The sequence below is a fragment of the Cinclus cinclus genome, chromosome 9 (assembly GCF_963662255.1).
Source record: "Cinclus cinclus chromosome 9, bCinCin1.1, whole genome shotgun sequence".
Taxonomy (NCBI): Eukaryota; Metazoa; Chordata; class Aves; order Passeriformes; family Cinclidae; genus Cinclus; species Cinclus cinclus.
In genome coordinates this window covers 27099061-27330496 of record NC_085054.1, presented here as the reverse complement: position 1 = coordinate 27330496, position 231436 = coordinate 27099061, and the positions used below count along the sequence as shown (strand labels likewise).

The 231436-nt window shown below is 43.0% G+C and overlaps 3 protein-coding genes across 9 annotated transcripts; 1 reads left to right on the top strand and 2 right to left on the bottom strand.

The window, feature by feature from the left end:
- Nucleotides 1-17557: 17557 nt before the first annotated feature.
- MBD5 (methyl-CpG binding domain protein 5) lies at nt 17558-125417 on the bottom strand. 4 transcript variants are annotated; one of them, XM_062498038.1, is made up of 15 exons: nt 125268-125417; nt 83921-84013; nt 65485-65623; nt 61750-61940; nt 58243-58300; nt 49967-50651; nt 46181-46283; nt 45633-45813; nt 41290-43401; nt 32163-33098; nt 30758-30993; nt 27663-28859; nt 23439-23512; nt 21228-21303; nt 17558-19037 (listed from the first exon to the last, which is right to left on the bottom strand). In XM_062498038.1, exons 6-15 carry the CDS (start codon nt 50077-50079, stop codon nt 18966-18968), a joined length of 5100 nt encoding a protein of 1699 aa, XP_062354022.1. In that variant the 5' UTR covers nt 50080-50651; nt 58243-58300; nt 61750-61940; nt 65485-65623; nt 83921-84013; nt 125268-125417; the 3' UTR covers nt 17558-18965. The 4 variants fall into 4 exon arrangements, with proteins under 4 accessions (XP_062354022.1, XP_062354021.1, XP_062354023.1 ...); XM_062498037.1 differs by lacking the exon at nt 61750-61940; XM_062498039.1 differs by lacking the exons at nt 58243-58300; nt 61750-61940.
- Nucleotides 125418-126024: 607 nt separating this feature from the next.
- Nucleotides 126025-138700, top strand: ORC4 (origin recognition complex subunit 4). 3 transcript variants are annotated; one of them, XM_062498443.1, is made up of 14 exons: nt 126025-126176; nt 127414-127485; nt 128219-128295; nt 129795-129885; nt 131239-131314; nt 131647-131732; nt 132851-132899; nt 133380-133531; nt 134840-135013; nt 135391-135477; nt 136912-137020; nt 137425-137520; nt 137605-137672; nt 138003-138700. In XM_062498443.1, the coding sequence occupies exons 1-14, from the start codon at nt 126108-126110 to the stop codon at nt 138189-138191; spliced, it is 1395 nt and encodes a 464-aa protein (XP_062354427.1). In that variant the 5' UTR covers nt 126025-126107; the 3' UTR covers nt 138192-138700. The 3 variants fall into 3 exon arrangements, with proteins under 3 accessions (XP_062354427.1, XP_062354428.1, XP_062354429.1); XM_062498444.1 differs by having other exon boundaries at nt 137951-138146; XM_062498445.1 differs by lacking the exons at nt 126025-126176; nt 127414-127485; nt 128219-128295; nt 129795-129885 and adding an exon at nt 129940-130000.
- A 44-nt stretch (nt 138701-138744) lies between these two features.
- ACVR2A (activin A receptor type 2A) lies at nt 138745-188253 on the bottom strand. 2 transcript variants are annotated; one of them, XM_062498126.1, is made up of 12 exons: nt 186458-188253; nt 157801-158008; nt 155910-156019; nt 154512-154666; nt 149381-149404; nt 145692-145835; nt 144861-145004; nt 144057-144202; nt 143430-143544; nt 142991-143129; nt 142512-142642; nt 138745-142016 (listed from the first exon to the last, which is right to left on the bottom strand). In XM_062498126.1, exons 1-12 carry the CDS (start codon nt 186510-186512, stop codon nt 141822-141824), a joined length of 1566 nt encoding a protein of 521 aa, XP_062354110.1. In that variant the 5' UTR covers nt 186513-188253; the 3' UTR covers nt 138745-141821. The 2 variants fall into 2 exon arrangements, with proteins under 2 accessions (XP_062354110.1, XP_062354108.1); XM_062498124.1 differs by lacking the exon at nt 149381-149404.
- Between the last annotated feature and the right edge of the window lie 43183 nt (nt 188254-231436).

Genomic DNA, 231436 nt, shown 5'->3' with positions numbered 1-231436 from the left:
CCCATCCAGAGTTTTCTGCATTAGTTGATATTAGTCTGCAAAACCCTTCATCAGAGACTCTTAGCACCTCAAATATCTCCTCACTTCCATTTTATTTTGACACCCTAAGACCAAGCAGCTGCTTCTCTCGCCTCCACCTTAGAGCTCTCACAGGGGCTGTCAGTATCACCTTCTGAAATAAACTGAAATTCTTACTCAAAACTTCACTGTTTGGATTATTGTGCCAACTGTACCAAATTTCCATTTTTTAAAATTAGAAAAAAAAATAGGTTCAGTCACTGAATTGCCTTTTATTTTTAGTTACCTGTTGTGTTTTTTATTTATGTGGTTTTGTATAGCAAATACAACTGCTGTTTGTGACAAACACATGATTAACAAAATGAAGAGTAAAGAATTGTGTCAGCTAGAGAGAGAGAGAAGGAAGATGAAACAAGTACAGGAATACACAGGAGGGAAAAGAAGCAGCAAGAACATTGTGTTCATCAGCCACAGACCCAAATTAGCTTGGGAAAGAGATCTGGAAATTATGTTAACTACAGCTATGAAGGCACCAGGTAAGCGTTCGGTCATGAGAGCAAATGAAGATTTAAAAATATGAGAAAAGAAACAGAGAACAAAACTGTGATAGACTGCACTTGTTTATCATTCCCTAGAGTATTTTAATTTCACAGGACAGACAATTCTTGCCTTGGATTAGAATTAACAGGTAAATATTTAAAATTTATAATAGTTTAGCTTAGAATTTATAATTCAGCAGCATTTCAGAAGCGGCCAAACTTGGCACAGCCCAGCTGGGTTTGGTGCCTGCAGCAACTGGGGATGAAGTGGCAGTAGGGGAGGGCTGGCACTCCACGGGGTGGTTGTGACACCTGGATGCCATCACCTGGGGAGTGCTGAGGCCCAGCTGCACAGGTGACATCCCTGTGAGAGGAGCAGGCAGCTCCTCCTCCAGTACTTCCTTGAGCACTTAAAAGACACCACGACTTTCCTCTTTCTGCTTCTGCAAGAAACAGGCATTTCACACACTGCTGGAAGACTTTTCCCCTCTTTCATTCAGCACAGCTGAACAATATAGATAATAACAACCTTCTCCCTTTGTGTGCATGTTCTGCTCTTTTTCAATAGTTAAATTTTTAGAAAAGTACAAAAATGAAATGTATTTACCCTCCAGGTGGCTTTTAGTCCTAAACTCATCCCATTATTTTATTTCTACAAGCAATGCAGTTTTTTTAAATGATGCCCTGTAGAGTACAGAAGGGTTTTTTAATGTAGTCAGAAAAGCCATTGCACAGAGCTGAACATGGGCAGAACTAAAGTTTCAGCTTACATCAGTTTAGCTTTAAGCCAGAACCATCCATCTTTTAAGCACATAATCTGATCTTTTCTAAAATATTATCAGTTTTCTGAAAAATTGTAGCTGTAAAAAAAAATTATGAGCTGCAACTCACTTGTAGATAAAATAATTTACTTTTCATGCAAAAATCAAGGAAACAATGTCTCAAATGAAATTATTTGTTCAATGGCTGAATTCTGATTCATCTTCATAGAGATAATAGAATTGAATATGCACATCTGAACACTGGATTGATCAAAAATCATCAGATTTTATATATCAGTGGAAATATCAGAGCTGTATGGGCTCAGGGCTTTATCACATCCTTGCTTTTGCTTCTGCTTCTCCATAGTGACATTTAATACAAAGAATCCTTGTTCTCACATAGCTGCCTAAATCCTGGGATATTTCTGGAGGTCTTTTTTTTTTGCAGATTTATCCCATTTATTTGTTGGGGTTTTTTTTCCCCTAATATTTCATAGCTCACTGCATTAATCTTCCCCAAGCAGAAGTATCACTTATGGATGATTATCTCAGTGTACATTATTGCAACCTGATCCAGTAGGAGCATGTACTACTTCTTTACTCAGTGTGTAGTGAAATAAAAAACAAAGAAAAAAATAAAATAAAGCTCAAAGAGTGCAGAAACAGAGATTCCAGAAGTGATGATGCCCCCTGCCAAGGCTGAGTGTCCAAAACCTTCATTCAAGGTTTTAAAAGAGAACTGGAATTTTTAGGGTGCTGATGACTTGGCTGTAAATACACACAAATAATCAAGATAAGATTTGCACAAAGAATCATCTTCTGCAACGTGCCAGGTACAGGCTCAAAAGGTGCATGGGAAAGCCACGCTGACAATCCACAGCACCAAATATTCCTGGTGTTGCTGCTCCTGTAAACCCCAGATTCCAGCTCTTTACATCTCATGTTTCAGCAAATCCTCACTAGAAGGAAGCCTGAAAGTATCCAGGAGCTGGCTTGGTAACTCCAGCACAAGGGAGAGTGCTGAGCTTTCCAGGAGATCCATGAATGGACGAGGGGAGTCTTTTTAAAGGTTATGAAGTCCTTCTTTCTCCCTGTGTCTGAGAACTCTGATTGAAGTGAAAGGAACCTCTGTCCTATTCATTTCAAAGGGGGTTTTGTCAGGAAAAAAAGAGCTTGATCAAAGTAGCCAGCAAGCATGCTTAGTGCCTAATGCTCAGAGTTAATGTATCATTCCCAACCATTTCTATTTCCAATTATTCCAAGGGTTTATGGAACTGGCAGCCTGCGCATTTTCCCCTCGAAGGTCACCCAAACCTATCAGGCAAACCCTGAAATCGAGTATGGAGCAGCTTCTTGGGAGATTTAAAGCTCTGAATGAAAATTATAGAAGTTGAAAACGGAGTTAAAATCTCAAACCCAACACCAAATAAAAGGGCAGCTATGAAAATAGCAGATTCCCCAAATTATAGCAGGAAGGGACAATGATGGAAAGCAGCAGGAAACTCCCTATTTGAGGGCTTTACATCAAAACTATTTGTGTCAAGAAATGGCTTTAAAATGAAAGGGAATTGTGCTTTGTGTGTGGAGGTTACCACAGGCATCAGGAGCTCTTTAAAGGAACCTGCTGCAGCTGTTTCCTGTGGTATAAAATCTTGGATTCTGACTCAGAAGATAAATCTACTCTAGACTGGGCTCTTTTACAACCCAATTCAACAAGTGAGTTAGCAATAATGCTGATACGAAAGCAGAGGAATTTGGTTTGGAATTATCAAGTAAAACCATTGGGTACCTGCAGGAATGCAGCTCAAACCCACAGAAGTCTGGGGTTTTGCCACCAGGGAAAAGGTAACCTTAAAATGTGAAGAAAATAACGATTATGACCGGAACTAGAAAAGTGTTGTTAAAATCAGTACGTAATACAGATGGTATTAATGCCCTTTAACTTTGGAAAATAGAGAGATTTACTCAACTGTTACTTAGAAAAACATAGCCGAGAAAAATCATGAAAACCAAGTTTACAAACGTATGCAAATTTATCCCAAAATCTCACACCTCAGAAGGCAAACACGAGATAATTCTTCCTTTATTTTTTTTAAAATCAGTGTGTTTTGAGGAGCTGGGAGCTACCCAGCCCGTGTCAAAAATTAAAGCAACCCCCATGCTGTAACTTAAAATATCAATAAAATAAGAATCATGGAGCATTGAAAATTGTTTTTATTTTGATTCAGATTTCAGAAGCCAGAGTGAAGGACTTGCCTTAGAGGGGACTCTGGAAAACTCTGTCCCAGAGGTAAGAGGTGCTCCCTTTCCCCCTTCAGAGCTCTGTAGTTCTGCTGGATTTCAGCACAATGGTAGAAGTGGGGCTGCTTTCTTAAAATAATTTTTTCAGGCAACTGTAAAATCATCAAATCACAGAATCCCAGGATGGTTTGGGTTGGAAGGGACCTTAAAAGGTCATCTAATTCCAACCTCATTCCATGGGCTGCAACACCTTCCACTAGATAAAAGCAAGAAATTAGGAAATACACCAAGTGTGCCTTTTATAGAAATAAAACCCACCTAAAAGCTCACCTACAAAACCCCAACAAACCCCTTTGACAATTGCTGCCTTCTGGATTAATGGCCTGGATATAACAATTTTTGTTTCTGATTCATAATGGCAACATTTTCCCTGCCCACCTTGCTCTGAGGTTGATGTCATTGCTTTGTGCTGATCTGGAGTGGGAATGCTTAATGTTCCATGCAGAGAATACCCCAAACACCCCCAAAACCTCCCCAGCTTGGGTAGAACCGTTGTGAGAACCATTTCCTGCAGTGCAGAAATAACCCAGGTGTCGCCCCTGGAAGCAATTCCCCTGTCCCAAATGGCTGGTGCCAATTGGAGTCAGGGGATGTTTCCCTAGAAAGGAAGGTTTGACATTTATCTGACTGTGATGCAAATCAGAGGGAAGCTTCTTGTCACTGGTATGGGAGCAATGTCACTGTGTCCTTCCCCCATTTTCCTGCAAAATGGGGCTGAAAGCCTTCATAGCAAAACCAGAATCTCTCAGCAACGTTGCTGTGCATCAAGAAACACAAATATTTGCTGGGCTGCAAGAAGAGTCAAAAGGAAAATGAAAGTGTTTCCTTGGCAGTGAGGAGTGGGGACAATGTTTGCTGTGCTCTGTGCACACATTTGTAATAACAAAAGGAAGTTTGGAGCTGTCGTGGGGAGTTATGCAATCAACATGCAGATTTAAAGATGTATTCAAGCTTCACTTTGCTGTACTTCCTTGTCAAAGGGTTTTTAAGAAAATTGTACTAAAAAAGGCACTTTTATTGTGCAGACATCAGTCACAGCAAAGCTGATGCAGTATTCCCACTTCCAAATTGCCATTCATCCCCTTCATTGAGATCTGCTGCTCCAGGCACAATCAGATCTTCACAAACACACAAATACTCTGAAGAGCTGCTCCAGGAGAGTCACACCTTTTACAGCAGCTCCTGCTTCCTCAGAACAGTGAGAGCCGTGCTCAGCTCAGCAATTTCTTCTCAAATAAAGACTAAAGACTCCCTGGAAAGAGGGGACAGCTTTGCCCCTTGACACATCCAGCTACTTCACTCCTGGTGCTTTGGGTTAAAAATCTCAGTGCAAGGGGGAGCAGTGAGTTTATTTGAGAAGCTGGAGAAGGACTTTGGAGTGGCAGGACACGGGGAATGGCTTCCCATTTCCAGAGGGCGGGGATAGGGGGAATACTGGGAAGGAACCCTGTCAGGGTGGGGAGGCCGGGGCACACATTGCCCAGAGAAGCTGCGGCTGCCCCATCCCTGGAATTGTGTGTTCTTGTGGCCCAGACCAGAGCATGGACAGAGCAGGAGCTGCTCATAAAATTCCTCTGAGCTTCACTAAAGGAAAAGAGGAAGAAAAGTGGGAAAAGTGGGAACTGAATTGTGGTCATGGAGTAAAGCAGACAGGGCAAGAAGGCACTGGTGAAAGTGAGGGAACGGCAATTTCTTCAAATCAGTTTTCACATGTGAGCCTTGGAAGCTTGAAAATGAAAATCATGGGTTATTCAAGGAAGTGACAGGATGAGAGGACAACATTTTAAGCTGTGCAAGGGAAGGATTAGCTGGACATAAGGAGGAATTTCTTTGCAGAAAGGGTGACTGGACATTGGAAGGGGCTGCCCAGGGAGGCTTGGGGTCCCCATCCCTGGAGATGTTAAGGAAAGACTGAATGTGACAGTTGGCAAGGTGGTGATCTGTCCCAGGCTGGACTCAGTGGTCTCAGAGGTCTTTTCCAATTAAATTGGCTGCATGATTCTGGAATATTTGTGGTTCTCAGGGCATTGCAAACAGCCAGCTTCCAGAAGGCCAGCTCCTTGGGAAGAGGCAAGATTTATGGGAGAGCCAATGCAGAGAGGAGCAGGAGCAGCCAAAGCTTCAAAAAGAACTGAAGGGGTGCCCAAACCACATGGGACCATGTCTGTGGAACCTGCACAGACATCCCACAGGAAAATCCAAGAATGTCACAGGCGTGATGGGAATTTCTAACCCTGAAATCTTAAATAATCCTATGAGATTACCTAAAAGGACATTAGTGCTTCTGGCTACTGCAGGTATAGGAAAAAAACCTTCCAAGACAAAAGAATGGCTGGGTTTGGTAATGTTTCTGCAGGTACCTGAGTTGTGTCACTAATTAATCATTCTTGGAAACAAAGGATAAATAAAGGAGTGGAAAATAATGCCATTGTATAATGGGAAAATTGCATCAGAGTTTCATTCTTCAATTGAAAAAAAGAAAAGCCAGTTCAATAGGTAAGTTTCAAGGAGCCCAAATGAATCCATTCCCTTTTCCCCCCAAGTATTTGGTGGTTGGTTGGTAATAGATTTCTTTTCCCAATTCTCCCGATTTTGAACACACAGATATTTTGTGAGTTTTTCCTGAAGTCACAGGTTAATCCTTTTGAGGGAAATGATCCATAAAGCTGGGAGGAGTTGTAATCCCAACCTGTCTGGATTATCCAAACTCCACTTGTAAGGTACCAAGCATAAGCAAACAGTGACTTCAAGTCACCTGGGACACATGAAAATATTGCAGCTTGGGAAGTTGTGGTTCCATGCCCAGCTTTCCTTTCCTGCTGGCACCTCTTTAATAACAGGTTTTGTTGTGTTCCATTGCCAGCTGGAAAGGGAGCAGGTTCTCCCCGTGACAGGACAACCACAATGAGAAGCTGTGGGTCTGGGCACACCACGGAGTGGTGAACTTCCTGAGGAGCAGCTCTCAGGTCTCCATTCTAGTGGGAGAGCCTTGGTGGTGTTTGAGCAGCACCAGCAGAGCTTTTCCTTCTCCCCAGCTCGGGATGGGATGGGATGGGATGGGATGGGAGGGGAGGGGAGCCCTTGGCTGCTGCAGCATCAACAATTGGATGATCACTGTTCCATGGATCCTGCTGTGGTTTGGCTGCAATTTGCCAATCTCATTTCTTTATTTGGCCTATTCCCATGGACACATCTTCATTCAGGGCATGCTTGGAATATATTACATTCTTTTATTTTCCCTCTTTTAGCCATACCTGTAACGTGTCAGTGCTCACAGGGTTCATTTCACTGGGGTGTTCCTGCACGGGGCAGGGAGGAGCTGGAGCTAGGGATGCATCCAACCAAACCCTGCTTCCATCTGCCATGAGATTGATAATCTATAATTTATTATAACCATCCCCACCTCAGTTCCTGCCCTTCCTTTCAATATAATGTCACAGCTGTTTTGTTCTAACTATTTTTGGAAATGGTTTTATTTACATTGCCTATTTTGTGTTTAGCTTTTAAATTACAATTCCAGTAAATTCCTGTTATCCCCATAAAAAAAAAAAAAAAAAAAAGGCCCTGTTGATGTAAAGAGCCATGTGGTGTCAGTTTAAAAGATTCAGTGCAAATTTGGTATTGGCATAGGATTCCAGCAATGTAAAAAAATCTCTGGGAAAGGTCAAGTTGGTGTCAGCAGTGGCAGAGCAGAGGCTGTGGTGACACTGAGCCATGTGGGTGTGGTGACATCACTACATCCACGGGGTGTTTGCTACTCCAAAGCCTCCCAAAAGCCAACATTTAAAATTAATTTTATAATCGGACTTTAGAAAATAATTTCACATATGTCCAGCAATCACTTTAGGTCTGTTGCTGACAACATAAATTCATGTTTTAACTCAGAATTAACAGAATTTTTCATTCTCTAGTTTTGCTTTGACAAGTTTGCAATATAAATCTTACCTATATAAATCCTATGTGCAAACTTTCCTGAATGTATTTTAAAAGTATCTTATTTAAGCAAGTGCTTAATTCAAGCATGACATGTGATTTGCCAAACAAACTTATGACTAAGGCAACACGGAGTGAGTTCAGTAGGACCAAAATTTGCTCCAGTGTGATTCATCAGTGAGTAAGAGTGATGCTATCTGGAGTTTTAATCTAAGCACAGATTTGAATAATGACCTGAATTTTTTGGAAGAGCAGCTAGCTAAGCAAGAAAAGGGGGGGGGGGGGGAATCTGTAAAGAATTCTGAGCTTGATATCACCACCTATTTTCAGCTGTATGAGTCAGTGAGCCATCACATGGATTTGCACAGAAATATCAAAGCAAATCCCACTTCAAACCCACACCACTTCCCAATATATCCCTTCACTCATCGATCGCAGCAAACCAGGGAACGTCTGTTTGTCTGAAATAAAAGAGAGCAGGGCTCCAGGAACAATGAACTTTCTTAAAACAAAGCTCCTAATTTTCTGTGAAACTCCTGCCCAGGCTGATTTACTGAGAAGAAATAAGAAATAAGGCAGCCCAAAAGTGCCACTTGTTGAACTCAGTCAGTGGAGCCTACGTGCACAGAGACCCAGGGAGGGAAACTGTTTCACAAAAAAAAAAAAAAGAAAAAAAAAGAAAAAAATGGTCTAAACTGACAGAGATGGCAACATGTGCAAATATTCTTTAAGAACAATGATTGAGGGAACTGCAGCTGCCAAGCAAGATGTGAAATCCAACGCATTTCTTCAAGATTAGGAGCTTATTGGGATATAAATGTGAGCTGCCTCTGGATCCAGGGGAGGAACATCCTTTGCAGTGGTTCATATTATGAGACATGAAGGCAATTACTTGCACGAAGAAAACATAACTCAGTCTGTTACAGAAGAGTTCTGCTAAGTCCCATCCTAGCAGAAGATGAAGCTTTGACAGATTTTCATTTTTTTTCCCAGAATGTTCTGCAGTGTTTTGCAAGTTGCTGCCAGATACGAGGTCCTCTGCAAATTAAAAGAGGGATTTAGGCAATATTTTAATGTCATATTCAGAACTGCAACATTTACACGCTGGAAGATGAAAAAAAACCAGATAGTTCTGTACTTTTATTACTTTTATTGACCAGAAAATCCTCTGTGGATTTGTAAATCCTACCACTTTTGGACATCCTACTCTTCTCCAATAGCTTATAAACCCCTATAAGTGAAGATTATTAGGATCTCCCACTATAAAGAGGATTTAGTTGTGAATTAACAAGCAAGCAAAGAGGAGAAATGGAAAATGATACTGGGCCATCTCATTAGTTGTGAGGGTGGGGATCAGTCACAGGTTGAACCCAAGCTTGGAGATCTTCTCCAGCCTCAGTAATCCTGGGATTCTGGGATTCTTCCTTGCACAAGTTGAGTGTAATGTTTTGCTGGGAGTTCTTCAGTGCCAGATGGATCAGAACTGGTGTTTATGAGATGTTCAAACCCAAGGAGAAATTCCTACTTTAGGGGAAGCAATGCAGGAAAGCTCCTGTTGGGAAAGTGCGGGATGGCAGAGTGGGACCTTAAAGCCCATCCCATTCCCACCCCTGCTGTGGGGACACCTCCCACTATCCCAAGTGGCTCCAAGCCCTGTCCAGCCTGGCCTGGAACACTTCCAGGGATCCAGGGGCAGCCACAGCTTCTCTAAGTCATGGATCAGGGCTCCGTGCTATGGAAAAGATTCTTTCAGAACAAAAAGAAACTCAAAGCCCTCAAGAGACTGGAAATGTGAAGAAATATTCCAGGAAAAAACGGACCATGCCATGCAGGTTGTTTAGGAAGCAGCTGGAGCTGCTGTTTGCAGAAGTTCTGCCTGCAAGTCCATTTCTCTGACTCCCTTGGCAAGGTCCCACCCCCAGCGAGGGGCACAGTCCTGCAGGAGCTGGCAGGAAATTGGAAATATTTCCATTGGCAGTGGAAATACCAATGGCACAGGGAAGTCAATCCCTCTCCAGCCATTCCTCCACCAGGGCACAAACCCTGTGGCACAAGACCTTATGTGTCTTCTTGTACAGCAACATTAATTTTATCTTCTTTTCTTTTCTATCGCTAGTTTTTATTTTGAAATCTGGTGCCACATACTAATTCTAGTTCTTTAATATAAACATTATGAAAATAGAATCAAATCTGATTGACTGGAAACAACCAACAAACATCTACACACTTCACTTGATTCCAACAGGAGCACAAGCTCCAAGTGTGGCTCAGATGATCTGAAGGTATTTAGGAGAGAAACAGCCACATCTTGCTAAGACTGCTGAGAAGTGCAACTGCTCCTCCTCAAACAGCAGGGGTAACAAATCCCCCAAATGTGGCAGCCAACAGCTGCCCAAATAACCAAAGATTGGAGAAACAATCACAGGGAGAGAGGAGAGGTGCGTGGCTGGCCTGCTCCAATGGAAGGAAGGCTGGAGAGGGATGTGATTGCTGGCTGGAGAGGGAGCAGTGACCACACATCCAGAGGGAGAGGCTGAACAACTCTCAGAGCAGATGAAACCAGTGCTGAGGTTGGAAATCAGGAGACAATTGCTGCTGTGGGGTGACATCCCAATCAGAACAGCAGGAGGAAGAGTCAAATGTGCTCTGATGGAGCTTAAAAACTTACAAGGATTATTCAATGCTCTGCTTGGTGGCACTGGCTAAAGCTTCCCCACAGGCAGAGCACTTGCACCACTATTTTGGGGCTGGAATTTTTGGGTTTAAGCAAAACATTTTAGCCTTAGAGATGCAGAAAACAAGCAAGGTCTCCTCCTGGCACTGGGAGCTAGAGCTATGGAGCAATTGGGAAAAACAGAACAGTGAGACTGAAGGGAGAAATAAATTTCCAAAGTCTTTGGAAGGCTTTGTAGAATAGCAATCCAATTTTCATGGAGCATTTAAGCCCTGACCCAGACGTGTGAGCAGGGAACTGTGGCAGGAGTCCTCGCCAGGGTGGGTGGGAGCACAGTAAATTTAGCTGGGTTTGTTTGGAGATCAGCCTGTGCTTCTCACACTCTGCTGAGGAGATGCTCTAGAAAAGCTTCCAAACACCCCCGTGTTTCTGAACTCTCCCAGAAGTTGAATAGGTGCAATTGTCTGCAGGGCTGAAGGAAGAGTTCTCTCAGATTTCAGACAAAAAAGAGATCATGCAACTGGAGCTAAAAGCAGCAATTTCTGAGACAAGAAAACTTTCAATTCAGGGTTATTTACCTGGTATCACGGGTCTTGATGCCCTTCTGCAGCACCACCAGCAGCTGATTGAAAATAACCTTGCTTTTTAACTTTCCTTTTCCTGAGAAGCAGAAACTTTGAGCCATTTTACTCTTTTCTTTGGTTCCAGAAACAAGCTGAAGAGAGCACGAAGTTCTGCCTTACGAGGGTCTGGTTTTATGGAAGAAAGAAGTAGAAATAACCTTCTTTGAGGATTGAGTTAGAAATTAGGAGGTCTTTTACTGAGGGAAATTTTTAAGAAGTCTCATTCCATCTTTCAAGGATCATTAGAAAACCCATGAGACACTCCATGGACCTGATAACTAAAGGCCATCTAATTAGTTACAGCTCTGTAAGGTCATTAATCACATTTGGGAAGACACTGAATGCAGTTCATTCAGATCAGCTGAATGGTGCCCCAGAAGCTGCACTCAGGGAGCCTTCCCTGATTTCTGGGATGAAGGGATAACCCTGCTTTCCTTGCCTATGGGAACAGGTGGGGCTGCAGGAAGGGAGCACAAAATCCAATCTTTTCTTCTCCCCCTTTCCAAGGGTGGGAATGGTCCCTCCTTGGCCTCACACTGAGGAATCTCCTGACTCTGACCAGTTCGTGGAACAGGGACATTTGTTCTTCTGAAAACACTTGACATCTCTGAGATGTTCATCTCCTAAAAGTTTTAGGATCCAAATCGATAACCTATTCCACTTTCATTCAGTAAATAATTGTGCTCATTTTGCTGCAGGTCCAATGACCCTTGGGATACACTTCACTCACTCTTGCTGTTTAATCCATGATTTTATGAGATACTTAAGTCATCCTTATCAGGCAGTTAATAAGAGGATCCCTGTCAATAGCTAATGGCAACATCTTCCTCTGGAAACTAATTAATGGAAGTGCAGCATTCCTGTCCTTTGGAATGTGGCTCAGTTCAAAGCTCTGGCTAACAAAGCACGAGAAATCATGACAAAATATGCAGAGGTGATTTAGGGTTTGTTAGGAAATGTCCTTTGTCCTTTGGATATTTAGGAATTGCTTAATATTAAATTATCTTTGAACAAATGAAACTCTTTCAGCCTCAGGTCTGGAAGGTGTTTTTAATCTCCCACAGTGTTCCACAGAGCCTGCCCTTAAATGTGCAAAGAGGTTTTCACAAGGCTCAGGCTCTGACCAGGTGCTGGGAACATTCCTGCCATGGCAGGGACACCTCCCACTGTCCCAGGCTGCTCCAAGCCCCATCCAGCCTGGCCTGGGGCACTTCCAGGGATTCAGGGACAGCCACAGCTTCTCTGGGCACCCTGTGCCAGGCCTGACCTCCCTCCCAGCCGGGAATTCCCAATTCCCAATATCCCACCTGATCCATCCATTCCTGTCACACGCAGGATGCAGAGCAGGCACAGCACAGAGAGCTCCGTTCAGGGCACAGCCACGATAACATCTTGTTGTACACATTCCATAATTAATTTTAATTTACTTAATTAAGAACTGAGTCTTCGGGGAAGGAAGATGAAAAAGTTCCTTCATAAACTGACAATGGGCAATTGTTCCCAGTTTCTTATCCTGGAGGCACGGGGGATAATGGGAGCTATAGAAATCCTTGGACAGATTGATTATATGGATGTGATAGGAATCTCCCAGCACTTGCAGAGTAATGGGCACCTCCTCACTCCTCCCTCACCATTCCCCATTTTCCCAAGGAATTCAACTTGGGTTCAGAACACAGAAAAATTAAAATTCGTCCGCAAAAGCTGATTTTCATTTGAAGACTCACAGCTTGGGATGCTCCTGAAGTGGGCATGGGTTGAAACCTTGCCAGAAAAAATCAACCAAACATTAAATCAGTGGACGACAGAAGTTGGGGAAATGATGTTAATAAAACCTGAACGTGGAAATTCCCAATATTTTCCCCGGCATCCATAAAAATAAATGATAGAAATCTGACAGATGTAGCATCATGTGGAGTTGCTTAATGGCAATGCTCAGCCTTGCAAAAAAAGATTTACAGCCACAGTCACTACTAAAAGTTGACATTTGCATTGAATAATTCATCATTTGCTGCTTGCTGGGCTTTGTTGCCTTTCTTTTATTCCTCAGTGATATCAGCTCTGCTCTCAGCAAAGCCAATCAGTTCCAGCAGATGCAGATATTTTGTTGTAACTCCCAAAGCTTGACTGTTTTTAGCTAAACCCAGCTTAAATCTGCCCTGGTGAGGACTCCTTGCTGTCAGAGATTTGATTTGCACCATTACCAGGCTTCAGCCTAATTCCCCTACAAGCATCCCAAGTATTTTAACAAGGATCACATGTGCCTTGGACATGTGTTTCCATGCCTCACATCAGGACAAACTCCTTCCACCTCACTCTTTGTATGGATGGAGCTGAGGACACTTCTGATCCTCCAGGAGAGGAGAAAAGGTGTTGGGAGCCACACCTGGATGCAAGATCTGGACAGAAACTTGTCAAAGTGGCTGCTAAAACAAGACTTTATGGGCAATTCCATAAAAGCCATTGTCCCCTTGCTGTTTTTAGGGTGGCAAAAACCACATCTCCTAAAGTTTGTCCAAACTTTTAAAGTTTATTTTAGGAATTCATATAATATTTATTGTCTAACACTTTGTTGTCTAGTTTTTATCATTATAACAAATTCATAAATGACAAAGGTTTATTCCTTCCCAATACCCCATTTGTTATCTCCTGTTTTTTATTTTGGTTCATGAAACTCTTAAGGCCAAGTCTGGGAACTACAGATTCTCCTTTTGGTCCCAATTAAACAAGTAAGGGAAAGTGAAGAAGGAGGAGAAGGAGAAGGAGAAGGAGAAGGAGAAGGAGAAGAAGGAGAAGGAGAAGGAGAAGGAGGAGGAGAAGGAGAAAGGAGTGAAGTTTTATTTTTCAGATGTAAATCTTCCCTTTTTCCTTAGAAGCAGAGAGCTCAATCCCATGATTGAGAACAGATAATGACAACCCCCAAAACTTTGTTATTTTTATGACTTTTGTCTCTCTCTAGAGAAAAAATCATTGAGAGAAGCAAGAACTTATTTTGCTGGAAGTGAAAACGAGCTGTATTTCTGCTGGGAGTTCGGAATTGCTTCTCCTTCAAAAAGGCCTCACAAGATTGTGGTTTGATGAGACAGAAACTTCTGAAGTGGGATGAAGAAAATGTCTGTCCTAGAATCCTGTTCGGTGCCTGGAAAGTTGGTTCCTCCCAGCACGGACCCTGCAGCCCCCCCGATAACCTGCTGTGGGTCCAAGTGAGGCAGAAACCAGCTGGGTAGAAATTCTGTGGGTTTGTGACCCAAAGCATCCATTCCTCAGATATTTAGGGAATTATCAGTGAAGGACTTCCACTTACCTGCACCATGGATGTGGCTGGAAAAGCCTTTGCTGCCCATCCTATTAGTACCTGGTTCACCACCCCATAGTTCAGCCCAGGATCACTCACTGGGATCAGTTCACACCTGGAATTTTGGAACTCTTCGACCTGTGCCAACGTGTGCCAGTGCTTCCCTGGGATTTCACACAGCAATTTGTGAGGATGCTCCTGCTCTTCCTTCCCTGCCCCACTTCACCCAGAGTAAGTGAAAACCCTTCCCACTTCACAGATCCTTCCCAAAGCAGGAATTTCCAGGCAGCACTGTTCTCAATACAAGTTTCTTCCCCAGTTCCAAATCCTACCCCTTATCTCCCTTTGGGATGACACTCAATTACAGACAAATCCTTATCTTGCAGCAGGTGAAAACGTGGGAGATGGAATCTCTCCAGGATCTTCTTTCACAGGGGGGAATTCCAAATCAAATCTTCCATTTTTTAATTATTATTTCTTTTTTAAACAGTACAACAAAAAGCTGCTTTGAAGTGTTCACAGCCAAGACCTGGCAGAGGGAAATGAGGGGTCTGAGTTCCCAAATGCAAAGCCACTATGAAGTGTCACCATTCCAGGCTGAAGGAGAGGTGCTAAGGCAGGATCACACCAGGCTGCTGGGAATTTTTGGGAGTTGGAACACTCAGGCAGCATTTATGGCATCACCACCAACCCAGCCCGAGGCTGCCGGTGAGTCTGAGCAGTATTTAAGGACATGCAAGAACATGGAATTGCTCTTTACCCTTGGGAGCACAAGGATAACCAGCCACCAGGAGCGGGGCAGGAATGCTTGATGGGGTGTCTGTGGGCTTGGAAGTCCCTGCAGCTCCCAGGCTCGTGCCCTGGGGATAGAACAATTGAATTTTTGTAGGATTTTTTTGGTTTTTAAGCCTCCGAGTGTTCTTCCATCCCTGACTGGACCCCGGTGTGAACGACGTGTATGGAACTGGATGGGTTTGGTGGTTGGGATTCCTGGAGCACACCCAGTGCTTTGGGGGGAATCCTGCTCCCTGGAGGCAGAGCTGCTCGCTCAGAGAGGTGGGATGGGGTGGATGTGAATGCCTGGGATGAGATCCTGGCTGGAGTGAGCAGGAGCCTCCGGAGCCGCCGCTCCCTGAACTTACCGGTCGGACGCGGCGCCGCCGCCGTGGCCTTCCCGGAGTGCACAAACCACGGACAGGCAGTGGGATCTGCAGGCTGAACTGGGAATTCCCTTGGCTCTCATGGATTTAACTCAACCTCACAGCTGTGGGTTGCTATTTTAATTCGACAGCGGTGCCCGTGGCCCCGTTTAAGAGTGGGCATCCCATCGTGGCATCGAATAATCCGTCGGAAGACAAAGTCCCTGCCCCGAAGAGAACAGCACAGGAACTGTTTTTTCTGGTGATTTAATCATAATATTGACAACTTTATCAAAAATTACAAAACTGATATTAAAAAAATTCTCTAATTCTTAGTAAGACTAGAATGGGTTTTTTTAAAAAATAGAAAAGCACTTTTATGCTACGGCTCTTCTGGAATTCTCACATTACAACCCTACATAGCAAAATACAAACTGTAGCTAAGAAAGGTAATTCAGTCCTAAGGTAATTCAGTCCACCACGAGCCCTCTAATATCTCTAGACCATCAAACTCAGGGACTCCAAAAGGATATCACATGACTTACAAACCTTCTGCAAAGATGATTTTGGAAAGACCTTGGAATTTGAAGTTCCTCTTAACCCCTAAAACCTTAGACTGTGAGGATAACAGACCTGGGACATCAGAGGTGGGGTGGTTTTTTTTTTTTCTTTTTTAAAATTATTTTTTAAACTATGTGGATATTATTTTTTTTTTTTTTTTGCAGCTGATACCAGCCAGAAAGTTGAAAATACGAAGAAAATCCATTGAAAGAAATGAAAATATTTTAGTTTCATTTCATTTATGGTGTTCACACAACGCACCATAATAGAAAGAGGAATATTTCCTTTAATTTGAATGTCATCTGAATGACTCAACCACACTGTCACCCACTTAAGCAAAAGAAAGCATAATAAATAAATAAATAAATAGACAAGAATATGCAACACTTTACATCCTCAAGGAATCACGGCGTTCCCTAAATCTACCGAGGTCCTGATCGGTGTCGTGGGCTCGCTGTACTCAGCCACTTTCGGGTGATTGTGCCATGTTAATGACAAATCCAGTGGTGTTCCACTCTCCACAATGGAGTATTTTTTTTTTGTGTGTTTTTTAATTTTTTTCTCCACCTTTTAAATATAGGAATTCTCTCTTAAATTAGAAAGTAGGCAAAAAGTATTTTTTTTTTTAATTTTCATTTTTAAGTCTTCTATTAGAAAAAATAGAGATTTATTAAACAAAAAATAATAAGGTAGAAAGAAGGGTTGGGCCTCCATCAAAAAAGTAGATTATGCTTTAATGCAAAGAGAAAGAAATGGCTCTATGGGCAAAATTCAAGTATGAGTGACCAGTTTTTTAATCGTAAAGTCGGTGCAACATTTCTTAAAATGTTACAACACTGCATGACCTGTAATGCTCACAATATTTACATTAACTGCTTACATGAAACCATAAAACCTCTAAAAGAGAGAGAAAAAAAAATTGGTATGGACTGAAACAAACTACTCCTAGCACCCACATCAATGCCATTATTAACCGAGGAGATCAAGTGCACAAGAATACTTTACATAATCTTAGGGATGTAAAGTAAAACAGCGGGGAGGGAGCACAGACCTAAGGGCCGAAGGAGACACGAACTCAGCTCTGGGACACGAAGCAGAAGGAGGAGGCAAAGGAAATCCCGAGGGACGGGGGCTCCAGCGCTCGGCCACGCGCACGGACCGGGACGGGGAAGAGCCGAGGGTCACCAGGACACGGCCACGCGCGACGGAAAAATGGGAACACCCGGGAACGGCTCCGCGTGGAGGACGGAGGAGACAAATGAACCTGCCCGAGGAAGGGGCTCCGTGCGGGCACAGCCAGGGACCCCGCCCGGACAGGAGCCCACGGGAGCCCCGAGGTAGCTGCGAGCCCGGGCACCGAGCCCCGCTGGCCACCGCCGGCCTGGGGCGCGCACGAGCGGGGCTCGGGCAAGAGGAGAAGGAGCCACGATCCTTGGGATCCTCGGGATCCTCGGGATCCTCCGCTGCCCGGGGTGCTGATCACTGCCAGTCCTGAGCCAGAGAGCGACAGGCGGGACTCGGGGAAAAGGAAATCTGAGGTAAGCGGTGGTGCCGGACCCAGGGGTGGAGGTGAAGCTCCACCTGGGACCGGGAATGGTGAGCTGGAGTTATTTTGGGAAGCCTGGCAGACAGAGGATGCCACGGCTTCCCTCACCATCACCACCGGCCGTGTGAAAAAGAAAAATGAAATCAAATGGAAAGAATGTTGTGCTACACTTCCGTTCGTTAATTTTATAATGGCTCATAGCTTTAGACTTTTAAATCTGTAGTGTATTAATTTTTTTTTCTACATATGTTTCACATTTCTCACTTAATATAACATAAATAATTTGGTTAATAGATTTAACCTGCGCATTTCAGCCACATTAATATATATAAGAATCTGTTAATGGTATAAATAATTCTTTTTAAATAAAATAAATCTGATATGTTACATAATACTGATAAAAATTACTGTTGCTAATAGTTTTGTAAGCCACCCTTAACTTTCTTTTTTGCTGTTTTATACTGCGAGATGGATCCTGGGATTGCTTTTCCCGGCCGCTGCGGAGCGTTGCCCTTGCATCCTACTGCCAAACCAAAGGTAATCAATAGCAATCAGTCCTGATCACTCCTGAGACAGGGCCTCTGCCCCCTTCCGAGGAAACACCGTGTTAATGACGTTAGATAATTGAAGCTAATTAATCTAGGGGTGGTTGGAGGGGCTCAACGTTACGGGGGTATCGACTCTTTAGTTCCTCAGGTGGCTATGAAACTTCTCCTACAGAAATGGTTGACTAAAATAGTCCCTCTACTCTTTTTTTTAAATTTTTTGTCCTTTTAAATCAAATCTACAGCGTTCTACGTTCAAAGCTAAGTAAATAAAAACGCAACCGAGGGGTTGCAGCCTTTGAATTGTTAATTAGAGCTGTGATCCCACATCCCGTTGGGAATCTGCGAGGCTGCGCTCTCCTAAAGGCCTGAACTGGAGTACAGCACTTCCAGGCAAGGTTCATTCCAAACAGACATAGCAATGAACACTCAGTGGCGTGAAGTGGATGTCATAATTAAGGTATTACATAATCATGCCTTCTCTCTGCTGTTAAATACAAAAACAGCATCTTTTACATTATCATATAAAAGCATTTAGGCTGTATTTTTATTTATCACTTTACACTGGTAGTCTCTTGTATGTGTACTCAATAGAAACCAAAGAATTTTGTACACTATTTTTTGTACAATAAAAGATAAAGTGTGCATTAGGTACGCTTGTACATGACAATATTGTACAATATTTACAGTTCAGATATCACCATGAAATTCTGTATTATCTATATACACAATGAAAATTTCTCAGAAACATTTGGACTATTTCTTATAATCACAATTTTTAGTATTATAGAAAAAAAAAAATTCAGTAATCATCTGACATTGTTACTGTAACCTTTCAAGATTTCTGATTGGCTTATCCAGCAACCTCTATCCCTCCTAATCATCCAAAATGTGGTACCACTGCTCCTCGTGGTGCCCTGCGAGCTGTCTCCACAGAAATACTGACAGACCCACGTCTGCATCAACACCCACAGATAGACTCATGTGCACTTCACTGTGATAAGGACTGGACCAGTAACAAAGACATTCAATGTTATCTAGAGATCTTCCTCCTCTTGAGTTTTGGAGGCTTCACTTGTCTGTCTCCCTGCGGGATTTGGTGGACCTAAAAATAAGTATATTGACAAGTTAGCAAAGGACAGTGGTCAGAGGATCAAGGAGCTGCAGGGGGGCTCGAGGGGATGTCAGGAACCAGCTCTTAGCATTTCACAGCTACCCAGAATAAAGGGACTTCAACAGCTTTGAGAAACTGGGAGGAAAACGTTGATTCCACAACCTGTGCATCCCAAACCTTCCCAGCTGCAGTGGCTGGGAAACAACCACATCATCAGAGACTGAGAACCTCCAGTCAGGGTCTGAGACCCCATAATCAGGGACTGGAACCCCCCCTAATCAGGGACTGGAACCCCCCTAATCAGGGACTGATCCCAAAGTGCAATAATGGCAAATTGAGTGACAAACTTTCATACGCTCTAGTGACCAGAGTGACAAAACGTGGGAAGAGGATGGTAAGGAAATGCTGCTAACAGGGAAAATTGGAGAAGTCCAGCTCAGGGCTGTTATTGAGGAATGAGAGATGTTCAGGAAACTCTTTGTGTTTAAAAGGAAACATTCAGTTCTGAACTTTGGATGGATTTGAGAGCCACAGTTTGGCATTGCTCAGGGGAGCAGCAGGAGAGAGAGGAGGAGGAGGAGGAGGAAGGCTGAGCTGGTGTGGAATTCCACCACCATCTGTCGGCAGAGCTGCAGCTCCCAGCACAGGAACCAATCCCTCAGCAGCTCCCTGGGCTCCTTCCCGAGCTCTCCAGCCCTGACATTCCCTGCCCTGCCCCCTCTGGCTCCTGCCAGAATTCCCTCTTGGAGCTCATGGCCCTGCTGCACGTTTCCCACTTCCCACCGGCTGGGGCTGAGCAGCAGGAGCTGCAAAAGCTGCAAGTCACCAAAAAGAGCTGCTGATCGCCTGGGAGTGCTTCTAGGAATGATAATCCTTATGGAAATCAGCCCTGATCCCAAACTGCGTGCCCACAGAATGAAAGGATCAATGGAGGCACGGCAGCTCCATCAGTTCGGGTGACACAAGAACCAGAGCAGCAAACCCAACCACAGCACTTCCCCCGAGCCATTTCTGCTGCTCCCAATGCCCAGAGCAGGCAGCTTTTGACATTCCTGGATTTATGGGTGGGAAAAGGTGGCAGCAGGAAGGGCCAGCCCAAACACCCATCCCAAATTTATTTGTTACAAACCAACAATCACCCCCTGCTTTCCTCCTCCTTCCAAAGGAGGGAAACACGGCAACGTTGTTTTAAACCAAAACTCAAATCTCAGGTTGTAAAATTCAGTTGTGACAAAAGATTTGGTTGGGTTGTTACTTAAAAGCTACTGAATAACTTTTAAAATATTTCTTGTTGGGTCTGAAATCAGTTCTAATCCCTCCAGTTCTTCAAATATACAAATAAATATATTTCCATTTTTATACTCCAGAAGCTCCCCAAAGTGTTACTGTAACTTCCAAACCTGCACTTCTTCAGTCCTGAGCACTGAATATCAGCAAAAACCTGTTTTTTCTCAGTGTTCAAACATTTTATAATTAATAATTTGAATAATTAATGACCAAATAGAAAATGTGGGAGGTTAAATGTGCTGTGATAGATTTGTTTTTTATTTTTAGGTGGGCTGCAATGAAACTACAGCCAAGTTCTAGAAATAAAAATGAGGATATTTTATAAACCAAACTTGTTATTGGAAAGATGCTGGAGCTACAATAACAGTGTAATTAGTGTGGAAAAACCACTCTTGGGTGTGATATTAGAAATATTCTTTTTTTTTTTTTAAACTTACCTTTCATGACAGTATCTTTCATTTCTCATGGGCAAAACTGTATTTTCCAAGAGCTTTGCACTCAAAAGAAAGATGCTTTCAAATGTGGTTTCAGTACCTTGCTACTCCAGCTGAGAAACAAATGAGCCTGATTTTGTGTCATTAGCCAGAGGAACCCCATGGAACACGGGCAGGACTGGAACTCAGCCAAGTGTTATCAGGCCGGACATGTTACATCTCTTTTGTCAAAAGTAATGAAATTTTCAATGCACCTAAAAATCCTACAACTTTTCCCAGTTTTCAGAACCATCAGACATTTACAAACTGTTTTTAATGCAGGGGAAGTACTGAAAATTCCTCATTATTCAGAAAATAAAACCAGAATTTGTTAGAAAGCCACCCAAACCAAGCCTCCCTCCAATGGACATGCATGCAGAGAAATGGAAAAGGAGAATATTCCCAAGGAAAAGCAACTTACATTCCCAGACATTTTGTCTAGTTCACTCATGGCCTCGTGTATAGCAGCTTCTAAATGGTTATTTAGCTTTCCACTTCTAGGGAGAAAAGATGAAAGCCATCAGTAATTCTTAAGGACAGAAAGAAAACCTGAAAAAAGTGAATAACAATCAAATAAATTCATTGGGAATGTTCTGACCCAGGCTGGGAGCACAAGGAGGAAGATCAAACCTGTAACAGTATTATTGAAAGTAAAGGTTTGTGTTGGGATCACAGAAGAAAAGTGAAATATCCTTCTAACTTTCAATAAACTGTATTAATTATCTGAAACAGTCCCAGTTTTACCCTGGGATGGCAGCACCCCACAGGCTGAGGGACAGGTGGGGTGAAGGTTTCCTGCTCCCAAGCCCAGATTATCCCAGGTCATGGGGCAGCTCCAAGCACATTTCATTCCACAGTGACCATTCTGTGGAGTTGATTTGTTCCTTCAGGACTTGTCCCACTTGGACATGGTGACAGGGCCTGCTTTAGAGATGAGGAAACGGGAGGAGGAGGAGCACCATGTGTGTCATGAGGGAAGGTGACAGTACACACAGGTAAGGAAGCACCTTGTCCCCTGCTGGGACACCAGGCCTGTCCCTCAGAGACGCTCCCTGTAAAAACCTTTCCTTTTCATCACAGAATCCTGGAATGGGTTGGGTTGGAAGGGACCTTGGGCAGGGACACCTCCCACTGTCCCAGGCTGCTCCAAGCCCCAGTGTCCAACCTGGCCTGGGACACTGCCAGGAATCCAGGGGCCTCACCACCTCCCAGGGAAGGATTCCTGCCCAATACCCTGCAAGTTGGGGAGGCAGTGGAAGCTTCACCAGTTCTTCTCTTCCTGGACTTCCACCCAACCCTGCCCATGGCTCGTGTCCAACAGGAGGGACAGAGGAGATGTGACTTCAACTTGAACAGTGGCACATTCCTGACTGAAGAGAAATAGCCAGAGGAGCAGGAAACCCCAGGAGAAGGAGCCACTGGGATTAGGGGATGACCCCTGGAAGATGTTCTGTGTGCAGCAGGACTGGGAATGCTCCTGGGATAATAACCAGGGAACCTGGGAAGAGCACAGCTGGATAGGTGAGGGACAGGGAAGGGAAGTTCAGGGAAGGGAAGTTCAGGGAAGGGAAGGGAAGTTCAGGGAAGGGAAGTTCAGGAAAGGGAAGGGAAGTTCAGGGAAGTTCAGGGAAGTTCAGGGAAGGGAAGTTCAGGGAAGGGAAGGGAAGTTCAGGGAAGTTAAGGGAAGGGAAAGGAAGGGAAGGGAAAATTTTTTTTATGCAGCAGTTTATGTCATCTTTAAGCACTCTGAATCTGCTCCTGCTGTCCTTGAGTCACTGATTTCACTTCAGGGACATGAATAAATTAACTGGGAAATCACCAAAAGCCCTTCTGTGTTCCCTTAAAATCCAGGAAGGTGTTTTGAGGATGATGTCGGAAAAAACAGCCACCACCACTGCCTCACTGATATAAAAGTTCCTTCTCTTGGGCCCCGTGGGACACAGAAATAAAAGCAAAGCACACCCCTTAAAAGGAGGGGAAGAGAGGGAATTATTTAATCCCTTCCAGCCTGTGGTCATTCAGAGCTGAGTTTAAATTCTCACAGATTTAAGAATACATTTTCGCTATGGCAGTAAACAAGCACCATCATAGCACAAACCCACTCACAGCACAATTCCTACTCTGCCATCCTTTTAAAGATGTCCAGAGGGGTTTCCCCCCACCCCAAAATTCAGTAATTTTCTTCTTTTTGCCCATCCTGATGCTTCATGTCCCAAAATTTGCTGTTTGAGAGTTTTTGTATGCTGGTATTTGTCACTGAAAGGTGAGAGCTGGATAAACCCGAGCAGCTGACACAGGTGTGGCCCAGAGCTCACCCACAAATCCTGCAACAGTGGGAATACAGGGAACTTCTCAGAATAAACCTGTGCTCAGCTGCCGTGGGGAGAGGGGAAGAGATCAGGTCTGGTTACAGGATAGTTTTGACGGAATTACTTTTTCTTGCTGTATCTTAGAAATCCCTCCAGAAGCTTCCACAATATTTACAGAGGAGATGCACTCAAAACGCACCAGATTCCAGAACCAACATGAGGAATTCCAAGGAATGAACCCCCGGGGTTTGGCTGAGCTGCCCCAAAACGGCAGCAGAGGAAGGGAATGGTTGGAATTTTGCGGGGAAGCAGGATGGACTCACTTCCTGTTCCTTTTCCTGGCGCGGCTGAACGCCTCCAGCCCCTCCGTTAGTGTCTTCAGCTTCTCCGGCTCCACCTGGGGAAGGGATGGACACCAAACCTCGTTACCCACGCTGGCAAATCCCAACTTTCCTGCACTGGCAATCCCCCTGCAGCAGGGCAGCAAGAACACCTGGAGCTCCCCAGCCCTCCCACATTTAGCCCTCCTTGGAATTTCTCACCAGCGGCAACAGAAACGCAAATCCGGGACATTTATGGCAGCAGAACTGAGGAAAAGAATCTTTCAAAGAGCTTTCCTGGTGGTGCTGGTGGAGTCTTCCACTCTGCACTCACTTTCCCACATGGATTTCACAGCTGGAATGCACACCTGGAATCCTGAGTGCCTGGTACTGATGGTCCCATTTTGGCACCAAAGTGTTCCCATCCCTGCGAGTTCCTGGGTGAGGAATTCCAGGTCTCTGCTCAACTCATGGCACGGCCAAATTCATTCCCATTCCAGAAGGAAATCCTTATTTGCCTTCTGAATCCAGGAATCTTCACCAGAGCTTTATCCAGCTTAATTATTTGTCAAATCAAATCAATTATTTTCATTATTTTTTATTTTTCTTCAGCGATCAGAGATGAATTTGGGCACGTGCTCAAGAGAACTGGGAATTTAAATCTTGAATATTTTAAATTTAAGCAATTTCAACCGCTGTGTGGGCAACAGTAAGTCCCAGTGTAAACAGTGAAAGCAGAAAATTAATGATAACATCTCCATAATTTCATCATTTGCATCTCAAAACATGAAGCCTCTTCACTCTACTATTTTGATCTGGCTCAGTCATTCCTGCTGGTAAAAACAACAAAATCAGCTATTTAGAACACATCTACCTGAAGAAAAGAAATGGTTCAGTTCCTGTTCCTTTGCTACATCTAACTTGACATTTTACATAAATAGAAATTTATTGAGTATGTGCCTCCACACAACCTGGAAATGAAGTGGGAATGCAAATTCCCTCCAAATTCAGCGTTCCAATTCCCAAATAATTCATTTTCAACACAGATCTGACATGTGGACATGACAAGGCAGAGGTAATGAGTGAGCAGTTGCCAAAACCTCTCAATATAAGGCCCAAAATCACACATTTAGATCAAATTTCAATGCCTTGAAGTCACACCTGTGCTAAAGAAATTGGGAATGTGCTGCTCCAGGCACTTCCAGGAATCATTAATGGTGAAGTCTGCACTTGGGGAGCTGAGATTTCAATTTTCATGAATTAAATTTGATTATGCCACAAATGGTAGCATTTTGCCCTTAAAACCTGCTCGCTTTTAATGCAAATCCTTCCAACAACCCCTCCCCTCACTGGATTTTGGAAGAATCCAAATTCAGAAGAAACTGAGAACCTGGGGAGCTTTTCTAAGGACAAACATGAGAAAAAAGGAATTATCCCTATCCATGGCAGAAATGTGTATCCAAGGAACAAACTGCCAAGAGCTGTCAGGAGAGAAATTGCCAAGTTCAATGTAAATAATGTTATCAAGAATTACTATCATGTTTGGGAAACAAAGGACCTCTCAAAGTAACAAAAAAAAAAAAATCTTCATTATTGGCATTTTGTGATGGTTATACATAAAAATTAAACCAGTTGCGGGTTTTTTTTTTTTTTGGGAAGAAGTATCAAATTGCTATAAAACAGGGTATGGAAAGCAACTCCAACAGAAATAACAATTAATAATCATCAATATCAACACCAAATCACAGATGGGAGGGATCCTCCCTGTTTCACCTGCAGAAGCAGAAAAGCCCAGTTTAACCAGCCCAGTTTAACCAGTTAAAATTCACCAAGAAAAGCTCCCACAAAACCTTTGATTGCTCTGGTCCTGTTTAGGTGATGAATAATAATCAGGATGGGTAATAATCAAATTAATTGCTTAATGAGATGCAACTCCTCTTGTTTGGGATTAGACTCAGGCTTGCTCCTTTTCTTCCCAGACATTTCTGCTGCTCTTCCTTGGGCTCCTCTGATTTCCAGTAGCCAAAAACCAAGGAAAGGAAGTGCGCTATTCCTCCTTCTCCTGCCTGGATCCTCCAAACGGATCCACTGTTCCATTCAATACCTGAATATTAGGTATTCCATTAGGAACTCCTGAATATTAGGTATTCCATTAAATACCTAAAGTCTTTTACATGGAAACAAAAATTGAGTAATAAATAAAAAGAGCAGAGAACGTACAAATCCCATCAGCAAATTAAAGTAACACAGGAGGGTCACGCGTGGTTACACAAAGACTTCACAAGAAGTTTTCAGGAAGCTCCAGAGAAAAAAGGAATTTTCCCAAGTGCTGCAGGTCACTCCCAGCACGGACTGCTGCAGAACTCCCGAAAAACATTAGATTTTCAAGGTTATTTCTCTGTGCTTTTTAAGGATGTTTCTTTGTGGTTTTCCAGGTGATTTCTTCCGGTTTGGTGTGGGCTTTTTCCCTGTGTATCCCACCTTCCACCCTCATCTCCTGCCCTTTGGAATGGCTGTTCACTCTGCACTTCCTGATGAAGGAATTGAACACACCTCTTTCATTTTTAAATTTAAAATGATTCATTAAAGGTGGTCTGATGCCAGAGGTGATCCATGATGTGGGAATTCCTCATGGAGAGCTTGGGCTGGTCTCCACCTTGCTGTGAGCATTCCAAGGATCTGCTTCCCTGGATTTTCTGCTTCAGTATCCAATAAAACAGATTTAAGACCCCACAATTCCCATACAATGCATGGAAACCCCACCACAGTAAAGGAGGTTTGCACAAAACCAACAGCACATTCTGGTGTCCACAGGGTAGGGAGGAAACATGGAATTGCTCAGGAATGCAGGCAAGAAAATTCCCCTCTTTACAGAAGTTCTAAAAACTAAACCCCTCAATTCTATTAAACATTCACAGAGATTTGGACACACAGATTCTGAAGTTAATAAAAAAAAAATTCCATAATTCCATAAAGGAATGTTGTTCCTCTGTTCCTGACCCACACAGACAGGGATACTCAACATGGAAATTTTTTAGATTTGTTTCATCCCAAAAGCTTGTGATCTTCTCCTGTGTCTCCACTTCCTGACTTGTAACTGAGGGATCTGAGCTTCCTAAGGGATGAGCTCTGAAACTCTCCCGCTTTGGGCTGGGCTGGGTTAAACCACAGAAAGCTCTGGAATATTCAGCACTCTCACCTGCCAAGGGAGACCAAAGTTCTGCTCTGGGGGTGAAACCACAGCGGCTCAACAGCATCCAGGGTTTCCAGCTCCAGTGGGGAGGGGCTGGGCTGGAATTCCCAGAGCAGCTGGGGCTGCCCCTGGATCCCTGGGAATGTCCAAGGCCAGGCTGGAGCAGCCTGGGACAGTGGGAGGTGTCCCTGCCCATGGCAGGGCTGGGGTGGGATGGGATGGGATGGGATGGGATGAGCTTCTTGTCCCTTCTCTCCTCTGGGTATCTGCTCTTGGCTGAATTTTGGGGAAAGGAACACTTTGGTCCAACCTACTCTCCTCAGTTTTAAGTGATTTGATTTCTTTGTGTCTCTGTCGAACTCCTATTTCCTTAAATGTCCCCTTTCTGCTCACCCATTTTTAACATTTTTAACATTTATAGGTGGAAGACATGCAGCATTTTATAAGAACTACAAAGATAAAATATCACACAAGCAGTGGAGACCAGATTTGGGAATATTTTCCATAATAAAATAACCAGTAACTCCCTGATAACTGCATTTCCTGCACATTCCCCACCAAGCACATAATTTGTTGACACAAAAAAGAATTTTAGTATGAAAGTGCAAACTGGAACACTTTCCTTATTACTAAATGATGATCAAAACCTCCTTTAGAGCTGGAAATGCGGGTGCATTTCCTGTCAGAAGTGTGTGTCAATCAGCAAGATTTCACTCATTAAAGATTCCTCAATCTGATTAGGCCACTTCTCCTTTTTTGCAGTTTCAGGTATTTCCGTATCAGATGCTTTGGACACAGCCAGGGATTTGTCTGAACACACCACGTAAGTGAGAACCACTTCTTGTTAACACCAAAAAATCATTTAGCAAAGCCCAAATCTAACCTGCCTCACAGCCCTGGCAGGAAATTAAGGGGAAATTCAGCTCTACAAGATACAGCTATGAAAAAAGCCTTAACAGACTAGACAAAATAAGGATTTTGACTTGTGCGCTGCTGGGGGGGAAAGAGAGATGTGCATAGAGATATAAATATACCTTCCCCTCCTCAGCGTTCTGTTGGCATGAATTGTGAACCTCTTCTTCTCTGCCGAGTTTGCCAGGCCAGGAAGTGAGTCCTTTGATCTGGCCCCAGACCAAGTCGCCCACGTTAAACGTCCTCGGCCTGTAGTGGATGAGCTCGTGGGACGAGGGCGACTCGGGGTTCCGCAGATCCTCCTCGCTGCTGATGCTCTTAGCATCCGAGGGGCTGGGCACGCACCCGTTAATGCTTTTGGCATTAAAATCTCCATTGTAATGGATGTAGTCTTTCACTAAGGAACTCTCCAAGCTATTGGAGGAACTGGGAGATTGCTCTTCCAGGATCAGGTCTTGTTTGGAAGTGTTGAGCAACTCCCCGAAGGCCCTGTTGGGCTGCGGGCGGTTCCCGTTGATGTGTGCACATCGTTCCACAGTGTTCTCCAGTCTTTCCTTGAAACTCATCATAGTTCTTTTGTAATTGTTATACCTGAAATTCTCCTCCAGCATTTTCTCGCTCTGACAGTTCCGCTGTGCCAGCAGGGCCTGGTGCTGCTCCCCCTGCAGCAGCGGCAGCGTGGAGATGTTGTTGGGCCTCTCGTGGCACGGGCTGCTGTGGAGATGGGCGGAGTGCTCCAAGAACTCCTCGCATTTCCACCTGTTGATCTCCCCCACGGGGCTCTGCTCCCCTTCCCACTGCTTTTTGGGCGTGTTACAAGTGGCTGATTTGTAATACTCGTAGCCGTCCCCCTCGCCGGAACTCTTGCCGTGCTCCGAGTTCTTCGGGACCCGCGCGCCGCGGGCTCCGCGGCCTCGCCCGTCGTGCTCGGCGCCGCGGCCGTGGATGACGGCGCTGACGGCGCTCGACAGGTTCAGGGGGTCCCCGATGGAGGCTGTGAAGGCACTCATGGCACTCAGGGCGGGGATGGGGCTCGGCTGAGTGGAGCTGGAGCCGGCCGTGGTGATCACCACCGGCACGCCCTTGCTGGCGGCGTCCACCACCGCCTTGTAGATGGCGTCCACCGAGGCGTCGCCCGCGGCCGCGCTGGGGTTGTCCTTGGCCTGCTGGCCCAGGGATGGGTCAGGTCTCTGCTGCAGGTCACAGGGGGGCTCCTGGAAGGGAGGAAGGAGAGTGCTGGAGCTCTCGGGAACCGGCGCCATTCCCATCTGGGTGATCACTCTTTTGTTGAGGACGGCGGCGTCTTCCTGCATCCTCACCTGGGGAAAGGAGAGGAGAACATGGGAACGGCTGTTCTAACTCAGGCTGGATTTCAGCAGATAAACTCTGTCGTTATTCATTTCTTTTTGTTATACACCACGTACACATTTTCACGCCGAACAAGGTAGAGAGAGAACGAAAAGGCTGATTTAGAGGAAAAGAAAGCCACTGTCTCAGACTTTGTGTCAGCAGGCTCCTGTTTTCTCTGAAGTCCTAAACAACTTCACCAAAGGCAGTATTTCTGATATGGAGACACCAGATGGTTTGGGTGGCAAGGGACCTCAAAGCCCACCCAGTGCCACCCCCTGCCACGGCATGGACACTTTCCACTGTCCTGGGTTGCTCCAAGCCCTGTCCAGCCTGGCTTTGGACACTTCCAGGGATCCAGGGGCAGCCACAGCTCCTCTGGGCACCCTGTGCCAGGGCCTGCCCACCTTCAGAGGGGACGATTCCTTCCCAGTATCCCACCTAAATGTCCCCTGTAGCAGTATGAACCCATCCCTCACCCATCCCTCCTTGTCCTGTCTCCCCAGTCCCTCTCCAGCCTCCCTGTAGCCCCTCCAGACGCTGGAAGCTGCCACAAGGGAGCCTTCTCTTCTCCAGCTGAGATCTAACCCAGCCTCCTCCTGGAGCACAGGATCCCATCCAGGTGGGGCCTGTGCATCTCCAGAGGAGGAGAGACCTCAACCCCACAGCCTCTGAGTTCTGCTCCCAGCTACTCCCTTTCTTCCCTTCCCAGACCCCAACACTGCTCCTGTCCTTGTGAGCTCCTCAGTGATTCCTGAACGCCATCACTGTGCTTTTGGAATTGGTCCATTCCCATTTTCCCCTTTGCTGTGTGTCTTTCCCATGGGATCTCACGGCCTCTTGATATCCCACATTCCTGTGCTCTAAGCCAGGCCCTGCCACAGCAAACTGGCACCTCCAGATTCAACCACCTGAGCTTTTCCTGTTCCTTGTCACATCTGCAGGCAGGGAACACAATGTCAACAAGAGCACTCCAACAAAAACAGTGGAAACCACAGGGAAAATATTCCAAAAGTCCTTTAACTGCTTACTGGGACTATTTATGTAACTGGGAATGTGACACAAAGAAACACTGGGCTAAAGCCACCAAAATTCCTACAATAGGGGGAACAGGCAGAGAACTGAGATTTTCCAGGGAAACTTCTCCGCAGCTCCTTTTTCCTCCTGGAAGGGTGACAGCACTTCCTGGGCCCCTCTGCACCCCCCCACCTGCACTTCTGCAGCAATTCTGAGGAACAACAAATCCCCACCTGCACCCTGGGTTTGTCGTCTGTTTTTGCTCTGCTGATACCCAACCTGCATCTGGAATATTTGTGTAAGTCCCATTTTTGCCCAGTTTGTCATTGTTTATTCACTCCAATCCCTGTTTTTCCAGGCTGCACAATCCCCATCACAGCTCTTCCATCCCATTTCAGTGGGAATACGAGGACTGGTGCACACAGTCACTTGTAACAACTTAATAAGTTTCTAGTTTCTGCAAAGGGCTATCAGTATTTATTTCTCACTGCTGAATTATCAGAACGGGCTAAACAGGAATTTAAGATCATTTCTGTACAATGGAAAAGAGTTTTGTTAAAATTCTATAGTGATAGTGAGCATATAGAGGAACTTTGTCTCAATACGTGCAGCGTAACTCTTTCCAAAGCAACTAAACCCAATTCCTAAGGAGAACGGGATAAAATTTCAATAACAGATCTTCCTGATTTTCAAAGTCCATCAGCTTCTGAAAGAATATATTGTCTACAGCATATGTATAATTATATAGATGATACTGTCCTAATCAGCAAAGAAACCCAAACTCTGGAGGATGGACTTTTACTTCCTGAGAGCTGCACGCTTGCTTGAATACTGATTTAATTTTGTTTTCTACCTGGAAATTTTGGAACAGACACGCCATGGGGTTTGGGTTGTTGCCTGGGCCAGGAATTTGGGGCTGGCCTTGAAAGCCCTGCACGTTCTGGTAGCCCTGGAGAAGGTGCTGCTGCTGCTGCTGCTGCTGCTGCTGCTGCTGCTGATTTGAAGGAAACATCTGATTGTTGCTGAGGAGTGACTGGAGATGGCTGAGCTGATGGTTGTTCAGAGCAGTGTTCAGAGATGACATTTCCCCTGCAAGGCAAGCACAGGCAAACACCACTCAGCAATTCCCTGCACTCCAATTCCAGTGGCTGCCACGGAAACCTCTGGAAAACGACCCTGCTCCCCTCCATCCTCTGGGAATGGGGCTCTCCTGCTCTTTTATTTCTCCATGGTTGGGTTTTTTGTGTCACCTCTCCTGACAGGATTCCTGGAACAGCCAGGGATGGCAGGAGGAGCTTCTGTGGAATTCCAGGCCTTGGAATCTCACTTAAAACAGTGCTGGGGTGGTGAGGGGGATGAGGAGGGGAGGAAGAGAGAAAGGGACAATCACTGAAACCCCAAACAAAATGAGCTTTTCACCAACTGTGAAAGAGGAAAGGCTCTTTGGCTCAGCCATGTCACACAATACTCTAAACAACTCTTTTTTTACATTCTAGAGCAAAAGTTGAATTAATGTTTTCTATTACATGAAAATTTCACTTTACATGAACATTTGAGCTCTAAAAAAAAAAAATGCACTGTCAAACCTAACTATGAAATAATAAGGCTTAAAATACACCCATTTTCTAGTTTGCTTCTCTTTTAAAATCAACATCTTGTATTTTACTTAAACTTTCCATTTGAGAAGTCACTGTATTTTGTATGAAAAATGCCAAGGAGGTTGAGTTCACTGTAGCCATTTAGGTCGGGGTGAGGTATTATTTAATTAGTATTTAATTCCCACCAGGCATAGATTACAAACAGAGGAGTACCTACACTATTATATGTTTTTGGTTAAAATAACCGAAAAATCATCACCCAGGAGGGAAAGACTTTGTGTTTAAGGGTATTTTCATCCCTTGTTTTGGTTGTCTGTCACCTCCAGCACAGCTACTCCCACTAACCCTGTGCTGCCACAGGCACTCACAGCTGACCCGGGGATGCTCCTGAGCTGCTACTCCTTCAACAACGAAATAAACCCAATTGCTCAGGCAATTTTCAGGTGGATTTAGTAGGTCTAGGTGTCAGAATTAAGAATGCCCAAGATCAATATTAAACACTGAGGAACGAAAGCAGAACGCGATTCAAATTTCTTACAAGAACAATCACGTCTTCTCAACGAACGAGCTGGAACAGCAGGAAGGGAAAAAAACCAGAATGTGAAATTGTCCCTCCCTGAGCTTGCCCAGGTTTGACTTCCCCCAGGAAGCTGCACTCACCAAGCAGTCCCGTGCCCAGGAGAGGGTTCAGGAGCTGCGGCACCACGGAGCTGTTGCTGAGCTTGGCGGGTCCCGGCGCGCTCGCGGCGGCGCCGGAGATGTTCAGGAGCGTTTCTGCCATGGACACCGACACCGAGAGCGCGGCCACTGCCGACGACGTGGTGGTGGTGGTGGTGGTGGCCTGCGAGGAGGTGGCGATGGCCACCTCGGGGTGGCTGCCCGAGCTCAGCACGCCCCCCACCAGCTGCGGGTTCAGGGCCATGAGCGCCGAGGCCCCGGAGGCGGCGGGCAGGAGCAGGGGGTTGGAAGAGGGGTCGGCGCCTGGAAAGCCGGGAATGGGGTTGGACAGGAGGTTCTCCACCCTGCCGCCGTCGGGCAGGGGCTCGGGGGGGTTCTGCTGCTGCAGCAGGTCGGAGATGGTGACGTTGAAGGATGGCACGGGGAGCATGGCAGCTGCCTGGGCCTGGTTCTGGAGCAGGGCTGCCAGCAGCTGGAAGTGCACGGGCTGCAGAACCTGCCCGTCCACGTCGCCGGAGAGGAACGCTAGAGCAGCATTGACATTGGGGTTCAGAAAACCTAAAGGGTTGAGGTTCACCTCAGACTTGCCTTCTCCCGCGGAAGGCTGGAGGATGTTTAAGAGATTCTGGTTGAGGAGATGTTGCTGATTCACGGGCAGAGAGAGAGGCAGGGAACCGAGGAGGTTTTGATTCAGAGGATGTGGCAGATTGTTGTTTGAAGAGCTGTTCTGCGGGAAGTGGAGCGAGTGTTCGTGGCCAGCGAAGGGGAACTCGCCCCCCACGGGCAGCTGGCCCTGCTGCAGAGGGGTCCCAGCCGCAGTGGTGACGATGACACCGTCCTGGAGCACAGACGTGGTCTTGGTGATGGCAGCTTGGCTGGTGCCAGCGATGGCTATCGATGACGACGGGCCCAAACCCCCTGGAATGGGAAAAGCAGGAATGTGAACGGGGTGCTGCCTGCTGGGACACACGTCCAGGACACAGAACCAGGGGAAAAGGGGCTGGGGAATCCATGCTGGAGTGCCTGAAAATGGAACGGATGTGCCACGAGATGCTCCGGGCACTCTGCGCCGCATCCCATCGGAGATCGCGGCATTGTGCGCTTGTACTCCCCTAAAGTTCTCAGAGAGGGGTTACAGCAGCATTTAATCCACATATAATCACAGATTTTCAACAGCATAAACCCAAAACCAGCCATGACTTAGCAGAGTTAGTCATGGACCAGACTGGAATTAACTACTGGAAGAAGGATCACAGGAATGATGTTGGGTGAAAGACTGAGTCCATGATCCACTTCCAGTCTTAATTCATTCATGGGGTTTTGGATTTTGGAATATTATTTAAGGCATTGTTTTGGAGTCCTGAATTTAAAAAATACATGGTATGATGAGATTGTTTCAGGTCAGCAGAAATTCACAATTTGTAAAGGAAAAATGTAAATTGGGGTGGTCTAAAATCCATCACTTGGGAGGAAAAGAAAGGGCAAATGGGTAAATTTACCATGAGAAGGCTAAACGAAAGAGTAAAAATGTTTATTTGGGTATCTTTATAGCCCTTTAGCAAAGCTGAAACAGAAATTAAGATTTTTTTTTTTTTAACCGAAGGCAGTTTTGAATTGACAGGGGTCCCTCATACAGCTCTTAGGATGAGAGACTGAAAGGCATCAGTGATCACAAAATATCAATTCCCATTTTTCTGAACAAATACTCCTCAAAAAGGGATTTGCCAGCACGTTCAACTGATAAAAACTGAGCCAAACCTCTACATCATTTTAAACTAAAATTACCATTTTTTAAGCGCTGTAATGTCGTGACAACTCTGAAAGGTACAAAATGAACACAGAAAATTTGGCACTGCCCTGAACTCCAGAGAGCAAATCTCACCCCTCTCTCTCAGTGCCATTATCACGTTTCAGAGCAGAAATTAAATAATAAAGTAACAAAAGGTGAGGTGAGAGCAAAGTGCAATTGTAGAGCAGAGGAAATCCTACTCTGGGTGAGTGGGTCAAAAACCTTCTTGTTCACAAGAAGCAAATTTTATTTATTTATTAAAAAAAATTAAAATCAGTATTTAGAACTAATGCCCCAAGGATTTAAAAATCATGCAAAGTCCCAAAGACCAACCTAGAGATTTCAGAAATTCCCAGTGGAAGAATCAGGTGCACCACTCCCCCTTGGATGCATCAAGGAGCACAAGGAGAGATTTTTAATTCAGGCATGAGGAAATTATTCTAGAGAGCTCTCCTGAATATCAAATCTACTTTGGGTATTTTCCAGTGGATCTCATCTCTGTTTGTAATTTATTCCTGCTCCTGTTTTCCATTCTGCTCAGGTAAATGATCCCATGGAACAGGATTTGCTGTGCAGCAAATCTCAAAGTTGGAAAATTGTGGCCAGGTTTTGGGGAGAAACGGCTTTTTTCTCACCCCCATCTCCCCCAGCTTCTGAGAGGTCCAAAGTGCATTCAACACCTTTCTCCACATTAATTAAGTAATTCATTAATTGCTCCTGAGGGGAAAAAAAAAAAAAAATTGATGGATGGTGAGTAGGAGACAGAATATGTGTCCTAATTTCAATCCAGACTGGAGAAGCTGGAAGTCAGAGAGGGGATGAACAGCCAGACTTCAGCAGGAAAATAAAACACAAAAATATTCCCCCCCCAGCTTCTGTCCAAGATGGCACAGCAGGAATTGGGCCAGAAAATCCTGGACTGGTGGATTTACAGTAATTACAGCTGCAGTCAGGGACAGATTTCTCAGTGGCACCACAGTACAAAATCTCATCCCAAGAAATCAACATTCCAGGTGAGGACAACCATGCAAAGTAACTTTCACTGGAATATGGAGCTGTGAGAGCTTCCCAATGTCTGGCCCCAGACCAAAGGACAGAATGATGACAACACCCTCAAAAACCCTAAAACTCCCAAATTACAAAACCCCAGAACTCCAAAACCCCAAAGCCCAAAAACCCTCAAAAACCTTAAAACCCCCTCCCAGGCTCCAAGGTGACACCTGGGAGGATTTGGATGAGAAATGCAAACAGGAGTTGAACCCCAAAGGGAAATCCCAAACTTTAATTCCCAGTTCCACAAAAACGTGGTATTTTGGAACCAGGGAACCCAAGCATGCACGAACTCAGTAATCAACAGTCCTCAATAATCAGAATGAAAAAAGATGAAGAGTCAGACTAGAAGCCACAAAAGCCCAGGCCAACCCCAGCTCCTGCAGCAAAGGCTCTTCTGCCACTTGTTGAGAAAAATGAACTCTTCGCAATGCAGAAAAGAAGAAATATCCAGAAAGGAGGAAAAGCAGAGCTTTTGTGTTTGTTCTCTTAGAGGGTTAAAGAAATGTTTTGGGAGCAAATAAATAGCATATAAATTTTTAAAATGATTACTGATTTTATTTACTTTTAATTCTACTTTCTTTTCAGGGCAGGTTCGTTTTCCTGTGTGGATTTTAGCTGTGCTCCTTTTTTTTAAAGCATGGCTCAACAGGTGTTCTGAAGCAGAGACAATAAAATAAATGGGTATTATGGAATCAGTTTGTGTTTGAGAAGATTCATTTAAAATAAAGAATAAAATGGAAAGATACTCATCATTAATATCTCAGAATTGTTCTTCCTAACCATAGATGTATCTTCCAAAAGGACTGCACTTAGAGTGTATTAATTACAAAAGAATATTTCAAGTGCTATTTCACAACTCTCTTCCCTGTGAGAAACTCTCCATCACATCCCAGTATTTAAATAGTCTCAAAAACACAGCGTTGGAATTTGTGGAAAAAAAAAATAAGTCACTGAAAAGTGTGTGAAGAAAAGTGAAAAGTGCAGAACTTGTAACAGCTGAAACATTTTTAGAAGCGAGCACAAATAAATGGTGTAAATTCCACTCTCTCAGTTCTTGCTTTTCCCAGAATCCCAGACTGGGCTGGGTTGGGAGGGACCTTAAATCCCATCCCATTCCACCCCTGCCACGGGCAGGGACATTTCCACTGTCCCCACTATTAATGCTGCTCCAAGCCCTGTCCAGCCTGGCCTGGGACACTGCCAGGGATGGGGCAGCCATGGAGAAACCTGTGCCAGGGCTTCCCCACCCTCCCAGCCAGGAATTCCCAATTCCCAAAATCCCACCCCCATCCCTGCCCTGTGGCAGTGAGAGCCATTCCCTGTGTCCTGTCCCTCCATCCCTTGTAAATAATCCCTCTGCATGTCCATTAAAACCACAGCTTTGCTTAGATCTGGTGTTTTCTTGGCTGCTTTTCCAATTTTGAACCTTTCAAGTTCAAAAATGGGAATCTCCCCCATTTCTCTCCTTGGTCATTCCAGGATCTCCTCACCCAGCTCTCACCACTTCCATCCCCTCCTGGTTGCAGCTCAGGCAGAAAAACCTGCAGGATCCTCTCAAAAACCCCCGTGGGAGTGGAGAGCTGACCCTGAGATCAGGAGGGTGGGGAAGCTCAGAAGATCACTCAGATATTTTAATTAATTACTGGCACAGCTCAAAGGGGCTGGGACACCTCAGCCACCACGGGGTCACCCAGCCACGCCTGAGGTCTCCCACACCGGGGTGGAATTGGAATTAATGACCAAAATTAGAGATAAAACCTCCGAGTTTGCATTAGTGGGGAGATTGTTCAATTAGTGATTTGCAGAGCCTTCACTTCCCAGTGAAATTGCTGATGGAAAACACAACCTCAGAGTCCCTAAATCCCCAGACAATGAGCTCTTGCTGTAGCTCCCTATTCCATCCCTTACCTGCACGCTTGGAACCTGCAGTTATACATTTTGACAATTATATTCCCCCTTTTCTTCCTGGAATGGAAAACATTTAAGATCTTTATCTGATATCTCCTTTATTACCCTGCTTCCAATTCCAAAGAAACCATAATTCAGCAGTTAAGCACAAACTTGTGTCACTCCTTCTCCTTATCGAGATCCTGCAGTGCCCTGAGACAGCACAGAAATCACCAAAAATGGGCCAATAAATAAAATATCCCTGTCAGAACCAGTTACAATCCTGAACTGCCCTTGCAGGCAGCACTCCATGCCCATGGAATGTGCTCTGCTGGGAAACATTCACCTGCCTGCCCAGAACTCCTGTGCACCACACTCCATGATCACGGGGGGTTTTTCATTTATAACAAAGTTGAAATCTTGGCCCCCAAAATTTCAGGGGAAGGGCAAAAGCCCGGAACTATTTATAGGACAACAGAAGTCCATAAAATTAGGCTTTCTAAAACGTCAATAAAATCAGGCTTTTAAAAATGTCAATAAAATTAGGCTTTTTTAAAAATTAATTTTTAGAATTGAATACCTGTCTGGATTTCAGTCTAGGCTCTTCTCCCTGCCCATCTCCTGTGATTTCTGCATTTTCCCAGCACTGCTGGGTTGAAAATGACTGGGAGGAAACTGTTGTGATGTGCTCAGCTGTCAGCAGAAAGCAGAGCAGTGTTTGAGCAGAAAGCTGTCAAGACAACAGCACAGAGTGCAGGAGCAGGAATTCAGGATTTTCTCACCTGCTCTCATCTCTCCCCACTCACAGCTGTGAATTGCAAATGAAGCAAAACACGCCACTGTGAATTTGGGAAGCTAAAAATTCAATAAAAAAAGCATTATTTCCTCCAATCATCCCCACTCCTGCCTCCAGCAAGGGTTGGAGCTGCCCACTGGTTCCACTTTCAGAGCTAAATGTGTGTGGGAAATCCCATAGAATTAATTCTGTTTTTCTCTGTCATATTATCTTTAATAAGACTCATCTTTATTCATTAATTTGTTATTTTTTGCAAGCTCCCTGACTTTTATCAATATAAAATCCTCCAAAATTGCATGGCAGTTAAAACACCAACCAGGTAAGGGCCTGGTTAATTGAAAGACTCTTTAATTGTTGGCAAATTCAAATTTTAAGAGGTAAAACAACACCAGAAAACCCCAAGCTGTGTCCAAGCAAGCACTGAACATTTTCCTTATTCTTCACAGTTCTTACATGAATAGGAAAAAAAAAAATCACTTTCCTCTCCCCAGAATAATATCAAGGACAAATAAGTTATTATTTAGAAATAAGAATGGAAATTTAAGTAATGGTGATTCCTTAGAATCTCTCCCAGGCAGGGAAAAGTCCCTCTGGATGTTTCACTGCACCCCAAATCAGTGGGATATTTAAATTTGCCTTATAATTAGAAGAGAAGGTTCTTGCCATCCTGCCTAGGAGTGATCCCAGTTGAACAAGAAATTTTTTTCTAAGACAAAACAAGTGCCAAAAAAGTTCTCAGATAATTTTCTGACCCCGGAGTCCAAAAAGTTCTCCTGATTTTCTAATTCTAGGATACATAAAGTAATTTTGGGAAGCAAATTTGGACTTGTTTGGTTCAATTTGTTTAATTTTGTTCATTTTAATTTGTTTAATTTTTAAACTGTTTTCAACAGTTTGCACTGAGGTTAAACCAAAGCCTCCTAAACCCCTTCTTTTGGGGGTTTTATTTTCCAATGCCATGTTCCATTCCCAGTTTTCTTGGCTGTATTAAACCAAATTCCTCTCCTCACCCTCAGTGACTGGTGCTGTGCTCCTCCCTGTTTAATTATATTTTACTATTTCTATTCTGTGCATTTCTCCAGGAAAAATTCCCATTCCAGGGAAGGAAGTACAGCCTTTTTTTTTTGCCAAATCTGCCAATTTTTTGTCACTTCTTAACTTCTAGACCCAGAGTTTCTCCTATAATAGAATGTTAATATTTGACACCACTGATCCTCTTTAATTGCTGTGGTTAATTTCTCTTATCAGCAGTCCAGATCTTTAATTCCCAGATATTTTCACTTGTTTCCACCCATCCCATTATTTATGGGTTTTGCTTTCTTAGTAGGATTTGGATGTTGAATGTCCAACACCCAAACGTGGACTTTTCTACCCCATGAACCCGCAGCTAACAGCAAGAAAAAGGTAAATAAATAAAAACCTACAATGAAATCCATCACCCAGTGATGCAGTTCCATCCTACAAAATGAACAAATTCCACCACACCAGCCCTGAAAATTACCTGGGAACTAAAGATATTATCTGTGGAAGAAGAAAACAAGAGCTGCAATAACAAAACTTGGTCCATGTGGTTAAAATAAAATTAAAAGCTTGGGCAATAACCAGCTAATTGTGGGGATTCACAGGATTTTTTTCTCTCAGGAGCTATTTCTGAGGAGTAGCTGTTCTGAATTGCTGGCACAGACACAGAAAAGGGATTTAGCAATTAAAATACTTCAAAACAAAGGGAAGAAACAAGCCACAAACTGAAATATGAACATGAGAGGTTCCTTTAGACATCTTCCTCAGCTGAACTGCTCCTGACAATTCAGTGCACAGGGGCTTTCACCAGCTCCATCCCCAGAACTAACACAGGAGAAATCCCAATATTCCCAATATTCCTCTTCCCAGTTTTGTTACAGAGCTGGATGCAGGCTGGCAACTCCCTTTCATTTTTAAAAAGTTATTATTAATGCAAAACACTCAACATTTCACGTGAGGTTCATGGAAAGAACATTCCCATTTTGCTGGAAATCCAGAATTCCCCTCTCTGGATTAAACCTCAGCCCTGAGCTGCTTTGTGCAGAGTTTTAGGGAATAACACAAAGAAAACACAACCTGAGACCTGACCTTAGAGAAGAAAATGTTCTCCAGAGTTTACCATGGATATTCAATAATTAAATAATTATTATAAATATATATCAATAATATAAATATAAAAATAGATAAATATGTGCCCAGAGAGGGGGAATTCCAGGAGAAGAACCCAGGTGGGGTTATGCCCCTATTCCTGTACCTGCAGGGATAGAACCCAGCTGCCTGTTGATGCTGGAACATTTCTTCAGGGCTCTGACTCGTTGGTTCTGTTGCATTTGTATTTTTTGGGGGGGAAATTCAGCTCGGAGCTGAGCGGAATTACAAACACAGAACCTTTGGGAGCGGTGGGAACCAAGGGGCTCCTGCCCCAGGGGTTGTGTCCTGTGCTCTGTGGGACAGGGAAGTGAATTCCCAAGGCAATCCCAGAGCTTGGTTCCGTGCAAGGAGAGAGCAAAGTCTCAGGAGCTGCATCAGGAAACGCCCCTGGGTCAGCAGGACAAGGCAAAAGGGCCCAGCAAGGACTGGGAGCTGCTTCTTGTGAGCACTCCAGGCAAGAAAAAATTACACCTTCTCATCCCCAGGATGGGGAGAAACCCTTAAAAGTCATCAGGAACCATGACCAGAGTAGTATTAGAACAGTATTTGACTGTAATTCAGCTTTTGTGTAATTCCATTCCGTTTCAAAGGAGGAAGCTGAGGACTGCAGAGCAGGTTCTTGCCTGGGTTTTCGTTCCACTTCTTCCACGTTACACCACTACCATCTTCTAATGCTTTGTTCAACCAGTAACAGCCAATACAATTCACATTTTTGAGCTGATTCCTTTCTCTCTTTAAACCACCCAGAGATGGTAACAGCAGCAAATCCATTTCCTCTCCAAATCTTCCCGGATGAACAAACCAGTAAATCTCTCCCTACACTCCTCCAACTGTTTATTCAACCATTTAATCGCCACCTTAGTAAAATTAGCTCAATAAAAGCAGACACAGGCTTGGCATTCCCTCCCACTGGCCCTGAAAATGGTCATTTTGTACATTTTGGTACTCCCAGCAGCTGCTCCAATCCCTGACACCACCTCCTTAACTCCAGCGGGAAAGAACTCATGGATCACCTGCACCAGGTGAGCCATGACCTTCTGGGCTTAGAGCAGGGCAGGCTGCAAAAAAACCTCCAATTTATTTGGAGAGGTGACAAAAGAGGTGTGGGAATGTCCAGAGGTGAATGCATTTTTTTCATGGAGAGTGTGTGGAAGTCAGCAGAAACAAGAGTTGTCACAGGAAGCAGGCCAGGATGGCGTTGTCCAGAAAAAGGGAGGTACATTTTAGTTCACCACTGACTTTTTTCCCACCCCCCTCCTCCCCATTTCCATTTTATTTTTGAGTATGTGGCTTTCAGCACGAACCAGGTGCACTTTCCACCGGGATAAAGCCAAGTTTAACACACAGGAAACATTTAAAACCATCCAGCACTGATTTCCAAAGAGGGAGAATCCTCTCAGGAGGCCACGTACCTGCTTCAGGACTGCTTTGATTACAGCTGCTCCCGAGGCTGTTGGGGATCACTGGCGTGGAGGGTGCCTGGAGCCTGGCCTGAGGTGGGTTGGGATGTAAGGAGTTCCCTAAGGCCATTCCTGCCTGGGGGAGCATCCCACAGCTCCCGCTGGCCTGCATCTGGTTCAGGAGCCCGGCCAGGTGGTTGGACGGGGCCGGGCCGGCGCCGGGGCCGAAGCTGGGGTTGGGGTTGGGGCAGGGCAAGCCCTCCCCGCGCAGGGGAAGCCCCGGGGCCAGCGCGGGCTCCGCCAGGTGCAGCTGGGTGCCAGGGCAGGGCAGGGCGCTGCTGGAGCTCCCGCAGCCCGAGGAACTATTGCTGCTCCCGTGGGAGCTCTGACAACTCATGGACTGCAGGAGCTGCGACATGGAGCTGATGGGGAAGGAGCTTTGACTTGGCTTTCTTATCAAATCAGACCCAGCTTTGGGAACCCCAGAGCTGTCCAACTGAGACTGCCTCAGCAAGCTCAGCACCGTGGTGGTCGGCTGCTTCCTTTTCCTCAGAGGATCCTTTTGCTGAGACATCAATTTATCTCTCAGGGCTGCCCGGCCGCTCTGCCCTTCCGTGGTGGGGAGGAGCACGTTGGCAGCAGGAGGGAACATGGGATTTAAAGTGCTGTGTCCTTCGGCGCTGCCGCAGCTGGCAACAGGTCCAGAATTGCTACCGCTGTTATTGTTGTTACCAGCAAGTTTATTTTGATTTGCTAGCTGTGCTTTGGCTGCTGCTGAGAGTAAACTGCTCGCTGGAAAAGAGGCAGCGTTGTGCTGGTTCAAGATCTGATTTAAAGGCATTCCCAGCAAACCAGGCTGACTCTTCAAGGAACCGCTTCCAGCCGATGCAGCGGGAAAAACTGCATTGTTTGGAGGATTTAATACATTACTCATTCCAGCAATTAACGGGTTAGGGACGTCCTTGTACTGATTAAGTCCATCGTGCTTGGTGGAAGGGCTGGATGGCATGGATGGCCTCGGTGACCCTATGGTTGACCTCGGGGACCTGGGAGGGACTTTGATACCACTACAGGATGACTGCGGCCCTACGGGAGGCAGCAGGAAGTTTCCGTGATCGGACGAGGTGGAAGAAGAACGGGATCTTTGGGGAGAAGCCTCGATCCTCCCGATGCCGGACGCCATCATGTGAACGGGGGACGTCACCGGCGAGGGGGACAGGGACGTCGAAGCCGAGTGCTGAACCCTTTGGACGTGAGCGCCATGGTTCACGTGGGCGGGTTTGACGGTGGGCAGGGGCAGGTTGCTGGGCAGGGGCACCACGGCGGGGGGCATGCTTACATTCATCACGGGTACCTGAGAGTGGACACTCGAGTGGAAAGTGGTGGGGTTCATGATCACGGGGTTCTGGTTCACCGGTTTGCTGGGAATTGGGTCCAGTATGCCAAGCGGATCCTTCTCGGATGTTAATGGCTTTTTCTGAAGAGCGCAAGAAGGAGGCGGAGGAGGTGGGGGTGGGCCTTGGGGGGGTTTATGGTGGAACATTGCTCGTGGTATTTCCATACCAGCTGAAAAGTTACACAGGGGTTTTTTCATGACTGGGCTCTTGGTGGTCAGGGTGGGGGAAAGAGGTATATTAGTCCTTCCAGCCATTGCACAGGATGACTGTATGGGAGAGCCGTGGAGCATGACTGACGGCGGGGACAGAGGCGTCCTGCTCACGTGGATAGGACTGGAGTTGGGCGCTCCGTGAAAACTGGGATTGTTCCTCGTGAAGACGTCGGGGCTCCCCAGAGGGTCAGTCCTGGGGGAGATGGAGCCGTCCCCGTAGATCTGCGATCCCGAGGACGCCGGGCTGGGCATCCCCCCGTGACTGCCGCGGTACGGAGACTTCTGCCCCAGCTCATTGCTCCCCAATCTCTGCCTGGGGTAGGCAGGATGGAGCTCTGCTTGCTGGCTTCCAGCCATTTCTTGCACATAAAGCCTACCCATGGCATTAGATGCCCCCATCATCAACTTGAAAGGAGTCTTACATTCCGGCATCACAGAATTTGTAATTCCTTCATGCGATTTATTCCTCATCGACCTTGGAGTTGCTGCTCGAGTGGGAACTACTGGCGTTGCACCTGGGGTGGGAAACACACGACAGTTACTGGTTGGAAATCCAGCGTCCTGGGGCAAAGCTACTGAGGGTGAAAATATTCCCAAAAGCTCACGGAATAGTCCCAGAAAGTATTCCCTGAAAATATGCCCAAAAGCTTTGGCTAAACTTTTGCTTCAGCAGAAAGAAACCCTCAAACCACCGAGCGGCTGCTGAACGGTGCCTGTCCCCAGCTGGACAGCTGTAATTCCATATCCTGGAGAAATATGGAAAATTTAAACTTTCTTCCTCCCCTTCTGCCTTTTCCGACCACCCCCTCCAGCCTCCTGCATCTCCAGCATCCCCCCTGTGGCAGGAGGAGCAGGATGGCTGTGGCAGGGAAAAGGAGCCTCTGGCACCATCTATTGAGGACAGGAGGAACAAAGCCCATCCAGGACTGAGACTCACTTGCCACAGGAAAGGTCCTGTCCCAAATGCTGTCCCTGATGAGGGATCCTGAATGTTTTCTGTTTGCTTTCATGATAAAAGCCTTGGGGATATTTGCACATGATGGAAAGATGCCCTGTAAATCCCACTTTTGAGGTTACACCTTCCAACAAACACAAGACCACTTTCCATCTTTATTTAAAAAGATTTTTTCCCCAGTGTTTTGCTTCCAGACTAGAAGCACAAGCAGCTCCAAGTCTGGGGGACTTTCTGCCAGTTTTGCTGCTCTGGGAATTTGCAATTCAGCTCGGAGTGCTTGGCATGCAGCCTCCGGATGTGCAAAATCCAGCTGGAATTGGGAGCTAAAGATTCTGTGTTCAAATGAACTCAGAGGTGCCTTGAAATTCCTCTGCTCATCTTTCCTTCAGCCTGGTCAGATCAATCCTGACAATCCTGCCTTCATCCTATTTGCCCCAACGTCAGAGGAACAAATATCTCCCCTGTCCCAAAATGCAACCCAAGTCTCAGTTTTAGGGGATAAAACTAAAAGCTGAACTGCAAAGTGAAATGATTATGAGAGGCCTCACCTTGAGTGCTGGAAATAAGCCAATGGTCACATATAAACGTGCAAAACTTTTGCTTACAAGAGGATTTATTGGGGAATTTTCTTCTTTGCTTATGCACAAATTTCTGACCGACAGAGAAAGCAAGAGGACACAAACATATAAATTACCTCCTTCATGTTGCTAACTCTTTGAAAACAGGAATGTAGGTGAAGTACTACTCATGGAAAAAATTAAGCAGGGAAATGCACAAAAATTTGGGAAATTGCACTGCTAGTTAAAAACAAAATTACACTGAAAAAAACATTTCAAAAAAGGTTTTAAATCCTAAATTTCAACGTGAAAACACAGGGGCACATCAGTACTATGAACAGCATGGGGTATCTAGCACTGGCACTTGTATAAAATTTATTATTTCTTGGTTTTCTTATAATTTTTCCACTTTGAAGTGGGAAGAGCAATTGGCCAGGAGCTGTCACAGCAGTGAGGGGTGCAGAGAGCTCTCGGGCCTTTTCCCAGGAGCTGCAACACCAGAGGACAGAAATACAAACTGAGCCCCCTTCCCTCCTTTGTCCTGCCCACTGGGATTTGTAATTCTCCTCAGAACCTGCTCCTGTGATCCTTACAAACTCCCGAATTTTGGATGAATTTCTGGCTTTGGAGCTGTTTCAGTGCTAACTTTGCTTCCACTCCAGGTCTCAGGGAGCTCCTCCGGTTTTACAACATTTTGATCTTTTGTTTGGAGACTAACTGTCAACTTCAGCCACCAACAAATTTCCTTTTTTATTTTTTTAATTGATGGGGATAATTAAAATGCTAATCCAGGTTGGTGGCCAAAAAAAATCCTTGAGAAATGACAGTGGAGATCTCCTCTTGCTGTCTTTTCTCCTTTACAATACAATTTCCCACTTAGCCAAGTCCTTAGCCACATCCTAATCCCTTCATAATCACTTTATTCTGCTCCTCTAATTTCCCATGTGACAGAATATCAGACATATTACCACAGTTCCAAAAGATGAGAGCTAATGTATTTTCTTTGTCTAGAACAATCTGATATCTTTTCCAAGAAAACCTTGCTCTTAGTCTGGGCTGACCTGTTTTTTAGTCTCATTTTCTATCTACCTCCACCTCTGATTACTCCTTTACTTATTCCTCCAGTCTGCTTACTTTTGCACTCCTAGCCAGACTTTCGGGGTGGTTTTGCACAGTAGTTATGTGTAGAAAAATCAGATTATGACATGATTCTGCATGATTTCATTTTACTCACTTGTTCCACCACCAGGACTAGTTAGAACCAGTGAAGGATGTGGTGCTTCCATGCTTTTATGAAGTGTAGCCACAGCAATAATTTTCCTTTTGTGAATGCATAGTTTGGTGACATCTTCGTCCGCTTTAACATCTTCAGCAGTTCTCTGCTTCACAGCAGCTCCAGGATCAAAATTAAAGACCTGGCAGTGAAAATTGTTTAAAATCATTACTACAGGCAACAAAGTCACCAAATTCACATAAATTAGGAATTTTATATGGAGTAGAGAGGAATTTTCCTCTGTTCCTGGCTGCTCCTATACTGCCCAAGAGATTCCTTGACAGGATGTTTGGAAGCAACAAATAAAAAAAATGAACATATTTCTAATAACTGACTCAGATCCTCTCCAAGAGGGGCTAAGGCAGAGGGGAGCTGAATTTTGTATTTTAAAGTCAAACTTTGGGTGGACACCACTTATTTTAGAGATGACCTGAACAGAGGTTGAGTCACCAGCATGGGTAGCACATAAATATTCTTGCACCTAGATCCAAAATGATGCTGTGCTTTACCTTGGGAAGAACAAGAGGACATTCTAGGCCACACTTGCACGTTCCATCAGTCAGCAAGTAAGTCTTCACCTGCTCCAAACAGGATAATAAAGACCCACTGGGACTGCAAAGGAACAGAAATGATGAATAGGAGCTCTTGGATAGGTCAGGACTTGTATCTGCTCACAAGGACAGCGTGTAAAATCACATTTCTTTTTTTTTTTTTTTGGTTTGTTTTTTCCTCATAGTATTTCTTGCTTTTACTTGAGAATTGAGGTAATTACAAAAATACTTATTGAAAAAAAACACCACCAACAAAAAACCCAAACATATTTTAAAGGAAACAAAACTCTTGCAACTGGGTCTCTCTGTTGCACAATGTTTGGTTTCATTCAGCTGAAATTTCGACCTTCTCACTGGAAGTAAGAAATATCAAACCAAGGAGCCAGGCCAGCAAGCTCCTGATAAACTGCACTCAGATTTCTCCACCTCCCACCAGAAAATCATTATCTCTACATCCCAAAATAGGGCACTGGGAACTCTGTTACGACAAAATCACTAATTCATAAGATGAAAAAAGTTCTCGTGTCCCCGGCCTGTAACTTGCAGATTGCTCTTTATTGCTGGGCCAGCTGAACTGTTTATCTGGAATAAAACACTGGTTATTAATGGCAGCTGTAAATAGCCCTAATTCAAACAAAAACAGCTCAAGTGGAATAGCTTGGATCACGAAAACACTCCTGACTCAAAATTCCAAGCTGTGACGAACTTCGGTACTTAGAATCCAACACATAAACACCTCATCCTGCACGAGAGCCCAGTCACATCTAAAGCAACATCTGCAAGAGACATTTAAAGTTCTGCTGACTGTTTAAAGAAGTCATTTCTTTGCCAGGCATGCCCTGAAATAGTTATTTTTGGGAGAAGTGCTCAGGTTGAATCTGTGTAGCAGTGACAGTTTAGGAGGGCCAGGAAGATGAAAGAGCAATCTAAAAATAAAGGTACAGGTCTGGTGACTGGTCAGGAGTCAAACCTTCCCTGTCTGAAATCCTTGGGGAGCAGGGGGAAACTGCTCTTTACTTTTATTTATTTTAATTAAAGCAGGATCCTGGCTGATCCCTTTGGATGTTCCCACCTGTCCTGACCATGCTCAGCCCAGGCAAACTCCACACTGGAGGATGTAACAGCTTCCCAAGGGAGAATCCCAGACTGACATTTGCTCTGGACCATCCTGTCTACCCCCAAAATCTCTCCAGACACTTTCTGTGATCCTTAAAATCTCCTGTTAAAAGGCATTTCTGGGAATAAGCTCTGGAGTGAGGATGCTCTTTTATTTGCATTGGCTAAAAAAGGCTACTTTTCCTAGGACATTTTAGAAAAAAGCCATTTTAAATAACCTTGGTGTGCTGTTTGCTTGGGCACACACAGCCAGTGCAGGCTCCAGGAGATCCTGGGATAAAAAGGAGTGTGCTGACAACCAGTGAGTGGAAAGGAAGGTCAATCCTCTGAATCTGTGGGATGTGGGATCCAGCATTCCTACTGCACACACATGCAGGGTTATTTGTCCACAAAACCCAACTAAATTTTCAAAAGGGCCATTTTTTTCCCTGTTTCTGTCTGGATCTTTGGTAGAGCTGTAACTGCAACGTCTCTTTCACGTGCACTGAGTTCTTGACACTTCTGCAACACAAAGGATAATCCACAGGTTCCCTGGTAAGAAACTGCCACAAAATCATGGGATTCCAGCCTGGTTTGGGTTGGGAGGGACCTTAAGTTCAGCTGATCCCAGCCCTGCCATGGGCAGGACACCTTCCACTAGCCCAGGCTGCTCCCAGCCCCATCCAGCCTGGCCTTGGACACTTCCAGGGATGATTTAGGCCCCACTTAGCAGCTCTGTTTGGCTAAGAAAAGCCCTGAGAGTCAACTCAGTGCTTCCACCAGATAATGAAAACCAGTTAATGAATGGGTTTAATCTTGATTTAATCCAAAGCAACTGCTGACAGCTGACAGGAAAGCATCTGTGCTTCCCAAGGAGGCACAAACACCGAGTCTTTATTCAGCTGGGATCATCTATACCACTTGAATCATGTCAGATCTTAATATATCAACTAATTTTCCCTGGGCTAGCTGTGGAGTCAATATTGTTTGACCTTTCCCTGCCTCCATGAACGCTGTGCACGCTGGCAGGGCAGTGAGGAGGTTGTGGAAACTCAATCCTGGAGGATTCAGCTGCCCTCAGAGCCCTGGGGATGCTCCATGTCAGGCAGGAGATTGGATTATTGGACCTCCACCCTCTCCAGCATGTCCTGCTCTGTGCCTTGCACCACACTGGAGTGTCAAATACTTTGCATCATCAGAACATCTCAGAGAAGACAACCAGAAAATTCACCGAAGAATAAAAAAATACATTGGAAAACTTGGGAAGAGGGCAGGAATGAGCTTCACCAAAGCTGTTGTGTGAAAATCGTTAGGGCTGGGGGAAATGAAGTTTAAAAGCTGGGTGGGATCATCTGGTACATAAAAATGCCAGAAAATTCACTAAGGAATAAAAATGCACGTTGGAAAACATGGGAAAAGGCAGCAATAACATGAGCTTCACCAAAGCTGTTGTGTACAACTTGTTAGGGCTGGGGGCAAGGAAGTTTAAAAGCTGGTGAGATCATCAGGTACACAGAAATATCAAAGCATTGTTTTCCTGATGTCTGGATTTAGGGATTATTGGGAAAAGAACCCCTCATTTACAATTTTTCCTTTTCCACTGATCTGTAAGTGGGCAGAGGCCCAGTGAATTACAGCTGTAATGAGAAATACAAGGGCAGGGTGGGTTCTCTTTGCCATGGCTATCACTGGCATGGACTGGGTGTGATTCTGCTAATGGAGAACACAAACAAGAAATCCTGGAATGCATCTGGTCCTTTATGGTAGCTTAGTGTAAAATTGGAGTGTGCTCTGGCTCATTAAAGACTTTTGTATTGGTAATACACAAAATGTTGTGAGAAGTGGTTATTTTAATCACAGAACAGTGGAAGAAATTTCAACAAATAACTGACTGATAATCACATAGACTTGCGTGATGCAAACCCAATGTCCCCACATTTTATAAAGCTAACTTTGATCTTTTTCTCCAATAACATTTAATTTAGGCTCTCTTTGTCTGAACACATTTATTTCATAGCAATTTCAATGCATTTCTTTGTGACCATTCCAGGGCGACGCAAAGAAAAATCCAATAAGCTAAGAAAATAAACAAAAAAAGTACTTAAAACTTTGGATTTAGCTTTATGTTCTTGGGGCTTTTTTTTTTTTCCCACATGAGAAATGTGAGGGATCCATAAAAGCTGGAGAACATCAGTGCTAGTGAACACAGAACCTTCACGGGCATAAAAAATTGGGTCTGGAGCTACTGAGTAGTTACAGGACTAAAATTGACTTTGAGAAGAATCACAAGATCACGGAATGGTTTGGGTTGGAAGGGATCTAAAGCTCATCCAGTTCCAATCCCTGCCCAGGGACACCTCCCACTGTCCCAGGTTGCCCCAGGCCCCGTCCAGCCTGGCCTTGGACACTTCCAGGGATCCAGGGGCAGCCACAGCTGCTCTGGGAATTCCATCCCAGCCCCTCCCCACCTTCCCAGGCAGGAATTCCTTCTCAATATCCCACCTAAACCTACCCCTCCTTCAGCTTCCGAGACCATCTTGCGCCTGAGCAACAACTCCTTGAATTTTCTGAGCAGCAGACAGGAGCTGAGGCAGGAATTTCCTGCACAACCTGCACCAAACACCAGCCCAGCCCCTGAGGTGACCTTACCTGATGTAGAGAACTCCACTTTGGTCCACCCTCCGCTGCCAACCAACGGGAACTTGCACTGCTGGTGGCCCTCCATCCGTGTCCCCTCCGTCACACTCCTTCCCACCATTCATTTTCCTGTTTCTGGTTATGAGTCTTCAAAGATATCAACAGTAAGGTGATATCCTTTTACTACATGTCATCCTGGCCTCCCAAAGCAGGCCCTGCAGCACAGCTTTCCCCAAATCCTACAAAGTGCATCGGGAGGCTCCAGCTCAGTTTGAAACCAAGTCCTTAAAAGTGGCCATTTTGGTTAATGAGTCACTTTCCCATTATAATCCACATTAAATATGCAATGTTTAACTCCTTATATATTCATAAGGATGAACTGTATAGATAAAAATTAGTGCTTCCAACTTGGGAAAATCATAATTCACCAATCCTTTGTTACCTGTCAGAAAGGAGAATGGGGAAAAGGAGAATTTCTAGTTCAACAGCATGATGGCTCCAAGCTTGATGACTGTCTAAGACAACTTGTGTTTTGTGAAAGCTCGTCTCATTTTTATAGATACGAGTCAGATCCAATACCTCCAGGTATTACACCCTTTATATGCCACATTCTTTTTGTTTTCTTTTTATCTTCTGGTCATGATCCAAGTTGTCTTCTTGGGTTTCTTTGCTGACTCCTTGGCTCCAATCAAACAGCCTGAAAGATACAGATGTGGGAAACACGTGAGCCACGCTCTCCAGCCCTTCAGCCCAGTGCAGGAACTCAGGCACATCTTTACAGCTGCAGCCATTTCCAGAGCTTCAAATCAAAATTTCAAACGTCAATGGAACCATCAAAACAAGGCTCAGAGCAAACAGAATCCTGCCAGCATTTTCTATTTATACGTGGATGCAATCGAGCCACGTCTTAAAAGCTACAAGAGTGCAACTGCTGCTAAATAGTTGATGTGGAGTTTGGGTGAATTAAGGGATGCATCTTTTCACTGAATATTTTCACATATGCTTCTGCTCAGAACTATCAGCAGATGACTAAATTAGTGCCCTTTAAAAACTGTTTAGAAAACTGAATGAATTTCATCTGAAGGAAGCTGCTTCTAGGCTTTGATGACAGCCATAAAAATGCAAACCTCCTGCATTTTGATTGAATTAAAATAATCATCTCACCAAAAAATTGGGTAATAAAAAGGGAAAAGCTGGCAGCAGTGACTGATCTCTGAATACCTTTGAAACAATCTGAATATCCTCAGGAATAATTCCCCTCAGAGATTTTCTCTCATGACAGAAGTTGTGTCATTTCCCCCAAAATAGTTTTTTCAAGCTGACCAGGTGAGACTTAACACTTGAGACTTTTTATTATTTTATTAAGGTGAGACAAACATGGAATGTGGGATTTAGATAGTAAATACTCCAGGAAAAAAAGGCAACAATCCTAAATTCAAATATAGGATGGCACAGATGACTGCTGTAGTAACATCATGAGGAGATTTTATTTGGAATCTGGTGTCAATCCTGCCTTATCCCAAACACTAACATTATGCCAACATGTTTAAACATAATAAGTGTTATAGACCTGTCTGATTTTAATAAGAAAAAGTTCGTTTTTTTTTAAAGATAGAAATGGAACATAAAGACATTTCTGCAATAACACCACATTACATCTATATTTAACAGTAATAACAGCTCCTTCCTTGAAGACCACTAAAGGAAGACTACAGAGGCATAAATATAGTCCTGGAAAATGTTCCCTTAAGTACCCTCATGCAGAACATTCCCTTTAGAAGTGCTGCTTAGAAATGTAAAGTTCCAAATGCTCCAAAAAGAGGGAAAAAAGCCCCCAAAAAGCCTTCACCAGGGTATTTCCAAGAAGGCTGTGGATAAAAGGAGCTGGTCGGACAGACCCCCTTGAGTGAGGGGCTGGAATCTAAAGAACAGGGAATTGGCCCAAGGTTGGAATCTGTGATCTTGGAGGCTTTCCCCAACCTTAATGACTTGTGTGATTTCAGATTTTCTGCAGGATGAAGGCTTCTGGGATGGGCTGGCACCGTTCTGCAGGGCTCTGGTTCCACCTCCCCAAACATTTCAAGGATGCAATCCCTGGGCAGCCCGAAGTGGGGAAGGGATCAGGGGCCTGGAGAGCTCCTGCCCTGCAAAGGTCACAGAGGATGTCCCACAGACACCTTGTCATGTCTCCTATCAAAACAATCCACCCTTTAATCTCTCAGGCTGCAACACAGAAATAGGATTTGGAGAGCTCTTGGCAACAGTTCAGGGCTCGCTCAGGTTTTCAGTTTGGAAATTTGGGGGTTTGAGTGGTTTTATCCTGATTAAGGAGGGAGCAGATGAGGTTTCATCAAAAGCAGGCCAGAATTTACCCTACTGCTGAAAGGTGCAGGGGCATTTTTACTGTAGGTCCCATGGAAGGGTAAAACAGGTAAAAAAAATTCCCTGCAGTTCTGAATTAATTGAGAATTAACCTTCTGTAGTGCAATAACATCAGAGAATGTATCAAATACTGGGAGCACTTGGTGCAGGGGAAGTTGATCGTGTCACAGCCCAGCCTGGCTGTGGCTCATGTTGCTATTTAGGGCCATTATGAACAAATAATATCCAGCAATTTCTTATTTTTGCAAGAGACACCTCACAGTAACTTTTTATTTCTACAGGTTCTGCAAAGTCCCACCTCAGCTTCCATTCCACCTGCACCACGGGATTTTCACCATCTAACCTGATAAACTTTTGTCTGGAGCGCACCTGGGGAGAAATAGGACTGAAAAGAGCTAAAAAAAAAAAAAAAAAAAAATCACGGAACTGTTTAATCTGTGGAAGTATTTAAATATTTTTAGGAAAAAGAGCAGGGTTAGGTGGGATACTGGGGAGGACTTCTTCCCTGTGAGGGTGGGCAGGCCCTGGCAGAGGTCGCCCAGAGAAGCTGTGGCTGCCCCTGGATCCCTGGAAGTGTCCAAGGCCAGCCTGGATGGGGTTTGCAGCAGCCTGGGGTGGTGGAAGGTGAGGATCAGAAGATCTTTAAGGTCCCTTCCATCCCAAACCATGCTGGAATTCCATGGTTCTGAATCCTGTTCTCCTCCAGGTACAAAAATACTTCAACCCCCAGGAGCAGGAGCAGTGACCAGAGCTATTCCCAGCTCCCAGATTTGACTTTCCTGTGCAATTCCCTGCTGGAGCCTGGGTGTGCTGAGATCCTGGGAACGGGGCTAAGGCTGCCTGGGAGTTTCCAATGCACACGTAATCCATGTTTTATAGGAAATGCTCATGGAAGTGAGATGTTTTTTCCCTAAAATCCAGCACAGCTCCATGTGGATTTGCTCGAAGTAAAGCCCCCAGTGACCTCTGCATTAGGCACAGGTAAGGGGTGCCCCCACTCCATATTTCCACGCTGAAATTCCATCGGGAGCCAGACATGAAAAGCTCCTGGGTGTTATTTAATTCATTTAATAACACCACACAACTCAAAGCTCCACTGGTCCAGAGATTTGTAACAACAGGACAAGAGGGAAATGCCTCAAGCTGGGCCAGGGGAGCTCAGGGGGGACAGCAGCAGGAATTTCCCCATGGAAAGGGTGCTCAGGGATTATTGCAAGTGCCCAGCGAGGGTTGGATCCCCATCCCTGGAGTGTCCCAGGAATTCCTGGAGGTGGCACTGAGTGCTCTGGGCTGGGGACAAGGTGGGCATTGGGCACAGCTGGGACTCCGTGGTCCTGGACAGCTTTTCCAGCCTGGGAATTCCACGACTGCAGAGCTCCCCCATCTCCTGACGCACCCTTTGCCCCATTCCCCATCCAAGCACTCCCTGAAGTATTTTGGACAGGGATGCAAAGAAGTCGGATTTTGGACCAAATCCAAAGCGCTCTGGACACTGGAAGGAATCCAAAGGCCTGACTCCCATCAGCCATGGAATAAATCCCTCCCCTCAGGAATCTCCTGGCAGCTCCAGACAAGTGCTCTTATCTCACCACAAGTAACACAACTTTCCACATCCAAACCAGCGACTGCTTTTTGCCCCGTGCCAGCACATGATGTTTAGATTTGTTTTGCAGTCCAGTTTCATTACGATATCCTTCAAAATATTTCACTGGAGAACTATGCAAAACTACACGGAATTCCCTCCCCCCTTTAGCCCCTCGACCCCTTCCCCTGCAGGAAAATTTCTCCTCAATTTTCATCTGCTGGAAGTGTGGTTTCAATTTTCAATGGGACTCTCTCCCTTTTTTCCAAATGTTGGCTGTCAGGCAGCCTCTTTGCACACTTGGCTGTTAATATTTATTCTAACAATTTTTGAGTCGAGTGGGAAAAATAGAAAACTCGATAGGATGTAAGAAGAAATTTAAATTAGATATTAATTGTCTGGATTCCAATCTGTTACATACGTTATGAATAATATTAATTTGATTAGTGAGCGACTGCTGAGCCAATTAAGACAGATTTTGACAGGTTGATATGGCAAATCATGGAATGGTTTGGGCTGTAAAGATCTTAAAGCTCACTTTGTTCCTCCCCCGGGGACAGCTTCCACTATCCCAGGTTGCTCCAACCCCCTGAGAAATACATTTTTTCCTATTCAAATATAATCTGAATCTCTCCCTTGTCCTCCAAATACTTTTGATGCTCCATTACTTTTATTTTTCTTACATGAACTCTGAAGTGCCCAACAATTCCATGGATCACAAAGGGGTTCCACAACCCCTGCCTGGCTCTCTGAGGCACAAATCCCAGTTCCCAGTTCCAAATATGGAATGGCCACATTTTGCATATAAAACCTTGCAGACATTTGGGAAAAAAACACCAAACACTGCTTAGAGACACAAATTACAATCTCATTTTCGAGGCTTTCCTTTCTAGCACTGAAAAAACTCCTATATGAGAAATGCTCTCAAATCACAGTCCTGGGGTTTCAGAACTAATAAGAAATTTTAGCTTCTTAAAAAGCATCACTTTCAAAGCACTCAGTGAAAAGGAGTTTTTATTTAGTTACCACTTGCACATTATTAATCTGTTTAAATCTATCAAAGCAATTAGCCAGGATTCTCCTGTATCATCTAATTAGATACAAATGTTGCATCATTTTTTTTTGGGAATGCTTTCCCAGTTTGAAAAGCAGCATTCTCCTGACTAATTAGATCAGTGGTGAATACTTTATGAGGGCCTATTTTTAGGCCAGTGATTCAACAAACAAAAGTGCCTGAAGTAGGAAGGAAACCTTGAATCCTTCAGGATTCTTTTCCTTGGGGTGGTGTCCAGGGCCATGGCACAGCTCTACACATGATTTACTCCTGATTTACTCATGATAAATACAATTTACTCGTGATACACTCTGCCCTGCACGTTGAAAACATCTCACTTGTAAATACAGAGCATTAAGAATATTTTTGCTGCAACCAGAAAGTTGCTCTGCACTGAATGACCTAATGAAAATGAACATTTTAAATTGCCCCAGTGCCAGCTCACTTCACAGCAGCCCAACCAGCTCTGATATCTAATGATTTCTAAATTTTTAATCAGTTTTATATCTACAGCAAGGTTACAGATATAATTCCCAATATCTATAAAATATATATTTATCTATTTCTATACAGACATATCTATTCCAGTATTTGTAACAAGTTTATAGATATAACCACTCTTGATGCTGTGGAATTTTTTTAGGATTGGAATTTAACCACTCCATAAAAGAATTCCCTGGAGGTGTCCAAGGACCACCTGGATTTGGCACTCAGTGCTCTGGGCTGGTGACAAGGTGGGGATTGGTCCCAGGTTGGACTCAGTCCTGGAGGTCTTTTCCAACCTGAACGATTCCCTGAGAGCCACTGGGATGAACTCACCCATAAATAACAAAAATCCAGGAGGATTCCAGGTCCCTGTTCCTGTTCTCCACCCCCTGGATGTTCCCCTGCTCCCATCCTGCTTTCCCAGCACGTGGATGGACAGAAAACTCTGGCATTCATTTTCCCAAGCCACTCCAGCCCTGCTGTGCAGGAACCTGCACTAATAAAACAACATGAGAAGGATTTTCATGGAGAAGAACTGATGGTTGTCCATGGAATCCAGGATCATTCAGGAGCATGGCACGTAAATCCCTTTCCTTGGGGCATTTTGGATCAGATCAGAGTTAAGTAATCAGATATAAATCTGATATCCTTCCCACCAGGGAAAAATCAGAATATCCTCAATTCTGGAGATTTGATTGTGCCAATAAAGTCATCCAAGGCAATGGAGAACTGGGCTGAGCTGGGAAGGAGCAGGACTTTTTTAGCAGTCCCTCTGGATAGCACCATTCCCTAAAATCTTCTCACTTTCAACCCATCTTTCTGTGCAATTCCCAAAGTTGGGAGCAACTGAAGCTGTCACTTCCAATGAAAGAAAGGATCAAGTCCCTCCTCCCAAGACACAGAGATCTCTGAAAAGCTTTGCACAAAAAAAAAAAACAACCCAAAAAAACCAAAAAAAGGCAGGAAAGAAAATGGTTTTGTTTTTAATGGTGATCCCTGACTGTTCACTGTAGATTGATTAATATTTATTTATAATTTAATACCATATTTATTATTTCCACCCCCTGAAGGACACCCAGGATGCTCTTGCAGGCTTTCCACCACACGGATTTTTTTTCTTTCCATGGGGAACAGATCAGAACTGTGCATGTGACACAGATCTATTTGGTGTCAGCATGATGGCAGCACTCAGATTTTGTCAAAATTAAGGTTAATATTTGGTGTACACCAGAAATGAGCTAAGAATGATGTCCCTGTTATCCAAACCTTTCCTAGGGAATATTATTAAATGGAACATCACTGAGCAATATGTTAATGAGAAGTGGAGAAACTTCACATCCCCTTTATTTTAGGGGAATTTGGATAAAGAAATGAGGAATTTTCTTTCAATTCTCACGTTTCAGGCTTCCAAAAACCTGGCATTATTCAGCATAGTTTTGCAATGCTTTCATAATGTTTACATGAATTTCAGAAATCTTTGATAGTAAGTGTTCTGAAAATATCTAATAAATAACTATATGTAAGTGTTCAGGTCTGCTGTACACTATTGACTTAGAGGTTACCAGGGAAATGGAAATTTGGGAAAATAAAGATTTAATTTAAAAGGAAAAAAAACCCAAAATTGAACGGAACTCTTTCAAAAACTGACCATGAAAGTGCAATTAGATTTTAAGCAAACAATTAAAAAAACAGGAAAAAATTAAGATTCTTAGAAATCTGGGGAAGGGCTCCGAGAGCTGGAATAACAATTCTTGTATAGCCCCAGATCTCCATTAATTTTGAGACCAAAAATGAAGCAATAAATGGCCCAAAATCAAGCAATAAATGGCAAAAATGAAACCCGTGCCCCCATATTTTCAATGCAGAGGTCTCAATAAACAACATCAGCCTCCTTTGTATCAGACACCTGAAGTTGAGGACGGAGCAATATTTCAATAATTTGAATTATTCAGCCTGAGCTCCTGTGCAGGAGAATGTCAGAACTGTAGCAAGATTGCAAATTAAACCCATAAATTATGCTTTTGTGCCAAAGTAGTAATCACGTGGCTGTACTATTTTTAGAGCCTTGGAATTTTTTTCTCCAAGTGCCCCTTTTCCAACTGTTTATTGAATTACGTAGCTCTGCTCAGCAATTTCCCTGATGGAAATACACTTAAGGTATTAAAAAAATATATGAGAACAATAAAAATCAGCTCTTCAGGCACCTCCCCCCTTTATCTGGCATAAATGGAATAATATTGGAGAGTCTGCTACAAATCTGATTAATCTCTCCATTAGCAGATAATTAGTTACTAATTGAATGTACAAGTATTTGGTGAATTTGGCCCCACTATTTTATTTGAGTTTTCTCTGTTTTCTAAAAAACCAAAAAGGATGCAAAAGTTCAAGGGTATTAAGAAAAAAAAAAAAAGTGTTTTTAATTCTTTTAAATGCCAAATGTTTCCTTCTTGCTATAGCAGAGATTTATTAGTTATGAGTTTAATCATTTTAAAATCAATCTAAATGAAGATTTGTATACATGACCTTTCCTTCTCCAGCCCCTTTTTCCACTCACACTGCTCTGAGTCAGCTCTTTCCTGAATTCACCACCTGATTTAAAAAGATTCTGGCTCACCCTGCCATGAAAACATCACCTTTGTTTTGTTATTTAAAAACTTTGAAACCAGCAAGGCCCATGTAAAGTAATTGTTAATGTATTAATTGTTATTAATGTGTTAAAGTAATTGTTAATGTATTAATCAAGAGCAGGACAGGGGATTGAAATGAAAATGAAGAAATCCTGACCTTTTTCCTCATTAAGCATTAGACTGAAGGTGGGTCTGCTCATCTTGTTCACTCCAAGCTGGAAAACAATTAGTTAAAACACAAAATAAGCAAAAAAAAAAAAAAAAAAAAAAAAGAAAAGCGAGCAACACACCCCACTTAGGAGGTTAAAATTCCAATATTAAATGACTCTTAATTAAAAGTTTCTTAGGATAAATGATGAAATAACTATTTCCACTTCTTGTTTTGCACACGTTTCATTTCTATCAAAAATCACAGCATGTTAAAAATAATCTACTACTTAAGAAACTGCCAATGCATTGGGTTTTTTTTTGCAAAAATCAGTCTTACTCCATTTAATCTGAATTCTGGCAACACAGATGATCAAAATTCTTGCCTTTACATTCACTCCCCCCTCAAATTTAAAATAAATTTTGTGCTTCAGGAGTGTCTGGCTGCCCCAACCCCTTCACTCAGATTTACTTTTCAGCAAGCCAAGGTATTTTTAGCCCACTAAAAGGAGCAAAGTGCCTCAAAGTTGGTGTCTGTGTGTTTTGGGGGTGAATTCTTACATAATAATGATCAGATGTGTTCACACCATCACCTGAGCAAGGATAAATTTCCTTGTTCAATAAAGTGTGAGGAGAAGGAGCCTGGCTCCTGGAAAATGAAACAGTTGATTTTAGGATAAAACATTCCCTGCTTCAGAGCAGGTGAAACATTCCTTGGAGGGGACTTGCCATCCAAACACAACAAATTCATTTTGAATAATTTTCATTTCTAATGGATTTTAATGAATGCCACCACGGCAAGGTGGTACCTGGTGGTGATGCTCAGCTGTGCCCTGGCTTTGCTCTGAAAAACCTGATTTTCCTGCTTGAGAAATACCCCCAAAGCAGACAGAAAAAGTTTGATTCTCTTGAGAAGGAGCTAAACAAAAGGGTGAATCACAGTCAAGCTTGACAAGCGTAAGAGAATTCCACCAGCTCATCAAAGCAGGGAAAAGAAAAATGAGAGTAAGGCCCACAGGCACCCAGAAATTAAAACCACGTGGCCCTTAAAGGATGCAGCACATCCAAGAGCTGAGGAACAAAGCTCCAAAAAAGATAAGAGCCTGGAAAATGCACTGCTTCCATCCCAAACGAAGGACAACACATAACTTACAGCTCCAACAGTTCTTTATGCTCTGAATGTGCCCCAAAAATGGCTCTGGAATTGCCTAACGCAGATATCGAGGATGTGCTGCTCCAAAAAGTGAATTATTGGGGAAAATGTGGGCAAAGAAGCACTCAGGCAGCTCTTCATCAGCACATATTTAACATTTGTGCTGCGGGTATTTATTTATTTATTTCTCATGTTCCTCTGCACAGCTCCTGGACTCGGCCAACATCCAAAGGCTGCTGAACCCGAACTGCTATTTGAAATAAGAAACTCTGTTTGAAATCAGAGCTTTTCAAAGCATTTTATTTCAGAAAATAAAGGTCCTTCGGGTCATTTTTAGCGCACACCTTCAACTGAAAGGTGTTGTCGGGAATGGAAAAGGTTTGCAGGGAAATGAGGCAAATTTAATCCCGAATTTAAGGTGACAGAATTAAACTGAGGACGTGAACAAAGAGGGATCTCAGGAGAGCACAATGCTCAGCCCATGGCCGGTGGGGAAGGTCAGAATTACTGACATTTTCTCTGGAAGCTCCTCCTTGGTGTGTTTTTAAAAGTTCCCTGACAGTGATAGGTAAAATATCCCAGTTTTCCATCCATATTTGCAGTCACATACGAGGTAAAACGAAATTCCCTGGCCTGTTTTCTCTTTCCATCTCTCCTAAATTACACTTGGTGCAAGCTGAACTTGCTTTTTCGTTTTTATTTATTTTTTTTTTTAAATCTACAGAGCATCCCCCACCACTGCTTCGATAAAATCCCCTTATCTCTTTTTTCTGCCCATCCTACAGTGTTCCCTTTTTTCCTACAATAAACAAACCCAACACTTTCAGCTGTTCTTTAAGAGCCCTGATTTCTAAATCTGGCACGGGCTGGTTGCTCTGCTTTGCATTCCTCTGGCTAGTACCGATTTAAGTGAAATTTATTTATTAAAATTTAATCACCAGACATCAAAATTAATTTTAAAATAAAGAAAGAATAAATATTTTAATATTACTTTTTGTAATATTGGATTTGGCAGTATTGGTAGGTCCAGTATTGCAAAACACCTCCTGCCTTTGATCTCACCAAGAGCAAACACAACACACCAAGAAAATCAGGGATGTTTTTGAGGAATGAAGAGATTCCAATGGAAGGAGAATCCCAAAATGGTTGGAGGGACCTCAAAGCTCATCCCAGCTCACCCCCTGCCATGGGCAGGGCCACCTTCCACTATCCCAGGTTCCTCCAACCTGGCCTTGGACACTTCCAGGGATGAGGAAGCCACAACTTCTTTGGGAATCCTGTGCCAGGGCCTCGCCACCCTCACAGGGAAGAAGAGATTTACATCAAATCCCACCAAGGAATTTTGAAAGTTCTTGTGTCAGCTCTCCCTAATCAGGGACAGCTCTCAAAAAAAAAAAAAAAGGATTCCAAATGAGTTGTGACCATCAATGATTCCGTGGGAACGCTGCACACATCAGTTCAGAGGGGAACAGACAGAATTCCACATTTCCATGAAAATGTGTTCAAAATCCTTATTTTGATCCAACAAATATTGCACAGCCACTCCAGTGACTCACCAAGATGCCCAACACCACTGTAGATGTAACTTCATTTAAAAATAAAAACACACCACACACATTCCTTCAACTGGGCCACTTCAGATTAGGGATCTCTTCAGCCTTTTCTGGAGGGATTTAAAAAAGCTCTGGAGAAATCTTAAAGCTATGGAATTAGCCTGGTATTTATAGCTCCGTTTCCAAGCGTCTTCTTTGAGCTTCCCAGGACGTTCCTTCTCCCCATCTGCTGGTTGTTGACATGGTGTAACCTTGTATTTTGATCAGGAAAATCTATAAGAATAAGAGCATTTGATCTGATATTGCGCTGGAGAGGTCTGGCTCCATCTCCGGCAGCTCCACTTTGCTACTCCAACATCACCCAGGGCAGGAATGGTGCTGCAGATTTTCCAACAGAGAACTAGAGGTCTATTGTTCCATTATGTCAAAATATATTACTCCCAATTATGACTAATGCTCCATCTGAGTCACAGCAGCACAAAATGGTGGTTTTGGTTTTTTCCCCCCATTCAAATGCTGTGCTTCACATGCTGGCTGGATACAATCTCTTCAGCTGAGGTCAGGAAAGTTTTTTCCTTTGTTGTCTTATCAAAAAGTCCATGTTTGGGTGCACTGTCCACCTTCCACCAGACTGCTGAACTGTTTACTTTTCTACTTCAGCACCATCAAATGTTGAAGATCCCTGATCTTCTTTTTGTTTTTTTTAAAATGTCGCTTCAAATATTTTGTCTTAAAACTTCACCGCCACAGCGTAAAACTATCAAATAAAAAAAAAAAAAATCAAAAGTTTCCCAGCTCAATAAATACTCACCTACATTGCTTCTCATGGTCTTGCTTCAAGTTATCTTGGGGATCTTTTAGTCTTTTTAGAATTCCTTTGCACTTTGAGCTTTGCTTTAGACAGCCTCCTGTGGTGCTCTGGATGATGGGCTATGTCCATCGGGGCTGGCTCCTTGCCTCCCTCCACCCCTCATCTGAGGAACTCCTGCACCCCACTCACATCTGCTGAGATAATCACAGGATTTCAATTAAAACAGTGAGCCAAATGTTTTCATTCCGCTTTTCTTGATTGCTTTGTGAGTCCCTACACAATGACTTGGTAGTATGAACAAAGTAAAGATTTTCACTGGAACCGAAGGTGCCTTTTGAGTTGCTCTGATCCACACAAAAACCCTCCAGCTGAAGACAAAAAGCTGAGTTTTGGAGCTGTGATGCTGCAAAAGGCCTTGGTGAGGTAGAAAGTTCCACCAGCACCACTGATGAGCTATAAATGATGAGCTACAAATGAGTCTTGGCTCAGCCACGGGACATTGGTGAATCCCCAGATGGAACAGAAGCTGCTGGATCACGGAATCCCGGGATGGGTTGGGAGGGAAGGGACCTTGAAATCAGCAGGTTCCAGCTCCTGCCATGGGCAGGGACACCTTCCATGAGCCCAGGTTGCTTCAAGCCCCATCCAACCTTGCCTTGGCTCATTATTCCCTGACACCTGCTGGTCCTGGGCCATTTCTGTGCCTCCAGCACTGCTGGTCCTTCTGCTCCCTGCTGGAATCCCTCTGACCCCAAGAGGAGCCACCAGCCTGCCCAGGACCTGGAGACAATTAATTGGGTTCTTCCAGAGGTGAAATGGATTGGAGCTCATTAGGTTAAAGGCACATCCCAAAGTTAATAGGGCCTGTAAGCCCAGGATCAGAGAGCCTGAGGACCCAGCACAGGGCACAGCTGGACATCAAATTCTCAATAACTGGAGATTTCACGTTTCCCCCCGAACAAATCTTCAGTAAAACCAAATGCAACGTCAACGATTTTTTGAATCCTTTGGAAAATGGAAAGAGTTAGCTCTGATTTTGAAATCACCTCTTTGGAATCTCTCTTAAAGCCATTTATCACCACAGTGATGAAGGTCTGGGTTGTTGTTCAAACCTTCTCCTGTCACAGAAAACCCTAACAGAAAAGGGTAATGAAAAATTGCAGATCAGACAAACAAACAGGGTATAACACAACCCTGTGACAATAGAAGTCACCAAGTGCACTGGCTGTGAAACCAAATACAGCATTTCCCGTGATCACTGAAATATCTTCGTGAAGTTCAGGAGCAAAACCTGCAGTCTGGCTTCATTGATTTCATCAGTATCCCCAGTTTAACTGACTTTTCAATTGATCTTCCCAATTTAAGTGCAAAATTAGGGCCCAGCATTTTGTAAAAATGGGCATTAATGACTCTTGGTTGTCTCAAACTGCATTTACCAACCTGGCAGAGCCTTGCAGGAATTTTCTTTTTTCACATGCAAACTACTTAAAATAAAAATTATGAACTCTGTAAAGTTCTTCCCCAACCACTATGACTTTATAAATGACACCCTATAAATTATGAATACATATTTAGATTTTCTTAAGCACTGGGGCACTAGAACACTTCAGTGTTTAGGCTCTGTAGAGAGTTTACCTGTTTTTAACACCAAGCATCAACAAGGAACATTCAGACCAGAGATATTATTGAATATACAGATATTACTGAATGGAATTATTTCAAAATATGATCATTTTTTGCAGGTTATTCATATAATTATAATTTATCTTCACAGTAACAAAAGCAGACAGAAAGATGGTATAACCTACCCCTAAAGAATTTGCATAGAAATGTATTTTAGATCGTAATTCCACTATGGAGGTAACATTCCTAATATAAAATTATATATTAATGTTTAAACACACTGAAAGGTATTGATCAGAGACATTTTTATGAAGAATTCCCCATGAGCATATAATGCTAATCACAGCAACCACTGTAAATCTTTAATTTACTGAAAACAATTCCAATAGATGGATGAAAGAGCCCAAGAATAAAACCTAAAGTCATAGCAGGGCTTAAAAAATCTGGGTCACATGGCCAGAGCTAAGGACTGGAGGAGCAGCAGGGAAAGGAGCTTCCTCTAAAGGCCTCGAGAAATCAACAGCAAAGCATCATCAGAATTCATTTAAATGAACAATCTGATTTGGAATTTATCAAAATCAAATAGCAACAATAAAGGAATGATAAAATTATCTCTACTGAGCTTATGGATTTACACAGTGACTACAGAATTTGGGGTTTTTTTTTTTTTTTTTGATTCCATGCATATCCCTAAGAAGAAACTTCCCAAAAATTTGCAGGAATCCAGTGGTGACTTTATCTCTGGGGGAGACACATCTGTTTTTTCAGAGCTTTTTGCTGTCTCCTTCCTTTGTGAGCCTCCTATTTACATAACAAGTCTGTGCTAACAGATTAAAAAAAAAAAAAAAAAAATCCTGTCCCCATCTAATCTCTCCAGATACAAACAATATTCTTCCAACTACAGTATTTGGAGGATCTAAAATTAAAGATACTTTTTACGAGCAAACATAAAAAACACCAAAAACTGCTACTGTTGTAAGAGCAACAAACTGAACTTTTTAATTGTGTGCTGTCACGAATGAGTAAAAAAGAGGGTGGCAGTCAGCCAGTTCTCTTTTTACTTCAGCTGGGTTTTAAATGCATTTCTTCTAAATCAAACAACTTGATTATTGGCTGATCCTCAGGTTATTTTTCTTATTTACTCTGTGGCATAACTGAAAACCTCTCCTGCACATCCAGTTAATTCCAAATTGGAGCCATGAGCTCCGTGCTGGAAAATCACAGCAGCAGCTTTTGCTTGGGAGCATCCAGTTCTGTCTGATTTTCTTTACAGTAATTGTTATTTTTATTCTGTTAAGGGAAAAAAGTCGCACAAACTTACATTTATTAATTGCACTGTCTTTCATTTCAGAGAATTCAGAGAAGCCCAGACTGGTTTGGGTGGGAAGGGACCTTAAATCCCATCCCTTCCCAGCCCTGCCATGGGGACACCTCCCACCACTCAGGCTGTTGAGTTTTCCATGGCTTTGGGTTTTCAAAGACACAAGAGCAGCAGCTGTTGTTGTAAAGCTTTTTATTGCATGAATGTGTTAGACCTGAAGGCAAAGAGTTCAGAATATTAGATCTATGCTAAAGTATTTTAGAATCCTGACCAGAAGTAACATCAGCACTTGCAGCTTTCTTTTCTTTTTTTAATATTTTTTTTTTCTGTGTGGGTGTTATCTTAATACAGGGAATTTTTATTAATAAATCATTCAATCAGCTAAACCCACAAATTTTAAAAATTTTTTTCTACACCTATCAGAATTTAATTTTTAAAGTGCAAAAGTAGTGTCAGTTTTACATATAGTTTGATCTATTTATGCAAATAGTTTTATTTGTTTCATTTAGAAATGCAAGCAGTGTTTTGCCAGGTTTAGGGCTAAGTTGTTAAATTTTAAACTAAGCTTTATGGCTTTTTACTTTTTTAAGGCACTCAAAGTATATTTTTATTTATTTAAAACTACGTCTTACACTTTTATTTCATATTTATGTGGCTTGATATATTTTAATTTCTTTAAATTTAAATTTCTTTAAATACTCTTTATATACACCAACACCTGGCCTTGGACACTTCCAGGGAATGGGAATCCTCAACTCCCCTGGGCTGTATGAAAGAGAGAATTCACCTACCTGAAATCAGGAAGACTGGTGGGTGTAATCCTTTAGGATTTGGTGGTTCTCAGAACTCTTGGGAAGAATTAGAGAAGTGCTGTTTCTTCAAGTCTTTGTGGTTTTTTTGCCCGTTTTGTTGCAATAAAGCCTCTTCTTCCTGCAATAAAAAACATGTTGTACTAAAGGGAGATTTGCAGAAAGGCAAATTATTCCTGAATTCCCTCTGGAAGGATCTGTGTCTTCACTGTCCATGCACACAGAGCCAGCAGAATTAGAATTCCCTGCAGAATTAGAATTCCCTGCAGAAATAGAATTCCCAGGTAGGCTCCGGGTCTGGCTCTATCCTGCCCTGCTTTACACTTGGAGAGGATTTAGGGCTGTAGAAACAGAGCCCACACAGCTGGAGAATGGAGAAAAGGACTTGAAAGTGAGATATTCCTGAGAGCATCCACCACAAAACTTCAGAGAACCAAAATAGGAAAAAGACGCCCAGTTTTGCTTATTTATACACACGTCTCTTTTTATATACACTCACACACATGGACATTTCTATAAATTAATATAAACCCCCCCCAAAGTAGTTTAGAACCACTTAAAGTAGGTTATAGAGTTGCAAAATTTTTTTTTTTTTCCCAAATGCCTTGCAGATTTTCCCCCTAAACCCAGCAGAATTCTCTGACTTGAACGTGCGATGGCAAATCATGACCTGGGTCTAAGCACGGCCTTGTATTTCATTTTATTCCTATAAACCAACATAAAAAGTGGGTGAAAATACACATTATTATGCTTGAAGTGACCACAGGGCTCTCAGGATTTTCAGGTTTCCCCAACTGAGCCTCAACCTAGAAGGCCTGGCCTAAATCAGAGCTCTGCTGCCTCCTCAGCAGAAAACCTGCAAATCCTGGTGACACCAGATTTTTTCCTTATTGCTCCATTTTCCTGGAGTTTTGAGGGAATTCCCGAGGAGGGAGTTCCTGACGTGCAGTCCCCCAGTCTGTCAGAGGACACAGCTCCTTGCTCTGCTCCCTGTGTCCCTCCTGGATCAGCCCAGATTTGTGTATTTCTGCTGGATTAGTCTTAACCCAGATCTTCCCTAATCCCTGTGGCTGCAGGAATTCTTGGGCTGGAGCAGCAAGGAGTGGCACACGGACAGGAATGAGAAACTCCAAGTGGAAAGAGCAGCAGCCACTTGGAGAAATCCAGGATGTTTGCTCATTTTATTTCTGAGGCCAACAGCACCGAAAAATCTCTTCTGTGTCCATGGGAGCAACTCAGTGTATTTGTTGTTTAAATAAAAGTAATGATTATCTATTTACAGCTTCCTAATTCTAAATTTTAACTAAAGAACAAGGGAAATGTCTAAAAAAAAAATAAATCTGACTATTGGAAACAACAACGTTGCTTCCATCCTGATTAGAATTCCCATCTATTATCTGAGTATTTGCTAGACACGGTATCTGGAGAAAATGAAGTTAAAGCAGAACAGATGGCAGAAGAAAAAAGAAGAAGCAGCTATCCCACCTTCCAAGGCTACCTTTGCAGGAACATATGGCCTTTTCCTGGGCTTTTGTACCACAACAACTTGGCCAGACGAGCAGAACTTCCAAAAAAAAAAAAAAAAAAAAAAAAAAAGAACTGTAACTGCCTAACAACACCATGGACCACGTGAAAAACATGAAAGCTCAAAGAAATACCCAAAACTTAATTCAGAAATCAGCTGGAAGGCCAACAAAGTATCACATTTCCTTAAATTACATCGTTATAAATATAACACACTGATATATTTACATATATGTGTGTGATACATATATAAGGCTAATTTACTAGCACATTTACTTTACATTATATAGATATAAGTAACATTTTTCAAAGGTTTGGCAATGCTGTCATTTGAGTGGCTGTTGCTTTGAGCACGTAAGATGCAAGGAGGGATATTATCTATTTTTTTTTTTTTTTGGGTCTCCAGTTACAGGAAATAAAATTAAAAAAAAAAAAGGAGTTTGAATTTGCAAGAGGAAAAAAATCAGACATCAGTTTAGTCAGTATTTCAGTAGTATAAATCCTGAGCAGCTGATATCTCTGCCTGCAGCTTAGACATTCTCTGCATCTTGATGAAGTTCATACTCAAGATTTAGACCCACAAAGTCAGGAGAATAAAGGTCTCTCCAACAATCACACATCCCAATTTATTTGGGTTTTCTCAAAACATCTTAGAATTAAATGTGATGAATAATTTACAAATTATTTTCATTCATCTGTAACACAGCACTTTGAAAAGTTGATTTGTTTCCCTCAGCCCCTTTGCACACCTGGTGTACAAGCACTGCTGTTTTCTGGCTCACAATGGAAATGTAATCAACTTTTCTCCTTCACTGATCTTTAATTTAATATAGAGATAACTGAGAAACTGATGAAAGCTGAGAAGACAAACAAAGAATTTGAGGTCTGTATAATGCCAATTTGTCTTCTCGCCCACTTCTCCTAAACAAATGCTGCTAAAGGTACAAAAGAACGAGTTAGTAAAAAATTTAGTTGTTACTACTCCATACTTAAAAATAATTGATTTTTTTAAATCACAGCACCCCAGAACTTTTGGGTTGGAAGGGACCTTAAATCCCATCCAGTCCCATCTTCTTCCATGCTCAGGTTCTCTCTTTAGGTGTCACTATTTCAGCCTTATCACTTGAAATATAAATATACCCCCCAAAAAGTGAAGAGACATTTGGTAAAATAAACACATAAAACTAACATATAAAATGAAATAAAAGAAAAATAAAATAAAGTAGAACAGAATAGAATAGAATAGAATAGAATAGAATAGAATAGAATAGAATAGAATGGAATAGATAAATAAAATAAAATAAAATAAAATAAAAGAAAATAAAATAAAATAAAGAGGAGAGAGAAAGAATTGTCACATTTGTCTCCCACCCCAGTGCCCACTCTTTCCTCCTGCCCCTCGAGCTGCTCCTGTGCTTCCACACTGCTGGAACATTTCCTCCATAGCAAAGTTAACTCAACCCACCAGAACATCTTCATTTCTATCTCCTGACTCAGATTATTTCATGTAAATATATCTGTGCTGGCCCCAAGATCAGAGCTTTTTCCATTTCTCCACAATGCACACAGCTCTACCAGTACCTGGATAAGCAAACACAGGAGCACAAGGAGAAGAAAAGGATACCTGGACTTCCAGAGCAATCTCTTATCCCAAAATTCCAAAAGGAATTTCAAGCAGCAAGCACACCAACAGTTTATATTTTAGCCTCATGACACTTTATCATCACATAATAAAGGGTCTTATTTTAGCCATGACATTATGCCATTGTTTAAAATTAAATCCTCCCCAAAGAAAATAACATAAACTTAGCTAAACTGTGTTACTTCTCATTTAAAAATTCTTGGCACAAACCTCCATAACTGGCAAATCTTGATTATTTTAAACTCTCTTGCAGGGCAGATGCTGCCATGGGAGCAGAGAGGAGACTCCAGCAGACTCTGCTCTGGATTCAGGCTCAAAACTGAAATTATCCTGAAACTGGAAAGGCTGAGAAAAGTCAAAATGAATTTCCACAGAGAAGGAATTTCATTCCAGTTCCATCCCTGCCTGCTCTAGGCTGCCTCTGTCGTTGTCCCTCCACTTCCTCCAAGCAGTTCTTTCTAAGTGATGCAGCTAATTAGTACAACTAATTGTCCAATTCATTGATAAAAGTATCAGGAAGGTACTTGAGTAATCCCCAGGCACAGGGCTCCTAAAGCAGAACTCAGGTTCTGGAATTCTGATTCTATTCTCGCTAAGGTTAATGGATGGTTTCCCACTGAGTTTAATATAATTCACATTGGATCACTCCTGAGTCTATATTTATATAAAAATGCCCTACTGTTTCAACCTTCCATCTTATTTATTCAGGAATAAGACTCAACATTCTATAAAAAATTAGCCTAGGATTGAATGAGTTTTCAGGAAGCTTTGAGAGATTTTATAAAGCCTGGTTTTAAGGTGTTTCTAAGTAAATGGGACTAAATAATCAAATATTCTTCTGATTTTTAGAAATATGTATCACAACAGCATTATGGCCAAAGGTAAAGATGATTAATGAAAAATGCACCAAACGTCACTGGGGAAAAGCAAGGTAAAAACAAGGATTTAAAGGTGTCAACGTGTCTGGCAGCAATTCAACAACAGGAATAACTAAATTCCAGATTTTTACAGTTATTTTCTAAAGTATAAACGGAAGGATTTTCACATCAGCAGAGCACACAGAGGAAAAGGATCCAAGAACAAGACTTTCAGTAGCAGTCAGCAGACAGCATGGTTAAACCTAAATTTGCTTTTTTATTTCATATTTTATAGGAAGTTTTTTCTATGACTAAAACCCCCTCTCAAGCTAAAGAAACATCTAATATACAAGAACCTGAACAATTTTAATTGCTTTGCTTAAGTTAGCTTAAGAATTAAACAATATTAATTTTCAATAATTAAAATATAAGTGCAATAATATTACAGCCTTACAATTTTCTATGCTCTAACAACAGTGAATGGCAAAATGTCAATTTAATGACTGAATTCTTCCTCCTTCACAGAAACCACAATTAAAGTGTCCCAGTTCCTTCATTGTCAGCCTGTTTTTCACACTTTCTGGCTTCAGGCATAATAAAAGATGAAGTTTCTGACCCCTGAAGCTTTTGTTTCCTCTCCTGTACTTGCAAACTTCCCTAATTCAAAGATGTGGCAGGAAGGAGTTAATGGCAGATTCCAGATGAGAGGCTCCATCTCCCAAGGAGAGTTGGAGGCAGCAGTTCAGGGAGAAAAACTTGAAATTCCTCCAGAATTGCATCAGATTGGAACTGAGGGCCAATGAGAACCTGGGAGATGAGAAGATTTCTGCATCCATCACATTCCAGCAGGAATGGTGAGCTCAGAGTGAGGAGCCTGCAGCTTCCTGCAAAGTTGAGTTCAGCCTGGCAGCTCTGAGAGAACTCTTCCCAAAGTCTGGTGCGATGTGTAACAAGCTGGACGTGCCAGCTCCAGGGAGCTGCATGTGATCTGCCAGGACCTCCAGGGGCAGGAATGCCAGGGATGGCACTGGGAATGTCATCCAGGTATTGGGATCTGTTCTGGGGTCCGTGATCCACACCAGGAAAACAGAAATGCAACGTCCGGACACGGCCTCACCCAGCAACTTCCTCCTTACCTTACAACCCCTGTGAGCTGCTGCTCCTCCAATCAGCCTCTCCTGTAGTTCGGTATTTTTGGGCTCTATTTTTTTGTTGAGCAGATCCAAACCAAGCCAAATTTAAAGGATCTGAATGGTCCCATTCCCTTAAAAAAAGCTCAGGCCGAAAGCAATTCCATACACGAAGAACTCGGTTGGATTTTACAAGCACCTTTCAAGGGATGGCAGCGCTGTGCCAGGGCAGGAAACTTCCATCTGCTTTGTTGAAATGTGTGAATGTGCAAAAGTGGCCACCAAACCTAAACAAAACTGGGACTTAAAATAACCTCAAACTGGAATTCTACTTTTGCCCTCTCTTTGGATGAGTGTGATCCATGAGTGTGAGGGACAGGACCTTCTATTTGAGCAACCGAAGTGTTAGAGAGTGCCAACAAAACATGGTTTTGAACAGAAAGACAAAATGAAGCCATTCTGTAAATGGCACAAGAGCATAGAAGATGCCTATTTTAGCTCCTGCTCAGTTGCAGGGAACAGATGGAAACATTTAGTTTGGACAACAAGAATTATTCCTTGATAATTCAGTACTTCTCCCTAATATCAAGATAGTCTGAAAATCAGTAAGAGCATCTTCAATTTCCCACGGACTGAGATCTGAGCACGTATTGGGGCTCTAACATCATTAGTGAGCAGATTTTACATCAGTTGAGTTTCCTGCTCCACGGCACCATCCAAAGCTTTTAGCAGCCTCCTAACAGATATGCTATATGACAATAATAATTTTTAAAAAATATTCTGCATTAGCAGCTTCAAATAACAGTGCCCAGGTCTTTCCTCAACTTGCAGGTAACAGTTAAGTGGTACTAAGTGGAAGGACTGAATTAGTAAATCTCAAGTAGGGTTACAAAGAGTCAACACAAGGCAGATACAGGCTCCTGAATTATTTATTTTCTGAACTATAAACATGTCCTCTGCTAAACCACCAGAATTAAGAATCTACTCATGCAGGCAGATATGCTCATTTTGCATACGAGGGCTTCACTACAAAGCGGCGCAGATTTCCTCAAGGTAAGAATTTATCCTAAAACACACGTGACAATGTCTTAAATGGACACATCAAGTAATTCTGGCTTTTAGTGCTGCAGGTCAGCCCAACTGAGCACACGATGGTGAACACAGGAGGGCAAAAAAAGTCTGTTGTTCAGCACCTTCAAATATTTGAGGCAGCAGATAAAAATGAGCAGCTTAAACCAAGGTTTTTCCTTAACAGGCTTTTGGTTTATTTATCCAAAGAAACATTAAATACAGAAAATGTGAAATAACACTGTATTCTCATTATTCTTCAAATTACCATCAAGGGCTGTTACTGTACCTATTTACCAAAATATATTAGTGCTTCTCCCCACTTGATGTAACCACGTTATTTTGTGGCAGAATTAATGTGACAGCACAAACAACCCTTCTGCTTTATTAATTGAATTAATTGTCTTGGTTCAAACCCCAAACCCACAACAAGCTCCAGTTTGTTACAACCACACCCTGAATGGCAGCCTGGGCTTTGAGAAAAAAGTCTCAAAGCTGCAAAGAAAAAAATGTAGGAAGGAATTCCTGGCTGGGAGAGTGGTGAGGCCCTGGAATGGATTTCCCAGAGCAGCTGTGGCTGCCCCTGGATCCCTGGAAGTGTCCAAGGCCAGGCTGGATGGAGCTTGGAGCAGCCTGGGATAGTGGGAGGTGTCCCGGCCATGGCAGGGATGGAATGGGACCAACTTTAAGGTTCCCCCAGCCCAGACCATCCAGTGATTCCACGAATTTCTGTACAATTCTGTACAATTTCTGTACCTCTGGATGTGTTCTGCCAGTAAGTTTGATAAAAATCCATTTTTGTTGCACATTTTCCAGATGCTCTTTCTGAATACAGAAGACATAAAACCAATAAAGAGGAAAAAATCTTGTTTTAACATTTACTTTCAAATTTTTTGTGTGATCAGCAGCAGGAGATGATTTGGGAAGGACCATGGATGTAACCAGGGGTGTGGAGTCATCCTGAGGAACAGACCCAACACACCTTAAGAGCAGTGATTTTCTCTGCCCAAAATGATTGCAGACACAGGCAGCGACTTGAGAGATGATTTTGGAGAAGCTGAGCCAAACTGAAAAGTCTCTTCACACAGAATTGAAAATTGTTTTAAAAAATTTCCCACTCTTCAAGAGTAACACTCTAAAAAACTTAATCCATGAAGCTTTTTGGAACTACAGCAAGATAATTTAACACGCTGTGCTGCTCTGAAGTTAAGGTCACACATTCTGCCATCATGTTGCGCATGAATTTTGATTTCCCTCAGCATTATGGTAGTTGACATTCATGGAATCATCTCAGGTTAAGGCAAACGGTGAAATGTTGCATCAGGTTGTATTTTAATAACTGGAATTGAGGATTTCAGGTATTTTGTACTATTGCAAAGGCAACATGTGTACATTTACATGCAGTGATTGCTGTATCCAAGGAAAAGCCATTCAGTGATTTACAGCCACAGCACTCAAGCACAATTAACAGCTTTGAAACCCACCAATTTGATTTTCCCCCCTTCCTTTCTTGCTTTTAGCTGGCACTAGCACAAGGAGTTCTGGCATAGACAGTTTTCAGTTTGTACACATTTCAAACCAGTGTGGATTTCCTGGGACAGATGATTTAGAATTGCCACGTTCCCTTTAAACTGAGCAGGATTTGCAGTAGTACAAGATTTCCCGGATTTTGAAATGTTGGGCTTCCAGCACTCAAAGCAAGGCTCATTTTCTCTTTCCATTAAAAAGTGACTTTTTCTTTCTCAAACCACTGGAAGGTCCAACAGGGCCAGTGTGTCTTTTTTCCTCACTTTAAATTTAATAAAGGACCAGAGATAGGACTTAACTCCAGGCTTAGTTTTTGTCCTTTGCAAGGGGAAAAAAAGGAACAGGTTTCCCATTTATTTCTGGTGTAACATCAATACAATTTAACATACTCTTCTATTTGTTAGGTTAAAAGTGATATTGCTGCTCAGGTGCATCCCAAGAGATGCCAGAGTGCCTTCTGGAATGTTAATTGTGAGGTTATCAGCTGCTGAACTCCTTTCTGGAAGTGTTCTCTGGAATACTGCAAATCCTGGTGTTTTTAATCACCGAGTTTTCCCAGACTGATTCCCTCAGGGATGACTCCTCCTGGATAAACACCTGTTAGAAGCCTTGGCATCTTCCCTGCGATGGGCTGGGATGGAATTCCCAGAGAGGCCTGGGATCCCCGGATCCCTGCGAGTGCCCAAGGATGGGCTTGGAGCTGTCTGGGGTAGTGGAAGATATCCCCGGCCATGGAATGGGATGAGCTTTAAGGCCCTTTCCAACCCAAAGCATTGCATGATTCCATGATAATCTGGGATGTGAAGCTTTGGGAATCACTGCCCACGGCCTGCCGGTGTCCGTGGTGAAAGCACACATTGGTGTCCTGCTCCCCAAATATCCAAACTGAACTTCCCACTGAAGGTGGGGAAACCTCCTGGGGAGCCACCAGGGCACCAGCACAGCTCAGGGTGACTCCAAGGGAATTAAGGGACACGAGAGAAGCTCTGCTCCCACCTCCCAAATCCCTAAAGCTGTTTTTGGACTGGTTCTGGTGAGCCACTGAAACAACAACAGCTGAAGAGACAGCCTGGTTCCTGCAAAGGTCTGGCCAAAGGCTTTCAATCCAGTACTCCTGTCAGAATCCATCCAGAGGTACCATATGTGACACCTACTGAAAGCTGTTAAAAAATTAAATCACCCTAATTAGGCAGCCCTCCCATTCTTTATTAGGTGCTTAGGAAACTTCAAGGGGAAAAAGCATCCAGGCCCTGGAGATTAAGCTTTGCATCTGAAACCACACCAAGACCACGCCTCTGGGTGAAAAGGAGATAAAATGCAAGTTTTTCTAATGTTCAAAGGGTGCCTTGAAGGTGTCACAGGTTTTCAGCTACTTTAGTGCATTTTCTTTAGAAGCACAGATCAGCTTTTTGGTTTATTGTACTATTTTGCTTTCTAGTCTTGAAAGCATCAACTCAGCATTCTGAGCTTTCAGCTTTCAGAAATATTCTGTTTTCTTTTACTGTCAGGCCTTGAGCTGCTGTGGAAAAGGACAAACTCAAGATCCATTTGGACAAATCCAGATGTGCCACAGGTTGTCTCACCACTCACTTTTGCAGTGAAACCAAACCCTGAATTTAGTAATTTATTGAATTTAAATCATCTAGTTGCAAATGCTACACCAAGATCTACTGATAGAAGAACTCACGTTTATTTTCTCTAGATCTTCACAGGAAAAGCTCACCAGAAACATCTTCAATACTTCCCCAAAATATTTGTTTTTACCTTTTATCTGAGCTATAGAATCATGGAAATGAACAACAGGGATGGCTTCAGCATTGACAGTGTTTCTAGATGAGTTCAAGGACAGGTCAGAAGAAATTTAACTGGTTTGGAATCCCTGTCCTAGAGCTCATCTTGCAAAACCTGACACAGAGTTACTTAAATGTCTGAAAAGCAGAAGGGTCAGGTTTTTGGAATGAGAGGCCTTTCCAGAAGGCAGGAATGGAACACTGAAATTCAGGATTGGAATACTGGAATTCAGGCATTACAGAGATGTGTTTGTGATGTGATTCGGGCATGTAACTGAAATGCTTTTTCAGCTCTGCCATCAAGAGTCAGGATTCCAGGATTCAGCAATTCCAGCTGGACAAACCTCAGTATGTCTGCTTTAAAATCACCTTTTTATCATCACTAAATCACATTTAGGTCACTGCTAGAACATGTAACTCAATCCTAGATTCATATTTTATAAATTTCTATTTCTACCTAAACAAATAATTCACTGGTGCATCACTCCAGCAGATCTTTTGTATGTTGTGGTTTGGGGTTTTTCCCCTCCCTTTCCAGTGAATACTTCCCATTATTGTAAATATTCCATGAACTTGAATCTAAGCTAAAATTTACTCTAAGGAGCACAGCCCTGCTATTCCAACAAGGAAGGAAGAGTCTGTAATGCTTGCAACCTCTCTTTGCCCCCCTTCCCTTCATCCCACTTTTCAGGTTCACTTCCCAGGCTGAGGGGCTAAACTGCTTTCAGCTCCTTACATCCTTCTGGATTTAGGGATTGATCACAGAGGAGGAAGCCAGACCTTTCTTTCCTTCCAGCCAGAAATGTAATCCCCCTGACCTGAACCCAAAAATCACTCACGGTTTGAGCTCTTCCTCCAGGATTTCTCCACAGTGGGAGAGGACAGGCTGTGGTGGAATTCTGTCAGTCCATACCTGGAGTGCAGGCTCTGAATACACAGCAATGCCATTTTATCCATCTTACTTGGGACAGCACACGCCCTTACCTTAACAAATGTTTCAGCCTCTGAAAAAAACTCTCTGTTGAAAATCTACCACATTGTGTCTATCAGTAATTTAGGGGATAAAAAAAACCAAGGCACATCAGGAGTGCAGCTGCAAACACAGCACTTTACGGAACAAATTTATGCCACAGAGCCAGAGCAGGAGGACACTGGGCTGTGCTCCTTAGCTCCCTGCTTGGGAGATCATTTCCACACAAATGCCTTGCACAAACTTTTCCCAGCTGGCATCGTTTTTCCTTTTTGCAGGAAATGCAAAAGGCTGAAGCACGAGCACAAGGAATAATGGACTGCAACAATAACAAGCAAAAATACAGTAAGGAAGGATTTAATACGTATAAAACACTGAGATATTTTCTGTATCTCAGTCCACATCACGGAATGGTTAAAGTTGGAAAATATTTGCAAGCTCATCCAGATGAGAGGTAGAGGAGTAATTTTACATGGAATGCAATTTGTTACTATTCTGGGTAATTAATATGGAAACAGTTTTCTAGGTGCTGTGGTGAGCTCAGTGTCAGTCCAGGCTCCGAAAGGCGATCAGGGAGCTGTGATCAGGGGCCATGGAAGGTGATAGCCTGGGAGCTGTGGGAAGGCTGGGAACACTCACTGGGCTGTCTCCTGGCCTGTGGCCCCTTCAATTCCTACATTCCCAGAAGGGATGGGCCTGGAAGCTCAGCCATTCCCATCCCTGCCATGGCAGGGACACCTTCCACCATCCCAGGCTGCTCCAAACCCTGTCCAGCCTGGCCTGGGACACTGCCAGGGATCCAGGGGCAGCCACAGCTGCTCTGGGAATTCCTTGCCAATATCCCATCCATCCCTGTGTGCTGTCCCTCTCCCGCTCTCCTGGAGCCCCTTTAGGAACTGGAAAGTGAGCCCAGAGCCTTTCCTTACTCTGCCTTGGATGCCTAGAAAAGAGGGACCAGTCTGGGGCAGGAGATGAAATCCTGTAGGGAGCAGCCCCGGAGATGTCTCACAACCACACAAACCATTCCCAGTGAGGATCCCACTGCCACCTTCACTCCAGGAGTTTTCCCAACAACTACTCCTGGTTTGAAAGCATCTTCTGATGGATCGGCCACATTCCCATCTTCACAGAAGTACTCAAATGTAATTTGGGCATGAAACAAGAGCTCTCAGGGTGTGTTTTTTCAGGGGACAGGAGTGTGACTGCCACCTCCTGCTCCAGTCTCATCAGTGTGTCCTTATCCCTGTGCCTGCAGCTGCAGCCAGGCCGGTCCTTCGGAATTAGAAACCATCTTTAACTGGAATTTCGGCTCCACATTACTGCAGCCCAAATCAAAACTATTCATGGAGAACGTGTAATTTTGTATTTTAAATGTGTTTAGATGGGACCATCACGATAATGTGAGGGCACTGGCCCTCCTGCAGAAACATCTGTGTCAAAGCAGGGACTCGTCCCCTTCTGTGGGTCTATTTTTAAAAGCTTGAAATGTATTTTAGATTTTTAGATCATCAAGGAAATGCAATTTAAGACAAATCAGAAAAATCAGTTTCATGTATGGACTAGTTCATAACCATAATTTCCACTGAAAAGGCATTCGAAAAAAAGCCTCTTAAGTACCAAGAGAAAAACCAATGGAATTATGGAAAAAGATCTGGTAGGAACCCTCAGATTTCGTACCCTGATGCTCAGGAAGGTACCCCTAGCTCACCTTTAAATCCTCACAATCTTCTTTTCCAAGAGGAGAAACTGTAAAAGAGCTGGATTTTACAGAACAGGGCTACCCACAGCCTTAACAATACTCCTGACAGATGGAAAAATCAGACAAAAATTGATAATATGGCTTTATTTTTTAAGTAGCATCACCTGAATCAGGGATTTGCTAACTTCCTTCACTGGAAGATGAAAGTTTTGTAGTTTCCAGTGAGTTTTGAAATGCCCTTTTCAGCGTCACTTTTTTCTTTCTCTCCCATCACCAGTTCCCAACAACTGTCTTCCAAGGATCACAACCAAGTGAATAAATATTCACCTGATCCAGGAACGTGCATATCATTTTGATACAACACTCAGAGGCAGTTTACTCAGCTTTGTTGGTTTTTTTTTTTTTTTTTTTTTTTTTTTTTTTCCCCAGAATGATAGCAGGAATGGTGCAAAGAACCCCAGTGAAGGCTGTGTGTGATGGGGATATACTGAATTCCACACTCTGAGAATACAATTTCTGCTGAAAGCTGCTCCATGAGAACTTCATTGAACACAAAGAGGATCCTCCAGTCAGAACACCCACGTGTCAGACTATTCCCGAGTGCCATTGTGCCTCCTGTCACCTGCTCATTTCCCTGCAGGATCTGTCCCCTGCAAATGCCACTCAAATGCTGAAATTGTGCTGCAGATAAAAACAAAACTTAAGGAAATTAAAGAAAAAAAATCTATAGGCCTGAACCAACATAAATGTCTGCACTGGCAAAGGTATAAAACTTCCAAATAAAAATTAGCAGCATAAAAAATGGTGTTGGAATTATCTAGAGGAGGTTAAACATACATTATGATACCTCTAATATTCATGATTTTCCTCTGTTGCCTTTTATTGAAGGGGCACCTGTGGCCTGCTGTTCCCTTGTTGGGACAGGAATTAAACAAGAATTCACTCCTGGAGCTGCTTCCCCATGAACAATTTATTACCAAATCCCACAAAGACTGACCAGTGAACACTCCCATTTATGTGGTAGAGAAACAAGAGGATTTTGTTTCCTAACATCTAAACAATGAGCACCTCAAACGGATTCCTGCTCCCATGGAAAATTCACTGGGATCTGCACCCTAAGGAGTTTTAGTTCCTGGATTAAGGACTGATCAAAAAAGGAGATATTTTAACTTTTGGTGAATTTTTAAACACAAACTTTAGTTCATCTTCCCTTTTCCTAAACCCAGCAGCTCCTGCCCCCACTCTCAGAATGGCCCCAATAAACTGAGGGTGGACTTGGGTTGGGTTAATGGTTGGACTCTGTGACCTCAGAGGCTTTTTCCAACCCAAATGATTCCATGATTCTGTGATGAAACCTCAAAGAAAGGGGATGAATCCTTTCAAGTGATCCAAACTTAATTTGGGAGGCTGAGCCAAAGCCAAGTGTGGCAATTATCGACCTGCCTTGGTGAGAATCTTTACCTCTCAGGAATATGGTAAAAAATAAAAATAACCCTTTTTGTGTTCAGCTCTGCAAAGGAAGAGAAGCTCTTTTCTTTAGAAACTTGGTGGGTTTGATTTTAAAAGCATCCCTGGTTTTAATTTTCAAGCATTTCCCTAGACTGGGTTCTTTCTAGGAAAAGGCCAGTTGAGAATCTCTAAAATGATAATGCCTTCCTTAAGCATTTCAATGCATTTTTCACCATGATAGTGGCCCTCCAAGGATGTGAACTGATAGGAAGGGGAAAAGAAAACAAAACTGAAGCCCAAAATGAAAAAAAGAATCCCTTCACAACGTTTCAGGCCACCTCCATGTAAAAAACTCATCTTTTATTAGGTTTTTGTTAACAGCTACATTTAAATTTGCTGCCCTTGAGCTTCCTTTTTTTTTTTTTTCTGTTCAGAAGGGATTATTAAAACAAAGATCAATGATCTGAGTTTGGTAATTCAATGGAAAAGAATAATTTGGTTTATCCTAAGTACTACACCATACAGTCTTCTTTTAAATATTATTTATAATTAGTAAATAATGACAGGAGCTCTTATCTGCTCTTTTAAACCAGTAGCCCTTTCAGCAAAAAGATGTGGCTTTTACTTCACAGAAATTTCGTGTGATATTTCAGGAGAACCTATGGATATGTACCATTTTCTAAGACCACAGACTGAAATAATCCAAGCCACCAACATTTTCTGGAGATATCCCAAAACTTTCTGGAGGTATCCAGGTTCCTGTGGTTGTAGGAAGCCAATATTTGCTATGAGAAATTAACTATTAAAAAATTTAACTTCAACAATTTTGTTATTTTGTTATGAATTTTGAAGAGACAGGCACTGCAGGATTAAAAAGTTGTGCATTACTGAAACATTTAACTTTGAAATTATAACTAAATCCCTGAGCTTGATTAACACTTGGTTACAATAAAAGAAGTGTTGAGAACATTTCCTTTTGTTCAGGGTGCCTGCTGCTCCAATTTTTCAAAATGAAAAGCCTTTGTAGTTGGTTTTATTTACAATATCTGCGTAAGGAAAAATTCAAAACGCCAGCCCATAACTCAGTTTCAGAAAGAGCAGCTGGAAGAGAAACGGGGATCAGGGAAAACAAACTTCTTGCTCTGTGCAAAAACTTGGCAGAAGTGGTACAAAAATTTCTGCTCAGGCAGAGAACTTATCAAATCTATTACATTTGAAATGTACTTTGAAAATTTGGCTCTAAAACGCTCCTAAAAGTTGTGATACTAAAGAGCAACATTAAGAAAATGTCATTTACTTTTTTTTTTTTAACCCAAATACTTTAAAGAATTTCTTTGGGAAAAAAATATTCAAATGAAGTAAGTCTCCTCTTATTAAATTTAAGAAGGCAGAATTCGTTTATACCTTGTGTTAGAGAGAGCACCTTGGGATTTCATAAAACTCCAAGCCTTTCATATGGAAAGAAGACAGAGCGAGACAGAAAATTGATTGTTCTCAGAAAAACATCAGGCCTTCAGAAAAGGCTCCTTGCTTTTAATGACAATTCAGGAAAAACGGGCTGAGGAGAAAAGCCCTGGGACCCATCCGTGCTCCCCGCGTGCCTCAGGGTGACCCCAACCCAAACGCTGGGAAAGGCAGAGCTGGGATCCGTGCGGAGAGCAGGGTGGGAGCGGGGCAAGGCTCCGTGTGCCACGGGCTGCACGGGAACTGAAATTCCAGCAGTTCTGCAGCCTGCAGAACTCCAGCAGCGCCTCACAGACAGCAGGGCTGGGAGCCGGGGATGGCACAGGGCACTGGATGTGGCTGAGATGCTGCACAGCACCAGATTCCTTCAAATTCCACACTGGAATTTGCAAAACGGTCAAAAAGATGAAGGGATGCAAACCCCACTCACTGATCCTCGCGGGTGCGCAGAGCCAGGGCTTTGTGTTATTAATGCTGGATTTGCCCCCAGCACAAGGAAAACATGGAGCTGCTGGGGAGTCCACACGAGCAGCTCCAGGGCTGCAGCCAGGCTGGGAGAGCTGGGAATGTTCCCCTGGAGAAGGGAAGGATCCAGGGAGAGCTCAGAGCCCCTGGCAGGGCCTGAAGGGGCTCCAGGAGAGCTGGAGAGGGGCTGGGGACAAGGGATGGAGGGACAGGACACAGGGAATGGCTCCCACTGCCGGAGGGCAGGGATGGGTGGGATATTGGGAACTGGGAATTCCTGGCTGGGAGGATAGGGAGAGGCTGGGATGGAATTTCCAGAGAATCTGGGGAGAGTTCAGAGCCCTTTAGAGGGTCTGAAGGGGCTCCAGGAGAGCTGGAGAGGGACTGGAACAAGGGATGGAGGGACAGGACACAGGGAATGGCTCCCACTGCCAGAGGGCAAGGATGGGTGGGATACTGGGAACTGGGAATTAAGAGAAGCTGTGACTGCCCCTGGATCCCTGGAAGTGTCCAAAGCCAGTTTGAACAAGGTTTGGAGCAGCTTGGGATAGCAGAAGTTCTGCCACAGGACTGGATTAATTTTAATGTGCCTTCCAACCTAAACCAGTGTGGGATTCTCCAAAACCCGTTGATAAAAGGGGCAAAAAAGCAAATTGTGAATTCCATCTGCAGGGAAAGGCCTGAACATTACTGAGGAAGGAAGGACTGAACAATTAAAGGCAGCAGATTGCTGGTTAAACTCCATCTATTTAATGGAAGGGTTTCCTATGGAGGAAAATAGCAATGGTATCATATAATTAAAGATAATGCACGAGCTGTGAGTGGGTGAGGCAGGGTCAGGAAGGTTTGGGACTATTGGACTACACAGGAATGTGGATTCCATCCAGAGAGCCCCTGCTTTTAAAAATAGATCAAATGGAACACCAGCAGTGGCTGCAATACCTGCACAGCTGTGAGCACTTTAGTGGGGGGGAAAAAAAATAAAAAAAGGACAAAATACAAGTTAAGATGCTGAGAATGAGAACTAAATGTTTTCTTGGATTTCACAGGAGCATCCTGAGGTTTATCCACATGTACATATTAAAACTTTCAGGAAATAACCAGTACAACATGAACCTCACAAAGAAAACTACTTTCCCTGCCCTAGTTTTTCACATAGAAAAAAATGTTATTTTGGAACCCAAACACAGACTTTGATAATTATTCCCCCAAAACATTTGGTTTTCCAAATGGTGTAGATTCCCATTTTAGACCAAATAAAAACATATGCAAAGGTCTACCCTGGAAGGGAAGAGTGACAACAAAACAAACCCAACCCCTCAATAAGGCAGAGGTATAAATAACCTCTCTCAGCTCTGTTTGTCTTTTAAATGGAAAAAATCTTCCTTCTGAGGGTCAAAAAAAATTCCCCAAACTAAGGGAAAATGAAAAGCAAGGAGAACTGCCTTCATTTTTTTCCCCCTTCCTTTTCAAAGACTCCATAAGTGAGACACTTAATCAGTGTGGGCTAACAAGGCACTTGCAAGGATTCTCTATTGATACTGCTTGAAAACAGAGATTACATAAATCTATATATTATATATGTATTAGAAAGATATGTATTAGAAAGATTTGCAGAATGAGCCCTTTCCCAGCAGATCCTGATTTGATTAGAAGAAGAAAATTAATTACAAACACTGAACAAACTTTGTATTTAAATCAGTTTTGACTGGGCTGCATCAGAGCATCACCTGGGCCTCAGCATCCTAGGAACACTGGAGGTTGTATTCCTCAAATTCCCACCTCCTAAGAGCCATCTAAAGTTCAGATTGGAGAATTAAGGAGCTTATCCATGAATTTATCCATGCCCTTATTCAAGAACATTTTACAGACTTCACTTTGAAAAGCCTCAGCTCGAGTTGGTGCCTCCAGAAGTTCAAAACCGAAGCTGAAGCCTCATTTTGGACCTCTCTTTGCTAAAGCAAAGAAAAGCAAATATGTAAATTCCCAGTGAATTCAAGTGCCCCATTAGGAGCTCAATTATATTCTGAAATGATGTCTTAATTGGTTTGCTCATAGATGAGCTGTAGTGCTAACCAAAAATCTACTGCCATAATCAGCACTAAATTTCAGATATTGCCACACATTAAATTAACAGCAGATAATGAGTGGGAAAATTAGCTCTATTTCCATAATAGGAAAAAAAAAAGAAGTCCATATTACCTATGGTGTTATACAGAGTTAGCTTCAAAATAGGAAAAAATGATCCATGAACAAAACTCTCCTGCAATATCCTCACATTTATTTGGATGATTTATTGATAATAAATAATAGCAACAGAAAAAATAAATGGCACACAGGACACATCAGATTTGTGCTTTTAATACTTAATTTAAAGAAGTCATGCTTCTAAAATTCTATAAAAAAATTTAAGATATTTACCATTATTTTACCCATTTTTCACCTGATTTTTGTCTTTTTGAACATGAGCCCCATCCCCAGTTACTATTTAGATTTTAAGGTAGTGCTGATTCCCATCAGTACCTCAAAAATATTGTAACTGATCTTCAGGTCAAAATACTCATGAGAAAAGAAGAATAAAGAAAAACATTAAGTGCAGGGGAAAAAGAAAGAGAAGCTAAGGATATTCCTGTAACTAAAAGGAGGAGAAGAAATTGAGCTCTTTCCATGGATATTTATTATTTTTCACTTCAGAATAAATAAACATTAAAAAAAGAGGTTAAAAGTTGGCAGAGTGGTCGGACTCCCAAACTTCAGCTGCTGTTCAATTTTGGAGGTCAAAACCAAATGTACAACTTCTTGACAAATGCATAATGTGGAATATTTGAGTTACCTTTGCTGTCTGAAGAGATTTCAGAGATCTTGTCTGTAAATGAGATAATCTTCAACAGTGCTGCCTCCAGCGACCACCATCGTCAACAAGGATCTGCACAACAACACCAGGGCACAAAATCAGCCAGGAGAGCTAAACACTGATTGATTGATTGATTGATTGATTGACTGATTGATTGATTAAAAAGGCACCATTTCATGAAATACATGAATTTAGGAGCTGCTGTTAAAAATAAACAGTCGTTACATGGCAAGGGATTGCTTTGCTAGAGGAATATGATAATGACTCTGCATTAGTGTATTTAAAAATAGACCTAACTTGGGGAATTCACTGTTATACCAAAATAACAACAGCAAGGATCCCATGAGTTAAAATTTCAATTAAATAAAATTACAAATTAGTATTGAAATGTGACTTATTATAAGCACTAACAGATTATGAAAAGTTAAACCACCTCCCTAGACTGAAACTAAAGATAACTTTAAGACAAGGTCACTATAAATGCCAGTTATGCTTTTAAAAAATAAAATTACTCAACAATGTAACCCTAGAGCATAATCTGTTAGTGCTGTTTTCATGTCTCAGCACTGTAGCTATGGAAAGACAAATACAAAAAATTAAATCACTTGAAAACTCATCAGGCCCAGAAGTTTTTGTCTTGTAAATGGATCTTTTTTCCTAAGTCAATTCTAAAGTCTAAACTTGGTTTAGACTTTCTAAGACCATGGAGGAATCCAAGTCTAAGCAAAGGAAAAAAGGAAAAACCCCCCTGACTTCCATCACCTGAGAAAAAAACCTTTCAAACCAACTTCTCCCACCAACCAGCAAGTTATGAATACCTACATGGATACTCTGCTCTTCCTAGAGCTTCCAAAAATGCAAAATCCTCGTCGAGGAACTACCTCACATCAGTCTCTAAAACAAAACTGCCCACGATGACGCTCCCTCTCCTTCCCACGCAGACCCGAAACAGCAATTGTGTGTCCCTGCACCTCCAGGGCTGCCCAGCAGAGAAGGGATGCATCAGCGTGGGGAAAACATTCCAGACACAAAATGACCCCGTGGAGTCCTAAAAAGCTGCTGTGCAGGCCCTGGAGGTGACGCTGCCCTGGCAGATTGGTGGGGAATCTCCAGATATGGCTCAAGGTGGGGTTGAAGGGTGGGAGAGAAATGGAAAAAAGTTCTTTTCATAATAGAAGGCTCAAGGAAAAGCTGGAAGTCCCAGAAGTGCCTGTGAGAGAAGAGGCGATTAAAGAGCTGGCGATGAGCTCCACGTCACTGAACAACCCAATCCAAGGCATGGAAGGAGGTCCAAGGAACGCCTGGAGGGGCAGCCGGGGCTCTGGTGACAAGGTGGGGACAGTCACAGCTTGGACTCCAGCACCTGGGAGTGATGGCTTTTCTAACCCCGAAAACACTAAACCCAAGCCAATCAGCTCTAAATCCACACCTTGCGCAGCCAAAACCTACAGCCCCTTAGAATCAGGAGGAGTTAAGGTTGGAAAATGCCCTTGAGATCTCCAAGTGTAACCAACACCACTTTTTAACAGCTCTGTTGGCCTTGGTGCCCTTTCTTTGGTCTCAAACCCTAACCCAAACCCTAAGCCTAACCCAAAAAAGTCCAAGGAATAAACTGGTCCAGAAGCCAAGGCAGGAACCAACAAGTGATTTCTTTAATGAGTTCAGCACGGAAGTTTGGACCGGGGGTTCCGAAGAGGAAAGCTCACCTGCTGAAAACTGGGAAATGGACTGAGAATTGGAGTGGAAAATGGGATTTTAAAGGGAGAACACATAATATGGAGCAGCTCTGGGATGATAATGCAATACTTCATCGGGCCACTTTAAAGAGATCTTGTTTGGAGTCTCCAAAGTGGTTCTGAGTCGTCCCTTAAAGTGACTTTGTTCACATAATTTGGTGTTGAGGTTTTCTATCAACCATGTTTCAAACTTCCCATTCAGTTCTCAATCTCCCCAGATTTTTTCAGTGCCATGAAAAGATCTGTATTTTTTTTCCCTGACAAGTAAATCATTCTCACATTGCCTTTTGTGTTAATAGATGATATTTTCTATTTTCTTTGTGAACTGCACAGCCACAATCCAGATATTTAAACTCTGCTCCCACTGCAGATGTTATTTCTGATCGGATTTAATCATCACTCTCAAACAGAACAACTGCAGTAATTGTAAGGGTATCATTAATTTTGTTCTCAAAACCTCTAAGCCTTCTCCAAGGGCTTGGAGCATCACAGCACTGGGAAGAGTTTTTTTCTGTGTTTAACCACATCTTTCAAAGGAATCTGCTGAATTTCTTGGGACCTGTTCATTTTGCTGAATGGCACCTGAGTGATTTTATGGTCATCACCCTAAGACCAGAACGAGTCACTATGACCTCTCCTCCAATTAATGGGAATTTGTTGATGAAATTAAACGTTTTCTGCGATACACAGTGCTGATTCCTCTAAGACATTTGATACACAAATAAAGACAGAGTTCCACAGAATTCCAGGATGGTTTGGGTTGGAAGTGACCTCCAAGCTCATCCAGTGTCACCCCCTGCCATGGGCAGGGACACCTCCCACTGTCCCAGCTTGCTCCAAGCCCCATCCAAGAGATCCCTGTGGATCCTGACCACCCTCCCCTGGTCACTACAGCTCAGGAGTGCCTGGAATTCCTTTGTGCTGCTCTTCAGGTGTTCCCTGTTCTTTTTAAAATTTTCTCTTTTCTTCATACTCTCCAGCACCTTATTTTGAATGTTGTTCCTCTAAATATCTCAGAGTATGAAGAGTTGGTTCTACAGGATTCTGCATCCTAGTCTGGTGCCAACCCACCAAACATATGTCTCTGCTCAAATGGAAGAATCTGTTTTGATTTCTCCTTTTTTTTTTAAAAAAAATTTCTTCCTGGACTAGGGACAAAACATTTCTTTAGATACAACTCAACATTTAGTATCTTCTGAGACATGAAACTTCCTGTAAGTTTTTGTTAAATTATTCGCATGCAACAACTTTGAAGAAGCTGAACTGTCTGAATACATGACAAGAATTATTAAATGTTCAAAACTTCATCACTAAATCAAAATTAATTCAGAAATTCCTGGCTGGGAGGGTGAGGAGGCCCTGGAATGGATTTCCCAGAGGAGCTGTGGCTGTCCCTGGATCCCTGGCAGTGTCCAAGGCCAGGCTGGACATTGGGGCACGGAGCAGCCTGGGACAGTGGGAGGTGTCCCTGCCCATGGCAGGGGTGGCACTGGATGGGTTTTAAAGTCCTTACCAACCCAACCCATCCCATCCCAGGATTCCATGCTAATTCTTCAATCTCATGGGTGACAAACACGCCTGAGCTTCCTGGAGATGTTTAGGAATGAAAAGAAACCCATCAGCTCAGACAGGTGCAAAATCTCACATCATTTTCTGTTTGATAAGGGAACATTTGGGATGCACCACCACAGAAACACTCCAAAGCCTCTGCAATTTCCATCAGTTGTTGCCTCTGGGAGGTGTTTTTCTTGTTTGTGAGAAAAAATCCTTCCAGACACATGAAAATTATTCCACAGCAAGATAAATGCACCCAGGAAACAGCAGAAATTTTTGATGCATAACACAATATCTGCACACAGAGTTAGGAAAATATTTCCTAATTTTTTCGTTCATTTGTTTCTTTTTTGTAGTGGCAAATGTAAAGGAGCAGCAGATTGGGAAAACACTGCATTTTCACACCTGAGGGGTGCAGGGCAGGAGCAGCACAGGAGCAGGAATATGCAGGAATATGCAGGAATGAGCAGGGCTGGATTCTCCTCTGAGCTCAGAGCCCCACCAAGATCCAGCTCAGTTCCAAAGGAGCTCTCTCACTTCCACAGGAATTCTCCTCTGGAGAAGAACGGGGAGGAAAACACGAGTGTTCTCCTTTTTTTATTCCACAATAATGCTGAAAAGGCTGCCCCAATCTTTCTTGTAAATGAATAGTTTGAAGTGAGAAATAAATAAAGCAGGTCAGATTGTTTTTGTCAGAGATGAGCGAGCAAGGACTAATGAGATCACATGACAGATGAGTCTACTCCAAGATTGTCCTAAGGAACAACTCCATCCTGCTTTTAACTGTTATTTACCATTTCACTGACACCAACAGAACAGGATTTCTAATTACCATTAGAAAACAAGAAGATATTTTAGCTAAAAGTAGGAGAGCCTCACTAATTTTACAAATGTAATGGTATTCTGGGGAAAGGCAGTTTTGGGGGTGCTGTGCTGTATTCTACGTCAGATATTTGTCTCTGTATATTCATATTTAAGTCTAACCCACATATTACACTTAAGCATTATATGTACAAAATGATATAGAATAAAAAATGTGTTTTCTCTATGCATATAGACAACAGATACTGTATTTTTTACTACAGGCAAAATCCCAGCGCTACCAAAATTTCTGAGAACCAAAATATTTCTGGAAGAAATAAATCCCCCAGTCCTCAACGAGACAAAAACTCCAATAGAAAGAAATCCCATTTATCATCCAAACATGAATACCTTCATTTTCTTCTTTTCTGGATTACTTCTAAATGCTTTTTTAGCAGCTAATCTCTCTTTAAAGCTGGACAGAGTAATGAAGCACAGAGGAGACCATGGGGTGGGAGAGCAGGGAATGTTCCCCTGGAGAAGGGAAGGATGCAGGGAGAGCTCAGAGCCCTTTCCAGGGCCTGAAGGGGCTCCAGGAGAGCTGGAGAGGGACTGGGGACAAGGGATGGAGGGACAGGACACAGGGAATGGCTCCCACTGCCAGAGGGCAGGGATGGGTGGGATATTGGGAACTGGGAATTCCTGGACTGAGTTAAATTCCAAAAGTCTTCCTTGCTCTGAGTAGCCCAGAAATGCAGAGATGGGAAGAATCCCTCATTCATGGAAATTGAACAGGGAAAAGTGAGCTCAGAGCCACTCGAAGAAAATTATCATCCCCAGCAAACTAGGTCACAGGAGTGAGTAGTTTACTAAATATAAACTTTCTTTGTAGTCAGGCAACCGCTGTCAGAGTAATGAGATTTACTCATATTTCACCCAAGCACTCTCTGCATTCAGGCTCATTAAAATAACCAAGTGACCACTCACACGTCACTCACCTCTCAGGTGATGCAGCAGCAAATTCAACAACCTCAAAAAAAAAAAAAGGAATAAAAAAGGATTTTGGTCTTTTATAATTTCCAGATATAAAAAAAACCCAACTCTTTGCATCTCCACTGCCATTCACCCCAACATCTCCTGTACCCAAAAATACCCCCCCAAGCGTAATTCTCTTCCCAAGTCTTGCTCTACTCCCACAGAACCTTGGTGGAACAGTGAATTTTAGTGACCTCCTCAAATCCCTGCTATGGTGGTGACACAGTTGGAAGGGAAACACAAAATTCCTGTCAGCTTCCAAGCCTGTGAAGAGCCGGGGCTCTCCCAAACTTGCGAAACCCGGAAAAATGAATGGAAGGGTGAGAACACTCCCTGTTGTTTATTTTTTTTTTTGTGTTTGAGGAAGAAAAGAGAATAACATTTTTTTTCCAGCCATGCAAGTATCAGTGTGTTTATAACAGGATGTTCTTCCTCTGCTGTTTGGATGGTTCCAAAAATATTCCCCTCTGGTTTGTGGCAGTGGCTGTCACCCTGACAGCGTTTGCTGCCTCCAGGGCAGGCTGTGTCTGTAACAAATCTGCACAGGCAACTGATGCCACACTCCCATTTTTCTAAACTTAGAGCTAAAAAGCTGAAGGGATGAATTAGACAACGGTGGATAGAAAGCTTTAATTTCTGGATGGTTATTTCCTAGCAGCGCTCACGTTTAAAACCTGCAAAGATGGGGCAAGTTGGGCTAAAAGTTCTATTTTTGATGGGTTGTGAGACAACTGCACAATGACATTTACTATTATAAAATAATTAATGCTCCTGTGTTTTCAAACGCTGGGTACCAGAAATGATGACACGGAATCAAAACCTGAAAAGAGGACACTTCACTGCAGATAAAACACTGACATCTCTTCAGAGACTTCCTTTCAAAAAGGAAAAAAATGGCGCAGTGTTGAGCCTCAGTTGTTTGAAGAAATATTCCTCTCCTCCAAAATGAAATTAGAAATATTCAGAAGCCCAAAATGTTGCACATTTATGAATGTATCAATCTGTGGTTACGCAGCCAAAAGAAAAAATAAAAAGCATCTCTTCAGATACATCTCTTGGTTTATTTTCTGGCTTCTTCAAAGGACAGAAAAAGCAATCAAACACAACAGAAAAATTGTGTTAATTGGCTGATCTTATGACAATTTCCATTCAACAGTATTTTCCTGTTATTTTCACTGATTTGTAGTTATTCAGCACAAAATGCAGAGTTCTATATCATGGTTCAAGCAGTTTCTGCCTGGTTTTGGGCACTGCCATGGCTGGGGCTGTCCTGGGTCTGAAGTGGTCCCTCCTCTCCTGGATATTTTAATTTATTTAACTGCTATCAATGTTGAAACAATAAATTTTGGTGCCATTGGAAGGATTTCCATGAAATCACAAATACCTTGTTGATTTTTAAGGAAAGAAACCTGAAAGAAAGTCTAGAAAAGTTATTTCTTTGAAATCTGAGAGTAATAATTAACAGGTTTCAGGGGTCTTTTCTGCATTTTAATTTCAATATTCAGCTAAAAACTGTGTCTAATTTCCCAGACCAAGAAATGCTTTTTGGTCTGTATTTTAACACCTACAGTTTTACAAAGGATTTCTCTTTTGATGGAACTCCTGGAAACAAATTAATTCATAAGTGCCTCCAAATCCCCCAAGATTTAACAGAGGAATACTTCTTTATATAGCAGGGCATGTTCAGCATCAAACTGAAATCTAGGAAAAGACTTTATGTAAAATTAAAATGTTTTTAATCCGTGTATCCCACTTTTCCAGGCCTACATTCACACAGACCTATTACTCCACCTGCTTTCCCTTCATCCTCGTTCCATAAAGAACATTCACTGAATATTTAGGTTTAAAGTATGGGTCACATTTCATAATTTTTCCTTCTCCATTAACACAAGATTTATAGCAGTGCCATAATTACAATGCTTTTAAAACAATCCCGTACACAAATATCAAATTCTGATTGATTGGAATAAGGAATATAATCTTCTAAAACTTCATTTCTTTCTTTGGCCAAACTTAGATCAGCTGCTCTTTAGCTGATGATTTAGCAGCATCCACAAATGACATCAGGAGCACTTTAGTTACACCAATCTAATTTAATAAAAAATACCTTGAGAGATGATTGTGTCCCTAACAGAAAGGAATTTATCTCCCTTTTCAGCTGCGTGTGCAGCCCATACAGATCAGCCCCTGCAAATCACTCCTGGAAACTTCAGAACACTCCTTAAATGTAATAATGGACTTCTTCTTAATAGCAAATTTATTTGAAGCCGTGCCCGTATTCCTTCCTTGTGAAATAGAAGATAAAATCCTATTTCCTCACAGCTCACTGTGCTGCCTGCTGGAAAAGCAGAGGGTTTAGGCACATTGATGAAAAAAAATCTAAATAGGTTTTTCCCCCTCTTTATTTTTTTTTTTTTAATGAGGACAAGCATGATTCTGGGTGGACTCCAAAATTTTTTTTTCTCAGGAAGCCACAAGGATCCCCAGTGGCACAAAGCTCTGCCTTTACTCTGCCATTCCTTCTGATATTCCTGCCCTTATCAGTTTTCTCTCCATCATTACTATTTCTATCTTATCTTTACTAAAAAGAAAACCTTCCAAGGAAACTGCCTTGCTCCTCCAGGGGCTCTGAGAGGCACCACTATCACCCAAGACATCTCCACAACAGCCACGTGCACAATTAAACCAGCAGCAGAAAACAGCAGAATTCCCTTCCTGCCTGGCTGAAATGAGGCTTAGGATTTTTTTGTCTTTGAGTTGCCATAAAACCTCTCAGGGCAGCAAGGAGGAGTTTGAGCCCAAGGATAAAACTGTGGTTTAAATTTAAAAGTTTCTTCGAAGTTCTTCGTGTTTTAAAAGATCTTTTAGTTTCTAATGGTTCTTTGGGACAGGTAGGAGACTGGAAATATAAATGTAAAGGTCCAAGTAAAACAAACAATTCCCCCCCCAAAGCTGAACCTACTGGAGGAGATTTTGTAGAACGTCTAAATCATCCCTCCCAATAAAAAGACACCAAAATCTGTTTTATCTGCTCCATTTCTTTAAGCCCACAGAGACACCACCACAAAAAGAGGAGAAAACCTTCATGTGGAGAGGGAATGAATGGGCAAGAGGAAGTGGGCAGAACTCTGCCCAACAGTTTGGCTGCTGGAGTAAAAGGCAAATTCTCCTTGTCAGAGAGGTGTTGCCAGTTTAACTCAACAGTTTAAACCACCAAAGCAATTTTGATCTGCAAGAATTTTATGCCACTGGAGATAATTCTACAAGTTTTCAAGGAAAGACATCAACAGCTTAGCCAAGGAGTATCCACGTCAAAATAACGATATTCAAAACTTCCAGCTGTTTGACCCATTTAAAAGTTTAAGTTTGGGTGGTTTCTTTGCCACCCATAAATATACACCCTCTTTTTGTTCCTACAGAATGATTCTAATCTCAAATAAATAGTCCATACCACTGCTGGAATTGTCATCCAGGTCCTTCTCATGGTAAATAGAGTAACAGCATTTACAGGCATTAAAAACAAACCAAAAAAGTAAAACACTCATACAAAAGCTTAATTTCTTCCATCTTCCTCTCTTCATCTCAACCCACTTCAGCCCAGTTTTTACTCCTATATTTTTCAACTTATCTAAAACTAAATCCTGAACTTCCCCAGTCTCTCCATTCCTACAAAGTCCCACTGAAGCCGATGAAGGAAATTCTTTATGACAAAAAAATAACTCTTCACTATAAATAGAATTCTCTACCATGGAGAATTAAATAGTAGAATTCTCTACTATGGAAAATAAATCCTTCCCTGTGAGGGTGGGGAGGCCCTGGCACAGGGTGCCCCAGAGGAGCTGTGGGTGCCCCATCCCTGGGAGCGTCCCAGGCCAGGCTGGACAGGGCTCGGAGCAAACTGGGATAATGCAAGATGTCCATGGAATGGGGTGGAATGGGATGAGCTTTAGGATCCCTCCCAGGACCCTATGGAATACATCCTGTGCATGGAGCTGCTCCAGATGTGCAACATGAGGACGCTGCAGTCCCAGATCCCCACGGCAGAACCGGCTCGGTGAAGTTTTGTGGCATCACCACAGCAATCCCAGGGATGCTGAGATCCACAGCCATGCCTCAAAAATTTCATGCATTCTTTTGTATACCCAGATGAGATTCTTTTACATGGAGTGGTTAAACTGAAGAAAAAATGAAATCTAAAAAGCCACGAGTGTTGCTGAATGCTCTTCCATGACATTTAGTCTTAATCTCTTTCTCCATTTCACTCTTTATTTCCAGCTCAAATTCCCTACTCCAGCCTGAGCATTTCCCTGTCATCTCCCCCTGTTTACAATTTCAGATCCACGGAGGCTCTAAAGCCTTGTCCTGCAATTCCCCTCTCTTCCTCTTTCCACGCCATTATTCCTTAAGAGACCAGACAAAGGCACATTCCAGTGTCTTTGATAAATAAGGCAAAGCAGCATTTTAGCCCTGAAGTAGGAATCCTAAATCATGTGGCTGGAATCCCTTGGAGTGAGTGTCCATGCAGACATGGCCATAAGTCATAAACCAGTTACATCCCTTCCAGTGCATTGCACCGAGCTCCTAAAATGGGATATTTGTGTCCAGCACTCACTTTGTGATCTATGAGCCTCTGGTACTGAAATTGTAAAAAAAAAAAAAAAAAACCAAAACAAAAAAACACCCAAAAACCATACCCCAGGTATTTCCTGAAATCTCGGATATTTTGGTAACCTGTGTACAGCAAATAATGCACGCAGGAATACACACTAAGTAATCAAATATGAAAATAAACAGTGGATATCAGTAGGACAAAAGTCTCATACCAAAATCCTCCTCATACAAAATCTAAAATGCTTTTTGCGGTGTAAAGTTAATATAGAATGATACGATTTTATAGGAAATCAACCTAGATAAATGTTTATGTTTTTGCTGATAATCCTGCCATTCAAAACCAGTGTGATGTCAAGAAATCCAATGGTTAGATGAAGAAAAAAATAATTAGCACAGAGTAAATGTAATTTTATGATCGATGAGAAACTGATCCCAGATTTCTGCATTTTCAGTCACTGCTGTTCCTGTCCTGCACCTCGCCCCGCCCCAGCACCCACACAACCAGGAGCTGAGCCTTACACCTGATTTCTTGTTGCACTAATTATAATCTGAATTAACTTCTGCTAATACACCAAGGCCAAAAGGGAGGGCAGAGGTGGGGCCCTGTAAATCCTGGAGTGGTCACAGGCCAGAGTGACCTCACTGTGCTGACCTGGGGCAGGACTCCTGACTGCTTTATTCCATAGAAAATCCACACTTCCTCTGGGCTGGGATCACAAAATGCACCAGCTGGAAAGGAGCTCTGGAGGGCTCCAACCCAACCCCTTGCTCCAGGGAGGTCCAACTTGACCAGGATGTTCAGGCCATTATCAATCGAGTCTCACATTCCTCCAAAGACACAGATTTTACAGCTTCTCCAGAGCTTTAATTTCCCTTGTACCTAACTGGAATCTCCTTTTTCCCAAGCTGTGTCCCACACCTCTCCCTGTGCAGCTCCAGGACACGTCTTTCTCTGCCTTTTCCATATCCTCCAGGAAGAAATGCACTTTTGTGATTCCCCCTCCCTGGATGAGAACCAGCTCTATGCTCTCAGTATCACTAAACCCACATCTCTCTTTTCACATTCATCTTTCTGATAGAAAACGGGCCCCATTTACCATGGAAATGAAACATAAACATGCAGAAAAGACTGTCCACGAGGTGAACAGGGAAAGTCTAATAAATCTCCTTAAATCCAATCAACAGCTCCATTTAGACATTTCAACTGCTCCTTCCACTACTCACAGCAACTCCACCTTAGCATGCAAACAATTTTCAGTCAGATTGCCAGCTCAGCAGGGGAAGATTTAAATCTGGATTTTCTTGTCCCATAACTTTTCATTTCTTGGTTGTCAAGGTCTCAGATATTCTGAATTCTGCGTACTGTAGGAGCAAGAGATACTGCCAACAGATCTTAATACCTCAGCAAGATTTTCCTTTCTTTTGAAACGTAAGGAAATATTTTTCAAAGCAAGTTGGGTCCTTTTAGGCAGCTGAGGTCATAGTGCCAGTTTATTGTTGAGTCACCGCTTTCTGCTAGGAAAAAGCACAGATTCCATGGATTTCCTAGGAATTCTATCACTTAGTATAAGTAATGTTATAATTTAATCATCACAAGCTTTGGGTTTAATGTGGTTAGAAGATAAAATTGCTTCCTGGGTTAACTTTGTGCTACCTGGACAAGTCCCCTATTCTGCAACAGTCATTTATTTTTAAAAGCTTTGATGAGATGGTTAATTCTTGGAGTATTTTCTACAATTTAACAAGTTTCTAGTATAAGATTCTATCACAAAGATTCACTGAATTACTCCACCAGAATGGCACCGTTCTTTGCTGAATGGCAATTCCCCATGGAAAACAAAGGAGTCTAAAATAGCTCCAAGATGGAAATCTCTCCCCTGTCTCCCTGGATGCTCTCACCTGCCTCCTTCCACATCCCCAGCATGCACTGAGCCCACTCCAGGCTCCATCAATCCCTCCCCAGGCTTCTTTCCCACTTCTTTCCATCAGGTTTTTCCTCAGTGTCTCAAGGACTGTGACTTGCCCAGAGTGGTTGTGGATTTCCCATCCCTGGAAGAGCCCAAGGCCAGGCTGGACAGGGCTTGGAGTAACCTGGGATAGTGAACACAAAGCCCAACAAGAGACAGAGTTTTATCTTAAAAATTCAAAGCCTTATTAATTTATTTCTATGACTCTTCTCCCCCCCACCTCCCTCTTCAAGCTTTGCTCTGCAGCCCCAAATCCATCTCTTCCCTCTAACCTGAGTGTGGGCTCCTGAAATTTCTTCATCTCCCAAATTAAATCACATTAACCTTCCCCTCTGAATTCCCTCCACTGATATGAGTTCTCCTCATCACCCTTTATTTTCTTATTTTACGTCAGCAAGAATCTTCTAAACTAAAAGTACAACTCCCCCATTTTAGCCTGGTAATAATTCCTCACATGAGGGACCTCCTGCACTTTCAGTTGTCCTGTTCAAACTCATTTGATATTCTGGCTTTCATCTTCTCCCACTGATCCAGCTGTGTCACAGGTGGAAAAGCTGAAATGTGCTCCATCCCTCCTCCTGCACAGACAGCATTTATTTCCTTCCATGGAATTGTGGGCAAGCTTGGATCAAACAGGCACTGGGCTCTCAGCAAAACAGGAGGAAACAGGACACAATTTTCAATCTAAATTTTGTAACTGTATAAGTGAAAAGTGTAAAAAAATATTCAACTCAAGTAAAACGTTTGTGTGGCAAAACCATTCTTGTGCAAAGCTTCATTCAAAGCATGATCTGAGATGGAGTCACAATCTTTAACTTTGTGTATTTGAATTTCTGAATTTGAATTCTGGACTATGTCCTCAGTTAAACTCCAACAGCCTTTAAGGAAGACAAAAAAACTCCCAAAACACAACAGAGAAAAGTCAACACGAAGTTTAGGTCCCACAGGGAATATTTTAAACTTAGTATTTCCAAGATGCCTTTTTTGGGGATTTCTTTGCTGAAGAAGTCACAAACTGCTGCTGCATTGGGGAAAAGAAACTCCCTTTCCGTGAGCATTTAAAATCAACATCAGTAGTGAACACTAAGGTAAAGTCTGGTATCCACATAAATTAGAGTCCAAAAAGTCTAAAGATGACAAAGAAATTATTTGCTACAACTTTTAGGGCAATTATGGGGACATGATAATTGCATTATTTACTATTTTGAGTGATGATAGATCTTAAAATTGTTTACAATACGTGAATATGTGGACCGTGAATTTGTGCTTGAACTTGCAAGTAAGAAAACAAATTAATAAAGGCAATATATATTTATTGGTATTATCTGGTATATCAAAAATAGGTAAAAAAATAACTGAAGTGTTGAAAAAACTGTGAAGTGCGTTCAATGTCAAGACTTTGGGCACGAAGTGAGAATGTTGAATAAATGAGGAAAAAAGTTACAAAGAGGGAACAAAAAAGATTATCAAGCAGTGAGATTGAGTTGAGAGTAGGAACACAAAGGAGGTACAAGTCTAGACAAAGTAACTATTCAGAATAATTAATAAAGGTTCAGAGACTAAAGGCAGATTATAAGAATCAGGTCTCTTAAAAATGGGCTTTTAATAAGAAGATACTATAGCAAAGTGACCACAGCAGTTCCATAAAGGCTGCAAAGAAGGAAAAAAGCAAACATTCCCTAAATCCAGAGCAGGGAACAGTCCTTCATCAGCTGCTGAAAATCCAGAATTGTTCTTCAGAAGAACCAAGGAAATTTCAAACCATGAGCTCCAGGGACCAGGAAAATAAAAAAAAAAAAAGAAAAAAAGAAAAAGAAAAAAAGTCACACAGGAAGGAGCAGGAGTTTACTTGAGGAGGACTCCAAGAGATGACAAAGCCCAACTTCCTCTGCCTTTCCAAGGAGTTACATCCTTGGAGCCCCACTCATGGGAACTACAGCAGGACACACCCAAAATGATGGAGCAGAGCCCCAGGAACGGCACATGGGGCAGGATGAATTCTGAATTTTTGTGTGACACTCCTTCCACTGGGGACCTCTCACGGCACAGGGGCATCGATCCCACCCGGGGCTACAGATTCTGTGCCTGGGATCACGTGGAGAAATCAGGGGAGCAGAGCAGGACTTTCAGAGAGGTTCAATAAATTAAAGATCCAATTTGAGGCCGAGCCCCACAAGAGCTCATCCAACTCAGCATGAAGGGAAAACCCAGCTGGGAATGGCACCTGCAGCAAGGACACTGGAGAATCCCATCCATCAAACCCTTCCCAGTGTTCAGCACCACAGTTCAGCCTCTTCCTGCCCAAAACCATCTGAGAATTCCTGAGCTAGCCAGCTCAAGAGCCTGCAGTTGTTTAGAAAAACAGGAAGATTTTCATCCAAAACGTAATCGAGACTAATAATAGTAATATTCAGCAAATATTCCTGATTTGCTGGAGTTTGTAAGGAGCTGTGAATGATTTATCAGGAATCTCACGTGGCATCATTTACTTGTGGAGGGAAAAACACAGGGAGAGAGAAGGTCAATCTATAACCAGTGCAGATGGACTTGATTTCAATTGTACTTCATTTAAATGCAACCTCTCACACCTGCAAACATCATTTATATCAGCACATTGTAACCCAACAGCAAAAATAATGTAATACAGGGAATTACACCTTGTGTCTAAAGCTTATTCAATTACAGAATTCAAAATTTAAATCTAAAAATGCTTTAGATGTACAAGAATTCTTGACTTCAGTCAATGAAAAATTTAACAAATTAACTTAGATTTCTTCTAAGTAAGTATTTGAAATTTTGCAAGCCATTTGTGATTGGCAAAACCTTATTTCCATTCTGCAGGAATTCTTTTCAAAAGCTACTGAGAAACTGTGTCAGTTTTCAGGATGCTGCCCTGGATATTCTCTGTTCTGCACCACCACACCTTCAACTCCATGAACACAATATTCAATTGAATTTTCAAATACAAATGTTTGGAATACAAAAGTTGACAGTGAAGGGGTTGGGTTTGTTTGCTTGCTGTGTGGGTTTTTATAATTTTTAAAGTATGGACAAAGCCATCTGAACATATTTAGATACCCAATACCTGTTCATAAAATCCCAGAATCATTTCAGGTTGGAAAAGAGCTTTAAGATCATTGAGTCCAACCAGTGCCCGACGTCCCAAGTGCCACATCCACATGGCTTTTAAATCCAGGGATGGGGACTCCTGGATAGCCTGTGCCAACCCTTTGCATGAAGGAATTTTCCTCAATTTCCAACCTAAACTTCCCCTGGAACAACCCGAGGACATTCCCTCTTGTTCCTTGGAAGCAGAGACCAACATCCACCTTTTGTGAGATTGCTCCAACATTTTCTAACTTTGCCACTTTTCAAATGTCATCCTATGTGAGGAATTAAGGGCACATTGATTTGAGACACCAACCACTAATTCACATCTATAAAAATGGAAATGTTTATGCAGATGCATCACTTATTGTTCATTTTAATATTAAACTATAATTCAAATCATTCACTGCTACGAACCACAGCAGCCTTCACCAAAATTTCAAAGTTTATTTTTTATCTAGGAAAAGATGAAGCTAAAATTATCCCATCACAATACTGTGGGTCAAAACTCAACCACTGTCCAGAACTCCCTGCTCCCAAATTAACATGGTTTTATAGGAGGCAGTGGAAGGACACGAGTGGTTCTGCCTTGGAGATGGCTGGATGAAGCCCTAGGATTTTAATCACAGATTTTAACTCTGCCACTGAGTGTTTTAATTACTTTTACCAGACAGCTGAGCAGCAGGACTGAGGTGGTATCTGTAGGCTAAATGTCTCTTGGCCTGCTGAGTGCTGCCTGGGCTGCCTGTCCTGAGCTGGGATGGATCCTCATTCTGTAAAGGTGTATCCCAACAGGTTGGATTCAGTCATCAAGGAGTCCTGGAAAACGCCCCATTTTCATTTGCCTAAGCTTGCTGGGGAGAAGCCAGAAGAAAAATTCAGTATAAGAAGGGCCAGTGACTGCACATCATTTTTTGCACATTATTTTTTGCTGTCTCTGCAGTTGACTTTGGGTTGTAGCAGCACCTTCCCAATGATCCTGGACTCCCTGTTGGGGAGTTATGAGGAGTTAAAAACTCAACATCCATCACTCAACTGTGTTCCACATCACAGAAATGGGTGGGATCTCCACATTTACCATGGGCAAAAATGACAATAAAAACAATCTGAATGCCACTGGGCTGTGTTCTGTTCCTCTCCCTGTTTTTCATTTTTGTTTTACACCATCCTATTTGTTGAGAATTTAAAGAATAGGAAAAACCTTTCTGGTTTCAGACTTGAGGTCTATCTCAGACACCTGCAGCAGATGCCTTAAATTGGTATTGGTCCCACAGTTGCTGCTTCCATGAAGAACTAATGGGTTTTTTTTAGGGAATGTTGACTTATACATCTATCCCTTAATTAGAGTGGGAAAAAAAAGAGCTTTCTAAATTCTGAGGGCTGTCCAATTCTACTCAATCTAAACAGGATCCCATTTCCATTTCCCATACTAAATTCCCACATCTCTTTTAGTGCTGCCCAATTAAAAAGAAAGATGAGTGGCCTCAAAACGGAAGGGAAAAAAACCCCATTTTTAATGGTGCTTTATCATCAGTGATAAATAGAACTACAAAAATAACTGTTTGGGCTACAGACTTGACTGTCTAATATTTTCTACTATGTATTTTTACCTGTAAGAGCTTGGTTTCTTAATCAGAAAAAAAAATGAGTTTTTTTTTTTTACCAATTCAAGTTAGTGAATATAAACACATAGAAGCTCAGGATATTCTTACTTTTTCCTTTTTTTAAATCCACCACTACTCCCTAAAAATATAACACACAACAAGAACGACCCATCTTAGCCAAAGCCCTGAATGCTGCGTTAGAGAGGAACTTAGGGTGCAGGAAAATCTTGAATATGGCATTAAAATCTTTAAACGTGGCATTAAAATCCTTAAATACGGCATTAGAATTCTTAAACAGAGCAGTAAAATTCTTCAAGGCAGCGTTAAGTTTAAATGAGCATTTCTCTCTGTATGCTCCAAGAGCTATCTGAGCAGGTCAGTCACTTTTAAGGCTCAACCATGTTTTCCTTAATGTTGCTTCACAGAGAATTCAGTGAAAGCTCCGTTCTGCATTTAATCCCCGAGCTGCCACCAGCTGCCAGCCCAGCCCAGCAGCATCCCCACGTCCCTATAAACCATATGGCCCCAGGCAAGGGGGATGCTCCTTTCTGCTCACAGCTGTTCCTGTGCCACCAAAAGGCTCCCGGGGCTCCCAGGGCCCGGCACACGCTGGGCAGGGCTGGGCCACCACGGCCAGGGGCCACCTGGCACGGCCAGCGGCACGTGGAGGGGGACGCTGGGCACGTGGGGACGTTCTCCCTGCCTGCTCTTCCCAGGATAAGGGACACAGGGCTCTGCTCCAGACTGGGGTCGTGGGGATGCTCCCAAGGCTCTGGTTGGGAGAGCAGGGAATGTTCCCCTGGAGAAGAGAAGGATCCAGGGAGAGCTCAGAGCCCCTGGCAGGGCCTGAAGGGGCTCCAGGAGAGCTGGAGAGGGACTGGGGACAAGGGATGGAGGGACAGGACACAGGGAATGGCTCCCACTGCCAGAGGGCAGGATGGATGGGATACTGGGGAGGAATTCCTGGCTGGAAGAGTGGGGAAGCCTGGCACAGGTTACTCCATGGATGCTCCTGGATCCCTGGAAGTGCCCAAGGTCAGGCTGGACAGGGCTTGGAGCAACCTGGGATAGTGGAAGGTGTCCCCGGAAGGGGCTGGAACAAGATGACCTCTAAGATCCCTTCCAACCCACACCATTCCATAATAATTCCATGACTTAGACGATTTATTTCTTACAAAGTTATGCAGAGCTGGAAGACAAATCTGAACTGTTCATGTCAAACAAGGCACTGCACGTAGAGCTGAGCCTTGTCTTCCTTTTATCTAAAAAAAAAAAAAAAGAAATAAAAATCCGCCCCCAACAAACCCCAAACAAATCATGTTGGAACCTCTCTAATTACAAAATCAAACATGAAATTTCTCCTGTGACATTTCTGATACTTGCAATGATGAACTCCTGCGATACTCACAGAGTATGACAGAAAATCATTCTGCAAGTTCACAAGTGATAAGCTCCTACCCTTTTTGGCACGTCTCAGCTCAGATAGCAGTCAATTTTTTCCTCATTATAAATGGGAAAAGTAAAGATATCACGCAAAGGCCACTTAAAAGCAAAACAAAATAAAGGAATGCAAATTAATATTGGAGTTATACAACTGCCAAGAAAGCTCCGAGCTTGCTGATCTTCTGTTTATTGCTCCCATGTTCTGCTCTTTGCCTCAGCCGTGGGTCTGCAACACTGAAAACTTCAAGAAGCGCCTTTGAATCCTTGCGAGCGTGAGTCAGACATAATTTACATGGCTCAGACTTCGCCGAGCGACTTGGAAATTACACCACCACAAACCCTCGTCAGGAAAACTCGCTCGCAGCCTCTGCGTGCGCTCAGTTCCTGTAATCCCGAGCCCTCTCCCAACAGGAATAAATTCCACCTTCTATGACGAGTGATGCAGGGCTGCCATCAGTCACTTTTGCGGGCACAGATGAGGGAGGGTGGGATCAGGATGGGAGCACAGGGGAAGGAAGCGAGAGCGCTGGGGATCCGGCTGAGCCGCGCGCGCCCCGGACCTTTCAGCACGGACCATATGCTCCCCTGGCATCCCAACACGTCCTTAACAACCAGACAACCTTTTCCCACACTAATTTCGTTTAGCCAGACTGCTCCAAACACACCCCCTTTTCTCAATTAGCCACGCAAACATGGGAAAGCGCTCGCGGACCCCTGGTGCCTGTTAATGACGCGCCCGGGAAAGGGCTGCGAGCTCAAGAAACAGCTCCCACTTCTGCCACATCCACTCCAACACGTGGGATGCAGCAATGCCTCACAGGTTTAGCTTGGGAATTAGGAAAAATAACTCCACTGAAAGCAAGCCCAGCCCCGGCACAGCTGCACTGGTGCAGCCCCCGGCCCCGGAGGGATTTAAAAGCCGTGTGGATGTGGCACTCGGTGGCATTGGCAGGGCTGGGAATGGTTGGGCTCGATGGTCTGAGAAGGATTTTCCAACCTAAATGATCCTGATTTTGTTCTTCTACCACGGAGGCAAATGCTGGGAAGGGATTTGCAGTGTTATCTCTCCCAGTGATTCCTCTGAGACCGCAACATTCGCTCCTCTTGCCCACTGGGGCATCCAGGAAGCACCAACAAGAAAGGAAAAGCTGTTTGTAAGTTATAAAAAACAAAGAGAAAGAACTTCCATCCTTCTCCAAAGGCTCCACAAATCCCAGATAGTCCTGGAGATGTGTCAGGGATCCAGAGCCCTCCAGGTCAGGTGCAGATACTGCAGATTCTGATGGCAATTTTTTTTTTTTTTTTTGGGGGGGGGGGACAAAAGCTGTTCTCACACTAAGATAAGAATGCATGATAGTTACCTGTCCAGAGAGGAAACACAAATAAGGGATATTTGTAAAGGATGAGATGACACTGAAGATTTGAAGAAGGGGCAGAAAAATAAAGTTTTTTTTTCCTTTTTAAAGCCCAGCTACGTTTTATTCTCTCCTGTAAGGTAACAATTAGCACTGCTCTCAAACCTGGGCACACTCAAGCTCTTCACTCTTCTGACAAACTCAAAGTCCACTAAAAAATTACCAATTTTCTGCCCATTAGAAAAGTAAAGCAATCTTTGGGCCACTTTTTTTGACAAACCCATACTTTGAGACTGTTGAATCCACATTTTCATCTTTTTAACTGAGTTATACATGTTTATGTACAATGTACTTTTACTCAAAGACCAAAATTTCATAAGGTGTTAAAATAAAAATATCAGCCTAATTCAGTATCCTGAGCACCAAACAAGTCTTCATTAAAACATTAATTTCTGGAGATGCTAAATAATCTTATTTGACACTAAATTTTTTTCATACTCTGTTGATATCCACCATTATTTAGACAGCACGATGACAACCATGAAAAACATTCTGCTTTGAAAGTATTTTCCTTAGATTTAGATCTCAGGCATTTAAAAAAAAAAATCTCCTGAATTGTCCTTCCTCGCTCTACCTGTAGCACAAAAATGCCAACGAGCAGCAAAACTTTCCCATATTATTTCTTTGCTGTTAATTCCTCTCATGATGCTTAATTATGGCCTAAAATCTTAATCCCCCCTGCCCTTTATCAGACCAATCCCTGTTTGTACTTTTAGCTCTGACCAGGTAATTTCACAGTGTGAATTTAACATTTCATCCATGAACTGAAAATCTGATGAACCCACAAACCAGCAGGGGTATAACCCTGCTACCCCCTGGATTAATTTCAAAATTCCCACTAAATTAATCTATGGATTCTTATTTATTACCCAGACATGAGAAATGGCAACAGGACACGCCTACCACAGAAGGCTCTAAAATCTTTTATTTGACTATAATTCAGGGCAGAAGTAACAATCTTATTTTCAGAGACCACAGCAGGACCAGACTTCTAATCCCAACTCTGACACTGACTTGAGCAAGTTATTTAATCTCTCTCAGCTGCCACCTGGCAAATGACATTTTTTTTCTTTGCCTCTTAAGTACTATGAGGATGCAGCAATAGATGCAGCTTTGAAATCATTAAAAAAACAAAACAAAAAACCAAAAAACAAAACAAACAAACAAAAAAAAGCCAAGAAAACCAAAGTACCACAAAAGATAAAAACCAAATCAGGTGTTCTGAAAGTATCATAAAATAATTACAGCAAAGGATAACAACCTAAGGATATTCTCCCTACTCACAGATTTTTCCAAACTGTATAAAAATCAAGATGTTTGTCTTAATTTTCACATAGCCTGAAAAAGTAAAAGACAAACATAAGAAAACAACCTTACAATTTTTTTCCTGCTGCTGCTTTGCCATTCAGGGAGGTTTGAGGCAGAAGCCCTGATTCTGTTTGTATTCCTGGGAACTCCAGGCTGCTGTGGCACACATCTGAAAGGTTACCTTTAAAACCAAAAGCGTTCAGAATTGATCTTCCCAAGCTAAAATGTACTGTGCATGCATGGGGCTGATGTTGCACTGTTTAAAAAGAGGGAATGAGCGAGTGCTGGTGTTGAAATCCTGTTCATAGAGCTCCTGCCCACTTGTGTCAACTTCCCTCCTCCCATTTTTTACCTTTCCATGGCCAAGGCAGCCCTGGTAGCAGCACAGAACTCAGCCAAGATTATTTTTGTCATGCAAAGTATCATTTACATAATGTCTAATTAAGCACGTGACTCCAGCAAAGAATCCACATTCCCCCTCTCCAGTATTCCACAAAAACGCTCTCCCCAGCACCTCCAGATTATTTCTGAAAACTTACAGCCCATTTATTTCGTGTGACACTGGTAAACAAATTAATGTGGGATTTAATTGCTTTGTCTCCTCAGCTCGGGCTTGCTTTTAGCGATATTTATCTGAAATTATTATCTACAAAGAAAATAGATTGTAATTGAGCTTATAAAACTGATGCTGGTTTGAAGTTGACAACTGTCACCATTATTAATCTGAATTTCACTTCAGGGGAGAAGAATGCTTGATCAAGTATTTCTGCAAGGAAGGCTGGTTTTCTGCTGTCTCATGTTTCCTGCAGCATTGTACTCACATGCAGGGTCTTTTTTTCCCCAGAGTTATTTATTTATTTGTTGCATTTGTATAAACCACTCAGTTTCTTCCTCCCAAGCAGACCAGAAATCCATCTTTAAGCAACCTTTCCCCCCCCCCAGTGAAACATAAAATAATCATATCTCTGCAACACCTGATCTGTAACCAGCACTGAGAAACAAACAAAACAACTGAAGTAAAAAAAAAAAAAAATTAAAAATTCCTTAATCATGATTATATAATTCATACTGCCTCAGCAGTATTAGCAGAGATCATTAAAAAACCCTAAATACAAATATTAGTGTATAAAATAGCAATAACCCATCTGGCTTGCATTAGCTAAAGCAAAGTTTGGATGGTGGAGAGCTGAAAAACGATGACAACATGAGCTATGCATTCCTCAAAGACCTATACATTTCCCAAATTCCTATCTGATTACGACGTATCTCACAGCTCCAGGAATTCCACACACAAAAACCCCTCTTCAGGTATAAAATACCACTCTGACACTGCCTCTGTGAAGCAGCTTCAGCAGGATAAAAATAAATAAATTTGCATATTTAAAACTGAAGATACAAATAAGGAACTAAAGTCCCAGCCAGGACAGAATTAGCTTTTAAATTCTGATTTTCACCTGAAGGTCTTTTCCCTTCCTATTTTGAGATCTACATCAATAAAATGCATTGAAATCTAGAAGTGAAAGTTTATTTTCTTGTAGGGAAATAACCCATGCAGGCTGGAGGATGGGAAAGGAAATCGGCAAAAAGAAGGATGTTTGGATATTTGCCACTGTGAATATGAATGACTTCAGTAAACCTTGGTTATTTTGGACTAGAAATGTTTTCTCTTTTTAGGACATAATGACCATAGCCTGGAATTACTGTGAATTACACACGTGGGCATGAGAAATTGCTTGGGAATTGCACTGGGGAGGAGGCCAGGCAGGGATATGAGGATCCTGGGTCATTTAAAGAGCCCAGCTCAGGCTTTCAGACGCTCACCTATGCCCAGGTAATGGCATAATCGACATGCTGTAATTAAATATTTTATGAACATACGCATCCACGCTCATTCTCCAGTTCCTAAACCCAGGGAAGTGCTGCTTCTCTAACTTGCAGAGCTCAAGAGGAGTCACAGCAATAAATTCCTCGTGTGTTACCAAAGCAAGAGAGCCTTTTCCTCTGATCAAACACTGGATCCCCCTTCATTATCCCTGCTTTGGGGTGGGTGGGGAAGAAAAGAGGGAGAGGGGAGGAAAAACCCTTCCCAGGTGTGGCTGGCTGAGCCGAGGCTGGAATCTGGAATCCAGAGGGATGGACAGACAGACATGACCCAGATTCCCTCTCCCCAGTCCCTCTGCAGCTTTGGGGTTTGTTGTGCCTCGGTCTGCTCCAGCCACACTCCCAGACCCCAGCTGAAGGAATCCCTGCTCCCACTGAGTGCTGGAAGCAGCAGAGACCCCGAGACCCAGAGAGGTGAATTCCTGGCCATTTCCAGGCCAGCACTCCTTGCAGAGCCACTCGAACACTCAGCTGAAGAGATGTGTCTCCTAAAGGCTCGTGGCAGAGCTCCTCTCTTCCCATTTCCTTTGGAGACCTGGCTCTGCTCTCCATGAAAAGGCAGAAAGTGACTGGCAGCTTTTTAATTTTCTTCTTCTCTCCCATCCCCAGCAATGGCCCCACACCTAAGTGCTGTATCCTTAGGAATGCCAAAATGCCAAAGCCCTTTCCTTAAAGCATCAAAGTATCTAGGCCAGAAAAGGCAAGGAGAAGGAAAGATAAGGAAGGACGAAACACTCTTCTCCCTTTAAAGTTTGGGAAGTTTAGATACGAAAAATTAAAATGCAAACTTCACTGCTCCTGAAGACATCACTGGGACAAAGCTCTCCCAGTTTACTTGTTCTGTCATCTTAATGGAAAACCCCAAAATGAGCCCCTGTGTCCAGAGACATCAGCGCAGAGCCAAGAGCATCCAGCTCAGGGATTCTGATCTCCACCTCAGCTGTACTGACTCAAGTCTGCATCCAATGACACTTTTCCACATTCCCAAGGGACTACAACACAACACCAACCACCTCCTTTCTAGCTCTTTAATTAATAGTGTAGTCATGCTTTCAAATCAGACACACCAGATAATAGAAAGCAGCTGCCACACCTTGAGTTTCAGAAAAGGTTCTGGTACAAAACTTCTCTGGGTTTACAAACTCAGCTTCTAGATACACCTGCAGTGCCTGTTTCTTTTCCAGACTCTTGGGGGTTTGGGAGAAATTCATATTTCTGTGTTAACAGAGCACTGAACACACAACTGGCAACTGAAAAGTCTTGGTAGGATCCAAATGGATCTTGCCAGGCAGTTATGGATTTATGACTGGAGGTGTTCACAGGTGCTCACCAACCTCAAAAAAAATTGTGTCATTTTTGCACCTGGGCTTTGCTGGCCAAGGGAGGGGGGAGGTGGCTGCATCCCAGCCCTGTGACACCTGCACAGGTAAGGGCAAGGAAACACACAGGATCCTGGGCAGCACCCAGCATGTAATAAGTCATGGAATTGGCTTGGAAGTGTCATTAAAGCTCACCTTGATCCACCCCCTGCCATGGGCAGGGACACCTTCCACTAGAGCCCAGGGTGCTCCAGCCTGGCCTTGGACATTGCCAGGGCTCCAGGGGCAGCCCCAGCTGCTCTGGGCCCCCTGTGCCAGGGCCTCCCCACCACCCCAGCCAGGAATTCTTTCCCAATATCCAACTAACCCTGGCCTCTGTCACTGTGAATTCATTTCCACCTTCTCCTGTCATTCCATTCCTTTGCAGAAAGCCCCTCTCCAGCTCTCCTGGAGCTCCTCTAGGCCCTCCAAGGGGCTCTGAGCTCTCCCCTGGAGCCTTGTCTTCCCCAGGTGAGCACCCCCAGCTCTCCCAGCCTGGCTCCAGAGGGTCTCCAGCCTTGGAGAAGCTCCATGGCCTCCTCTGGAGTCTCTCCAGCAGCTCCAGGCTGTTCCTGTGCTGGGCCCCAGGGCTGGAGGCAGCTCTGGGGTCTCACCTGAGCTGAGCAGAGAGCGACAATCACCTTCCCTGACCTGCAGGCCTGCTCCTCTCTCAGCTGGAGCACAGCCCAGCAGCAGTTGCCTGCAATTCCCAACATGCAGCTGGAGATGGTTTTCCCAACACCTCTGGCAGGCCTGAGAGACACAGGAAGTGACAAGGAGAGCTCAGCCTGCTTTACCTCCGAGTTTACAAGAGAACCCACTTCATCCTTGAGCAGGAACATCAAACCCTTGTAACAGGTACAGAACTTCAGACACAAACAGTCCTGCAGTGCTTCTTAAAGAGAATAACATAAATCTGAATCCTGAGCAATAAATGCCACTGCTGGCTGGAGGACTTCCATTCTGCTTCTCAGAGCTTTCTAATTCAAGTTCTAAACTAAAGTCAGATTTTTTTTTCTCTTCTGTACTTTCTCAGAACAGGCAACAGCAACTTTCTACCACTTACAATCCCCACACAACTATTTTGCTGTATTTGAACAGAGCTACCCTTGGCAGGAATGTTTTAATCTGTGGGTGGACACCCAGCCATCATTCTGCACACACACATCCTGGTTTCAGAGAACTTTTCCCTTTTCTTTTGCAGTGAAAAGCTTTGGGTTTCAGAAGGAAAGAAAAAAAAATCCAAAATGGGACAAGCTACTTAAATGCCAGCAAAACTTCCTGCACTGGGGAGAAAAAGGCAAAGATGAATAATCTGTCTGTAAATATCCACACATCGAATAAAAAATGTGATACTATCACTCATTCCTTGACTGGGACAAATGGGAGATGCTCTCCAGCTCCATCCCAGAAGTCCAGGAGATGCTGAGGGTGGCCTAAGGTCCGATTCCCACACTTCCCACACACTTCCAGAGCATCTCCTTCCAGGTCCAGAGCAGTTTCTTAATTAGCTGCTCATCAACTGCTAAACCCACGTGCATCATGTGAGGCTTCATTCTGCAGTTGCTGCTGAACAGAGCAGGCTCTAAAGGAGAGCAGTTCACAAAAAGCACAAATTATTTATGAGGATGGATCCTGTGACTTTTGCAGAACACAACTGTACAATGAAATATTCCTAAATGGTACGATGAAATATTCCTAAATGATACTATGAAATGCTCCAGAGAGAATTAAGACACATCCACTGCCCCTTCTCCCCAGTGTCCAAACCAGCTGTAAAAAAAAAAATCTAGTTTTTAGCAGCACATTTCTGTTTTCTCTGGAGGAAGGGGAAAGATCACTATTATTTCTCCAAAATCCCCTTCACAGATGAACCCAAACTTACATGGCAAAGTGGCAGCACATCACTCCCTGCCAAGGTTTAATACAACATTTTACATCCAATTTTGAACAACTTCTGAGAAAACCCTCGAAACAGTGACATTTATCCCAAACTGATGGATTCATCCCTGTATCCTTGCACTCTGCATTTCCTAGGTTGTGAAGAGCCAGCAGACAGCATGCCAGGAGCAGGGAGCCTGCACACCACACACCGTCACAGTTTGCTGCAGGAACAACTTCCAAGGACTGCGAGCTTTCCTTGCGAGCCAGCGCTCCCCTTCCCAGCCAGAGCCAGCTCAAATTGCTGCAGCAGCCACTGCACTTGAGTTCCTACACCCAGGTTAGCCCCAGTAAACCTAAACTTCCAGCCAAAAGTGCAGTTTGATTGGCAGCTGATGGATTTTGCTAATTCATGCAAATGGTGCCAACCTGATCCACGGCTCGTGGTTGGATTCCCATTTGGAATATGGCAGGAGTTTCACTCCCAGAGACCTCTTAGCCCAGACCTGGTGTCATCAATAGGTGAAATAAAATCGTGCACAACAAACACGTGGTTTGGATTAATGATTTTTGCACAAATGGGGGCGTGTGTGTGTAATTTGATATGTTAGAGTACTACAATGGCCAGGATGTTCCAGCTTTTCTCTCTGCTCAGTATCCTCTGAAACTTGTAATGCTAAAACCTGGCACTGCTCAAAGGAGCATTCTTACCACTTTGTACCATCTGTAACAATCATCATAACGTGCCCAAGAACTATTAAAGACAAGTCTATGGTTTTGGGAGAAACATCAAAAATACACATTTTTTTTACTGAAAACACAGCTAGAGACCGATTACACCCCTCACCACCACCAGAAATGTTCCTAGAAACTGAGGAGCTTCTTTTGTAGGGAGATGACAAGTCTGGCTACTCCTCCTCTTCCCATCTCTACTAGGAGGGGCTGGAAAGGTTCCTCCTCGATTTCTGCACATAGACCTGGTGATTCTGCCTGACAGGTTTGTGAATAGGACAGGATGATTTCAGACTGCAACAGCACAAGGGCAAGTCCCAGCACTCCTCAGAGCCCTCCCTGAGGTCACCACCCGTGGGGATACAGCCCAAGAACCCAAGTCATTGAGCCTGAAACACAACCACAAGAGAAGCAGCCAGAGCTGCTGTAAACTTGATTATGATGTGGGAAAATAGGAGAAGGGCCCTCCAGTTTAGAGACCATAATATTACACTTCTGAGAGAACAAACTGGATGTCCAAAGCATTAATAAAATCCGTAGTAAAACTATGCTCCTGATCTTTAACTATTAAAATGGACACCCAGCAGGGCAAAAACCAAATATCTAACTATCAGTGGGCTTTAGGAAGTTTGCATTTATTAAAACCCCCTAGGAAAAAAAAAAACAAACAAAAAAACCCCAAAAACCCAACAAAACCAAAATGCCCAACCCCCAAACTCGACGTACAGGTCCAGCAAGTATGACAGCATATTTCTGTGAACTCCCAGCTCCTGTAACCCTACCAGGCTGGTAACTCAATAGTGCCACAGACTTATTGGTGTCTCGGGAGCCTCTGGCCCGGGGGGACACGTCTGGTGGCTCAATTAAAGCAGGATGACCCTGCAGCCACTTGTGTTTGTGCTCCTCACCAGCTCTGGGGAGCTTCTGCTGGCAAAACCCAGTCCCAGTCCAGCATCTTGCTCAACTTTTGTTCGTGTCTCTGGGATTCAGTGGAATTCCTGAGCAGAGTCGTTTCCTACCCCTTTGTAATCCCCCATAAACAGCTCAATCATTAACAGCATTAACAACCTGTGTACCACACAACAAACCCTTTATGGCCTCCTTTGCTGCTTGGGGCTTTTCACCTTTTCTGCTTCTCTCCCTGTCTTAGTGCACTCCAATTCTTCTTTCACTTGGGGGTGGGGAAGAACTGGAGTATTTTTTAGTTAAGAGATAAATGAACAACAACAACAACAAAAAACCACCTCAAAGGAAAGAAGCCCCAATCCTTTTGTTGTGCTCAGACTGATATTTTGTAAATTTGGTCTGCTCTCCTGTATTTATTCTGGCCTTAGAATCCAAAATGGTCAGAGATAAATGTTACTTCACAAGATGCTCCCAACCCCCTACCAAATATTAGATACCACTTACTTAAAAATAGAAACTAACATCTAAATTGGTAAATTATATCATTGATCTATGCCCTTTTATCTGTGCTAGGAGAGCTGTAGAATATAAGAATTTAGTGGAAGTCTCAGTGCATTAAAAATTCTGGACCTTTAGTAGAATGTTTCCAATTTTTCTCTCCAGTGTTTTAACTACAAATTTATCAGTGGACAGGAAACCAGAACATTATCCCATGTACTTCTGGGTCATTTAATGCTTTGTTATTTTTATTTTTTAATGCAATGTCATTTTAACTTTTGGAAGAAGAATCAGGGAACTGCACCCATCTCACCTCATTATTGAAGGGTCTCAGGGTTTCTAGTGCCAGCATGTACAAATAAACTTACACAGAGGTTACATCCTTGCCACCACACTGGGTTTGCTCATTCTAGATCTTCACATAAAACAAAAGACCCTACTCCATCCCATCAGAAAAGTGTCCGTGTCCAGCACCATCTAATTTAAAAAATGAAACAATTACATGTACATGATTAAGCCAGGGACGACCATCCTCTCCAAAGGCAGCTTTCCCTCAAGATCCAATTGTTCTGCTCATCCTTTCTCAGCCAACTGCTCAATAAGCTGCATATCGAATGTGAGATGTCTAATGAGCGTCTCCATGACTGCAGGAATGACAACTTCCCAAAACAGAAGGTCTGACTCCCAAACTGCTGCAGTCTGCATAATGTTCACCTGCTGTCAGGCTGCTGGAATATTTCTCATTGCCCTGGCTAGACACGGGACGAGTGGAATTCTCCCAGTGAAGTCCCACGTAGGACTATACAAAAATTTCTCCAGGATCTTCTCTCTCCAATTTCCCCCCATTACCACAGTGGGTATCTAGCACCAGCCAGGCTGATCCCCTAAAACGAGAAGCAATTTTCTCTGGGAATGACACGGGAGTGAAGGATTGTGCTGCGACGCCTGCGGGTCTCCCACAAGTCCCAACCGGCAGGGACACGACTGCTCCAAGAGCCTGACTGCTCCAAGAGCCTCCGTGGCTCACCTGGCTCCAGGGATGGCAGCACAGCCCATGCATCCTGCTGGGAATGCTGCTGTGCTCTGGGCACAGACCCAGCTGAGCTCAGCCCCAAACGCCCAACTCACCTGGCACAAAGACCCGAGCTGGCAGAGCGTGGCACGGACCCTGGAGCCGAATGACCCCGGAATAATTCCATTCGTCCTGCCCAGGTCCTGAGGAGAGGGGTCAGCTCCCAACACAACTTTCCTGGATGCTCACAGAGGGCAGGACGGGGTGGAAACCCTCCCTCCCCCAACACCCAACCGGGTGTTAAATGTTAAATCACTCCAATTTATCTGCTGTGTTGCTGTCATTTTTCCTTAACGATACATTCATCAACAATTCTATTAAGACTATTTCAACACACGGAAATTCACTTTTTAACCTGCGTGCTCCAAATTCTCTCACACTGCAGCTCAAGGACCGCTGAGTAAAACAAGATCTAAAGCAAACCCAAAATCAGGTTAAATATCTCAATTTCCTTCATGCTGGAAGTTCAGCATCCCCTTCCCACCCCGTCCTCCTTAACCTGCTGCTGGCTGGAGATAATCTCTGCCAGGCTTCCAATTGCTGACACAGGAACCTCTGTGAGCACACTGAACTACTTCCTTTTCTCCTTGAAAAGATTTAATAACCTACAACTTTCTTCTCTGCCCTACTTGGAGTCTATCGTTTGCTTCCCTCTCGTATCGAATCTGCTAAAATAAAATTTTATAGAGTGTCAATTCAACAAAGGCAAAACTATAAAGTCTGTTCTGACAGCTTCCTTTCTCCAAAAAATTTAATCAAAAAAGGAAAAAAAAAAAGAAGAAATTCTTTGCCCTTGAGAAGATGAATTGAATAGCCTTAGGTATTCTATAGCTGTATTTATGAAAAGCTTTTGGACACTAAAAATCTCTACAGAAACAGGGAAAGTATTTTGCTCAGATCATAAAACTTCTTTTTTTGATTGCACATAGAAAAAACCTGCTGCACTCCACTGGGAAACACCAGCTGACCTCTGGGAGAGGCACCAGCCCCATCCAGCCCAGAGGGAAGTGGTGCCTATGGGATAATAATCCCCAAAACACCACAAAATACACAGGAAAAGTAATTGCTCCCCTAAACCTGAATAGATTTCTCTCCAGAAACACACAGCACTCTGCCCAGACATTAATTAAAACTTTTTGTGGCCAAGCTATGTTATTAATATTGAATATTATTTATGGCAGTACCAAATCACAGGGAGAATACTAAAAAAATATTAAAAAAATGAAAGAATATAGCTTTTCTACAAAAAAAGTAAAATAAAGTAAAAATCACTTAAAAGTAATGTAAGGCTCCCTTGCTATGAATGAAAACAACACCAGCACTTTTAAACACAGAATAACTCCATGTATTTCCCATTTAATACTTTATACTGGAATGTTGCAGGAATTTTTTTATTTTCCTCACTTTTATCCAAAATAATTTAGTTTGATTTTTAAATTCTGTATTTTAGAGTAGTGAGAAAAACTCGTCACAAGCAAGACTCAGAGAGACTAATTTCATGCAGAACAGGTAATTTCACTTGGTTCAAGCCCCTCCTCCCAGCCTGTCTGATGTCAAAGAATCAAGTGACTTGTGTATTACTACATAAAAATCTAAATACAGCCCCAAATCCTCTCAAATCTGGTTCATAAATTATAACAAATATTAACATATTTTTCATCAGTGAATCATGGGGAAAATGCATAAGTAACTCACTGCTCGTTTGAAGATAATTTCATTTCAGCTGATTGAACAAATCCCTTTTTCTTGCTTGTGACAGAACTACAGGAGAATATTTATTTGAAACAATGTTGTACAGTTGTGGTAATTTAGAGAAAAAGACTATACTTTGAGACAGCTTTGGGTTTTGTTTTTTTTTTTCAGGTAGAACAGGAAAAAAAAATTAAGTTAGTTTTTAGTAAGCTCTAGCTAACCATGTAATAGTATCTGTACTTTGAGTTTAAGATAGCCAATAGAAATTATATTCAAAATTCAAATTTCTGCACTGATAAGAGGTCTGCTCATCCTTAATTACAATTTTCCTTTCTTTGTTCTTTATGGAACCCCGTAAAATTATCCCCCTGTACTAGATCCAAAATAATTTTTACAGGAGACAGTGACAAAAAATTAAAATCTCGTATTGTTCCTGATATTTTATACATTAAAATAATATCAAGGCTCTGGTTATGATTCACAAATGCACAGAAAAACACTACCAGGAATTTCTATTCCTGTCCAGTAGAGAGACACAAAACAATTTAGTCAGTCCTTGAATTTTAAGGGGTCAGAGAATAATTCTTAGAATGCAAATTGTTTAATGTTTACAAAAATCAACGCATCCGGCTCCTTATTCTGCTGAGGTTCCTCTGAAAATGTGGTTCCTGTTTTTACTGAAATACTTAAGCACTCAAAAGAAACTGAGTTATTCAAGAGAAACCCCCTTTCCTCACTAAGCTACACTGAATTTATTTCATTAAAGCCCTGCTTCAAACCATTATCTCAAAGTAGAAAATGCTAAATCATATTAGAGCTCCTGTTTAAAAAAAAAGAAGAAACTTTTCTGGCTGTGTTTAAAGGAAAAATGTTTGTCCCTGTACATATAAGTTTAGAAATAAGTATTTCAAATAAGTATTCCAAAAAGGGGAAGATACAAGAAATTTAAAGACTTAATTTTCATATTATGATTATAAATTATGTTTCTTTTTTTTTTTTTTTGTGGAATAAATTCCTAAGCCTTAAAACTCCACAGATACGAGTTAAAATAAAGAAGTTCAATTCTCAACCAGAATGCATTTGCTCAAGTGTTAAGCTTACAAATGCTAAAATTTTTGGCAACACGTCTGCATTTCTGAATCATTAGGTAGTCAAACTATTTTTTGATTTTGCTTGCATGATGTTGGATTAGAATAATCCATATAAATCAGTGGTTTTGCCTGCCTAGGAACACGGCGATGGCAAAAGAAGGCACAAAAATGCAGGGAGGTTCAGCAGGATCCAGCAGAGCTGCCTCGGATGTGCAGCAGTGGATTAGGATTGTTTACTCAGGGGACGGGCAAGGAGAATCAAGTCAAAGTAAACACAACACGGGCAAGGCACGCACTGCATTCCAGCCACCCTTTGCAGAGCGGGATGCTTTCCTAGCGAAGCTCAGCCGTGGATGATGGGTGGCCAGGAGAGCTGGGAGCCACACGGAGCAGATCCCGAGCGTGACAAAGGAGAACCCAGTTCCAGTCAGGGATGGAATCGCCTGAGACTCCCCTCCTGGAAACCCAAACATCCAGGCCAAAGTCTTCCGAGATGCTGAAGCATTTGTGGTGCCTCATGCAGGTCCTGATGTGAGAGCAGCGGGGCTGGGTGCCCAGCCAGGCCCGCTCAGCCGGGCTGCAGCAGCTCCCAGCTCTTCCAAGTTGAGGCGGCAACAGTGGCAATATTATGGAATTATTTATACACTCACAGGCCTGTTTACTTCCCTTTTCCAATCACTCTGAGGCTGCTGGATGTAAAGGCTGTGATTAAGCAGCACTTTCTGGTTGATACTGTGTGAAAATATTCTTGATACTTGTGGCTTCAGCGAGGCTGCTGGGTGGATTTTCCCAGCTCCCCTTCGCATCACACTGTGGATCCCAGGGCTGCAGCCAGGCTGGGAGAGCTGGGAATGCTCCCCTGGAGAAGGGAAGGCTCCAGGGAGAGCTCAGAGACCTTTCCAGGGCCTGAAGGGGCTCCAGGAGAGCTGGAGAGGGGCTGGGGACAAGGGATGGAGGGACAGGACACAGGGAATGGCTCCCACTGCCAGAGGGGAGGGATGGATGGGATATTGGGAATTGGGAATTCCTGGTGGGAGGGTGGGAAGGCCCTGACACAGGGTGCCCAGAGCAGCTGGGGCTGCTCCTTGATCCCTGGAAGTGTCCAGGCTGGATGAGACTTAAAGCAACCTGGGATAGTGGAAGGTGTCCCTGACATGGAATGGGGTGGGATGGGATGAGCTTTAAGCTCCCTCCCAACCCAAACCACTCCACGGTTCTCCGATCCGCTCCCCTCCATCACGGCAAACAATTCCCACACGCCCACAGGGCCCTGCTCCCCAGATCCCCCGAATTTCCATTGCAGCCCTGAGCACCTCTGCACCAGCCCAGCCCCCAGCTCTCCCCAAACACTGGCTTTGCCTCCATCCCCTTCCCTCCACGGCTCCTCACCGCCAGCCCCCGTGCCCAGCTCTGCCCCTTCCGAACGTTTCCCCGCTCGCTTCCTTCCTCCTGCCGCCCCCGAGGCCTCTCCAGCAGCTTTGGGTTCCAATCCTGCCCTCCCTGAGAGCCAAACCCCCCTTCCCCAACCCCAAAAGCCACAGAGAACAGCAGGAAGGGTTATCCACAGGCAGCACCTTGCAGCTCCACGGAACTCCCCTCTCCCCTGAAGCAGCTTCACCGTCCTGCGCGCAAAAAAATCAAAATATTTCGACCTGGTGGATGCACCCCCTGAAGTCCGATGGGTTTTCTGTGGGGTGACAAACTCGCTGCCAGACAATTTCCAGAGCAACTCAGAGTTAGTAACTTGTCAGGAATGTCTATTGGGGCACAATAAAGTAGGTGAGTAAAGCAAGAGTAAACAACAGGAGAGCAAACCGAGGATGAATAATTATGGATTACGCTGGACTGGATTAATGCAGAGATTAAAAAAAACAGTAATTATTGGCGAATTTTTAATGAACATCCAGGTTCATAGAACCTAATCCTAAAATCCCACCTGCCTGTGAAGACCTCTGGAGCACAGGACAACCAACTCCCAACAGTGGGACATTAAATAAAAACCTCAACAGAGAGCTTTCTTTTAAGACAACAACTGGAGATGCCTTAAAACAGCCTCAATTTAAGGTTCACCTTCAGCAATAATTCCGTTTACATTCACCATCACTGTACTGAACGTTTTCCTATATTACAAATGCATTTGACTCCCAAAACACAAATTAAAAATTTCATTTTTTCCGTAATTGCACAGAAACATTCCATACTCACATATACCATGAATAAATTCCACACAAAGTATTATTATTATTTGCGATAATTAGCAAAATACAGATATTAAGAGTTTTTTACTGTGTTTTTTGAATGCAACAACATTAAAAATGAGAATAACGTCCTTCCAACTGTTTATCTATGGGATAAGTGTGTTTCAGGCTGTTGTACCAAATTCATAACATCAAAAAAAAAAACAAACCAACCCCCTGAATAAAGTTAAACTTGAGTTTTATTTAGCATAGATCAATACTTGGAGAAAGTCAATCAATTCTTTTGGAATTTTTTTTCTTTGAAAATGACAAAAGTCTAACAACGAGCTCTCCAAAGTTTATATATTCTTTGACAAAACAACAGTTATTAGTTTGAAAATTATTGCTTAAGAAAAATGATGCTGCTCTTGTACATGGGAATACTTTTACTGGCATATAAATTCCCTTAACATAAAAATGAAAAATAAAAATATTGTCTTAATTTTCTGTTTACTTTTAAGTTCCAGGGGCATGCTCCTAAATTCTACCTCTCCCTGTGTCTGCAGATCCTTAGCAGAACTCTTCCATCAAAGGACTTGAGTTACAAAAGGTGATTAAGGACTGATTCATAACTGTGAAGTTTTTAGGGAAAGCAGCCTGGGGAAAGCCCAGGAATGCCCAGAATTCTGGGAAGAAAGCTCCAGGTGGAAGGTGATCCCCCCCGGAACCCACAGGGCAGATGATGAATTACTTTGTTACAAGTTTTGTTCCCCAAAACCTTTGTGAAGTTGCAAAAAAATCAGATTTAGGGCTTGATCCAGCACCTAAGAAGTTGATAAATATTTTAGCAGTGAAAACAGAATAGACATTATTATTATTATATTTCTTTTTCTTTCCTTGAAGATTTCATATCGACATTTTTTTACTAGTCAAGTCTGGAGAGTAGAAACATTGGCTAGACACTTCCAAAAACTAAAATCACCCACACCACAGTTTTTAACACCCGTCTTAATGCCTGAATTAACATATTTATCAACACAAAAGTGGAATACAAGAGCTACAAGATGTCCTGAGAGTAACACAACTTCCAGCAAGCCCCAGCAACGCTCGAGCCAGGGCACCCTGCACAGATGGACAAGACATTTTTAGAAATGAATCACGCTGCAAATGATTGGACTAATTTTAAAACAGAGGTGAGGAACCAATAGCCTCCAGGCCAGATAGGGTTTGCTTCAGCTGGCCCACAGACACAGCCCTACTTTATTACTTAATAACACCCAGGCAACTTCAAGGGGAACCACGTGTGTTTTAAAAGGCTCCAACAACTCACAGATTTTTAAGGACAAGGTCCTTAAACTCAAACAGCATTCCCAAGTTTCAAGTATTACATGAAATTTTTGGGTTTGGTTTTTGGTTCGTTTTACTGTCCATTCTTGCTACTCTGAACAGGTGGGATTTCACAGCCCTCAGAATTTAAATTATCTTAGCAGGGAAAAGCCAGGGGTGCTTTGAGTTTGGACAACTCAAGGTTTGTGGTAGAAGGATTCTCATAGCAGCTCTGATATTTAGGAGAAAACTTCCCACTGAAAACCTTGAAGAGACACAGTCCCAAACACAGATCCCAGTCTTTGCAAGTTCTGAACCTGACAGGAACCAGTGAAAGGAATTTCTCGAGGGAATCACAGGCCTGGCTTTGATCCTTCCTGCAGCCCCCTGATCTATTGAGGCAAGAGAAGGTTCAGCTCTGCCCGAGGTCTGTCTGCCACAACCAGGGGGCTCCGATGCCATCAGCACAAACAAACCCTTCCCCTGCACTCCAGCCTCCCAAACCCAGCGATTCAGCGGGAGGAAAAATACTTTTAAACTGCATCTTTAAAAACCAAACCTTTCCTAGCCCAGTATAAATGGGGAAAATTCGTATTTCCTGAGGAGAACGACTGGAAGTTTTCAAAGGGAGCTAGCTACTCCTTGAGAAACATGGGATGAGCCTTCCAGAACCAAATTAAAAGCCAGAAAATTTTACAGTATTTGCCATTCCAGGAACAACAAGACGACGCCACATTGCATCACCAGTCTATGCCAACACATCCACCTCTGAAATCTGATCCAAGCCTCTTCCCCATAAAGATTAGGAGGGAAGAACGTATCCCTCTCCTGCCCCCAAGCCCCTAAAACACAAAAGGAAGTTCTGTTCTAAAAAAACCAGCTCACTACAAATTCCTGACCACGTTGTTTCTTGAATCAATGATCTCATTTGTTCACTTTTGCAGTGTTTTCTTCCAAGAATAGCAGATACTAAAAAAAATTATTCTTATCTGGAGTTCGGATGAGAGGACACAGCAATTTTTTTGTGCTTTTCTTCTACACAGAGTTAAAATAAATAAAATTTATCTCCTTAAATTGACAGCGCGCTTATATGAAAAAAAATTAAATAGATGCATAAAGCTTCGTTGCATCAGTCTTAAAAGTAAAAAAAAAAAATAAATTATTAGATAGATAAGGGACAAACACAGCCAAAAATGTAAGGCTATGCTTATTATTTCCAAAGCTACAGCTTCAGCCTTACCAAAACATATGAAATTGGTACTCATTCTAGTGGGCCTAGTCACCTATACACACACAAACATATATATATACATATATATATTTATTTATGTATATACCCATGAGGTAGACAGGTAAAGTCTTAAAGGATGAAGACAAACCCAAACCTTTCACGTATTTTTATCAAGTCTTGAATTTTTCACAAGATAATCCTAAATAACATGCTGGCGACAATCTACCAGAGCTTAGAAATCAAGTCTAAAATCGGCCAAGTGAAATTGAATTTCCATGTTTTTCAACCATTAGGCAGCATGAATGGAAAATTCTGACTATCTGTATTTATGATATGTAGGCCCAGGTTCTAGCTGGCCAAATTCTCTCCTAACTTAGGCTGTGTTTGTTTCCTTTGGCAGTGGGGTACAAGGCAACATTATCTCATGCCTTCCTTGATCTAAACGTTGGGAATATCACCATTTGATCCAGCAGGATTTGTTGTGCAAACAATTGACAACTGTTCTGCTTCCCTCACTTAGGAATTTTCCTGAGTGAGGCCACGCTACTGATGCTGCAAATGAAGGGCCCTCATATTTCAGATGCTATTTACATTTCAGATTACTCACACACCAAAATAATTCTGCATTTAATGTCACCGAAAATGTAGAGTAAGCAAAAAATTATGACAATAGTAATTTTTTTATCCCAAGCTTCAATTTTGCCTCATAGCAGAGTAATGAGTTAATATATTGCTCCTGTAGGTTTTGGTTATCAGATATTGTGGCAGGATAAGAATTTTTAAAATACTGCTCACCTACTTTAAAACATTTTCTGTAAAATAAAAATATATAAAATAAACAGCACATTGAATTTAACCAGAGTAATAAATGAAATAATAAATGTTTGCTTAGAAACATAAAAAAAGCATTTTACAGTTTCATTTTTAAAGCACATTTAAAGCTCCTGAAACAGAGTATTTCAGAAAAAAAAAAAAAATCAAGAAAGCTATCTTGGGCATCTCCAGCTCCCACCTAAAGACCCAACAATTGAAGCCACTGCAGGATTTGTTCCTGAGTCATTGCCACGGCAAGGATGGGAGGCAGTGGAGATTTTGGGGCTGGGGAACACCTGTCAGGCTGCAGATAAACCCAAACTCATTTCACAAAGCTCTATGAATAGCCACGGCAGGGCTCTCACTGATTCCTGCTGCCCTGGAGCCCAGGGGCTCACAGTGCACACCCTGGGAGCCACATGGACCTCCAAGCAGCACTGAAAAGTTCCAATTATCTGCTTTTTACACTTCTTGTAGATGCTTATTTATACGTGTGTGTATTTGTGTACACAGCTATACTCATTTGCATGCGTACTCGTATACTTTTTAACACTGTAGTCCAAGTGATTTTGACAAATTTTACCTTGATTTAAAAATAGTACCAAGTCTGAACTCCTTTCTAGACGATTCATCAAGAAAATAGGAATTGCTATAATAAAGAGCCTGGAATCCAAGAGAGGGAAGGAGTCAGCAATTCTCAATTTCTGAACTGCTGCGTTTTGTTGTATTCCCTCTTCATTTAGCTCCAGACACACAAAGAAAAATTAAAGCATCCTGAAAGCTATTTCCAATGCAATTCCAAAATTTCATCCCTAATACCAGCCTTGGTTCCTGTGCAGGCCCATTTGAAACTGATTGAGCAGTATTATTCCTCCTCATAGTTCCAAAAATAAATACAAAGAAAAGCCAATGAGAGCCTGTGGTTTCCAACGTTCAAGTAACTCTTTAAAAGAATAAGCAGGTCCTTAATGACATAAGAATGTTAAAAAGGAAATAAATGTATCCTGTATCTTTATATTTTTTAAATCAATGGTAATTCTGATTTCCACTGAGACAGAACAAGAACCAACACAGGGACAACCAAACAAAACTAAACCCTCAGACAACCCAACAAGCCTGAAAGAAAACCACAATTCCCCACTTTCCCAAAGTTTTGAAAGGATTTTTGCGAAGGAAGCTCAGCCACTTTTAAAATGTGTCCCTGGCCATGAGCAGATGAGATTGAACTGCTCTGTGCACGTGGCCTACTAAGCCCATAGAAAGACACTGGGACACTCGTGGGGCTCCAGATGGGCACGAGGGGCCTCCCACCTGGCCTGAGGCTTTCCACAGGGAACATCCACAGGGAACATCCACAGGGAGCACTGGCTGCTGATCCACAAACTAATGGTGGACTTACACACCATTCCAGCTACTCATCTTCCACAGAGAAGGAATAACCGTGAGGAACAGCAGGAAAAAAGAAAATAAATCCACTGACAAGGTGAATTAAATAACCCAGCTGAAACCCAAGGCATTCCATCTTGGATTGTGACCGATGCCAGGATCTCCAGTGCTTTATAACAAGGAGAAACACTGATCCCTCCACGGCCAAAGAATGAAAGGACTGCAAGTTGTACAAGAAAAGTTCAATTATTGAAGGTATTGCATCATAAAGATTCTCCTCAAACATCCGCCTCCCTAATCCAAATAGAGACCAACTCATGTGTCCACAAAGGAAGGAAGGTATGGCAGCAAACTCCATGGAAACATTACTAAAGTCAGGTCTAAACAGCATCTTTATGTTCAGCACAGCCATGGCAGGTCCTTGCTAATTCCAAACTATCTGCCCTTAGAGCCCAGGAAGCCACTGACCCAGAATACAGCAAAATAATTATTAATTCTGTCCCCAAAGATAAAGAACTGGACAATCCACACTAAATTTTCCTAAAAGCAATTAGCACTCATAAATACCTCGATAATAGCAGCAAAAAGAGCTTAAGAACCCAAATAAAAGGAAACTGTGTTGCCTTTTAGTTCCAGCCCTTGATAATTCACAATCTTTCCTAACACAGGTTGAAAGATTCAATTCCTTCAGTTCTTGGAAGGTTGTGACAGCAGCCAGAAGTTCCACATAAGCCTGAGACCCCTTTGTGCCAAACAAGAAATGCAGGAATTGCCACCCAGAATCCCAGCCCCAGCAGTGCTTCCTTCAGAGGACCCCTCCCACCCCAATCCCACAGCTCTCCCTCCAGCACAGACTTGGCTGCAGGACTGGAGGCCTATGGAAATGAAGGTTTATCAGTACTTTTATCTCCAGGATTTAAAGTAAGAGAAAACCCTGAACTGTTCTGCCCAGCTTCAGAATCCTGTTCAATTTTACTGTGTAACCATATTAAACCAAACCATAGCGACTAAACACCGAAACACAAGGAGATGGTTAAATCCCTGTCATAATTAATGTATCACATCACTGTAGGCCATGGAAGTTGGAGGCAGAGCTGTAGCTCTACACACACAGGGAATGTAATCCAGCAGCCACTATAGGCTTCCATCTACAGAGGAAAGCAGATCAATGGGATCTCATGTTGAAAAAAGCAGCACTGTCATGAAATAAAAGAATGAAATTATGCCCTTTTACTCTTGGACAGGCTTTTGCTGTCCAACTCCTACCTGTAGTAAACTAAGAGGAGAGTCACACGTTTAAATTGCGGGTGTTTATACACAGACCTGCTGATTTTGTGGACTGTCACCGTTGAGGCTTTTTCCCCACATGTTTAAACCCAAAGTTATTATAAGCAAAAAGAAAACTAACAGCAAACTATTAGAAAGAACTACAGTTATGGCTGCTACCTCCAATTCACCATCACAACATTGTCAAGTATCAGTCCAGCTCTGGTTTTCTCCCATTCCTTCCACCCCATCCAATTATGGCTCTCACAAACTCTTCCCCATCCCAAAACTGCTGCTTCACGCCAGACACGTGCGTACAAATTAGAAATGGGAGACAGCCCGGCATGTCAGGAGAGCTCTTTCTTGTGGGCATCCCTCAGCATGAGGCACAGATGACACACACTCTTCTGCTGACCACCATTTAACTGGGATGCCCCTCTGGAACAAACACTCATGGCCTACACCATGGCTCTGCACTCAGCACTTAATAAACCAAGAAAAAAATAATCCCCAAATAAACCAAAGCACTCTGACTGTCTTTCTGAAATTACAGAGGACATAACTAAGCTCCAGAAATAAGCAGACAACAGCAATTTCAATATAAACATCCTACTTGTGTAGGGGACTCTCATTTCAACTTGGTGTTAATGCCCCAACTCCTACTTCTGGATCCTTGCAAACATCTAGAAGGTTTCTCCCAATATTTCCTCGAGTCCAGAATTTAGTTTGACGTTTAAAACCATTCCATTTTAACCTATTTCAGACGCTTTAACACGCAACTTTCCCTTGAACCAGCATAAAACATGGTCAGGTCAGTCCACCAGCAGCACCTGACCAACACCGTGAGCAGGGATGGAGACACCTGGCCTTCCCAGCAGAAAGCCATGGAAAAATACATCCCCACATATATATTTGAACAAACCATTGACCAAATATAGCCGGGCACCACCGATAACCAGGGGCTGCTACCAAACCACATCCCAATCCTGCAAACACCAAGTCCAGCTCTTGGACTGTCTATCCCTGGAAGTTCAGCTCGGGAAAGGGTCTTTGTACAAGTGGTCTTTGTACCTTCACCACCGCAGGGGTTTAATAACTCAAACAATAAGTCAAACAACGGCCTGGAACCTGGGGGGCAACGCCGGGGCTCCCTGTTATCCCAGGAAAACAACACTTTCGGGACTCGGCCGGAGCTCAGCACCCACCGCACCACCCCGAACTTTGCCCGGCGCCCCCGCCACCATCACCCCCCTCCCCTCCCGCTCCGGAGGGGCCCAAAGGAGCAACCCCGGAGCATCCCCCGACAACAAAGCTGGGGCGGGGGGCGCCGGGAAGGGGCCCGAAGTGACAGGCGGTGCCCCCCCGGGATAAACAGGGGGCAAACACGGGGTAAACAAACAACCCCCCCCGCCCCGCCGCTCCCCCCGCACTCACCTCAGGGCCCCCGGGCGCAGGGAGGAAGGCGGAGACGCACACAAAGGGTAATAAAGGGGGAGGAGGAGGAGGGAGCGGCGCTCCGCGGGGCCGCCCCCGAGGGACGGGGGGGAGGTCTCGGTGTGTTTGGGGGGGATGTGGAAGAAACTCCCCGGCGGGGCTGCGGGGGGGGCAGCGACTCGGGGCCCCCCGCCCCCGCCTCGGCGCGGCGCTGCTTCGCGTCCCTTCAGCGGCGCGAACAACCGGCCGTCCCGCCGCCGCCCCCCCCCGCGCTCCTCCTCATCGCCGCCGCCGCTGTCGGGAAGGAGGAGGAGGAGGAGGAGGAGGAGAAGGAGGAGGAGGAGGAAGAGGAGGGGAGGCAGCAGCGGCGGCCGCCACCGCGCATGCGCCCCGGGGGAGCTCGGGAGGCCGCGGGGAGGAAGGGGGGGGGAAACGGGGGGGGGGACGGGGGACGACGACTTCCCACAGCGCCGCGCGCGCCGCTCCCGGAAACGGATCCGGGACAGGGAGGAAGGAAGTGGATGAGGGGGAGGAAGGGGGGGGAAATGGACGGGGAGGAAGTGACGGGTGCGGAGGAAGGGGAAGGGAGGGTGGGCAGCGCGCGGTGACGTGAGGGGGCGGTGCGCGCGGGGGGTGGTGGGAGCGCGCGCGCGGGGCGGGTTCGCCCTCAGGTGAGGGAGCGGCGGCGGGAAAGCTCCGTGAGGGCAGCGCGGGCAGGGCAGGGGCGGCGGAGGAGGAGGAGGAAGAAGAAGAAGAGGAGGAGGAGGAGGAGGAAGAAGAAGAAGAGGAGGCGATTCATTCCGCCGCCTCCGCCGGGCGGGACGTGCCGAGCAGCCCAGGATGCGTCCCCCCGCCCGCCCTTCGTCTGCTCGGGCTGCGGCATCTCTGAGGGAGCCGCGGATTCCGCCTGTGAGGAGGGTAACGGGGGGGTTCGGTGTCGGAGGGGATGAATGGCCGCCGGGGAGAGGGGTCTCGGGTGCTGTGGGTTTTCTCCGGTGGTCTCCACTGTCGTGCGGGGGTGGGGCGAGGGCTGAGGGGAGCGCGCGAGCAGCGGTGACCGCCCTCAGGTGATGGAGAAGAGGCGGGAAAACGTCGTGAGGGGAGGTGGGGGCCGGGGCCGGGGCCGGACAGGTGAGGCAGAAAGCACCCCCATGGCTCTCCATGCCCTGTAGGGCCCCCGCCCCCGTTTCCTCATGGGCCCTCCCAAGGTCCTCCTAAAAGCCGCTCTCAGCGTCCCCTTAGCCGCTCATGGATCCTCCCGAGATCTTCGGGGCCTCTCCATTCCCTCATCAGGGTCGTCACAGACTCTCCTAGCCCCGAAAAATCAACCCGCTCAGACCCCCCCCTTTCCCAATTCCCACAGCCCTTCCCCTGCTCCCTCATGGATGCTCCCTTCCCCCCAGTTCTATTTCAGAGCATTCCCAGACCCTCCCAGCCTCTATAAATTCCTTCCCCCAGTCCCTCAGGACCACCCTCAAACCCTTCCTGTCTGGTTGGGACCACCCCTAAGTCAACCTTAAGACCTGTAATTCCCCCTCCCAAATTCCTCTCAGATCCCCCTGATTCCCTCAAGCCCTCTTGAATCCCCCTCAGAACCCACTCAGACTTCTCCATCCCATCATGATCCCCCCACCAGGTCCCCCAATCCCTTCAAGTTTCCCCTCAAACCCTCTCTGGATCTACCCAAATCTCCTCAGAGGCCTCAATCCCCAAGTCCCCTTCAGAGCCATCTCATCCAGAGAGATGCTGTGGTTATTGTTATAAGCTGCAAATTATAAACAAGGATGGCTAGTTATTCCTGTAACAACTTGATTGTTGTGTCCTAATGTGTTCCCATGTGCTTGCAGTTTTTTCCAGCCGCAGAAACATCAGGACATTATTTTAAACTCTCTAGAGCATCCTAAAGTCAGTGCTGTTCAGGAGATGTGTGTAAACATGGGTTTAATGTTAACAGAAATAAAATAAAAATGCTTTCAGTGTTTCAGCTCTTTTTCACTAGGAAGAATGGACTGCTGCATCTTTATTAACTAAGAGCAGGTGTTCATTACAGTCATTAAAAATGACCAACATCTAAATACAGTTTCTGAGTAGGATTGTTTGGAAAATAATACTATTTAATAAAACATTTATCTTCTCTTCTCCAAAGATGAAGCCTTCCGCAATGAGCAAGCGTAAGCTGAAGGAGAGCAGTGCAGAAAGTGCTGAGTGCATTTCCCAGGTCAGTAACATCCTTATTCATTACTTTGTTTTCAAGTTATGGAGCTTCTCCACCCTCTGCCATTCTTGTCATTGTATTTTTTTTTCCCTTGACCCATTACAGTGACTTGTACAGATACTGGATGCAATTATTAGGGTTGTAAATGGCTTTTTAATCTGTATTTCCTTTAGTTTCTCACCTGTTGCTTGCTTCAAGTGTTACAGTAATAATGTAGTAAAAAACTGAAAGGATTGTCTTGTTGTTTTGCTACTGTTTGTAGGAACAGATTTGCATAAATCCATATTCATCCATTTAGGGTTTTTTATCTTGCAGTTTGTAGGGTGGATCAGAACCCAGGTGACTTTTTTAACAGCAGGACAGCAGCTGCCAAATCAGTTTTTAGTTTGGCTTTTTTAAACCTTTGTTCTCCTATTTTCCCAATGCTGCTGGTTAAAAACCACAATGCATCTTACAAGGGATTACCCCTGGGTCAGTGACTTCTTATATATTTTATTCTCTTCCAATTGCTTTTTCTCCTTTATGTAATAAGTGTACAATATTCTGCCTCCTGCAACTTTATTCTTTCTTTCAAGACCCCTCTATCTTTGATGACAGTAAAGATTTATGCATTACAGAGTATTTGTAACACCCCAGAAGTGCCTTATTTACTGTTGTTATTGCTGTAGTTACATTATTGGTAAATTCTGGTGTTTGAAGCCCCAAACATTTTTCCTGTCCTGCGTGTGATCCACAGGTGCAAAAAATCTTACGTGAAAGATTCTGTCATCACTGTGCTGCTGGAAAACTGTTTGGGATGGAGCAGCAGTACAGGTGAGTGAGCAGGCTCTAGGATTCAGTGATTTCTTATTTAACTGCAGCAGTAAAATAATCTGGCGAAGTCAGAACTTTGTGCTTCTGTGTTTAACTAAATGATACAGGTTTAAATGACTTCTAGCCTAATGCTTCTAAAAATCATTTGCCTCAGTTTTTCAGAGTTTTTGTACAACTGTTCCCTTCTGGTTTTGTCAGGCTCCGAGTTTTGAATTTTTTGTCTTTGTTTCGCATCTCTCAATTCATGAGGAGCTTTTCTCTTTGAGGCTGAAAGATATTTTCAGTGCATGTTCTAAGACTTTGTGTAATGGCCTGGCAAAACAGGAAGTTAAATTCTCTTGCTGTGTTACTTTATTTTTACTTCAGATTTTCTCCTGTTTGTTGGTGAGCTATGTTAGAAATAAATCTTGACATTTCTGTGCCAACATCGTGTCTGTTGAAGCAGCGGCCCGTATTTAAACCTACTTCTGGAGCCATCCAGATGTGGAATTCAGGGTTAGGAAGAAGGGACTTAGTGGGACAATTGCACTGTCCCAGTACTCATCATTTTACAGATGCAGGTCAAATTCTGCGGATAACAAACAGGTATTTAAAAGAACTTGTTCTAAACAATTAATTTTTCCAAGACTGACTTTATGTAAGTGGAATCACCTGATGTGAGCACAAGCTTTCAGTACAAGAGGGACAAAACCATTTATTAAGACAATGTACTGTATATGCAGAGCTCACATAGGCATTTTATTGCTGTTGTGAGTAAATGTTGTTTCTAGTGAGTAAATGTTGCTTCTAGTGTCAATTTTACAGACCAAGCCTCCCCTGTTCGTACTGAATTCTGAAAAGCAATGTACAGGCTGTGTTCTACTCAGTGTGCCACTGGCAGTGAATTGTCCTGGAGGGAAAACACTCCCTAGCTCTGATTTTTTTTTTTTTTTTTCTTTCCCAAGAAGTATCAGGGCTCTTGGTTGGGTTTGGCTCTCAGAAGTGAACAAACCCACAGGTGTTGGCTGCAGCTGTTCCATGAGGGCTCTGTCACCCCTTCAGAAGCAAAAGCAGGATGTCAGTGTTCCATATCCAAAAGCACATCACTGATGTGTGAGCATTTGGGAATTGGAGGTGTCAGTGGTGGCTGTAAGGACTTTAAATGTACTTTGAGGTGATGAGTCTTATCTGCAGGCAATTTAGAGCTGGTGAGGAATAGTGGCAGCACAGAAAGCAATCTATTTCTTAAAGAAAGAAATAATTATTGGGCCTGTCCTTTCACGGCATAGAATTTATGAATAAGTGATACTCTCAACTTCTGCATGTTTTAATATTTTAAAGTGTTTTAGGAGCTCTGATCACTGAGCCCTCTGTACTTTGTTGTATTGCATTTCACGTGCCCCAAGTGTTGGCTCTCAGAACAAGCCGAAGAGGATTGAGCTTTATTCTTTGAATTTCCCCTGGTTTTGGGGAATGTTGTCAGCTTTGAGCTTTTCAGCCTGTTTCTGTTTCCAACACAGACATTTGCTGGAGCTGCTGAAAAGAACCACGGTGCACGGGGAGAGCAATTCCGCCCTCATTATTGGACCCCGGGGATCCGGGAAAACTGCGGTAGGAGCAGCTCCTGGAGCACCGAGTGGGGTCCAGCAGAACCTCACTGGAGTCCTGGGAGCCTTTGCAGCTACATTCTCAACTCTGCCTGGTTTTACAGAGAGAATTGCTAATGGTGTGCATGGAAATTCAAAACATTCCAGGACTTTCTGTGGGCTAATTCTGTTCAGGAACAGCATGGAGAAATCTGTTCCTAACACTTGTCTTTGCAATTAAAGATTACAATTCTGAACTGAATCAGAACTATGTTCTGATTACTCTTTAATTAACGTGTTTCTGGGCCCTCACTGTAATAAATGGTGAAGAGGCATCGAGAAGCTCTAAAAGGAGTGGTCCTGAAGTGTGGGGTTTCTCCCTAGCTATGTGTATACAGGGAATGGTCAGGAATATTGTTACCTGCCATGGAGCAGAACTTTGTTTGGTGTTGTTATGGTTTGTAAGTGTAGGCTTTGTATTTTAAGGGAATTCCTCTTAGCTGAGGCACATGAAAGGATGACCTCTAACTTCAGTGCTTAATACTTCAGCATTATTCAAACACTCAAGTCTTTGATGTTTACATTAAATGATGTGATGAAAATTTGATGATGACCTTTCAGACAGAATATAAGTTAGCAAAATCACCTATGCAGAATGAATTGTTTCCTTCTTTTATATCAGTTGAAAATTGCTGGAGTAAAGAAAATCATGTATGTGTATATTTATATATTTATACTTGCACATAGGTAGGAGCTATAAATCCTCCTCTGAAGAAGCCAAAGCAAATAATAGCCTTTTAATTATTAAATTTAACATTTCCACTACTTACAGATGTTTTAATGCAAGTTCCTTTTGGCTTTTACAAGTAACAAGTTCTTGATGGACAGCAAGTTTGGGAGTTTCATAAGCAGCAGTTGGTGTAATCACGTGCAGTGTTAGTTTTGTCTTCCAGAAGAAAAGAATAAGCAGAATTTCTTTTAAGATTTAAAGCAGAGAGTTTCTTTCTGCATCATCCAAAGAAGCCATGAAGCTGAATGTGGCACCAACTCAAGAGCCAACTTCCATCACATCTCAAATTCATAAAGCTTTTTGATTAAGGCAAAAGCCCCAGATACTATCCCAAAAAGAAGTGACTGAAATACCAGAGTTATTTTCCTTTCCCTTCCCGTTCAGAAGAATGAACAAATGTATTTGCCACAGTCATGCTGGTGAATGCAAAGTTGTCATTTTAGTATTTTAGTCTGGGAATTACTCAAACGTGTTCTCTAATGAAACCTCTCACATTCTTTCCTATCCTATAATATCTGTAATCACACTTTACTTGCTGTTAAAAAATTAATCTTCTCACAGAAATGCTGTAATTTTTTTCTTTCCTAGTTATTAAATCATGTCTTAAAAGACCTCAGGGAAATGAGAGAAGTGAGAGAGAACCTCTTGGAAGTCCATCTGAATGGCAAGTAAAACATCATTGATCCAGGCTTCTGTTACATTCAGTTCTGTGTTTTGTATGTACTGAGTAAGATTTTTGCTTTCTGTAATTTAGTCCATCCTAAATTATGGACATGTTTATCAGTGGGCTCCAAAGTGCCTGTCTTTGTATTTCTTTATATGGAGGGGACTTCTGTGCTCTTAGTGACAAAATTAAGTAACTTGTCAGGTACAGAAAACTCCAGTCCAAGTTTTAAAAAGGCTGTAAGGCTGAAAAGGGAGAGAAGCTGCTGGTTAAGTTTCATGTAGGAGTGAAGGACAGCTAGCAGTTCTTCATGAAGGATCCTTTTCTTCCAGGGCTTCTGCAGACAAATGATAAAGTGGCCCTGAAGGAGATCACCAGGCAGCTGCAGCTGGAAAATGTGGTTGGGGACAAAGTTTTTGTGAGTAACTTCACCTGTCCCTCAGAAACCCTTCTCTGGGAAACTGGGACTTTGTGGGATGGAGCTTGCTGTGACTGCCAGCAGTTCCACACAAGTGCTGAGGTGCCCCCTGCTCACTGCACCCTTGTTGTTTTGTAAAAATACATCACACCTGTGCCTTACAGCAGGGAAAAAGGGAAGTCTCTTAACAAGACCCTTAATGAAACAAACTCTTCCAAAGAAACTTTGTTCAGAGGGCTGGGGAATTTGGAAATGTCATTTTTAACATTTCAAAATGAAGAATTAGCAAGTTAACCAACCAAAAAGCAGGATCTTTAATATATTATCAACCATTTGTGGTCTATCCAAAAAGGAAGTCTATCCAGGCTTCCTAGAGCTCTCATTTTCCATGGAAGTCCTATTAAAATATTTGCTGCTATCTTCCTTTTCCCACAGATAAACTAATTTGCATTAATACTGAAGACAGTCCTAAGGAGAGTGATCAAAGTGCTGGGAAATAAGTTTCCCTCACTTTCTGTAACTCACATCCAGAGGTTAAATGGGCTTTTCTACCCCCTTTGATAGGGCTTGTGGACTTCAGTTCATTACTTCTCATCTCACACCTGGAGTGCTGCAGGGTGGGAGAATTTGTGTAGCTGCAACAGGGTGGGCACAGCCATTCAGTGTTTTTTTTTCACAAGTGTTTGATGCTTCCATCTGTTCAATAAATTTGCCAATTAAACTCTACATCCTGCTCCTTCTCAGTGGAACACGTTAGGTGGCACTTTTGCCATGTGTGTGGCTGGAAAATGAGGATGCAACAGCTATTTCAGCAAGGATAGAGCTGCTGGTGAATTTAGCTGATTGCAGGTATTCTCCTGATTGCTAATTTTTGCTTGTCTGAGGCACTTTGGGGATTTCAGGCTGGAAAAAAACCGGGATGAATGTAGAATTATCTATCATTTTTCTTGTCCTGAGGAGTTTATGACTGTACAGTATGACGTACCACGGGATATTTTTGAAAGCATTTTGGTTTTGGAAGGAAATGGCCTCTATTGCATGTCTGAATTTGCTGTAGTTAAACAATTCTGAGAATGAGGCTGCAAATCCATTCTGAAACTCCTTTATTCTCTGTCTAGGGCAGTTTTGCTGAAAACCTTGCCTTCCTCCTTGAAGCTCTGAGGAAAGGTAAACACTAAAAACCCCTGTTCTGAGACTCTGGGTCACTTGACTGACAAGTGGAGTTTTTTCTTCTACCTTACAGGTGGAATGAAGAATCTTAGCTCAGGAATGTGTCATGGTTACAAAATAATAGAAAAAATAAGATTACTATACTGATATATACACCTAGTGTAACTGTAAAGGCTTGCATGTGACCTTAGCTGTGAAGGACAGATTATTTTATCCAGATGGATGCTATTAAAAATACTGTTTTTAAAATAAAATTGGCCAAGTCTGTCTTCCTTGTAGCCAGAAATGCTGCTTGGCAGAACACTACAAAACCTTCCCGGTTTTTCCACGTGTTTTCCTGTTGTACCTGTAGGAAAGGAGGGCTTGGTGACAAATGAAAGAAGATGTGTGCATTTTTAAGCCCATCATTAAAGAAAGCTGTAGCAATGGAAGTGTAATGCTGAAGTTGCCCTGCTAAACTCTCCAAATTTCCCTCAGGAAGCCGAACCAGCAGCTGCCCAATTTTGTTTGTCCTGGATGAGTTTGATTTGTTTGTCCACCACAAGAATCAGACCCTTCTCTACAATCTCTTTGACATCTCCCAGTCTGCCCAGACCCCAGTGACAGTCATTGGACTCACCTGTAGGCAGGTAAGAAATGGCATTTCCTCCTTCCAAGTTTTTAGCCGTTTTAAAGTGACTTTTGTCTTAGTTGGAATGACTTCTCCTTCCCTGGAACTTTAATTTCCTAAGAGACTTTTCTCAATTATCCATTTTTCTAACTTTTAAATTAGGAAGGGGGATGAAAAAAAAGCCAACAAACAAACAACCTAATTTGTGCTGAGAGCAAATTGAAGATGTCCAAAGCCTTCTGTTTCACTGCTGAAGGGGCAAACCAACATTTCTAAGGACACACATTCAATATTAGACTGTGGTTCACTCCTTGGAGGGGCTCCTGAATTTCATGGTTGGCAGTTGGCAAGGACAGAGCTGTAGTAACTGTGTTTAAATATTCTTTTTTTTTAAAGTTCCACTTCGGTAGGGCACTTTTGCTATAAAATGGATTTAGGATCCCTGTTCAATTCCTGTGATTTTTCCAATGGCATGATGTTGAACTGTGGGCAGGTTGTGTGTACACTGTGAAATAATTCCTGGGCAACACTATGGGAACTTGGTAAAACTAATCCTGTTTTCACAATGAACTCTTGGTGCTGAAGATAGTTGGGTTATAACAGGAGTTAGAATTCAAATCTCTTACCAAAGCCTCAGTCTGGGTTTGATTGGGCTTGGGTGATACCCAGCTGGGCAAATTTGTGGGAGTTAATAGAATAGTTAATTGTTGCTTTAGTAAATCACCATCTTTCCTTTTGCATCATCACTGTCCTGAGCCTGGTGTGCTCCTCACCCATTATTTAGAACCCTTTATCCCCTGTTTTGAGTGTAATTAAGGAAGTATCTCCAGAACTGACAGCTGCTATTTCGGAGGTATTTTTTGGGGGGCTTTTAAGTATTTTTTGGGATTTTTAAGCTGTATTCTCTCAGGCTGACGAAAAGCACGTGGCCTGTCAGCTGCCAGCCCCGGTGTGACCACACAACAACTTGTCCAGAGCCCTGATAGGCTGCAAGGTTTGATTCAGCCTTAAGTAGCTGAAATATTTCCATAATCCATGGAGAAATTGTGCTGGGTTTCCTAGCAACAAATGATCCTGTGTGATGTGGAGCATCACGTGGGCTGGGATGGTTGGTGGCATTGCAAGGCACATCAATTAAAATAATCAGCCAAGGGCTTGTTAGAGCATTTAACTTAGGTTACGACAGTTTAAGCCTGAGAATTCAATAATTCTTCCCTTTTTTTAGCACACTTCAGTAATTTGTCTGTGCTGTAGTAAAGAAAACATCAAATTCATCTGCTTTTTTAATTACTGTTTTTCCTTTTTTTTTTTTTTTTTTCTCATCAAGGATATCCTGGAGCTCTTGGAGAAGAGAGTAAAGTCAAGGTTCTCCCACCGACAGATATATGTGATGAATTCCTTTGATTTTAAACAATACATTAAGATGTTTAAGAAACAGCTTTCTCTTCCTGCTGAATTTCCTGATGAACCTTTTGCACAAAAATGGAATAATAATGTTCAGGTATTTAAAACATTTTATACTTGATTTTTGGGAGGATTCTAAAGTGAGAGCAGTGTGAAGCTGGTTTACTTTATATGCATATCCTTTACCAGTAAAAGTGACAAACTTTTACCTAAGATTGGCATTTCCTTTCACTGATTGAGTGTGGTATGGAAAAAAAATGAAATTATTATAGAGAATCTTTGCTTATTGAAGTCTGGAAGTAAAATTGTCACAGGAAAGTACAGAAAGTTGAGGTTGGACATAAAAGTTGTATTGTCAAATGTAAGGCGAGCTCTTAATTTTTTTTTTTTTTACCTGTTATTCTTCCAGGTGAGTATGAAATGATTAAAAGCAAGTACGAGATGGTTAAAATATCACTTTATTGTTTCTTGCAGCATCTGTCAGAGGATAAAACTGTGCAGGACGTGCTGCAGAAGCTCTTCCACCACAGCAAAGACCTGCACTCGCTGCATTTGCTGCTGGTGTGTGTTTGGCTATTGGGGAAACTCCTCCTCGGTTTGCAGTAATGACATTCATAATCATCACTTCATTAAACTATTGCCAGTGCTGGCTCCTGGCAGGCTGTGGCAGTTCCCCTGTGAGGATGGGCTTAATTCACATGGGGCTGATCTTTTCCTATTTAACTTTCTCCAAGTCTTTCCTTTCATAAAACCAAACTGTAGGTGAAACCCTTTGAAACTGTTTTTTCCTTTCTGAGATTATTTTCTTGGTTCTGGTCAATCTTGACATCTGCTCATATTGAAATCTATTTTTTAGTACTTGAATTTCTTCCCTTCACCACACAGGAGCTCCAGCTCTCTTGGAGGGTCTTTTTTACATTTAAGCTGCCTACCTAATTCTGCTTTTGAACACAGCTCATATAAATGCACTGACGCTTTTACAAGGGATAAGTAACACTTATTTAATAAGCATCCTAAAATATCCCTGTGCTTGTGTCAGTGTGAAAAGCCCCCTGACTGTGCCTGTCCCTGGGCTGGGCTGGCTCCAGTGCTCACAGCTCCTCCTTGCAGGGTTCAGGGGCACCCTCAGAGCCTGAGCAGAGCTCTCTTCTTGCAGCTGGTTACAAGATTGCAGATTAGTCCTGGTGCAGGGCACCCAAAGCTGGCCCTGTGGCTGAGGTGGAGGCCAGGAAAGGAGCTGATGGCAACCACAGCCTCCCTGAGAGCAGCTCAGAGCTGAGGCTCAACTTCCCCATGGTTTTCTGCAGCATGTGCTGAGCTCTTCCTTTAGGAAGAGCCCCGAGAGGCCTTTTGTTCTGAAATAATCTTCCCCATAAAAGCACATAATACAGATTGTACAGGGATGAGTGAGGAGCTCCTGGACAAACTGTGGAGAAGTTTTTGGGGAGACCTTGGAGCCCTTCCAGAGTCTAAAGGGGCTCCAGGAGAGCTGGAGAGGGACTGGGGACAAGGGATGGAGGGACAGGACACAGGGAATGGCTTCCACTGCCAGAGGGCAGGGCTGGATGGGATACTGGGAACTGGGAATTCTTCCCTGTGGGGATGGGAAGGGGCTGGGATTGAATTCCCAGAGAAGCTGTGGTTGGTCCATGATCCCTGGCTGGGGCTTGGAGCAGCCTGGGACAGTGGGAGGTGTCCCTGGGTACAAAAGCAGGTGCAGAACAGCTGTAAGTCATTCCGGACTTGGATATAATCAGGTTCAGGACTTATCTCCTGGAATCAGGAGGCTTTAAAGTTTTAAGCCTGGGAAAGTTTCCTGGCAAAGTGAAATTCAAGTGCCAGCTATTTGCAAGGTTTTCAGTACAAGGGTGCCGTGTGTGTATGGGGTCTCTCCATTAATGTTCCAGTGACGGGGGGAGGAGTGCTGCATTCCCTTCCATTCCCAGCAGGAATGCTGAGGGGATGGAGGGCCCGGGCTGTGTCCGTGTGTTGCAGATGCTGGCTGTCAGTGCGGTGACCGTGCACCACCCCCTGCTCACGGCTGCAGACCTGCAGGAGGCCAGCAGGCAGCACAGCGCCGACTCCAAGGCAAACATTGTCCATGGTAAAGCTCCTCTTATCCCCAGAGCTGTTCCTGCAAGGAATCCTGGAGTCCTCCTGGGGGGAAGAGATGTGTAGGGAGTGTTCCCTGTGGGGATGAGCTACGCAGTATTGCCTGTGCCCGTGGAGCTCTGAGCTCACAGCTCTTCTGTGCCTGGGGGTACAACAATGCCAACTTAGACACTTCCAGTTCCTGCTTTTTGGTGGGAACAGCCCATTCCTGAACATTTCTGCTTCAAATACACGGCAAACAAATGTTCTCTTATAAATTCTGGAATTCCTTTGCATGATAAGGATACAGAACACCAGTGGGTGGGGCCCAGAGCATATAAAAATAGAGGAATATGAACTGCCTGTGTTAGTGATGTGCTCAAGGGAATTACTTGGGATTCTTGTTTTTCCCTGCAGGTTTGTCTGTGCTGGAGATCTGCCTCATCATAGCCATGAAACACCTGAATGAGGTCTATGATGGAGAACCATTCAACTTCCAGATGGTTTACAACGGTGAGAGCGACGCCTGAGCTCTGCGCACCCCACACCACTCACTTCCTTCTCACTGCCCCTTTCCTTTTCCTCCTCCTGCTGCAGAATTCCAGAAGTTCATCCAGAGGAAGGCACATTCTATGTACAACTTTGAGAAGCCAGTTGTCATGAAGGTGAGCCTGAAATGCCTTTTTTTTTTTTTTTTTATTTAGTTGTAAAATATTTATGTTTTAGTCCCAGAGCACAAACTGAGGGGGGGGGGGGTGTGTCAAACACCGCCCTAGAAGGGAGTGGGGTGTTTTGGGGCAGGAATGCTGTCCTTGCACTGCCCCTTTGCCTGTTTCCAGGTGTTTTGGGGCAGGAATGCTGTCCTTGCACTGCCCCTTTGCCTGTTTCCAGGTGTTTTGGAGCAGGAATGCTGTCCTTGCACTGCCCCTTTGCCTGTTTCCAGGTGTTTTGGAGCAGGAATGCTGTCCTTGCACTGCCCCTTTGCCCGTTTCCAGGCCTTTGAGCACCTGCTGCAGCTGGAGCTGGTGCAGCCCCTGGAGCGGCCGTCGGTGCGGGCGCAGCGCGAGTATCTCCTGATGAAGCTGCTGCTGGACAGCAGCCAGATCATGGACGCCCTGCAGGTGTACCCCAACTGCCCCACGGACGTGAAGCAGTGGGCAGCCTCCTCCCTGAGCTGGCTCTGAGCTCCAGCACACCTCTGCAGAGGCACTGTTCCCCCGCAGGAAGGTGCTCAGCTCAGTTAAGTTTTTGGAAGCAGCTTTCTTTGCTGATCCGTTTGGGATTTTCTAGGGAGAAAGGGGCTGCTGTTCCCTTGCAGCAGGCAGGACTGTGCCTCGCTCACACCCCCAGGTGCTTTAGCTCAGCTCCGTGCCAATTCCTGGCTCACACACAGTTCCCGCTTGGAGAAGTCCAGGCTCTGGAGTTTCTCCCTGTGGCTGAGGGCTCTGGATCGTGGCTCAGGCCCAGTTGCCCTCCTGGCTCACTTCTACAGCCCCGTCAGCTCGAAGCTCACACTCCAGGCTTCCATCTCAAATCTCACCTGACATGGAAAATTTACCCAATTCGATCTTTAATCGCAACCACATTTACTTCATGATGTGTTTTAGTGCCAAGTACAAGGTAACATCTTCCCCGCCCCAGTTCGTTGTAGCGAAACTCAAAGAGTTTGGCTCAAGAACTGCTGTAGGCCCAGCCCCACGAGTTTAAAATAAAGTTTTCAAAAAAGCATTTTGCAAGTCAGAGTAGTCACATTTTTTATTTTCCCGCTGGGGGAGAGGGCAGAGTATACATTTGTATTTGTACAATATTTAACAATCACTTTATTGAGGGCGAGGGTGGGTTGGTTGGTTTTTTGGCCCTTGCAGAAAAGCAGCAAGTGCCTTTTGACAGTAGTACAACAACCTGTGCCCAGAACACTGACAAATACAAAGAGGAAAGTCAAAGTAATCGCTCACCAAACTCGAGAGGTAACGGAGAGGAGATGGACTGAAAAAAACAAACGGGAGGGAGAAAGCAAAGCAGTCCTGCTGGTTGAGTATCTGAGGTAACAGATGTTCCATCAAGGATGCTACTGGAGTCGTTTTGCCCAGGGCTGTGTATTGCAGCTTCCTGTGTTTTGTACCAAGTGTTCCTGATCAGCAGAAATGTCTTAAAAAAGGTTAAAAAAGCTGGAAAAGAGGAGAGGGGTGACCTGACTGATTGTGTCGATGCCGATGGGAGCAGGACAAGTCTCAGCACTGGTTACAAGTGAGGTTGGAGAGCTACAGCCCTGTGGTTCCTGGGTGAGTCCATGCTCAGGGGGGAGGCTGGGAATATCCCAGGAAGGGCAGCACTGGTTCAGCCCTGTCCAGCAGAGGACGTGGGACAGGAACTTCTCACTCTCACACGTAAAAACCACACCTGATGAGGCCAGGCAGGAAGGGACAAAGGACACTGCCCAAACAGTGCCAAAATCCTCCCTGGCACATTCCCGCAGCTCTCAAGTGAAACAGGCATTCACTCCCAAGGCCCTGGGGGCACGGCTGGAGCACACAGCTCGGGGAGATCCTTCCGAGCCATTCAGAAGCTTTGGGGAAGAGGAGCCTTCCCTCAGGGACGCTACATGATGCTGGTAAATCCCAGGAAGCTGGGAGTGGGACAGGAACTGAGCGGGGATATCCCAAAGGCAGGAGCCAGCCCCGAGCCCGCAGCAGCTCCATGGGAAGGGTCACACACAGGAGGGACTTGGATACAGCTTCAGTTTCGGCGTCGGATTTCCAACAGCATGGAATGAAACCAGCCCCTGGCTCTGGTTTTGCCAGGGGTCAAAAGAGGTAAAAGCCCCGAGGTGTCTGTGCACAAGGATGGGGTTGGGATTTGTTCAGAACTCCGGTCCTGTCCTGCTCTGTGTGAAGTTTAATTAAAGTGGAGCAAAAATGGAAGCCAAAGGGGAGCGTCCAGCTAAGAGGACCCCACAACCTGGATTTCTTTCCCTTTCCCAAGGGCCCCTTGAAGCAGGATCCTCAGGCAGAGCAGTGCCACAGCCCTGGGTGGAACATCAGCCCTTCCTCCCTCCCTGCCCAGAGCTGCCTCTGCTTTATCCATCACATGCCCCCGTTCCCAGGGATGGGCTCCCAGATCCAGGTTCCAGCCAGCCTGCAGGAGCTCCCACCTGCTGCTTTCCAGAGACATTGGGTGTGGACACACGGAGACAAGGACACACAGCACACCACGGCCGCTGCTGGCACTGCGCTCCAGGGGGTTACAACATCTATTTTCCTTGGAATTCGGTGTGAAGGATCCAATCAATGCAGTGGGACAGGATTTGGGAGAAGCACTTTGGCACCCAGCTACCAGCCACTGTCATTCCAGCATAAGGCTTGACACCCTGAACTCCAGTGCTGGAGTTGTGAAGCCATTCCTATGTTTTCCCTCGTTTTTTTGTGAGTCTGTGCTCTGGCCATTGAAATTCCTTTCGTTACCTCGGAATGGTCATTGCATATTGTGAGCAGAACTAGGTTATCCCTGAAATTTGTTACATTTAGGATCTGGAATCTGTGGCTAGAACTTTGTGTGTGACTCCAGGCTCAACCCGTGGCTCACAGGCAGTGAGCTGCACTTCCCTCCGATGGCACCGAGCTTTGAGTGGAGGGAGGCTGCAAATCTCCAAGCAGAGGGTGAGGAATGGGGGGAACTGAGCTTCCTGAGGTGATCCTGAAACAGTGACACAGCCCCTACTGCCTGGCGGGACAGGGAACACGCAGCGACCTCGGCACAAACATAAATAGGAAAAAGACTCTTTAAAAAAAACAAAAAAAAAAAAACAAACAACAAAACAACAAGAATTCAGAGCTTTCCAGTGTCACAGCTCAGAGAAAATTAAAAAAAAAGAAAAAAAAGTCATGCTTCAGGTTTCAAATATTCCTCAGACACAGCAAACCTAAATAGTATTCAGTTAAATAAATGGATGAGATACTCTAGGAAACGGAGGGAAAAACTTTCAACTAAAAGAGGAAGGAAATTTTCTTTCAATAAACAGCACTTTTTCTTTTATACACAACAAGCGAGTACAAGAAAATGCTAAAAACACGGCTCTAGGAATGGCCACTTCCTGGGGGCATGAAGCTTTCCCCTTCTTAAATAACACAGGGAATTGGGAATACGTCATTTACAAAACACGGAGCGGTTTATTATTCCAATTAGTGTTGTCAATCATAATTTAGTGAGGTGGAACTGAGGTATACCTGGTTGAGGGAGGTTAAGTAATACTTGGAAGCCTCTTTGCTCTATCCCATTGATTACTCTTGTTTCTGTACACGGAACAGCAGCACACGGAACATTCACAAGCTGTGTCATAGTCGCATTACAATAGTCATTTTATAAACAACAACAAATGCAATAAAAACAAGTTACCCTTTTTTTTTGTTGTTTTTAAATCTGAAATGAAATGTTTTTGATTTAAAAAAAATAACAGTAGTTCATTTAAAGGAATTAGTCTCTTCTGAGAGGGATTAAGAAATCGGATGTCAGTGTTTAAAATGCTCATTAGCCCGTTCAGGTCCTGATTTCTTCATTGCAAGTTCCTTATGAGCACGTGAGAGGTTCTCAGTCACGTCCTTCAGGTGTAAGCAGGGAATGCAGGAAGTCTCATGGATCCACGTTGAGGAGGAGGAGGAGGAGGAGGGGGAAAACAAAGGATAAACACCTCTTGGTGACGTTCCAGAGAGACTTACCATCCGTTCTTGCCACCCGGAACAGCAGTGACGCCAGCAGTCCGTGCGCTGTAGCAGCTCCAGTGAAGAGTCCTGTGGTCACTTCCATGACCAGTGCAACTATCATAGACTGGATTCTTTGGGAGGAAAGTCAACGTTTGTCACCATTGTGACCACAGTCACGATGTCCTCTGTTGTTATAATGTTAGTGAGTTTTTGCATCTGGATGATCCTCTCCTCCACGCAGCCCGCGGACAGCCGGGCCTCGGCGTCGTGATCCCAGCACTCCTCGATGGTCTCGCACAGCATCGCCATTCCCTGGGGGAAACCAGGCAGGAAAACCATCACACACCCACAAGGGGGGACAAAGGGGGTGCCCTGATCAAAACTGGCATTTTGAGGAAGGGACGCCTGGCACGTGGGAGCCTTTGTGTCCCACAGGACGTGGGGCTGGGTTTGGTGTGAACCTGGAATGTCCCGTGGGGCCTCAGCTCTGCTTTGTCCTGCATATTGAACAAAAATTCTGCAGTGCTGGAGCCTCACAGGATTTTAAAAGGTGAATCCCTCAGCCACCAAATGGGACTTCACTGAAAAGTAGCTCCAGGATCTCTTCTTCCACAAAAAAAACAGATAAAAAATCACTCACTTTCTAATACTGAAGAAAGAGCAGTTTAAGATGAGGAACATTTACAGCCCCTTTAACTCCTACTGGAATTATGAAATCCCTCCCAAGCCCCAGTGTGATGGACAGAACACGGCATGGGCAGAACGTGGGATTCAAATCCTTGCAGCAGTAGGTTGGGTGACACTTACAGAATGTTTCTGCCAACACTCCCTTAAGACAGGCCTCTTCTTTTTGTGCACCACAACTTCCTGCATGTCCTCCAGGGAGGGGTGCTGGCCAATCTCCTCCTCGAAAGGCAGCATGTACTCATCCACAGGGCCTGCAGAGGAAACACCAGTTAAACCAACCCTTTGGAAAGGGGAAAGAGAAGATTGCAGCCTTGGGAATGGAGGCCATAATCAGAATCCCAGCATGGTTTGGGTTGGAAGAGATGTACAGCCTGTCCAGTGCCAGCCCTGCCATGAGCTGGGACACTTCCTGTTATCCCAGAGTGCTCCCCACTCCTGCCATGAGCTGGGACATTTCCTGTTATCCCAGAGTGCTCCCCACTCCTGCCATGAGCTGGGACATTTCCTGTTATCCCAGAGTGCTCCCCACTCCTGCCATGAGCTGGGACACTCCCCCTGCCCCAGAGTTGCTGGGACACTCCCAGCAGGATGTCGCTCACCGTCGGCGGCCGTGCAGCGTGAGGCCAATTCCCAGAGCACCAGTCCCATGGCGTACATGTCTATCCTCAGGAACGCGTCCCTTTGGAAGTTGATAGCACCTTCCAGCACCTCTGGAGCCATGTACCTGCGAGTGCCCACCTGCAAGGGCACAAAACGCCCACGTTTGTGCCCACAATCAACCCCGGCACGGGCCTGCTGCCAAACAAAATCCCTGCTTTTCCCAGGTTAAACACAGCCATGCTTGTTCCCGCCTTAGGACTAAAACTCGGAAGTTTTCATCCCTCCGTTTCTCAACAGTAATTAAATAATTAATAAAGTATTACAAAAATTCTTGTCCAAATTGTCCAGTTGGATAAAACAGGCAAAGAGCCCGAGGGGAAATTCCCATTCACATCCAGGTAACAGCTGGATCTTTCCTAGAAATAACTCGGGATTTACCTGTCCGTGGGTGTCTCCTGCAGACTTTCCAGCCTCAAACTTTAAAGCTAGACCGAAATCAGCAATACAAGCCGTGAGGTTGTTTTTCAGCAGCACGTTCTTGCTTTTGATGTCCCTTTCAAGTTCAAGAAAAAAAACCCAAAAAAACAAAAATTAGAGATCTAGAACATGAAATACAGATAGAACCCTAAGGAAAAAAAGAACAGCATAAACCAAAGAACATTATGGTACGAAAAACAAGAAAATTATAAAGAAAGAGGTAAGTTAAACAACAAAACAATAATCATAAAACCTTGGAGTGCCCTTGCAGACCTTCATCTTTATGGGAATAAATGAGGCAGCGATTGGAACTGTAATTTTGTGCTTGTCTTTACAAGAAATACAGATTTATGATGGATATAGGGATATAAGGATACAGGGAGATAGATCATATCCATCTGCATGTGGGATACAGAGATGGAATTTAAATGTTGTAATCCAAGTGTGCAGCGACTGCAACTCTGTTTAAATAGCAGGAAACAAAAGAATGGAAAAAGGTGCCTTGGAGGCTCCTAGCAGGGAGCTCCAGGAGTTGCTGCAGGAGCAAAGGGCAGGGACAGGCTGCGTGCAGGAGTGCCAGGGCAGTACCTGTGGGAGATGGCTGGCTTGTGGCCGTCCTTGAGCCCCGGGATGTCCTCGTGCAGGTAGGCCAGGCCCCGGGCCATGGTCTGGGCAATGTGGCACAGCTCGTTCCACGACACCACGTTGGCCTTCAGGAAATCTGTCAGGGACCCCTGCAGCAGAACAGTCACACACCCAGCTCAGCCTCACTCATCCAGGGAAAACCTGCAATTCCTGCCATTCACAGCTGTAGCACCTCTGGTTGTCCCTCCTTATGGAGCAACAGCAGTTTCAGAGTGAAATACTCGGAATAAATGGAGATGAAATCATTCAACACCACAGTTTCAGAGTGAAACACACTCTGAACAAGCCTAAATAGATCAATGTTATTCAACATAAAACCAAACATATTCTTAATTAATTGTATTTGTGTTTCTTCCTTTTGCTGTCACAATAGAACTGATGTGTATCGCTTCATTTTTCTTCTTATCAACCAACAAGTGAGCCAAAAATAAAACCCCCAAAATCTCTGCAAGATGGGAGGTTATGTATTTTAGGCAGGTTTAGATGGGGGATGTTAAAAAAAGACATTTTAAAAAACCAAAAAAAAGGTAGAATTAACTTTAGTTTGTTCCCTAAAACAACTCCCCCATCAGTAAAATCTGATGACAACTTTCTCAGCTGACTGAAAACAAACCGCAGTGAATTCGCAGCCGGTGAAAAGCGAGCAGCTAAGCAAAAGCTGCTTTCAATTTCCATCCTTTACTGCCTCAACTCCACATCTGTGACACTTTTCCAAGAGAGCCCAGGCCCAGGGAGGGGCAGCCCCACCTTCTCGTGGAAGGCAGTGATGAGCCACAGGTCCACGTCGATGCTGGAGCCACGCTTCTCGGCGCCGATGAACTGCAGGATGTTGTCGTGCTTCATCCCGGGCAGGCTGTAGATCTCATACTCGTTCTGCCACGACTGCTTGTCCTGCAAGCACAGCAGCACGGCCCCAGTTATCCACCAAAAAAATGGGATACCAGGGGCTGGCCCACGGGGCAGTTTGCTCCCAGCGTGTGGGAATGGTGCGTTAAAAGATAAGTGGAATTTCTTGTGAAATAACAAGGGGCTGCAGTGTTTATTCTGCCAGGCAGCAGCTGGATCGCCGCGAGGGAACGAATTCCTGCACCTGGAGTAGCAGGGGGTGCTTTAATCAATGTAAAACCCAGCCCAGCATCACCGTCCAGCACCACCCTGTGTTCTCAAAATTCTGCAGCCCATTTAATGCAAGCCGCGGCTTTGCGAGGCCGCTTGATGGGCAATGAGTGTTATGGCACTTAATTGAGGCATGGTTAATTGGAACAATCACTTCAGGGTTTGCATTTCAGGACATTCTTTCTAAGAACAATTTAATTTGATTATTCACTGGTCAAGAGGTGGGTGAGAGCAGCTTAAAACTACGGATGCTGAATCTTTTTATGACTAGAAACCCACATTTCACAGGTTTATGCTTCAGTAATGTGTTCACTGCAGTAAAATACTTATTTTCAATCACGAAAACTCTTCCTGTATCTTTTACACCTCAGGGCCATTTCCACTTGGATTTACAGAATTATTGAGCCAAGAAAAGCTGCTTTAACGTGAGGCACAACCCAGGAGCCCAAGAGTTCTGCTTACCTGGATGGGGAATATTTTGACTGCAACATATTCATTGAGCAGCTGAGCTTTCCACACACACCCAAATCTCCCCCTGGCTTTGATCTCCAGGAGCTGCAGCGGCTTCAGACCCATCAAGGGAGATGGTGGGGGAGGCCCAGGATCCTGCAATCAGGAGAGCCCATTAATTAAGGCTACTGTTGTTAATGTCATTAATTCAAGTCATCCCCAACAGCACTACAGATAAAGGATTGTAAATGGGGAGAGCCTGGGATCACCCAGCCAAACCCCAGAGCAGCAATCCCCAAACATCTGGGCACAAACCCCAGCCCTTCTGCACAGGACGGGAAATGGGACTGGGAGACCACAGGGAGCATCTGCACAGGGATGGGATACACCTGGACAACCAGCTGGGACAGCACAGCAGGGACCAAGGCAGGATGTGACCAGCTGGGAAAGCACAGCAGAAGTGAAGGGATAACGTGATCAGGAGGGAAAGCAAAGCAGAAATTAGGGAATAACATGATCTGGAAGGAAAGCACAGCAAAAATTATGGAGCAACATAATCAGGTGGGAAAGCACAGCAGAAATGGTCAGGAGGGAAAGCACAGCAAAAAATTAAGGAATGCTAAGATTAGATGGGAAAGCACAGCAGAAATTAAGGAGTAGTCTAAAACAAGTGGGAAAGCAAGGCAGAAATTAAGGAATAATGTGACCAGGTGGGAAAGCACAGCAGAAATTAAGGATTAGTTTTATCAGGTGGGAAGAAAGCTCAGCAAAAATTAAGGAATATTGTAACCAGGTGGGAAAGCACAGCAGCAATTAAGGAACAAAGATAATCAAGCTTTACTTGTTATACTTTTAAGAGCTGGAACTGCAATGAGCCCCTTGGATGGATGGAAGGTTTCTGTGTTCATCTCAAGTGTGGGACCTTTCAACCCTGCACAGCCATAGCTGGGGATCAGCCCCTCCTGTCCCACTGCCCTGCTCCCAAATTTGCCAGAGGGCTCCTGAAATCCCAGCAGCCAGAAAGGAGCTGGAATTACATTGCAGAGGTGACCTGGTCCTGTCTGGTAGCATTTTGGACAACTGGAGGTGAGACAGAGCTCCCTCCCACAGGGCAATCCATGGACCCATAACCCCACCTCCACATCCCAGGGAACAGTTCATTGCACACCCTGGATTTTCTGTTTTGCTGCATCACATCATCTGAACACAACAAGCAGATTCTCAATTTTATTGCCAAAGCTCTGCTTCCTTCTGGGCTGGCCCTTTCCCTCCAGGTGGGATTAGCTTGTCCCTCTATAAAAACCCCAACGTTTTCAAAAAACTTCCAAAACACCCCATTTCCCCCTCTATTTTCCCCAAAGAGCCCCTGTAAAGCCATTTTCAAGAGAATGAAAACCACCAGAGGAGTTGCTTCTACAAGTGGGAGGAGAGCACTCGGTAAAGAGTTACATATTTGAGCACTTCCATCCAACCCATAAAATCCTGTGCAGGTTAAAGACACATTCTGTGACAAACTGTGGGGTTAAGAATCCTTTACTATGGGGACAATGGAGACAAGTGCTGAGAATACAAGTCCTGAATAGTTTCAGTGCAGGAATAAACATCCACTCTCTGCTTTCTTACACAACAACAAATACATTTAAAAGAACAAGTTTCAGAGAAAGATTCAGAGCAGGGTAACCTCATTGCACAAATTAATAACTAGAAGAAGAATAAAGAGCATTTGAAATTCAAATGCAACACTGTCCCCAAAAAGGAGGAAATCCTTTTGTCAGTGTGACAGTGACAGGCACTTGAAGTTGTGGCATCAACACTTGCAGCACAGAAAACCAAATTTGAGAGCAAAGATTTCCCTCCCTTGGTGCCTTTCATTCCATGCCAGAGCCCTCTTGGAATATTCCAGGCACCAGGGAAAGCAGTGCCCTCAATTTGTAAAATACAAACTGTACTAAATAAATATTTGTAAATCCAGCTTGTTGCTGTTAGAAGAGAAAGTGGGAACAAGATGCTCAAATTTATCCCCCAAAGCCAACCCTGATTTAATGAACTGTTCAAGTTCAGAACCTCCTGCCTTGTCTAAAGCAGAGAAATTTGTGGGAAATAACCCCAAATCTCCCTTTGCTCTGGTGGCTTGGATTCCCCTTCCTTCCCACGCCCTCCTCCCAATAAACTGCTGGGATTTGGAAGCACTTGGTGCCTGAATTCTTCCCCAACCACCAGGAAAATTAAAAACCTCTAAAATTTGCTGAACCCAGTTCCAGCATCTCTGCCAAGAGCTGGAAATGAAAGTGGCAGTGAAACCTGGTGCTTTCCTAATTCCCCATCAGACCAAACTCCCTATTTCCTAGAAATCCCTGGCTCTCCACACCACATTCCCAGCACCTGCCATGGCCTTTCCCAGTGGGAAGCAGAATTCCTGCTGTTAACACAACTGCAAAGAAAAGTTTTCCTTTCTTTTTTTTTTCCCCTCCTGATTTTTTCTAAACACCTTGGCTAAAATCTAACTCCAAACTCTGCAGCTCCTGGAACAATTTTTACATGGAAACATTCCCTGGCAATATTTCCAACTCTCTCTGCTCCAAGGAAAATTGTTTAAAGTTCCAGAGGCCCCTTTGTTCCTGTGTGGCTTTGGGGTTGATCTCTGTGGTGCCGAGGCCAGAATGTCTGCAGGGATGGCAGGGGGATAAACTGGGCTCCCAGATTTCCCAGCTGGCCAAAAATCCAGAGCCCAATTCCCTTTTTCTGCCTCTTCCCTTAAACTAAGTCACAGAGGGAAAATATTCCTTAAGGAAGGGTGACTTCCAGGAATGGGGTTCCTTAAGTGTCCTCAAAAATGAGATCAGAGAGCAGTTCTGCAATTGTGGAACTCAAATCCACTAAAAGCAGCTCCCTGGAGGCAGGACCCTGCATCCCTGCCTGGGAAAAGGAAGCCAAACATGGAATAGAGATCCCAGGAACTCTGGGAACTCTTTATGGAGGCACAGTCAGGAAAATATTTAAATGTTTAATACATTTAAACTACTGGATTTTCTTCTGAACTGCATTTCCAAGGTATTTCGGGTATTGATTAGAGAACTTTAATGATGAAAACAGAACAAAAACTCAGCATTTTTATTACACCTCAAATTGTGATGTTTTCAATATTCCATTGAAAAGCTGAGCAGGAACGACCCAATTTGTGAATTCAGGGGTCCCAGTGACTTGGAGTTTAATACAAATAAAAATAACTCCAGGTCAGTGGGAAAAATGAAGAGACTGAGTGATCAAGGAGTAATTTTTATTTTTCTCCAGATGATCCATTTTGGTGAGTTCCTGCACCACACAGAATCCCAGGATGAGCAGGTGGAGACCCCAGAGCTCCAATGGATTTTTCACAGCTGGGAGATGGGAATGGAGAGCCAAGGGCAGGGCACAGTTGGGTGGGAGCTCCTTTGGCCCCAGGGAAACCCCTGGGGTGATGGATCCCCCTGGCCTTGTCCCTGTGCTCCAGGATTAATCCTGGACTGCAGATCCTGACCCCACCACTCCCAGGAACTCCAAGGAGTTTTAGGAGATCCACGAACCCCAGGCTAAAGCTGCATTTTTAAACCACACGTGCTGACAGATAGCTTGTCCAAGACACTGAGAAATCACAATTCAGAGCAGACAACGTCTCCCACATCCCCAGAAAGCCCCAGAGCCAGGAACAAACATCCTCTTACCTCAATCATTATATGAAAGGCGTGCTTGCAGAAAGGGAAAAAACACAGGCAAGAGAAATTACTATTTACACCAGGAATGGGATGCAGAAACAGCTTAGAGGAGACAAAGTCAATTATTTGTGAGTTAATGACAGGAATATTCACGGGGACAGCAAAACCTTCCCGTACCAGAAACGCATAATTTAAAACAACAGTCAAAGAAAACCAGCATTGTTAGTAAAGGAAAACGGGGGAAACGGGATTATAATATAGAAAAGTAAATGAATTATTTAATAATTACATCGAGAAACGGCCACTGCAGGCGTGCAGAGGCGCGTCGCTACACCCAGAGCAGACCCGGGCGGAACTCCCAAAGGTGAAATGAAATCCCACAGGCCGGGTGCCCGCAGTGCTCCCGCTGCCCGCCGGGGGGCAGCGCCGCACCGGGGAAACTCCCGATCCCACCGGGAACCGGGCCGGCTGCGATGGAACCTCCTCAATAAACGGCACCGCCATTCGGGCTCCGCACTGCAACCCGACCCATAGCCCCGCAAAGACAGGGGCAGCCCGGACACTGCACCCAGCGGACGCTGGCACACACAAACCACTGCGTTAAAGATTCCTTCCAACAATCCCGGGACGAGTTCACGGGCAGCGGAACAAAATCCAGGATAAAACCGGGACGCCTCTGTTCCTCCTCCTGCACTTTGGACTGGGAGGCCCTGGCACAGCATTCCCAGGGAATGCTGCGGCTGCCCTGGATCCCTGGGAGTGTCCAAGGCCGGGCCGGATGAGCCTTGGAGCAACCTGGGATGGTGGAAGGTGTCCCTGCCATGGTGGGGTGGGATGGAATGAGTTTTGAGTTTCTGTCCAACCCAAACTATTCCAGGGTTGTGTGACTCTTCCACCTGAGCCATCTCCCTCGACCTTTACACCTGGACGGGATGGATGTTGGAAGAGAGGGAATTCCAGCCTGTCTCCAGCTGCCATCCCCCTTCTCCCCCTCTGCCTTCACACCCTCAGGATCCTCCAGAGCCTTTCCCTCTGCCTGGAGAGTGCTGAGCACACACTTCCCTTCCCTTTCTCCAAATAATTAATAGCAGATTAACACCAATAATAAATCCAGGAGGATTCACTGGAGAATGGAGCTATAAACCTGTAAGAGAACTTGGAGCACTGGGATGCACCAGAATCTCCTCCACCATGAGTCAGGGCAGCTCCAGAGCAGAGCAAAACCCACCCCAAGGGGCTCAAAGTCTTTTTTTTTCCCCCAGGCCTACTCACTATTAAAGTTCTCCAGCTCCAAAGAGCTATGGAAATTCCTCAGCACTAAGCAGAAATACGTATGAATTCAACCTTTGTGCTCTGACCATAATGAGGAACTGCAGAAATGATGCTGTGAGAAATGAACCCTCTCCCAAACCTCTCACTCCTCCCTCGAGGGCTCAGCTTCCCCCAAAGGCTGATCAATTCCACACACATGGAAACTTTACAAAGATGTATTTATGCTCATTAACACCTCTGGATTACAAACCAATGTCCTCCCCTTCAGCCCACACAGCATCACCTCAGGCTCCCAGCAGAAATCCAAGAGGCAGCAGTGCAAGGGTATCATGCTACAAAAGAAATGCAAATCTGAGATTTTCTTCAGGAATTAACTCAGATAAATAAAAACTGGGAGCAGTTAACCCTCCCCAAACCCCCTGTCACCCACACTAATGTACATGAACACACTCCCTGCTGTTTATGCTGCCTGAAATCCAGCTCTGATGGGTCTGTCACAACATTTGTAACCAATTAGACCAGTAAAACCCTAAGCAGCGTGGGGTTTTCCCAGAATCTGGGCTACCCACAACCATCTTCTGATATGTAAAAGCTGCGCTTGGCTTTTGGGTGTTTTCACACAAATTCTTCCCTCTGACATAGATTTTAACTTGTACCAGTCCATAGCTTCTACTAGGAAAAAAAAAAAAAGGATCCAGTTTCAAGCTCCTCACCACCCACTGCACATTCAGGGGTCCTTTCCAATCTCTTTTCCCATTTCCTATAAGCACCTGGCTTCTCCCTGTGTGTGTTTTTCAAGCAGCCATTAATCTTCACAGGTTTGGATTCAATCCTTGAAAAAAACACCTCTCCCCTGCATTTTTCCAGGGTTGAAATGTTTCTACTAAAATATCTCTAACAACAAGAAGAAAATATATGTGGCTTTTGGAAGACCCAAATGGGGAAAATCTGAACACCTGATTTAGTTCTTCATCCTTCAGCAGGAAACTGGAATTTTCCCAGGTTGGAAAGATCATCCCAGAAATTTCAAGTGCATCAGGTAGATTTAAGAATTCAGGTGCCCAGTCAGAAATGAAAACCCTGATGCATCTTTGACCCCAGAGAGTTTGACCATTTCAGAAGGGATCCCCAATATAGGTCACAAAGACAAAAATGCATGCCAAGAGGAAGGGGGCACAACAGAGCAGCTCTTCCTGCCATCCTCACTCCAGTTTTATTGGGAATGTTTGGGGAGAAACCTGAATTACACCTAATTCCAGACCCAGAGTCCCCCAGTGAAAATGAACGAGGCCACAGCACTTCTTTCTGCAGAAAACTGCACACATTCAAATATTTAAAATAACAATCTGATTTTTTTGGATGAATTTTATCAGATGATGAATTCATGTTTGCTAAATCAAATAGAAATAAGGAGACAGAACAGTTCTTAAGTGTTTTGCATACACACAGATGTATTCAGCAAACATGGATTTGTTAATAACTCATTGGAGAGCACAGAGAGTGGCAGATTTGATGGAATTTGACAGCTTTCACTGGATAGTTCCCCACACAGCAGTGAGGCACAGCACAAACAAGCCAAGACTAATTGTCCTTTATGTCTCGTTACAGGTTCAAACATTTCTTACTGTCTATTTCTTGCTTTTTTCCCTTTTTAAATATTCTAAACTGTTCTTCCCCCTTTGCTCGCTAATCTTTTACTTATCACCACTTCTTTCTACTTCTTTCACCATTGCTCATTTTTATCTTTTGCATATTCCTCATCCATCCTTTCATTTGTTTCCTGGAAGTTTGGCACCAGGGCAGCAGCTCTGTATTCCCATTGTTTCTGGGAATAAACCAAGGAAAAAGGGACAACCTTTATCTGGATCTCACATGGAGCAATCCCTGTTTTTCCTGCTGTACATCTGACCTGTCCATTCTACCACTGCCACGCAAAGATTTAAACCAAATCCTTTTGCCTACAAACTCCACTCATGCCCCAATTATTAAATATACTATTAACAGATTAATTGCACAAATGTTTCAGAGTTTATTAGTGGTTGTAAAGTTTCCAATACTTTCCCCTCCCTTCCTGCTTCCCCTGTCTCCTGTTCCAACCAGCTGTAATCAAATTTCAAGTGGGAACCATTGCTCTGCTGCATAAGGAAGAGTGTTTATACATTGGATTTACATAATAATTCCAGGTAGTTTTTCAGGCAGAAGTGGCTTTTCCTGACTTTCCACATGAGCCTTAATGCCTGTTCACCACAAGACAGGAAAATGTTGTTGCCCCACAAGCACCAAGATGCATTTATCCCAAAGATACAATCTGAGCATGAACACAGCAGCTGATTATCCTACTTATTAAAAATGTAGGTGTCCATCCTGCCCCAAACACAGCCCATGCAAGGAAGACACTACAGCAAAAAGAGGGAGAATTCAAGTTCTTCATACCCCACTCATATCTAATATTCACTTGCTTTTCCGTGCCTTTATCCACGACTTAATTTCTTTAGGAAGACGATCCCAGGCTGGAATTATCCCCACAATTAGCAGTTATGAATTTGATCTCCCAGCAAAGACCACGGGGTTGATGTAAAGTCCCAAATCCATAAAATGGGAGCTGGATGAACTAATTATGCTGACAGATTGCAGGGAGTCTGAGGAGCTGCAATCCTCTCCGCAAGGACAGCAAACAGACTTTTTTCCTCTAAATTATGTTCTTTTCATTTGGCAACAACATATGGCCACTGCCTCTCCCCAAATTCCTCTTATCTATTACTGCAAAACTGAAACCAAAACACTTGAGTTATCAACCCCAGGCAATCCTGCTTCCTGCAGCATCCTCGAGTCAAGCAGCAGCACTGGAAATATCCCAGCAGCTGGAGGATGGAGCACACAGAGATCAGTCCTTGGCAATCCTACCCAAAATAACAAAAGAGTTTTAATTTTAATCATAAATAACATCACCGTAGGACAGGTCATGTATTCTGGTCACTGCACTGAGTTAGAAGCTCAAGTTAATTCTTACTGCAAAAATCCAAATTATTTCTCTGTTCATTTCCACAACCACATTTTCTTCATGTTTCCTGCTTTGGTCTCTAGAACTTCCTGTTTTAACTCTTTCCATAAAAGCCTCCTAATCTCAGCTGGATCTCCAGACAGTAACTAAAGGAAGAGGAATTCCAGTGTTAGCACTAATTACAGCTCCAGGATCAGCTGGAGCCTCCCAACAGCAGGAATTCCACATACAGGAGCCACAGGAGGTTTGTTTGGATTCACAATGGCCAGGTTACATTCAAGTGTGGAGCCCACAACCTCATCCTTTTGAAATAAAACACAAACACCCCTAAAACTGAAACATTTCAAGACAAACCAGAAAATACATAAACAAGAGGAAAAAGATAGCAAAAATCACAATCCATGAGCTGAGCTATGCCCTGGACGTGTGCTTGAAGATTTTCTTGGCATTCCCCATAACTGCACCTGTATCTCAGTTCCAGGCTTCCTTAAAACCAGCTCATCCTCTCCTAGCTGCTATTTTCTGAACACCTCAAATGGCCAAGCTGGATTGGCAACTCTCTTTTTGTTTCCAGCTAAGCATTGCAGCTCAGCCCCCAGCACCCCTTCACCGTGTCTTCGCCCTCTGTGTTCAGTTTTTCTCCTCCCAAACAAACAGATGCATAAAAAACATGAAGTAGTTGTTCATATATTCATCAAAGAACAATTAACAAGGCTGTTTAAGTAAAGCTTAATTCTCTGCTTTAGGGGAGAGCAAGCGTTAGGACCTCGAAATCAGGAGGACAACAGAGACCAGCCATGAGACAGATCCCCTTCAGGAATGGTTTTGGCTCTTGAAAAAACCCCAAATCCTGCAGCAGGGGCTCACCTGGGTGGGAACAAGCACGGGAGGATAGGCCAGCTTGTGATGTCTGTACATCCAGAAGGAGAAGAGCACGATCACTGCAATTCCCATGATAGGCACCAAGGAATAGAGCAAGGTGTTGAACAGAGGTGGCTTCGGTGTAACAGGATTGGAAGTTGCTGAAGGGAAAAGAAAAGGACACAGCTTTTAAGGAACAAAACCAGGCAGCGTTTGAAATGTGCAACAGCCTGATTTTCTAACAGCTCCTGCCATCACCACAGCAGGCTCCCAGTACCTGATTAGGCAGCACAAACTAACACCTGGTTAAAAGGCAGCACTTTGGAAAGCATGGGGATAGCTCAGATCCCAGATTCACACTTCGGCACTGGAATTCTGGGCCTTTAACCCCCAGCAGCCTCCAGGGGGCAAGGGGTGTTTGTGTTCCCAGAATCCCTCACCCAGCGAATGAAAACCAATCAATACAGAGATCCAGCAGGAACCTGCCAGCACTTCTGTTCTGGGCTCACAGGAGGAGTTGTCCAGGTGAAGCCACTTCCACATGACCTCAAAAAAGGCTCTGCAGAGGCAGGAGCTGCTTCCAAGGCAGCCACAGCTCCCTGGGGCAAGAGAGGGCTCAGGAGAGGGAAAAATGTCAATTACTGCCTTAGCAGCATCACTGACAAAAATGACAACAATATCTCCTGGGTCAACAAAGGCTATTTTAATCTCATAGAAAATGTTCTTTCATTTCATAAACAACTTCCTCTGGCTATTTGGTACATGAGACATTTGCTGTTTTCAGCTCAGTTACTAACATCACTCGGCTTTCCAGCAGATTCCTGACTGGAAGAAGATAGGCAAGAAAAATCAAATCACCTTTTAGTTGCTGTTTTTCAAAATAATTATTTGTTAAGTCTGCCTAATTTGGTTGTCTTTCAGAATATGCTGAGATGGAAGAGCCCACAGGGATCCTGTGATCTGGGAGGGAATTCTTTTCCCCTTTTTAGAGGTTAATGTGTCCATTTACAGAAAAATTCAAAAGGTCCAGGTGGGATAAAGAGAATTTTTTGAAGAAAAGGAGCATCCTCAGGCTGGCACAGGGATGCAGGGATAAGAAGGCTTTTAGCTCAACAATTTACACCCTTACAGGAGCTTAAGCATATAAGTAAGATAAGATCTTACAGTAACTTCTGTATCTTAAACCAGGCAGTTATTTCAGATTATCCTTCCTTCTCACCCTTGGAAAGAACAAAAGTACCTTTTATTGATTTTATAGGAAAACACCTTTCTAAGTGGAATAACCAAATCTGCACTGCCTGGGAATGCACAGAGCTGGGGCAGGAAAGGCAGGCCAGGACTTTTGGAAAAGTCTGATCTCCTGAGAAAGCAGCACATGGAACGTTCCTGGCAGGAGGAACTTACGCTGCGTGACCTCCATCTCCGGGAAGTAGAAGAAGCGCTCGTTGCACATGTTACCCTCACAGCAACAGAAAAACACCTCAGGGCTGTCCTTCTTCTCTATGCAATCGTTCCTGCAAGAGACAAGAGGAAAATGTTCATTCCCCTCGAGCTGGGTGGTCTTTGTTCAAGTGGAACTATGTGCCCATCTTTCCAATTTCCAAAGTGAACTTCGTTGAAGCGACCACGTGACGCACGACCAAAACAACAGCTAAAGCTAATGAAATAAATTCAATGTTGATATTTGATACTGCAATGAAATTTTATTGGAACAGAAATGCTTTTTGTCGTTTTTAAGACAAAGTTAATGAAAACCACCAGCAGGACACCGAGGAACAGTTCACAAGCTAGATTTAAACAGGACAAGCAAGCGATCAAACAAGGCTGGAGATGAGTGAGAAGGAGAATTTTTAAATTTTATTATATTTGTAGAAAGAAATGATAAAATTTCTACAATCCCCTCTGCCTATGTTATGCTCAGGGACAGGGCTTATTTCATTCCCTGAACTAACTGCAGGAATGGCTCTTATTAATCTGCTAACAAATAAGCTGAAACTATTCCCATCAGCAAAGAAAAAGTAGAAACCAGGAGCCAACCTGACAGCAAAACTGGAAAAGGCTGAAGAAATACTGACAGATTTGAAACACAGCTGAAGATTGTCAAGGAGGTTTTGGGCTCACCTTGAAAACTTGGGGTTATTCCCTAGAGCCAGCTCTTGCTGTCACCCTGCCCTGTGACTTCCAGGGAACAGTTTCTCTTTGATGTCCCGAATCTGCTGCTGCTTGGAGTGACCCCCACCACTCCCAGAGCAGCAAAACCACCCCACACTCCAGAGATAAGATTTGGGCTGTTCTGGACAGACACAGGACTGTGTGTGATTAGCAAAAGTTGCTTAACGAGGACTTACAGTTACTCAGTTTCCAACTCCTTCCTTACCATCCTTCCTGCATTTGATGTCTTCTTCCAATTTCTTTTCTTTGCTCAAAGGAGAATTTATTCTCATTATTTTAGGATTTTTTTTTTAGATTGTGGGACTGAGCTTTAAGCTGTCATTAAAGCAAAAAACATCCTGGGGTGATCTGGGAGAAAGGACTGCAAGGCTTTCTTCTAAAAATTAAACTTTTAAGAAACACAAAGGAAAACTGTTGCAAAATATTGCTGAAATAATTCCTCAATACTTTTTAATGATGGTCCACTGTGGATCCACTTCTTAATTCTCTGTCTTCCAAAATAATAAATGTTTTGGACAAATAAAATCCAGTGGAGTATTAAAAAACTGCAACACCATTGCTTAAGAGAGTCACGACCTTTATTCAGTCAGCATCTAACAAACCCCTAGTCCTGCTGCTACTGCTCGTGGGCTCTTTCTGGACCATCTGTTATCAACAAAATAACTGGAAATTTAGACTATTCTTAGAGCTGCCATTGAGCTTATTAATAAACTGCCAAAATAATTCCATGATCTGGTAAATTGCAGACACAAAGTGCTGACTTTCCAACTCTAAAGACTTGGGAAAAATCAACGCGAGAATTCTGCATCCTGGTTGCAATGATTTTATTTGCACTGTTTGGCAATAAGAAGGCACTACAGAATCTATTATTAACAAACTAAAAAAGAATAAATGAAATACCTGGGTTCTTTTACGAAGGTAAAACATGTTATTCTGCAAACAGGACAATGTACTCACACGGAATCTGGTCCCTAAATACAAGCGAGCATGTAAAAAATAAGATAATTATTAACAGACTCACTTGTCTCAAGCCGTGGTTGTGGAAGGGATGACGTAGAAATTATAGAGAGGCTAAAGAGTTTACAATGACAAATCAATTTCAAAAATCCCTAGGAAAACTCACCTGTCATAACAATTGATGTCATCCAGCCAGCAGCCTTGCTTCACGATTTCAATTGATCCAGAAATATTCTTCCACGTAGCAAAGCAGTGTCGCCTTTTATCTTTATCACCATAGCAGGGCTCGATCCCACTGCGATTGGTTTTATCCTTTTCCCAGTTAGCGTTGTAGTAGATGCACTCCTGTGTTTCTGATCTACCCAGGATGGCACCTGGGAGGGATGGGAAGCACAATTAAATGGAATTCTGCAGGATCAGGTATATCAATAAATGCGGGCTTGTATAAAAATATCATTTACTGCTCGTATCCATGTGCCCTGTCTCCCCTCTTTTTAATAAAGAGAGAAAACACGTAAAGTTCAGCAGCATTCCAAGTGCTGAAACATAAAACAAAGATCTTCTGTGAAGTCAAACAGTGACTTGCATAACTTAGCAAGATTTGCAGAAACGAAGAACAAGTCGTGGCAATACTTCTCCGTGAATAGCAATAGCAGAGAAAATTTAGAATGCTGAGCAGTGAAGATTTAATTAAAATGTTCCCCAAACCAGGAGATTTAGCCAGGAAAATTCACCAAAAGGCATTTGTGCTTCTTATCTTGTTACAGGGGCCAAAAGAGCAGGGAGCTCATCTCAGAAAGCCCCAAAAAACCAAGAAGTGTTTAGGGGCAAGAGTGAATCCCTGAATGGAGTGGATTGGAAAGGACCTTAAAGATCATTTAGTGACCATCTAGGAAACCTTTCTGGGATTCTGGTGGAGAGAACTCCTGAGTTAATGGCACCAGTCTGGCTCCTGCAAAGGTGAAGGGTTGTTGGGAAGCAAGACTGTTAACAAAAGACAGGAAGCGAGTAAAAAGTGCCTTTTATTTCTGGTTTTTCTCTTGTCAGACACTGCCCAGAGTGTGCCATTAATCTCCATGGAAGCTCCACCATTTAACATGCATTAGAACCATGGGAAAATGGAGAGGGAGGTCGAGGAGCTGGAGAATCAGAGGATCCACTGAGGAAGGGTCAGGAGGATGCCAAAGCACTTTGCCAGCATTAATCTATAGATTTGGTATTTTGAAGACGCTATACTGCACGGCTGAAGACCAGATTAGAAAAGCTTCCCCACAGCAGTGTTTTACCTGTTTATTTGCATCACTCACTACCTCCCTTATCCACATTTATCCACAACAAATGTGACCCAGTAGCCATTCCTGCACCTTCCCCAGCAGAATGAGGATTATTCCCACCTGAGCCTTGCTGCAGCTCTGTGACAGCAGCGCAGGAGGCCAGGGCTGAGCCCAGCTCTGCCCATCCTGAGCATCCCACCTCGCTCCTTCCCAAAGCTCTGCCTGTGAAGCATTCCCAAAATAGGCAGGAGCTGGTGGATCAATGGGAGAGGGGCAGGAGCCAGCTGGGAACGCTGCAAGGGGCAGCCTGGGAACCATTATATTCCTTGTGCTGCCACGGCCTGACCTTTACAACTCTCAGCTATGGCAAGAAACAGATGAGGCAACAGATTGAACAATTTGGTTCTGTCAGTGCAATAAAGCAGAAGTCCTGGATTTCTCTCACACGTGCCATTGCTTTTCTCCCGCTGCCAAGCTCAGCTTTGAAGGACCACAGACAAGCTGAATTTTATAAAATTCAGGAACTGCAGTGAAACTAACTTTGCATAAATAGTCTCCTTATTCCTGTCTTCTTTATAGTCAGGTTTTCTTATCCATCTGTTTTTCAGTCCAATAATGCTCCAATAAGTGACTGGCAGCAGCTGCTGTTGGTTTAATGACCTTGGATCTGGCTGGGGCTTCTCACCTGAACAGGCACCTGCAATAGGTCTGGCCAGACTGACCAGGACAATCCTGGATTAATCCTTCAAGGCAGAAAAGCAGGAACATGGTGGAAGAGAGGCAAGAAAAGGGGAACCACACAAAGAAGGCAGAGCCCTGAGCCCGTCTGCTTCCAACCAGCTCTGCCACCCTCTCCCCAGGGATGGAGCTCCCAGGGGAGAAGGGCAGCTGGCATTTCCAACAAAATGAATTTATTAGGCAGAGCAGGTCTCCAAAGGAACTCCTGTACCTGTCCTGAGTGCACATGGAACTGCCAGGTCCTCAGAAACCAATTCCTGAATCTCAAAAAGCAAAATGGTGCTGCTGAAAGAAGCCATGAGCCAAATCTCAGCAGTGTCCTACGGATGGCACATGAGGTTGGAAAGCCTGGGGGGAAACACGCTGGGAAAGCAAAGGGCAGTAAGCACAGAATATTTTGTTTGGGCACATTTTTAAGCCAGACCCATTGGATATATGTGTATTCCCATTCCAGTGCTGCTCTATCCCTCACGCTCCCTGACAGCTGCACTGAGGGAACAACATCTGAACCACTCTTAGTACAGGAAACAGTGGAATTGGGAGCAATTCCACGAGAGAGTACATGTGCAGCCTGGAAAACCTCACCTCAGGTGGAGCTCAAAGCACTGGCTGTCATTTTTCAATCAGAAATGAAAAAATATAAAAACACTAAAAAAATGAAAAACATACCAATTTTTATAATAAAAGGGGCAAACAGTGCACAGCTCCTAAGGACTAACACGGCCTTAATTCAGGAAGGGATCACTGGGAAAAGGTGCTGGGTGGAATGGGAATTGTATCCTACATGTATCACTACAAAAAACAAACAAACAAACAAACAAAAAAAAAAAAAAGAAAAGCCAACCCAGAAAATCCTGGATTTCACCATCCAGCTTTACCCACTACACCTAAAACTGAGCAGCACAAGCCCATGGATCTGTAATGCAGGAATGGTTTCCTGATACTTGATCTGAGATGTGATAATGATCATCTCCCTCCTTTTCCAGGGAAGACTTCAACACTTCCCACGTCCTACCCTCATTCCCAAATCCTGCTTTTGCTGCGTGATTAGTTGGTGACACCATGTAAAGACACAAAGGGCAAAGGGAACTCAATCTGTGATCTCTCACTGCTTTATGAAATGTAACAACATTTTCAAGCTGAAGTCATGAAAATTGATGAAATGCCTACAAAGATTAGTTTGATGGTGCCAAGGACACTGGGGTTTTTTTTGCTATTCCCTAGAAAACTTACAGTATAGAAAAGAACTAAAGAGCAAGGTTCAGTCTGGCAGACACCTCTGCCTGTAGCAGAAATGTTACTTAAATTGTGATATATTTGAGATTAATTTGAACTCTTTAAGTACTGAAATACAAGGAATGGAGCAGTTTATGAGAATAAACCAGCAGAGCAGAGATGCACCACAGGGACTGAGTTACTTCTAGACAGAATGGCCCATTCACCAAAATACCAGAATTGTAACACACTGTTCTAGAGGAGCAGAAAAGAACAGAAAATGCAGCATAAATAGAAATAACTTGGGGAAAAAAAACCCTCAGTGGCTGCACAGGTACCTTTTTCAAGTACTTGCCCATATGTGTTATTCTATTTGTTTCCACAGCGATCTCAAACACTTCCTAGCCCTACAAATATATCTAAGAACAGACTACAAATATAGACTAAGAAAGTCCAGCTTTGATGTTCCTGCGAGCAGGAAGCAGGATTTTATCATTCTCTATTTTTTCTGATAACACCCAGGGGAATGTTTCTCAAAGGAAGAAGAAAGAAGTTATTTCCAACCTAATAAAGCAAACTGAGTTCCAAGAGAAAGGATTCTGTCCTCCTTTTACATGCCACGATGTCCCCAAACTTATTTTGTTGATTTTTAGACTAATATTAGTCCTATTATCACTGTTCTCAATGCTCCCAGGTCAAACAAGGACTGTACTTCAGATGAGCTGAGCCAAAGTACATTCATTAAAACCAAACACAGCAGCAATTAACTCAGGCAAGGCAAGAACTGCAAAAAAGATAAACAAGGCAGTGAAGTAACAAATCACCTGCACTGCTGCCACCCTGCCCTGTGAATATTCCAAATTTAAAGATTAACCTGATGGTCCAGAAAGGTGCTTTCTTTTTCTAAAACAGCCTTAAAAAATAATTGAGTTTGCAACTTGAACAGGGGGAAACTTGGCCAGCTTTAGGGTGGCTTTGTATAGCAAGAGCTGCATTTTTCTCCAGGATGATAGCGGGGGGAACAATAGGAAATGTGCATTTGCTGAGATATCTCATCATATACTTGGAAAATATTTCAAATTTGTTTTGCAGTTCACGCCTTTTCAAAACGGAAAATTTGTAGGGATGAGGCTGCCATGGAAGTATGAAATTCTGTAGCTGAGATAACACTTCTGAAAAAGAAGAAGAGAAGAATCCTGTGCTGGAAAACTGAAGGGTGATCAACCCAAAGGCACTACACTAGAGTGGAAATATAGAGGATGATGTCACCTAAAAACAGGGAATAGAACTGAGAGTGAAGAGGGGGAAGGTGAGAGGAATAATATCTGTATTGTTAGGAAAAAAAAGAAAAGAAAACCCTTGCAGCCCCTGGTTTGCTTAGTGGACAGTAACAAAAAAACAAAACAAAACAAACAACAAAAAAACAACAAAAAACCCAACAACCTTTTTTTTTTACTTACAGTACAGAAAATAAATCAGCTGCTCTAACCACTTGATGATGTTATTTTACATATACAGATATATCTTGGTTTTATTTCTGTGGTGCTCTTGCTGAAGGAAAGAAAAGCTGGAATTATTTTTCCAATGTGTTCCCTCAGTCCCTCCCAGCAGTTTGTGCCATTGATAGAAGAAATTAATAATGCTTAAATGGGATTTTGTAGAGAACTTCCATTTTCTGCCTTGTACTTCCAAATACCTCATTTAAGCCTGAATTTCAGGAAGTGGGAAAACCCCCAGATCTCTGGTGCCCAAGTTTTCCAGAATCCTGTCAGAGCAAAACACGTGGCAGAAAATGGAGAAAAAGGGTCAGTGGCCACCTCTGTTCTTTAGGTAGAAATTCAAGTGGCACTAAGAGCTGGTTACCCCTGAGATAAAGATTGTCATCCTTTGGGAATCTCCAGAGACTGGGAGTTCAGTGCTATTTTTCACACTCCCTGACTTCAAGGGAACACAGAAAAACACAGGCTGATGTTTTCAAGTTCAAACATGCCACTGCTGTCACTGTGAGGTGTGAGCAGCACACAGCACAAACACCTCTCCACCACTGCCTGATGGGTTTTTTTAGGGGGGAAAAAAGCTCAAGAGATCCTGGAAATTGTTTGGTTTGAGGCACAGCCTTTGGGGCTGCACTCTCCTCGGGTGCTGGTGGCTTTTAGGCATTGCTGGGCAAATGTCCCCTTCCTGGCACGATTCCCAGGTGGTTAAAATATTCCAATATTGGTAACACAGGGCTCAAAACTGAAAAGGTTCAATTCTAAATGATTCAGATGTTGGAAAAACAGAATAGGGCCAAACAAGCACTAATGCTAGAAATGCCCAGTTCTCAATCTGGATTATCCTCCTCTCCCCAGTGCAAAACCCCCAAACACAAAGAACAATAAGGTCGAACCTCAATTAACTTTTTGACATTTAAACCTGCAAACTGGGGTTCTGCTGCACCCTGATTATCCTGATTATCCAGCCACTCCTGGCTCTGGATGAAGCTCAGGGAAGCAGCTGCCCAGGAAGGAGCCAGGGATCCTCTCCCATTGCACAGGGCAGTGACACCATTTCCACATGGAGTTTTGGAATGCTGTTATTAAATAAAAAAGAGGCCCTTCAGCATTAAAGGCACCAATTAAGCACCTAAATAAACCACCTAAGGACATGCAGGCTGGATCAGGAATTATGAATCGTTCTCAGGGATGAGTCTCATGCTGGTGGTGGCAACCAGCAGCATTTCTATTTTGGGACCTGCCAGGGAGTTTCCCTGGAATGATCTCAGATACCTGTCAGAGCTGTTCCTCTGAGCTGAGAATCCCAAACCCAGAGGAATCCTGCAGCTCACCAGATATGGGGAGCTCCTCTCAGTAACACCCAATCAATTTTGGATCAAAATGATCCTTTTTGGGGTTGGTGTTTGTGGAGGTTATTCTCTGAGCTACAAAACTTCCTGAGAACTTCCCAGTTGTGAGCTATGAAACATTTAGAATTTTCTTCAATGGAGGGTTGAAATTCCTGCAGCCTCATGGAGATGGGAAATCTGAACATATTAATCACTTCATTAAAAGCATTGGCAAAGCTTCATTTTAGATGTCAATTTTAGCTGTCTTCTAATTTCCTTCTCTGGTTAGGCTGTAAGAGAAGATCAGGAGATGACATTTTCTCCACAGTGTTTGTTTCACCCATCTTCCAGGGTGCTGTATAATACCACCTGTGTCAATATTTCCCTTGCATTTAGAGGGACAAATAAGGAGTCTCCTCTTCACAGTCTCCCTCCTGACCCCTCAAAAACATGCACACAAGAGTTAATTCAGGCTAATTACAAGAAATTATTCTACCTTTTGGCTCCCAAATCAGTCAAGCACAATGCAAATGTAACAGTTTGACTGCAAAGCAAACAGAACCACACACCAAGTCAAACAAAAACACAGTCAAGACATCTAAGAGGCAAGCATCCAACTCCACATTTGATGTTTCCTCCACATGATATATCCAACCCCCACTTCTTTTTCTGTCTTACAGGACCTTATGTAACTATTTAAAAGACAACAGGACCAGTGTGATTCTGCCTTCAACTCAGCTCTTCAACAAATCTCTCTGTGGGTGTCGTGTCCCACTCGGTGCTATTGCAAGCAAAAACACCACCCAGTTCTCCTACATGTGCTGATCAAGCTTCTTATTTACATTCCAATTTTTTAGCCATTGCTATACTTCTTTTTTTTTTTTTCCTGTGGTTACAACCAAACCCCCAGCCTAAATATACTTACAACCAGTTTTGTTGTTTTTTTTCTTTTTTGTAATTTTATTTTTTAAGCATCAGCTGTATCTTTTTCCTTCAAGCTAGCCCAGCAGAATTCCCAAGTGCTGAGCTCACGGGCAGAAGCTGGATGGTCAGTGTACATCCAGACAAGCTCCAGCTGCCCTTGTCCAGATGGCAGCTAAAAGGAGGAGAGACAGGTCCCACATTTGTGTAAACACACAGAGGGATTACCTGGGAGCTGCAGGCAAACAGGATAAGGTGGAGGGGAAAAGGCAGAATCCAGCACTGAAAAACTGAAACCTTTAAATGTTCCTACTCCACTGAGCTGGAAACCTTCCTTACCCTTCCCTCCTTCAACTCTCCAACTTATTTATGGAGAATAAAGCACTGAGCTTCAGTCTTGATTCCACATAGCCCATGATGCTGGGGTTTTGTATTTTCATTTTCATTTCTCCACCTCATCCCAACAGGACTTCCCAAGTTCATCCCGCTCACACACTTGGCCAGAACTCCCGTCAGGACTTCAGCCATCCCCAAGGATTCCTCTGGGGTGGATGTTGGGTTTGTTTGCTAGGAAATGCTCCTGCAGAAGCATTTTGGAATCAGCTGCATCCCTAAAGGATGACACTGGCAGCTCGTGGTGTCTGCTCTGATGCAAAAGCCCAGTTTGAAAAGCATTTTGGAGCTGTAGCACAATGAAAAATCCGACTGAGCTGGGCAGCCTCGAACAGCTGAACTGGCACAAACGAGTGGAAGTAATTCCTTCCTTCAGCCACTAAACTCAAAATAAATGTCAGGCTGCAGCATTACACATCTGAGTAAATACCTATCAGCATGAAAATGCTAATATGTTTGTGACTGCTGAACTCTCTTCCTAAAGCAAAACATCTACATAACCTCAAACTTTGCTGGATCTGTTTAATTCCATTTCTACTGTCCAGTCCTGTTGAGATCAAATTCCAAACCTTGTCTACACTGAAAGAGATTTAGAATTTGTGTCTTCATGCTCTGAAATCAGCGTTGATTATATTTAAGAATCCAGCACAACTGCCTCTTTACCTCCAGCTAAAGTGGCTGTCACTTGAAATGGATTTTCTCTTTGTCCCCTCTCAGGCTGCCTCATTTTGCTCCCCATGCCAGACTGTAATCTGAAGATTAAATGAAAAAAAAAAAAAATAAAATCCCATTTCTAGAGTTTGAAACAAGCATGTTTACAGACAGAAGCACTGTTGACATGGGCAGCACATCCTCTCCCAAGTCAGCTCTGCCAGGCCCCAGCTCCAAACACAGCACCAGGGCTCAGCTGCCTCACGGAGCAGATCCTGGCACCTCTGAGCAAGGGAAGAAAACAGAACAAGATTTTTTTTTTTTTTTCCTCTCAAGTTTCTTCTTCTGGACTTGTTTTCAATGGGTTAAGGGAAATCAAGAGTCCAAGTGCATTATGGAGTCTTCATTAAGTAAATGTTTTCAGTCATAATTTAATTACACATCATTTTTAACCCCCCATCATCACCTTTGTGTGCTCCAAAGCCACTCCAAGTGAGCTTTCCCTCAGGAAGTGAGAACTGACAGATTTCACTGAAAGTCACTATCAGGACTGCTTTTACAGAGAACAAATTTGGATTTAAGTGACCAGTAAACTATAAAAAACTATAATCATTTATTTAAGATTCAGAAGAAGCAAACAGCAATGGAACAACAAAGCAACTTCCTCATGCACCTCAATAAAAAAATACTTTTCTGTTCAATTTTTCTAATCTTTATGGATTCTCTTGAAGCTGATTTTGCTATCCATTCATCCCCTTTTTAAAAATGTTATTATTAATTGTGTCCAGAAAAGCAAGACCAACACCCAAAAGAACAAATCCAAAAAAGAAGCATTTCAAGATCAGAAAGAGGTTATTAAAGTCAGCATAGCACATATTGAAGCTTAACTCTTTTTTGTATTTCTTATCAGAGCTTTAAGAACAACTGACTGCAAAGGGGAGCAATTTAAAATTACAATTTAAAAACTTTTTTTCAGATCAAAACTCTGTAGTAAGGACTTCAAAAATATGTTCCTATTGGCCACCCAGCACATTTATTATCATTGAAACAATAAATGCAGCCATTCCTGCAACAGCTGCTTTAAATAAATCAGCTCTGATCTAACACGAGAATCAAATCAATACAAAAGTAATCCAGGACAGTGGGCTTTATTTCTCTTACCTGCCTACAAGCACTTACAAATAGTTTATGTTTTTATGTTTTTTTTCTTAAGAAAACACCTTATTAGAAAGAATTGCAGTTCAGTTCTAGCAACATGTAAATGATCTCCCTATTCCTTAAAAGAAAAATGTGGAGGATTTAAATATATGTGTGTATATATACATATATACACACACACATATCTTACCAACATCAAGTAATTAAAGAAAAAAATCAACTATGAAAAAGAAGACCAAAATATTCTTATTTCTGGTTCTGTATGAATTACAGCGAATTTGATGTCCATCTACACCATCTCATTTAACAGCACAAAAATACCTTTCAGAAACTCAGGGTGACTGCTGGAATTATCTCTATGAAAAAATTAAGATACGTTTTAAAGGTTTTAAGCATCTAAACATTTAAAACTTAATAAATTAAATCTCATTTAGGGGCCATTCACACAAGCTTAGGGGAATGCAAGTCAAGAGGAGCATCACTGTTAGGAAAAGTATCCAAAACCACACTAAAAAGTGCTACAGGACATCTGAATTTTGGTAAAACACCCCCCGATTCTACAGCCCACACCTGACACAGCACAATAATCCCAAACTATTTCAGTTTATAGCTTGCACATCAATGAAGAAACTGCCTTCAAGTGTTCAACTGAGCCAGTTTTGCTTCATTTCACTTGGCAAAAAAAAACTAAAAAAAAAAAACCCCATTTGCTACCAAAAGGTTGTACCAAAACTGCAGTGTTAACTTTCCAAGGTGCTGGTTTGGAATATTACAATATTTTACAGGAAATTTTGTTACAAACTGACTCTCAGGAGGCCTGCACAGATGCCAACCACACCAGGATCTATATTTAGAACAGCAACTCCAGTTCAACCAGTCCCTCAGTTCTGTACTGGGTGATGCTTTTGAAACAGGGGCAATCCAGATCTGCTGCCTGAGACTTGCATTAAAATATTTTCTTTTAATTCATTCCCCCCCTCCCCCCCCCCCCCATGCTGCATCAACATTCAGGCAAGATTAGAGATCTCCAGAATGATAACCCCGCTGTAACATAAAAATATTTTTTTTGCTACAGAACTAAAGAAAAATGAATTTCAAAAAAATCATACATCACTGCTAAGTTACAACAAAGCCAGAACAGTTTTAGCACTTCATAAAGATCAGGGAAAAAAATTAAGTAATGACCAAACACAGAGCAATGCACAACTCACTGCCTCCTAGAATGGATTTCCAAGTGGTTTTTGACAGCTAAATATTATTTAACTTATTGTCTGGTTACTTCTCCATTGTTTTGTGTATTGGACGAGCTCACGGAGCCCTGTTCCCAGACTTGGATTTAAGACACCACTGTGGTCTAGAAGCTACAAACATTTTCTAAACTGTAACCAACAGACTGGGATAAAGCACTCAGTGGAGGCACCAACAAAAACTGAAACAGAAAATAAACCCCAGGCAACTTTAATATACAATGGAACCACCCAAACTGTTTTACTGACCGACCACCAGATCGGTTTAGTACTAAAAGGTTTACCTTCATTTCAAACTTCCCCATAAAATACATCAAGTTCTCAAATTTGCCCCCAAAAAATCTTGAGGAATAAATAAGGGAATGAAGAGAAATGAGAATATTTCAGATCTTGGAGAAATCCCTTCAGCTGTAGTCGGTGCACGCGAGCGAGGAGCTGCTCATCTCCCCAAGCAGGCAGAGATTTAACACCTAAACAGAGATCTGAGAAACCGCTGCCACACAGAGCTGAAAACTGTACCCTGATCCAATGTGCTTTATTTGATCAGGGCACTCGGCTGTGTTTGACCCTCTTCCAGAGCCTGAAGCAATCCAGCTCCATCCTCCAGAGTCGGGAGGGTGCAAATCGGGAAGAAAAATCTCGCTGGAGCAGAAAGCAACGGATATTAGCAGATCACCAGTAGCAGAGGTGCCACAAATCCAGCTGAGTGCAGCACAGGATCAAAGCATCCTCCACCTTCCTCCCCTCAGATCTGGGTCCAACAGCACGGGAAAAACCCACTCAGGGCTCACCCGCTTCACTCCCTGGGAGTTCAACGTTTGCAATCACATTTGCTGCATCTGAAATAACCCAAAGGAGACTTTAAAGTCTTTCAAGATACAAAATACCCATTTTTGCCACTTGCTGAACGTATCCAAATGTGTAATTTTTCCAGCAGTTAAGAGATGATACTGAGTGTCTTTCTCTACAAACAAATACAGATGCAAAAAACCAGTTAAGAGACTTTCTGGCAATCGAGAAAGGAAGATGATAAATGTAATACAACCAGTTTTAATCAAGATCAAAGCTGTAGGAGAATGCAGACAGACAGTCTAGACTGCTTTACTTTGAAAGCCTAAGCATATAAAGCAACATCTGCAAAGAACATTAATCACATTTAGTCCACAATCTTATCACCTCCCAAGCAAGCAGCAACAACTTTTACTTAAAAGTCATATGCTTCTATGTGACAAGCATTTTTAATTATCTTTAAATTAGATATTTATCACTGATTACAAAGCCGTTCTGTTCACTTTGAAATAAGCTGATGTCATTTGGAATATACTTGCAGAGCTCCCAGGACAAAAAAATGGAATGAAGTATTGGTAAGGAAGACTGGTGAACAGCAACAATTATTTTACACCCTGGTATAAAGTGGGAATTCTCAAGATATTGAATTAAGTTCTGATTTGCTCCTCTGCATTTCAAGACCATAACTCAGCAGGCAGCAATAAAGTGAAAGACTTTCCATACAGTTTTCTTTAGCTTTGGGAAATGACTTGAAAATATAAATAATCAGCTTCTTTTCAATTTTCTTTCTATAAAAAAAATTTACTTTGCTTCTGTGTTTTAGAGAGGAATTAAAAATTGGAGAGATAGTGAATCTCTATATATGGAATATTTATGTGATAATACATATCTTTTGATACAAAAGCAATTCATTCCTTGTTTGCCTTGGTTTATTTTGCTTATATTCTGGTCCATTGTCCCTTATGACTTTGCCTACCCACTAGCAGTCATTTCATTTATTTTATTAAAAATGTATTGCATTAAAGTTCTCCCTTCTGCCAAGGTTTTCATACAATCTACCCTTCCACAAGAGCCTGGCAGAGAGAAACTCACAAAAAAAAAAAAAAAGAAAAAAAATCCATCATCTTACAGCCCCGAGGCAAACAGCTGTGAAAATGTACAACATTATAAACCCACAGAGGCAAAGAACAAAACTGGGAATTTCTGCACTGGGCTCAACTTCTCCAGCAGCCCCACATCCCACAGGAGAGCTCGTGAAATACAGCAGCAAATCCAAAATTTATGAGTCTTATTCAAAAATCTCAGTGTTAAATCCCTCAGTTCAGAACAGAGTGTGAAGCCTCCCCTGCACCAGGACTCACTGAAAATATGGAATTTCAGGATTTCTTCTGATACCTTTCAGCTGGAGATCCCCTCTCTCTGCAGGCACCACCGATCATCCCGCTGCTCCTGGCTCCACACGGACTGAGATTCCTCAGTCTCTCCAGAAATTTATACACAAAAGGATGATTCCTGAATGCCTCTTCCCCCAAATCCTCCCCAGTCTGTCGACTTTGCTGTTCCAACTCTCAGCTGCAGAACAGAGGTTTTCCAGCAGCAAAGCCCCAGTAACTCATCCCACATTTAACAGGGATTTCACTGAATTTCTGTTATTCTTCCTTCTTATGCTGTTATTCAGCATCCTCCTGAAGCTCTGCAGCGTTCCTGGAGCGCTGGAGTTCATCTGCCCAAGATATTTAAAGAATTTCCTATCTTTAGGCCTACTGACAAAGCTTTTTTATTTTTTTAACATAACTTTAGCCTCCCACAAAAAGCAGTTTAACAAAAGGAGACTCTGCACACCTTCTGAGACTCCTACACCTGTGAAAATTGGAATGCTTGGAGAAATGCCCCCATATACTATGAGTTCATTTCTTGGTGTTACTTTGTTATTTAACTGGGCACCTCGTAGAGCCACACCAAGGCAATCTATTTTCTGGCCAATTTTCAATTTGCTCATCTGATCAATTCTACCACGGTTATTTAAGTTAAAACAAATTACAAGTATTTAGGTAGAGCAGGAGATTTTAAAGGGCTGCAAAATTTTAATGAGGTAAATCTGATAGAATAACTAGAACTAGTCAGCTGCTTTTAAAACAGCAAATAAAATTTACTTTCAATCCTAACTCCAGCTACGTGAACCTCAATTTTTATTACCTCATCTCATGGAATGAACCACATGGCCTAGGAGAAATAACACTGTGGCTATTTAAAGACAAGACAGGTTCTGACAGTTCTCATTGAACTTCCAGTGGAAACCAGAATTCCAAAGTCCATGGATGAATCAGGGAACCTTGTGTACACGGCACAAGAAAACAACACCACAAACAAAAGCTTTAGGGCAAAAGCACTGCACTTGCTACTACAAGATAATTTGTTTTCTAAATTTAGATAACAATTAAGAAAACGTTATCTAGTGACCTGAAATCTGGAAGGCACTTTAGGATATGATTTTGACCTTCTTGTTCTTCTTCAAGAACACATTTAAAGCCAGAACATGAATGCTGTTACTCCATTTAAAAGTCTCTTGACACTTTGACAAAGTAACAGCCTTAAGTCTGATGATTAAAACTCCAAACTCCACTGCAATAAAAGGCTCAAGAGGGTTCCCTAAACATGTTTTCCACAGGTACTCCCCGTGCCCAGAGGCAATGGGGTGACTCTCTCCTGCCCCTCAAAGATAAGAAGACAAAGATGACTGTGGATATATTGCATTAGTTTATTTGGGAGGGACCTGCCAGACAGGTGATCTGCTAACATGTCTCTAAAAACACTCCCAGGAAATTACCAGTACATCAGTGAGAGAGGAAAATGACAATTTTTGAGCAATGCTGCATGAAAGATTACAAAAAAGACATTTAAGCTACAATTCTGTCTATTAATGCCATTCTCTGATAAGCACGAATTCCCCAGAAGTGAAGTGGCTGCTTCCAATATGCTGGATTCCCTGAAAATAGCATTCCACCCACTGCACACGGAGGCAGGTGAGTAAGAGGCAAAGAAGGATCTCTTCATGGAACCTAACATGGGCTAACATTTACTAAATATGATGAATTCTGGATTTCACGGCGCTTTGGAGAATCAGACCAGCCTGGAGTATCTTACATTAAGCAAGGCTTGAGAAAGCAGCTATTGAAGGAGTTTCTTTTGCCAAAACACAGAAAAAAAGATATAGAAATTTTTCAGGCCAGTGTCTGGGAACTAAAAATTCAAAATTTTAACTTTAAAGTTATCAATGCATGAGTCTCAATACCAGGGGAAATTTAAAAAAAAAAAAAAAAAAAACAAAACCAGGAGTACAGGAATACAAATCACATAAACTAATTTGGACCCATTTTGCTCAAGCAGCACTGCTGATAAAGAAGCAGAGGACTCAAGACACGAAAGCAATGGAGAAGAGCCCAGGAGACTCAGTTGGGATTAGCCCACATCACTGCCATGTCTCACTGTGCCTAAAGTCACCCAGAGGAGCCAGCTGAGAGCCTGCACCACGTGCCACTCAATCTGCTGACAGGGGATGTTTCAGGCTCGCCGAGTGCAAAGAGAACAGAGATATTAACCCAGCCTGGGATGGATCACACAAACTCGGAGGGGCAGATTCACTCCCTAACCCCACACAGACCCCACTGCTCACCCCCTGCCCTGCACGCCCTACAGGATCCTCCCCGAGGACAACGCAAAGGGAAGGACCAGGGATGACAAGCACAGCTACAATTTAACTCTACAAAAAACAGACGGTGACCGGAGCCGAGTGAACTTTGCACGGGCTCACAAGGGCTGATTCCACCCCCTCCCTTCTGCCACACCGGGTCCAGCCCGAGGAAAACCCGGCCTAGGGAGGGAACCACTCCCTTCCAGAGAAATCCCGAGCCACAGGGACCAGGGACACTGCTTTAATGGTGGCTCTGGAACGTTCCCCAGCACAAATTCTGAGGTTACAACTGCTGTCCAGGTTGGAAGAGATAAGGAAACAAATATGCCCAAACACATGAAGTGTTGTACAGCACAAGCATAAGGCTGGCCTAACTTTCAGCGGAATTCTCCTTTTGAGGAGAATTTCAAAAGCATCAGACGATGTGAACTGCAGGGTGAACCAAAGGCTTTTGGCAGCAGCGTTCAGCAATCAGGAATTATTTGATCTGGAAGATCCATCCAGACCCAAGTTTAATCACCTCTGAACAAACTATTCCTCCCTGAATTTGTCCATCTGTGAGATCATTTTTTTTATTTCCACATGTTCTGAAACACTGAGTTCTACAGTTTAATTACCCATCATTATAGATGTACTTTTTCTGTTTAAAGTACCTTCATCAATCATGTGGGTAAATTTGATGTGAAGCAGCTGGCCAGCAGGCTGAGCAGGAAGAAAAGACAAGTTAGCAAGGTACTCAGCCCCAAAACCATGCTGAAATGCATTTCTGTGGCTATCACATAAAGGTAGGATGTTGGCATGGATTGGGATGGAGAAATTACAAGTACTTATCTGGGTTATTCACTTCCAACTCCCAACCTGATTTAAACCAGAATTATATTTAAAAGGGAAATCCTTCAAGTTTGATGCTGGGAATTTTTAGAACAGAAAATAACTCAGCAGATTTCAAGCTGTTTATATTTAGTTAAGTTATATATGTGCTCATATGGAACCTTTATTCTTAGCTATTGGAGATAAAGAAATATCAACATCCAAAAGAATGTATTTCATTAGTAGCAAAATAAAGACTTTTCAGGCATTAAAGGACAAAATAGTGATATATTTTTATGGTGTTATTTTCCTTAAGATAGGAAGCATTGGTGCCACAGGGATCGCTGACTTTCTCCAGAGAAATTCCAAATTTGTATTTGGAGTCTCTTACCCAGAGTAGTCATAAACACAAATTTAAGGGCTTCTACTGCCAGATGTTGTGTTTGATGGAGAAGGGCTTGTGCTCACACAGAAACAGGTGTTCCTCTTGTCACAGCTGAGGAATTCACTCAGCAGTAAATCCTCCTGGCAGGCCAGGGGAACACCAAAGCTTCACAAATGAAACAACAACAAAAAAAAAAAAAAAAAAAAAAACAGGGGAGAATTCTCATGTCTTGCCTGCTCCAGGTGTTTATCCTGAGGTAGTCAATGAGTGTTTGAACATGAACACAAACAGTTCTATCAGTAAGATCAATAAGGAGAATTTGCTTTTGCAAAGGAGAAGAAAAATTGTCTTTTTTTTTTTTTTTCATTTGGATTTTTTTGTTGTTTGCTTGGCTGGCTTTCGTTGTTTGGGGTTTTTTTTGGTTATTTTTTTCCCCCCCAGGACAATGATTACCTCCAGACAGCCAACACAGCAACAGATATTTAGTAAATCACTGGCCAAACAGCAACAATGACTCAACTTTCGGTGGAGCACCCTGAGGAGTGGTTTACTCCGTCCTATCAGGAACAAGGCTGGTATTACTGAGCCCACACGAGCAATGCCAGCATTTCCTGAGCTCCCTTCCTTAAAACCCAGCTGAACCAGAGCCCCGACGCCTCCCTCCACCCTGGGTATAGTCAGCAGTAAGTCCCACAGCTCAGGTGGATGTAACATTCCAGCTGCCTTAGTTTCTCCTCTTCCGATGTTTATTTAACCACAGCGTTATTTATGCAGAGATGCCAAGGTTAGGAATGCCCTGAACTCTGGTATCCCACTTCCCTGTACAGTCACAGGAGAAATCCAGGACTCCTGACCACAGTGTGGAGTTGCCCTGAGCACCTCAGAAGGGAACACAGCACACACACACACAAATTCCTGCCCACAGCCATTACATTTTTAGACTCAGTGTCTCCTCCAGTCACCCCTTCCCAGGACTGAGGCCATCTGCTTAGATTACCAACAACGTTTTAAAGGAATCCACAGACATACTCTACAGCAAAAGGCAGCTACTGGAAATTCCACAGAAAAGCTTTAACACCATACTCCCAGGATATGGATCCCAAGAGTGAGCAGCCTCGCTGGGGGGGAAGGTGAGCACAAAAGAAGCCAATGGACATTTAGGCCTCTGCTCTCCAGTGGTGGCAGGTCACTGTCACTGTCCATTAGCACAAGCCACCACCTCAAAGAAGGGTTTAAAGATTCCGCTTTAAGTGAAAAGCAACCTGGATATCCCAGTTAACTGAAAAGCGAAGAGGATGATGGAAATAGCAGCCTGGGCCTTGGAACATTGGCTTCTCTCTTCCCCTACAAGGGAGGCTGTGCTGGGAGAGACCATGGTTGAGACAATACCTCAGGTAAGATTCCTCTGTTTTTCACTGATTTGCCTTCCAGTCATGCTCTATGCAGCATTTGAGAACGCTGCTACAAGAGACCAATTTATCTCCATTTCGGTGCCCATGCATGGATTTTAGCACAGAAGTAGTCCTCCCGTAGAATTTCAGGGCAGAATAACAGTAACAGGAAGTCTGAACAAAGCCCAACAACAGCCCGAGGCTGACCTCACACCCTGGTGGAACAAAAGGCTGATGAGTTTAGGTGCTGTCCCAAAGACCTGGTTAACAGCTGAACTCTCAGCACTATAAGCTCATCCAGAGCTTTTCTTTCCAGAAGTGTGCCCGCTGACTGGATTTATCCCTGGTTTATGGCTTTTGTCCATTCCTGACTTGACAAGCTCCTGACAGGTCCCAGGCAACTGGAAGATGCTCCTGGGATTGTGACCTCCTCGGCTGTTCAGCTGATATGCAAAATTCTCGGATCAGCCCTTGTTTGTAAATGGGATTCCTGATGCTGAGTTAAGTGTTTCGATTCGGTACATTCAGCCATTATCAGTTAGGATTCCATATATAAAGGACATTCCCTACATTCTCCCCTCATCATTTCTAGACCTGTTAGTGATGTCTGTTCTGTTCTTGCATCAGATTTTAGCACAAAGTTTTATGCCCACCTGTTCAGAATAAATTCCTAAGGACATCTGCAGCTAATATTCGAGTAACATATATTAGATACTGCTAAGACTATGTTGCAAATAGTCCTTCCAAACAGTTTTCTTAAACCTGAGATGTAACTGGATTTTACTGACCGCTGTATCAGCCATTCTGTGATTGTGTCAGTCTGAATCTTTTATTTAGTTCCCACCTCACAGTTCCCAGAGAACCTGTGAGATAGCAGTAAATTTTATCACCTATTCCTTGGAATGACAAAATCACAGAACAGTTTAAGTCGGAAGGGACTTTAAAGCTCATCTCACTCGGTGCCCCTGCCGTGGGCAGGAACACCTTCCGCTATCCCAGGTTGCTCCAACCTTGCCTTGGAAAATTCCAGGGATCCAGGGACTGCCAAAGCTTCTCTAGGAGCCTCTGCTGATAAAATGATAATGAATTGTGCCATTTTCCCTTTCTTATCCAATCTATGCACAGAACAGCACCATTCACCAACACTGAGGTGGCATTTCCCCTGATAATTAATTTCCTAGGACAATGCAGGCAGTCTCCCTGCCAGCCCTTATTCCATCATTCCCTTTCCTTGCTCCATCATCTTTCACCCAACTCTTGCCTTTGATCTTGAGTGCAGAAAGCTCCTTGCTGATTTTTCCAGTCATTTCTGCTGCTTTAGCAGATTGGATCAGCCCAGCCCAAACCCAAGAGCCACGAAGGCAGAGCCCGGAGTGAGGAGCGACTTCAGCACAAAATGGGGATGTGGGTGAGGAATCAGACAAAGAGGAACTCTCACTGTTCTCCCATCAGTTTTTCCTAAATACCCTACAACTAAACCAGCCTTTTTGGACAAGTAGAAGGTGATTAACACGTTTTTGAATCTGGCTGAACTGCTGGAGGAACAACTTAAAATCGTGGATATTGTGGGCTTACTTCTACAATTTTTGCATTGCTGAACCTCTGTTTCAGAATGAAGAAAGACAGTGGGGAGGTCAGATGGGCAACAGAAGCTTCCTGCAGAACACACTTTGTCAGCATGTAAATATCCCAAATTCATCAAAACTAAGTTACAACACACATGTTTTACTCTTACACATGAAGAAATGGGAACTAGTCATTTACCTCCTCTCTCCCATCTCCACTTCGAATGAAAAAGCTTCCATCACCAAAGCATTTGTGACATTGAGAGGAAAATTTCTGGGACTATTAAATTTTGAGAAATATTTTTGCAAACGAGGTTCTAGGAAATTAATTTTGCCATCTATCTGAATACTTTTAAGCCACTGGAAAAGTCCAGCTGCACAATGGAGCACCAGGATTTTTCAGGAGGGAACCACTCTATTTCCACTGGAATAAAAAGTGGGATCTGTGCTCTCCTGGCTTCCCTGGAAGCCTCTGACCCAAAAGGATGTGATTCAGAACTTTTTTAACTGAACAGGAAAAGAAAACTTTCACCGGAAAGCGCTATTCCCACGGGTGGTTTCCCGGAGAAATGGTAAATGCTGATTTTGGGGCAGGAATGGAAGCAAAACCATCCTGCGGTTTGAAATCACCTTCTCACAAATTAATCACGCTTTCACAGCTGGGTTTTAGAACAAGCACAGCACATAGAAACTCATCAAGAGCTCACTTCTGATCTCTATCATCCCAAATGGGTGAGGTCAGACGAGCCTTAATTTGCCGGGGTCTGCCCCAGTGACACAAGGTGAAATTAAATAAAATGTAACCAAGCTGTTACAACTTTCCAAAGCCATTGCAGAAAAATCTTTTTGATGGGCTTGGTGTTAAATTTAACACGATTTACTTTAATTTAATTTAAATTCAATTATCCTCAGGGACAACTTGCAAAATAGACCCTTTCCAAAATTTAAGATCAGAGAGTTAAAATGAGAATATTTAACCAATGGTCTTTTCTATGCTACTTTTAAAGCAGCTTTATAAGCAGATGATGAAAAAATAAATAACCTAATTCTTTATAAAAAGTACAGTAATTCCAATTGTGTGACACTTTGCAACTTTCACAGCCTGAATGTTTTTCAACCCTGAAACACAGAAGTATTTAAAGAAAACTCTTCCATCATGTAATTGCTGTGAGCTAAAGAGAACTATCTGTACCCTCTACTGACAAACACCAGCAAAAACTTCTAAAATTAACAGTTACTGCAAAGTTTAATTTTGTCTCATACACTCAACACTGTAACTCAACAACAAAATTAAACCACTTCCCTGTTTATGTGGAAATTCCTAGAAGGAAACAGTTTTTCATGCTAGCAGGCTTGACAAAATGATTGGTCATACCTAAAAATAGCTTTTAAAAACAGATCAAATTTCAATTTATGTGCTCATACTGAAATCCAAATCTTCAAAATCCAGATGAGAGAATGAAGACCGCTCCAATCTTTAGGCAGCATTTAAGGAATGGAGATTAGTGTTATCTAGGTGAGATAAGAGCTCTCAACCTGAAAAAATAAGGCCAGGCCTCAGTTACAAATAAAACCCACCTCTATATCACAAGCTGGTGAGGCACCAAAAGGCAGGAAGCTGCTGAGAGCCACTAAAATCAGCTCAGGGAGCAAGCAGAGGGATCTGGAGACAGAGCCAGCCTGGGATGGGACAGAGCTGCTGCTGTAGGGCACCGTCTGAGGCGGATGAGGAGCACTGCAGGAACCTTCAAGGGCTTCCCTGGGACCCACCTTGGTTCAGACTTCTCTGGAAGTGGTGCCACACCTCAGGGGGCTGCAGTCAGTGACAGCGATGGCACTCCAGCGGGCTCCAGGGGTGGGCACATGGGAGGTTCATGGAATTCCACAAGGACAAATGTGGTGTCCTGAGCCTCGGGACACGCCACCCGCTGCACCAAAACAGAATGGGTGGACACAACCTGAAGGTTTGGTGGACTCTACACTCAAAAGTCGTTTCAAAGAGGAAATGACCATTTGTACTCAGAGCCCTTATGATGAAGTGACATTTAAAAAGTGACTTTAAGACCAGGCAGGCAGCAGATTACAGAAAACTGCACGGGGCCTGCCTCCAGACTGCCAATGCTCATCTCGAACAGGAATCACCTTTAAATATGAAATACATAATTCGAAGAAAGAAAATGATCCATCTACACTTCAGACCACAGCTGGCCCAAGGACTGCCCCCTGGCCCTCGGGCCACCGGTCCCAGACTGAGCACGTGCACCCCATGCCATTCCCTGGGCACAGATCCCTGCTCAGGCTCCAGGGAATGCTGCCCTGATCCCAGGCAGGTGATGGGGTGCTGTGGGCTGGCTCTTCTCTAAGTGGGGCAGTTCCCAGTTTAACACAGGGCTGAGCTGAAGGCAGTAAACGATGCCAGTGTTTTCACAGCACACTAATGGCACCCGCTCCGCGCTCTCAGGCAGGAGATGAGGGAATTCTGAAGTGCTGAAGCTGCAGGAATTCTGGTTCAGCCCTGCCTGTGCTGCCTGCTGGCACTGGCCCTCAGACCGTGCTTTGTGTCATCTCATTAGACACCACTTGGCACAAGCTACAACACTATCAGGGCTGCACTGGGAGCTGAGCAGGGGTTTGTGTTCCCTCCGCAGCCTCAATTCACTGGGAATTCCAGAAACAGGCAGAAGAGACCAGCCACAGATCGTCTCTAAAACATTCTTTACATCTACAGTCAATCACACACACAAAAAAAAAAATTAAAAACAATCACTGAATTGCCTTACTCGTTTCCATTTTTTTTCCAGAAAAAAGAAACAAGCAAGGAAATCCCAAACCAAACAAGCAGAAACAAAACAAAACATGTTTTGCCCTCAGAAAAAGTTTGGTATCTTTCAGAAAATACACAAATCATACCCTAAATGTTTTTGAGCACCCCCTCCTGCATTTCTATAATGTATGGATGTAGCATCCAACTTTAAAAGCCGATCTGCCCCAAGAACCTCTGCAATTTGTTAGAAAATTGTTTTTCTTATGTGCATCCCATTGAGGGATAAAGAGTTAAACCTATTTAAAAAGTAACAATTCTGAACTATACAGATTCTTAGCATTTTCAAAATAATTATACAGATCCTTTCTAACAGAACCTTCTGATTAAACTCTTTCAGTCACTTCTCAGGTATCAGCTTTAATGGTGTCAATGTTCAAAATTAAACCAGCAAAACTTAACTCATTTGCTGCCATCATTAGAGAAAGTGGAAATCTTCCCAAGTGTGACAACTGCCTCATTTAGGCAAAAACCAAAACCAGATCAGACCGCAATGCCTAAATTGTATTGCAATTACAATATACAATTTTGCTGTAAATGCAAAACACAATCTTAATTCTCTTGGTTTTAATGAGGCAGATGAGTATCTCAAAGTTCAGAAAGCAAAAGCATTTGAGAAATACTCTTTTTGGGCAAGATATAGCATTTTTCTTCATTATCTATTGACTAGCTATAGACAATGTTTCCCTCATGTAATTAAAGAGTTATAAAAGCAGAGAAATGCATCTGGGCATTTCTTACACGCCCATCACAGTTAAGAGTACATAGGGGTTTGCTTTTAATTACACTATTTCAGCATTTTGTATTGAATTACCACCTAATTACAGACCCACAGAAATCCTTAAAAAAAAAGTTACACTTGAACAAAGTAAGGAATCTGGGAAGGTGATATGTAGCCATTTAAATTAATTGAAGGACTCTGTAGCCCTCTTGCCAACTAACAGTCCCCAACATCCCATCAGGGCCAAGGGGAGCAGTTTAATAACTCCCAACCAGCCACCTTGGTGAGCAACTCCAGAATAACACCAAAATTAATTACAAGGTTGTAATTTGTAATGTAATGCCTGCATCCTGAGTGAAACATATTATCCTGCACCACTTTAACCAGAAACACCAGCTGAACACAAAATTACCAAGCCTTTCACAAGGTGTTTTTAGAATTTGGAAACACTTAATTTCCCTTCCAAACCCAACAAAACACGGAGTTAACACCCCCACAAGTGTTGCAGTTGCTGCTGTGAAGCCACCAGGATTTGGGGTGGCAGGGCCACTGCTCAGACCTCTGCTGGCACCCACACAATGCAAGTGTGTCCCCTGCTCACTCTCTCCATAACAAAGCTGTTCCATGAAGGAATCCCAGCATAGTTCATTAGGAGAACCTCACAAATAAAGTCCCAAGAGCACAGAGGTGAAGGCTCCCATCCCACTCATCCTCCTCTGTATGATGAAATGGGATTAATTACTCTGGGAGAACTGGGGAACAGGAGCTGGCAAAGAGAGGCACATTTTTCCACTGAACTACTTGAGAAAAAAAACCCCAATTTTCTGCACCCAGCTGTGGTGAGGTGCTGTCAGCAGCAGGACCTCACACCTCCAGCACCTCCCAGCCCGAGCTGATCCCATCCCAACACCACCAGTGCTGCCACCAGCTGCAGGAACAAGTAGGGCTCCCACAAAAGCTTCCTCCTTTCCAAGGGTTTTTTTAACACCTCTCACCACATAATCAAAGATTTATGTCGCCAGTTAGTAAGAGAATGTTCTGTTTTTCTTGTTTCCAGTTACAGCTTGGCCTAGGAAATTCTGAAGAAAACCATAAATGTTGACTTTCCCCATCAAGAATTAAATTATTGTGAAACTATGATGATAATTATGCAATGGAAAAACCCTTCCCTGCTCTCTTTGCACCAACAACTGAAGGATTTGATGTATCCAATGTACATTTGGGATTCCTGGCCGCAGAGATATGCAACGTAAACAACATGGCAGTAAATATTCATTTTCTGGGGGATTAAGCCTAAATATGGCTCTACTGTTTGGCACTGTAGTCACAAACTGTTTCTAAGAAGAAAAAACCCTCCACCACCACACAGACAGTGCAGGGAAAGAAGACAAGAGATGCCACATAAAGTCACTGGCATCCAATATCACTTCAATTCCATATGGAAATAACAGGAAATAAGATGTGCCGAATTTTAAGCACCAAGGCAACAAAAACACATTAAGATTTCATCACACAAGAACTTGGCTGTAAAATCCGCAATTTTCGTGATCTTTTTACGGAGTTTTCATTTTCAGGAACATCAGAGAGCTAACAGCTCATGGATGCTACCAACCAGCTCAGAAGGCATTTGCATTGCGCTGCTTTCAGCTAATTAAGTGGTGGAAATGCATCTCTCCTACACCAAGAAACCTCTTCCACAATCAGATTCCTTGTCAGCCTCTCTCATTTTACAACCTGGAAAAACTACAAGTGGAGAAGAAGGTTGGAAGAAAACCTAGAATGAATAGGAATGAAAAACACTGGAGGCAGTTATTTTTCCCCTTCCCTAGAACTAATGATATGAAAAAAAACCAAAAAAAAAGTAATGTCTATGATTAAACAGAGAAGGAGAAAAAGGTATTTGTCTGTCCTCATTTGCTAATCAGCCAAACTCAACACCTAGGGGATTTTACCCCAAAATTCCAGAAAGGTGGGAATGGGAAAAGTCAAAAATTCTCCATTAAACCCAGCTGAAAACTATTCTTCCTGCTAACAGTAATTCTCTTCTTGCATAAAAGAGCTTTTCCCTCCCAAGGAACACCTGCCCCTCAACTTACACCCAGCATATGCAAACAAACTTATTTCAGCTTTTCCTTCAGCAAAGCCTCGTGTGTGAAGGGTAGAGATGCAAATAAACTCATGACAGCAGCATCTCTCCGGAAATGTTTGGAAAGCAGAGTTCTGCCAGAAAGATGCTCACATGTTCTGATGTTGCATTAGCACAATTACAGCTCTTTTGAGAGCCCAGAAGATTTAGGGTTTGTAACTGTTAAGTATTAACAGGTTACTTATAAAGTTAACAGATTTTTGAGCTGTAATAATTTATAACATCAACTTCTCCATAAATCAGTGTATGCTTGAAAACTTTATTAAATAGGTTTGTTTAATGAAACAAGTCCTGCTCTCAACAGCAACATTAGGAGTGTCCAGCAGTAATACATCTAATAGAAAAACCTGTACCCTCTGATAAAATAAAGGAATTTTTACTTTAAAAGCACTACTAATTCCGAAGTGGTTTACTGCCCCACAATAAAGTAAATAAAGTGATTAGAGTCCAACCACAATCATGGACAGCTCGCAGTGAACACACCAGCGGAAACAACTTCACAGATGTTTCCAAACTTGTGGCAGTATTTTCAAAAGTTACCAAGTTAATAATGAAAAGATAGTAAAAAGACATTACACAAGTAAAATCAAAGAAAAAGTCTCATGTTCCCCCTCAATTCCTTCAGGACACCCAACCATTCAGCTTCTAAAGTTATACCATGGACAGAAGGTTTCACAGTTCTTGATAGATTTGAGGTTTTTTTAGGGGGGAAAAAGATACAATTTAAAAATTATTTTCTCTAATAATAATTGCTGTGAGACAGGAGAATAATAAATTAAAAATCAGAGAATAAAACATCCTCCATGCAGTGAAAATACTACTCCAACTACAAAGGTTACCTTGGACATGCCAGTACCTTCAGCTACATTACTCAAGAGGGGCTTGGGAATGATCAGGCAATAGGAGAAATAGAGAGGACCAGCAATTTTCTCATACTTTAGGTGATTTTTAGCTTGATTTTAGCTTCAGTTCTAAAAAAATTCAGGTCTTGTTTCCTGTAGGACACAGCAGAAGTACTTTGATGAGGGACCACCCAGGTACCAAGGGCAGAGCAGGTATCTCAGAAGAGTTAATGGATTGGGAAATGAGGAGTTTATGAGTAATAAAAGGAACAATGAGATTTTAAACTAAGATTATGGGTGAGGAAAACCCACTACTTCAGCATCTCCCACACTTTGAGCTGCATGGGGTGTATGTTTCGAAAATCTCAGAAAATCATCAAAGTGCCCATTCTGTGTTCCTGAAATGTCCTGAAGTGTAGCTCAGCAATCACAAAACCACCAGAACACAACCACACTTCCCTGGGGGAGGGGAGCACACAGATAATATCTGAAGAGAGCCTACTTTGATGAACAAGCTGTTTCAGTCACAAGTTTTCTTGTGAAGCTCTCCTACAATCTTGCCTCACCTACAGCAGAGGCACAGAAAGCTTGCTCTGAAGCATTTTATCATTACTTCAGGATCTTCTGCTCCTTCTGAAATCAAACATGTACACACCTTTATCTAAGTGGTGTATTAGAGGGCACATGGAGAACCTTGACCCGGGCACTTTGTTTTCTTGTTTAGTTAACATGTATTCATCTTAGCCTCTGGAGTTCCTACAGATGGGTGCAAACCTACACCCACTTCAATCTACAAATATTTTAAAGCCTAATAACAACACAGATGTTCTTTTTCAAATATCTTAGTCAGAACGGGGAAATATTTTCACTCTCTTAACAAAGATGATTAAACTCACTGGAAATTCCTGTCCATTCACAGTACATTTACAGGATTTCATAGAGCAGTTTACAGATAATAAAATAAATCGCTTTGAACCTAAAGAGAACTTCCACACCCACCATGCAGAATAAAACCACAACATTTTCACCTATTAAAAGAACTCCAGTATTAATTGGCCATGTAAACATCTGCAGAAAATAGCTGTATTTAAAAATAAATGAACAGATACAGCAAACCAAACCCCCAGTCGCTGCAACAGCCTGTGAGGAGCTGTAGCTGCACACCAGAGAGAGGCATCTCTATACCTGAATTCCAGGATTTTCTCAACCATTGCCAATATTCCAAAATATGGAACCTGGGCAAACTGATTTGCACGCTAAAGACTGGAAAAGAAAGTTCTGGTGATTATAACATTAGCACCAATTTATCAGGTAGGGTTTTGAACTGAAATAAATCAGTTAAAGGAACACTACTCATAAAAACGCCTGTAGTTCAAGCTTAAAATCTTATATAATACTGTAGTCCTGATCACAAACCAAACAGTACGCTGTTGAATTTATTTATTTATAGACTTGCCTAAAATTTTGGAGTGTCTGCAGTCCTGGTGTGAGTAGAAAATAGTATAATAATTGTTAAGTACCGGAACACTTAATGTGTAATACTGGCATAACCACCAAAACAATGTCATTAACATGAGAAGCAGCTCGGATTGCAGGCAGTTTCCTGCTCATTTAGCCAAGATTAATTCTTCACAGGCAAGAGAAACACTCTTTTCGCCTTACCAAGGACAACCGGGCAAGAAATGTTAAAGAAAAAGACGTTCTTTATTGCTTAGCTGTTCTATTAAGCATGATAGGTAATGTCAACAAAAACCACTATTCTGTGCTCTAAGCAAAACGATCTTAGAGGTGGACGTGGAAGAAAGACAGATATGGAGAGCAGATGGCAGCAAGTCCTTCAGAAACTGCTAGCGAGAGGGGGGGAAAAGTTTCCCTACAAAACATATTGCTGAATTAAGAGGAACGCTGCTGAGCTGAAAATCAGGCATTAGGAAAAGACAACACACTGCTGGAGGAAAAACCGTCAGAAATCATGTTTTGTCTCAAAAGAAGAATAAAAATTAAACCTCCTGAACAACCTTCTGGCTGTCCTTAACCCGCTGTGCCGTTTCCCTGGTTAGCACAGGCAGGGATTTTGGGTTTCTCCCTGGCTGCGCTCGCCATTTCACAGCACACTTAGCGCACACAGCGCGGATCGATAGCACTACAGACACAAGACGAGACTTATCCATTTACTAACCACAGCAAAACGGCCTCTTCAGCAAAATCCTCCAGCTCCTAAGGCTGGAAATTTAAAAGGCATCGTTACAGGGATCTCATTACTCCCTCCTCCCGGTCACACGGGGAGGCCGAGCACTCGTCTGCGAGCTTTTAGACCGATAAACAAGTGTAGCTCTGCACACCCTGCAAGGATGCTAAAAACCCACCCAGAGCACTAAATACACGTTCCAAATGCGGGCACGGAGCGCCAGGCTGGCTTGTAAACTCGCATTAGATCCTCACACAGCTCGTGACAGGGCTTTTTGCGAAGCTGGTGGAGCTCCTAGCACAAATGGACCAACAGTTGCCCAACCACTGGTTGCTGCCATAGCAATTTTCCTCCTGGAGAAGCGTGGGGAAGTCCTCACACCCCGCTCGCTTCTCAGGACTCAGAGCTGGCGCTTGAACCTCAAATTCTGCTGTTTTAAAGAGAAAAATCAGTCGATTTTTTCCCCTCTGCGCTACAAGGCAGTGACATAACAAATAGCAAAATACAAAGGGTTACAAATCATGCTTTAGAAACTGAAAGCCTGGCTTTTCACCCCAATTCTGTTGGTACATCTCTGCACGCACACGCCCCTCGCCATCACCAAAGGACGAGCTCAGCCTTTCAGAGCGGCACCTATTCCGATTTAATGAAGCATTAACGAAGGTCGCTATTCACCAGCGAACAGCGCCGGGTAAGAGAGATCAAACTGAAGGAAAGAGCATTTCAGCCGCGTAATTCTTATTTAAAACCAGCATCCAACACCGATAACTGCGCTGCCAGGTTACTTATGTGACACTAGGCGGTTATGTCTCCACGTTTATTCCGCACAATTGATCCGAAATCCAAGCGCTGTGAACGTTTCAAGTGCTTACATTACATATATTTTTAAGAGTAAACACGAAAGCAGCTTTTGCCTTTACAGTTGCTGCCATCCACAAACATTTGGCACCTGAAAAAAGATTTCTTCTCATTCATACAGAGCCAGCCCAAGTTTTCAAGAGCTGACCCCAAAGCCCTCCGTTTCAAGTGACAAATCCAGGAACATTCACTTACCTGATGAACAAGAGATAAGAAAAACAGCGAACGCCAACTTCGTAGCAGCTCCCATTTTCCAATGCTGTTAAAACATTTAAGTGACTTTAAGTATCCAGTTTTCTGGGTCCTGCAAGCTGGAAAAAACTCCCTTCTTGCTGAACCGTTATAAAGCAATTTATAGCAACATTTCTGCAGCAAGCAGTGTTCATAAAACACTAAAAATCAGGTTTGTTTAGACACTGACGACCTCCCCGCGGTTCTTTCTAGAGAGAATCCGGGTTGAGGGAGGGATAAATATATTTGGAACCGTGTTTCAAAACACACGTGTCATTTGGCTTCTGTACAAACGGTGGCAAAATTCAATTCATAAAAGTAATGCTACGAATCCACTTTAAAAAAATAAACAAGAAAACAAAACCAAAACAGAATAAGTCAACAATTAAGCTGCTGAGCACGACGAGGTCTCTGAGTCTCCAAGTGTTTTCCACATTAGGCGCCGTGAAGGATCATCCCTCGTGGGTGCGAGTGTCGGGGGGTCGGATCGGGATCAGTCCAAGGCGATGTTTTCGTCCTGCCTCCCCCCCTTCACACCCCGTGTAGTGTTTGGGAGAAAAGCAGCTCCATTCCAGTTCCAAACCTCGGGGCGAAGGCAGGAAGTTTTTGTCAGTTTGTCGATGAAAAACTACCTTAAAAACCAGCCACCAGCTACACGTGGGTTTTCTTTAATAAATGCTGAGGGATTTAGCGTAGCCCAGGATAGGGTAAGGGAAACAACAGTCTGGGAACAAACAAACCTTCGGGCTTCCCGGGAAGTGGCAAATCTCTAGTCCTCGGCCAGGCAGCAAGAGCAGCGCATCCCCCCGTCTTCACCGCCCTTCTCCAGCACCAGCACTCCCGAATCCCGGCAAGATTTCCAATTCTTCTAGGAGATTTCCATCCCCTCCCCCCGCAAAGAGGCTATATTTGGTATTTAAACACACAAGAGTGGCTGTGGGGGGATGGGGGAAGGGAATAAAAAATTTTAAAAAAATTAAAATGCAGTATCCAGGCGCTGGGGCGGAAGGTGGTATATTCTTTGTGGCAAATCCTTGCTGAGTGCCGTGCTTCCAGGAGAACTGGGATTCTTTGGAAGGGAGGCGGCTGTGCCTCTCGGCGGGCTGAGGCTGGATGGAGCCAAGCTCCTGGCTCCTCACGGGTCCTGGATAGATCCACGCTCCTCTCCCTCCTCACGGACACATCTCCTCCTCGCCGCCCCGCCGCTGCTCACACGGAGACTCCACAAAATCCACCCCTCCGAGCTCAATCCAGTTCTTGCCGTTTCTTTTTTTTTTTTCCTCCTCTTTTTCCTTTTCCTCCTAGGAGCGAGCAGCAGGAGACGGCAGGGGCGGGGAGGCAGAGCCTTCTCCCCGCGCCTCCCACACGGCGGAGCGGGGAGCGATCCCCTCGTCACCCTCTCCCCTAACTCTGACCCCGGCTCAACTCTCCGGTCTCCCGGGTGGCGGAGGCAGCGCGGCTCAGCCCAACTTTGTCCCTCCAGCAGTGCAGCTTAGGGGCTGGCGAGACGAAAAGGCCGAGCCGGGGGATTCTCTCCGGGCGGCGGCGGCCGTGCCTAGAGCCCGCCGAGTGTCGCTGGCAGCGCGGAACAGCCCTCGGTGCCCTGCTGCCGCTGCTCCCCCGTGGTAATCTCATATCTACCCATTCACCCGTGTGGCGTGCGGAGAACCGGCCCAAGATGGCGGCGCCCGGGCGATTGTTTTTGTTTCCTCTCCGCCTCCCCCTCCTTCCCCACGGCCGCGGCGGCCGCCCCGGATTGACAGCAGCATCACCCAATCATAATGCGGAATTTGCCCCATAGCCCCGCCCATCCCCGCTCGCCCCTCCTATCGGCGGCGGGGCGGAGCGCGCTCCCCCACGCTGGCCCCGCCCCTCGCGGCCCGCGCGCGCCGCCTCACGGGCGCGCTCCCGCCCGCCCTTCCCGCCCCTCAGGGCGCGGCCCCTCAGGCGCCCTCGCCCCGCTCCGCCCCGACCTCCCCCCCGGTGTCAGTAATTCACCTTCCCGGGGCTCCTTCGAGGTGTTGGGGGGGCTGTGCTGTGCTCCCGCGCTCAGGTGATGGAGGCAAAGCGCTGCCGGCAGCCACGCGGTGGGACCTAGCTGGGAAGGGTCACAACGGTGCGAGGGGTACACGACGGTGTGCGGCTGGGGGCGCTGCCATTGGTGTCAAATGTTGGCCTGGTCATCCGCCTCATGCCTGCCCCAGCCTGAAAACATCCCTGAAAATGTCCTACAGGTAATCCAGTTGAGAGTGGTGGTCTCTGCTGTGGGCACGTTGCTCAGGAGCATCGCTGCGGCTACAGCATAGAATCAGTCACAGAATGGTTCACGTTGGAAGGGACCTGAAAACTCATCTGTCAGGGACACCTTCCGCTGTCCCAGGCTGCTCCAAGCCCCAGTGTCTAGCCTGGCCTGGGACACTGCCAGGGATCCAGGGGCAGCCACAGCTTCTCTGGGCACCCTGTGCCAGGGCCTGCCCACCTGCACAGGGAGCAATCCCTTCCCAATATCCCATTTAATTGAAACCTGCCCTCTTTTAAGTTTGAATCCATTCCCGTTGCCCTGTCGCTCCATGCTGTTCTCTCCATGTTTCTGGTAGGCTCCCCCGAGGTACTGGAAGGCACCTGGATTGTGTTTATGGCCTCAGCTCCAGCTGAGATGCACCATTAACATCTGGCTGTGCCTCCCCAGCGTGTCGTGTCCAGGTAATTAATTGGCTCTGCTCCTTCATGAGTTTGTACTTACACACTTTTTTTTTTTTTTTTTTTTTTTTTTTTTTTTTTTTTTTTTTTGTGTAATAGCGATGCCATAAAATACATCTCTTGTCTCTGGATAAAAAGCAAGACATGGCTCTTAGATCTGGAGATCCATGTGGGAAAGCACAAGTGCCTTAGTGCTGGCCTTTAATTTCTGTATTCTGTAAAGACCTGTAATTGCACAAGCAACAAGTACCAAGCTCTCTGAGAACTGGTTATGCTGTTCACCAGTCCCAGATAGGTATTAAGTGATTCCAGATTTCTTTTCAAACTGTTTGGTGGCAAGGACTAAGGGTTTTTTTGGGGGATGTGTATAGTTGGTGGCACTAGACTGGAAGGAAAATTATCAATATTTCACATATATAAATATACAGCCAGGTCAAGGCTTAGTAACTATGCCAAACTCACAGATCAGTAACTAGACCTGGCGACCCACCATGACCCAAGAAATGGATCAATTTCAGTTCTTTTACATTGAGATGTCTGCTTGAGTTCTCAATCAGACATCCTTTGTGTTTCTCTGTCATGTCCCAACACCTCCCAGCATTAAATTCATCCAGTGACCATATATTTTTTTATGATTTTAAACATCCCAAACACAAAATAAGCTGTCAGGGCTTGTGCACATCTAGGAGCATCAAGACATGTGGCAACACCTTTTATGCCATCTTTTATCCAAGTATTTCAGAATGATTTACAAGCGTTAATTAATGTTAAGTGTTACAACACTCCTACTTAATCTGTAGTTTTTAATATTCTTCAACAGCAGAATATTTAAACGTGACCTGTTCTGCAGGTTGTGTTTTCACTTGGCTCAGCTTCTTCAGAACACTGGTCATGTTGCCACATGAGTAGGAAATCATAGCTAAAAATATTGCTGGTGTATGTGCGAATATATATTTATATATGTACTTCCCATTGCAGGGATTTGGGTAAGGTTTTTGTTGTTGTTGTTGTTGTTGGTTTTCTGTTTGTGTTTTTTGTTTTTTTTTAAGGAATGTAAATTATGGTCCCTATTTGCATTTTACCAATTGTTTTTGATAAAAATGGAATAAATGTGTCACCTATATAAGAAAATTTGCACGGATGTCATGTCTCCTACTGAAGGAGCTTATTATCCTTAGGCTGGGGTTGGTTTTGCTTGCAGGATTCCTCTGGCAGAGCAAATCCTTCTGGAAATATTACACACACAGTCATTCTCTGGGGTTACTCTTGTCAATCACCTGTTTATCAGCTCCACAGGAATCACAAGTAGAGCTTATTCCTGCCTTTCCCTTCCCACTTTTGGGCAGGGCCAGGGGTCTGGGAATTAGGATGGGTGTTGGTGGATCAGAGAGCTCTCCCTGCCTGCGCTGGGGATTTGCTCCCATTTAATTACACTACAGAAAAAAGAGGGTAGTTTGGTGTAGATATTGTACAGACCTTAGGAGAAATTGCCAACTGTTTTTATGAGGTACTTGATGCAAAATGCTTCTAGGGCTTTGGGCTGGGCTGTTGTTTTATTGCTAGTAAAAGGATGAGTTTTATCCCAAGCAGACACATTAAATGTCAGCACAGTTGCTGTCTCCTCTTTATTTTTAAATGCCTTTCTCATGTGAATTTTGGAGGTGTTTCCCTTTTTCACCTTTTGGCTCCTCATTTTTATTTTCCTTTCACCTTAATCTCCAGACCTTCCCCCCCCCCCCCCCCCCCCCCTTCCAAGATCAATCTGTGCCTGCATTTTTAATGAATCATTTACTGTGACATATGAGCACTGAAGACACAGTGTCAGGGACTTAAGCATCTGTGGAGAGCAGGAGGAGATGAAATGGATGTGATCTTAGCTTCAGTCTTTTGTTCATGTGGGATGGGACTTTGCCTAGAGGCAGCACAAATATAACTTTTCCTTCTAGGGAATAATGAGGAGAGTTAAAACTCAGCAATGTCTCATTTTTCTCTCTGGAGCCCTGCTAGGAATTGAGGATTTCAGCTGTGCCTTTGCTATCCCCACTCTTAGCAGTGAATCAACACAAAACCCAACGTGGTAGGAAAGGAGTTTTCGTGCAGAACTCATTCAGAGCACCTAGAGAAGCATTTCTAAATGCAAAAATGAGAACCATGGGGCTTATAATATGAGGAGTGACACCAACAGAGAGAGTCCTTGTCATTATCTCTTTCATCTTTCCTTGTGGTCTAAGTCGTTCCCCCTTTGAAACTCTGGGGGAAGAGAAGATCCCATTCAGGCACTGTCCTTATGTAACCAAATGGAAAAAAGGACCAAAATGGCAAGAAATTAATCTCACCCAGGGTTGCCCTCTTTATCAGCCAGCTTCACTTTCCTTTGGGAAAAGGTGCTGGATGACAGCCTAAATGATTTCATTTTAGAAAAGGTAAATAACTGCCTTAAAGTACTTTTACTTTGATATGCATGACTTACATGAAACTCTTCATATTCCAAAAGAGTTTCAATACACATTTTCAGTTCTGTTGCTGTGGACAGATAATAAAATTCCTTCAAAATAATTAATTATTTTACACTTTTTACTCTGTTCCAAAGCTACTGAGATACTTTACAGTTATATGAGTAACACAACTTGAAAACATGAGTGAGAGAATGTGGAATTAATTAACCTTTTAAATGCTGCTGATAAGCTGAAATGAAATCCAAAGCTTGCCTCTGCAATGCTTTTGGGTTGGGACAATATAGGTGACCACTAAAACATTCTCCTTTAATGTTTTAAACCAAACTTTTAAATTTTAGATGCAGTTGTTGAATCCAGCTGAGTTTCCACAAATTCCAGTGCAGGCTGAAATCACAGCCCTGTTTTGGTGCTGGGCTAAAGTGGATAATTTTATTCACATGAGCAGTGACAGGATTTGTCCTGGATGTGTCCTGTAAAGCTGTTTTTGTAGTGAGATTGTACGTGTACCAAATTCCCTTTTCAATTAAACACCTGCAGCCTCTAGACCCCCACACCACCAGGGATTTTTCCCAGACTCACGTTTAAAAAGAAAGATACAAAATATTACAGAAATTAACTTTGATACAAGCTTCATCAAGTTGTTTCCATAAAGGCTACATTTAAACCAAGGGTTATTTTTCCTTTTTGACCTGTTATCCAGACTTTAGCTTCCTTAAAACAGGGATTCCAGCCTACCTAACCTATTTTCCTGGAGGAGGCAGGGATATTTCTTTCAAAGATTTGCAGAGTGTTGTCAGAAGAGACCGTCCCACTGGAGCTTCTGGCTTCTTTCAGACACTCCCTTGTCTCTTAGGGGCACCTTGTTGTGTCACAGGGTTTTATCACTGTGGCATTTATCAGCTAGGATTTCGTCCATATTTCACAGGAAAATTGCATTTTCTGGATATTTTCAGCTAGTCCTCATTTGTACTGCAGAATCCTTTTTTTGTGAGTGCCATGAAGAGGCCAAGCTGAATTCCTAAAATCCCAGCCTGTGCTATGAAAACGAGGTTCTCCAGGTCTGTGAAGAAATTTTCTTTCTCAGAATACACCATAATTTATATACTCAGTTATAAACTGACTCTGTGTTCATCACAGAATGCAAAAGTTCTGCAACATTGTCATGTTTTCAACGTTATTTTTGAAGGATTCCTAAAATATGTGACAAGTGTTTGTTGTTTTTTTGCTACAGCGTCCTGACAGTGATAGCAGATTTTAAAGATCTGCACTGACTTTGAAAGGCTTTATACATATATTTGTTGATGAAGATTTAAATATTTTAGACCAACAATTTGTAATTAAATAGTCATAAGAAGTAGGAGTGTGAAGTGGCCAAGTGTGGAGAGATTGTCAGATTTTAAGAGTATTCAATTGTGTGCTCTTTAGAATTATTGTGTCAATATGACTTCTGGTTGTTTTGAAATACAAATACATGAATAGCTGTAATTACTTATGGTGTCATTCAAAATATCCTAGAAGCTTTCTGAAGGGTGGGATCAGGAGAGCTGGCTGATACTTTGGTAATTTAAAACCTCAGTAAGGAGAACATTCCTGGAAATACTTTTTGGTTCAGATTGATGTCACAGAGAAGATGAGTGCTGGGGAAGACAAATGAAGAATGCCAGCTTTTGACTCAACAGATAATAATAAAGTTTCCTGCAGTGTTGTTATAGAATGATAATGGGAAGTGGAATTCTGGAAGGTTCAGATGGATGGGAGGATACTGGGACTCAAGTATAAGTTACTGGCTTTGCTAAAATGCCCAGAAGTTGAGGCTTCAGAATGTGACTAATTGGGCTCAGAAAGGGATGGTAACAGGGTGTCAAGTATTTATCAAATAATCCGAGTATTACCTCTGAAAATCTGCCATTTGGAATTTTAGAAATGGAAGATGAAGATCCATGGTAATGGACAAGCTGGTAATGATTTTATAATTTATACTGCTGGTAAATGGAAAGTGTTAACCCTTACAAACACATGACATGGCACAAGCAGCTGTCCTGCTTCCAGAGGCAGCACTTTTAGGCTAATAAAGCCTTTCAGCAAAGGAAAATGATTGAAATATGATTTGAGGCCCATTTCCTTCACAGAAATGTAGCTGCTGCTCCTGCTGTTATCTGAACCCTTTGTTAGAGGCAGCTCTGTGGGAGCGGAGCAGGAATCCTGATGAAGTCACAGGTGTGACTCTGGGACAATGGGTGGGAATTGGTCCAAATCAGTGTGTTTTGGTGGCAGCCCATAATCCCTGATTTAGGGATTTCATAATTTCTGCACAGAATTTAAGTAGCATTAAAATAATCCTGCCAACAGCAGCTCAGGCACCCCATTGTTCCTGTTCACTGTGACAGAAATAATACCTCTCCCCAAGTGCTGTAATTCCTGAAAATCTGGCACGTTACAGGTTTCATAGGAAAAAGTATGGAACATTCCCAAATTTGACCTATTTCAGGTTTTAAGAAGGACAAGTTTTTAGGCTTGGAAGTCTCTCAGGGAACCCCTAATAGCTGCCCACTTCTTTTTTATTTTATTTTATTTTATTTTATTTTTAAAGAGGGCAATCCAGCTGGAACATTTCTCTCTGCTGATTGTGTTCTGACAAGATGGATGGGCTGAGCCATTCCAGGGATTTTAAATCCTGTAAATTCAAACCCAGAATCTTTCTTCTGCAACCAGCAGAACATCCCAGCCTGGTTCTCTTACCCATTGTTCAGGCCACTGGGGAGCTGAATCCTGCTTCAGCTTCTACTGCTGAATTGTTTTGGAGTTAATTCATCTGCAAATTATTTTATAATTATTCCAACTCAGACATTGAACAAATAATTTTAGTATCTGAGATGGCAAATTCTGTTTACTCCCTAGAGTGAGAGTTTTTTTCAGTTCAGGCTGCTTTAAAATGAACAAAATTTAACCTTTTTTTCCCCCCCATTTGCTTAGAAACTTTTGTACACAGCATCAACCTTTCTGATATAAAGGCTCTTTTTTTCCTGCCTTGAAAAATGTACTTCTAATTTTGTAGTGATACACAGTGCATGCACCCAGTTTTAGCAATACCAACTAATTAACTTTCATGAAACTGCAAGGGGAAAGGTATTTTTGTTTCATGTGGAGAGTTAGGGAAACTGAAGGACACACACACGGATCCTGGAGTTTTTAACCTGCCCCAAAACATAGTTTGTTTTTCTCAAAGTTCACCAGAGGTTTTTACTTCCAGTGAGGTAGAAGGCCACAAACACAGTTGGGGAAAACTTGGTTAATTTGTGTCCTAGAGCTGTCAGGCTCTACACTGGGGGGGAAAAAGGCTCCAGCACTTGAACAGCTATTTGGAAGTGGGAAGGTGGGTGCCAGAGTGTCTGGCAGTTCAATATCAAGGTGGATTAAGAGCATTAAGGAAGCTTAAAGAGCACCCAGGAGAGACATTCCCATGGGTTTGAAGGCTTATTCCTCTGGAACAGTTGCTTGGCTGCAATTTGGGTTGAAAGATCAGGTTTTCCTCTGGAATTTTGCATGGCACTACTTTTTGTTTGTTTGTTTGTTTGTTTTTTGTTAAGGATCCTCCAAGTTTGAGTGCTGAAATCCTGCTGAATTTTCAGATTTGGGAAAGCTCAGACAACATCTCTTTGCAAGTTTAATGGACATTGCCATGAGAGTCCTCAGGCTGAGGCAAGTCAAAGGAAACAGGAAGGTTTTTCCTTTTTGATTAATATTTCTATGTTAATGACCCATTACAACCAATAGTCCCAATCTATATTGGTTTCCAAGTTTTATTATCATTAAAATATGAGGCAGTTGCCTGAGCCATGTGTGTTTTGTGCAGCTGGAGGGGAGAACTAAGATGTGATTGGATTTTCCATCCATATTGCCTGGCATTATCTGGAAGACTCTTGTCCACATTGAAGATTTATTGCCAAATGTTTAACAAACAAACTTCAGAATATTGAAATTACCTTTTTACAAACTATTATTTTAAAATCATAGCCTGCTGTTTTCTACAAAAGCTGTTGTCTGAGAAAAACTCTGTGGGATGAGCACAATATATAACATATGCCTATCATATTTTAACAGGGGATTTTTCTTCTACATTATTGGTTTAGTTAGATTCTACTTGAGGTTTGTTCCAGATAAAGATGTGCTTTCCTGATGAAGTTTTTTTTTTAATTTATCTAGAATGTAATTACATTATTTTCCATTATAAATAGCTTCAGTATTTGGAATAATACTTATGGCAGGATTTCTATGTCAATATAGAAATGAAGAGGAGGTGTTCAGACAGAGTAGAAAATGTAGGATATACTGAGGCACTGATATGGGTTTCCAGATTAAGACAACAAATATGGATCTGCACGTGTCCAGCCCAACTTTTTGTGAAATTATACAAACACAGCAGTCAGAGTGTCCATGGCTTGTGTTGATGTTATAATAAAGTAGTAACAGAAAAATGGGAGTGTCATTTCCAAATGGATTCTGCTGATGCTTCTGCTGTTCCCTCGGCTGGATTCTCTGCTCTTTTGGAGCACTATGGGAGTTTGAAGCAGAAAGGTTTCCAAGTGGCTGATGAAAAGAAGGCAAGAGGCAGAGTCAGGCTGTGCTGGCAGCCCAGCCTGGGCTGAGGGAGGTGGGGACATGGCCCAGCTGAGTCCCAGCTCCCTCCCAGGAGCTGCTCTGTGCATTCTGCTGGGCACATTTCTCCTCCAGCACCCTGGGATGCAACTGGCCTGGGAAGCAGAGTTCTTGCTCTTGGAACAAGCAGTTACCTCCAAACTCAGATATTTTTCAAGCTGTTACAGCAGTTTCTGAGCTCTCCTCTGTTAGGCCCCACTGCCAAGCACATGGCCAGGCCATTTATATGCTTTAACTATTCCTGTGTTGTGGAATGGCATTTGTGCATTATTGGCAGTGTTAGACCATAGCAGCTCTTCAGTTACGCTCCTGCTGCACTTCCACAAACACTTTAAGCCAGCATAAGCCAGAGATGCTGCCCTGCCCTGTACAAATGTTCTTGCAGCTGCACTTTTAATTGATTGGGGAACCGATTTGGGTTAAAACCAGCCCAGCCAAGAAGCCAAAATCATCAGTTCTAAACTGTTTTCTGAACTCACCTCCTCCCCAGTATTTATGCTGGCTTGAAGATCTGCACCTTCCCAGGGCTGAGACCACAAATGTGTGAAGAAAACTAGGAGCTGCTTTTTTGTTTCAGGGTTGTTTTTTTTTTAAAGGGCTTGAGGAATTGCAGTTTAGGCCATGGCTCCTTGTTAAACAGCCAGATATTCCACAAGAGGATTAATGGTCATATTTTTATGCCCTGACTCCCAAGGCACACCTTGGAGAGAACCCAGGGTGTGACCCTGGACTAATTTTGTCTCCATCACCTGCCTGCCTTTAACCAATTTTCTCTTAAAAACATCAAGTTGTATCTTCTGTGATGCAAGCTGTCTCTAAGCAAAACACATTCCCACACCCTCTGAAATGTTTTTCTATCCTCTCACAGCAGATACTTTCTGTATTAGGTAGTTTCAGTCACTATTTATGCAACAAAACAATAGAAGGCAAATACAGGACTTGAGTGACTTGTCAGTGTTAAAATCTGATACTTGGAACAGCTAATTTTCTCCAAAACTCTGCTAAAATAATCTGTGAGTTTGACAAGTGGTTTATCCTTGGATTACAAGGATTTACAGAGGTTTGCTCATCCCAAATTACATTTATTTTGTTGTTAGATGCAGAAGCACAGAACTGGTTACAGGGAGCAGGCAGTTTGTGGGCATGGGCAGGAAAAGTGACACTACACCCCTGGCTGCTGGGTTTGCTTGTGGGGTTTTTTAAACATTAGGTTAAAGATAAAGATGTGATTTGGAGTTGACCTGAGTAAAACATCACCTGTGCACCTGTAAGAACACCACCAAATCCTCCATTTCCTGGCTAATATTGCAGAATTAACTCTGCACCCTGCCAAGCAAAATTCAGGTGTGGAGTTTGCTTTGTGTCATTTAGGAGACATGGGAAAGATAAAGGACTAATTATAGAGGTCGGCTGCCAATTCTGTCTAAACTGGAAGTTTCCTCCTCTTCTCACCAGTAACTAGGACACTGTGTTACAAAAATAATCTCACAAAATTCCGTGGTGGGATGTAGTCAGCTCCTAACGTGTGTCCTGGGTTCTGGCTGTTCGTGTGGCAGTCACTGAGTTATCCCTGATTTCACTTCAGCTCTAAACAACCAAACGAATTTTGAGGTTTTCTCAAATATTCTGATGATGAGCAGGAGCGGAACGATTTTAATCTTACAAAATCACAGAATTGCTTAACCTGGATTAACCCTCCGAGGTCATGGAGTCCAGCCCTGCCAAGGCCACCCATGTCCCCAGGTGCCACATGCACACAGCTCTTAACTCCCTCCAGGGCTGGGGCCTCCACCACATCCTGAACGCTTTGGAATTAGAGGTTCCTTGAACTGTGTGCATTTCCAATCCATTCTGACTATTTCAGAGTTCTGGCTTTTCTTTCAGGAAGAGTTGCCAACCTGAGAGTTGCTTTTGGTTATAAGAGCCAAGACAATCACTGACCAATTTACAGGTTTAAGTTCTTAAAAGATAAAAATAAAGAATAATTTTAAAAAAAATTGAGGGTTTACAAAAATTATCTGGAAGACTGCTGCTGAAAAAGCAGTTCAGCAGACTTTGAGATAATACAGATTAATATTATTTTTATTTCTTAGCCCACTGTAATTTTCTCTGGTCTCCCCTCCATCTTATACCATGTGTGTTATTTTCCTTCAAAATGTGACTGGGTTCTTCAAGCAAGAGGAAGGTAAACCCATTGACTGTTCCAGCCAAATACTTAATTTGTTTCTCCAAAGAAGTTAGAAAATTGAAGTGAAAATTTTAAATCTGTTGGATTGAGATTCAAATTTTTAGTATTTCCATTTAAAGGAAATTTCTTAAAAATGAAATTTGAATCCAGATAAGTTTTGGTTCTTTTCTAATGTAAAAATGTTCAGTAGTATGGAAATTCACTGAGCTCCAGTTTAGAATCCCTATAAAGCACAAGGAATTATTATTATTATTATTATTATTATTATTATTATTATTATTATTATTATTATTATTATTATTATTATTATTATTATCTTTAAAACAAAGGCAGAGCATTTTTATTTTAACTCGTGTAAAGTTGTATGAAACAAACTCTGGCTGGTTAAATTATTTTATGATGGAATTCTTAGTTCTCAGAAACCACACTTTTAATAAGTTACTACAACCTGAGTGGCATGAAATGTTTATAAGTGTCAGGTTGGAGAAAATGCAGGAGCTCTCTCGTAGTGCAGAGTTCTGGGGTGAGGTTGGGATTCAAGAGGTGCTTGGGAAGCAGCCGTGAAAGGAAATTCTGGTGGAAGTTTGCTACTTGGAAAGCAGGATTTTTCAACAGGAGACTTGGCACTGGATGTGTTAGAGCTGCTCTTAACAGTTTAATTAATGCTCTGTTATGTATGCACAGTTTTTTTAGCATCTCCTATTTGGAAACAGTGCTTGATATATAGAAATAAAAAGTGTGCACACTCCCTAAGTGATGCACGTTGTTGTGGCTGTGAACTCTGTACGTTTGTAATGTTAAATTTGTCAAAGTTAATGTGTTGAAAAGTAACAAGTTACTTAAGTTAGTTAAATGTCTCTTTCTGGAGGAAAATTACCATAATGGTTACTTTTACTAAAATGCAATTACTGTCATTGTAACAATCAATCATATTTTCCTAGGGAAGGAACTTTCCTAGTTCTGAAGGCATTAAAATGTAAGATTGCTCTGCTCAGTGTTCACAAGAGCTCTAGAGGCAAGAAACTTCTGGGGAGAATCAAGTTCCTCTCAGATGGTTTTCTTCAGAGTATTCCAAAATAGAAATTAACTTCTTAAATGAAACTGAGCCTTGTAAAACACCAAGCAGAGCTTTATAAATCCTGAAAGACTTGAGAAATATTTGAAAAAGTTTTGTTACAGCTGAGCTTGATGTAAGCCTAAAGCAACAAGTTCCCATCTGCATTTCCCAGTTGGCTTCCAGAACCTGGGAAGTTCTGCACAGGAACCTGGAAAGAAAAAGACCTTAAAACTCATCCAATCCCAATCCTAATCCAAATCCCAATCCCAATCCAAACCCCAATCCAAATCCCAATCCCTACCAGGGGTAAGGACACTTTCCATAGACCAGGATGCTCCAAACCCCATCCAGCCTGGGGACCTAGGACAGAAATGAGTTCTTAAAATACTCAATTATATTTTCATGGCTGTTTTTACAGAAAATTTCTTCCTTGCGCAAAAATTTTTAACCTGCTGTGTCACAGAGAAGAAAATTTCTTAAATTCTCACAGGTGAGAAATAATTTTGAGGTATCCTATGAAAAACTGAATTGTTTTTTCAGGCAGTTTTTGTCACATAGAAATATGATTTGAACTCTCCACCCATCACTCAAAGCACAACTAATAATCTCATGGAAGTTTTGAAGCTTAGCTGATTTTTTTCTAGGACAGTGAACTTCAGAGCATTTTATAATTTCATTTTTTGTGTTTGTCTCTATATGGAAACAAAAACATCATCTCCATTGCAAAACAACTGCTAGAACATGCACCAAAAGTGTTTTCACACTTGAAGATGCATGTTCATATAGGATTCTGCTGTGGTAATTAGATTGGGATAAACACATTCATTCCACACATCCCCAGCTTTTGTTGGGTTTATATTAGGTTCATTTTGCAAAGGATGACAAAGGTTTCAGTGAGGATACCCAGGCATTGATAATACTGATATTTGGGCAATTTTCTGTTTGAAACATGAATGTTATTTTACTTTCACTGGTTCTAGTTGGTTGAATTAGTGCTGTAAGTGTATTTTAAACATTTATTTCAGTGCAATCTTTTCAAACTCTCCAATACAAGAGAGTGATTCAGTATCTGTGATTTAAGTCACAGAATTGTCTTGTAGATTCATTAGGTTATTCAAATTCCCATTAAAATATATATATTTTAGATTTAAAATTTATTCTTTTCTATGAAATGTGTTCTGGCTGGTATCTTGTTGGATTTTGGAGAGAACACTCACCAAATAACATCCTTCTACAAAATTCCCTTTTCCTAAAAATTCCTTTGCTTAATGTCTCACTGTTACAGCTCACATGACGGTGTGAAATTTAAACCTGAAAATTTAACCAAATGCTAAATCCCAAGCCCATTGAAAGACTTTTTACTAGATTAGGACATAAATACCCTTGTGCATACTCCTGTTTATCAAATTCTTCACGCTAATGAATGGCTCTCTCCTTTTTACTTTTCCATGAAGCATTTTTAGATTAATTTATATTTTTGTCTGAATAACCTCCCCCAAAATGTGCTGTTAGGATTACATTTTATGGTTTCTCTCCTGCAATCCATTGCTGGAATCAATAATTCCTGCCCTGATACAATCACAGAAGTGATAATATTGTCCTCATGGTGGAAAATGGAACTTAATACAAAGGATGTTTTAATTAGAATTCCAAGCCTGGTTGGCACAGGGTTGATTTCCTTGGCTCCCAGCCTAATCTTGTTACCTTGTTTTTAACTATGAAGAGAGTGAGTTTAAAGATCTCCAGCAGTGCAAATGAGATGAGGGACTTGTAAAGAGCTTAAAGAATCACAAAAGTGTAACTCCTCCAAAACAAACCAGGGCATGGACACAGAGGGGGAGAAAACCTCACCTGAACATCCCTGGGTGGGGTGAGGACACTCCCAAAAACCAATTTCTGGGGCTGTTAAATAAATCTTGTGGAGTCTTGTAGTGCTCTCTAATTGCATGGTAGGCCAGAGGTGTAAACCATTAATAATATGGTACATTTTTATTTAGAAAAGGGTAATTATAGTCTAAATGTTCAAGAATCCATTTTGACAAATCTGTGAACTTTATTAGTGTGCAGCCTCTGCTTAGGAAGACTCTATAGCATTAATTTCCATGAGTTCTAAGACATTTGTATCAAAATTACTGACACCTTTGACTGCTGACACAGGGGATTAAGACATTTGAATCATTGGTTGTTTGTTTTATTAGAGAAACAGCTATGCTGCCCCAATAGACAATAAAATAACATATACAGAATAAAACAGAGAAGAAATCGTAACAAAACCCCTCCTAATTTTATGAAATCTAGTTCAGGTCTTCTTTGGTTAACAGAGATTTTGGTTTTGTGAACTACTAGTTTCTACATAATCATGGTAAGGTGTGTAAAATGTGGAAGTCATCAGAATTTTAGAATGTTTTTTCCTCTGGTTATAGTGTGTGGGGTTTGTTTTTTCCCTATAATTTACATGTGACTTATTTCATGTACATATAGACCCATTACATATACACAAAGAATTTTTTTTTTAGTTTTCCCTTTTTTTCCTTTAAGAATTATCCACATTAATGGCTCAACTTCACTTCCAATCATTCCTCTTCATAAGAATGAAGGCCACTGCTAAATCCAATTTTACTTTTCTCTGTATGAAAAACCATCTGTAGAGCTGGAAAGCAGAACATTTCTAGAAGCAGACTTTTCTTTTGGCTGGGAAAATAATATAAAATATTATAATATTTATATTTATAAAATATAAAACTCCTCTTCAGGAGTTTGAGTGAAATTTTTTTATTCGAGTGCTCAACTTTTCATCTTGGAGCATCTTTAAGTGGGAGCATGTTCAATGTGTTGGTAAACATATTCTTCCTTAATTTTTTCATTTTCTTGTAATTATTTTCACTTTCAGTAATAATTTTTTGGAATTCCTTTGGTCTCCTGATCCAAATGGCATCAAATAGATTTTATGTGATTCTGTTCTACACTTTAACAAATTCAGGGAACTGCTGAAATTTGAATTTATGACTGAACAAAATCATCCCATAATCTATAACTCGGCAGATTTCCCTGGAGTATTCCTTTATCTCTTTGTGGGAGGGATCAGGTTTCTTCCTAGGTAGTTTTCCAGCAGAACGAGTAAACCTTGGTCGGTGAGAGGGGCTGCATTTCCTGGGAATTCCCTGCGGATTTCGGTCCCATCCAGCCGAGGAAGGCACAGGAGTATGCGGCAGGAGGAAATGTAGGTCAGTGGAAACGATCCCTGAGACTGCTCAAGGAGGAGAATTGGGATTTCAGCCCTGATCACTTCACACTGGATAACCTTGGGAAGGAAAGTAAGCCAGGCAGGGTAAAAATATAAATACCTCTGCTGGTGTGTTCAGCTCAGGAGCTGCTGGGAATATTCCCAGGAATATTCCACGGGAAATGGACTGAGCTGCTCGAATCCCAAACTTTAAAACAGCACAGTCACCCTCTCTGCTCTCCACTGTTTAGTGACCATGGTCGTGGAGTCTATTTTCCAAGTGGCTGATTTTGGCAATCAGGAACTGCTTTCTGCTGAAATCCCTGATTTTTTTTTTTTTTCCGTAAGGAGAGGTTTGTGTTGCTGCTGCTCCTGCTGTCCAAGGAGAGAGCCTGCCCTGTGTATTCCTGCTGTGTCCATCCCTTCCCTCTGTCAAAACACTGAGCTTTCTCTCTGCTGCCTTTTTACCTTTTCTTTCTGTCACTCCTACAGTTTATTTTAAACTTTAATTTATACAGAGCTCCTGCTTTCTCTATCAATATCACATCATTATTCTTACCTGATTCTCTTGATAATTTGTTTGCACTGGAATTCTTGGCAGTGAACTAAGAATTTCATTGTCTACCTACTCTCTTTTCTCTTGGAGAGTATAATAGAGTGGGAGGGAGAAGCCTCATGGTAATATTTTTATATTTGAAATGTAGCCACACTTTATATGCTCCTACACATGGTGCTACTTATAGCTAATGAAACAAGTCTCATCTTGTGGTCTAGAGCTTTTCTATTTTGGACTATTTTGTGCTAATTCTACTCATTTCACCTCCCTTTGATTAATGCTGCTTCTCTTCTCCTCGTCTGCCTCTGTGGGATTATTTAGGAAGGGACAATTAACACTGCCTGGGAAGCACAGCAATCATCCTCACCCCCAAAAATGAGGAAGAGCAGGTGGAATTAATGAGATGGGGCCACAGCTGGGGCCACCTCAGTATCCCACTGAACTGACCTGGAGGAGAATGGATCCTTTGGAAGCACCCAGCAGGTTCTGGGGACACAGAACTTCCCATATATTGGAGGTTTTTGGAGCCCCAGAATTCCCACAACTTTTCCTATAATAAATCCAGTAGTACAACTGCATCTGGTTCAAAGTCAGTGGTAATCTGAGGAGAAGAAAATCCCATGTATCTGCTGATCAATTACTAATTTAATATTATAATGCTATTTTTTGTTATGCATCTTTAGAAGCCACTTCAAGTAAACAATGATAGCATACACAGCAAGTAAATAGAATTTAAAAATAAGTTATCATTGGCAGAACTGATTATTTTTAATCCATTTTATAAAATGATACTTTTACAAGACACCTTGTTTAGTATAAAATAAAGATTTTTTTAATGGCACGTCTTGCTTTTTCACATCCCTCATCTCCTGCCTTAGAGATTATTTGTTCTGCTGGGAAAACTCTGTTTTGAAATAAGTTTATTCCACATTTCCTTCTTCCAGAAACTCATTTAGCCTATTTTTAGGTTGCTTAGATTTCAAAGCAAACTGGGAATGCTTTGATAACTTTTAAGGATTCCACCTCACCTGAATTCAGAAGACACAGCAACAGAAACCTGCTGTGCTCCTTATCTCAGGCAATTTTGACAAAAAACACCACGTCCTGTGATCCACACAGATATTGGCAAATCGACTCCAAATTCAATGGTCTAATTACAAAGTAATTTATTGGGAACAGTCAGGGAAGCATTTAAAAATGCTCATTACAGACCAAATAAAATATATTTGACTCAGCTGTTTTCAGCTGTGATTTCTGCTTAAAAAGGGTGAATAGAAGAGGAAAGGAAAATTTCAGTTCCGAAATATGTACTGCTGGTAGACAGAAATGCTCAGCTTGAATTTTTTTGCCATATCTTAATACTTACAGTCTTTTAGACACATTAAAAATTTATTTAATGGTTGGGCAGGAGAAGATTTTGAAATTAATTTAAGCTGGTTCATTTGAATCCCATTTCCTGATCACAACTGCAAATTAATAAACTTTTATGATCAATTTTATTACCTAACTGGCTGTACTATCTTGCAGACTTGTTAAATCCTGAATATTGGTTTTGATCAACATGAAAATAAATAATGTGGGTGTCTAAATGTATTTACACTCATCAAACATCCTTCATGAGAACAGTTGCAATAAAGTGGATTGACACTTGATGGTTTCTGTGAGAACAATTTAAATAGATCTTAGTCAAATGCCAGTAAATTTAGTACTGATTCCCTTCTCCTTTTTTCTTGCTTATTTTTTTTACTAATTTCATTATCATAAATAAATCTTAATTTCCTCTAACATATGTACCAATCTGGAATAAATCCCTCTGTGCATTTTCAAAGTTTACTTCAGTTTATGAATTTGAACTTTTCAGGGATTTTTGAGTCTTTCATGTCTTGATTTAAAAACGCAATTTAATTTATTTTTTTTCCTAACTGTGAGAAAGCTTTTCTTTCTCAAGCAGTCTTTCAAGAAAAATCTTCGTTGGAATGACAAGAAGTTCTAATTTAACAAAACAACAACAACAAAACAACAAAAAAAACACAAACCAACAAACAAACAAAAAACCAGTTTTGGCCTTGAGTTATACAGAAGGAGACATTAACAACTGAAAATCTCATGACAAAGCTTCACATGGAGTTTCTCAATGCAAGTGTGTCAAATGGCTGAGGTTAAAGTGAATTATTGACATATTGGAAGTGTATTGGTGATATGGGAGCATGGATCTTTGTGATAGGGAGGGACCAGAGACCATTTACCTGGGGAGTCGTGTGACAGAGAGCTTTTGACAGCTTTTAGAGAGAATAAAGGTGGCAGTGCAGACACCTCCAGCCAGGCAGTCAGTCAGCTGAACCCCAAATTTATCTTATTATGGGCTGTATTTGTGCAATCTGAGTTCTCACTCCAGTTCTGCTCCCAGCGTGGTTCCAGTGGAATTTATCCTGTGTGCTGCAGAACGTGCACTGGCTGTGGTCAGCTCATCATTCCTGGAGGAATTGTCCTGCTCAGCTCATCATTCCTGCAGGAATTGTCCTGCTCAACATCTCTCACCTTCCAACTCTATGCTGAAGACCCATCCCACTTGTTTTATTTTGCAGAGATCCCTGGGAGCAGAGGATGTCTTGTGGCAGGCACCGCAGTGCCACGCTGAGCTGCCCAGATCCACACTGCAGTCCTTTCCAGCCCTGGCAGCAGCATCCCAGGATCATCCAGCTTGGAAAAGACCTCCCAGAGAATGGAGTCCAACCTGGGATCAATCCCATTTCCAGTAAGTGCCACGTGCAGTCATTCCTTGGTCATCCAGAGATGGTGACTGCCCCAGTTCCCAGTCCCTTCCAGTGCCTGAGCACCTTTTCCATGGCTGCCCTGGGATCCTGGTGTTTCTGCAGGGCTGGTTTGGGTTCCTCTGAGGAGCTGCCCTGCTCTCCGTGTCACACAAAGCCAGGAGCCCATCAGAGTCTGGGGTGTCCCTCTGAGCTGCACTCTGTGCTTTGGGGTAAATAAAAGTAAGGAGAGGCAGATCCAGTGGGTCTTGCTGGGAATGGTCAGTGCCAGGTCTGGGAAACCTGTGTGAAACACAGCCCAGTTCAGAGCTCCCCTGTTAACTTCAGTCATCTCTGCTCTCCTTTCTGAGCAAAACATATTCAGCACTGAAATGAAGCAGCATTTGGGTGTTTATATTTTGTTTAGCAAATCATTTTACAATTCCCAATTCCCCTGCTTGGCCCTGCTGTTCTCTCCAGAGGTACTGGTACCCCTGGAGTCAGGAGGTGGCAAATCCATTTGTTCTGCTTTTCCTGGGGCACAGCTGTTCCAGCTTGCTGCTTTTTGCCTGTCTGAGATCTCCTTAGGCCAAGGGGCTGATTTACTGCCCCATGTTCTCCACTGGGAATTTGTACCCGGAGCGAGGCCCTCCCACAACTCAGAGGTTACCTGCCTGCAGCTGCTGCTTTTCCCTAGTTACAGATAAGGGCAGCATCCTCCTCACGTGTGAGAGAGAATATTTTTATAACTTTCTATACCATAAAAAGTCTTTTTATAACAGACTTTTCCAGGAGAGAGAGACCTTTGGACCATGACAGAGCTGTTAGTCACTTGTGAAGGTTGTTTTTCCCCTGGATTTGTAAAAGAGACAGTTTTTAACCATGTTTTTAGCTGTGATTATTATTTGCTTTTTAACTGTCACTCTGGTTTTCAGCAAAGCTATGGTTTATTTAAACCAGTCTCGTGGTCTTGCAAAGCTTAGACAGTAACTTGAGATGTCACAGTGAGCATACACAGTGATCAAAATTATGGAGCAACTGCTCTGTGAGGAGAGATTGAATTCTTTAGGATTTTTCCACTCTGAGATGAGAACACGAAATGCAGAGTTATGGAGGGAGCCTCTGAATTCATGAATAGTGTGGGAAAGGTGCACAGAACATCATTTTCCATCCTTTTTCATATACAAGAAACAGGCAGTATGCAAACGTGGAGTGTTCTTAAATAGCATGGAATTAAATTTTGGAATGCGCTGCCGCAGGAGATTGCGGAGGCCAAAAGCATGAATAGATTTTTAAATCACCATCAGTGGCTATTGAAGTGAAACAAAAACCCTAAAAACACACACAAAACCACTGCTCAGGGTACAGACTCCTGTTCAGGAAGATCCTAAAGGGCTGATTGCAGGAGCTGGAGGTGTTACAGGCCTTGGTGACACCCCGAGCCAGGAGAATGAGGTGCTGAACATTATTCAGCCCCAGTCAGGGATTTTGTCAGGGCCATATTCACTTCATGGTTTCCCTTTGCTGGCATTATTAGAACCAGTTAAAAAATTGAATTCCATTGATGTCAGTCCATAGTGCAAAAAAATTTACCATGGTCTTCAGCTCAGGGGTTTTATTTTCATCTTAAGCCATTCTTTGCCTACTTAAGAATATCCAAAGGGAAATGATCCCAAAACAGCAGCAGAACTGGGAGAGATCAGAGACACGACCAGCAGTGCAGAATTCGTCCTGTGGCTTCCTTCTCACAGCTCCACATTATCCTGGGAGGGAATGCCATGGCAGGGGCTCACACCTCTGATTTTCCTGTTCTCTTATGGCTTGCACTTCCCTGCCCATGACACCAGGCATGGAGAAAGCCCCCTTGATGGAATTTGCCAACAGGTTGAGCAGTGAAATCCACACTTCAACTGGACTCCCCCAGCACTGCTGCCAAAAATAACAGAGATAACAGGTGGAGGGAGAGCTGGGATGTGGAGCCAAATGTTCCACAGGCATCCTTTGTGTTTTCAGTAAGGGGGAATTTTTCCATGCAATTCCAGCCCTGGAACACTCGTGGTGCTTGTCCAGTCCTTTTCATCCCAAGAGTTTTCCTGATTGTCAAACTCTGACTCGCTCTGGGGTTGCTGAAGTTCAGCACCTTTGGCACTGAGAGCAGAGGTTGGGTAACAGCTCAGGCTGAGGTTCTGCTGCCCTTGAAATTACTGGGAATCCATTCTCTCCATCCATTAATGCTGAAATCTGCCATTGCTCAGCTGGTGAGAGTTTAGTAATCCAGAAGCTCTCTACAAGCCGTGATTATTAATAATTGTACAAAAATTTCCAGTGTTTGTTTAAAATTGGTGGTAAAATTAGTATTTTTCTGTTGATTTTTGCACTTCTGCTGCTGACATCGACGTCCTTCAGGATTCATCCTGTGGATGGATTGACAGAAACATTTGGTTTGTGTCTTAATTTCTTTCTTGTGCCTGACTCTTGTAGGTTAAGGGTGGTGGCTGAACTTGAGTTTGCTGTGTCCACAAACTCTATCACATGTATTTCACAAGACTTCTCTATCTTTTGTGATTAAAAAAAAAAAAAAAATTCAAGGTTTTGCACCTTGAGAAATCCTATAAATCAGGATTAAAATCTCTGCTTTTGTGGAGAGGTTTTGATATATCCTTGGGCTTACACTGCAGCTTTTGCTGCCAATCTGAATTCAGTGACAAACCTGCTTCTTTAATACAGAATTAAATCGAATGATTTGCCATAAAAGTGCCCTTTCTTTGTTTCTAGGCAAGAAATTAAGTCTCATTATTCTAAAACTTTAGAAAATAGAATAATGGCCTACTATCTTTCTCATGAGCTCTTGAGATGGGGAATTTTTGGTCCATGGAGGAAAGACTCCAAGGCTGCTGCAGGAATGTTGCAGTAGATTCTATTCCCTGCTAAGTGATTTTTGGTTCCTGTGTCTGAATAATCAATCCAGGTCCATTGATACAATTTTGAATTCAGAGGTGGGAGCTCTGAATTTCAGTTTTCCTGCCTGTCCATGTTTTTTTGTTACTCCCAAGCATCCTAGCACAGGAACTTTTACATCTGCTGGCAGCGTGTACTCCTTGGGGGCTTGTTTGCTGCCTGTAGTACTTTGCTAATCAGAGTGAGCTCCCAGTTTTGCCCTCCCCTTTTATCACTTTACAGCAGATATTGTCATATCTGACACGTGAAACATCAAAATTTACACTTCAAAATCTCATCTTAAATGTCATGTATCAGAAAAACACACTTGTAGCAGTACTGAAAGTTCTGTGGCACTTTTTGCTCCTGAGGAAGGTTTTTGGGCCCTGAAATCTGTCTTTTCTGTCTGAATTCTATCAGTTCAGGTAATTTATGTTCTCTTCCATGCAATTTCTGTCCAGTTGTCATTAATAAGGTATTTAGAAACACTAAAATTGACAATTATTGGGTACATAATGCAAATGGTTAAGTAGGAAAATGTCTTTGAATCACTGAGAGTCAACATGGTTGTTCTGAATTATTATTTAATAATATAAATATTCCGGATTATTTAACAAAGGTTAAAAACAGAATATGAAGTCAAGAGCTACCTTTGGATATAAGAAAATCAAAGTCCACAGCATCAGTTTTGTGTTTCTAAAGCAATTTTTTTTCAAAGTAATTTTTTTCCAAATGTAACAATTGAGGAAATAGCCTCAAGTTGTATCAGGGAGGGTTTAAATTGGATGTTAGGAAAAATTCCTCCAAGGAAAGGGCTGTAAAACACTGGAACAGCTCAGGGAAGTGGGGGAGTCTCCATGCCTGGGAGTGTTCAGAAAATGTGGATGTGGCACTTGAGGACATGGATTGTGATGGACATTGGTGATGGCTGGATCTGATCTCACAGGTGTTTCCCAACCTTAATTCCATGATTCCACCTTAGACCCCACTGAGTCAGAGCTCCAGTGGGATTCACCTTGACACAGTAATGGAAGTGTTTCTTTGCTGCCTCCATCCTGCCCAGCTCCACCAGTCCCACTTAAACAGTTCCCAGCACAAAATGAACCATTTCAAATGTACAAATAAAACATTTCACAGTTTCTGTACTGAAATGCAGCTGGAGAATTCAGGAATTCAGTAAAAAATGTTACCTGGTGATATATTGAAATGAGCAATGGGTGTCTATGGGACAGAGTGGGGAACTACAGCCAGACTGAACTGCAGCCAGAGCTGCTTTTTTACAGTTTCTAAACCTTTCAGAGGTCTATTGCAGTGATCTCCAGGTGAGATTTTGGGATTTGTTCCTGTGGGATCTGTGAACCATTGCAGTGATCTCCAGGTGAGATTTTGGGATTTGTTCCTGTGGGATCTGTGAACCATTGCAGTGATCTCCAGGTGAGATTTTGGGATTTGTTCCTGTGGGATCTGTGAACCATTGCAGTGATCTCCAGGTGAGATTTTGGGATTTGTTCCTGTGGGATCTGTGAACCATTGCAGTGATCTCCAGGTGAGATTTTGGGATTTGTTCCTGTGGGATCTGTGAACCATTGCAGTGATCTCCAGGTGAGATTTTGGGAGCTGGTCCTTCTCCAGTCTCAGCTCTCTGAGCCCACTGAATGCTGTAGCTGCTCCTTGTGGCACTGGGTCAGTCCAGAGCCCTTCCAACAGCCCAGCTTTCCCTGCAGACAGCAAACCAACCCCCCGTGCATAACTGGGGCCAAAATAGTCCCAATATTCTCTTTCCTGCTACTGCAGAGGCTCTTGCAATGCAGGGTGAGGTCATTGCAGCCTTTTGGGGTTTGCTGCAGTTTCCTATTTCTTTCAGGCCCTTTTTAAAGCCAGGCTGTCCTTACAGAGTCCCTGCCCGGTGCTGGTGTGCCCAGGATCCCTGCAGGCATCCTGGTAACCCTGCACATCTTCAGCTTTGTGGGGGATCAGAAGGTTCAGCAGGGACTTGCTGACATTCTTGGGAAGAATCCACTGCTGGGCTAAGAATGAAGAGTGGCAGAAAGCATTTCTTAATTAATCATCAACAAAGGAATTAATGCCAGCGTGGTTTGTTTTATTTTTAATTCTCTACGTTCACTATAAAGAAATCCTGTGAATTATTTTATTTTGCACCAGGTCAGGATCTAACCAGCTGAACCTCAAGTAGAATTAGACTGGCAGGTCCCAATAAAGATCTACTGGAAGAAATTTATTTACACTCATGTAGTAAACACTACACTGAATAGTGTGTTGATAGCCTGTGAGTATGCTTTTATTTGCTACCATAAATCAACTTGTTGCAGTCCATCTAATATTTCCAATCTCCCATCATTATAATGATTCTTTAGAAATCAAGAATTTTGGGGGATGTAAGGTGTATTTTTCATGTCAGGTTTTCAGCTGAATTTCCATGTCCTTGAGTCGCAGATGCCTTTGTGTCATGAGATCTTTTATTAAAAAAAATATAGCACACTGTTTCTATGCCAAATATTCTTTTGGAAAGCTATTCTTGCTCCCACCCTCAATAGTAACAAGAAAATACTGCACTAGGAGTTATTTTTAAGTGGCTGAAAATAGCATCCATATTATTTCAAGCCACTGATGTATAAAATCTTTGGAAGAAAAGAACGGCCACTTGTTTATTGCAGGTTGTTTGTTCCCATTTGTTCAGTCTTCAATTTTAGAAAAGTGCCACGTGAACAAAAAATTTACCATCCAAAATAATTTGTAAGCACCAGGCACCCTCATGTACAAAAAAATTTTATAGATGAGAATTGCTATTATTTTTCTCATTTCTTTTAGGATTAAACTAAACAACAAACCTTGGTATCCTTGATTGCTCCACGCTGGGATCTGTTAGATCAGTTCTCAAAAACCTGGAGAATCAATCCCACAGAAAAATCTTTTACTTCTATAAACAGAAAGAAATGATGGTTTATGCACAATATATTGGGTCCATTCATTAAGTTTTACAGGTGTTCAAAATATTAGATCAGAAAAAAGGTTTTATGCATTAGAGAAATTCAGAATGTGGAGATTGTCAGACATTAAATAATTGAGGTTTTCAGCTGTATTACAAGGGGTGTAACACAATTTTGCAGCTGCCATATTTGTGCAGGAGTTAATTGTGGTGCCTGCAGAAATTGAAAATTGTATTCCATCAACACAATTTATTTCTTTTCACTTCAGACACCTTAGGTAGATATACATTATTAACAAAATTCAGAAATAATTAATATTTTCTACAACTTTATGTAGGTAGAGGTAGAATTTAACTAAATCCTCAGTATATTTCCAGTGTCACAGTCAGCTTTTGACTTCAAAGACAACAGAATTTGTACCATATGCGTCAGGAGTAGCTTGAGAACATGTAAGATAACTTCTTAAATGCACTCACACTGTGCATTTCACTTTTTAAAATTATATTTTTCAAAGGAGCAGTTTTTGCTGGATGCTGTTATGCTCCTCATTCCCAGCGTAGATGCTCCTAAAAGCATTAAAAATAAATGGTCAACTCCTTTAGCAATGTCTGCTTGTGAATTTTAATTCATTTTATAGATACTTTCTATCTATAATTATCTCCACTGCCTGTCTATGGCCAGAATTAATTACTTCTACAATAACCAACAAAGGAGTTTCTGGAATCACCCTGTATTTGCAACAGAAGAAAACATGTGAGGATACATTCAGAATTCCCTTATCCAAGTGTTTATTTGATGGAGAACATTTAACTTTTTTCCTCACCAAAGTGTATCTCATCAGATGCTCCCAAAGCAATGCCACGCATGCAATGCCGGTCCCATAATTCTCCTTGGAGACAGTGCACAGCTGCTCGGTGAGTATTAGCTGCTTCTTAGTCTTTTCTTTCAATAAAAATCCCAGATGGCCAGGGGTCTTTCACACCACCCTGGTAAATATGAGCCTGTTTCAGGTGGAGAGGTGATCTAAGTCCATATAATTCTGCTTTAAGTGCAAAAATCCCACATTGAGCTCGATTACTGCCTGTTTTTCTCGAGTCCCTCAACTGGCCAGACTTGATCCAATGGCAAGAATGGCTGGGAACAGGAATTATTGTGCTTCAGGAAGAATCCTGGAGCTCTACAAATAGTGATAGCTCTGCAGGGCTGAGCTCTGGGTGTGTTTGTCAGAGGAACTCTTCCAGCTTTGGGCCTGAGTCCTGGGAAGTGCTTGAGGCTTCTCCAAAGCTCCCAGTTGTGCCCAGTTTGTCTCTGCAGTGCTGCTCTCCCTCTGCTCGCATCCTCTGGGAGCCAGGGAACACTTTCCATCATCAGGGACTTCTGCTTTAGGAGGGGTCTGCTGCTCATTTTGGGGTGACAGCACATTCATACATCACAGATAGCTCAGATTCTAAATGAGCTTCTCTGTTGAAAAAGAGTAATTAGGAACAGGAATTTGGTCAATATTCCCTTGCAGGCCTGTGCTCCATGAGTTTGAAAGGAATGACTGGATTTGGCACTCAGTGCTCTGGGCTGGGTGACAAGGTGGGGATTGTCACACGTTGGAATGATCTTGGAGTCCTGTTCCAGTGTTCTGTGATTCTCTGCTGTGGTGTGAGGACACATCCCAGCAAAAGGCTGGGATCTTACAGAACTCTGTGCAGAATCCACAAGTTTCCATCAGTTTGTCCCAGGTGTTGCTGTCTCATTCCAGGTCAACCCATCCACACCAAGCAGGAGGACAAGGAAACAAAACCTGGAGGTGACTCAGAGCCAGAGGAATACAGGGAAGGGATGGACACAGGCCCAGAGCCTGGGACGGGGCTGAGGTCATTACTGGAGGTCATGGAGATCATTATTAGAATTAGTGCTGCTGGATACCGACTTTGGCTCTGGACAATCTATTGAACTTTGAAATTATTGCGGAGAGTTGAGGATTTTCCAGCCCCAGAGGTTGCTGAGAGCACAGAGCCCAGCTGACAGGGCAGGACTGTGCCTGCCATGACTTTCCAGGCTGTTTTCCTGGCTGTTGGAAGCACCACGTGCTGAACTCCACAATTTCCTTTATGTGGAAAAATCACAGGTCAAAGTACCCCACTGCCAACTGATTTAACAAGTCAAACTTGAAACTGCCCTCTGATTGTACCTTAAATTTCACCCTTCCTACTTCTAAGTCCAGTTATTGCCCCATAAAGCCAACGACACAACTCCAGGGAGTGAAATGCAATTGCAGCACTAATATTTATCCCATTGAAAAATGAATAGGCAGAACTCATTTCCCCCCAATTTTTCAGAGTTGTGCTAAGCTGTGCTGTCTATATCTGAGTTTTTTTTCAAAGCTTTAATGATTTTTCATTTGTCCCCGCTCACTTAAATTTTTTATTATCCTTCCGTGAATCTCCTGTCATTAATTTAAATCTCTGTGGCAATGGCAATCCTCAGTTGGAGTTTCAGCATATGCAAGTTTGTATCACTTCAGTTTTATTTTCCTGCCAAGCCCAGTTCTCACTCACAGAGCTGCTCTTCACCACTACCTTGATGAATAGGTTTTATTTATTTTACTTTTCTCTTGAAGCAGCATTTCAGATAAATTTATTTTTAGTTTGTTTTTTATTTTTCATCCTGTTCTATCAGTTTGCTTTCTCTCTTATTCCTCTTTAAAACATTTTTTATCATTCTTCCTTAAAACTTCAACATCTTCTGAGGGATTTTTTTTTTTCTTAGTTTTCATGTTGGTTACTTTTTATTCTGGAACACATCATAAAAGAGCTCGAAATCCAGCCTATTGCCAGTCTTTGTGGAATAGTCTAGACTTAACAGTTCATTACATTTGCCTTTAATGACTGTTTTGCATTCTGCTTATTAGCACTGTGTATTTATTTTCAGTCTGTAGATGTGTGCAGCCTATGGACTCAGTGTTGGTTGGAAATCCAGGAAACACCAGTGAGTGGTGTGGAAAAAAAATTAATTTTTGGCCCAGTTGTTGATTGGAATATAGTTTAGCTCTTGGGAAGGAATTCCTGGCTGGAAGGGTGATGATGCACAGGTTCCCAGAGAAGATGTGGCTGCCCTTGGATCCCTGGAAGTGTCCAAGGCCAGGCTGGGATACTGGAAGGTGTCCCAACCCATTCCATGATTCTGTGATAACAAAAAAATGGTTAAATCAGACAAATGTCTTCAGGAACAGGCAAATTCCCATGGATCACCTTAGACAGGTGAGGAGGAGCCAGCTGCTGATGTGTTTCAGGTTCTTTATTACCTCAATTCTCCTTGTTGAGGACAATTCTGGCTGAGCACTTCTGAGCTGTTGTCAGCCCCAAACATCTGCCAATCTCACCTGGTGTTCTGCTGCAGATAATCTAAATGATAAGGGGATATTGATAAACACCTGAGAATGCTTGACCACATTCAGCTTTGGCATTGCTGTTTCGATGTTCTGGAATTTTTAATGGAAATTTAGAAAGTAGTAGTTCTCTTTCAACCTCGAATTGAATTTTTTGAGACAAATCTTTATTTTGGGCAAAGTAATGCATTGCTTCTGTGCTTTGAGTTTTGGAGGTTTAGTGCTGTGCAAAGAGGTTTTTGAAGTGGTATCATTTCATCTAAGCCTTTACTAAAGGTCCAGCTTGTCCATTTCATGTTGGTTTAGTCCTCATATTTTAATTAAGCTTTAATTTTGATAAGCTACTTCCGCTCCTCTGCACCTGATAATTTTCCCAGGAAGTTGTTTCCTAATGGAGGGTTTTTTAGGCTGGAGCTTTCCTTTCCTCTGTCCTGCAGCTCCATTCATCTCTGCCTGGGGTTGTTTATGAACCAGTTTGGCAGACTGGGACTGGGTGGAGCAGTTGAGATCCCAGGAATTTCCAGAAATCCTGCTCAGCTCAAGGCTGGGAAGGAGCCAGAGTGGAGAGTGGAGTGGAACTGCTTTGGAAATGTGGAGCTCTGTCCCTTATGCTTTCATTTCATGGAAGCTCTATCAGTCTCTTCCCTTTCTTCAGCCTTTTGCTTATTTTGTACAAAAATTCTGGAAGCAGAGAACAAAGAAAATCTCCTAAACTTCCAACCAACTCAGGAATTTATCCTGCAGATTCATTTCCCCTCTGGTTTTAGACTAATATTGACCAAGTCCATTGGGCCTTTATATAACACAACTTGAATTTTGGCAACTGCTGGTAAAACCAATTCTTATCACCCTGGACAACTGACATTAGAATTTATTTTTGTTTTTTCTCAATGGGAATTTTGGGCTCCAGACTATTTGTGTGCCCCTGTAATCTTGGAATACTTAGAACCTGTTTCTTTTTGGATGTTGGGAACAGTGGGCAGCACACAAAAGTGTGACTGCCACCAAATTTTTCTCAAAGGGGCCCCAAATCTTTGTTATCTTCAAGAAAGAAGGCAAGATCATTAAAAGTAATTATCCAGTGGCTGCTACTTGTTAATTACTTGTAAGTTCATTATTTTAGCCTATGCTCAGAGTATATCCTGCCTGGGCAGTAGCCTACAGGTTCTGAATATGATTGTATTAGTGTCTTTGAAGCAGTCTATTACCTATTTAAAAATACTTCAAAATGTAATTATTTTGATGATTTTTAATCCTACAGGATGCATTGCTAGTTATTACTGATATTATAAATTTCTTTTATTGTATGAGGTGGATTTTGCCTGCGAGTTTCAGGGTTTTAATTAAAAGTTCTAATGGATTTATTACTAATAACTTTGGGCTCGGTTAACTGCGATGCTAATCACCTTTTGTGCCCAGTATTTTCTGTGGGAGGTGTGGGCAATCAGAGAAATGATCCAGTCCCTTTCAGCTGCCTGGAATGGGATGGTTTCCACCTTCCAGAGGAGGCTGAGATCTATCATGGATTGCCCCCTGGAACTGGTGCTGGATAATCAAGGCTCTCACTCAGAATTTGTCCTCTACAATGAGTAATTCCATCAGCCAGGATGTGACAAACTGCTGCGAACTTGCAAACTTTTATTTATCAGTATGATTGTACTCCAAAAGTGACCAAACTCCCAGGAAATTTCTGCCCAGTGTAAGTCCTGGAAACATAGGAAAAAATTGAGATATACGGGAAATGAGATGGGGAAGTGGGATCCGAGAACCACAATTGAGGAGGTGGATCCAGAGGAGCTCAGGTGGACCAGGAGTGGGGTGGGCTGGAAGGGGTGCAGGGTGCTGGGGGCTGTGGGAAGCAGGAATTTGGGTGAAATGCAGAAGGATGGGGCACTGGGACATTGGGTTTTCTTTGTAGGTCTGCCCTTGGACATCACAACCCTTTCACGTCTTACAGCGTTATTTATTAAATCCGTATGTTAGTTCAGTTATGAAATACATTAAATCTGTTAGAACTCTCCTAACATCCCTGGCTGTGCTCTGAGCTATAAAAAATCTGTGTTTAAAGATAATTTTTGAACCCTGACATTGCTGTGCTGTGTTTGTTCATTAAGAGGATGACTTAATTAAACCCCTTCCTACCAACAAAGCTGTGTCCATTGGAAGATTTGTAACCAAGAGCGGGGTAAACTGGAATTGGTGCAGAGCTGGGGATGTGGGGATGATCTGTGAAGGGCAGAAAGGTTTGGAAAGGTTGGAAGTCACTGTGGAGCTTTGTATGGGACACTTGACAAAACCAGGGGCACCTCTAGAGCAGTGACAGTGCTGAGAAAAGCAGCAGTCACTGGAATATTGATCATGCAGGAGATGGGAGCATTTTAGCATCCATCTGGTTATAGTCATTGTCTCCACTCCTGAGGCCTTTAAAGCACACAATGAGCAGAGATCCTACAGCTCTTCCCATTCTTTCACCTCTTAGCTTCCTTCCCAGGAAGAAAATACTCTGGAAGAAATGCTTGGAATTCAGACGTTTTGCCACATTGCACAACAAGGTTGATTAAAAAAATCCCCAACAAACCCAAACAGATAAAAAATGTACTTCATTATACCACATTTTGAAGCCTTCTGATAATGCTGTTATTTAAAGCAGCCCAAGACATATAAATGCCTGAATTCTATTGGATATTCATAGGAAAAAGAGTTGTAAGCAGCACCCTTCTTGGGAAACTGGAGAAGGGATGGGGTGGTGTGGGTTAGCCTGGCTCTTACCTGCCCTGTTTAGCTGCAGTTGGGGTGTTCTCTTATCACTTCATATCTGAGATAAAGCCCAGAACCTGCATCTGAATTAGGAGTATACAAAAACAACGTGCATGAGGCAAGTTCTTTGTGAACAGAATAATTGTGAGGTAAAATGCTATTTCTTGCACATTGCTCTAACGCTGCGAGCCAATTGAACAGAAAGTTTGCTGCTGTAAACCAATTTACTGATTAAAAAATGGCACACTCTGCTCATCACCTCCATCAGGGCGTCTTGAACTCCTCTGCTGACTCCTCCAGACAAATGCAAAGTGACATCTCCAAGCAGGAGAAGCTATTACTGGCACTCAGGACTTAATGCACTGACCCGGCGTTCCCTCCGTGACCTTGGCACCAGCAGGAGATTAGGAGTGGGAGCGTCTCCCTGGGTTGTTTATTTCCTTGGAAATAGCCAGGTTGTGAAATTAAAATTAAGCAAATTTTAAAATCATGAACTGTGAGTTAAAACGAAACAATTTGTCTTGCAACCACAAACTGAAAGCCCCCACCTATGTTGCTGCTACAGACAATGGGGGGAAATATTTTACTAAAAACCACAAAGGTGAGACCAAATAAACGTGGGGACCTAAGTTTATTTCTTTTGAAACAACTCCATCCGAAGTTCGAAGGGATGGTCAGACAATGAAGTTGTGTCTAGGTGGTTTAAATTTCAGGAATTCTGAAGCTCTGAAGTGCTGCTGCACCACAGAATGTTCTGATTGCGCCAACCTCCCCTATGAGTCTCTTTCCAGTAATCAGGAAAGCAAATTTCCTTGGGAGCCAGTGGGAGAAGTGAATTTATAGTTATTCCCTGCCAGCTGTTTAAAAAGCTGCCAGCTAATCTGTTTCCCTGCTCCTTTTTAGTGTCAGAGTTGAGATCTATCTTGATTTGAGCTGAATTCTTTGTGGAAAAGCTTGGTGATTGCTGGTGTTTTCCTGCTGGAAGAAAAACCCCCTTGACAGAAAACTTCTGAGCTCATATTTTATAATCACACGATTTGTAGTGGAGTTGAGAGTGCTGAAAGAGTGAGAATGGGAGAATTACTGAGAATAAACACTGACCACTTGTTCGAGGCGCAACAGTCACTGAGGTCTGTGGATTTTAAATGTAAAAATTAAATTTCGTTTCATGGGGTTTTACCCCCATTCTGTGTGTGAACACATAAGTTGTGAGCTGTGCTGCTATACCTGGTGCATGTACAATACAAATTGCCTGGGATATGGATTCAATCAGCTCTGTCAGTATTTCCTTTCCTTAATGGTGTGATGATCTTTCCCAGAGGAATTCTCCCTCAGTCAATGCTTCATTGAGGTCCTTTATTTTCACTTCTTGCACAACTTTGCTGCTATTTCTGCATGTTCTGCCCCACCTTCGCCAATTTTCTTCTGTCCTCACATTCTTACAAACCCTTTTTCTGGTGCAAGGTAACTTCTGATGTTTACCCATCCGATATTTCTGAGATTTGTCCCATCCCTGGAAGTGTCCCAGGCCAGGCTGGACAGGGCTGGGAGCAGTCTGGGGCAGTGCAGAAGATGTCCCTGCCCATAGCAGGGGTGACACTGGATGGGCTTTAAGGTCCTTTCCAATCCAAATCGTTCCAGAAATCTCTGATCCTGCCATTTTGTGTGTCAGCTTTCCTTTCTTCTTATGGAAAAGGTCAATTTAGGACAATTTCTGGAAGCCATCGGTGCTTGACAGATTCAGGAAATACCTGCTCCTTTCCCAGTTTGTCCCAGACTTCCTTTATAATTAAAAAAAAAAAAAAAAAGACTTTATATCTTTCACTACAGAACAGAGAGTAATACAAAGGGTTTTTTAATAGTACCCGTTGTAGTATTTAGGAATAATTATTTCAAACGTGTAAATGTCAGGAAGGCAGGGGTGGGTAGAAGCCATGGCTTATCTTTCATTCTGGTGAGCAGCACTGGTCAGGAATATTACAAGAAAGTGAAAAGCATTGTTGCATCATAAATACTTGCACAGCACAATATTCCTTCATCCTCCATAAATCCATCTGTGTTTTTCCTGCATGTTCCACACATCTGAACACCATTCCAGGGAAAGGGCGGCTCGTACAGCTCCAGCCCTGCAGCTGATGGCTCCCCTGGGAGTAATCCCCACCGCTGGGCTTGGCACTGCCTTACCCTAACGGCTGGAGTTTTCAGCAGGAATTTTTTGCAAGGTTGATTTTCAGAGTCATTATTATTCGCTAAAATCTTTCTCCTAAAAAAAAAAAAAAAATGTGTATTTAAAAATTCCAGAGAAAGTATCCCAGGTAAACGAATGGTTTCTGTTCAAACTTTTACCTCGAGGTTTTTAAAGAGTTTCAAGGAGTAGGTGGAAAAGTCATTAGCAGATCATAATCACTGCTTTGGTATTTGCTTTAGAAATTCAAAATACAAAGCAATCTGCAGAGCATCTCTCAGGATCAGGTGAATTTTCTTTTTGGGACTGTTACTGGGATATGTGGATGTTCCTAATTTTTGATCACATCTTTACAGGTGTACTGTGCTACAGTCTGGGAACAACATAATTTGGAGTAATTTTTGCAAGAGTGTTTCATTTGTGAGTGGGTGATTTTGGTTTGCTGCATGTCTTAAACACAGAGGAGCAGCCTGGTCCTGAGTTACGCAAAATCCTTCAGGAAAAACTCACAGAGAACAGCTCTGTTATTTCAGGCATTTAGTAACATCCCTGATTTCTTCAAACTCAGCACCAGCAGTGCCCTTCCCAGTGCTGAAATAAAAATGGTTTCATGAGTTATTCAGCAGAAGATGTGAGAATTGACAGTGTACAAAAATTGGAATTATTTTACCTGATAAACTGGGCCTGATTTGACTCATTTCAATCTCAAAAACTGTAGGTTCATAATTTAATTGTTGGTTGCAGCATCCAACAACGCTGGATGTGGAAAGAGCTGTTGTTTAAACAATAATATTTTGAAACATTGGTTCTTGATACTTAGGAAATCCATTCCTACCCACAAATAATCCCAATCCAAACATTCCTCTGCCAAACCTGTTGATTTTGAGGTGATGGTTCCAAGTCCTTCCCTTCAGCCTTGGCTGGGGCCTCCTGTGCAACTTCCCTGTAAAAGTCAAGGAATTTCACCTTTCCCAGCTCTTTCAGGGCAGAGTTTGCACATCCCCTCACATACCCATCATTAATAAAGCACATTTATTCCTCAGCTGACAATTTTTCATAGCAGCTTCCAAGGCAGCATTGCTTTTGTTAAAAGCCTCAATCATATCTGGAGTCATTAAGGATGATAATTACCTCTGGAGGGTTAGAGCAGCGCTACTGCTGCAGAAATTTAAGGTGTGTTTTGTGCTTTGTTTCTGATTTGATTTTCAGTTGTTTCGGTTTAGATGTGAAAGTGGGGATCAAAGCTGCAGTGACCCAATTATAGTTATTGCAATTATTAATCACCGGTGATTCAAAGATATTTAAAGGCAGCTGGTAATTGGGAAAATAAATAAAATATTGTCATTGACAATTCATCATGGCAGTCTTCATAAAAATCAACACTTGGCAATTGTTAAAAAAATGTTTGAGATTGTTCCTTTTCTGCTCATGCAGGCACTGAGGGTGCAACATTCCTAATTAATTGCTACAGAACATACGGAATCACATCCATGTTTATCGTGGCCATGTGACCACGTATCCATGTGACAAACTCCCCTTCAACTTTTTCACTGAATGGCCAGAGCTGATCTCTGGAATGGGATGGGATGGGATGTGGTGCCCTCACACTGGATGTGGGAACACATGGAGCTAATCCATGTTCCTGTTCATCTCCGCAGCGTTGCCTTTGCAGGGAATTATGGTGATTTAAATGCCAGCAGAGTTATTTTACTTCTGAACGTTTTAGGCAAAGCATCCAGTTAATGTGCTTATCCAGCAGGGTTGGCTATTCCATTCATCCAAAGGGACATTCCAGAGGAATAAGGTTGCCAGTTTTAAACTGGGGATGGTTTCATGCTCCGGGCAGCAGGTTGGATTTCCCAGACGGACATGTAGACTCTCTGGAACCACAGGTTCAGGTCCTGGCAGCCAGCCCTGCTTGGGGACGCATGTGACACTCCTCTGGTCCCCTGAGTGTGGCTCTGCTGAAATCCCACACACTCGGAGGGGGAATAAACAGTTTTATCCCCTGCCAGGGGTGGGCAGCTACTTCTTGAGGCTCTGGAATTGCCCCTGTTCCTGTTGGAACAGTGAGAGGAGAAGAGAAGAACTAAGTTAATCAGGGTGGTGGAACAGACACTTGGCACCTCCCTCCCTTCCCACAAAACCTGGAAAATTTGGACAGAAAATAGAGGTTTTGCTCCAGAACTGAATATGGTTGGATTTGAGAAGAAGAATGTGGGAGTCCAGGTGTTACCTGAGCTCAGCCTCAGCATCGAGATGGTTGTTGAGCTGCACTTGATCATTTGGTGAGGTCTTAATTGCAGGATTTGTGTGTAGAGGTCAAGCAGGCAGAGAAGGCTCTGGGAAACCTTGTTCTTGTCTTTCAGGACTTAAAGGGGGCTTGTAGAAAAGTGGGAGAGTGATTTTTTACACAGGCAGGCAGTGACAGGACACTGCCAGGGTGCAGGGAGAGTTGGAATATTGGGAAGGAATTGTTCCCTGTGAGGGTGGGCAGCCCCTGGCACAAGGTACCCAGAGAAGCTGTGGCTGCCCCTGGATCCCTGGAAGTGTCCAAGGCCAGGTTGGATGGGGTTTGGAGCAGCCTGGGACAGTGGGAGGTGTCCCTGCCCATGGCAGGTGTGGCACTGGATGAGATTTAAGGTCCCAAACCAGTCTGGAATTCTTTGAAAAAGCCCCTCTGTCCCAGCTGAAAAACTGCTTGGGAATTCTCACAAAATGGGATACCAACACCTTGGCAGAGAACCCCTTTTTGGGTAAATATTTTGACAGAGAAATCAAGTCTCACCTTGGATGAACAGAGTGGGATTCCTGCACTGCCCAGGTGCCATTTCTTAAACACCCCAGGTATTGATTTTAATCACTTTTGCCTCAGAGCTTTGAAAGAAAATAGGAAGAACAGTGGAGAAGTGCAGGGCCAGCCCCGTGCTGTGTTTTGGAGGGGAAAGGGGCAGCTTTTCCTGGACAGCAAAGTGGGAATGCTCCTGGATCACTGCTCTTTAAGGGAATGGCTCCATTCATCCCAGAGCTGATTGACCCCTGGGCAGAGTGTGCAAATAAAAGTTGAACTGCAGATGTCTTAAAACTTTGGGACAGTTATCATTTAGCATTTTGGATAACAATGGGGGGGGGGGAAGCCTTAAAGATTGTTTAGGATTTTCACATCGGGGATACAATGTATTTTTAAATATTATTTTTGGGGTTTTTTATGTCTCACAGAGCAGGTGCCTAATACTGGTACAGTTTTTTCTGTGTAATCTGGAGATAGTTGAAGTTCTGAGTGAACACTGATGAGTCTGAAACACATCAGTGGATTGAGCAATGAGTAAAAGATTAAAAAATCTGTATGTGACAGCAGCAGCTTTCCAGAGAAACACAATTTTAACAACTGTTGCTCTTGTGCAGATGGTGTTAATTTAGCCTTAAAATGATGTCCCAAGGAGTGTGGCTGATCTCCCAGGAGGTTGAGGAAGTCCTGCAGGTTTACTCCATGGGGCAATCCCTTTGAATTAGGTTTCTGCTGGAATATTGGAAGGGAAATGGCAAAAATCAGTTCTGCTGTAGTTTAATTTGTAAGGATCCCCTCCCCCTGTGAGTCCCCTGTAGGAATCTGAGCAGCCTGGCCAGAGTAGGAATGGTGCAAGGAGATAAAACAGCACCAGGTAACCATTTCTCAATGAGCAACAGAATAGAAACGAGTCTGGAATAAAAGAATAATCTCGTTATTGTAAGAGGTGTTCAGCAGCACGGTGTCATTCACTTCCACCATTCCATAATGTCAGAAATGTAGCTGTGATATCCAACTGTGCTCCAAGTGATCCTCAGACATGACCAAGTGTAAGTTCTTGCAGGTTTTCTTACATTCTAAAAAGTTTATTTTATTTCTAGGATGCATTTTTAAGAGAGTTTCATGCTTGGGAAGAAAAAAAAAAGTAATTTTTTAGAAAAAAACAATTTTACCATTTTTACTAATACAGTAATAATCCAGGCTTTTAGATTATTGCTCCTGCTCTTGACTGAAATGAAAATTAAACAAACTTCAGCCTAACTAGAATGGGTTGAACAAAAGTAAAAACCTAGGGAGAGGGAAAAGCTATTAAGAGATTTAAGCACACAAGGAACAAGACCTTTTAGAGGAGATTAAAGTGTGTGACAAGCATTAGTATTTCAAGGTGCTGCGATCTCCTCCTGGATTGATGTGCCTCAGAATGAGATGAGGCACATTAAAAGCTGAAATCATTCAAGCTGGTGTGAGACTGAATAGGAGCAATTACCAAATAGTCAGGCATTAAATAAAACGTGTGATTTTTGGGAACCTGCAGCACAGGAGCCTCGGAGTGATCAAACACCGCGGCTTCGAACCTCTCCCTTGAAATCCAAATTTCAGGAGACAACACTTCTGTGGGAAACTGGGAAGCTGGAAAGGAACAGTCCCAATTTGGATGTTGCTGTCTGGCACTTGGTGTGGTGAGAAAGCATTACTGACTAAGAGTGAATAATGAAGGTGGTTAATCAGCATTTAAAGGGCAGCAGGTGCAGGTTGAAGCAGTGTCAGCGTGCCCAGGTAGCTCTGGGGAGTGAGGGCTGACCCACAGACTCCATCAGGAGGCTTTTTCTGCATTAAAGAGCCTTATTCCCCCTGAGCATTAGAGCAGAATCCTCTTAGGCCCCGTTCAAACACTTTGTCTGGGCTCTAAGTCGGGCACAGCAGTTTTCCAGGGGGCTTTAGCCTAAAGCGTGGCCAGCTGGGATTAACCAGCAAGCCCAGCTTCCCACTGCTGGGGTCCAGTGGGGATCCAGGGCTAGGAGCCTCCAAAGTGGGGTGAGAAAACAGAAACAAAAAACCACATCGAAAAGGTGTTTGTGAATAGATGGAAACAAAGCACTGAGTTATTGGCAGTGAGAAGAATCATTTTTCATAGCTTTGTTCCTATTTGTCCCAATAATCGCAGGAAAAACAGGTCCCTAGGAGAAGTGGGAATTTCCCTGCCCATGGATTGGTTTGATTTCACTGAACTCAGCTGAAGTTTTGTCCCTGAACTAAGAAGGAGGCTCAAAGACTATCAAATCCTATAAACTCATTAAAAAGATACAAACTTGGGTGTGTATTTGCACTGAAACTTTAGAAAAAAGAACTGGGTCCGTTAGCACTGCTCGAAAGTTCGCGTATGAAATTAGAGCAAATGGTTTTGGTGAAATAAGCCCTTTTAAACCTTGAAAACAGCCAATAAAGTCATTGTTACTGGTTTTGGTTTCAAACTGAGAAGTGTTTCAGCCTGAATTTCAAAAGGAAATCAGTTCTGGAGTGACCTGGGGGATGGATGAAGTTTGTTCCCCACATTTTTCCCTCATAACTCTCTGAGCACCTTTCATTGATATTTCATTTTCTTGGTCAAACGTGCCAGGAATTTCAGCAGCTGTGCAAGTTTGTTCTTTACTTCTTTCACCTGAACTCATAACTTGGACATTAAAGTCCATCCCTACCCACAAGTTCCTCACCATTTAATGACCTAATAAAAAAGAAAAAAAAAAAGATTAAAACCCTTGTTTGTCTAGTAGGGTTAAATATATATATTTATTCTATTTTATTATTATTTCAGCTCAGTGGCTTCTCCGGGGAGCCCAAATCAAACCAGCACAAGCTGTCAGTGACATTTGAGAGCTCGCTATATCCTGTTTATGAGAATCATGCACTAAAACTGCCTTTTTTTGGTGGCTACGGTTAAAAATATCAGAGAGGGTCTCAGGACATTTGTGTGGCTGTAATTGCAGCATATTTATGATATCTGAGTACTCACAGAAGCAGCAACAAATTCGGGTCTGCTCAGAGCCCAAGGAGCAGCAGATTTCCCAGGAATTATTTATTGAGCAGCCAGAATTGAATATATGAAAGATTTTCCTGCAAGAACTTTTGGATGGTTTTGGATAGAATCAATATATTGATAATGATATTAATAATGGTAATAATAATAACAACACCCCCAAAATTAAATACACTTATTTAAAGCTGCATTCAGGAAGTTGCTCATGAGTATCCCATCAACACCTGGAGTATTTTCTTATTTTAGCTAAACCCAGATTAATGAACTTCCTATTCTTTGGTACTAGACTGAAGTTTTAAATTCCCATCCCTAATACAATTTACTGATTAAAAAATCTCAGTCATGATTTTGAGATTTATTTCTGGAGACTTTTTCAGAAACCTGGGAGGGAGTTTGGTTTGCAGTTGGAAATTACAAATTTTTATTTGTTATATAATGATATTTCTGAATATTTTACTGATGCTGGACAGGGGGTGGTGTTTAAATCAAATTCAATTCACAGGCTGGATACTTTTCCTGAACATCTGGTCCAGAGTCAGATTTTAGTTATATTTTCTCATAGGAAACAGAGAAAATTTGTTCACGCTAAAATCTGTTGCTCTCTTCTGTTCATGCCCCTTTTAGTTGGAAAAACTTTTACTATTTCTCTAGCAGAGTTCTACTGTCAGGGAAAGGAATCATTAAGGACAACAATTCATGAGGAAGTTTTCAAAACATCACAGATCAATTTTTCAGAAACTAATGTACAGTAATTCCTTTTTTTAAACATTTCTATGACATATAAATTTTTAACTTTTATCTTGGAAAATTCACTCATGGAATTTTACACTAAATCTTTGTTGCTGTCTTGAGAATGTCTCGTAAAACAGGGATGGACAATGGGATATGCTGGTGGAGGTGGTGTCAGGATTTGTACAATTTTGCTGTATCAAAAAATATCTACAAGATATGACTGAGTTATGTTTTTTTTTTTTTTTTTGTTTTGTTTTTTTTTTCTCTCAGCCCCACATTGGTGAGATAGAAAGTTTTGTGTTACATTGCAATACACAAAATTTAAAATTATTTTTAGGCTTGCTAAAGCCGGAACAGCTTCAAGAGATTGTTGTGGTGTCTTTACTCTTGTGTTTTATGCAAAAAAAACAAACAAACAAACAAAAAAACCCCATTATTATTCATATGCAAAGAAAGGAGAATAATTTTCCTCCTTCCAAGCCCCAGAATTACTCCTGGCAATTTGACTGTTCTCACCCATGTCCTTTCTAAACAGTGTAAGGTTGGTCATGTTTGTTTTCTTGGGAGTTGCCTTTTAAAAATCAAATATTATATTTCAATTACTCTGTACTAGCAGGCTGTAAGCAAAGGAAGTTATAGGAACTTAATAATAATATCATGTAGATATATTAGTGCTTTATTACTAAAGCAGTGATAAGTTTGCCCACTATTCCAAAAAATAGAGCTCACATGAACTTTAGTTGTAGACAAAGGGACAGAATGCAAACACACTGTGAATATAAAGTGAAAATAAAAATATTGAGTGTTTATTCTCGCATATTAATTATGGATTAACTTCAAACTTTGAGGGGGGAACAAAAGGGGTTTTATCTGTGTGATTTCTTTGGCATTTTGTTATTTGTTATTGGGTGTTGTTCCTTTGGCAATTTTAATGGACCTCTTGGAAAAGAAACTAAATAAAATCCCGTGTTTGAATCCTGCCTTTCTGCTTTGATCTACCACAAAGTGAGCACACAAACTCCTGGAGTTATTATGGAAGTAGGTTGAGCCTGTGTGAGAAATCCAAGAGGAAAACTCCTTCATTTCATTACAGATGCATTAACTCCAGAGGTGTTCCCAAAATACTGGCTACTCAAAGGAGGAATAAATAAATAAACAGAGAAAACTGCAATCATTCCAGGTTTGTTGTGTGTTCCGGGAGTGATTCCACACGTGGATTCTGTACAATCCATTGTCTGTAATTAATAATATCAATATACTATTGATTAATCCTTTTGATTAGTTTTTCTGCAATTATCCCCAATGCCAGCATTTGAATAAAGGCCTTTATTTAGCATTGATTTAAAAAAGCCTTATTTATATATTAGAGAGAATTTAGAGAAACAGTCGAGGCAGGGCTCCTTGGAATTGTGTGAGCAGAGGAATCCATCAGGAGCTGTCCTGGAGTGGTGTTTGGGGGGACACTCGGGAATCCCAGAGGGGCTGCAGCCCCAGATGCCCCGTGAGGACACAGGGAATGGCTTCCTGTTGTGTTTTCCTGGGATATAATTTTTCTCTTGCTTGATATTTCCATATATCTACATGCACCAAGAACAGGGCAGGAGTGCTGGAACAGCTTCTCCAGGCCTTTATTCCATCACAACCATCAGCCTCATTTTACAGAGCCAGGCAAGGGAGATGGAGCAGCTCCAGCTGCTGCCACAGCAGACCAAGTTCTCTTGGCTACAAAATCTTTTAACAACTTTCCAGCCAATAGCAGAATATCAAAAGCTGACAAGTGTTTAATTCCAAGTGTTTCATTAATAAAGCTGCACGTGCATCTTGCTGTGAGCAACGCTTGCTTGTTCAAACAATAACTTAAACAATAACAATAACTTTAACAATAACTTAAAACAATGGATAAAGCTGCATTATTAAGTTTACACATTTCTGCTGTTTTGCTGAACATCTTTTCCTGAGGCCTGTCCCTACCCAGCTCACAGCTCTGTTGTTTCTTGTCCTTTCATCTTCAGCATTCCTGCATTTCTCCATCCTGACATCTGCTTTCATACATCTTGCTGAGAGTTCTGTATCTTTGCTATTTCCTACAGCTTCCCACTGCCAGAGGCAGGGATGGATGGGATCTGGAGAAGGAATTCCTGGCTGGGAGGGAGGTGAGGCCCTGGCACAGGGTGCCCAGAACAGCTGTGGCTGCCCCTGGATCCCTGGAAGTGTTCAAGGCCAGGTTGGACACTGGGGCTGGAGCAGCCTGGTGAGAGGGAAGATGTGCTGATGTCTTTCCAAATAATTCCATGGGTGAGGGGATGGATGTTAAGGCTGTGAAGTGGCTCTTGATGTCTCCACCAACTTCAGGCAGCAGGTTTGTCACAGAGCCCAGACAGCTCAGCCCTGAAAGAGACGAGTGGGGTCTGCACAAGGCTGAGCTGCTGAACCTTGGGGTGCAATGCCAGGTTCAAGGGGGAGATGGGGTAGGGAGTTTGGGAAGGCTGCACCTTCCTGAGACTTCAGCCAATGGGGATGGAAGAGGGCAACGTGTGGCCAGGAATTTGAGATAAAAGGAATTTGGGATAAAAGGAGGTTGTGCCATCCTAAATTTTGAGAGAGAGAGAAAACCTTGCAGTCGACTCTCTCCCTCTATTAGCAGAAAGTTGCAGGACTCCGTGGGAAGATAGGCTGTAAGCATAGTTCAGGAGCCAATCTTTCCCAGTTAATTACAGCTCTACTGATTCCCAAGGAGTAGAAACAGCCTTGCTGCCCAGTGAGGAGGGGGTTAGCTGGCCACAAGGTACAGTTAGAGATTGAGAGGCTGCTGCAGTTTTTGGGATGGAGCACTGCTGCAATTTTTGGGGTGGAGGAGCACTGCTGGACTTTTTGGGATGGAGGAGCACTGCTGCAGTTTATGGGATGGAGGAGCACTGCTGCAGTTTTTGGGATGGAGGAGCACTGCTGCAGTTTTTGGGATGGAGCACTGCTGCAGTTTATGGGATGGAGGAGCACTGCTGGACTTTTTGGGGTGGAGGAGCACTGCTGCAGTTTTTGGGATGGAGCTCTGCTGCAGTTTATGGGATGGGCTCTGCTGTCTGTGCTGTGAGGAGGAAGGGACGTGTGGTCGTGCAAGGGACAGACAAGGTAAGAAGATGCTGCGTGAGGGACAGACAGGGTTGGGTGGCTGGGAAAGGGACAGCTTGGGGTTAGCCAGTCATGCAGAAGGAAGAAGGGAACTTGCAGAGAGGAGAGAAGGAGCCAGTGCTGTGTGGAGCTGCCTGTGAGGGAAGGAGTCAGAGTTGTAAGAAAAGAAGACAGCTGAAAAGAGGCATGAAAAGTTTTTAATAAAAGAGTGGTGTTGGTGCCAGTTGTGTCTGTCTTGACATAATTACTACAGGACTCCTCAGTGTCCTTTATGGACGCTGGCTTTTCATAGCAGGATTTTCTGTACACTGGGATAGGGAAGATGTCCTTGCCTGTGGCAGAGGTGGCATTGATGAATTTTCAGTCCCTTCCAACCCATTCTGAGATATTGTGATTCCATGATTCTCCCTATATTCTCATTTCTGCCTGAAAGGGATTCAAATTCCAGAGAAACTGTGTGCTAGAATTTGTGTGGAGTATGAAAGCAGAATGTAGGAAACTGCAGAATACAGAAAAGCTGTATTATATGAAAAGCTCCAGAGTATAAATTTAAAAACTGTACAAAATCTTTATTTATAGATTTCAGTTTTAGTCATCCAACCCTTTAAGGCTGCAGACAACAAGACAGATGAGATTGCTCTGGGAAAATGCTCCCAACACACCCAGCTCTTTATATATGGCAGATGGCTCTAGGAATGTGCACAACTCTATTTAGTAATAATTTTTTTTGTTACTAATTACTAAATATGTTATAAAGTCACTCTGTTGCAGCCTGGTTTGAAGTTGTTAACCTGAGTGTGGTGAAGCCAAAATGGGAACAGAGAATCCCAGAATTTTTGGGATGGAAGGGACCTTAAAGCTCATTCTACCCAGTGCCATGACAGGGACACCTCCCACTGTCCCAGGCTGCTCCAAACCCCATCAAACCTGGCCTTGGACACTTCCAGGGATCCAGGGGCAGCCACAGCTTCCCTGGTCATCAGTTCCATTTTTAACTATTTTTTTTTTCCACTTTCATTTTCCTTTATTCTGTCAAAATCCAGGTGGGATCATGGATGCGGTTTAGAAATATCTGACAAGACCAGTGAAGGACTGAAAAGAGTGTTCTGAAACTTAAATATTCACCAGTAACTTGTAGCAGACCCCACTCTGTTCTCTTGACCAGAAATCTCAATTTTAAAAATATTTTCCCTACTAGAATTTTCATATGGAAATGCTTCTTGTTTCAGTTTCTGGCGCTGTCCTTATTTGTGATGGTGACAATGGCACCCTGTGCCCCTTGCAAGGAGCACAGCCCAGTGTCTGTGTATTTATTCCCAATAAATACAGCTCAATCCCTGCTGCTGGAATTTATGGGTTTTTGTTTTGAGGAAAAAATCTCAGATATAGATCAGTGTGTTCCAAACAAGTTGTAAACAGGCACGGCGTCTTTTCAAGTAACTCGGGCAGAAATAATGATTCATAAACT

Coding starts and splice junctions, on each gene's coding strand:
- ORC4 (XM_062498443.1), top strand. CDS start 126,108: ATGCGTCCCCCCGCCCGCCCTTCGTCTGCTCGGGCTGCGGCATCTCTG. Junction 127,486..128,218: donor GTGCTGAGTGCATTTCCCAG/GTCAGTAACATC, acceptor TGTGATCCACAG/GTGCAAAAAATCTTACGTGA. Junction 128,296..129,794: donor GGGATGGAGCAGCAGTACAG/GTGAGTGAGCAG, acceptor TTTCCAACACAG/ACATTTGCTGGAGCTGCTGA.
- ACVR2A (XM_062498126.1), bottom strand. CDS start 186,512: ATGGGAGCTGCTACGAAGTTGGCGTTCGCTGTTTTTCTTATCTCTTGT. Junction 158,009..186,457: donor TCTTATCTCTTGTTCATCAG/GTAAGTGAATGT, acceptor CATCCCTCCCAG/GTGCCATCCTGGGTAGATCA. Junction 149,405..154,511: donor CCGTGCTTGTTCCCACCCAG/GTGAGCCCCTGC, acceptor CCTTTCTGCAAG/CACGCCTTTCATATAATGAT.
- MBD5 (XM_062498038.1), bottom strand. CDS start 50,079: ATGAATGGTGGGAAGGAGTGTGACGGAGGGGACACGGATGGAGGGCCA. Junction 46,284..49,966: donor AGTGGAGTTCTCTACATCAG/GTAAGGTCACCT, acceptor GTTCCTTTGCAG/TCCCAGTGGGTCTTTATTAT. Junction 43,402..45,632: donor TAGTCCTGGTGGTGGAACAA/GTGAGTAAAATG, acceptor TTCCCACCCCAG/GTGCAACGCCAGTAGTTCCC.